Here is a 245,278-nt window from a genome sequence, read left to right as displayed (position 1 = left end):
TATTTTCTTTGCATTTCTTGTGTTTCGTGCCTGAAACGTGTCCTTAGTGTTCCAGTAAATAATGACAGAGACATGGCTTATTCCAGGCAAAATTTATTAGAGGTCTATTGAAGAAAAATAACAAACCAAGAAAAAATAACACATATACTGTTTGCTTGTAAGAATCCATAGTTAATCATTTGGAAGCCAGGTATGAAACACTTTTTTCATCAGATACAGAGTAGAAACAGAGCGCTTTTAAATAATACAGGCATTAAACCAGACATGGGGAACCTTCCCAGTCCACCTGTTCTAGAGCCACATCTCCCATCAGCCGCCATCTACAGTCATATCCTGTACGTGAGAGATGTCGTTTAGAAGGCGCGGGATACTGAAGGGTGCCCATACATGACCTAGACACTAGACTCCCCCATAGTAACGCCATCAAAAGGAGGTGTTTATAGCAAAGCTGCATGCAGTAGAACAACTGGAAAATTCAAAGCCTTCCAAATATAAAGCTTCTTTATTTCTTCAACATGAAATACTTTATACTGCAAAAGGGATGTTCATTTTATAGCATTTCTCTGTAACAAATAAATATATACATTTAGAGACCACTGGTAAAACAAGTTCATTGTTTCACAAAATCGTTCATAAAAGGCTATTTTACAGGTCTGAACTGACTAGTGTGGCAGAGAACAGAGAAAAGCTGGCAGCCGTATGCTGACTCGCAGACTCCCATTCACAACTTGGCATAACGGAGGACACAGGACGGAGACTCTGTACAAAGAAACCAGGCAATATATGTACAAAATACTACATAAAACGTGAGCGTGTATCTAACAAAAAGCAGAAATATAGTAAACACTGTATAATAAGGTGCTGTAAAAAGTGTGGACTCCGTGTAAGGTTATACGTGGGGCCTAGTCCTCTTTAGCATCTAGCAGGCTCATAGGTGGGTCATTTACAAAACATGCAACTCTGCACCAATAGGGGGCAGCAGGTATAATGTCACTAGAACTGTAAATGCCGTCACCCATGGCCTTTGTGTTGCATCTACCACACACACTGGAAGTTACGGGAGAGAAGTTCTCGCCCTACAGTTTTGTTCCTACCTGATTTATTGAGCCTAACACTGACATCACCCTCATGCAATCTACAAATTATGGCTTTTACATGAGATATTTAGGTAGAATTCTCACATTGCATATCATTGCTGCTTTACTAACAAGAGAGATGGATATACAGAGCCAAAGATACTTGTAATGGAATAAGTAAAAGATATAAAATGATAAAGTGACATTAATAACAATGACGGCAAGAGGCAACCCTTCAGCTGACCATCTAAGGTTATCACTACACTATGCAGTTGTTTATACAGATCAGGGAAGATCTTTGGTACGTTGGTATGCTCAATGATAAAATAATTGAATTCTTAGAGATTTTCTTTGAGGGCCATTCACATTACATTTGGCAGGGGTTTGGGAAATAATGGGGAAAAAAAACCCTTTCCTTTGGTTTACCTTTTTTTTGTGTTACTGGACCCATTTGAATAATATATTATGCATGTGTTTCCAGCAAGAACAAAAGTAACCAGACAGAAAAGAGGTCAGATTGAGTATGAGGTTCTTTTGGTCTGCGTTTGCCTTATTAAAGTGAATGGATCTGCCAAGAGATACATGTGAATACTATGCTCTGGTATGTCAAAAAGATCCCCCAAAGGAATGCTCAACGGAGAGCAAAACGTGACGTGTATGGCCTCTCAAAAGGGTCGTCCGAGATTATTATTGGGGTGTTTTTTCCAGAAAAAGCACCACACCTGTTATTGGTTGCGTCTGAAACTGCAGCTCCCATTCAACTTGTACAATGATCTGTTTTTCACATGTAAGAGCTTTTAAAGAGATTAAGATATTTATGACATCATTTCATATCTTTAGGATTTGTCATCTGACATTTATATTAGTTACAAGAGAATATCTGTATTTATGCGTGTTATTTATGTCATGTCACGGCTGTGGTATAACATATATTGCCACACAGTATATTCTATAAAAGAGAAATCAATTGCAAAACTTTGTATCAGTCTACACATAGGTGACCTGCTGGCTTGTGAGGATGTCACTTTCTATTATAATGTGAAACTCGGGCAAATGTTATTATACGTGCAGTGATCACTCTGGTTAACCTAAGCCAATTTTCGATATTATATAAGCATGTGAATGAAAAGCCACTGCTGGATAGTACACAGAATACTTGGCATGTTGCTTTCTTCTTCAGATTTATCATTAAAGTGAATTTTTTCATACACCTAAAAATATTCTATATTCTGCCATATCTTTTAGAGCCATTTTTGATTAAAAAAAAAAAAAAAGTTTCAACTCTGGTTGATAGACATAAATTTAAACTCTAGCTTTTCTGGCTACCACTAGGGGGAGAGCTTAGACGCACATGGTTATTCATTGAACTCAAGAACTACAATATTATGCAGTAAGCTCTTAAGCTCCGTCTAGGGAAGGTTACAAGCAGCCAGTCTGGTAAAGTGACCACTTCACGTTGTTTCTGCTGTCCCATGAGAGAGAAGGGTTGAGCGCTGTGACGTATAGACTTATTCTATGATTTGGAGCAGGATTTCTAAGTCAAAAGTAAAGCAAATCCTGACAGGACTCCTAGGAGAGACAGGGAGAGTCCTGATTACTGCGCACGCACACGCACAGGGATTGACAGCTTTCCCTGTATAAGTGTGTGTATATACGGGGCTATCAACCATACTGTTTGTGTGTGTGTGTGTGTGTGTGTGTGGGGGGGGAGGGAATCAGGACTCCTTGTCTCTCCTAGGAGTCCAGTCAGCATTTATTCATCTTTTTACTCAGAAATCTTGCTTCAGATCTACAATATAGCTCATCTCTCTATCACATGCTGTTCTCAGATATAGAAACAGATTGGTTCACTTTTAACTTTAACTATTTTAAGTTAAATCTGTGCAAGTGATTTGCAGCTCTATTAACCCCCCCCCCCACACACACACAAAGATGCAACTTTAAAGATATATTAAGAAATGAATCCGCACAGAATATCAGTCCTAAAACCATAAAATGACAAAAGGAGGAGACTGATTCAATAAACACATCTGTAAAGTGCCCGGTTTTCCCAGCATTATAAAGAAATAGCCTTTAACTGGTCAAACACGTTACATACAAACTGTCTGAGCCCAATAATTTGGGCAATGGAAGCCGAAGTCTAATATGCAGGGTCACAGCATGAATGTGGCATCAACATCTGCAAGTGAAGTGATTGGGCATGCTGGAGTGCAACATGTCCAACACTGTCACCCTGTGGGATAAACACTGTCAGATCTATGGCAGTGACTTGCTGTTCACATAAACATGCATGCTTAGTCAATCCCAGCATACATGTTTATAGGGGAGATAGCTGTCAGCTGAATGAGTCTGTGTGGATTTGTCTTCACTTACACAAGGCATAAAAGCAGTATGTTACTAATAGGATAACATCAGATATCACATCCTGATCTTTCTCATCTAGTTTTTCTAGATTAATTGCTGGTTAGTGAATATATTTTACAAGGTTCCGCTTGGTATCTGGAAACAATGGATCAGCTAGCCAGCTATCTTTACTGGTGTATCTGCACATGTGATAAGAATTCCAGAGTATTTCTATGTGGAGTTGCTGTTAGAGGGTTCACTACTATGTATTTGGCAGGCTGCCCTACTGATATGCCCTCTCCACCACAAAATGAGAGTCTAATGCCTAGCGATTCATCCAAGATCCTCATGCAGTCTTGTGCTAGTCTCAGGCTTCGTTCACATCTGGATCAGAGTCTCTGTAGGAGACCCCGTCACAGATTCTGCCGAAAATCGGCAAAGAGAAAAGCCCAAAGTATAAAAATGGCTGAAACCTGACGAACTCCATTATAGTCTATGGAGTCTTATAACGGCTTATTGTACAGGTTCTCTGGCGCAAACCTGTATTCAGAAGTAACATGGTGAACATTGTGGTGTGCTGTCATTTTCTATATAGTGTACAACAGAGAAAACAACAAAAGGACTAGCACAGGGGACAAGGTGACGCAGAGGAACAGGAGGGAATTTACACAGTACATTTTTTTTTATTATTATGTGCAAGGGCTCTTCTTAAATTTCTTGAAGTGTAACTCCCATTTTATTAACTTTTTATTTTTACTATTGTGTCGGGGTGGGGGTGGGGTGTGAACATTCTTTTAATATACTTTATTAATCCATAAAACTTCTTTTTTTAATAGAAAACAGGCTATAAAGTTCCCATTAACAATGCTGTAACTAAGCACCGCCAAAGACTCTGTCCATACATATGTTTTATAATAAAAAGGAATTTAGATCATATAATAAATAGTGTTGAGCGAGTAATATTCGTCGAATACCTCACCGGCATAGGAATGCGTGTAATTGGCCGAACACCAAGGGGTTAAACGCATCGAATCTTCGAAGCATTTAACCCCTTGGTGTTCGGCCGATTACACATTCCTATGCCGGCGAGGTAATCGACGAATACTACTCGCTCAACACTAATAAAATATATTACAAAAATGTTAAGCAAAAATCCCCAGACATAATAGTGTAAAAAAATATATATATATATAAAATGGGAGATACACTTTAAAGTTTAATGTGAGACACAGCAGGTATGTGACACTCAGTTTAGGCTTTGCATTAGAATACAGGGCAGATACTATGTTATACATGGAAACTATGAAACACAGCTGGATCCATCACATGGCATTGTCTGGCATTTTGCCCTTTAGGGTTCCTCTTCCGTTATAAAATGACACAATCTGCGATGGAGCCTCCAATTTACGATAGTTGTGAACATAACCTAACAGAAATGAATACATTATGATACAGAATATGGCACCTCAAGAACTTGTCATTGTGTTCTTTGGTTAAGCAACAGCCATGATGAGTGGATACGCAGGCAACTCCTCGGTATATGGTGTGACTCAACAAGGCGTCAGATGTTCTCCTATTCACAATGTGGGTCACAAATAGCCAACCCCCGCATTGCCACTGTCCAGTGTGACTTCAGACTTCATGGTTTAGCCTCACTTTTTCTGTGTTGCCTCCAATATGGCTAGATGATTTGTCATCTAGGAATTACATGTCAATTTGCTTGGATTTTTCCATTTTTGATTTTTTACAATTTGTTTAAGTAACAACTCAGTAACAAAGCAGTATATTCTCATATGTTTTATTCTTATCACATAGACGTGACTGTAGTGAAACCTAATGCGTTATCCGCCATTCAGTACTCATGGCCTGTGGAAAACCTGCATCCTATACCAGGGAGCCGTCTCCCAAGTACTTAATGCCTGGGACATCAGACTCCATTGCCCTCCTGATACAACCAATTGTAAGATATACATATGATGTATCAGAGCAGTCCTAGCGGTAGTCAATCTACCCATATGTATCCGCTCCTATGAACAGGTATCTAAGCAGACTAACACCTTCAATACCTCGTGTTCTTACAGTGTCTTAGACAGTGTTTCTAACTTGTTGAAAAGAGACTTCCAAAACATTAGAGGCAGTGCGTCCTATGAAATCGCAGCTTGCTGAAGAGTGAATAAGTAATGATTGGTGCTAGAAGATTATCAGAAGTGTTGGGACTGGGCCGAGAACGCTCTAATACTGCTAGACAACGTTGGCAGGCTGCAGGACTACATATGAACGGGTTCATGTCAAAAATAAAGTTGCGTGCTTCCTAGCAATACATGTGACAAGTCGAGCATCCAACAACACAAACTGCATTCACAGCCTCTTGACGTAGTTTCCGGGGAAAGTTCCAAAGAACTTTGTTCTTCTCGAAGTGCCTAGAAATAGAGAAATTATGAGTTAAGGAACAGTCAGTCAACTGGTGTGAAGAAACGTTTTCTTGTGTAATAAAATTGTAAGATCAAAGCCTTTAATAATTGGTGAGATGTATGTTGGGTCTCAATAGTGAAATTTCACGGTCTGGATTCACAGGAAACACTGCATAAAATATACATTTTCTCACGGCCACTTTGCACCCAGGGCGCCTGTTTTCACAGAATACAGGAGGGGGGACTTCACAGTCAAAGAGCAACAGGATCTTTCAATACGCTGTAAGTAAGCATGGGCCGTCCACACTATGATGCTGCCCCCTGCTTATGGGAAGACTAGTTGCAGCCATGGATATATAACAAGTACATGTAAAATTCCACTGCCACCACAGGCCACTAGTTAAAGTTAGTGAGAGATCTGGGTGGCCGTGGGCACCTCAGGAGACTTGGCGGCCGCCCAATAACGCTATATTATAATCCTCAACTGCTACAGAGTTAGACATTTATGTAATGCTTCATTTGTTATACAACATGAACATAAGCAAGCAACCTTGCTCACACAGTGCAGTTTGCTGGAGGTTCTACATGCATTTTTATTTTTTACTCTAGATCTAGAAACCTGTGAAAATCTCTCTTCTTACAACATACTCACCTACAAACCAGCCATCATCACATTTTTCCATGACATCTATCACATCGCCTTCCCTTAACTCTAACTCATCTTCATTCCTTGGTGTATAGTTGTACAAGGACTGGTATCTGCCAGAAAAAGGTATAACATATTAGAGTTTTGTCCTAAAAAGGGCCTTGTACAGACCTTGTATATTTGTTGGATATTTCCAGGGCAGATTACAGTACACTATATCTGAACTGCCCATGAATATCACAGAACTCAAACATTCGCAAATTGAAAGTTGTGAACGAGGCCTTAGGCTGGGCTCGCGTCTATTATTGGTCACTAAATCCACCTTTTCTTTCTTTTAGAAACCAATGACTTGAGTTGTCCTTTTGGATGATTTTCCTCGAGTCCTCTGACTGAAGTCAATTTCAATTTTTACATACAGAATGTGGACAACAGAATTTTGCCCAGCCATTGCTTTTTAGTATGTGCAGTGGAAATGCTGCACAATACGTAGTGGCTAACAGTAGTAGGTAAGTGGATGAAATCTGCACAATATATATTCATATTTGTACGGAAATGTTTGCAGATTTTCCCACTGGCTTCAATGGCGAAGTCAAAATGCAGAATAAAATCTGTAAATAACTGAATTGTTGTGGATTTAGCTGCAAACTACCTGTGGATCAGTAACAAAACCGCAGCAGCAGATTTTAGAGACATTGATTTTCTAAAAAATATTTTTACATACTTGGCAAGAAAATGTGCTGCATAAGCTCAGACACAAAATCTACATGATCTGGTGCAGATTTGTCTTGTGGATGGCCCTGGGGGTTGACAATGGTGCTGAGCATTATAGATCCTTGTTTCTTTAAAATGCTTGTCCCTCAGAGTGACTGGCTTTACACATTAGGGTCCATTCACATGGAGGAAAATGGTGCTGAATTTGGTGTGGAATTTCAGCGCTGAAAAAAAAAGCCTCCCATTGACTTCAATGGGTTCCATTTTTCTGCTAGCATTGAACCCATTGAAGTCAATGGGAGACTTTTCTTTCAGCGCTGAAATGCCACACCAAATTCCTCACCATTTTCCTCCGTGTGAATGCAGCCTTAGATTCTCCTTGGACAAAATGGCTGGAATGGGCTGACAATGAGCCATCATCATAACGCTAATGTTTGTAAACATAAGCAGACATCAGTCTGCCAAAAATAGTTCAGCCATGCTGGATATCTTTGGCCAGCAGTTGGCCAAAAATATCAGCGTTTTACAAGATCGGCTGCTTCTGGCCGTTCATCAGACAACTTGTGCAGACTTATTGCACTTTGACCAGGCAGTTTAGTTGTTAATGCCAATGGTGGGATCGTTCACACACCACATTATGGCTATCCAAAATCGAATGTATAAAGACATCTATGTTCTAGACTACAGGGCTCATTTTGCACTTGGCAGTATTCAACAGACCACACAAACACTTCATACAGTGAATATACATGGAGAAAAGGCAAACTTACGGTTCTCCCATAGCTTGGATGTTCTCATGAGTCAATACAGCTCGCTGTTGGGGAAAATAACATTCATTAGTATAATATAGGAGGATTTTACAGTCTATATCTTTACCATGAGACATTATAGGGTATCAGTACACATAAAGCAGACAGACTCTTACAGTGAACATGTCTGCTTACAAGACTTTGCTGCAGGTAACGTAAGCTAAGCACATGTCAATGTTATACAGACACAGCTTTACGTACTGTAAGGGACTGTAACCTCTCTACACCAGGGCAGCCATGTCATATGTCCAATTAACACTGAACTGTAAACAGGGGACCATAATGAAGTCAACATATACGGTACATATATACTGTATAGCTAAAAGTATATGGACACCCTTCATAGTTATTGAGTTCAGGTTCTTTGGCCACATCTGCTGTAAACAACAAGGGCAGGACCGTGCCAGTGTGCACAAAGCAAGGTCCGTAAAGACATGGTTTGTGTGGCCTGCACAGAGCCCTGACCTCAACCCAACACAACACATTTGGGATAACTAGAATGCCAATTACAGATCCTTCTCATCCAACATCAATGCCTGACCTCACAAGTGCTCTTCTACAAGAGCATCAATTCCTGCAGACCTTTCTAAGTATGGGGGAAAGACATGGAGAGAGAGAGAAGGCGGCAAAAAGGGACACCAGCACCATATTACAGCACAACTTTAATTTTGGGATGGGATGACCAATAGGTTCATATAGGTGTGAAGGTCAGGTGTCCACATACATTTGGCTGTACATAAGACTGCAGACTATTTATTTAGCAGTCTCCTAAAGTGTAATAGAAATGCTGGGTACGTGGTGAGACCCTGAGAACTATCAATAAAAGGCTGAAAGGGAGTCTGTCACCAGAAACCAGCAAATCAACTCAGCCCCACTGATAGATAGGTTAGAGTCACCTGAATAAAACAGTATATTTCCCTTGTGAATTGCTGCCTCTATTGCAAAGATATTGCAATTTTTGTCAATATACAAATGAGCTCTTTGGAGCAATAAGTGCATTGCTACCTAGCTATTTGGAGCAATGGCAAAACCTTCACTGCTCCATTTAGCTCATTAGCATATAGACAAAAAGGCAGCATCGCTGCAGAGGAGGCAAGGATTTACAAGTGGAAGATACTGCATGATTCAGGTGATCCTAACCTATCTATCTGCAGTCCTGGATAGATATTCTGGTGACAGACTCCCTTTTAGGTGTAGAATTTTGCACTTCCTATAACAATTACCTTTATTAAAGGGCAGTATAATACTGTAGCATGTTATATTCTGGGGGTCAGGGGAAAATACACATACTACATAATTAACAAACATTGCAGCAAAAGAAACATTGACGGCAGAGCGACTTGTCCAGCAAATATATGAACATTAACATGTACAGTATGAATAGAAATAGCCTGTGTTATGCAAACATTTAGCCAGAAAGTACAAGCCTATTGCCTTCCCTTGCAATAATCCCATATCCCAAATGGTAACATATTATATCCATATATAGTAGCTCAACATTTAAGCAAATGCAAGCAATGCCAAGCAACATGCTACATAGATCTTTACACTGCTCCATATTCCATTATTGAAATACCATGCAAGGTAAAGTGCACCAAGGACCTCTAGCACAAGTAGGGTTTATGTTGTGGCATAAAAGATCTACCATCAATGGAAAAGATAATGGCAGCCTTCTGTAAGCCCTTAATGGGTTTCACCTCTAGTGTGAAGGAGCAGTAACATTTGTCAGACTGAAGGGCACTTTTAGGAATCTCATATACCATGTGGGTGCTCTTAGGGCAGAGATGTGCAGCTGGATTCCCAGGAACTACATTGTCCCCTGGATACTCTTCCTGCCACCCCATGTCCCCACCTCAATCTGTGTTCTATATAGTGTGGACAGTATACGCTGCTTCCATGACATGCACCTGCTGTCCAGTATACATTTTTTATAAGATCAAGTTCTGGCCTGGAAGTGATGTAATGACTGATAGATGCAGAGAGAAAGGACATCATTTGGAGCAGTAGGGTATCACACAGGAAAACTACTGCATACGTTATATGGCATAGCATATTTACTACATAAGTCACTTTTTTTCCTGATTGTAGACTTTACGTAACTTTTTTCCTTTAGGTTAGTATAGATTTAAGTTTTACAACATTGTTTTACACTTTATATTTGCTGATTGTACATATACAGCGGCCAAAAATATACATTTTATAGTTAGAACACTTAGTGTTAATTCAATGCACCACCAAACTGTATTATTCACATGCCAGGGTTAAAAAAAATCTGGTTATTAACAATTCTATCATGTGTGATCTTTATTTACTCTCCCACCTGCAGAGTCACATTTTACATTTTGGTAAAAAGATTTGTGCGATTTTCTTGCAACATCATGAAATCTATCATATCCAAGTTTTAAGTGTGACATTGGTCAAACAATGCACTACAAACAGCATTTTTTGGGACGTTTTAGGCTGAAATTTATTTGCGTTTCCTATGCCACTCTTAATCCATTCCCCCACTGGAGCGAAATGCATCAGAATGATTAAAAAACTCTGGCCTGTTAATAATTCTGGTGCACTCTGGCAGGTAACGTGTACTAGAAGTTAAATCAGGGGCTGTTGTAGATTTCAGGTATATCCCACACCACATTTCTGATGCGAGTTATACTAAATTTGATGGGCTGAGTCTACTTGTCTTGGCTTGAAAAAATGCAGCAAAGTCTGGAACAAAAAAGCTACATAAACTCAATGGGGAAAATCCTAGCATAAATGGGTATAGATGTTGCATCCGTTCTTGAACCCAAGATGCTTTGCACTGTTCCTTCTGTACCTACTTGCCACTTTTTACATAAGTTAGCGGTGTAGAATGTAAAGCACGGTGGGGCAGGGACACCTCGGCTCAGTAAATTTACAACTCATGCCATGAAGCTAGCCTGAGTTATACCTGAAATGTGCACCAGTTCTGGAATGGCATAGATTTCAGTTCTGGTACATATCAGGTCTCCAGCTGAAAATCGCTTTTGGTGGGGGGTTTTTGGGGGGGTCCATGGCATTTTTTTGCGAAAAACAGCATGTTTTAGCTATGGATTTTTGTCTTAGAAGGAGGAAAAAAAAGCAGAAAGTGTATGATTTAAGAAGGTAAAAAGAATAAACACTTGTAAATATATGAATTTCATGGAGTTTTTAAAAAAAATAAAAGCCATGTAAAAAGTGATATCTGGAATTATTTCTTTTATATTTTTGGGGCATTTTCTCTGTTTAGTGTCCACGTAAAGAAGTAATCCCAGAATATTTTTATTCTTTGGTACATGATGTTGACTATAAGGACGGTAACATTTTATTGGCGTCTATCTTTGGGTTACTCACTTCTGGTCCTCAGTCGTGTTATGTGTGGACAGGAAGTCTCATTGCTGGTCACATGACACAGCTAAGGACCAGAAGGGAGTGGATATCTCACATACAGCCAGTGGTAAGGATATTACCTTCACTACAACTTACATCATGTACTTTTCTAAAGGACCAGAGAATAAACATATTTGTGGCAGTGTTATGATCCAGTACTAGCTTCCAATTGGAAACATTCTGTTGAAGGAACACACAAGACATGCAAGTATATTATACAGCACAGCTTCTTATTAGGTTAAGCATCACACAAACACAAAATACAATTGTACATATAGAAGTATTGGAAGCATTTGCGGCAGCACAATAAGTACATAAGAAATCTACATTTTTAACAGTTATGCACATTTGAGCTGAAAAGACATAAATGAAGACATACATGTACAAGCTCACTTTTACAGATAATACAATAGAGATAGATCATCATAGAGCAGTAGTTGGTGTGACAGGTACACTGTATACTATATGGTGTATTGAAGCTTTGAGAAAATGTCAATTTAAAAGGGGTTTCCAGGACTAGAAAGAAATGATCTTCTTACAGAAACAGCGCCACTCTTGTCCATGGCGGTGTCGAGCATTACTGGTCAGCCTTACCAGAGCTGCAATACCAGACACGGCCCATAGACAAGCATCATGAGCTTCATTCAAAAAAGTTGAGAAAGTTGATTCAATTTACTCTACCCTTTGGATGGTTTTGGGGCTTTTCACAGGTGAACTGCAGGCTTTTCTAGACATCACAGGGCTACGAGGAGGCTTACCAACAACTACTAGATCACTTTTATATACAGTCTGAAAAACCATAGGACACAAATCAGTTTCTAAATTTACCAATCCATCTTCAATCACGATCAAACTTGACCCATGCAAAAATGTCACACAAAGCTGTTAACATGCAGTCAACATATGAAGACATATAGGAGGGCGTAAGACTCAAATGCATTACCATCTGTGTGGGCAAAATGCAAACATATCGGAATACAGAATAGACAAGACAAACTTTTTGAAAAAAGAAAGAAAGGGCGTCTAAAACAACATGAGGACTATGAAGTTATGTTAGATATTCTACATAAAAGCATACATTGTTGGGACCACTGGTTCATTACAGTCACATACTTAGTTATTACTTTATCTGAATCTTTCAGTAATGTCACGTGACTCTTAATCTGGCCAGATAAAATCTATATGGAATAACATATAGTTCCCTGACCACCTTCCGCACAGGCTCTCTACAGTGGCAGACAGAAACTTCTGTCACTAACTACTGATGGGCAGACAGTCCCTGTCACACAGTTATAATGAAGGAGCTCATAGCCTACCAAACTATATACTTGCATTTTATTATTTATAATTACACTACCCACAACAGCAGGGCATAGCTATAGGGGGTGCAGTGGTAGTAGTTGCTACTAGGCCTGGGACCCAGAGGGGGCCCCAAAAGTCCCTCTGCCACATAAAATATACCACTTTTCTAAATGGCAGAAGATGGGTACAGCTCCATTACAGATTTGGTGTTGGTGCTCTGGAGCTTGAAGTTATGCCTTTGCACAGCAGGTAGATGAAATACAGTCTCTAGCTATCCGTGTGATGTTGTGCTGATGCATCATGGGATTTATAACAACAAAAAGAGAGAAATATAAAAGTTAAAATGGTTTCTGATAGAAAAGCTGGATTGTAGGGATATTAGGGCAGTATACATGAAAGAAGTCTGGAGAGTGACAGACAGACAGGTGTTGGGTGCTGGGATAGAAAAAAAAAAGTTATGCTGGGGTGAATCTTTCAAGGGATATTGTTGAATATCTTACATTTTTAGTCACTGAGTCTGGTTTCCATTTTTCAGAATTTCCCACCCTTGTATGTCAGGTTTATGTGTGCGCCCATCACAAATCCCCAACAATGGTAGAAAGGGCTGTGCACTGACCTCCTCCTATTGTTTGCAATGGCTGTTTACTACTTGCAGAGACCTATACTGAGTCAGCAGCAAACTGTCTAAAGCAGACTATACACACTAGATTCATATTGGCAGAACCCACAAATTTTGGCAGCATGACCATCTAGTACAGACCTGAGCAAAGTCCGGCCCGCGGGCCATATCTGTGTGCCTGTCTATATGTGTGCCTGTCTATGTGTCTGTCCTTATGTGTGTCTGTCCATATGTGTGTCTGTCTATATGTGTGCCTGTCTATATCTGTGTCTGTCTATATATATATATATGTGTGTGTCTGTCTATATGTGTGCCTGTCTATGTGTCTGTCCTTATGTGTGTCTGTCCATATGTGTGCCTGTCTATATGTGTGCCTGTCTATGTGTCTGTCCTTATGTGTGTCTGTCCATATGTGTGTCTGTCTATATGTGTGCCTGTCTATATGTGTGTCTGTCTGTTTGTCTATATATGTGTGAGTGTGTCTCTATGTGTCTGTCTATCTGTGTGTGTGTCTTAGTAACCTAGGGGCAGAGATGGAAGGGGAATGTTATACTAGGGCAGAGATGGCAGATGGGGGGGGGGGGGGGGGACATGAAATGGGGAAAATAAAGGGGGATATGAAACAGAGAGAAATGGAGGGGGGGACATGAAACTGGGGGTAGATGAAGAGGGCACTTAGACGGGGGGGGGACATTAAACTGTGGAGGAAGCTGTAGGGGGACCTGTCTGCCTCTAGTTGCCCCCAGTTTGTCACCCTCCAGCTACCCCTACGGTTTATTGTCTGCTTCCCGATTTTAATGTCCCCCTCTAGTTGCCCCCAGTTTCATGTCCCGCTCCAGCTGTCAATTTATTGCCCCCCTCCAACTACCCCACTGTTTAATGTCCCCCTCCAGCTGCTCCAGTTTCATGTCCCCTCTAGTTTCCCCTAGTTTATACTGAGGCACCAGGTGAGGGACTTAATACTGTGGGGCAGTTGGAGGGGAACATTATAATGTGGGGACATATAATGTACAGGTGACTGTAGGAGGATTATACTGTGTGGGGGGGCATGGAAAGATGATTGGGGATGGGCGGAGTCAACATAGAAGTGGGTGGAGCTAAATTTGCCGTGGCGCGGCCCTCTAGCATTGTTTCAATTTCTTATACGGCCCCATGGGAAAATTAATTGCCCACCCCTGATCTAGTAGGTAAAGTTGGCTCCCCTTGACGGCTGTTGTGGGAAAGAAGTATCAGGCAGTTGGATTTTAACATGTCCGATCCTTTTGGTCTCAAGAGAGTTAACTCATTGCTAGAGGAGTCTCCCTATTCAGAATGCATGGTAAGCACTCATCATGTCTATAAAGGGGGGAGAGGGAGGGTGACAGGAATAAATGTTCTACGAATGGCCATGCTGAACCTAAAGTCCACTATACATATACAACTTGGATTTACTGAAACCTTAAGACCGGGGGCCCCACATAGCGTAAACTCCATGATTTGTCTGCAGTGTTTTACAGTACCTGCAAAGAGGATGGGAATCTGGCTAGTCTTGCAGGAATCATATAATCATATATAGATTTGTAGCTGGGTTTCTGACAAGTCCCAGATATAGAAAGTTCCTGCATTCATGGTCGTAGCCATTGGTAAGCGATTAAGAAAACAGATGTCACCTTTAAGATATTTAGAGAAAAGTTTAAAACTCTGCAAAATTTTTATTTGCAAAAATGTTTAACTGTTTATTGTCTATAAGTCTATATATGACTATATTCATGGGAAAACCCCTTTAACTTAAGATTTTACAGATAAGAATATGAAGCATTGACTGTAATACTCATGTAAAGCTTATAAGAGTGATCATTTGCTATTATATACACTGAGCTGGTCGGGCACGGTCCTGGAGTCAGGCATAGCACCTGCTCTTTGTATAATTAGGTACGTCAAAGAATGCCAGGGGTTAAAGGTCATGATAGGCTCCTAGAAGCGGCTGGGGTGCCTTTAGCTAAACAAGGCTTGTCAGTTGTTATTGCTGCAGTGGTGAATACCAGCTGAGGGGACAGCGTGCCTGTACTGCTGATACCCATAAAGTACTATGTTATTTTGTGAAGCAGCCAAACGTTCTGACATTTAAGAGCAGAATGACTCACAGGACATAGCGATACCAGGACTAGTACATTTATATGTGAGAGAGGCCTGCTATCTACGGCTCTAGAAGAATCTACTACAATCTGAATATTACCAAGGACAGGAGAAGTCTAGGTGGCAGATACTAATAGGAGTGGAAAAGTTTATGGTTTAAAAGTTGCGGAATTGGTTAAAATAAATTGTAAATTCTTCGTTATTGTTTTTAACTTATTTGACACTTGCAACATGTTAGGAATCTCTTTTAATAAAAATCCTCTCTCTAACTCAAGGATGTGGGACCCTCGCCAATCTGACTTCAGACACCTCTGTCTGTCATACTACAAGGGTCAAACCTTTGGGAAGTCATTTGCATTGTTCTCTATCTTTTACAGTATATTCCATTCTATTAAATACATCTCACTACAAAGTCACCGCGTGTAAGCGGATCAGCCTGCCCTTTCTGCTTGTTTGCTGACATTGATAGGCTGAACTATGCCTGGCTGGAAAACAAAGGCCGGCTATTTTCATACAGCACAGGTGCCTGCAGTCAGATTCTTATTAGATAAGACAGACTAAGATGGCCGTGGCCATTTGTCAGGCTAGATTATTTGCAAACAGGAAACAGCACCATAGGGTGCCATTGTAAATTCTTAAGAAATGCTTCCACACAGAGAGTAGGATTTGCTTCTCACTTATTGTAAGGTCTTAAAAAACCCCAAACAAACAAACAAACAAACTCCTAAGTATGTATGAAGGAGATTGAGTTATGCCATCATGGGGTCACCAACAGGGAAGAATGCCACTATGTGCCACTAGCCTAACAAGGAATACACTTATTATCTTTGGTATCTCAGTATACTGTATGGAACTGCACTTACTGTATGTATATTCCTATAAATACTTCCCAGTCCCATAGTATGATGCACTCTCTCTAACTCAGTGGATCTCAACCTTCCTAATGCTGTGACCCCGCAATACAGTTCCTCATGTTGCGGTGACCCCATTCAGTTTGGAACACGCGTCCATAATGGTGCATTCCAGCTGAATAGCGCTGCTGCAGACAGTAGCGCGGCTTCTCAGTGGCTAAAGACATCGGAAATATGTATTTTCTGATGGCTTTAGGCATACCTCCCAACTTTTGAAGATCAGAAAGAGGGACAAAATGTGTGGCAGCAAATTTAGCTCTGCCCACTTTTATGTTGACTCCGCCCATTCTCATTCATTTTTCGTGTGCCCCCACACAGTATAGTCCTCCTACAGTCACCCGTAAATTATATGTCCCCACGCCATCTCTCCCCCAGTTTCATATAACCCCTTCATCTGCCCCCAGTTTCATGTTCCCCTATCTCTGCCCAGAGTTTCATGTCCCTCCATCTCTGCCCCCAGTGTCATGCCGTACCACCCCCTTCATCTGACAGCTCCTGCTTTAATCGCTTGTGTGTTAAACTCATCGGCGTCCTCCAGGCGCCGATGAGTTGAAACCGGGTCATGCCTCCCACCGACCGGGACGGTTGGGAGGTATGCTTTAGGTGACCACTGTGTTGTGGTCGTTCGACCCCCGCCGGGGTCGCGACCCACAGGTTGAGAATTGCTGCTCTAACTGCTAGATCCTATAAAGGTCCCCACCAAGGACCCTACACGAAAGGATGATTCATCTGAAATGGCAAATCTCCCCTGATCTCCCCAGACTCAAGCACGCCAAATCTTACATCTTTGGTAATCCAGATGAAGGAAGGAGGTTTCGATGCTATAGCCCTTAGGCTGAGTTCACACAGGGTATTTTGCTCAATATTTTGAGGTCGTATCCGACTCAAAATCCTGACCAAAAAGACGGCTCCCATTGAAATCAATGGGAGACTGTTAGTTCTTTTTTCTGGGAGCCGTTTGTTCTGGTTCCCGGAAAAAAGAACGGACATGCTCATTCTTCAGGCGGAGTTGCCTTGTGAATCCACCTGAAGACACTCCCCTCCTCCTGACTAGGCCCATTCATTTGGGCCTAATCCGGTGCGGAGTGTGCGACTGGATGCTGTTGCACTGCACCGGCATCCAGTCGCCGCTACCAGTATTTTGGACCGGAACCTGAGGCAGCCTCTGCCTCAGGTTCCGGACCAAAAAACCCTGTCTGAGCCCAGCCCTAAACAGTCCTGCACTTTTGCTTCTGCGGACACTATAAACCAATTACCTAGCCACCTGCTTTGCATTACAGTTGTTCATGCACTAGGACAATGTACCAAGTTCATTGTAGGAATCATTTAGTCTGTACTTTCTGTATTTAGCAACCTTAATGCTTAGTAATTGGAGCGCAGACTTTTGTTATTAGGTCACTATGTTTAATAGACTGTTTTATTACAACTTAATGGAAAATCTTTGCAGGCAATTAAAGTTACTGGGCTCATAACTGTAATGTGACATTTTGTCAAGAATGTAACAGCATGGGATATTTTAGTTTTACTTAAAGTAAACCTTCCACTTAATCTTCACAGCATAGATTTTTTCTTTTCTTATCTTGATTCTGAGTTACCCGATATATTCTTCTCCATCATCAAACCTAATTGCAGAATTCAGTTTACTAAGCTGCAGTGCATTCTGGAAGCCATGCTTAAAGCGTACCTGTTGTTTCAGGTGAGTTTTCAAAAAAGGCTGTCCTAAGACTACATGTGGAACATTGCTATTTTTGGATATTATATTTTTTGTAATCTACATTCTACATCTCCAGTTTCCCCTGAGAATGTTGGTGGAGACTAGCTACTATGAGGTCTATGAATCATCCTTCTATGCAGCACACACAAGAGGGAATTTCTTCCCTGTCATTACCTTACAAAACAGAAAGAGAAGCAGCAGTAGCATGGAAACTGGTATAGAGAAGTACTGATAATTGTTGCTGTGGATCCAGCACTGCAGTGAGATACAACTCTCACTAGAGGCCCGTCCCTTCTCCATAGATTTCAATAATATCCTGATCATTGAGTATTGAGCTGTGAGGTTACTTTGTCTCTCCTAGCAGTGGATTAAGAGTGACTGGGCGAGGAGGAAAGAAGTCGGATAATTGAAAAAGGAAGCAATTTGTTCCATTATAAACTTGTACTATCAAGTACAGCGCTATTATTTTAAAACTTACACAGTTTCATATTAAGATAAAGGGGAAACCATTGGAAAACCCAACAGTATTCATTACTACTCTTCCTGACATACGACATTGCTCTGCCATTAGAAATACTGTGGTACTTTCCAGCAGACTATAATTAAAGAGAGTCTGTCACCAGGGTGAAGCATATTAAACCAGTAACACGGTTAGACAGGTCAGCCTTGCCTGAATAGAAAACCTTTTTTTCTCCATGAAACTTTGTGCCTCCATTGCTGAGATATTTATTTATTTCAACATGTAAATGCACATCTGGAGCACTGAAGATGGCACTGTTGCTCCAAACTACTATACCCCACACTACTATAATACATCAGTGCGAAGGCGACAACACAGGACCAGAGGGGAAAGGAAGGCATATTTGAGCAAGGTGGGGTGCAGCAGCTTGAAGCAAATCTGCACAAAATAAGTCAAAGTATCTGTATAGGCTAAAAATATGAAATAATAAAAGCTTATGTAGGATTCACCGCCCCTGCTACCTCTTGTCATCCCCTCTACCTCATAGATTGTAAGCTCTTGCGAGCAGGGCCCTCAGTCCCATTGTGTGAAATGACGTTCTTTGTTATGTATCTGTCTGTGTTTGAACCCTACAAATTGTACAGTGCTGCGGAATATGTTGGCGCTATATAAATAAAATGTATTATTATTATTATTGATTCATGTATTATCTTATTATAGTTGCCTTCGTTGTGAAACAGACCCCATAAATAAACAATGGGATCCATCAGCTTATCATTGTATTTTTTTTTATTTTTTTTTGTAATCAGTAGAATACTGCAGGTTAGAGTCTGTTGTAAAGGATCCTAACACCCGGGTAGACAGAGGGCAACTATGAAACTAGATTTCTAAGGCATCGTTTAAGATAAAATATTACTGAAAGGCAAAACAGCTGCCTCATCTGAGCGTGTGATGATGGGTTTATTCGTGGTTACTGATGCAAATTCTGCAACAGCTGAAAGCGATGTTCTGTCTTACAGAACATAAAGTAAGAAAATCTACTTGACAGTGTCAGCTTTAGAAGCACAAAGTCCACCACTGCCAAGGCTACTGATATTTTACTAAACTACACTCGAAGGAGACATATCACATAGGTAGAATGCAATAGCAACTTCATTCTTAAAGCAAACCTGCAGCGCCGCACCTCCCATGAGGCGACCTGAAGCGACCGCTTCAGGCGGTGCTATGCCAGGGCCTCAGGGAGGGCGGCATTTTTGCTTACCTAAGCCAGTCCAGGACAAGCTGTCCTGGACTGGCTTAGCACCGAGCGGTGGTTTGGGGAGGCCACTAGAGCAGCGCTGCTGCAGCAGCTTCCCCTCACGCTCAGGCAGAGAGCAGGTCCTCTCCGTGCCTGCTCTCTGCCTGCGAACGCCGCTAAGCCCCGCCCCTTCACTTCACCACACCCCCTCCACTCAGCCACGCCCCCTCGGATCAGCCCCTCCTCCCGGGGGGCGGCTTTCTGTAGTTCGCCTCGGGCGGCGAATGGGGTAGGTTCACCCCTGCAAACCTGCCATATTGAATATACAGTGGCGGCCAAAAAAAATGCGCCACCAGTGGATTTTGTCAAATGTATGTGATGCGTGTAAATTGAGTCCCTGCAGATGATATGTATACCTCCTACTGCGAACTCGACTGAAAAATGTACATGTACAAAATTGCCAAATACTCGTCATCCAGTAGAATAGAGGATAGAAATGGAAAAAGACTAGAAATCATTTTCACTACAATCATTACATTTTGTGAAATGGTGTTTTTTTTTTTGTAGTCCAATCTACAGTACGCAAGGTTCTTATTGAGCAAGACCTTAGCAGATTGATGCGTACGTTTGTTTTGGGAAAAGGTTTAGTATAACATGGAATTCATTTTCATTTAAATCTCTGGGCTCTAGATAGCAATAGAATTTAGGAGTAAAGCTAGCCATACACCTTATATAGTGGTTAGCTATTCCTCCCAACCCCCCATACACATGCACACTTGACTTTGTCCAGCATGCATGTGTTCTGAGCAGAGAGAGGGAGGAAAGTCACCGACTTCCTCCAGTAAGAACAATGAATCAGGCATGTTAAAATCCAACATAATTGATTCTTGCCACCAACATCTGCCATAGGAGAGCACCTGGCTTAGGACCCTCATTGTGAGCAACAGAATTACACCAACTTTTTGTGTGGCTGTCTGCAACTTTCCCTGCCGATAGCAACTGATCGCTGGTCTCTTCAACCTACGGTTTACAACGACCCTTCGATGATCAAGTGGAAAAAAATACTTGTGTCATGCATGAATACGGGATAAAATATGCATAAGAATTATCATTCTTTGCTTAGCTGTTAATGGGTATTTTCACACAGTCTTAAAACCAAACATTTTCATGCCTTGTCAAGTAATTCATCCATAAAGGGTTATTATTAGAAGGAAAACAAGTGACAACCACATGCGGCTTGGTGTTACCTTTAACCTCGGAGATTGTGTCTGCTGCCTGGATGTGAATTTTGTTAGCGCCGAGGGGTGTGATACAGTGGACTGACAGGGTGAAGGTGGAGATACACACTCAGCATGAAAAGGAGGACTAGAAGAAATGTGGGGAGGAGAATGTGCAGGAAATCTTTGCTTTCCAGAAGAAATTGAGGTGTTCTTAAATATTCAGGAAAAAATAAATAGCAAAATCAAGTCATAGAAATATCCCATCTATTCCTGTAAACAAGTTTCCTCATATTTAATCACTTGAGGAGTGTGCTACAGGACTCCTACGCAAGATACAAGATACATTTATGGGATCAGAATTACAAGACTTGACAAAATTGTCAAGAAAAACAAAAAGACGAGTGAATGTCATGCATTGCGATAAAGTATAGAACATATAACACTTGCAGATGTCTTACGTCATATGGGTCATGCAATGACTAAAGAAACAGTGTAAGCAAGTGGAAGACCACAAATGTAGACTTTATCAAGGGAACATTTACACCAGCATGACTGAGTAGCAACCGGATGACCATGTCAATATCAACACAGAAACATGACGCCAAATGCAGCTCATCTGTTATTGAGGAGTCCAGTGTATTCTCAAGCTAAATGTAATCTCCTACCAGCAAATCTAAGGCTGGGTTCACATCTGTGTTAGTCTCCGTTGGAGACTCTTTCGCTGAGACCACTGAAAATCAGTATATGGAGAACTTTTTTCTCCACCACTTTCAGTTTTATAATGGCAGACATCCAATGGCCCGCTGCACTGCTAAAACTGCAGTAACACATGGATATTGGTGGACCCCACTGACTGTAATGGGGTCTGCTGGGTGTTCACGGTTTCAAAACCGAAAGCAGACTTTTTTTCTGTCGTCTTCCAACGGACACTCCGACACAGATGACAACCCAGCCTTAAGCTAGGTGGTGTAGATTGAGTTTAGGTCATGAATACACTGGAGTCATCAACTCTCTCAGTTCGGATCTGGTCTAATAGTCATTTTAACATCAGACAGAAAAAAAAATCCAAAAATTATTCTATAGCCATTCTGATGTGTATTTTCAACATCCATACACCAGGTCTAAGAGGAGATCTATATAACAATATGTGCAATTTCTATTGGTAAATCTGGTGATTTGATTAAATCAAGTCCAATGACGTCAGACTGGATAAAAGATCTACGTAGCCCAGTAGCTGGTGAAATGGCTCCCTATATGGACCCAACTATCTGTATGCTATAGAAGCCATGATTAAAAATGAAGGCTCTACAATTTATAGTTGTAGTATATACCTAAAGATGTGACTTGTGCATATTTAGATTTTCAGTGGACAGCGAAATAATATAACAGAACACTAGTGGGCAAACGCACAAGACAACACACACTGGTTTGATCTTAGCAACTGAATACCTCTGCATTGACACTGGGCGAATACTCTTCATGATATACAATAGGTTGCACTATGTTTTCTACTGGTTGTAAATTTTCACTTTCACCATCTTCCTCGATGTAGAGTCTTGGGTGCTGCTCTGTTTGAGGTTCGCACCTAGAAAACCCTGACTCTTGGCATGCCAGCTGAGACCCTTGGATGATGGACATTAGTTCTTGACAAATCTCTTCTTCTTGTTCATCGACAGACGTTGCATTTATTTGTGATGATGGGCCTGGCGCATGGTCTGAGAGAGATGGTTCTTTTCCAGGAGTCTCAGATATATTAATATGATCTGTACAACTTTCTGAGCCTTGTTTCATACTTATTTGTCCTTTTAACTGTGTCTGGTCCAAGAATTTCCTCTGTTCATTCAGACTGCTATCAGTATTAGTTGCAGGCATAGAAGGGACCTCAAGCTGCTGAATTATAGGAGAGGAAAGTGTTGTGTCAGGAAATGGTGAAGGTATGGTAAGATGATGACAACTTGAAAGGGTCTCTGGTGATGTAATAGGAACAAAATGACCATCCTTAATTCGGGATGCTATATCACTTGAGAACAACTGTTCAGGTTGTAAAACAGTTAATGGCATGGAGGTGAGCTTCTCTACGTCAGGAAGAAAGTGGCCAGGAAAAGGTGGAGGAGTTGGGACAGGTGTGTTTGAAGGTGAAAAGCCGACAGTCAGTGACAACCATTCACTGGTCACAGCTTCTACGTTCCCCTTACTAGAGGATGCGTCTGCTCTGAGAGTAAGGGGTGGAGTATGGAGTCTCTTAGATGAAGGTAACTTTAGAAATAAAAGATAGGTTAAGAATCAAAGGAAACAAAATAAAACAAATATTGTAACCAAATGTTAACAGAAAAAAAGTAATTTAAAGGATGTTAAAGATGACAAAGTATATAATTGTGCAGGTGGCACATGCCAAAAACTATTAGCACATGAAACCAAAAGAGTGAGAGAAAGCTATCCGAAAAGTGTAATGGTATCTGCTGATAGACCGGCTTCTAAATGTCAAATGTTGAGAGAGGCCTGAGTCATCCTATTCAAAGCAGAAGTGTGAGGTTCACAAGACAGCGAGGGCTCTTCTGTGCAAAGGCTAAACTACAGCACAGGAAAGGCAGAGGAATATCAGGTACCAAACAGACATAAAGGGGCAGATAGACTAATGGAAATGTCACACAGCGCTGATGTCATTTGCGCCCCAAAAAACAGCGGACATGCTTTGTATCTCATTTAAGTGTTTGGATCCTTCCTGACAGTTTTTGCACAGTGTTTAACAAGTGGATAGGGCTTGGTAAAAGGAGATGGGGACTAATATCCCAAACTAACACCGCGCACCAAAAATGGGCCACAATGTCGGTGCATTTTTTGTCATAAATTAAGCCAGCTAAGAAGTGATGAAAAGTTATACAGCTTTAGACACTTTGGAAAACCTGTCTCAGTTTAAGACAGTCTAGTCTAAGGGTCCATTCATACGGAGTAAACGCGCGCTCATTTTGGCACAATACACATGTAAAAAATACACGTGTAAAAATAAGACTCCCACTGACTTCAATGACATTTTTTACACATGTAAAAAATGCGACGTGTTTTTTGACGCATTTCTTTACACGTGTAAAAAATGTCATTGAAGTCAAAGGGAGTCTTATTTTTACACGTGTATTCTTTACACGTGTATTGTGCCAAAATGAGCGTGCGTTTACTCCGTGTGAATGGACCCTAAGTTTACAATACTCATTAGTTGGCTTAGTTTTCATTGTCTCAGACTTACGCAGTGTGCCAAGTCCTTTGTAAAGCAGCACGGATGACACATAGATGTCTTCCGTAGACCACCTATGCCTCCATGGACCCATTCATTTCATCTACTGAGCCCAGACTGCAAATCAGAAAGGTATAGAAGCGGTCGACAATTTTTGCCCTGGGCCTGAGCACAACCATGTGTATGGCACCATAGAGATAAATGGGTCAGTGTGTAAGTCATGAAAATCATGGCTAGCTCATTGGTTGTGTAGCTAGATCTTTAGTTTATCTGCCCCCAAACGTCCACCATTGTGCTACTGATGTTTAATGATTGTGCTGCAGCTCCATTCAGTTCTACAACCAGGGCCATAGACCTAAACAAAGCATGGCTGCTGCTTTATTCAAACAGGTGGTCTAGGAAAGCCATTCTCATAATCTATGGGGGTTCCAGTGCTCAGACCCCACCAATAGAACAATTATTTGTTATTTGTGGTGCTGTGCCTTTAACATTCTGGTATTTGACCGACTATACACTAATCTGACAAATACAATGCACTGCCAATATACTTATTTGGACATTTAATTAAAAAAATAAAGCATTTTTATAGAATATTTCCTTACTTTTACACAACATGTGTGCTCATTTACCAATTCACTATACACCACAGCTGTGTAATGTTAATGTGATATTTCTTTTGAACAGGATTTTTCTTCACAAAGTTGTTAAAGGAGTTTTGGAGAAGACGCCCCCCTCACCGTGAGAAATAAGACACAATTCTAATGTCCCAATACTGATCTCTAGTTGTGTTCTGGTCACAAGCAGTGTTGTTACATCACTAGGACCAGTGCATAGAGGACAATGGTCGTCTGGTGTCCTTATGAGCAGAAAGTATCATGTCCGAATCTAAACATGGAGCTGCTGGGAGTTACATAGGCTGTATACAGAGGGGCTTGTATTGCTATATGGAGAGCTTTGCTTATGCTCGGAATACTCCTGTAAGCATGGAAAGTATGTGTTTGGGAATGCTATAAGTATTCACTAGTTCACCAGGGGCCTGGTTAATATCTACAGAGCGTATAGCCTGCTATATATAATACCTACATTCTTGAAGACCATGTAATTTAGATTTTTTCTTACATCTGAGACACGGGATATACAGGCCGACCTTGTGTGGGCACTACTGACAAACAAGCAAAGCTGTGAGGTGGTAACAGATCATTAAGTATAGTCTATATTTTTAGAAGTCTGAATCCTAATGTCAGTCAACAGTATTAAAACTTATACCCGTCATGGCAGGTGAGCAGGACACCGGACACCAGACTGTAGGTATTATACACTGACTGGCTTTATACCATGCACACTACCCTGACAAGTCTTTGCTCTTGTATAAACTGAGCTCTATTTCTAATATACTGAACATATCCTATATATTGTTCTGAGGATGTATATTGGGGTAACAGAGAGGCAGATCATGTTTCCAGGGGTCACAATGTCACAAGTACGGTATATACCCTGCGTGACCACAGATGAGGACTGTCAGCTCTACTGCAATGTCTACTCATGTAAATGGTTGTGCTCTTTATAAAATTACCATAATGGACCATCTCCATCTTTTAATATAAAAGTTTTAGGAATAAATAATAATAAATTGACATTTGGGTGTCACCAGCTGGGGGGTGTCCTTCCACACACCCTTATGACAAGAGGTAACACTTTGTTGTCCATTTAGTCACACATATTCTGAAGGAATAACATAAGACTGATACAGTGCGGTTACTATATGAGAAAAGATGGTCCGCACTTGTTATTTTATGGAGAATATTAAGCTGGTCATTCATGTGCTGAACAGGGGCGTTTCCTGACAACCCCATAAACATGGAGGAACAAGGGTATGTATGCTGTACTACAGAATACCTATTCCTTCTCACTCTTCATCTTATTTCATCTACTATCTATTGCCAGTTTTCATTACTAGACATGAGAGAAGAAACTTACACCAAAGCTCCACCTGGCTGTCAAGTGAGAGCGATACATAATCGTGCCTGCATGTGCTATTGTTATTATTGTTATACAAATATATACATATATATATATATATATATATATATATATATATATATATATATATATATATATATATTATCATGTACAAGTATTTATTGTCGAAATCCATGTTATATGGCCATTTTTATACCTAGGTCATCAATATTTTGAACCTGGAAAACCCCTTTACCTTTTATTATCTTTGATGTAAACTCAAGACCATATAACAGAGGTGCAGGAAAAGAAATCTGACCTTATATACTTATTTAGAGTACATCCACATAGGGTAGTAATAGGGAGGCAGAAATCAGAGTTATAATAAAGCAAATAATATAACACTGTGGACACCATGAAGTAATAAAACCCTCTTATCTTCCATACATACAATATATACTACCTCCAGTTTGTGAGTATATACACAACATACTGCAGAGAACACAAGATCCTTTATGTTTGTTCTTAGCCAGAAAACGATTCTTATTGCTGTCACTGTGTATGTCTAGTCCACACACAATGGTTAGATAGAACCAACCTAAGTGACATGGGTGACTAGATTTCAGGAAGGAAAGACTTACTGTGCTGCTGGAGTTATGTATCCTCTCCGTGGAGTAAGTCTGATGAAGTGACCTTTCTGGAGATGCACCTGGACTCTTGGAAGGACTCTTTCTCACAATTTCCACATAGGACACTGGGAAGATGCCTTGTCTGTTGGTTCCTGGTATTTTACCTTCATACCAGTTTTGATCTACCTTCTTAAGAAGTGTCACCTTCTCACCCTGGAAGACAGCAATGCAGTGATTATTGAAGGCTTTTATTTAAAGGGGTTGTCCAGTTAAAATGGACAAACCCTTTAACTTTTAAATCAGCCGGGTGCAGTGATAAAAATAAAATGCTCTGGGGTCCTTCTGGCACGTTCTGGTCCTTCCGCTCAACGGGTCTCTTTCGGAGTTCCGCTGGAGCCAATCAGCGACTTCGGCGGATCCCAGGAAGAGACCGGTGAAAAGCCACTGAAGCAGAACAACCATGACGTGTTGGGAGGACACCAGAGCATTGCAGATAGGCGAGTATGCTTTTTTTTAAAAAAATTTCACTGCCTGATTTAAAAGTTAATGGGGTTGTCCAATTTTGCCTGTAAAACCCCTTTAATTTCTGTAGCGACGTCCTACAGTGAGGTAGCTAAGGGTGGACTGATGAGGTATGTGTCCTGGGTACAGGAGGGCCAGCTATCAGGGCTCTCTGCCTTCATTTCAGATACAAGGTAAGGGGAGCAAACTAAACCTTTGGTGAAGGAAAGCCTTGCTACAATCTCTACAGCTTTCTGCAATTGTGAATTTAAAGTGGTTGTTCAGGTATTGAACAAATCCCAGGAGGTGTAACTTTGAAAAAATAAGTCACACTTACATGTCCCGGCTGCCATCAATTGGGGTGCAGCGTGCTTTTGCTGCTGGAAATCCTGTGTTGCATATGATTGCTGAGGCAGTGACTGGAAAGGACCTGTTGACATCACTCACATACACAACCAGGTCCTCTCCTGCGGTTGCCGAGACCACTAATTGGCCTCAGTACTAACGTGATGGCGGACATCCTGGACGGACGGCAGGATGTTACACCTTCCCCGCCTCCTCTGGGATTTGTCCAATTCCTCGACAAGTCCATTAACACTCTAAGTAGCAAGTTACATTTTACTACATCTGTACAGGTTTTTGTTAATATACCACTGTGATGGCTGAATACATGAAAGGAACTCACCTTCCTCAGTGTTAGCTCCACATTTGTGTCAGCCGTGAAATTATATTTAGCTATTGCTTCTCCGATCTCTCGAACTTGTGCAGGTGGTGGGGGCCGTACAGGCTGCGATTTCTCAGATGGGCTTATTTTCTTAAAAAAAGAAACAGACCATGAAATGTTTGGGGTGTCCACTATTCTCATGGACATTACTGTTGTTCCCCATTCGAGCTCACAGATGATACCATACTGTAGTTCTGGTTGACATGCCTTCATGTCAATACAATTAGCTTAATATAGATTACTCCTTAAAGGAAAACCACTCCAGTAATTTTCAGCAAGTAGACCCTGGCAATATGTACCGTATAACTTAAATAGTCACTGTTATTACATTCTGTAAACATGAAAGTCCCTGTTAGTGTTAAGTGCAATATTACAATAAAGTGTTAAATTGCTCAGGGGGCTGCATATAAGCAAAATGGAGTGACAATGACAATGTAATAGTTTTTTTTATTTAATGTTCGGTTAATAATCCCGGTCCCTAATATTTACTATTCTGCCTTTCCTGGTGACATGCCAACTCTCGGTCACATGGATGACTCAGCTCTACTCAATGACCTACAGGCCAAGTAGTAGGGAGTAACATCATGGGAAATATACAAAACTGTTTTCCAGGATGTAATTAGGAAAACAACGCCTCTGCTTGCTGGCCTCTAGGGACAGTCCCCTTAAACATAATGCATGACTTTTTCATCAAGACTTATGCTATGATGCGGGGTTTAGCCAAACCAGTCCATCGATTTCAAAAGAAACAGAATCCCAGTTGTGTACAGCACTGTTTCAATCTGGTTGGATCTCATCAGCACAGTGAAAGTCAGAGTGGCTGCAATGGAGACAGAGGAACAAAAGATCTAGCCTCCACAGGAGTGCGCTGTGTAGGTAGAAATAAAATGTATCTAGTACAGGGAATGCCCTGGATAACACCTTTAAGATGCCCACGCCATCAACAGTCCCCATACACGTGCAAGCTTGGTTTGGCTGATCGTTTATAAGTAGAGATGAGCTCAGCCGATCCGAACAGCACGCTCCATAGAAATGAATGGATGCACCTGGTACTTCCGCTTTGACGGCGGCTGGCCGCTTAACCCTCTGCGTACTGGCTACGTCCATTCATTTCTATGAGAGCATGCTGTTCGGATCGGCTGATCCGAACAGTACTCGCTCATCTCTATTTATAAGTTATCCATGGAGACAGAAGAGACATCCCACGAGAACCATAGAGCATGATAACAATATCAGGCATGATCATACATTATCATGCCTCTTACATGTATGGGGGTCTTCAGGCTGGATACAACTATTTTAACCATTTGCTCAGATCCTGACAGTCCTAGGTCTATATAGGTTTACAATCCATGTAAACAAGATTTATCCTGCACTGACTGCAAACACAGATCTCGAAAATATCAAGCAATTGAACTACAAGGCACATTAGAAAGTTCCAGAACTTTTCAGTAGGCAGTGGTTAAGCTTTACAAGCATAAAACAGGAAAACTCAGTCTGAGAACAGCTCCCTGTATCCAAACAACTAGAAAGAAATGGAGTCCCACTAACCTCAACATAAGAAATGGGCAGTATTCCCACTTTTCCATGATGTTCTCCTTCGTACCAGTTCTTGTCTATTTTCCTGAGGATGTACACAGTATCTCCTTTCTTAAAGGACAGCTCTCTGTAAAGTATACGTCAAATATATAAAACATATGACTACATCAACATTGTAATATTTTTCAATCTGATATAGAAGCATCTCTTTCCCACTAAAAATAATAAGAATGAAAAATGTACATGAGATCAGCAAGACTGGATAAAGCATTGTAGCAGTTCTACTGAAGAAGGTTACACACCCAACATTAACCAAGCACTTACTTCGGGGTCTGAGCCTTAAAGTCATACACAGCTCTAGCAGCCTGGAAAAGAAAAAGACAAGAAACTCAGTATATACGGTGATGTCTAAATGCATAGACAGTGTATGCAAACAGAGAAACGGGTACAACTAGAGAGTGCGGGGAGCACAGCATAGTCGGTAAGGCCCTGTGCATTCCTAGTCTTGCTTAACCTGACCATACCCATGGAACGAGTGCTTGGCTGACAACTGTCTTCCACAATCTCTCCACTAACACGTATGCCAAGCTCGGCAGCATGTATGTATAATATAATGAGAAAAGGGAGACAAGCTGTTATTAGAGAGGTCTAGCAGAAGCTTATCTCCTGCCAGGACAATGGATTGGGCACAATCCTTTACCTAGTTTTGTGCTATTAAGATGGTTTCATACACAACAGAACAGCCACTAACCCCACCAATTTTTATCTAATGTGTGTAGCTAACTAGGCTGGCCATATACATCAGACTAATCTGACAAGCCCAGCGGCAGAACTTGGTGACCATCTAATGTTCATATATTGTATCTGCAACTCTGATCCCATTCACTTGAATAGGAGCAGAGCTGACCAGTCAATATAAAATATCCAGCTCACCCCTTTATTTTGAGATCCGCCCTGGGCTGCACGGATGTAGGTGGACTTCAACTGATGATGACCAACCAGGTAAACAAAGAGAAGAATCCAGCGTCAACCAGGCGGAATAAAATTTAACTTTTATTGCTTCATAGTAAAACCATTACATGACACCCGAGGGTAAATGCAGATGATACAGCATTGAAACAGCTACGCGTTTTGGAAATCTGTGTTGTTCCTTCCTCATGGCATACTAAACAGAGTTTCACCTGCTCCTTATAAAATCCACATCATAGTAATGATTACTATGATGTGGATTTTATAAGGAGCAGGTGATTTTATAAGGAGCAGGTGAAATTCTGTTTAGTATGCCATGAGGAAGGAACAACACAGAGTTCCAAAACGCGTAGCTGTTTCAATGCTGTATGCCGTACCATCTGCATTTACCCTCGGGTGTCGTGGTTTTACTATGAAGCAATAAAAGTTAAATTTTATACCGCCTGGTTAACGCTGGATTCTTCTCTTTGCTTACCTGGAGAGCTGATCAGTGCAGGAACAGGGAGTTCGACCAGTGGATAGATCACCAGTACCTAATACCCATGGGGTATTGGACAATCGCTTTATATGTGAACCTCATATACAAAATAAATACTTGTATTTGACAATCTAATGAGCAAGTTTTATTTCATTAGCCTTCCCTGCCGAGTAAGATGGTATAGAATTGGTTACCTCCTTTTGGCCTCCCCTCCTTGCAGAACTCTTGCTCACATCAGTAAAGGCTGATGAATAATTTCGTGGAGAATCTTGATCAGCTATAAAAACAGAATATTGATAAGTCAGACCTGCTCTTATCTGTATTGTTTTACTTTTTCTGACACTCTGGGGAAAAATAAAATCCCTAATGCTATCCTGTCATACACAATCCTATAGACCTCACCACATAGGTCTTAAACGTGCAGTCTATTTTAAGGGGGGTGACATAGGCACAGACCTTCACTACAAAATAGGTATGCATGCTGATCCTGGCCCTGGTGGCATTCAATGCATTCCTCCGCACTGACTTCATTGCAGCCTTCCCTGTGAGAAAAGCTTCATCTAGCAGAACAGGGTGATCTAATACTGTCATATACTATTTTCTGCTTGCATATATCTGTTGTAAACATTAAAGTGCAGAAATGAAACACAGATGGACACAGATGGATATATCATCTACAATGTCATGCTTTATACACATGCTTGGAAAGGAACGCATGCAAAACAAACAGACTTGATCTTCACTTTGTGCTGCTGATAATAATGCTGTAGATGCCAGCTTATAAGATACTAGGAGAAGAATGAGCTGGGCGAGAAGCTTTTTGGGGTACAAAATCATGCTTTGTACTGTGACTATGAAGGACTATGTGAAAAGCTCACATTGCATTTGGTTATAATAGAAAGTACATCTCATTATTGAAGTGTCCCTCCTATTGGAGCTATAACTTAGCAGCCAGATCTTACTATTGTTAGTAATCCATATACATTATGGCCATTTCTTCCAGGTCTCCCCCTCGTCTCTTGCTCCTGAGTATTCACTGTGACGGCTTACTGAAGAGAAGTATAGATCGGGGGGAGCCTCAAGCTAAAGCTAAACACTAGCATAGAGGATTAATAAACAGAATAGAAGATGTAAGTGTAAAAGGGACCTGTCACCACCATTATCTGGCAGGCCCCGTCACCCTGAGCATTTCGGCGTTTTGTTTGGCTAGTGTACCCTAATTTATATACTACGTGGGCTTATATCTTTGGAGTGGCTGAACAGACTTGGATATACAATACACCAAAATGATCAGGGTGACAGCGCCGGATCAGTTGATGTATGTCATTGGGCTGGTGACAGGTTCTCTTTACAAAATAACTGTTGTTTTAAAGGTTTGTTTTTGTAATAGAATAATTCAGGTAATATGAGAACAGTTACTCTTTCAGGTTACATTCACATTTGCGTCAAAGTCTCCTTTGCAACGTCCACCTGAAATTGGTGGACAAAAAAATTCTGCACATTGTTTATAAGCAATGGACACCCAACGGACCCCATTAGTCACAGAAGTCCGTCTGCATGTCCATTGCTCTGGTCTTCCAACAGAACCTAGTGTAAGATTTGCCAGCTAGTATATTGGCATGCAGGTCTATGGGGATTTAAAGGCCCCTCCTGTAGGCGTAAAATGATTAATTTTGTAAGGAAACCTTAAAGGCCCCAAATGCAAATGCTAGCTAGTCTTGTAAGATTGTGGTACAGTATCTCTATGTAATACATCATTACATGGTACGAAAGGAATGATAAATAGATGGTTTATATGAGAAGGTCTTTGAAACAGAGATGAAGAGGAAGCAGGAAAGATCTAATATTAGGTACTGTGTTAAATACTACAGAGGCTGAGGGCATCGCCAGATACTGTTTGCCAATACATTTGCCAATATGGAGTGGCCGACACAATCCGTCTGTTCCTACAACATCTCTGCATCACACATGGCTCCACAACGTTGCATGGATGAAATGAGGAGGATACATCATGACATTTAGGCAAATGATAGTGGAGCACCTTGGAAAGCATAAGGGCTATCCTGGGAGTTGTTGTTGGTTGCATCCACATCCTGGTAAGAGGCACTGATGGGCAGTCTTCCACAATCATTCTGATAAGATGGGTAATGAATAGCACCATCCTGAGGCAGCTGGTAATAAGACTGGTTAGGGGTGGATAAAGGAAATGTTTTTAGAGAAGAATTTCTTTCGGGAACATCAGGTAGAAGCTCACTAATAAGTCTATGCAGGATGCTGTTGTCTGGCAAGCTTCCACGCCTTTTCTCAGCTTTAATTTGGTCACAGATATCCTGAAGAGCAGAGTCCAGAGCCTCAAACACCGATGCTTTACTGCGGCTCTTCTCAGATTGCCTTTTAGGCGTAGAGCTTTTTTTCCTACGAAAAGGCACTGGACTGACAAGAAATGCAATTTTGGAAAGGCCTGAATCGGTTTCTCTCCTTCCTGAAGTTTCCGTTTTGTCCTGCTTAGCCCTCTCGTGTTTTAACATGGTGGTGAAGCGTGTGTATGATGCTGGGCACCTTCCTTTGCAAGAGTTGATGAGGTGTCGATGGTGGTGGTGATGATGGTGGTGGTGGTGATGGTGATGCCCAGATCCATAAAAACTTTCAGATGACGTGAAGGAGTAGTGGTCAAAATCACTCTCGCTGCAAAATGAAGATCCTTCTATTTGTATGAAGTCACTCAAATCTGAAACAACCGCCTCAGGGTCGCTGTCAGAAAATTCCACATGTGATCTGGGAATCTGATCACTTGTCACTTCAATATGGACAGGAACTAAGGGTTTAGCTTTCCCATTGTGCTGTACCTGAGAAATATGTCTATCTTGAGGTTCTTCATCGAGAAGGGATTCAATAGAAAACCTACGTTTAGGGCAGGAGCTGTTGGTAGAGATATCTAAGCTGACTGCAGACAGCATCTCATCTCCAAGGTTAGGCATGGATTTGGATTTCTGGATAAGCTGCTCAAACTCTGATATTCTCGTTGGGACCATATCTCTTGGCACTTCTTCGGAATTTGCTCTCCAACCTGCGAACATTCCTTTTTGCTGTTCCTGCTCATATTGCATTATCCGAGACTTCACAGAACAGATCACTTCAGAGGTCATTAAATCCTTGCGATTGATGCGATGCATTTTTTTGTATAACTTTAGGAAACCTGGCGTGTCATGGGCCGACCTATGACGAACCCTGGACTTGTTTTGACCGTCAGATGTATATGGGTTTCCCCACACCGTGGCACTATTCTGCTTAGATTTGTCTTCACACAACAAGGATCCCATGCTTTCAGATTTGGCCTGGGTGCTCGAGAAGATATTGTGGTCCTCTGTTAACAAATCATCACAACTCCTGGACTTAATTTTTGGTGACGCTGTTTCCTCCGTGCTGCTCCATACCTCTGCGTTCTGCCGATTCATCTGCCAGCCGTTCTTAAAGCTGATTGCACGTTTTGTGTCATCAGGCACCGCTAAGTGGTAACTATAGCCACTACAGTAATCTATTGAGTTTGAGGCATTTGGTTTATGTACAGAATATGCGAATAGGGGGGGATACATTCTGCTAACATCCCCACCTTTAAAATCCAAAAAGCAGCATGACAAGAGAGAGACATTTTCAGAAATTAGCAGGTTTATAGCAAAAGAGAAAGCATTGGAGACAGAATGAAATACAGAGAATAGACATGATATAAGTATACAATATACGGTAAGTCAACCCCAGCAAACCCAAAACATTATTTAATTGCAGTATCAATCAGAATATATCACAAAGTGTATTCTAGAAAGTGATACAATATCTTCTTTATAACCACAGCAATTTATCACCTACTCATTTTCAAGAATTTGTGATCTAGAGAAAGATTGTTCTGGACTTCTATTTGCAGTGTTCCTATTTATATGTATCCCTGGCTATAAGACATCAGTAGTCTCTAGGATCCTTTTCTAAAGATGCAATTCTTTAAGTTCTACTCTAAAATGGAAATTTACCACTATGCTATTTTTAACATATAAAATAAATGAACAATCAACCCTGTAAATCCATAATATCACTACCTGCACTAATAGAGAATTCCCATCTGTATAATAGCCCAGAGCTGTATTCACAGTTCTGCTGGACTCAAATCTCCAAGCATTCTTTGCTGGTTCATTGTGGAGCATGTATACTTCAGAGAGATGCATTATGGGAAAATTATAGAATTGTGAATGCAGCGTTGTACAAGGTAAGTAGTTTTAGTGGAGATTTTATCCTTGCATAAAATGTAACATGGTATTAATAGGGGAATTATGGAGCGAGCAGACAAACCTTGTTCTAGTATTTATTTTAGAATTCCATTTATTTCTTCTAGATATAGTGGGTTGAAGGTTTTGCTGCATATCTTTAGCCCAAATCGGGAGTGAATGTAACAGAACGGAGAAATATGTCTTTTACTTTAAATTTCGCATTAATTTTGAAACCACTCTTGACTTATACTACAAAAAACAGCAAAATCTGCAACAACAACAGCTTTTCCGCAACGTGCGACCTCTGCCTTGGCCATGGATTTGCTTTGGTGTCTCGTAAATAATGTAATATATGAGTACACCATTAGATGGCATTGTTGCATTTTGGATTAAAAGAAACACCAGCTCAAAACTGTTGCTGTAATACAGGGAATCACTTTGTGAGGTGGGGTGCATCTTATCACAATGCCTACCTTTTGTCCGTGAAGGAGACGGAGGTGAGGAGTTAATGTAAGGTTTTCTCACGGTAGTACTTGTGCCCTGTATTCCTGTTCGGCTAAGGCTGTGTCTGTTTGCATTCTGGTCACTGTTAACCCTCTGATGACCAACGCTGGGCTCAGACTTCCGTCTTTTCCTGTAGTCACTTGCAGAACTTGAACAAAAAAATGGATAGATTACATTTCTACACCAAATACCCTACTGTTTCTTATCAAGGTATCCTAGTCTATTAATAATAAGCATGCTTGATGGTACCTACATGAACTGTGAAATACAGCTATACACTCACAACTACTGTGTGCAAACATTTTTCCTCTTAAAGGTATCAAACCCTCTTCTTCTGTCCCGTGAAACATAGTCAATGTGTTTACTGGATCTACCATCCTGAACATCATATTGGGAGGAGAACGCCTAGAATTCTAGGAGTCCCTGCCTCCCAGCAGCATACTGTCCTATAGTAGAATTATTACAGGACAGTATATATAAGTATCATGTTAGGAGTCCCTCTCCAGGCATGATGTTCAGGCCGAGAAACCTGGTGAACACACAGATGAAGTTTGACAGGTGAATCTAGGCTTAGTCTATATTTACAGACTGCTCAGGCCCATAGAAAAGTTTGGGTAGTCCAATTTATATTTTATATGCAAAATTGCAGTACAAACACAGTACACATCAAACAAATTTAATTAAATACTCCCTCACCCCATCATATATACCCAAACCCCCCCTTGCCCAAAAAAAGAGGGCATCCAGATTACCTTTCACTACATTAAACCTCAGTTATCAAAGGATCAAAAGTTTTAAGAAGTGTAGAAGCAACCCTACAAGGTACAGTTATTAGTTTACTACTAGAGATGAGCGAACACTAAAATGTTCGAGGTTCGAAATTCGATTCGAACAGCCGCTCACTGTTCGAGTGTTCGAATGGGTTTCGAACCCCATTATAGTCTATGGGGAACATAAACTCGTTAAGGGGGAAACCCAAATTCGTGTCTGGAGGGTCACCAAGTCCACTATGACACCCCAGGAAATGATACCAACACCCTGGAATGACACTGGGACAGCAGGGGAAGCATGTCTGGGGGCATAAAAGTCACTTTATTTCATGGAAATCCCTGTCAGTTTGCGATTTTCGCAAGCTAACTTTTCCCCATAGAAATGCATTGGCCAGTGCTGATTGGCCAGAGTACGGAACTCGACCAATCAGCGCTGGCTCTGCTGGAGGAGGCGGAGTCTAAGATAGCTCCACACCAGTCTCCATTCAGGTCCGACCTTAGACTCCGCCTCCTCCGGCAGAGCCAGCGCTGATTGGCCGAAGGCTGGCCAATGCATTCCTATGCGAATGCAGACTTAGCAGTGCTGAGTCAGTTTTGCTCAACTACACATCTGATGCACACTCGGCACTGCTACATCAGATGTAGCAATCTGATGTAGCAGAGCCGAGGGTGCACTAGAACCCCTGTGCAAACTCAGTTCACGCTAATAGAATGCATTGGCCAGCGCTGATTGGCCAATGCATTCTATTAGCCCGATGAAGTAGAGCTGAATGTGTGTGCTAAGCACACACATTCAGCACTGCTTCATCAAGCCAATACAATGCATTAGCCAGTGCTGATTGGCCAGAGTACGGAACTCGGCCAATCAGCGCTGGCTCTGCTGGAGGAGGCGGAGTCTAAGGTCGCTCCACACCAGTCTCCATTCAGGTCCGACCTTAGACTCCGCCTCCTCCGGCAGAGCCAGCGCTGATTGGCCGAAGGCTGGCCAATGCATTCCTATGCGAATGCAGACTTAGCAGTGCTGAGTCAGTTTTGCTCAACTACACATCTGATGCACACTCGGCACTGCTACATCAGATGTAGCAATCTGATGTAGCAGAGCCGAGGGTGCACTAGAACCCCTGTGCAAACTCAGTTCACGCTAATAGAATGCATTGGCCAGCGCTGATTGGCCAATGCATTCTATTAGCCCGATGAAGTAGAGCTGAATGTGTGTGCTAAGCACACACATTCAGCACTGCTTCATCAAGCCAATACAATGCATTAGCCAGTGCTGATTGGCCAGAGTACGGAACTCGGCCAATCAGCGCTGGCTCTGCTGGAGGAGGCGGAGTCTAAGGTCGCTCCACACCAGTCTCCATTCAGGTCCGACCTTAGACTCCGCCTCCTCCGGCAGAGCCAGCGCTGATTGGCCGAAGGCTGGCCAATGCATTCCTATGCGAATGCAGACTTAGCAGTGCTGAGTCAGTTTTGCTCAACTACACATCTGATGCACACTCGGCACTGCTACATCAGATGTAGCAATCTGATGTAGCAGAGCCGAGGGTGCACTAGAACCCCTGTGCAAACTCAGTTCACGCTAATAGAATGCATTGGCCAGCGCTGATTGGCCAATGCATTCTATTAGCCCGATGAAGTAGAGCTGAATGTGTGTGCTAAGCACACACATTCAGCACTGCTTCATCAAGCCAATACAATGCATTAGCCAGTGCTGATTGGCCAGAGTACGGAACTCGGCCAATCAGCGCTGGCTCTGCTGGAGGAGGCGGAGTCTAAGGTCGCTCCACACCAGTCTCCATTCAGGTCCGACCTTAGACTCCGCCTCCTCCGGCAGAGCCAGCGCTGATTGGCCGAAGGCTGGCCAATGCATTCCTATGCGAATGCAGACTTAGCAGTGCTGAGTCAGTTTTGCTCAACTACACATCTGATGCACACTCGGCACTGCTACATCAGATGTAGCAATCTGATGTAGCAGAGCCGAGGGTGCACTAGAACCCCTGTGCAAACTCAGTTCACGCTAATAGAATGCATTGGCCAGCGCTGATTGGCCGAATTCCGTACTCTGGCCAATCAGTGCTGGCCAATGCATTCTATTAGCTTGATGAAGCAGAGTGTGCACAAGGGTTCAAGCGCACCCTCGGCTCTGATGTAGCAGAGCCGAGGCTGCACAAGGGTTCAAGCGCACCCTCGGCTCTGATGTAGGAGAGCCGAGGGTGCACTTGAACCCTTGTGCACCCTCAGCTCTGCTACATCAGAGCCGAGGGTGCGCTTGAACCCTTGTGCACACTCTGCTTCATCAAGCTAATAGAATGCATTGGCCAGCGCTGATTGGCCAATGTATTCTATTAGCCTGATGAAGTAGAGCTGAATGTGTGTGCTAAGCACACACATTCAGCTCTACTTCATCGGGCTAATAGAATGCATTGGCCAGCGCTGATTGGCCAGAGTACGGAACTCGACCAATCAGCGCTGGCTCTGCTGGAGGAGGCGGAGTCTAAGATCGCTCCACACCAGTCTCCATTCAGGTCCGACCTTAGACTCCGCCTCCTCCAGCAGAGCCAGCGCTGATTGGCCGAATTCCGTACTCTGGCCAATCAGCACTGGCTAATGCATTGTATTGGCTTGATGAAGCAGTGCTGAATGTGTGTGCTTAGCACACACATTCAGCTCTACTTCATCGGGCTAATAGAATGCATTGGCCAATCAGCGCTGGCCAATGCATTCTATTAGCGTGAACTGAGTTTGCACAGGGGTTCTAGTGCACCCTCGGCTCTGCTACATCAGATTGCTACATCTGATGTAGCAGTGCCGAGTGTGCATCAGATGTGTAGTTGAGCAAAACTGACTCAGCACTGCTAAGTCTCTGCATTCGCATAGGAATGCATTGGCCAGCCTTCGGCCAATCAGCGCTGGCTCTGCCGGAGGAGGCGGAGTCTAAGGTCGGACCTGAATGGAGACTGGTGTGGAGCGATCTTAGACTCCGCCTCCTCCAGCAGAGCCAGCGCTGATTGGTCGAGTTCCGTACTCTGGCCAATCAGCGCTGGCCAATGCATTCTATTAGCCCGATGAAGTAGAGCTGAATGTGTGTGCTTAGCACACACATTCAGCTCTACTTCATCAGGCTAATAGAATACATTGGCCAATCAGCGCTGGCCAATGCATTCTATTAGCTTGATGAAGCAGAGTGTGCACAAGGGTTCAAGCGCACCCTCGGCTCTGATGTAGCAGAGCTGAGGGTGCACAAGGGTTCAAGTGCACCCTCGGCTCTCCTACATCAGAGCCGAGGGTGCGCTTGAACCCTTGTGCAGCCTCGGCTCTGCTACATCAGAGCCGAGGGTGCGCTTGAACCCTTGTGCACACTCTGCTTCATCAAGCTAATAGAATGCATTGGCCAGCACTGATTGGCCAGAGTACGGAATTCGGCCAATCAGCGCTGGCCAATGCATCCCTATGGGAAAAAGTTTATCTCACAAAAATCACAATTACACACCCGATAGAGCCCCAAAAAGTTATTTTTAATAACATTCCCCCCTAAATAAAGGTTATCCCTTGCTATCCCTGCCTGTACAGCTATCCCTGTCTCATAGTCACAAAGTTCACATTCTCATATGACCCGGATTTGAAATCCACTATTCGTCTAAAATGGAGGTCACCTGATTTCGGCAGCCAATGACTTTTTCCAATTTTTTTCAATGCCCCCAGTGTCGTAGTTCCTGTCCCACCTCCCCTGCGCTGTTATTGGTGCAAAAAAGGCGCCAGGGAAGGTGGGAGGGGAATCGAATTTTGGCGCACTTTACCACGTGGTGTTCGATTCGATTCGAACATTGCGAACACCCTGATATCCGATCGAACATGTGTTCGATAGAACACTGTTCGCTCATCTCTATTTACTACCAATATCCTGCTGACAGACTCCCTTTAAAGGGGTATTCCCATCTCAAGGATCCTATATACTCTGCTAACTTATGTAAATTCAAGACTTTTCCTAAATACATTGCTTTAACAATGCTGCTTTGTTTGCCTGCTATGTGATATTATTCCTCTCATTGTTTAGACATGTTTAGTCCAAGGGAGCTGACCTGTGTGATAAGATAGGACAAATGACATGAGTGACTGCTCTCTGAGCGCGCTGAGAGTTTTTAGGCTGGTCTTACACGACCGTATTAAATGTACAGTCCGCAAGTTGCTGATCAGCAACACTAGTTGCTGATCGGCAACATAGACTCCACAGATGTCCGTGTCCTGCCGCACTCGTCCATAGAGTTCTATGGGCGAGTCCGTGCAGTGCCGCAATTCACGGCCATTACGGACCTGTCCTATAAATTGCGGACCACGGTTGCGACCTGGCCACACCACGGATAAAATATCCGGTGCTGTAAGAGGCCACATTGAATATAATGTGTCCGCAATTGAAAACCCTCAATTGCGGACCATTTGCGGACTTACATTATGGCCATGTAAGACCAGCCTTACTGTTATGTACAGCTCCATGGCCATGACAATCAGGTCAGAAAACTGCAGTTTACTGATAAAGGTTTGGATAGTGTGTTATCTCTCTGAGTAAAACACAAAGATAACACTGAGTCCATTTTCTAGAAGCACAGTAAGTGTTCTATACAAACCTGTGTAATGTCATATACATTTACTGTGTACAATATTTGATCTGCATTTATATTAGATCTCTAGTAATCATAATAAATTATCTTACATGATTAAGTCAAAGTCTACATTGTGATACTTCTATTCATCAAACAATCAAAGCTGCCTCTCCCCAGCTTGTGGAATAATACAGGAAGTGAGAAGATGAGGCAGCAGGCAAAGCTGCTGAGAGGGGGAGATGAGAAACCCCTTCAACTACTTGAATTTGCCATATATTTTATGAAGGAAGCAAGTGACAACCATAATCTCTATATAAGTGCCTTGCTAGAGAAGCCTTCCAGGACCTCTGATAGATCTAAAAGGCATATGTTTACAGTCAAAGTGATTTTACTGCAAATAATACCATACAATATACATATAATAAGGGACGACGACATAACTTATGGATATGGAAAATTACATATGATGCATTTCTGCAAACTCAATCTTTATTTGCTGAATTTGCCACCACATCCAGTTGGAGAATGAATGGCGAGTTTGCTTTAATCACTGCTAAATATCCGTCATAGAACGAACGGAGAGAGCGGTGCACAGAGTTGTCTGTACAGTATGTGTCAGCCGCAGATAGGTGCAGGTCCCAGAGGTACTATTAGACATCTGTGGCATATCCTCTAGCTACGCTGAAGGTCCCTTTTGTATGGGGACTGTGAATTCCATTCCCTAATCTTTTATTTAAGTACTTACTACATGACTGATTTTGAAGGATTTTATTTTTTTTAATTTTTTTAATTTTATTTTATTAGAATTTCTTCATTACTTAATTACAAGATTTTCATATGTCTGTATATACTAGATACGATGGAATAATTTCCACTGTGTGTATCATTTATGGACGGCTGTGATAATGTATCATGGATATCACCTTTGATATAGAGTATGTGAATTAAGTACTATGTAATTTCCACAGAAATGTCTAAATGAAGTAATACAAGAATATGGAGTAGACAAAATCATTTCGGTTCCATTACCTGGAAGGTCTCTCGTTGCCTCTGTCTATTGATGGTTGGTATAGTGACGTCTGCAGGAAAGATAGGAAAATATGGCTGAATGAATGAAGCTACACATTGTATAAACATATATATTACATTGCAGCCACCTGCCTACTTAATAGAACACAAATATTCTGTATAACTAAGTAAGAGTTTCCATCAAGCTGTCCAGGACGTGTGGTCCTGCTAAGTAAACAGTAGTCATATATAGGACTGTCTACAGTAATACCGCTTTGCACTTCAAATGATGCTCTTTGACATCTTGGCTGTTTGAAGAAATGTGAGGTTAAGAAAGGACACCAAGATGAAAGGAGCAGCTGTACACTGGCCGCTCATGGAAAATAGCAAAATCATGCAGTTAAATATAGTGAAAGGGTAGGTATAGGGAGATAAAACCGAGGCATCATACATCTTTGCCTCCAATGATTCCAGTGGGATCATTAACTATGTAAACGTCTCTGTAGGCTACGTCTGCAGCATTCTGATATATTCAGCTTAGATATCTTAGGTTCTGTACACATATAAATCAGAGACACCACTATTTTTACTGCTTGAATCTATCGAAAATGTGAAATGGAGCAACATTGTCCGTAACTAATTCGGTGTCTGCGGTTCCTTTGATTTTCTTGGTAACAGACTGCAAGCGTACCCTGTGTAGTCTGATCCTGCCGTCATGCTTTCCTGTATGTCCTTTATTTCTTACTACGGCCCAGTTCACATCTGCGTTTGGTAGTCTGTTTGGGGGAGTCTGCTTGGAGATCTCCCGAACGGAATACCGAACGCATTAAAAAGCAGTGAGCAATGAAACTACACAGACCGTATAGACTATAATGGGATCCGTGTGTTGTCCGCACGAATCATGTGGAGAGAAATGGTGCTTGCAGTACTTTTTTCTCTGCATGATTCATGCTGACATTGTGCGGAAAACACACGGACCCCAAGCGGACTCCTGAACGGAATACCAAACGCAGATGTGTACCAGGCCTAACATGAATGTGGTCAGCCTGCAGACAGCAGGACACAGATGGAAGAAAGTATGACTACTTAGGACTTCATGGGTGCTGGAGACACAATATGATGCAAGATATTTAATCGAGAATGACAGCAGAGATGCTTCAATTATCACATTAGATAAATGGGGACAGTAACTAAATATGACCATGACGGTGGCCATAAACATGCAATTAAGAGCTTCAGGAAGCTAATGGCCTGTAAGTGGGATCTGTCAGACCTGACCAAGTTAGACACTACCCCCTGCTTGCGGTGCTTTACATAATACTAATGTCAATGGAATTACTCTCTGTGACAGCAGAAGCTATGAAAAATAATGAGGTGAACATCAAAGGGAATATGACATTTTCGCCCATTTCCTTGGCAGCCCGTCAACATACCATTGACAAATGCATAAGTGGATTTTGAAGAATTGGATGTTCCTTCAGCAGCTCTGCTCTAGTTTCAGAAGGTTCCTGACAGCGTTTTTAAAGAGGACCTTTCCTCCATTAACTCCAGCTCTTTTTCATCCTTCAGTAGGTGCTTTTCCACTGATTCTAGTGCAGATGTAAGGTTTTCTCTAGTCTCCACCTGGAGCCATCAGTGCTATTAGTTTTGGTGTCTGATACGTTAACTAAGTTCTCTAATGTCAACTGGGCAGTGTCAGGCAGAAGCAGGCAAGGGTGTGTTTCTGAGCTCCATTTAGAGGTAAACAGTGTCTTTATCACCCCCTCACCTGCTCTTGCCTCACTTTGCCCATTTGATTTTATAAAGTCTAGTTTGCACATCAGACACCAAAACTAAAAGCACTGATTGCTCCATAATGGCGGGGGATAGAGAAAAAAGTTTCAAGTGCATCAGGTGCATATTAAAGGATAAAAAGAGCTAGAGTTTGTGGAGGTGGTGAAAGGTTCTATTAAAAAATAAGCTATTTTAATAATTAAATTGTGAAATTATTCTGGTCCTGCATGCAGCATATACTTCTTATTGTCCAGTTTAGAGGCCAATTTTCAAATACTCTAGTAGGCTGGTTGCAGACAACCGTGGCTGAACAGCCAGCCCTGAATTAAAGGCATCGGGGAATGTGGGACACATGGATGTCCCCCCTGTGCCGCCTATGCACCGGCCGTGCTTACCCAACCCCTTTAATTAAATGAATAGGCGCCATGGAAGCAAGGGCCACAAAATCGGACCTGTTCCATATTTTGTGGCCCGGACTGTCGGCCTGTACACGTGACTATGTAATTCATGGTCATTTGTAGAGATGAGCGAGTACTGTTCGGATCAGCCGATCCGAACAGCATGCTCGCATAGAAATGAATGGACGTAGCCGGCACGCGGGGGGTTAAGCGGCCGGCCGCCGTCAAAGCGAAAGTACCAGGTGCATCCATTCATTTCTATGGAGCGTGCTGTTCGGATCGGCTGATCCCCACAGTACTCGCTCATCTCTAGTCATTTGTAAAGGCCCACAGAAAAGAATGGGTCAGTGTGCTAACCGGGAAAAACACGGATAGCACATTGATCTCAGGAACGGTCGTCTGTAACCAACCTTTGAGTGAAGGGGGTTAAATTCAAGGCATTGATATCTGCAGAGAATTCCTGAATGGTTTATGAATAGTAAGTGAAATGTGCTGTGTAACCTTCAGTCTGCTTACTGGCTATTGCTAAACTGATGTTCTGTAAATTATCCTCGCTATAAAAAGATGCATGGTGTTATTATAAGACACACAGCACCTGACATTTCAATAGGTCTTTATTCACCCACAATCTCTGGAATAACATTAGTATATAATAGTACATAAAAATAACATAAAAGAGGCGCTAATGATAGCAGATATTAAAACTCTGCTAAATGCATAGCAGGCGGATCTTAATAAGAGTATTCATCTGGCAAAATGGCTTATTATTCATCTTCTGTTTTTCAATACGGGAAGAGAAAATGAGACGCTTGCTTTAATTGTTTAGCCTTTTGCACATGATGATGTATGTAAGCATCTGTCACCAAAATACTGGTTTTCTCTATCTTTGGAGCAATTGCTACAGAGTCACATGATACATCTTTTTTGTACTGGAACTGAGATATTCTGCAGAATATATATATATATATATATATATATATATATATACACATAGTGAACTCCTTAATAAAAAAAAATCTGGAATATTCTGAATTACGGATAACAGGAAAAAAAATGTCGTCAACATTTATTATTCAATATACACTAGATTTTCATGCAAACTACACAGATTAAAAAGTTGCATTAAAAATTGTGACACTTTTGCATAAAAATTTGGGAATGATCATTTTCACTGTTGAAGTAAAGGTAAGTGTGGCTGCCTAGTTCTCCTGGTGATATCAACTTTATTCGGAATTATCTTCACAAGACAACCCCTTCATGTAAATAGTTTCCTATATAGCTCCCCATGGGCTCCCATCAACCACTCAGTCTAGAACATCAAAATCCCCAAATCCTGTCGATCTAGTTCTTAAATCAAACACATTATACATATCCTGCACTTGTAACTCAACAATGGACGCCTCTATGTATATTGACACAGCATTTGGACAGAGAGGAATACAAGTAGCTTCTATACTGTGAAGAAAACTTGGGCGTACAAGAGACATGTAAAACAATGAGTGGAATGTAAAGATGGAGAACTCCAAACATATTGCGGTGTACAGGCCATGCAAACAATGAAGAAGATTTACCTCAGTGGACACACGAGGGGGACTCTCCTGCACATAATCCAATAGTTTTTTAGGAGGCTGGCGGCAGACACAGAACAGAAATGCAGAGGTGAAATGGATAATCATGATAGTAGACCATTACCAAAGTGATGGAGAATGTTGGTGTTACTGTATTCCAAAAAAAAGGGCTTCAAAAGATAAAGAAAGCAAACTACTGACATAAGGAAAAACAGAGAAATTAGTGAAAAGTTGTGAAATGTCGACATGCAAGCCACACAAAGCAATAAGCACACGTCTGCTGAGTGCTGGGGACACGTTAGCACCATTGTTGTCTTATGCAGGTAGTCACTACAGGCGTTCAGCAATAGAAAGAAAACACAAATACACCACACATTTACAAGAGGAAGACATGCAGACCCAGCACTCGCTAAACCCCCTATTTTGCACCATTTCTCCTATGCACCTCTCATGTAGTTACCCCACATTCTGCACAGATTTTGATATTGTTACAGGTATTGAGCAGATTATTGCACTGACAAGTGTTTTCTGAGGATTATATTGTGGTGACCTAATACTGGTTCTGAATAGTGTATTGATGGCCGGTGGATGAACTGTATGACTACTATTTTAATGCTAGGTCTGGAAAGCTGCACCAATATTGCACCGCACAAAATGTGGTTAAAAATACATTTTTCTGGAAAAGAGTCCATGGAAATGTGTATAATGGTATCACAATAGCAACTGCAAGGAAACTTGTACTTATGGCAAGATGGGGGGGGGGGGTATAAATTTGGAATAGATTTGTTTTAAAACCACTGCGTTAAGAATAGAGAGATTTCTATCTATTTAAAACCAGTGACATAGGGAGCCGGTGGCTAACCTGCTGCAGTCTATAGTAGCAGTGTAGTAGATGGGATTGAAGCAAAACTCCACATTGCACAAAACCCCAACATCGCAAAGTGTCTTACACTGCAAGATCCCAACACACAGCATCTCAATTATTGCTGTAGGTCCGGATGTGGTTATGTGTCTCTAGTATAAAGATGATGTCCAAGATTAAAAAATCATGGCTACTGTCTTCCAAAAACAGCACCAGCACAAGATGTGTGTGGTATTGCACCTTGGCTCATTCACTTCAAACAAAGGATATGAGACCTAAGACTAGGTTAAAAGTTTATTATATATATATATAAGAGTATGTAAAGGATAAGCACTATACCGTCTGCATTAGACAAAAAAAAGAGGCACGTCCAAGCAGACAAGTTCACATAGAAAAATAAAAGCTCTATAATGGCAGGTAACAAACGTAGTATGCAGCAAGATATACTGAACAATGAAACAACCCATAGAACAGACCACACAGAGAATTTTTTTTATAGTCACATAATTAAAAAAAACAAAAAACAAAAAAGCACTTATTCAAAAGTCATAGCACTTCTGGCTCCTTCCAGGACACAGTCTACATGCTCACATTACTGGTTGTATAACTATCAACCCTCCAATCAGTAGCAAAATGATCATAGTCACAGGAAAAGCCACCGTGACTGGGCCCAGAGGACAAAGGGGGCCTGCGGCCAGGGCCCTGCAGCACCATAATAATGGTTGAGGGGAAGGCCTGATTCCCCAACTACTATCTCCACTATACACCTCCGGCAACAGATTGGCACTCTTCTCTTCTGCCTGTGGACAGCACCACTAATGGAAAGGGGCCTGATGTTATGTGATGTATGTACATAATACTCTACCTTTTTCCAGTACAAGCCTGTCCCGGGAAGGTGAGTAAAAATAACAAACACTTAGGCTGTATTCACACAGAGTAACGCCAGGCATTTTTTGTGTGCTTTTTGCACATAGCGCCGCGTTAACGCCGCGCTATTTTGCGGTGGCGTTGACCGGCGTTAACGCGGCGCTATGTGCAAAAAACACAAAAAAAAAACTCCTGGCGTTACTCTGTGTGAATACAGCCTTATACTCACCTTTCCTCATGATTTCCAGCATCCTTTTCAGGCCTCTTCCGGTTTGCGGCAGACATTACATGCACCAATGAGGCCTGTGATTGGATCTCAGTGGTCACCCCCAATCACAGGTCTCAATGTGTGGCATGTAAAGACAGTTGCAGGCCAGAAAATGCCCAAAAAGGACGCTGGAGGATGCCCAGAAGATGTGAGGCAAGATGAGTATTTGTGTTTGATCTCCAAGACGGAGGGGAGTAAAAATAACAAAGAACACAATAATTATAATAGCACCAAACAAACATAGCGCTGTTCACCTACAGCGACTCTAGCATATTCTACTTTTGGAGAGAGGGGGCTTATGGGATCCTTTTATACTGTTTGTTGTGGGAACCTTTTATACTGTTTGGGTGACCACTGTGGTGCATTATACCGTCACCATCAAGAATACATAATACATATTTTGCGGCCGCCGCAAAATAGCGCCGCGTGTACGGTACCGGCTCCCATTGAAAACAAAGGCAGCGTATACGGCCCGCAAATCCTCCCGCGGCGTCTACGTACCAAATGACAAGCCAGAATACTCCGTGTGAACCCGGCCTAAGGAAGGGGTCAAAGCTTGCACGGGGGCCCCCAAGACTTTAGTTACGCCATTGCCTCCGTAACATATTTCTGATTTAATAAGCGATTTACATGCTAAATGTAACATGTTACATACAAGTCAGTATGTCCACTGACTCTACGTTTGCTATCTGCCATTATGGATTAGTAGTGGGAAAGTGAAGGAAAAAAAGTACAGGGACAGCCATCTGATGGATCTTGGGATCCTTAATTTAGCCTTTATGTGTCAGTTCTTGAAAGATACTTGAACTCTACTGACTGACTATATAAAAAATATTTATTTAGCGCTCGGGTGTTGCAGTTTTTGGGGTTTTTTTAATTTTTTTTTTTTTGTATACAAGACACACTTCTTGTCACGGAGTTATAAGACAAATCTGGAGTATTGGACACTGGAACTCACAGACTGTACTTTTCCTATCCAATTAAAAAAATGGCCAGGAAGGCAAAATATAACAAATGCGTGCACTTTTTTCCATGACATTTTTTCTATTGATGCCTACGTATCAGTTAAATGCATCAGTTTTTATGTTTTTTTGTATAAACTGATGAATGTAACTGGAACAAAAAAACCATGGAGCAGGCGTGGCACTGTTTATGGAGGAAAAGAGCCATATTTTTGAAATCACGGGCAACCCCTTCATTCTAATCTCTGTAACAGACACAGTGACAAATAAGATATATTAAGGACTACCAGAAATGTATTTGGATGCATAAAAAAGCAATTATGTCTGAGCAGCTTTGCGTTTTGGCAGCTCAGTGTTAATCTGGGTGTGAGACGTTTTTGGGCAGTGTGTTACCTAATAATTGCCTCTAGAAATGACAACCTGCCACAACACATGGCACCATGATCTGACAGAACTAAGCACTACTCCATGTGTGTCTTTCAGAGCTCACAAGCCCAGATTAATCACAAGTTATATGTATACATACAATACTGTGCAAAATTATTTAAAGGTGTATTTTTTTTTCCATAAAACTTCAAAATGAATCTGCAGTTCCTCTTTCCCTGACATCAGGCTCTCTGTAAATGTTCAGAAACCAAATCAATAAGGAAAAATAAAATCCATCTATGGATAAAGGTTCACTAAGTTACTACAGTAGCATATAAAGGAACATTTTAATGGTGGTAGACACCCTTCAGATCTACAGCTGTCTAAGAATTGACTGGATTCGTGAGTTTTTCTTGATTGGTGAGGGGTCCAACAGCTCCCTCCAGTCCACCCTAAACTCTGTCGCTTGTTTACTCCTTCTCTCCCCCTGTTCTTCATCAGTCTCTCCCCTCTGCCAATCCCTTCGCTGGTTACCTATCGCCCAGCAAATACAGTTTAAAATGTTAATGCTGAAATACAAAGCCATCCACAACCTGTGCCCTCCACACATCTCTGACCTAATCTCCCGCGACCTTACCACACGTAACCTCCAAGACCTTCTACCCTTCACTGCTCTTCACATGACTGCCTTTTCCTGTGCATCCCCCATACTCTGAAACTCGCTACTGAGTCACATAAGACTATCCTGAACAACCTTTAAGAAGATCCTGAAGACTCATCTATTCTGGAAGGCCCAATCTTCAATAACACTACTGCCAACACATCACCATCTAAATTGCTTCGACCCTCACCTACTGTCTCTATCCCCCTCCACTCGTAGATCATGAGCCCCTGCGGGCAGGGCCTTGAATCCTACTGTACCAATTGGTCACTGTTAGTATTGTACTTGTTTTGTGTATTTTGTAGAATTAATGGTACTTTAAAAATTAACAATAATAATAATCATCATCAAAATGTCTGATTTTTGCACAGCATTGTAGAAAAATACAAAACTTTTTGCCACCTAGGCATTTTACATTTTCAGTTCTATGTTAAAGACTGAATTTCAGAGCTCATTCCCTGTGGCTTGTAACAATTATCCATCTGGATGCTGCTGATCTCCTCTTCCCATCGGTTCTTCTTTCCTGATACTAGTTCAATTATGTATTTGCTTAGACATATTGTACCATAGAAAGTGGCATAATGAGGACAGCAGTGCTATAAATGGCTATAAACTAAGGTGCAATATGTAACACTATATAACAGTTATATACTACAATGACCACAGCCTACACTAAAGGACATAGAAATGTGCCGCTAAACTTTAATGTTTTGGTATCTACTTCCAATTATACCTAATTCTTTAGGAAGACAACACCTACCGCTACAGTTATTTAAAATGTACCCAGTATTTCATTCTACTTAAAGAAGCACTCCAACAATATGCTTGCTTACATAGTGAAGCATAAGCTATTAGTAAAGAATAATATAACATATGTATGCCTCGTGTATAGATGTTTTTGTTGATGTGCAAAGTATCAGTGTATTCCTATGAGAGGCAGCTTCAGCATGCCTCCTGCTTGGAATAGGGTTCTCCCTGTCAGCTATTACCAGCAAGAAGAAGTGAAGAGTAGTGTGAAGAGGCATATCAGATAAATACACTGTACATTCTGCACACAGATGTTGTATAGAACAGGTATCAGCAACCTACGAAACTCTAGCTGCTGCAAAAATATTATAACTCACAACATGCCCCATTAACATTTATGGGAGTTCCAAGAAAAGCAGAGCAAGTAGGCATGCTGGGACTTTAAGTTCCACAACAGCTGAAGTGCTGAAGGTTGCCTACCCCTGGTATAGACAGTGTGGATCAGGGAAGTTGCAGAGTGCTGCAGCAAATCATCTATATATGTATGTATGTATATACACAGTCCAGTCATACTAATGTGACCAACGCCTGCTTTTGACATCAATGTTAAATAACCAATCACAGAAGGCACGTGACATCAGCCATCTGGGTGCACTCATCATTGTGGAAGGCACGATGTATCAACACAAGTATGCATCTATCCTTGTGGACCATGTTCTCCCTTACATGCGAAATGTTTTTCCTCAGGGTGATGGCATCTACCAGCAGGACAATGTGAAGTGTCATAAAGCTCGCAGTGTACGTACGTGGTTCGAGGAGCACCAGGATGAGTTTACCATACTCACTTGGCAAGCAAATTCCACGGACTTGAACCCAATCGAGAATCTGTGGGACCACCTCGATTGGGTTGTTCGTGCCATGGATGCTCAACTGCGTAACCTAGTGCAGCTGGCTAGGGCACTGGAGTTGGCATTGCTCAACGTCCAAGTGACCATCATCACAACATCCCCTCTCTTCCTGCACGTCTCACAGTGGTCCACTCTGCCAAAGGTGGCTATTCTGGATTTTGACAAGTGGTCACATTAATGTGACTGGACTGTGTATGTATGGACTCACCTACTACATCACTGGTGCATTAGACAAGATGGACATCTTCCCTCCCAAAATACCTTTGCCATCCTACTGAGGAAATAATTTGATAGATGCAGATGTAATATTGTCACAGGAAGTCAGTCATACAGGGTAGACGGACATCCTGTTTACACACGGCCTATAGTTATAGTCGTCGTCAGACTGGGATCACATGACCTTTCTGTCCATAATGAAAGAGTTCAAAATGTATAGATGCAATTGAGCCAGGTTCATATCAATTATTCTGCTAGAATATTGCTGGCGAGTTAGTATTATATGCCCAAAAAAAACTGCTTGAGTGCTGCTTTAAATAAAATGAAATCATATAAGTGTATGCTCTTTATACATATTATTCAGGTTTTTTTGCATGTGCGCTTTCCTTGACAGCTTTATTCACAGTAGGACATAGTACTTCATTATACGCGTTGGGTATAAGTAGTCCGCAGTGGGTTTAATAGTTTTGTGATTTGCACTTTAATAAGCAGTTTTCATCTTCTGGATGCACCAGCATAAAGGGCCCGTCTGTGGCTTACAAGGAGCCCTTTAATAGAATATATTGATTTCATACACTTATCAACCCTGTGTTACCCTACCTTAACACATTGTTAGGATTGTGGCATGTTTCTGTCTACAAATCGGTGCACAGCATACGTCTATCCTCCATGGTGCATAAGTGGGAGTTAATAAACCATAAGCTTCACAGGATTAGATTATCCTAACACCTATTGTAAGCATTAGTATCTAACCTCACTTACCGGATGTCCAAACTCCAGCTCTGAAAAGAATTTATACCATGGTTCATTTTCTAAATCTATCTCATCTGGATTTATACGACCATTCTGGAGTAGGAAGCAAGGAGGGGGAGGTAAAAGGTACTCAAAAAGGGTGCAAATTCTAGAATGATAGCAGTAAATAAGCATAAAACACTAGTGCAGGGGATGGTCAACAAATGATATGTATAAGCAGCACCGAGGCTTGGAACAGATTCACTACTGGACTGGCGGGTTGCATTACAGCAGTGGTTCTTAACCGGGGTTCGATCGAACCCTAGGCCCTATGCACGGTTCATTTTGTGTACCAGTAAAAAAACATATACCTATGTCTTGAATTTGGAAAAAAATAATATTTGATTTATCACTAAAGAAGGGTTCGGTGAATGTGCATATGAAACTGGTGGGTTCGGTACCTCAAAGAAGGTTAAGAACTACTGCATTAGAGTGAGGACAAAAAGTCACAGATACGTGTCATGAGGTGAGTAGTGTATATAAACAAAGTATTTACAAGCTATCTCAATCTTATACAAAAATTATGGAAATTAAATGGATTATACAGCCTTTTGAATTTCACGCCCTATTAAGTCATCAATATTAGATTTGTGTAGATCTGATTCTCGGCATCCCCATGATCACTTTTTGAAGGGGATCAGAGTTCTGCAGCTTCTCCAATGTATTGGGGTTATAGTTTAAACATTTTTTAACATGATGCAAATAGTTCTATTTATTTGGATGGTTTTATTTATTTCACTTGAAGGGGACTAAGCTGCGATCAGGCCACGTGACTGATGAATGTGGGACGTTCATCAGTCATGTTTGAGTGCTGCCCCCTCTTCAATCAGCTGATCTGCACGGTTCCAGATGCCGGACCCCATGGATCTTCAACGGACTAATCCTAAGGATAATGTAGAATGTTTCACTGGGAATCTGTTGTATTACCACCAGAGGTCAGGAAGGATTTTTTTCCACTTTATGGCAAATTGGGCTTGTATCATTAATGCTACATTCACACCAGCGTTTGGGGATTACATCCCCCATTCCGTCCACCATTTGGCCGGAAACCCTAAGGGGTCTGTGGCTAACGACTTTTTAAGCGGATAGGGTTTCCGTTCTTCAAGTCCCCAAGTGGACCTAGCGTTGCTGTGGGTTTTGCCTTTCTTTAAACCATTTCGGATTTCTAAGCATAAAACAGCGGAACTTGATGGACCTAGATCTTTTCTCAACCCACTAACTATGTAACTGTGGTAGCCTAGAGTATAGACTATTATTTACCCATAACCCTTCCTTCATTCCTGTTACTTTATCGCAGGAGGTGGTGGTGGTTTTATAATTTGGATGCTGCAGCATTTGTAATTCCACTATAGTTCCTTTTAACAGCTGATCAATGAGGGTGCCGAGAGTAAGACTTCCCCCCTCCTTCTCCAATCTAGTATTGATGGCTGTTTCTAAGGGTAGGCTATAATTTTTAAAAGGCTAGACAATCTCTTTAAATAGTAACCTAAATATTTTCTTATCTGACACTAGAATAGTCATGATGTTGGATATACCTGACCTGTGTTCTCCACCCAAATGACAAGCATGTCCCATGCCAAAATGTCTGAAGACATGCTATACAAAACATATGTACATTTCTATAAAAAACGCAATGTCAGACTCCACTTAAATAACTATTTTTCTATGTATTATTACTTTGTATGGATAATTTATTCACTGCGGTGACAGCAAATATATAATTCTGCATATAATACAGTGCCCACTGTATATTGCTAAAGATCCAGGTGAAGCCTTGTATACAGGCTAATGTATACAAGTCTCAGCTCCCACATAAGATGGACTGAAACTCTTTCATGGGAAATCTTGGGCATGTGTTACATGATTTATATCCTGTCAGTGGTTTCGCATTTAGTTTTTTACTTGGTTAGATTCATCAGAGACGTAGTGTTTATGCAATGGCTGCAGCAAACATTGCCTGGCAATATGCCCGGGTTATTCTTGCCTTATGAAAACAAGGCACACCCGCCCGGCTAGCCCCAGACTGTACTGTTCCTTTAATTATGGATTTTCCCACATCAGCTGGAATCAGCCTGGAAAAGAAGTCCCCATTGGTTTCTATGAAGTATTTACATTAGTGTCCAGGATATTACATTACAAAACTTTGCAGTTTAGTGATAACGGATTCAAATATATTTTATTATAAATCTATACCACATGTATCCCTGTATCACTCTATGGTATCCTATATACCATAGGAATGCATTAATAGAAATCCATGTGCTTATTGACAAATAACTCCCATTCAGATGAATGAAGCTGAATTTTGGTGTTTCTGTAACAATGCTGAGTGTGAATCTACTCTTAGGTTATGTTCATACAAAGGGATTGAAACCAATGGGAGGCAGAGATCAGAGCAGGACACTGAAAAAAAATAAATAAATAAATCACCGTCCTACTCCGCAGTCCTTTCCCATTAGGCCAATTCATTATTCCAGAGTTTTTGAAAATCGTGTCAATTATACCTACGGAAATGCTGGCATTTTCCCTATAGGGTTAATAAGGGAAGAGATTCCGCAGAGAAAAACTCAGCAAAAACACAATTAAAATACCCCAACCCAATGCTCTAAAAGTTTGTATAAAGCAGAGACTGACTTTCTCTATCAGATACATTTTCTTTCACAGGACACTGAAACACACTGGGTCTACCTTAGCGGGAACCATCCTTATAACGAAGGTTCTCCACATGCTATAATAGAGCATATGGACAGGGGATATCATGATTAGACAACCCCTTTAATGATATTAAGCAGTTTATTATTTTATTATGAGTAGTAGGACAAGAGATTAATAGGAACAGCGGAGCTGATCAGAACTCAAAACTGGGAACTTAAGACAAAGAGGGAAAAGTGGAACATATGTCACGCTGCAGGTTATGTGTGCAAGGCACTTTTTGTACTTTCCCCTACGGTTCAGAAAGAAACCTTGAAACAGGAGTGAAGGAGTCCTAAGATGCGCCACATCCATTTACAACGTGCATTATCTTTTTTTTAGTGCAAAATATTGGTGCCTCATGTCTAATGTAAATTTGAAATTCAATATATTTTATGAATGATTCAGCTTAATGAGCCATTTCACCACTTAAGCCATCTGCCAAGTATCCAGATATGTAGATAGTTTTACATAAGTTTCAGTCAAAGTAGACCTTCATCAGGTCAGATCTGTGTTACAGTAAAAATTGATTAACATTGTAAATACATTGTATATAATAATATCGGCTGTGTAAGACTGACAGTCTACAGTAGTGACAACTTTCAAGCCATGGGCTCAAGCACAATCTATTCATTGCTCAATAATTTTTCTACATTTTTCTACGAGGATGCTTAAAAATAGATTCTATGGTATCTTGCTTGCCAAAAAATAACAACTATCATCCACACCCAATAAAACTGCTCATATATATATATATATATATATATATATATACACACACACACACACACACACACGTGTGTCTTTTTGCATTAAGAACTAGCAAAATGGGTGTTATAATATATATTTCCTAACCACTATCATAGAAAATCATCTAAATGAACTCAGCCAACGAAAGCAAAAGCGCTCGCTGCCAAACTATATGTTGTTGAAGCAGGTTGGGAGTTGTAGTTTCTCTTTGTAAAGCCACAGGTTGGAAATCACTAACCTAAGGAGTCGAGGTTCAAGTATTGAATATGTTAGGTATATACACGCTTAATAGAATATTCATTTTATTACTGGAGCTCTATGTAAAATAGACGTTAGTCCTTATCACACCCTGACAGGTCACACATTGCTCTTACCGGCCTTTCATGCTCAAGGATGGAGGATTTTCCAGGTTCATATTCAAAGATACTTCGAGGTTCAGAACGGAATTTGCGAGTATCAACTTTTCTGTCAGGTGGTTCCCACTCATTCCTTGTAGGGAAATATACACATTAGTACAAAAGGCAAACACTTGCAGACAGAGCAATAAACTTACTCAGTATTATAAATGATACATGGTAGATGGAGGATCTGATACAATACTGTACATTGTGGTCTCCTATGAGCATACTTTACATTCGCAACAGAAAACTATTAGGTGTTCAGATCATATACAACAATTTATAAACTACCGTCCGCCTACTATGTTTATATTACATGGGAAATGTGGTGAGAAATATTCTTTAAGTATTTCCAAATGAATCTATTTTTCCGACAATTTATAGCAATATGCTTTATACATGGTTTGCCAGGGGTAAGCAATCTCCATTATTTTTCACCACTAATAGTGCTAATGTACCTGCTGAGATGAGATGAAAGTATATGTGTGTTTACATACACATCTATACAGCTCTGTCAGTAGGCGCACTGTATACAGTGCATAGATTTCTATAATCTTGTTGTGTTGAATAAGTATGTATATGATAATACAAACATCCACGCACTGATGTACCAAAGATCCCTGCCTGGGGTCTGCATAGAGACGAAACCTACATTGAAAGCTTTTAACATATTAGAAATATGTTTGCACATTCCCTGCTGTTTGTGAGATGTACTGATGAAGATTACCATTTACAGTGAATAGGACCGAGCTTCGGCACTACTTGTAGGTACAGTCTGTGAGCACAGTAAAGGGGCTGTGGCATGGGAAAGATATGAAACCTTTTATTCTGAATATTGGGGTTTATACTCCTACTGAGCAAACACTGAGAACCTTTACTATGGGCTTTGAGTTTATATACGTATATGGATAGACTGTGGAAAGGCAATGTCAAGTCATTTTAAACTGATTGTTCGGGGATACACACCTTTTTACACTGCATATAAGGCACTATATAAAAATGCTTGCTGCATAGAAGAGGGTCCCCCGGCACCCCTTATTTTTGCAGAGTGCCGCAGGGACTTGTCCCTTAGAAGGTGCAGACTGGTTTTATGCATGCATGTAAGCTTAGATGTCAACTTCTCACTTTGTTTCTCTATAGAGAGGTGGAATTCAGTAAGTATCCTACGAGACTCGTGAGCCACCTGCCATCTCCATGGTGTATTGTAGAACTGTCACACAGAGACATAACAAGTGGCTTCCTGACTGTGCAGGATGGTGTAAAGCTGCAGAAGTATATTGAGAAATACTAAACCGATATTAATAGCAGACCCCTAAATATCCTCAGCTGGATGGCCTGGAAATATACAGTACAGCCCAGTTATACTAATAATCTGTAAAACTGCACAATATAATACATATAATTTGCAAGAATGGCCACAGACCAGTGATCTGGATAGCACTGTTTAGTCTCATAGATTATTTTTTATAAATGTTAGGCAGCATTCACACTGAGTAACGCTGGCGTTTTTTGTGCTTATTGTGGCATGTAGCGCCGCGTAAACGCCGCGTTTGCGCCGTACAACGCGACCGCAAAATAGCGCGGTGCAAACGCGGCGTTTACGCGGCGCTACGTGCCACAATAAGCACAAAAAACGCCAGCGTTACTCAGTGTGAATGCTGCCCAAATACAAAGGAAGAACTTGATGAATAAATTATACTAAATCTATATTCATCTGTAAGCAATGTATACAGCCCCTATAACACAGCCATCAATGGAAAAAGTCAGCAATAGGGCTACATATATACTTTAAGAGAGCAATATCTTACATTGTACCTGTTAAGAGATATGAATGTGACTCTGATGTTCCAAGTATATGAAATTCTCAATAAACTTGTACAATGTATAAAAATTGGATCTGGAAGGCATTTTTGAAATTTTTGGAGATAAAGATTATCTTTTCACCCTCATCAATGATATCACTGAGTATTAAAACAACTTCAATTGAAAACTACATTGGGGTGGTGTAATAAAACCATCAAGTAACTGTGCACATATGACTTTTCAGAGCAGGAAGAACAGAGAGGGGAAAGAAAATGAATATTTGTGACTTACTTCTCAGGAGAGGTCACCTCCCGCATGCGATGAGGCACGGATGGAGGAAGCACAGGTACCGGAGGAGGCGGCAATGGGGATGAAGCTCTAAATACATCTGTGCCATTGTCTGATACACTTTTAGACAGAGGGCGGTAGGTTTGTGTCTTTGCAGCAGGGTGTGAATAGGCAGGTGATGCCGAGCTGTAGTTATCTGTTAGCACATAGATAAGAATATCTATTAGAGACAACATCATACAGGACCCCATGGGGGTATACAAGCATATGGATTATACATAGATATACATTGTACACACACACACGCCTATGGAACTATATTTAAAAACATTACAATCGGTCTGTAACAACAGTCTGTACACATCACATAGCAATTGTTATAGTGGTTGTCCGCTAAGAAAAAAAAATTGGTATACAAAATAAAAATAAAAAAAAACCTCACGAAACTACGGCCACATCAGTTCCAACACCTCCCCGCAGTTCTCACTTCCCGACACACAGTTATGACTGCCACAGCCAATGACTTATACAACAAATATGTTATTTTGTAATCATTTATATTATTTTGACACGTTACAAAGCCAACGCCATGTCTCCATCCAATGTAAATGATCTTAACACAACAAAAGACATCTTCCTCCAGACCACAACACACTCAAGTAAACAAGGAAGACACTCATTAAGGCTATTAATATTTGCATGCGGAGTTTCACATGTGATATAACTTGTATTGTAACTTTATTAATAGCTACAATGGTGAATGTGCTTGTGATGTTCTTAAGAAGGTGATAATCAATATACAATAAATATAGTTTAGACCTCTCCTAAACCATAAATAGTACTTTATGTATATATTTATATACTAGCTCTCCATATAGCCTAGCTGACACTCGGAACAAAGCACTGTAAGAGATAAACTGAAATCGGAGAGCGCTACTGTCTGTCTATATTCTGGGGTAGAGATGAGAAACCTAGACGACCACTACAGGGTCACCACACATGGAGTAACAGGACAACTGTAATACTGTATCCCAAATATGTAGAATTTATTTTTTGCAACACTGTTGATCCCTATGTGCTCCACCTCAGCACGGCTAAAGCGGGCTTGTCTTTAGCAAGAGTGAACAGCGAATTACATTTCCCATCTTGCATTGCTACCATCTATTTTGGGTGGTGACCTCCCCTGTATCCCCCTGACTGCTATAGAATAAGTCTCACCCTCCTATGTATTTCATATTGTGTTTCCTTGCCATGGAGCCTTTGTTATTAATTTCCAGTTTCAGTTCCACCCATTCTTTGCCAATTCATGCTCCTATAGCTGCTAGTGCTGCAACTGGGCATGCTCGACCAGCAAGCTGAATTACAGGTCATATCCCGAAGTAGCAAGCTAATATATATATATATTACATTGTGGCCTAGCAAATGAGCAGTGAATATGTTAGAAGCTACTGTCAGGATTTAAGAATTATATACTGAGAATTTTTACTTTCAATGGGAGTCAGGTTTTGTATTCTGGAATACCCCTTTAAATAATTATGCCCTAATAGGATAAATTGAGAAGGCTAGTTACGGCCCTGTGCCATCTCAGGGCCTCCAGTGCAGATTCCATCAGAAAACCTGGGCAAAAAAATCCTGCTAATCCATCTGTCCATCCGGCAATGTTTATAAAAACATAATGGACATCCAGTGACCCCAATATAGACAATGGGGTCCCTCAGGATCCACTGCTGTCAATTAGGCAGGCTATTTTTCTGTTCTTCTGGTCCTGTGACAGACCAGAAGAATGGAGACACTGTGGCAGATGAGAACATAGCCTTAAGCAGACAACTCCATTTAGTTCTGGTAAAACCTAAAGTGTAGAAAGTTTTGGGCTTAGAACAATGAAGCTGTACAGAGAGATCCCGGCTAGTTTTGCAGTTTATTAGGGCATGGTAAAGTCAACAGAGAATCACAGTACATAACTTCTTACACAATGAGCCATTCTTTCTGACAAATAACCTACTTACATTTGTGTACATGCATTGGGTAACTCACCGGTATTATATGCATAAGATGAGCTGGAATAGTCACTGTCATTGTCTGTAAAACAAACAGAATCTCTGAGTCCTCTAATATGTCAGAGTCACATTCACTACTGGCTGAGAATTACTTCCACCTTCTCCTTTATGTCTCATGGTTCAGCTCATTTCACAGCTCATCTCACCTTAAAATAATAGCATATTCATACATTCTCCTTGTTGGAGATTTGTCCTTGTTATATTATTGCATTTCAAGGCTCTGGACAATGAAATTGGCGGGGGTCATCTTTTAAGCTCAAGTCCCATTGATAATCTGCGCACATAAATACAGCGAGTTCTCGAGAAGAAATATCCATAAGAGCTTGTTTAATATTTCACAGATGTAATGGTGATTTGTGACTTTACTTTTACCCGCCTTGATCGGAGACCTGAATTTCAATAGGGTCTGGTGAATTTTTATGAATCTTCTGTGAGCAGAGCTTACCATTTTCAGGACATTGGACTTTCAAAGACAATATCATTATTCTATGGGATGTCACAATACAAATCATTGGCTACATATGATTCTGTATATACCCTCCAGGTAATGAGTGCTTTGATTATATATATATATATATATATATATATATATATATATATATATATAAAATCAGCTATTTTAGGCCCTTAGGCTCTTTGATGCGTCAAAGAGCTATTAAAGATGCAATAGGGCAGCGCAAGCTTAAAAGCTTAAAATGATGTCTTTGACCCTTAAAAACTGCATACAGTGCTATATAGAAGCTATAGGTTTTATTCATGAATTGTGGGTCAGGACAAAAAATGGTTACCTTTCATTTGTATAAGTGACAAATTTAGTTTTCAACAAAACGATGACTTTCAACATAATAAGAGGATAGCTATTTCAGAAGTATATCTTGAAGCCCTGGGTCTCAGTGCACAATCTATATAAAAGCCCCCAACTATTACATATATATATATTAAATGTAGATTGCGAGCCCCATATAGGGATCACAATGTACAATTTTTTTTTTTCATTTTCATTTAAGTATGTCTTTGTAGAATGGGAGGAAATCCACACAAACACGGGGAGAACATACAAACTCCTTGCAGATGTTGTTCCTGGCGGTATTCGAACCCAGGACTCCAGCGCTGCAAGGCTGCAGTGCGAACCACTGAGCCACCGTGTTGCCCCGACATGTTATTTATAGTACCAACATCTTCATATGGGGTACGGATAGACCAGTGCCCAGGTGCGACCACAACCCCTGCACATCTTACAGTTAGGTACCTAATCTACTTGACTACGACACAGCTTTGAACTCAAACCACTGATTCAACATTTTGTAGACAACAAGGAGAAATGGACCAAATTGTAGATAAAACACCATTTTAAGTAAACAATGTCAGTAATATAAGAATGTGTTTGTGTAACTTCTGTGCAGAATCTGATAACAGGTTTCAGGTGGAAATTTCCTTAAGGTGTAAGAAACAATGCAGTCCATGTCCTCTAAATAATCGCTGCACTGAGCATTCACATACCTGGCTTGTGGACCATATGAATCTGCTTGAACATTGTCTTGTACCAGTCTTTCGGTCTGTCTACAGTCTGGTAAGAAAGAGAAGCAAAAGTACATTATTTATGAAAAGCAAAATATCATCAAGAAATCATCCAATAGGATAAAAATACACCAAATTACCAATTTGTTCAGAAGGGCTGCTAGATCGCTAGATACTGACTGTGAATGATCTCTTTGAGAATCCATGTCTCCGACTCCTACACTCTGCCTCCGGTGAGATCAATTCTTCATCTAGGCGATCTTCTTATAGGCAGACTGAAATCTTTATTCAGTACAATGCAAGAAGAACTCATCCAACCTGTTGTACTGCAATACCGGCCACATTTTTACTGGTGCTATCTAGTCAATGCAGTTCATTATTTTCATCTATCAAAAACTTACTTGCCTTAGGAACACCGACAAGAAAAACATTCCTTTGGCTGACATGTGGACTAAAGCTTCCAGCAGTGAAAGGGTTTACAATGAGATAGCAGCATTCAATGTGACGTGCAGAGGTATTCTGACTATACAAGTTATGATCAAAGTACTTCTTGCGGTTTACGTAGTAGTGGACAATTTCTTTGCAATTCCTATATATGTTCTGGGTATATGTGATGATAAAATGTCTGTCTTTTTAATCCCTTGTTTTGCCTTGTACACTTCATTGCACACTTCACCGAGTGTGACGGGAGGAATCTTAAGCCCCTTTATGTAATAATTTCTCCCTTCAATGACTTTATAACATAACTACAGGGCCTAGCATGTCTAGCGGCCACATACTTCATGGTGAAACTATCAATACCTGTCTATATACAGTTTTCTCTCTTGCATGCTGCAATAAAGAAGATTTTGTTGTCCTTTCTTTATCGTCCCTTACTGTGACTTCTGCTGGGGAAATATAACATCATATATGGCCACTGAAATAAGTAAGTGATCATACAGAGACATGGACATCTTGAGAACAGTGGAGGGCAAGACGCTGCATAGTGACTCTTCAGTCTGACTTATACAGGGGGCTCACTAATAGGATATATGGACAGGGGGTATTTTGTAAGCAATAGGGTTGATTTACTAAGACTTCATTTATTTGCCAATCTTTGTAAAAAAAAAAAAAAAAAATTCTTGGAGTAAGAATTTATTAAAATCTGCATGCTAGCGCATGTTGTAGAATTTTTGTGCCAGAAAATCATTTCTATACCAGATAAGAGCCGATGTGGATCTGTGCTATATGTTACTCCACATTCTGGTGTCAATTGTATTAACTCTTTCAAGGGCTGTATTTGGCTCCATCTGCTTTAGAGGAAAGTCCAAGGAATGTCAGAAAACAACAAAAAGGCCAGCTTTAAATAAGTGGGTTTAGTCCATGAGATATGGACTGGATGCGGGCCGTATTTCCCAGACTGAACCATTAGTCAGAACCCGGACTCTTAGTATCAGAGTGATCTTTGATGCTAAAAGTCCCTACTTCTCTGTGACTCTACTGTCCCATGCTGTAATCATGTATTGTATACGGGGACAGAAGAGACAAGTGAAAGCTGGAAGTCCTTATCACCATAGATTACTATGATGCTGGGAGACTAGGTCCTGGCATAGGGTTAGTTTAGTAAATTCAGCCGACATGTGACCCGTATCTCACGAACGAACTTGAAGCTGACCAAAGTGACAAAAATATGAAGCTAGGTATCACTTGGTATCATCACTTTGGTATAACAACTAACCTTAGACACCCGATTGCTAAAAAATGTAGCTAGATATTGTAGAGATCAGCAGGACGGGTTCAGCTTTAGAAGAATGACATAACGCTACAAGGTTATTAGTGTAATGATGAAAACAATAATAAAATGCCGCTCTTGTCAAGTACATTTCTGACCCTCCCATCAGGTAGCAGAATACCTTTGTACTTAACACATCAAGGTGTGTGCAGAATACCTTATAAAAAATCTGTAAGCTGTAATTCCTAGATTTAGTGAGGGGAATTTATTAAGACTAAATGTTCTCTCTGTTAGTCTGAATGAAGTCCCCGACGTGCGCTAACGCTGCATACATTACCAAGAGGCTGCGGCTTCTTACCAATTCAAGCACATTTCTGTGCCAGAAAGGAAACTGGCATTTATTTCCTATATAACTCGCAGCAGTTTTCTAATGTGTTATTGTAAATTTGTCGGGCCAAGGCGTCCCTGCTCAACCTACTTTCATTTAAAAAAAAAAAAAAAAGAAAAAAAATGTCAACCAAGAAAGGGTTGTGTACCAAATATGTGCCACAACTATTCCCAACTAGGTGTAATCGTACACATTAGGGAGAGTGTGTGCCTACATAGGCAGTACAGAGACTTACAAGTCATTCCTGCTCCGCTAGGGATTATGGGTAAAAAATATGCAAATCTATTCTCCAGGATGGAATTAGGAGAACAGTGTACTCTGTATGCTGCTCTCTAGAGGGCAGCATCCTTAACATCATGCATGACTCAGTTAATAAGTCTACTATCATGATGCGGATTTAATTGCCAAATTAGTATTTCTATTCCAAAAGGAACAGATTCCCAGCTATGTAGAGAGAATAGTAAATCCCATCTAGTGTCTGGGAGAGCAATAGCCAATAAATGCAGACCATAGGAAAGTTGAAATCAGGGCAATATTGCAGCCCTGAATAATAAATTAGAGATGAGCGAACACTATTCGGATCAGCTGATCCGAACAGCACGCTCCCATAGAAATGAATGGAAGCACCTGGCATGCAGACTTTGCCAGCGGCCGGCCGCTTAACCATCCGCGTGCCGCCACTTCCATTCATTTCTATGGGAGCGTGCTGTGAGCGTGCTGTTCGGAACGGCTGTTCCGAACAGTGTTCGCTCATCTCTACAAACCATCTCAGCTTCATTAACATTCATTGGTCACTGTATAGACTTACATAATATTACATGGTAAAACCTCAGGAAAACTTCAATATATTTATACTAGCATGATTTGTTTTTTTACTATCGTGTCGAGGGGTGTTTGGTGAAAGTTTTTGTAATATACATTCCCATTTTTAAAATTCTACTTTCTGTACTTGGCTGCTGAGTTGGCCATCTTGCCTAAACTATTGTTAACAGCATTTAGAGAAACTATTTACAGTAGCCACATGGACGCATTAGTATGTATATGACCGATCTCCATGGGAGACCTTTACAGACATGCTCTGTGACTTATGCAGAGGTCACTGTGCAGGGAGGGGGAGTAGATAAACTGTGACATCACCTATTATAAATTATGGTCCTCCTTATGTTATCTTTCATTGTAATGTTGCCAGTGCAGATAATGAGGTTACTGCTGCAAAGAAATCTCCTGTAGAACATGGGGTGGGATTTATTCTCACCATGGACAGTATCCTTCTGTCACCCTGTACTAGGTCCAGGGGGCTCCCCAGGACAGAGATGGCCCTTCTAACGCTAGGTTCACACCTGCGTTCTGGTCTCCGTTCTGTGCTTTCCGTCTTCTGCATGCAAGAAGACGGATAGCACAGCCCGGGTCCGGCCGTGAGCGGCGGTGAGCGTTTTATGCTCTCCGCCGCGAAACCGTTTTTTTCAATCCGGACACACAGTACTGCATGTCCGACTCTGTGTCCGGATTAAAAATCCCGGTTTCACGGCGGAGAGCATAAAACGCTCACCGCCGCTCACGGCCGGACAGCTTTCTCACCCATTTAAATGAATGGGTATGAAAGAGTCCTGCAGGTTTCCGTATCCTGCTCTGTTTTATGCAGGAAACGGAAACCTGCAGAACGGAGACCGGGCGCAGATGTGAACGAGCCCTTACCTGTGCCTGTCAAGTCTAATTCTGTCCCTGGCCGATATGCTACCCCCCCCAGCAGGCCACTCCGAAGTAGATGGCTGATGTTACCACAGAGTTGAAAAAGACCCTAACAAGTGACCCCTGGACTCCAAAGGCCCTCCTGAGCAGGTAGAGCCTGCTGTGACCCTTTCTGTGCAGCGCATCCTACCCTGTTCTCTAATACAGGTAATTCTTCCATTTTGGATACCACAGATGAGACATAACTAATATTGTAACCATTTTTGAGAATTTTTAGTGCTGCTTTGTGCATAAAGGGAGTCCATCACCACAGCCCAGCCTTGGTATCCTCAGGAATATCCATCTGTTTTATCTGGCTGCATTAGCTATGGCTTCTCAAACTGTGTCATAATTTTGCAAAAAAAAAATAAAATAAATAAATTTGCTGCAAAACGTTGTAGCCCTTAAAAACTGCACAGGGAGAACTCAGCCATAGCTTATGTAGCTGCACCACAAGCATAGCATGGGAAGCTAGCCTTAAACTGGTTGATGGATGTCAAGCCAATGGTAGCCACAAAACAAGTGAAGATTTAAAAAAAAAAAAAAAATAATAATAATAATAATAATCTAATTGTCTTACCGTGTGCGAAGTAAACCAAGTAAAGAATTATGGATTTTATACAAAACCAGTTTTGGCTTCACTGATAACAGTGATAGTATAATAGATAATAGTAATATGATAATAACTGGGCATGCTGCAGGGTTATTGTACAAGTGCAGTATTCCACATATATAGGGAATTATTTTAGTAATCTTTACTGCCTCAGAAATATATCAAATTATATCTTAAACCAACGTGAATAAAAATAAAAAAAAGATATAAAGAATAAATTCTCTTCACTGTATCCTCGAGATATTTCAGGCTAAAAGTGGATCATGGGATTAGAAAAATTGAATCATAGTCAGAGAGAAAAATAACCTGGCAGGTAATGATTTCTAGAAAAGATATGGATGGCACCTAGCAAGCTGGAGTGAGGCTACATTTAAAAGAAAATACAGTTTTATCCCAATCTTTGTCTCTCATGTCTGTAATGACGGGAACATAAATATGATATCAGATTTAAAAGTTGTTCAGTCACAACAAGTTATTCTTACACCACAGGATAGGGGCCAAATGGTTGAACCCCCAGCGATCAGCAAGACTTCCATTATTCCCCTTTGGATAGGGAGGGGAAATTGTTGTGATCAGAATACCCCCTATAAAGGGGTTATTTGGTTTGCAAGATTAATGACCTATCCTTAGAGTAGACCATCAAGATTAGATCTGCAAGGATTTGACACCTGGGACTCCGGCAGATCACCAATACTGAGGAAGCCTGGGAGAGCAATGGCGCAGCACTGTAGTAACTATTAGACTCTCAAATAGGAAAGGCCATCAATTTTAGAAATCAGGTAACATCTTTAATCTTTTTTTCCTTAAGACAGCAGAATCAGTGTCAGGCTGAGGTTCCTTGGGCCCACCAAATTAAATGATTCTGGGGGTCCATCCTCCAACAACCCCCAGGAAATTATAGTACCCTTTAAATTCGAGTGTCTTCTGCTCGACCATTATTGTTTTAGAGCCTGGGCGCACCAAAGGAATCTCTAGTACTCAGGTGGGCCAGTCCAACACTGACCACAATGGCCACGTAAATACTAAACTATAGGGTTTAGTTTGAATCATGCCTGGACCTCTGAGCATTATTTTACATAGAGTACATAGCCTACAAATAATAAACCTGAGTAACTTCATACATACAGTGCATCATTTGTCTTGTTTGTGTTCCAATTTCAGTACATAGAAGACTTCACAGCTGAAATCATAATTCTGCTGCTCATTAGTGAAAACAGTCCATGAAGCAGTCAACATACTTTCTGAACAGCTTGCCTGAGACGCTATTATGCTGCACACCTAAGGATACAAATCTTAAGTGCAAGCTCTCAGCAGACACTAAGCTAGCAGACTTGTGAATACAGCTCTGGACTACAGTCAGTACATGGGTGGTAATATGATGCATTTACAAAGTGGTTTAAAGTGTACCTCCGGCTATAAACAAAGTTTCTTATCTCTCCCTATACGATTGATTTATGCACAATCAGTGATACACTTCACATACAATAACATTTGAGAAATCTTTTCAAAACTCTTTATCTGTATATTGAAACTAGTAGCCTGATAAACTTACAAGGAGAATACTGAATTCAGCAACCATTAAAGACAAGTAATAATTTTACACTCCTACCGTTCTAATGGCCGTTGGTATTCCTGATTCATCGATAGGTCCAATGCCTGCATAGTGTGGTGCTTTAATAACAGTGACTTTTTTCTCTTCTTCTGAGGTCCTGCAGATTGGTATAGTGCTGCTGCTTCGGATCACTTCTGACTGATACTGCTGGGAGAAGGATTCAGTAGAGTCTGCAACACAATAGATAATAATAATTTAGATGATATTTTTATTGACCAGATTACAATGCAGTACTATCAAGGAAAAACAACACACACAAAATCATCTCCATTTCAGAAAAAAGATTCACTTAAAGGGACCTTTTACCAGCTCCACATATTTGCATCCTTGCAGTGCAGTGCAGTTCCCTTGATTCCAGTGCAGTTGGAATTTTTTCTCTACATCATGCCGGAGCAATCAATTCTGTTAGTTTCAGCACCCAATATGCTACTTATGCTTTACCTGCAGAAGTCTATGGGCCCTACTCTGTCTGTATATACCTCAGATATCCTACTGAGGCATATATACAGATGGAGACGACAGGGAATACAAAGACTTAAACTGGGACTTTGTGGAATGGTGTCAGCAGAACCACCTCAGGATTAATGCCGGGAAGAACAAAGATATGGTGGTGGACTTTAGTGATTGGAGTTATGCACCAAAACCAGTGGACATCCAGGGGACGGGCATTGTGATAGTCAAGACCTATAAGTACCTGGGTGTGCTCCTGAATAATAAGTTGGACTGGGCTGATCACATGGATGTGCTGCACAGAAAGGGCCACAGCAGACTCTATCTGCTCAGGAGGCTCAGGAGGGCCTTTGAAGTCCAGGGACACTTCTTAGGGGCTTTTTCAACTCTGTAGTAGCATCAGCCATCTTCTTCGGAGTAGCTTGCTGGGGGAGTTGCATACCAGCCAACAGGGGTGGATCCAGGGCCGGGCGAGCCAGGCAACCGCCCAGGGCCCCGCGGCGCGGCCGGGACCTAACAAAATGATCCCGGTCGGCATGTCCCGATTCCAACTGAGCTCAGCGTTAAAGCAGGAGCTGTCACAGCTCAGCTCCTGCTTTAACGCTGAGCTCCAGCATTTGTAGCCGCGATGTGATGACGTCATCACATCGCGGCTACAATATGTGTATGAGGGAGAGAGCTGCGGGGGAACGAGGAATGGTGAGTGTGTGTGTGTGTGAGAACGGCATGACACTGGGCAGATGGAGGGGGGAGAACGGCATGGCACTGGGGCAGATGAACGGAGGGAGAAGGGCATGACACTGGGGCAGATGGAGGGGGGAGAACGGCATGGCACTGGGGCAGATGAAGGGGGGGAGAGAACAGCATGACACTGGGGCAGATGGAGGGGGGAGAACGGCATGGCACTGGGACAGATAGAGGGGGAGAGAACGGCATGACACTGGGGTAGATGGAGGGGGAAGAATGGCATGACACTGGGGCAGATGGAGGGGGGAGAATGGCATGACACTGGGGCAGATGAAGGGGGGAGAACAGCATGACACTGGGGCAGATGAAGGGGGGAGAACAGCATGACACTGGGGCAGATGGAGGGGGGAGAACGGCATGGCACTGGGGCAGATGGAGGGGGGAGAATGGCATGACACTGGGGCAGATAGAGGGGGAGAGAACAGCATGACACTGGGGCAGATGAAGGGGGGAGAACAGCATGACACTGGGGCAGATGGAGGGGGGAGAATGGCATGACACTGGGGCAGATAGAGGGGGAGAGAACAGCATGACACTGGGGCAGATGAAGGGGGGGAGAACAGCATGACACTGGGGCAGATGAAGGGGGTAGAATGGCATGACACTGGGGCAGATGAAGGGGGGAGAACGGCATGACACTGGGGCAGATGAAGGGGGGAGAACGGCATGGCACTGGGACAGATAGAGGGGGAGAATGGCATGACACTGGGGCAGATGAAGGGGGGAGAACGACATGACACTGGGGCAAATGAAGGGAGGGAGAACGGCATGACACTGAAGCAGATGAAGGGGGGATGGCATGACACTGGGGCAGATGAAGAAGGGGGAATGGCATGACATTGGGGCAGATGAAGGGGGAAGAACGGCATGACACTGGGGCAGATGAAGGGGGGAGAATGGCATGACACTGGGGGCAAATGAAACTGTGGGCAGATAAAGGGAGAGAATGGCATGAAACTGGGGACAGAGATAGAGGGGGGGACATGAAACTAGGGGTAGATGAAGGGTGTATATGAAAATGGGGGGGAGATATAATTTACGGGTGACTGTAGGAGGATTATACTGTGTGGAATCACATGAAAATTGAATGAGAATGGGTGGAGTCAACATAAAAGTGGGCGGGGCCTAATTTGCTGCGGCGTGCTGCGCGCACAGCACGTTTTGTTCCCTCTTTCTAGTCTTCAACAGTTGGGAAGTACAGGTTAGAAGTGCGAGACCCCCAGTAAGTAGGGCCCCGCCAAAGTCAATTGCCCAGGGCCCCGCAAACCCTGGATCCGCCACTGCCAGCCAAGGACACAAAAAGACTTGACAGGCTGGTTAGAAGGGCCAGCTCTGTCCTGGGGAGCCCCCTGGACTCAATACAGGTGGTGGGTGACAGAAGGATACTGTTCACGGTGAGCTCCATGCTGAAAAACAACTCCCAACCCATGTATGAGACCGTGATAGCACTGGAAAGTACTGTCAGTGACCGACTGCTTCTCCCCAAGTGTGAGAAGGAGCGCTATCGGAGATCCTTCCTCCCAACCACGGTCAGGCTGTATAATCAGCATCAGGCTAAGCAGAGATCACTCTTCACAGAGAACTAAATGATCCTGAGTCTCTCTTTTTTTCTTCCTAATTGCTATGACTTCTAGTATAATTTATATCTGCTATGAGCTTGTATGTGTTCTTTCTTGAATTACTTCTTATATTACTGTATTATTCATGCTGCTGTAACAAAATGGTGGGACTATTAAAGGATTATCTTATCTTATGTTATAAAGATTTCAGATAGATTCCTTATGAATGCACTAGTAAATTGAGGTATGCTCCATTGGATGATGTATTAAGGTTGTAATTCTCTATAGAAGCAAGCTTCTATGGGTGAACATCTCTAACATGGTGCTCAGTACAACATCATATGCTCCAGAGGACTCACAGCTGAAGTGCCTCTTGCACATGGTTGTGCCATGTGTGTGAGGTCTAACACTGTCTATTTATACATGTGTTTGTTGCCTTGATCCAGTCTAGTCCTGTCATATTCCTTCCTGTCTTTTTACCTTATCATATAAGCTTTAGTCTTCATCCTTTATCTGTCTTTCAATGACAAGTGAAAATTTTATCTAGAACAGGAATCATTGTTAAAATTCCTGCCATCATAATACATAAAAGAAAAGGAGAAGTCAAGGGATTCCTAAAGAAAAGGATGAGCAGCTTGTTATTTTCTATCCACCAGATGTTACGGCACAGACAGAATGATGTGGACAGGATTTATACATTGGACTGAGAGAATATAAAATAACTACAGACATCAAACATCACTTGTGAAACTAAATATCACACCACCAGAGAGGTTAACATAGTTTTTACTACGCCTCTAGAGCCATGACACAGGATCTTTTTTATTGCCAGTCTTTAAAGAGGAGTATAAAGATTTCCCATCATTCATTACCCTAAGTAGTCGCACAACATCCTCCTGCACCACAATGGAACATTTCATTTTTCAGCTCCCGAGTATAAAAGGTTATACAAATTAGGGTGGGCCCTGGAGGCCAGTGAAAAGCAACGTCAGGAACAATAAGTGTTTCAAATAGCGCACGCAGAAGCCAATTGTCTGATTCTGGCAGAATATCAGAGGTCTCTTTTGTCTCAGATTCTACTCTTTGTAGTTACACTGAAGTTAGGCACATTCCTGATGCGACACACAGGACATATTCACATAGGAGCAGCCTCCCGACACACCTCTTTACACCCATCCATACTATTGTTACACTGATAATTGCACTTACCACTTCTCATTAAACTGGAAGAAGAAATCAAATCACCAAGACTATAATTATGGCAAGGAAAATAACTTGGCAGGTGGAGAACCTGGAATGCAGAGTCTTACATACAGCACATAGTCCTTGCAAAGGACTGTGCAAGGAGGATGCCATACACCTCATTGTTATAGTATTTCTCCACCTTGCATCTGAATTAGAAAGTACACGTCACCAGGGATAGGTCAATCTGAGTACCAGGGAGACCCCGGGATGGGCAAATGTTTCCACAGAATAATGGCACGCTCACAAAGCCGCAGGGTCCAGTAGAAAAAAATAAATAAATTGAAGCTGACCTTGGAGCCAACCTTGATCTATTGGGTTATTCAGCTACAGCAAGTTACCCCTTATCCACTGTTGAGATGCCCATGAATCGCTAGAACTGGGGTGTTTGTCACGCCAGTTTTTAAAGGAGCAGCTGGTCAGACAGTATGTGCTGCACCATTCTTTTAAATGAGGACCACCGGAGATGGCTAAGTGCTTGCATGGCTCTATGTGCCATCTCTATGTGCTAATATCAAGTAGTTACAAACCTAATAGAAATGTTTAAATTTATAGTGCTTAGTTCCTCCTAGCGAAAAGGGGTTGCCCAGAATAAATTGATATTTCTAATCTAAGCTAAAACACCCACCCCTCCCCCACCTACCTTCTAAATTACTTAGTGTACCAAAAACTATATTTAAAGAGGACCTTTCACCATTTTGCACACAGGCAGTTCTATATACTGCCGGAAAGCTGACAGTGTGCTGAGTTCAGCGCACTGTCGGCTTTCCCGATCTGGGCCCGGTGTGAAGAGCTTACGGTCCCGGTACCGTAGCTCTTCTATGGTCAGAAGGGCGATTCTGACAGTTAGCCAGAGACGTCCTTCTTCACAGCACAGCCAATCGCGCTGTGCTGTGAGAGCCGGGAGGAACGCCCCCTCCCTCCCTGATAATGCTCGTCTATGGATGAGTACTGGGAGCAGAGGGAGGGAAGTCTCTGGCTAACTGTCAGAATCGCCCTTCTGACCATAGAAGAGCTACGGTACCGGGACCGTAAGCTCTTCACACTGGGCACAGATCGGGAAAGCCGACAGTGCGCTGAACTCAGCACACTGTCAGCTTTCCGGCAGTATATAGAACTGCCTGTGGGCAAAATGGTGAAAGGTCCTTTTTAAAGTGATCGCTGGGGTGGCCATGTGACTGTCCCAGGCATGTTTTCTGGTGACATTCCATTTTGGGAAGGGAGGAACACAACGTCACTTATACTAACCCACCACATCATAATTAGCTGTCTTCCAGTACAGACATTCTGGGCTTGGACATCACAGTGGAGTGCTGGCTTGCACAGTAGCAGATGAAGTGATGTCCCGTGCCCAGAAGGCCAGGACCGGAAGATAGGTAAGTATGAAACGTTGGGGGTGGATGGAATTGGTTAGGATGGGCTAGTAGTACTGTGACTATAACGAGCCGTGCATCTGTGTGTTCATCACATGACCATCGACCACATATAACATGACCATGGTCAGAGTTTTATCCACTGGAAGTAAGCCAAATGAATGACAGCAAGCAGAGAATTTATAAAGAAAACTGAAGATTTTATACAGAAAGTATATAGGAAAACTGTACAAACAATAACATTGGTCTCTCAATATTGGTCTGAAAGTGGACAACCCCATTAAATTAGGAGGAACCAAACACTATACATTAAAACATTTTTATTAGGTTTGTGACTACTTGGTCTGAAAGTGGCTAACCCCTTTAAGGTTCCTTTTGCAGGCTTTCACTCATTTAATCTCAGCTGGTCTCAGTGGCCATCTTCCATTTGTGTTGAGGTCATCGCTGAGACCAGCGACTGCCTGCATTGGTCACCTCACCACAAACAGAATGACCAGGGACAGGTACATCTACTGAAACCTGAGGTCCCATAACAAGTGAGTTAACTTCTTTTTTTTTTTTTTTTATTCACACTATTTTCAGCACATGGGCTTGGATTTTTTTGGTACTAGAAAAATAAATAATACAAATAACTAAAGATTTACAGCAAAGCCCTGTAAAAACCCCGCTGTATTTATACATCACTATCAGCAACTTTCCAGTTCTTCTGAGAGCTGAAAATATGAAAAAAAAAAATCATTACCTCAGTTAAACCTAATATGTGTCCTTCTTTGTTCTAGAATAAACACGCATGCTATGTATGCTATTCCAGATCCACCCTTCTACATCTACCCACTGACATTCAGTCCTGTGATGCAGACTTTAAGGTTAGACAGAACACAGGAACAAATTAAAAAGGGGGTTTCCAGGCCAAAGTTGATTTTTTCTTATACCGATTACTTATGTAGTGGAAGGATCTGCTGCACCGCTCCTATCACTTGTAATGTAACACACTACCAATGTTATGACTTGAATAATGGAGCAGTGTAGTGACTTATTCTAACACTGCATGGTGAACCACACTCAGATTTTTCTACATAGAGTATAAACATACATAAAAATTTTACAACTTATCCACGGGCCATAACTTCTCCGTGTGGTCATCTACAGAAGGCAAAAAGCCACACTGCAGTTTATAATAGAACTGAAAGAAACATTTTCGCTCTGTGAGCTGAACTGGCACTTTACCAGGTTTTGCAGTGAACGTATCCTATAAAAATGTGATATTTACAAAAAGAAAACACAGTTAAGGTTAAAAAAGTTAAAGCGTAACTAAACTTTCAGACAACTTTGATTTACCAGCAGTATTTGCATCATAAATAAATTTTGTGATATATCAGTCAGCCTGACTGTCCAACGAATGGAGATATCTGGGACGATGAGAAATGGGCTGTTGGATTTCACCTCTCTGTTGGCCAGGGATCCAGCAGATAGTCTCCATTGGGGGTTCCTAACATTCTGCTCGCAAGTGAACGCATCAGCCAATCAGTGGCTAAGAAATGATGCTACATTTGAACGGGACATCACTGACCGGCCACTGATTGGCTACATCACTGACATGTGGGCCAAAGGTCAGAAACACCAGGGACCTATATGGAAACTCCCTGTAGGATCCTGGGTCAAATGGAGATGCGAGTATATTATTTTAAGTATCTGGAGGGGTTAGAATGTGGGACCTGGAACACCCCATAACCTTATGGCACCTTATACAAACCTGATACAAACATCTCGATTAGAGATGAGCGAACAGTAAAATGTTTGAGATTCGATATTCGTTTCAAGTAGCCCCTCAATGTTCGACTACTCGAATCGAATATCGAACCCTATTATAGTCTATGGGGGGAAAATGCTCGTTTCAGGGGTAGGCAACATTCGATCAAATTATACTTACCAAGTCCATGAGTGAGGGTCGGGTTGGATCCTCCGAGAAGTATTCTCCGTGCAGCGTCCCTGCGGCATCTTTGGCTCTGAATTCACTCTGCCGGGCCTGGGCAGAGCCGACTGCGCATGTCCGCACTACAAGCGGGCATGCGCAGTCGGCTCTGCCCAGGCCCGATGCCTGGCAGAGTGAATTCAGAGCCGGAAGATGCCGCGGGGAAGCTGCACGGAGAAGACTTCTAAAGGTAGGAGAAGAACCAGCGTTGATTGGCCGACTGTATAGCATTCGGTCAATCAATGCTGGTTCTGCATCAAACTTTTCCATTCGAATAGCGAGTGGTACTCGATCGAGTACGAGTATTTTGAATACCGTAGTATTCGATCGAATACCTACTCGATCGAGTACTACTCACTCATCTCTAATATCGATGTGAATGTGAAAACAGTCATATTACTGAATAAATATTATAAAAATTGGCACGCTTTCCAAAAAAAACAAAACAGAAAGATATACCTCTTGACGGAAGGCAGCAATCGAAAAAGTCAATGTACAGTACTGCTCTTCAAATATGCCTTCAAACATGTGTGGGATGTAAGCCAAATATAAATATTCAAAGAAAATCTAAAATATAGACAGGGATATGTGAAAGTAGCAAGAACCATCATTGCTACCAATTCAGTTCTAGCGCATTACCCTGAGCTTCTCCTTACTTTTAATGAATGAATAAAAAAAATTACAATGCACTGTGAAGACTAAAGCTAAGGCCCCACATCATGGAGAAGCAGCAGAAATAAACGCTGCGTTTTACACTACCAGCAAAGTGAATGAGATTCTGGCTAATCCCATCCACACATTGCAGACAAATTGTGTTTTTAAAACCTGCATATAACACAAAAATGTGGTATAAACTCACCTAATGTTCTGTTGTTTTGCATGATCAAAGAGTTGTGTGATGGCGGAGATGGGTATGTCGGGGAGAATGGTCTTTGAAAGTGACTCATGGGACTGGCTGGGCTTCCTGAATTCCCATTAACTGTGACTGGAATCTGTTACAAAAAAAGAAGAAATTTGTTATGTTAAAGCACATGTATTAAAGGATCATATTGCAGAGCAGGCACTGATAGTCTTATCTATCTATATATTGCTTAGAAAATCAAGTCTTGCCAGCTAAAAGAACCATAAAACTATCATTCATTTAGCGGGACATATTCACTATGCAGGGAGTAAATGTGTTAGTATGTTAAGATTTAATGAAAAGAATCCAAAACCAAACCACACACGGCACAATATATTATAATAGATCACCAGTAATATGTACCAGCTCTATGTGAGCCCATTCAATAACATTCAGATAAATGCATTGCTGAATCCCAGTAGTCAGTCCCTTCCGATCAAACAGGTATGGTCAAATGTATTCTAGTTCCAGTTTTGTAAGGAGGCAAATGGTTACTTCCTTAAGGAAGTGGAGATAGCCATACATAGAGCCCCTGTCCATGACAGGCTGGCATTCCTTAAGGTTACATTTCTTTGTCATCATTTCCCAGATATACTATTTATAATAATGCAAAGTGACTTGTGTTGTGTCTCATTTGCAGGTAACCTATGAGGGCAGAACATTGGCTGTGCTAAGTTGTTATACCATTAGAGGAGATCTTTGCAGTGGCTCGAGGTATGACCCTGCACTAGCCAAGGTGTGACGCTTGGATTAGGCCAGGGCAAAGGCACACACTAGAAAGAACAAGTTGGTACGAGGAGTGAGTTGGTGCAAGGAGCTGTCCAGTATCATTCTGGGAAGCAACTACTCTGCCATAAGGAATCAGAAGTCTAGTCCAAGAGTGTTATCTGTATATACAGTAGTGATACCCGCTATTTCATGTGAGTGAGTCTTGAGTGTTTAGAGAGGTTTATTACATGTGCCATAACCTGTGTGTTCTTGGATCTGCAAAAATCAAAGTGCAAGAAAAGAAAAGTCTTGGTTCTGGTATTACAGCGTGTTACACAACTACACAATACCGATACCAACCATTGGTATGTGGTAGTAGCATCATTTATAACACGTATCATTGTATTATATAGTTAATACTACATGGTCAATGCTTCATGCAGAGTAAAATTTTGTTCACATTGTAAGAAGTAAATTAGAAATATGACGCGTATGGGAATTATAAGAAGTGTTTAGGCCCACAGTGATTGTGGGATCCCAATGACCTATATTATTTATCCTAATCATCCCCGTGACCTATAGAAGTCCTGTATGCAGGCAGCTGGTATACGCAGAACATTAATAACGGTATATGCAGCATGCTCCTTGACAAATGAGAATATCCCTACAGACTGAAAGCAATTAACAATAGCGGCAGGCTAGGTCAATGTGCTGCAATTGCTCGCTGTTCCCACAGCTGTTATAGCATTTATTGTGTTGCGCACAGTTTGCAAAATCACTTTTCGAGGATTATGCTTTCAACCCCAGCAGTTACCAAGGCACGGAAAATGGTTTTATCCTTATGCTGGTGACTTTATTAAACCAAACAAACACATCACAGGGGTAAAGTGCTAAACTCCAATTGTCAAGTATTCACCTTGAAATAGTCACTGCAGAAAGTGCAAATGTGATTAGTACTTGTTATCTATAGAGCATTGTAGATAATACACCTGTATCACTCCCTGCTGTCAGTGAGGTTCATAATCATTGTATATGTACAAACTATACATGTATAGTTTACATGTGCTGTACTGTATAGTGTACTGTGCTGTGAACGGCTGTTTGAACAATGAATTTGACTGCATTTCCCTCACCCCCAGGACATTTATATTGACCTGTTGAGGGGTTAAAACTTCTGATAGACTCCCTTTGAAATTGACTTGTTAAGAAGAATACATTGAAATGCATTACAAAGCTCAGATTCCTTCATGGGCACATGAAATACTATAGACAAATATCATTTTACTTTTATCACTGCAAATATTTATGCCTGGAGATACACCATATTAGATAAAGCTTACTCGGCATTTCAGTTTTGTAGTCACAAAAGGAACAACGAGAATCTGAAGACTAATCTGTAATGAGATATATTTGACTTTCTATGGTCGAATGCACACCCTAATACTAAGCAGTCCAAGAATGCTTATATTTCATAGGCTGAAAACACAACACAGCAAAAAAACGGGCCGTGGGAGATTACGGTGATCATCAATTTTCAGAAATGTAGAATATTTCAAAAGCATTTTTATATTCTACAAATTATAATATAATGATTTGATGCTGATTTTTAGTGCCATTCCCTATTTTTACTCATTTTCCAGTACAAAATATAACAGCATGTTCCTTCACTATAGGCATTTCTGTATTCTATTCCATGACTATAGTAACTAAACTTAGGGGGAGTTCACACGGTGTAAAGTGGCGCACAATTTGGCACGTATACGCGTGTCAGCAGTTTGCGCGCTCAAAAAGATCCCATTGATTTCAATGGGAGTTATGATCATATACGGTGCGTAATTTTGTGCACGTAATTTTGCGGCCGCAAACTGCTGACACGTGTATACGTGCCAGATTGCGCGCCACTTCACTAGATAGATATGTGTTAGATAGATATATAGATATGAGATAGACAGACAGATAGGAGATAGATAGATAGATAGATAGATAGATAGATAGATAGATAGATAGATAGATCTATACACACACATTGAAACTGCAACACCTAGAAGGAATAGTCTTGGAACTCTGGAGATCACAGGATCAATAGGCATGTTAATAAGGTGTAAATGAAAAAAAAAAAATGGCAACAAAATATTCAAAACATCTCTATTTATTAAGCATTGAATAGGAGCCCCACGTGCAGAGATACATACAGATAATACAGTCAATACAGTTCTCAATGGTTGTCTGAGGACACGCACATCATAAAGACTGGCTGCTGGCAGCTCCCTATGCAATTGCCAACCAAATGTCCAAGATGTGCTTAATGGGAGACACATCTGGAGAGGCTGCAGGGCATGGTAGCAACATGTGGCTTGGCACTGTCCTGTTAAAAATCACTCCTGGAAAACTTAAGATAAATGGCTGTACCAGTGGTTTAATGACCAAATCAATGTAATGCCAAACTGTTAGTGTACCTGAAGCTACTGTACATTATGCTACCCTATACCATAATCCCAGGAAAATCGGTTGACATTTTCTAGTGAAGGCCTCGCCATGGTGTTGCCCACGTGATCTCCAGACTAATTTCTGGCTATCATTGTGTCAAAGATAGGGAAATGTGTCCATTCCAGCCTCCGTTGCGGTCTTGCCATGTACCATGATAGTCTTTGAGAGTGGTGGTGTGAGATCAATGGAACAACTGTTGCTCATAACCCAATGAGACCCAACACTGTTCTCCTAGGCTTAGGATGTGACCTCCAATTTCAATTGCAGTACAGAATAGATCACTATGCACCATTCTTCCAATGAGAGGATTCATTCGCACAGAGGTTCGTCTCTATGCACCTCTTGCAGACATTGAAGTTTGTCATTGTTAACTAACCACTAGAACATACGACCTTGGACAGTCAGTGCTGACATCTTTGCCTAAGATTGATCTGCCAGAGTGATAAACCAAGTTCAAGGATTCTGCAACTCTCAGGGCTCGTTCACATCTGCACCCGGTCTCCGTTCTGCAGGTTTCCGTTTCCTGCACAAAACAGAGGCAGGAGACGGAAACCTGCAGGACTATTTCATACCCATTCATTTGAATGGGTTTGAAAGATGTCCGGCCGTGAGCGGCGGTGAGCGTTTTATGCTCTCCGCCTCGAAACCATTTTTTTAAAATCGGACACAGAGTCGGACATGCAGTACTCTGTGTCTGATTTTAAAAAAACGGTTTCGCGGCGGAGAGCATAAAACGCTCACCAGCGCTCACGGCCGGACCCGATCTGACAGGTTTCCGTCTTCTGCATGCAGAAGACGGAAACCACAGAACGGAGACCCGAACGCTAGTGTGAACCTAGCGTCACTTTGTGACAGGTGGCAATATCTGGCATGGCGACTGTCAGAAGGAAATCATTTAACAGCGTTTGATCCAATTTTTGAGGTTTGATGCGTTTAAAAAAAACTTTGCATACCTTACTTTTTTAATCGGACGTTTATACCCCTCCTACATACCAGAGATTGAAACTAGGTGCTTGAAAATTTGATCATTAGCAGATGTTATCAATACCTAATACCATTGCCCTGGATTTTCATAACCATATGGCTTGTCCTTGTTGGTGTTGCAATTTCAATGTTGAGGCAAATTATATATATATATATATATATATATATATATATACACATACAGTCCTATGAAAAAGTTTGGGCACCCCTATTAATCTTAATCATTTTTAGTTCTAAATATTTTGGTGTTTATAACAGCCATTTCAGTTTGATATATCTAATAACTGATGGACACAGTAATATTTCAGGATTGAAATGAGGTTTATTGTACTAACAGAAAATGTGCAATATGCATTAAACCAAAATTTGACCGGTGCAAAAGTATGGGCACCTCAACAGAAAAGTGACATTAATATTTAGTACATCCTCCTTTTGCAAAGATAACAGTCTCTAGTCGCTTCCTGTAGCTTTTAATCAGTTCCTGGATCCTGGATAAAGGTATTTTGGACAAACAATTCAAGTTCAGTTAAGTTTGATGGTCGCCGAGCATGGACAGCCCGCTTCAAATCATCCCACAGATGTTCAATGATATTCAGGTCTGGGGACTGGGATGGCCATTCCAGAACATTGTAATTGTTCCTTTGCATGAATGCCTGAGGATTTGGAGCGGTGTTTTGGATCATTGTCTTGCTGAAATATCCATCCCCGGCGTAACTTCAACTTCGTCACTGATTCTTGAACATTATTCTCAAGAATCTGCTGATACTGAGTGGAATCCATGCGACTCTCAACTTTAACAAGATTCCCGATGCCGGCATTGGCCACACAGCCCCAAAGCATGATGGAACCTCCACCAAATTTTACAGTGGGTAGCAAGTGTTTTTCTTGGAATGCTGTTTCTTTTTGGACGCCATGCATAACGCCTTTTTTTATAACCAAACAACTCAATTTTTGTTTCCAAAATGAAGCTGCCTTGTCCAAATGTGCTTTTTCATACCTCAGGCAACTCTATTTGTGGCGTACGTGCAGAAACGGCTTCTTTCTCATCACTCTCCCATACAGCTTCTATTTGTGCAAAGTGCGCTGTATAGTTGACCAATGCACAGTGACACCATCTGCAGCAAGATGATGCTGCAGCTCTTTGGAGGTGGTCTGTGGATTGTCCTTGACTGTTCTCACCATTCTTCTTCTCTGCCTTTCTGATAGTTTTCTTGGCCTGCCACTTCTGGGCTTAACAAGAACTGTCCCTGTGGTCTTCCATTTCCTTACTATGTTCCTCACAGTGGAAACTGACAGGTTAAATCTCTGAGACAACTTTTTGTATCCTTCCCCTGAACAACTATGTTGAACAATCTTTGTTTTCAGATCATTTGAGAGTTGTTTTGAGTAGTCCATGATGCCACTCTTCAGAGGAGATTCAAATAGGAGATCAACTTGCAATTGGCCACCTTAAATACCTTTTCTTATGATTGGATACATCTGGCTATGAAGTTCAAAGCTCACTGAGGTTACAAAACCAATTTTGTGCTTCAGTAAGTCAGTAAAAAGTAGTTAGGGGAATTCAAATCAATAAAATGATAAGGGTGCTCATACTTTTGCACCGGTCAAATTTTGGTTTAATGCATATTGCACATTTTCTGTTAGTACAATAAACCTCATTTCAATCCTGAAATATTACTGTGTCCATCAGTTATTAGATATATCAAACTGAAATGGCTGTTGCAAACACCAAAATATTTAGAACAAAAAAAATGATTAAGATTAATAGGGGTGCCCAAACTTTTTCATAGGACTGTATATGTATGTCTATCTAGAAACACAATTTACAAAAGGAATATAAAACAGATAAAAAAATCGAATTAATCCAGGATAAATTCATCATTGGATTGCAATAGTGAATGGTAAATAGATTAATAGTAGGGTACATCGCTTAGGGACTTGTTTGTGCTGCAGTGAAAGTGGTGACAGTAATTATGCAGGGAACACCATCACCGCCCCAGATCAAAGATATGGGGCTCATCGCGACAGGTCCTCAAATAATTACACACTATCACCTGGCAAAATGGATGGCATGCACTTCGACAGGCAACATTAATGGGAATTAGAAGCAGATAGCCTTTGTATATGTGTAATTACACGTCTCCACCTATTGAAGTATTAATTGAATTTACTATAAGCATGAAGTCATTTCCTATAAATGCTGTGATTATCCTGTTAGTGGCACTGAGGGTCTATTAGTATTCACTTATAATGTAAGAGAAACCCAACCTGAATGCAGAGATTCTTTAAAGGGTTACTACGTTGCCAAGAGTACCTCTGCATTGTACCACTCCATTAGTCCTGGAAGTGTATGCATACATTGGCAAGAATTCTCCAGGTTTTTAGGGTATCCCTCTAGAGTCTAACTAGGAGTGTAACTACCGGAGTAGCAGCGGTACTTTTTTTTTTTTTTTTTAATAGGCCATTACCTGCTGGAGTAACTCTGGTAGGTAATGGGCTCTATTTACTTACCGATCCTGGCTCCTGCTCACGGCTGTTGGTGCTTCTCCTTCTGCAGAGGCGGTTGTGAGCAGGAGCTGGAATCGGTAAGTAAGGCCGTGGGCCCACGAACCCTACAAATACTATCATTATACTCGAGAGGGGGGGTCTTTTCAGGTCCCCGAGTATAATGATTGGAGGGCTAGGAGAGGTGAAGGAACATAAAAAAATAAAACAAAACACTGTTACCTCTCCTGGCTCCAGAAGGCTTGAGGCCTACTTGGTGATGTCAAATACGTCACGTGAATCGGGGCTTGCGTACATATGTGTCGCAACGCAAGCCCTGGCTCAAGTGACATCTGGTCCATCATTGAAGATGGCCAACATCAGTGGGGAGTGTGCTGGAGCCCAGGAGAGGTAAGTAACAGTGTTTTTTAAGTTTGTGTCCTCTCCTGGGTCTCTGATTATTATATTAAATTGTCCTTGAATATAATATTCCACAGTGTACCCCCAGTATAATGCTCCACAGTGTCCCCACACAATATAATATGCTCTCCAGAGGGCCCCCCAGAATAACGCTCCATACTGGCCCCACACAGTATAATATACTCCCCAAACCCAAGCCGAAGAAATTCTTTTTTACCAAAAAATATTCTTTTTAATTGTGAGGTTTGCCCGTTAGTTTTAGAGCTAATATTATACTCTGAGGTCTCTTCAGACCCCAGAGTATAATAAATGGAAGCCCTGGGGAGGTGAGGGAAAAATGACAAACAGTTATACTTACCTTGCTTTACCTCTCCTGGGGATCCTCGCATGGCTCCGCCGGCTCCTTCTTCAGGTCTAGAACGTGTGACGTCAGGTACAGGCTAGAAGATGATGCTGGTTTGCTGCATGCCCAGGAGAGGAGAGTAAAAACGTTTGTTATTTTTACAGATCTCCCATGGGCATGCTTTTATTGGAAAGAGGCACTGGGGCACATGGCGTCGGGCCCCTTACTGTTATTGATGTGGCTTGGCCTGACTCTTGGATTTAGAGTCATCAGGCTCCTGATCTCCTTTATGGACAGGGGCCCTAGTGTATGATAAATTTTTGGTGGATGATGAAAAGTTTTAGAACCACTTTTAGCTGCCGCTCACATGAAAGTCGCAGTGTACACAATTTTATTTGCTATGGGGACAGTGTTGACATTATCTCTAAAGTGCTGCAGAATATGATGGCGCTATATAAATCAAAAAGTATATAAATAAAATCACTCTAAACCATAACTCAGTATAATATTTTATCATTGAAATGCACAATTTAGTGTATTACTGACACCAACTTAGCATAGTTTGGTTTCTTGGTTTCCTATTTCAAGGTTCACACAGCAACATGTAATGTGTCCATGTTACAAACCTCTCACACCTAAGAAGTAATAACGTGATGTAGCACTCATAGGAAGAAATCCTATGTGCCGTCAAATCATGTAAGAAATGACAGAAACCGTAAGGCAGCTATTGTGTAAGTAGAAAGAAACATAAGGCTATTATAGTGTGTTAGCTTTAGGACAACACAAACAGTAACACTTTAGGGGTCTTTGCATCAATGCTGATACAGTATTGTATTTTGTAACTAAACTTCAGCAAATATTACAATGAATTAGAATGATGTTCTTGTTCTCTCTGCCATACCATCTATAGATTTATGAGCCCTCCGCACTGATACACAGACCCCTGTCATTTCACCATGCTGACACATGCTACTTGATCAATTCACTAATTCTAGGTTCCATTCTTAAAGTACTATAAGGTTAGGTTAAAGCACTAGATCACGGCACTGCATTCCTTGTTAGACAAGACACTTGAAACTATGGGTATACCACTTGTCTTTCTGTAGCCGCCTTTTGTCCAGAAATACTAGCAGCCTTGAAAGAGTCCATAGACATTTCTGCAGGAGGTCCATGATATCCTGGATTCACTTCTCTCTTGGTGTCCTGGTTTGAAGCTATCTCAACAGACAGGGAAGCTGTGTGTTTTTCAGAGGAAGGGTTAAGGGGCAAGGGCTTGGGAGTGTAGTCTTGTTGGGCAGAAGGACCAGCTTTTCTGGGAAGAGTGTTGTATGGAGAATTACCTGAAGAGTACTCTTTCAGGATTAGTTTTAGGGTGGAAACTCTCCTTTCTTTTGACACCTGCTTACGCTCCAGCACTTTACTGCTCACACGTTCTGACTCAATGTTAGAAAATGAAACCTGCGGATTAGTACTGCTTTGTTTCATGCTTGAGCTGGACATAGCAGAATAATGGAAGCTTTCCTTATTGGACTGACCACTGGGTGGGCTTACTATGTGCCCACCGATCTCACCCTGCTGTAAATTAGTAGATGACCTCTGATAACTGCCCTTTCTAGGGGGAGGTGGGGGTGCCTGTCATTTATATGGAACCATAGAGCAGAAGAAGACATGAAAAGAAACAAAAGAAGAAGCATATATTAGCAGGTTTAGATGAATGAAAATGTTATATACTTAGTTCATGTATCAGTTACTACATTTTGTACAGTCCAGTGCAGCATAAAACACATACAAACAATACACGAATATGTATTCTTCTACTGTCTAGCTGTAAAATGAATCCATGGCAAATATCATACGGTATAAAACAACATAAACACATGCAGTCCATGTTATGTTATGTCATGTTAATAAGGCAACAAAACAAAAAATAGTTCCCTATTTAGAATGTTTCTGGATTTCTTAAAGGGATCCTATCATTAAAACTCATTTTTTTCTGCCTAACATGTAGGAATAGCCTTAAGAAAGGCTATTCTTCTCCTACCTTTAGATTTCTTCTCTGCGCCGTTGTTCGGTATATAATCCGGTTTTCGTCGGTATGCAAATTAGTTCTCTTGCAGCACTGGGGTCGGGCCTCAGCGCTCAAACAGCACTGGAGGCGTCCCCAATGCTGCTAGAGAACTCTCCAGCGCCGTCTCCATCTTCTTCAGGAACGGGTCTTCTTCGCGTCTTCTTCCGGCGGAGTCTTCAAACTTCTAGGCCTTGGGCAGCCAACTGCACATGCCTGCCTGCCACAAGAAAATGGCCACTTACAATACTGTATAAGTGGACATTTTCTTGTGGGTGGTGGGCATGCACAGTCGGCTTTGCCCTAGACTTGAGGACTAGAAGTTTAAAGGCTATTTCTACGTGTTAGGCAGAAAAAAAATGAGTTTTAATGATAGGATCCCTTTAATGATATGTACTATCTTTTGGTGAACATGCACAGCAGGCATGGAGTGGTATAAAGTAGAGATGTACTTTGAATATGTCTAGAAAGCTGTCTTGTTAAATAATGCATTATAGGAAAGGGCTGGTAAATTTGCCCCATTATATTTGAGACTTTCATTGTGACCACGGAGGCTTGCAGCATCTACATCAATATATTCCCAAATATTGGCAGATATGTTATTTATTTTACAGTATATATACATATATATATATATATATATATATATATATATATATATATATATATATAATGTACTGTGTCTCCCACAAGATAAGACCTACCCCAAAATTAAGCCCTGGCATGATATTTCAGGATTTTTGAAGTATTCGTAAAATACAAGCATTACTCCGAAAATAAGTCCTAGTTACACCTCATTTAAAAAAAAATAAAAAAGTGTCCAGGCAGCTATACACGTTAGGAAGTAAATAGAATACAGAAGGACAGATACACTAGACCCTTCATCAAGAAAAGCAGATACCAACAGAAGAATCAGACATTCACTTTTAGGCTGAGGCCACACGTTGTGGAAACACAGCTTTTTTTGTTGTTGCAGATATTGTGGCGGTTTTTTGAGCCAAAGTTCTTATACAGTCGACTCTCGATTTAATGCATCGGTATATAACATATATAGGCTATAACGTATATTTTCTCAGGTCCCGACTAATGTACATGTATTTTATCCCGTTATAACGTAATATGGTTTGCATATAACGTACTCTTTTTCGGACCCCCGCAGCCAATTGCAAGCCACATATAACGTAGAATGTTGTGTACAGGAGGGTCCCACCCAGCCAATCGCATGCATTTTCTGCCGCGTATAACGTAGTACGTTATACGTGCGAGCCTCTGACGAGACTCTCACCACAGTGCCCTCTGGGTAGATTAGTTCGCCGGAAGGAAGTCGTACGTGTCTCGTGTCGTGTGAAGTTCCGGTTTTGGTTGTTTATTGGCGTCGGAATGCCTCCCAAAAAGAGGACTAAGCTTACTGTGCAGCAGAAGGTAAGCGTGACATGGAGTTGCACACTGGTAAAGATGGTTTTGTGTTGATTGCATCGCGATTTCATTACTGTACGTGTCTTTTCTCATCGATCAGGTTGAAATCATACGGGAGTTGGAAGGCAACTCTACCCTCAGACAGACAGATCTCGCAAATCGCTACAATATGCCTCTGACGACGGTCAATACCATTGTGAGAAACAAAAAGCATATCCTAGAGCAGAGCGAGAAACTCGGGAAGATGTCAGGAAAACGTTCCAAATTCCGCAAAGCAAAGCATGAGGAATTGGAAAACATTTTGATGAAGTGGATTAACCGAGCACGAGCTGCCGGAATTAATATTGATGGTTTGGTTGTCAGGGAAAAGGCAAACACTTTAGCGGCAAAAATGAATGTGAAAGACTTTGTTGCTTCCAGTGGCTGGTTCATGAGATTTAAGGAACGAAACAGTCTTTCGTATTGTGTTGCTGCTGGCGAAAGTGGGGCTGTAGATGTGGCTACTGTTGAAACTTGGACAACGGAGCAACTGCCGAAGATTTTTGAGAAATACGACCTAAAAGATGTCTTCAACACTGGTGAGACTGGCGTATTTTTTAATTTGATGCCGAATTGCACTATCGCTGTAAAGGGGGAGAAATGCCACGGGGGCAAAATGAGCAAGAAGAGGATCACCGTACTCGTTACCACCAATGCGGACGACTCGGAGAAGATTCCTATACTGGTGATAGGCAAGTAAACTATACAGTACAGTACTGTATAAACGAATTTCACTAAATTTAATTTAAATGTTGAATTACTGTAAATTTGCCTTGCAGGCAAGTACAAGAAGCCACGTTGTTTCAAGAACGTACGTACACTGCCGTGTGAGTACAAAAACAACACCAAAGCTTGGATGGCGGGCGATTTTTTCGTGCAATTTTTGAGAGCCTTCGACGCAAAGATGGGTACACGCAACAAGAAAGTCGCACTCTTCCTGGATTGTTGCCCCGCGCACCCACAAGAAGTGGAGGGTTTACGCAACGTAGACCTCTATTTTTCCCGCCTAATTGCACAAGTAAATTGCAGCCACTCGATTTGGGTGTAATTAAGTCCCTCAAGTACAATTACAGGCGTTTGCTCGTGCAGCGGACACTTGCGCTGATGGAGCGCAACCAAATGGATCAGTTAAAACCGGACCTGCTCCAGGCCATGCACTTCCTGGTAGCTTCGTGGAACAAAGTGACCCCTGCTTGCATCAAGAATTGTTTCCAGAAAGCAGGGTTTGAAATTGCTGGAAACCACACTCAACCTTCGGAGCTAGAAGCAGCTGGAGCAGCAGTGATTTTGGATCAAAATGAGGAAGAAGAAATGGAGCAAGCAGAAATCCCAGGTGACGCTGAAGAAGTTATTGATACAACAAGCTGGGAACTCTTCGCAGGGTCTGGTTTAGATTTCGAAACGTACGCAACCATGGACGATGAGGTGATTACATCAGAAGTGCTTTCTGTTGAGGAAATATACGAAAACGAGCAGGAGGAGTGTATTGTGGAGGAACCAAATTCTGATTCTGAAAGCAGCAATTCCGTTTCCGAAACAATCGTGCCAAAATATTCTGATGTTCTCGATTCATTTCAAAAGGTGAAGACTTTCATTAGCGCTTTTGATGTCAGTGAACATATCATTAATCAGGTAGCAAACGTCGAGAGTGTGCTGTATGGGTTGCGTACCAAAGCTGTGCAAAAACAAACCCGTATTGAGGACTTCTTCTGCCCTAAAAAGTGAATGATACGGACACACCTTGTACATACAGTACTGTATAAATAAATGTAAAAAGTTTTAATTTGGCTTCTGCGTTCTGACATTCTTACATTCTGCGTTATGTGCATGACTTACGTGCATGTACGTACAGTATTTTATAGGGCCGAAAAAGGTGCTATCGTGAATAACGTAGTCGGGGTCCGGCACTGTGAAATACGTTATATACGTATAACATATTCGCCTTATAACGTATTTTTTTCCCGGTCCCAACAATACGTTATATCGAGAGTCGACTGTACTTCTACCTTCTGCTCAATCCACTCCTGGCTTTGGCTCCAAAAAACAAAAAAAAAAACAAGCAAAATCTGCAACAACAAAAAGCTGCGTTATTGCAACAAGGGGCCTTAGCCTAAGGGCGTTATCTGTACCAAATGGCGCTAGTGAGATAGTTCTCTACAACAATAAGGGTTGACCAAAGGTAGTAGTGAGCTCTCCCGCACAGATCGGGTATTCCCACTGGCAACACTCCACTCCCGACCCCGAGCATTGAGGCTGCTTCCAGTCACCAGGGGAAGCCGTCTACTACACTTGCCATTGCAGCATTGTTCTACTGCATCCAAGGGACCGGACAGTGACATTTGACAGGAGTGACACAGATCTGTGTGTAACAGCCCATCCACCATTGGCACTTGCCAACTTTAATTGTTTTGGTTCTAGGGTCTTGGTTGGTTGTTTATGGAAATAAAGACATCCCCAGAAAATAAGCCCTAACCCATCTGTTGGAGCAAACAATAAGACCCTGTCTTATATTTGGGGAAACTTGGTCGATGGTATTCCCCACTTTACCTTGGCTTGATTTCTCAGTTTATCCATAGTATTCATGGCATTGTCAAGCCTTGCTAGCACACAAGAAGTATTGGGTATCTTGAGAATAGTTAGCAAAACATGAAACAATGGAGGATATATAATAAGCTGCAAGTGTAGTTTACCGAAAATGCTGAACTGCAAATTTCTAATATGCTTAGTATTTTATGTCCTATTCCCAACGGACAGCAGTGTACGAAAATACAACTACCTGCAAGACCATAATGTAAATTACAATACAATGCTGCCTGTACAAGAGCAAATAGATATGTGTATTACACAAACAAGACCCTGTATGGTTTCCAGGCCCTCATACACCAAATATATTCTTAACATTTTATCATTTTAAACAGGATTTGGCACTTTGTTATGGGCGTGCTACTTGAGTTCTCATTCTACCCTCTCTAGTCAAAATATACATAGTGCATTCTCTGGCCTGTTACAAAGGTACATGTTGTAAATTATGGTGAAGGTAATCTTCTTCCCAATGGCTGTATGTGCGAGTTGTCCACTCCCCTAACGTCTGAAAGCCATAACTTTTTAATCCTTCTATTTACATAGACATGTAAGAGCTTTTTTGTGAGGCAAATTGTACAGAATATTAAAAAGGTACAATGTACTGGGTAGCTGGAAACAAAATCAGTATGGGGTGGAATAAAAACAAAACAAAACGCAGTACCATGTTTAATAGCTTAAAAAAAAAAAAATTAGATTGTGAAGAAAAAGATTTCTTTGATTCGCCATATTCTGACACCAGTAAATTTTTTATGTTTTGATGTACAAAGCTGTGTGAGGGCTCATTCACATCCGCGCCCCGGGTCTCCGTTATGCAGGTTTCCGTTTCCTGCCCGAAACTGGACAAGAGACAGAAACGTGCAGTCATTTTTCAAACCCATTCATTTGAATGGGTTTGGAAAGGTACCGGCCGTGAGCGCCTGTGAGCGTTTTGTGTTCTCCGCAGTGAAACCGTTTTTTTTGTTTTTTTTAACCGGACACAAAGTCAGACATGCAGGACTTTGTGCCCGGTTAAAAAAAAAAACCTGTTTCATCGCAGAGAGTACATAACGCTCCCCGCGCGCTCACGGCCGGACACGGTCTGACAGGTTTCCATCTTCTGTCTGCAGAAGATAGAAACCTGAAAACGGAAATCAAGCGCTAGTGTGAACCCAGTGTCAGGTGTCTTTTTTTTTGCGGGACAATATGTAATTTTAAATTAATACCACTTTAGGGAAAGTATGATATTTTGATTACTTTTTTGTTAATTTTTTCGAGAGCAAAGTGACAAAAAAAGTTTTTGATCTTTCTTTACGCTCAATGTATTGAACGAGTGGTTTTATATTTTAATAGTTTGTGCTTTTTTAGACTAGGGAATGCCTAAGGTCTTTAAGTTTACGTTTATTTAGTTATATTTATCCAAAAATATACTGATGGGAATTTAGATTCTGTGCCCGACTTGGGACAGTGTTGACCATAGCGCTATGGAATATAATGGCACTATACAGTATAAGCAAGCAAAATAAATAATATTTACATTGTAATCTAGGGAATGGGGGTGACACTATATATTATATTATTTCTTTTTCAACTGTTCTTTTGCAACCCCCCCCCCCCTCCCATCCAAAGAACTTGATCCTGTGATCTTTTCATAGCAGTCTATGACAAATTTCCTATGTAATTACAATTATGTCACTATGGCAGCCCTCGAAGCCTTCACAAGGCTCCTGGCTTCCATGGTATTGGGAGGACTCCTAAGATATCACCGTCCCCATAACCAAAAGGGAAAGTGAAAGAGCAACCATGGCATCTGCATGATTACTAAGAGGCCAAAGAATAATAAAAATTGTATGAGTCTTTCTTTCATGAACAGTACTAGAGCAGACACGTGGTGACGTGGTCTATGAACGGATCATCTACCTAATGATTTGGTTTTCTCACGTCTCATACATTACACAGACAGATGAACAGATGGCAGTTCTTTACAGATACTTACTATCCTATGGTATTATTGCAGTACATTGTACTTAATCCCAGCTCTCTTCATGATACTTCACTGTACATAAAGTTCATATACGTTCTACTAAAGGCAAAATTAGCGGCCTAGATATACTATTTATGTTTCTCCTTTATTATACACTTAATAACAATGTGAATTTCTAAACATGTTTAGTTACATTCATGTTATTATATTCTTTAGTGACTTCAACTGGCAACACTGCTGAACCTAAAACAGCAATGTACCATAAAGTGAATTTGTAGTAATATTTTCTTTAAAATAAGGCTCGGTTCACACCTGCGCCTGTATTCCATTCAAGGTGTTTGTCCCCGAACCCACTTTAAAAATGCAAGCAAGACTTTTGTCTCTGCACTTTTCGAGTAGAAACCTGGTGGACCCTATTATAGTCTATGGGGTCCGTGGATAACCGCTTTTTAAGTGGGCTAGCTTTCTGTTTTTCAGGTCCCCATGAGGACCTGAAGAAATCTGAACTTTAGTGTGAACCTAGTATAAGCTGTATGTGCAGAAAGAGACATGGCAGCCAATTTTTACTTCTAGGGTCAGAAGCCTATGACAATGGCTTATTATTAAACAAGGTGGCTGCGGTGTTCCTCAAGCACCATACTGGAAAACAGCCTACTAGACAGGCAGCACAGGAATACCTTCCAGAGGTCCAGGAGCTCATCTGGAAAGGAACTCGGTTTGTCCATATCCCACTTGAAAAAGGGGTTAAACCCCAAAATGCTTTGACAGCGTTGTGTGTGTATTTATCGATTACAATAAAGCAACGTTTTACTGAACAGTCTGGGAGTAAGCGCGGTGCCTCATTACTGGTCCGGATCCTGCCATACTGGAAAACTGGTCTCTTGAGCTCCATACTGCAGTTTTATATGACACATTTTCCCCATTTTGACTGCATATCATTGCTTCAGCGTAAAAAGAACGAGGAGATAATGTTGCAGTTTTTATGATAATCCTGGAATTAAAGTAAAAGTATACCTATGGTTTTGTTACAGATCTTAGAATTGTAGTTCCGGGACACGTTGTGCCATCCTGTGGTTTTCTACAATAAGTATAGTTTAAATTCAATCAAACTCATATACTCCTGGTTTTTTGTATCTGCTAATGTGCCCAATTTATGAAAAGTTACTTAAGATCAGAGACAGGGAAACGGAAGTCTAGGCATCATTGTTTGCCATGTAAGAATGGTTTCTTTTCCAATTTATGTGATCCTATTATGTAAATCAGTGTTACAGCCAGTAAAAAAGTCAGCAAGATTCTTCCTATAATATCATCCTCTTCCCACAGCTTAATGGATTGAATATAGAAGATTTCTGAGCCTCCTAATTCCAAATACAGAATATTATGCAAAAATGCTACACAATCTAGTGATAAAACATTACAGAAAAAACATACACCACATTTCTATTTGGAAGTCAAGGGTAAAGCAGAGGAAGCCTGTACAGCAGGGGTAGGCACCAGTCAGCACTCCAGCTCTTGTAAAACTACAACTCCCAGCATGTACACTTGCTTTGCTGTTCTTGGAACTCCCATGTAAGTGAATGGAGCAGACCTGGGCAAAGTCCGGCCCCCGGGCCATATCCGGCCCTCTGATTTATTCAGTCCGGCCCGCACAGATTTGACTAGGGAGGCGTGTCTAGGGGGCGTGTCTTAGTGCCAGCCGAAGATGGAGATGTGGAGCGTGTCATAAAGTACTGAGAGATGTAAGGTGAGCTGCAGGGGGGAGAGAGAGAGGGGGTGTGCCTGTCTATGTGTGTGCCTGTCTATGTGTGTGCCTGTCTATATGTGTACCTGTCTATGTGTGTGCCTGTCTATATGTGTGCCTGTCTATATGTGTACCTGTCTATATGTGTCTCTGTTTGTCTATATATGTGTGAGTGTGTCTCTATGTGTCTGTCTATCTGTGTGTGTGTCTTAGCAACCTAGGGGCAGAGATGGAAGGGGAATGTTATACTAGGGCAGAGATGGCAGATGGAGGGGGGGACATGAAACTGGTGGAGAGATGGAGGGAGGACATGAAATGGGGCAAATGAAGGGGGATATGAAACTGAGAGAGAAATGGAGGGGGGGACATGAAACTGGGGGTAGATGAAGAGGGCACTTAGACTGGGGGGACATTAAACCGTGGAGGTAGGTGGAGGGGGACCTGTCTGCCTCTAGTTGCCCCCAGTTTAATGTCACCCTCCAGCTACCCCTACGGTTTAATGTCTGCTTCCAGCTTCACGATTTTAATATCCCCCTCTAGTTGCCCCCAGTTTCATGTCCCGCTCCAGCTGTCAATTTATTGCCCCCCTCCAACTACCCCACTGTTTAATGTCCCCCTCCAGCTGCTTCAGTTTCATGTCCCCTCTAGTTTCCCCCAGTTTATACTGAGGCACCAGGTGAGGGACTTAATACTGTGGGGCAGTTGGAGGGGACATTATAATGTGGGGGCATATAATGTACGGGTGACTGTAGGAGGATTATACTGTGTGGGGGGGGGCATGGAAAGATGATTGGGAATGGGCGGAGTCAACATAGAAGTGGGTGGAGCTAAATTTTACCGTGGCGCGGCCCTCTAGCATAGTTTCAATTTCTTATACGGCCCCATGGGAAAATTAATTGCCCACCCCTGGAATGGAGCATGATGGGAGTTGTAGTTTCACAGCAGCTGGACTGCAGAAAGTTGCTAATCCCTGCTGTAGAGAGTGCCTTGTTTTTGAGAGAGAGAGAGAGATCACTGCTTCTAACTGGTGCAAACATTCTGGCTGGCCACACATGGCTACCTTCACTATGTGAGTCCAAAATGACCCGATTACAGTACCAATATATAAAATAAATAGGAGCCATGGAAGCATGGGTCGCAACATAGGATCCAAAGTCACGGTCGTGTATAGGGGCCATAGAAAAGAATGGGTCGGTATGCTACCTGTGAAATACATGGATAGCACACTGACCCACACCACAGTCGTCTGAAAGGGGCCTGCCTCGGACTCCTGCTCAGACCCCAACTCCTTCATAAATGGATGGCAGCCATAGTCAGACAGAAGCAGTAAATCTCCTCTAATTCATGAAAAATCTAGTGATTAACTTGCGAATGTTAAAGTGCATATAAATAATTATTCTCATTTTCCCTATGTTGTAATATTAGGTACTATGAGACCTCAGAATAAATACATTTTGTGTGAGTAGACATTGGATATAAACCTGCACCCTTGACAATAGCTCTCCATATGGTAGTAACAATATCGGATAAAACCCAAACACCATTATGCAGCATTATGCATTGTTGCAGATGGTTCATCACAAGCTGTTGTGTTAAATCTCACTTAGGAATAATGACTTCATGCATAGAGAGGACGGAGCTTTCCATAAACCATTATAATGCGATAGTCAGAGCTGGTCTGAATATAATCTTATTATAGGTGTGACAGGAAAGAAAGCGATATTAGAAGGGAACTTGGAGTCATTGTTATTACACATTAAAAGGTTCTACAGAATCTCAAGTAATTTCTTTGTTCATGCAGACTGTTTTGTATGGGTCTAAATACATTGCAAAACATGCTGCGTGGAATTGGTGACATGGCCTGTTCTCCATGCTCTGGAGGAGATCCGTCATGTGATATATCGGAGAAAGGTTTATAGGATGAATTTATCGGAAACCACCAGTGTGAAATGACCACTGAACCCTGACAGTAAAGTATGGATTTACGTTTGCCTGTATTTCTCATTCCTCTCTCTTACATGCATGCTGTGAATGTACAAGCGGTAGGTTCAGCAAGACGCTAAATACCTTTACCACTCCCACCGAAGATTTATATGTGGTCCTGGGAGATGCAGCTGGAAGAGTGGGCCGACGTGTAGTCTAGGCCACTGTGCAACGACAGGATAGCTCCTAATACAATCTATATGGGCTCTAAAGAAGATGCTTCCAGCTTTTAATGGTTGCCTAGGTTACAGGACCCCCCCCCTCTCTCAGGGGTACTTTTAATATTTGGGCTGCAGCGCCTTGCAAGACCTTGTAATTGAAGGTGCGCTATAACACTCTGTATTACTTCTGCTATAAATACTAGTAACAAATCACTTTCATATAAAAAGGATTTGCTTTTAATCTCATTTTTTAGAACAAATTATTCATCTTTGCTATATCAGTTAGGCCCGGTTTACATCTGCGAATGGGTTTCCATTTGGGGAGTTCGCTTGATGAGCCCCCGAAAGGAAAGATAATCCCATCCCATAATCTATAATGAGGTCCATGTGATTTCCGCACGAAAATTGTGGAGAGAAAAGTTATACTTGCAGGACTTTTCTCTCCGCAGAGAAGGGGAACAGATTGGCCCAAACGCAGATAAGAACTGGGCCTTAGAATATCTTAGTTCCATTCCAATAATTGGAAGCTGAGCTGTAGTGATCACTAACCACCATTACACAGTGGATGGAGCCATGTGCTTCCAGCTCTGTGCACTGTACACAAGCAGCACTGCAGCTACTGATATCAGTCAGAGCGCATAGTGTCACACCCCACAAATCTGATCCTCATGGCCTATACTTTTACCTGGAAAACTAGTATCGTTTTTATTATTCAGCTCATAAAACATCTAAGAAGCTGTCATGGCATCATCAACTGAGTGTCTAATAGCTCGTGAACTGACAGGATGCAGTCACATATATACTTGCTGGTTCAGTCCCATTGTCACTTTTCCAAGGACAAATCATATTTGCCAATATCATTTTCTTTTTCCGCCTATATTTGTTACTAGTGCTGTATAGCTGTTTTTACAGTAGATGTTCTGGAATTATTCAGTCCATAAATCATAATGGTAAGGTTAACATATTAGTCTTATTAGTCTAAGTTTAACTTGAGACTTAACACGTTCTATACACTGTGGCACAGAAGTTTTGCTGTGTTCTGTGATAAGATTATTAACAAATTATTAATGTCAATTCAAACTTTCTTATGTCTGTACTTCCATAACAACTGATTTACAGCGCCTTTTGCAGTACATTTCCTGCGGCACTAGTATACATATCAGATTGGTCTGCATGGATACGTTGTGTTTCTTACATAGCTACGTTATATGTACAATTTCAGAATTCTATTTTTCATAGAGTGGAATTTAACTAACAATTCAATATGAAGTGTTGTAAAATGTAAGGCGCTTTATTACAGTGATACCAATACCCATCATGTGACATCTCCCCCCCCCCCACCACCACAATTCCTAAATAGTGAATAGTGAGAAAGGGAAGAAATATTGGTATCATATAGTTACCTGTGTCGGAGATTTTCTTTCCTGCAAGTTTGGCCGGACGCTTCTAAAGCCTTTTGCTGCAAGGGAGGAACCACTTGAATCACCATTGAGACCATCTTTCACACAATCATTGTAAGTTCTCCAGATATCTAGAGTTAAATCAGATCATATTTACAGTGCCATTAACATTACTCAGGTGAAGGTGATGTGAAGATGTCTGCCCAGCTACTGCTAACTCCGGTGTCTATGATGGCTAACAACAGACACAATGACAACACCAACAAACTAAAAAAAAAAGTACCTGAGTCGGGCGAATGAGAGTCCTGCCCTAAAAGAGAAATTATTGACAGTTAATATAAGAAGATTTTTTTTAACCTAAAATGAACCTCTTTACGTAGATGACCCATGGGCAGATACTTCTTTACCTTCTTAGCGTGAGTATAAAAAAAAAAAGTTTCCTTGCAGTAGACACTCATTTAAAAGGGAAATATCAGTCAGACTAGAGGCCTACTAAGATTAGAAAAATAGTCTATTATCATCCCTCACACACTGAAAGTTCATAAGATTACGGAGAATTATGTATTTCGGAGAATTGAAAAATTTACCTAAAAACACTGTTCTCTTTCTCATATTATTGTTTTGAGTACCATTTTACCACTGGTAACCAGGTATACTGTATGTAAAGGTATAATGGCCTGCAGTTGCCTGCTAGTGGTCCACCGATCTCAATCAGTGCTCACCACACTGTTAGGGGCACCTTTGTGCTCCCTAGATCCACACACTAATCCCATTCCCTTAACCACCTTGGGTTTGCATCAGTCTTAACTGCGGCCGCCCTCCAGGCATGATATCATCTCAGTGGTGTAACTTAAGTCTTGTGGGCCGCGATGCAATCTTTTGTCCAGGGCTCCCTACCTCATCCCTACAGCAAATTCTTGATAGAGATGGTTATGGGTGCTAAGAAGTTTAATCACCCTTAGTGTGGTTAGGGTAATCTGTGGGTCTCCTTGGCTTATGGGCCAGGTGGAAGCTGCAGTCTCAATACTGATGCCAGTGCTAATGGGCCCTCTAAAGCTCCTGTGCCCTGGTGCGACTGCACCCTCTCAAGTTACGCCCCTGTATCATCTAGTCCTCACTACGTCATCAGTCAGGACTGTGCACATAAACCATCGACCACAAGTGCAGAAAAGCCCAGCTGCTCAGTCGCAATCTGTGGGCTTTAGGTTGCTGAATGGGGCACTGATGGTCTTAAAAAATGGCCATAAATACCAACCTGGTGCACTTTTGCCTCTTATTGTTCTATTAATGTTTTTCTGTTGCCTCTTAAATTTTCTGACAAAAGGTGCTAAAGGGGCAGTAATGGGCATAAAGGAGGCAGTGAACAAAGGGACACTCCATGTAAGTTCACACAGTGGAATTTTTTTGCGGTAGAATCCACCTGCTATTCATTTCAATGGGAGATAGATGAGTCTTTCTTCGCTAGCTGAAAAAAAGAATAAAATAATCAGCTAGCAAAAAAAAGGAAGCATCCTTCCCGATCTTCTGGCAGTTTCCACTCAAATATTTTACGGAAAACAATGGGAGGAGAAACTTTTCTGCCATATAGGGATTCTGCTGCTGGGTCTTACTGCAAAATCAGCCATGTGAACATACCCTTAGGCACCTAGTACATCACTAAAATGCCTGTGAATTTTCCATATTGTATTGCAGTTGCAAATCCCATTCAGACATCTGGTTTTATGACCCCCAACATAAATCATAGGGGATCTCTGATGTAGTAAATTCTGGTCATTAGACCTGAATTCTGAACGGAATTCCTCGCAAATCTGAATACATTAGGGCCATGTGCGGGCAGCCAAAAGAGGCATTAAGTGGCAAATGGGCACCAAGTCCTTCACTCTACAAGACTTACTAAGGACTTCTTCTTAAGATGAGTGAGAGACACTATAAATGGATTCCACACAGGGTGCAACCCAGCCTAAGGCCCTGCTTACTGGTTCATTTTCATATACAGGGGAAGTGCATTGGAAGTGGCAGTAAATCAGTGAGGGAGGTGGGGTTTTTTCTTGTTTTCTTCGTAGCACCTTCAGTCTTAATAATTTTCATTGACAGGACAACCCCTTTAAGCAACTTTGTAAAAGCATCTATAAGACAATTACTGTCCATGCCCTAAAGAACGAATATATCATTGTAGTGGATATTATGTTATAGAATACTGTTGTTTTTGTAGTTTACTATAATAAATCAAATATACTTCTAGACGGACTTTAGCCTGACTATGGATTAGGTGACAAGCAGAGTGATGGAGTCCAGATATATCAGCCCCAGGTTTCTGATATATGTGTGGTCCAGGGCGGATCTGGAGTAGGCCTCAGCCCAGGGGTAGATCCTTGGCTCATTACTGACCCATAAAAGTTTGCAGAGCCTGCATTTTATGGCAGTTCCATGAGGTGAAAGGAGGTGTGTGGTTCTGTCCTGTAACCCTGATCCGATGAGACTATATTGCTCCAGTTTTGTTCGTGTGGCTGGAAGTAAGCCACATGTATAGTTAGGTTATCTGTTCTATTTAGTTAGTGGCTCAGACAAGCAGGTATTTATTTTGTTTTGCCTGAAGTTAAGGCTGCATTTTGTTTTGCTCATTTTGTGCCTGAAGTCCAGGTTTATTTATTTTCCCTGGTTTTTTTTCTAAATAACTCAGTTTGCTGCATATTTTCTTTCCCTGTCTTGACGGTTTGGGGCCACACCTCTGCTTCTACCAAGCTAATCCCCAACAAAATATATATATATATATTTATAGATACATGCTTTATTATGATCATTTACTGCAATATAGCAGGCAGGCTTCCACCATACATTATGTGTGCATGGACCCAAGTACTAAAGCTAGTACTTACAGAAATAAAATATATCATCTAGCTGTCACTCAGCGTGTTCTCGCAAATACAGCACAATAGTGGTGTGCTATTAAATACTTACAGTAAAATAGCCTGGATTATTGACACATTTCGGTGTCAGACATTCAGCAGCCATAAAGCTTTTGTTGCTACAGTAAAAAGGTAATATATTTCTCCAGTGTTACATTTTTCACGCAGTGACTCATTTTTTGACATTTTCAAATAGAAAAATATTGCATCCAAATGTATAAAGATAGGCCGTGATTCATCATTTTCTGAAAGTTCTGTTATGTTTATGCGAGTTTCATCTATCAGGGCAAATATATAAGACTGTCCATGTTGCAAAAAGTGAATCAGAAGCAAGATTACTAAATAAATTTTATATAAGTAGATTAATAAATGATGGGAATATATTAATAACATATGAATACTATATTATAACCCACATAGAACAGTCTTGTTACATATTACAGGCCAAGTTATACATAAGATGGCATAACTACCGCCATAGCAGCAGAGGCAGCTGCCACAGGGCCCGGGACATTAGTTTTTGATTTTTTCTTAATAGGTCGTTACCGGCTGGAGTTACTCCAGCCGGTAATGGGCCCTATTTACTTACCGATCCTGACAGGGCCGGGATCGGTAAGTGACACCGGGGGCCCCACAAACACTATCATTATACTCGGGGGTCTTTTCAGACCCCCGAGTATAATGATCGGAGGCCCGGGAGAAGAAAGAAACATAAAAAACACTGTTACTTACCTCTCCACGATCCGGGCAGCCTTCAGGCCTAGTCGTCTGACATCTCTTGACCCCGGCCTGCATCCCGGGTCATGTGATGTCTGACGTCATTGAAGACAGACTACAGCGGAGGCAGACAGCGTAGGAGCCGGGAGATAGGTGAGCAACAAGGCTTTTTTATGTTTTTCTCCCCCTGGGTCTCCGATTATTATACTCTGGGGTATGAAAAGACCCCAGAGTATAATGTTTATCGGTGTCCACAGTGGGACATAATACTGTGTGCAGGGTCCACTATGGGGTACAATACTGTGTGCAGGGGCCACTATGGGGATAATACTGTGTGCAGGGGCCACTGAGGGACAAAATACTGTGTGCAGGGGCCACTATGGGGCATAATACTGTGTACTGGGGCCACTAAAGGACATAATACTGTGTGCAGGGGCCACTATGGGGCATAATACTGTGTACTGTGGCCACTAAAGGACATAATACTGTGTGCAGGGGCCACTAAGAGACATAATACTGTGTGCAGGGGCCACTATGGGGCATAATAGAGCATGCAGGAATGCATAGGAGGGGGTAGGTTCAGGTCTTCGGTGTCGGTCAGGGGGAGGGGGGGCATGTCAAAAGTTCAACGCGGGGCCCCGCCATTCCTAGTTACGCCACTGATTATAGTTATTAATGTTTACAGGGCACAAGCACCTCTGGCTACAGTTTACATAGAAAAAGTACAGGACTTGGGTTCCCCAAGCCCAACCATATAAGGGGTCCTACCTTTCAACAAATTCTAAGAAACTGGCCATAGTACCCTTCTGCTGGACCATCACTGGTATAGAGCCTAGGGCCACCAGAGGATACTCTAGTACTCAGATAAACCAATCATACACCGCATAGAAATATTGTAAAATTGCATATATTATGTATTATTTGTACAGGTGTAATGTCAAACACTGTATTATACTGCAGTGCAACACTAAAGCTTATCAACAGATACAGCCTTATCTGCCGTGGATTTTGCTGCAAATCCTCCATAAATCTGCATGTACTGTATACACAGTTTGATGCAGTTTTCAACCGATGCATTGCAAAAAGTGAACTTTCTAGCAAAATAATCAAAAAACTATTTTGATATACATTAAAAAAAATTCTGTCTCATCACAGAAAACTGGGACCGAATCTCTACAGCAAAAAAATCTGCGGCGTATGTTGGAAATCCACTGCAGGAAAAAGCTTGAAACAATGTAGTGGGTTTTTTTTGTTTTTTTTTTTTGGGGGGGGGGGATTTCATTGCAGAGGGTGAAATACACAAAAATCTGCAGCAGAAATTTGACATGACAAGTATCAATTTTCACTGCAGATTTTTTTTTCTGTGGCATGTGGATAAGATTTACTTGCCTACAAGTTTGTTTTTTTTTCCTGAAAATCTGCAGCATATCTGCAATGTGTGAGCACACCCTTAATAAAGTAACAGCTACTCATTTCATCTGTCGGTAGAACGTAAATGTGGCATTCTTCCATAGAAAATATGCACGGTATGCACAAAGTGTGAACACACCCTTAATATGGAAACTGCATTGGTCATCAGTTAACTGGAAATGCAGCATCACAAAGTCATTAAAATAAATTGTTGTCCATAAAATAGCACTTTTAGCCTAAACAGTAAATTGTTGTAATACATGGACATAGCAGGTCTGCCTAAGCAGGAGCAGCATAGGTTTATAGTAGGGTCACAAGTGGGGGACCCCCTTTATGATGTCCATATGTTAGCTATATCAGTTCTTCCATAAATCCACTGTGTCTGCAATATTCTACAATCTTTAGGGCATGGAGTATAGGACACAACACATCACATTTATTCCATAATAAAAGGTTTTGTTTTATTATGTCTACTGTATTACACAATACAGTATGAAATGTTATATACGAGTATACACATCAGCTGAAAGCTAAATACCAGATAACACAGAGTGTTTTACAGCAGTCAGGAAAAGTGAGAGGTGCAGTAAAAAGTTTAAGACCTTCTCTGTTGTTTGGTTAGTTGCTATACCTGAAGCCAACAGATTTGGAGAACTTTGTACTCTCTTCACAGCTGTTAGTGTGACAGACATTGCAGCGCGTTTGCGAGCACATCCACCGCTATCTGGAAGCACACAAAGTGATAGTGATGCAAGCAAAACACAGACACAGCAAGCACATGCAATGCGCAGCACCGCCATGTGAATATGTGGCATTTTAGTGCAAGAACAGGAGAAGACGGTTGGACAGAAATACACGAGGGCATGTACAGTATTACTGATGTACGTGTACATGGCGTAGCATATATACTCAGCGCAAACATTTCATGAAAGAGTAACCATATAACAACAGTACCTATGTGAGGCCAAGTACTAGTGAATTGCTATTTGTTATTCACTTACCTTGCAATTACAAAACCAGGATTTATGCAAGCAAGTTTTTCTATACAAGCTTGACTCCATTGGGCGATAGTTTGGAAGTAGAGGGAGGGAGAGACACCCATGGCACAAAATATGAAATTACTGCTTTGGGAATTTGTTTTCTGCTCAGATATGAAAAATGGACATTTTTGACTTGCCGCTTTACACCTAACAGGCCCCCGTTTTCAAGCAATCCATGAAAATGGACAAGCATGGGAAATGACCTAATTTTTGAGGGTCAGTTAAAATGGGAGGCCAAAAAAAACCCCAAAACGAACGGCCCGCACTCACATACAGTGAATTTAATGTAGCCATGTGACCACCATGGTCATGTGAATATAGACACTGTACACTGAATGATCAGAACATACATGATATGGCTTTATAGGGTTACTACAAGTTATCTCCTATGCCCAGTACCCCCACCAGTCACAGGAATGGTGGCCAATGTTTGCCCATATGAATGACAGCTGAGCTGTGATAGAATGGTATGGCCAATGCACAGTGTACAGATCCATCTGCTTCCGGCTGCGTACACCGTGCATATTAGATGATCATTAGGGTTGGTAACTGCCCACTAATCTCATACTGATCCTAAGGACAGGCCATCAATGTACAGTATAGCATCGAACAAACCAGGGTACGCTTGTATGCTTTAAGCAAATAAGGATATTTTAAGGCTAATTTCATGACTTCTCACATGCCTGACAATAGCAATGAATATGGGCGTAAAACTGACAGGTTGTAAGCTGCAATAGTCGCAAGGAATTACTTCTCACATTGTAACAGACAGCATAACAATGACACGTCTCACCATACTGGAGCTGGGTGTCAAGTCCTTCATTCTAAACAACAAACCCTTCACAATTCTTTCCTAGACGTGACAGGCTCTTAAATGACACTTTAATGTACTTTTCACCACAAATTACATGGCTAACCATTATTCCTCTAACAATATACAGTAATACACTTTCACTCCCGTATATGAAAATTATGTCTATAATCATTTGTATAATATAATAATATAATATAAATATTCTATAATTATTTCCTATGAAATGGGCAATATGTGGCTCTTTAGAAGAATATGGCATAATTAGTAATGGTCCCAAATTTTTCAGAAACTATCCCAGCAAATTCAGATCTGTAGAAATGCGGTGCTTAAATGTTACTATGTCACCAGCCAAAAAGTTATATGGCATGTGGCTGTTAATATCATGTATTCACCTTTTAAAATGACCCGAGCTGGCGATTCAATGGTCGCCCACAAGGATGTCTTATATGATCATGGCAACCAACCAGAAAACCCCTTAGGGCCAGTTCACACGGGGCAAGAGTGGGCGGACTTTGACGCTGATTCCACCTCAAAATCCGCCCCCCTCACAATAGAGGTCTATGTAGACTGCTACTGTTCTTTTTCGCACTTGCGGTTTGTTCCTGCTCGCGCAAAAAAGAAGTGAGCTGCCCTGTCTTCAGGTGGATTCCGCGGCTGAATCGTGACACCTCCCTCTGGACTAGGTCCATTCATTTGCGCCTAATCCAGAGCAGAAAGCCGCGACAGAATGTGTTCACGCGGAACCTCGTGTGCACTAAGCCTTAAAATGTATGTAAATCAACATAACAAGCCCCTTTGTGTAATCCTGCAGGGGTACTGGGATTTCCTTTATTCCTTACTTGCAGTGAGGGGATATCGTCACTCCATAGGGAGAGAACCACCATTGGAGTGACGATATCCCCTAAACCCTGTCTAAGCCTCTCACCTCTGCCAGGTCAGTCCTCTCTGTGCCAAGCTGATGAGATGCAAGAACATCGAAACAGCTGTCCTTGGCTGAGAGACTGTATCTGGTATAATCCCAACATCATTGCAAACAAAGGCCTCTGAGAAGGTCGGCATGATGATAAAGGAGCGCCCTCTATTGGTTTGCTTGACTGAGACTCTGTCTTCCTAATTACATCATGGAAGATAGATTTGCACATTTTCAGTGAGCGCCCTCTACTGGTGTGCATGCCTGAGGCACTGGCTTCCTAATTACATCATGGAAGTCAGATTTTCATATTCTTCCCATGTTACTTGGAGTGGTCTAGGTTTGTCAATCTCACAATGTAAAGGTCAAGATGTCTACCCAAACATTTATTTTTATTCATTTTTCTCCATGACAGATAAGATTCTGATATGGTAGAAAATGTGAATCAATATATTTTCATTTTGTAACAGACAGTAAAGGCCAAATTCATTTTTCATGTTGGTTGTTTCTCTCTGTATTTTTGTGCTTTACCCAGAATCCTTTAATTCCTGTGTTATACCCTCTAGCTACCAAATACATGTATCTTAGTATGTGCAGTACACTTAATGTATGCCAGTGTTATAGGTCCTCACTTTATGTTCATCTGCTTTATGTTCATCTGCTCAGCACCTACACTTTCTTTGTGAAGGCATCAGAGCAGATAAAAGCATGGCGGAGCAGACAAAGAGGAAAGCTTTATAATCAACATACTGTATTATTTACAATAAAGATCCAATGTTGCATAAGAACATCATTCTCATGCGATATGCCCTAACGCATTTGGATTTGTATCACATGAAGGTTGATGGTAAGTTTCCAACTCTGTTGCTCATTTCTTACTTCTATATTGACCAGTTCCTGTCTGCTGCTTTCCTGGTAGTCTGGATTTCCCAGTCAGGCATCCTGCTTGACAGTTCTACTTTCTTGTGGGGACTTGTGGTGCTTTGCCTATGACCATCCACATTGACTTCAATCCCGCTTACCCCTTCTACCAGTGCCTGAGTAATAAGGAGTAGGTAATCACAGTCTGCTGACATGTTTGTTCCTAACTTTGTAGTCGCCGACTTGACTTTTGTATGTGACCTTATAATCCTGTCCGCCTCCTGCCCTGTCCGCTTCATTTATGTTGTGACACAACCCTGCTGGTCTCAGTCCTGGCACCATCTGATCATGTACTGGTGTCATCTGTTGTTGTTAATGTTCTTGTATAGTGGGTGACGGGTAAATACCAGCGAGTTCCTTCTCTGCTCCTGCATTTAATCCCCAAACCAAATAAGTAGCAATCCAGGGATTCTCCGTCATCTCCAGAACAGTGGGCGACAATACGTATGCTAGGGATGGCAAGGTTTTATTTATTTTTTTCCATTAGAGCCAGGCTGGATTAGCCATGACCCTAAGTCCATGTAGATCACAGTCAATGGTCACAGTCTAATGGTACATATATAAATAAAGGCAGGGGCAGCACAGATTGTGCATCCTAGCCCTCACTCCATGACAACATGATATAGTCATGTATATTCATGGCAGCCACCCCAACACAGAGGCAGCAACCTCTTCTGCATTTTTGGGACATTTTTGGGACAAAGCCCCTAAATTGAGCACCATGTGTCAGTTCACTGTGACAGCTTGATTTATATAGTGGCAGCGTTCTATACAAAGCAACCCAATACAGTGGTACATGTATGTGCTGATGGGATGTAAACATATGGATCTTAAGAAATGGTTTAAGCAGCTTCACAGGTTGACCTCCACTTTTCCAAAATAAACTGTATGAAAGATACTAGCTAGAAAGTTAAGTGTTGCATATAGAGATTTACGTAGGCCTTCTGGGACTAAAATATTGATGGCCTATTCTTAGGAATGTAGAGTATGGGTGCCAGATAACATTGTCACAGTCGTCACATGGTGGGTGCACATCCAAAAGGTGGGACTGACCACATTTACAGAGAAATCCAATAGAATACAATATAGAAGCACAACATTTCTTTGTGGTATACTTTTTTGTGTCACATAATATCTATAAATCACCGTTTATAAGTGAATCTTGTATACATGCTCATCCGTAAATAAACCACTGCTTATTCTTGTTAACATTCAAAGAGCATGTGCTATAGTATTGTATTCTACTATCCTTAGGATAGGTCGGCAATATTAGATTGCTGGGGGTCCAACACCTGGAATCCCTACAGATCAGCTGTTTGAAGTGGCGACAACTCTCAGGTGTGAGACACTTTGGCTTCACATGCCATGTGACATCATGTTCATATGGGACTGAGCTGCAAATAGGACATGTGACATTCAAGTGGATGGGGCTGAGCTGCAATATCAAACACATCTGCTATATAATGTACATTGCTGTGCTTATTGGATAGAGAACGCGTTTCAGGACCCCCAGTGAACTAATATTGATGACCTATCCTAATAAAAGTAATGGATAACAACTTAGTTTGAAGGGCAAATGAAAACACAGGTAGAGATAACATTGCTATATACTAGTCAGGTCATACCTGTATTCATGTTGATTCCTCGTGGTTAAAGGAAACAGACTTCAGTTTGCCTATAGATAAAAAAATAACATATAATTAATATAATAATATATATATAATAATTTTATAGCAATTTTTAGTTAATATTGAATATAACTCTAGGATGATTGTCATTATAAATCCCCATGCAGACAGACTGCTTCTGACTTTTGTGGGGAAGTTAGCTCGGGAGAAGCAGTGGTGCGGACCCAAACATTCAAGACAGGGACACAAAATATTCAGCAAACTGGTTTATTTAGAACAAAACAAAACAAAAAAAAACCCCAGGAAAATAAATAAACCTTGACTTCAGGCACAAAATGAGCAAAACAAAATACAGCCTTAACTTCAGGCAAAACAAAATAAAAACCTGCTCGTCTGAGCAATTAACTAAACAGAACTGATAACCTAACTATACGTGTGGCTTACTATCAGTCACAAGAACAAAATAAGCATAACTTTGTCTCACCAGACTCAGGGTTACAGGACAGAACCACACACCTCCTTTCACCTCATGGAACTGCCATGAACTGCAGGCTCTGCAGCCTTTTTCTGGCCCAGTAATGAGCCAAGGATCTACACCTGTGCTGAGGCCTTCTCCAGATCTGCCCTGGACCACATATGTCAGAAACCTGGGGCTGATATATCCGGACTCCAGCATTCTGATTGTCACCTTCTTATACATTGAATAATATAGTATATAGTAGTGTCCTAACTAATAGAGAGTAACATGCACTGACTTATTTACAGCACTGCTAGCTCAGACTCCTAGTGTGCACTGTAGCTAAACTGCATTCACAACTCTGCCATAATGGAGCTTGGCTAATAAAGCAGCCAAATGGCAAAATCTGTTGTAAATAGCAATCTGGTAAGCATACTTTTGTAAGTACGGACTTACTGTAAATATCACTTACAGGTTATGACTGAACACTGGCTTTAAAGTGAAGGTCCATCTTTTAACACCATAGCTCCCCCTAGTGGTGATTGGAACTGCACTGGATGGGGTGATGAAGTTATACAGTGTATTCAGGTTTTTAAAATTCTTTGAGGCTCTGCACCCCTCTGTACTTGAGCCTCATTGGCAAGTTTCTGAAAATGTGTTTTTCAAGGAAATGGTGCATGTATCTAAATGTACCGTCCTCCACACAGCACTAGGGCTGGTTTAATATGAATATTCCTGTTGAAAGGTTCCCTTTAAAGTGGGAGTCCTTTTTCTTGTATGAAAAAAGAAAACTAAAATTAGTGTTAAAAAGAAAAGTACATGTAATAGGAAAGAAAAGTGAATATTCATCTTAAAAGTATGCCTTCTCTATACCACTTACATAAATAGCAACATGCTTCACAAAGTGGCACTTTGCATTACATACTTATGCTATATATTACCTTACATAATTTGTACTCTCTATCAGAAAATTAATGGGATTCTTCTCTTTATATGGGTCATGTGATCTCACTTTGACAACCTGAGAATAACATGCCTATCTGTTCTCTCAAGGGTGTTCCCATCTCAGGGTGGGGGCTGATGGCACTCCTATCACTAGCTAGTGCTGATTATAACACATCTCCTGTCATACAGTCATGATGAAGGAGATCACAGTGCAGCCAACTCTATATTTAATTAGGAAAATAGAAAGAGCAAAGGATAATCACGTTGTTATCCAGAAGGCAGAGATAGTACGGTCTCTAGCTGCTCAAGTGATGCTGTGCCGAGTCATCATGGGATTGAGGGAAAAATACAGAAAAATGTGACATAATATGGAGCCTGATTAGAAGCACACACAATAGTAAACTGCAGGGATAGGAAACAACTTTTCACCAGACTGCTTCTTTAATCGTATAGGTAACCACACAGAGGACAGCTACGGTTTCTCATTGAAGAGACACAGCGGTGTATTGAGACTTATTTTTCAGGCAATGTTTCATGGGAAAACAAGTATGTAAAATAACTCCTACCAGCCAAACCTCAGAAACACGGGCATTCACTTCTCAGAGAATTCTTATAGCCAAGTACCAATTACCGCCACAGATTTAAGGGAATGCTCCGCTTAACTATCTCTCTGTCACTTTTATGGCACAGTTTTGTGCCAGACATCTTTACCTGTTAACATCACAGCATAAAATCCACATTTCCCACCATCTGCTCCCAACTAGTTTACAGAATAAAAAGAGCCATTCAGGGGAAATCTGAAGGGAATCAAAACACAGAGAGAAATGTGATAGCAAGTAGCTAAAATAGTAATATACTATACCGCATAATAAAGTGATCAAGATGTCGGACTCCGTTACTCTTGTCTAAATCTTAAGCATCACATGGTTAACCTAACCAACAAACGTCTTATTGAGTGATACAGCCCGTTTTCCCTAATACTAACCACAATACATGGCTCCGGCTCACATTTACATTTTAATTCCATGGTTTCTCTTGCAGACACATAAAATCTAAGTATATACATATGGAGAGCTGTGGCCACACAGCGTTCCTAATGGTATCAAGGAAAATGCTTGGTATTCAGGCGGAAACTCATTTATACGCAGTTCACATATCTTAAGCTGTCTAAAACTAGAGCGAGTCCAATCATTTCTGTTCTGTTTTGATAAAGTTTCTTTGATTTCAACCTCGGCCTAGCAAAAGAGCTACAAATTATTATTGAGGATCCCACATTCTTGGAGTGCTTGCAGGCTGCTAATGGAGACAGCACTAGTGCTATTCTTTAAGACAATGTAACTTAACCAGCAGTGGCATCCGTGAAAAAAAAAAAAAAAAGCTTCTGGAACTCAACACTGCTCCAATTCATCCCTGGCAGTCAGGATGATCTCTTACATGTGCCAGCGGGACTTATTTACAGCCTCCCCAAACCACAGCTAAAGAAATGGGGATTATCAGCACCAGTCTATGGCTTTTGGCGTTAAACTAAACTAAAGAGCAATAAATGTGTTAAACATCCTGTCTATAGAGAACGCATGCCTCAGGTTTGCCACATTGTAATTTGTCAGCTTATTCTACATTCTTATGATGATACTGTGGTTTCTGGATTCCTACCATATATGCTTTTATTTTATAATCCTGTATATGACCAGAATACCAATAATAGCAGCATTTACTCTGAATTGTAAAACCATGAACACTGCAATCACAAAAATCTTCAAGTTACAACAGAATTTCTTATACCGGACTATAGGCCCTGTCCTAAAGTTTACTATTTTTACAGACTGTCCAAGAAGTGAACTAGGTTTTCTGATACGAAGCACCAAATTCCCGGACTCCCTTAACATGATTGTTATGGTAAGTCATCAATATCTGATCAGTGGAGGGCAGCGGACCTTCACCTGGATCAGCTGTCCGGGGTACATTTGATTCCTGTACTACTGTATATAGTGCATGGAACCAGAAGAAGATGGCTCTGTGCACTGTATAAAAAATTTCAGATCGACCCCTTCAAGTATAACCTTTCATATATTCATTAAAATCTCTACTATTTCTATGCCAACAGAGGCGGTCCTATCATTGATTCGCAGCTATCTCTGTAGGTAGTCAAAGAGTCACTAGGATGTCAATCACTGATAGGATCGCCTACCTGACTTCTCAGCATATGAAAAGCTGAGATTAAATTAGAAAATTCTGCTTAAAGGGGTGTCCAAGATAAACTTCTTTTTTTTTTTTTTTAATATTAGGCTGGGTAAGGTGAAGAAAAAAACCCAACAAAATAAAAACAAAAAAACCAAACCATGCTCACCTGTTCCCAGTACTCCCAGCGCGGTTCGCTCCTGCTGCTTTGGTTTTTCTCTTCTGGTGGAAGTTACCACTGTACATGACCACTGAGGCCAAACAGAAGTAAGGAACAGGACAAGAGATGTCATAGTGCGATGGGGACTTCTGCCACAAGGAAATACTAATGCAGCAGGTTAAGACCGTGCAGGGAGACACTGGAGCACAGGGGACTGGAGAGTATGTTTTTTTGTTTGTTGTTTTTTCTTTTTTTCACCTTCTCTGGCCTAATATATATGTGAATTATTATCCTTTTCCCACAAAGTTATAGATCTAGCTGCTCAGCTCCTTCTATAACATGTTCCCTACATATTAAATAATATTTCTTATGTGACTGGTTCTCTTTAAGAGCCAAATACACATTAGATTATAGTTGGCCTAACCCATTAATTTTGACAGTGCTGGCCAGCCGGCTAGTGTATATAGGGATCTCCAAATTTTTCCCCTGACAGATAATGTTGGGGACAAGAAGGATTGGGCAAGTTGATTATTGCCCTGTTCTTCTGCTGGTGGCAACCTCTGCTATTGGCCAAACTGATAGTGCGTGTCTATGGGAGAGTAGGGATTAACAGCTGTTGCCTGAAGAGAGCTACTGAAGGTATAAGGGCATGTGGCAGGTTTGGGGGGTCACACATACATAACATAAAGCATAACTCCCAACAGTCTCAGATTCAGTGGGACAGTCCTGGGTTCCAGGTCCTGTCTCGGTCGGTGGGAGGTACATCCTAGGTGACTATAGGGGTGTTATAATGAGTGGGGGCACAAATAGAAATGGAAGGGATTGAACGGAGTCCAAATAGAAATGGGTGGGGATACATTTGCACCACCCATTATGTCCCTCTTTCTGTCCTTTGAATGTTGGGAGGTACGCATACAGCAAAAATTGAAAAAGTAGAGAGAGACATGTCTCTGAAGCTTGTCTTTACTACATTTACTGTGTAAGGAAAGTCAAGGTAACCGGGAGCCGGAGGCAAGCATGAGACTGGGGATATTATTTTAAGTGCTGTGAAAGTATTAATACAACAAGCTGGGCAGTAAACCAGCATTATCTGCCAGCCAGTATTTATAGCCTCTGCAATCTATTCATTAAAATTCCTTCTCTTGAGTTATTTTGATACCTCATACTTCCTTGGTGAGTGGCACTGCAGGCCTCTCACAGCAGATACAGGCGGGGATACTTTTACATATTTTATGAAACACTAAGGTAACTGAGCACGAGCTTTATTCATTATTGAGTAGATGGCTGGATTGTTCTGTTCTGACGATGATATTCTTGTAGAACATGAAACACTTCAGCTTGACTGATAATGGCTTTATTTAAAAAGACAAATCTGTCCAACTCTGACCTCGTGTTCTAAACAAACATCTTCTGCGGCGCTAAAGATGCTCGCGTTATCTCTATGGTCCATAGCTTACGTAAAGAAGCGCCTCTAGGGTAGTTCTAAGTGGTGGAAATAAAGTTTGTTAGAGAAGAACTTGTGAACTAAATTCATCAAAGTAAAAGCGGAAATAGTAGGAAGAAAAACTAAAGAACAAAATAAAGCAATCCATGGGAATAATTCTTAACAATGTTTTACCAATATTACAATATATGTTACTGTGTAACATTACTAATATGCAGGGAACAACAATCCCAGGCCAGTGGTACATTATATATTAATGTCTGCAGATATAATTCTACACAATAAATAAAATATCTAATATACCTGTAAATGGAGCATTAGGATATGTCCACATGGGATGGATTTACAGTAGAAAGCTCTCTGCGGATTTACTTCAATGTACAATAGCAGCAAAATAGATATCGAAATAAATCTCATCCACACACTGTGCAGTCCTGCACCGCACACACTCACCTGCCCTGTGAGTTTTCAAGGCGCAGCACATGTTTTGGGGGTTTTTGATGATACAAGCACTATATGACCACTCCACTTATGTTGTGGGTTTTTATCATGGGAATGAAGCAGTGGACCTGTACCACATCGACTCAGCCTTATTCTGTGATCATTTTCTATCCACCAATCTGAAATTTATGCCCTATCCTGTGGCTAAGGCATTACATGCCTACATGGTAAGACTTCTTTAAAGAATATCCATGACCTTTTTCTCTGTGAAATAAATGTGCAGATCTTCTTAATAATGTTGCTCTCTAGCTTGCCTGCCGCTATTGTAAATTATGGTACAATACATCCTAATAATAGACCCCTTGGTAGCACAGTTATGTTACTTTCTGTTATGCTCCTTCTTTCTAAAACATTTATATACGCTATGGTAGTGTATCTCCCAAAAGGCCATATTTCTTCTACCACTAGCATTTAGAAACACACATTATACCAATCCTGAAAAACATTAATAGCCAGTTTTCTGTTACATTTGTATAACTATAGTCAGGTATTCTAGGATTACTGAACTAATATAACACACCAATCTGCTGCACTATTACAAGGTTAGGCCTGGTTCACATTTGCGTTCGGTATTCTGTTTGAGGAGTCCGCTTGGAGACCCCTCGAACGGAATACTGAACGCACTAAAAAGCAGTGAGGAATGAAACCACATGGACCCCATAGACTATAATGGGGTCTGTGTGTTTTCAGTGTGGTGTCCACACGAGTCATGCAGAGAGAAGTGCTGCTTGAAGTATTTTTCTCTCAGCATGATTTGTGCGGACACCGCATGGAAAACACATGGACTCCATTATAGTCTATAGGGTCCCTGTGGTTTCACTGCTCACCGCTTTTGAATGCGTTTGGTATACCATTCCGGGGGTCCCCAAGTGGACTCCCCGATGTGAACCATGTTTTAGATCCAGTCCTGCCATGGTTACATCTATCTTATGGTTATATACCACCATATAACCCCACCTTTACTTTTCAAGGTCATCCATGTTCACTGATTCCAACTTCCTGTAACATCATTCAGAAACTGGAAACATGTATGAACAAGGCTCATTCGCCTATGTGTTTAGTCTACAGAGTGTTAAGATGCACGCTGCATTCTCTTTATATATTTGTTATCCAAATGTCTTATTATGCAAAGTGTCATAGAAGATAATAGTGCTGTATACTGCAAATAACAACAACTACAATACACTTGCAACCTGCTTAGCGTTGGAATTTCCTGAATTTTCTAGTCTTCAGATTTTAACTGTAAACAGATAAAGATTTCTATACAACTATACTTCCTTGTGAAGAGCTGTAAGTTGGAAGTTTAATGTACTTTTAGCATTTTAATATAGTCATTGAATGGTGCAAGGTGGGTCTGAGTTATTGAGAATTTCTGGCCTCTTACTAAATCAGGAACACTCCTATAAACCAGAATTGAATTCTATGCCACCAGGGATGGCATCAGCACTAGAGATGAGCGAACACTAAAATGTTCGAGGTTCGAAATTCGATTCGAACAGCCGTTCACTGTTCGAGTGTTCGAATGGGTTTCGAACCCCATTATAGTCTATGGGGAACATAAACTCGTTAAGGGGGAAACCCAAATTCGTGTCTGGAGGGTCACCAAGTCCACTATGACACCCCAGGAAATGATACCAACACCCTGGAATGACACTGGGACAGCAGGGGAAGCATGTCTGGGGGCATAAAAGTCACTTTATTTCATGGAAATCCCTGTCAGTTTGCGATTTTCGCAAGCTAACTTTTCCCCATAGAAATGCATTGGCCAGTGCTGATTGGCCAGAGTACGGAACTCGACCAATCAGCGCTGGCTCTGCTGGAGGAGGCGGAGTCTAAGATAGCTCCACACCAGTCTCCATTCAGGTCCGACCTTAGACTCCGCCTCCTCCGGCAGAGCCAGCGCTGATTGGCCGAAGGCTGGCCAATGCATTCCTATGCGAATGCAGACTTAGCAGTGCTGAGTCAGTTTTGCTCAACTACACATCTGATGCACACTCGGCACTGCTACATCAGATGTAGCAATCTGATGTAGCAGAGCCGAGGGTGCACTAGAACCCCTGTGCAAACTCAGTTCACGCTAATAGAATGCATTGGCCAGCGCTGATTGGCCAATGCATTCTATTAGCCCGATGAAGTAGAGCTGAATGTGTGTGCTAAGCACACTCATTCAGCACTGCTTCATCACGCCAATACAATGCATTAGCCAGTGCTGATTGGCCAGAGTACGGAATTCGGCCAATCAGCGCTGGCCAATGCATTCTATTAGCCCGATGAAGTAGAGCTGAATGTGTGTGCTAAGCACACACATTCAGCACTGCTTCATCACGCCAATACAATGCATTAGCCAGTGCTGATTGGCCAGAGTACGGAATTCGGCCAATCAGCGCTGGCTCTGCTGGAGGAGGCGGAGTCTAAGGTCGGACCTGAATGGAGACTGGTGTGGAGCGATCTTAGACTCCGCCTCCTCCAGCAGAGCCAGCGCTGATTGGCCGAATTCCGTACTCTGGCCAATCAGCGCTGGCCAATGCATTCTATTAGCCCGATGAAGTAGAGCTGAATGTGTGTGCTAAGCACACACATTCAGCACTGCTTCATCACGCCAATACAATGCATTAGCCAGTGCTGATTGGCCAGAGTACGGAATTCGGCCAATCAGCGCTGGCTCTGCTGGAGGAGGCGGAGTCTAAGGTCGGACCTGAATGGAGACTGGTGTGGAGCGATCTTAGACTCCGCCTCCTCCAGCAGAGCCAGCGCTGATTGGCCGAATTCCGTACTCTGGCCAATCAGCGCTGGCCAATGCATTCTATTAGCTTGATGAAGCAGAGTGTGCACAAGGGTTCAAGCGCACCCTCGGCTCTGATGTAGCAGAGCTGAGGCTGCACAAGGGTTCAAGCGCACCCTCGGCTCTGATGTAGGAGAGCCGAGGGTGCACTTGAACCCTTGTGCACCCTCAGCTCTGCTACATCAGAGCCGAGGGTGCGCTTGAACCCTTGTGCACACTCTGCTTCATCAAGCTAATAGAATGCATTGGCCAGCGCTGATTGGCCAATGTATTCTATTAGCCTGATGAAGTAGAGCTGAATGTGTGTGCTAAGCACACACATTCAGCTCTACTTCATCGGGCTAATAGAATGCATTGGCCAGCGCTGATTGGCCAGAGTACGGAACTCGACCAATCAGCGCTGGCTCTGCTGGAGGAGGCGGAGTCTAAGATCGCTCCACACCAGTCTCCATTCAGGTCCGACCTTAGACTCCGCCTCCTCCAGCAGAGCCAGCGCTGATTGGCCGAATTCCGTACTCTGGCCAATCAGCACTGGCTAATGCATTGTATTGGCGTGATGAAGCAGTGCTGAATGTGTGTGCTTAGCACACACATTCAGCTCTACTTCATCGGGCTAATAGAATGCATTGGCCAATCAGCGCTGGCCAATGCATTCTATTAGCGTGAACTGAGTTTGCACAGGGGTTCTAGTGCACCCTCGGCTCTGCTACATCAGATTGCTACATCTGATGTAGCAGTGCCGAGTGTGCATCAGATGTGTAGTTGAGCAAAACTGACTCAGCACTGCTAAGTCTGCATTCGCATAGGAATGCATTGGCCAGCCTTCGGCCAATCAGCGCTGGCTCTGCCGGAGGAGGCGGAGTCTAAGGTCGGACCTGAATGGAGACTGGTGTGGAGCGATCTTAGACTCCGCCTCCTCCAGCAGAGCCAGCGCTGATTGGTCGAGTTCCGTACTCTGGCCAATCAGCGCTGGCCAATGCATTCTATTAGCCCGATGAAGTAGAGCTGAATGTGTGTGCTTAGCACACACATTCAGCTCTACTTCATCAGGCTAATAGAATACATTGGCCAATCAGCGCTGGCCAATGCATTCTATTAGCTTGATGAAGCAGAGTGTGCACAAGGGTTCAAGCGCACCCTCGGCTCTGATGTAGCAGAGCTGAGGGTGCACAAGGGTTCAAGTGCACCCTCGGCTCTCCTACATCAGAGCCGAGGGTGCGCTTGAACCCTTGTGCAGCCTCGGCTCTGCTACATCAGAGCCGAGGGTGCGCTTGAACCCTTGTGCACACTCTGCTTCATCAAGCTAATAGAATGCATTGGCCAGCACTGATTGGCCAGAGTACGGAATTCGGCCAATCAGCGCTGGCCAATGCATCCCTATGGGAAAAAGTTTATCTCACAAAAATCACAATTACACACCCGATAGAGCCCCAAAAAGTTATTTTTAATAACATTCCCCCCTAAATAAAGGTTATCCCTAGCTATCCCTGCCTGTACAGCTATCCCTGTCTCATAGTCACAAAGTTCACATTCTCATATGACCCGGATTTGAAATCCACTATTCGTCTAAAATGGAGGTCACCTGATTTCGGCAGCCAATGACTTTTTCCAATTTTTTTCAATGCCCCCGGTGTCGTAGTTCCTGTCCCACCTCCCCTGCGCTGTTATTGGTGCAAAAAAGGCGCCAGGGAAGGTGGGAGGGGAATCGAATTTTGGCGCACTTTACCACGTGGTGTTCGATTCGATTCGAACATGGCGAACACCCTGATATCCGATCGAACATGTGTTCGATAGAACACTGTTCGCTCATCTCTAATCAGCACCTGACAAACCTGAGCAGGTGTTTGGCCCCCTGTACTCAAGGAAGCCCGCTGCTCGGCTAAGAACAGAGAACATCAATCTTATTAACAAAACAGCCATATAGTCAGTGTCTTCCCCTGCTAAATTTTCTGCCCTTCTGCAACTCCCTATGTACTTAAGTTTTCTCAGAAGATAAATGAACATATTAAATCTGAACTTTAACAGGTCTGACAACTATAATTTATGATTCATTTATATACGGTATATATCTTATAATTCAGATAGGTGAACTTTGTAAGGTAGTTAGTTATGTACTGGTCTATAAAATAAGAAAGATTTATAAAAAGGCTGAAAAACCCCACTTTGTTAAAACTAGACATGCAGATAGGTCGCATAGAAGAAAAATAAATCATAAGAATTCAGAAGTCAAAAGTGAATAATAGGTAAATCTAATACAAATTCCCCTGCTTTGTATCCTTCTACAAGTTTCCCATATACTCTATATTACGGCTGGTTATTAAACATACCCCTAAATGGTAGAAATACCTATGGCTGTAGCTGATCTTCCTGGGATTATTGTAGCCTGATGATTCCCACCAAGAAATAGCTGAGAACTATTTGATCATTCCCCTGCACTGCAAGCTAAAAAAGTATCTAATAAATTTAGCTTCAAGCTGAACCATGATTAACAAAACATGTATTTTAGGACGACTGGCTTAGATTCTCACAAATACACACTGTACCCAGAGTTGTATGGTACGGCTTGCTATGCACATGAAACAAAAGCAATGTAATAGCTAATCACCACATATTCATTTGCAGATACTACAGATGTAGTAGAGTTCAACTTTACACTCCATGTGCTAACTACACTGACAAAGCCATGTCAGCTTGACTCAGTGCTTAGGATAGGTCATCAATTGAACACCTGTGGGAGGTCTAACACAGAAACCCCCATATATCAACTTCCCAGACCATGTGATACATGGTGTCAACCCAGCTCAGTCCCATTCAAGTGAATGAACTGAGCTGAGATACCAAGCACAACCACTGCACAAATGTACAAAGTTGTCATTGGAAAGTACTGAAGTGGTTAAGGCGCCAACTCAAACACTGCAGCCTCTTTAAAGAGTTGATACCCTGGGGGGCCAGGATTCAGACCCCTGAGAGTGTTTAAATGATGACCTATCCTAAAGCATGGTCATCCATTATGTAGCATGGAAAACCCTTTAGGCTGAGGTTACACAATGAAAAGCTGCTTTTGTTGTTACAGATTGTGCTGGGGGGTTTTTTGTGGGGGTTTTTTTTTAGCCAAAGCCAAGTGGGGCCTTGACAGGAACAGGAAATGTATACTTCTCCCTTCTACTAAATTCACTCTTGACTTTAGCTCACGGAACTGCAGCAAAATCTACAACAAGAAAAAAAAAATTCTGCAATGTGGGGCCTTAAACTCAATGACAAAGTGAACACATCTTTTGATCTTTTGGCAAACAAGTCATTTGTGATATGGCTGCATCTGCTGAATCCTGCATTTGCCTGTGGTCATTTCACATTAAAAACTGCCAGTTAGAGGATGGCACTTGGTGGGGACCACAGGAATACTGGTATGGCAGGCACAGCAACACCCAGGATACAGCAAACATCTCATTTACGTAAGATTAAAAATTGATATTCATGTCTGAAAGATTGCATTGTACATAACAAAAGTAAGAAGGGGCACTGCACCAAAATACTGGGTGCAGCAAACCCTGCAAAGATTGCACTGTGACACATAAAGGCAAGTTCACAATATCATTGACCCCCCCCCCCCCTCTACAACAATGCTATAAGTGATCAGAAGATTTTGGTGGCAGGAGCCTCCCTAAACATTGTTTATATAAAGACATACCTAAATATAGATAAAGATTATATATATATATATATATATATATATATATATATATATATATATAATATATATGTACAATAAAATAATCTGCATTGGCTTTCACAGCTGGAAGCAACTAGTCTGGACATTTGCAGAGAATACATGGTAAGGGGCATACCCGATGAAGGGGCTTGTGTGTAGTAAGAGTTCAGCCATAACATGTAGTTACAGAGAATCTGTTGCATTAAACATTCCAATCTTTGGGAAAAATACATTGATGTTGGCCACATTTAGGAATTTGTGAATGAGGCAATATAGATTATAGGCATGTAGGTATATAGTGGACCTCTAGAATGAATTTTACTGGTGGTCCCCAGGTGACCCAGTCTGACTGGTTTATGTATCTCAATTAAGTGTTCATTGCATTAAAGGTTTGCCAAGATCCCATCATAGATAGCGTTAGTAGAGGTCAATCAATCAATTGGCAGGGGTCAGGTTCTTGGAATCGCAGCCAATCAGCTTTTTGAAGGCACTTTGAAGTTTGGGAAACAAAATGTATAGTGTTAAAGGTATATGGACCAAGGTAAATAATGAAGAGTTGGACTCCCACTATCAACACTGTGATTGCAGAAAGTGCCTTTAAGCGTTAGTAAAATCTAACTACTAAATACTCTTTTAGAATTGCCAGTTTCAAGAAAAGGAAGAAAAATCAAAATGCACATAACACGTATGCTACATATAAATTGGTGTCACCCACATTTATTTTGAGGATAAAACATATAAAAATACAATTTACATGAAGCAATCATTTGTAAAACACTAAGCAGTTGCCATACAGTGATCAAGATGCTTTCTGCTCTATTTTAAGGTGTCCATCTGCTATAGCACATGCCACGCAGCAAACAGGTCTGGACGTCACATGTGTAAACAGACTAGTACTATAACAGGTTTGTATAGACCATTCTGTGTTCCCTAGGATATGTGGATAATAATAATCAGAAAGGAGAAGTAATTCCACTATGCACTGTGTACAGGACATTACGCAGGTACTCTAATCTTTACCTTTCTAATACTTTAGTGCAAGATACATTGCAGCTAGGATACAGGAAGGGAATCTAAAGAAGTTTTGCAGCGATGGGAAATAAGGGTAAAAGAGCCCATTAAGAGCAGTTAAAATGACAAAAGGTTAAACACCCCTGCCCGATCACCCGCTGCTCCAGTTGATGGCTTCGGAGTTTCCTGGCATCTCTTAACGCCACAGGAAATGCTCTGAGATGCCCAACCAACCAATCACGTATAGATCTGTGCCCTCATTCACTTAAACAGGAGACCCATTCTGAATTTATTACTAGTTTTCCCCTCTGCAGACTGCCTTTCTAATTTTCAGTTCTCCCTGAGCTGCCTTGGTGGAGACTAGCTGCCGTGAAATCAGTCTTAGGCTGCATTCACACGGAGTAAACGCTGGCGTTTTTTGTGTGTTTTTTGCACATAGCGCCGCGTTTACGCCACGTAGCGTCGCGTTAATGCCGCGTATACGCCGCGTTAACGCCGCGCTATTTAGCGGTGGCGTTGCCCGGCGTTAACGCGGCGTATACGCGGCGTTAACGCGGCGCTATGTGCAAAAAACACACAAAAAACGCCAGCGTTTACTCCGTGTGAATGCAGCCTTACACTGCACAAGTAAGAGGAGACCATGTTTCCGTATCTCTCGACAGCATATCTGCAGAAGCAGTAACAGCAAAAAGGAAATTATAAAAGTAGTAGTGTAAACGGTGAATCCAGCACTGGAGTGAGGTACAACACTCACTAGAAGCTGCAGCCTTATCTCTGGAATATTTCTTCCTCTGTCTCCCTTCAGCAGCTCCTTTTCATCCTCCTGCTTTATGAAAAGTTTGTTGACAGGGTCTATTTAATGTGTAGTCCCTATGTATTAAACAAAGAGGTTATTGGATAATAATTTTTTTTTTTCTGTTATAGCAGATAACCTCCTGAATAATAAAGACACAGTATACTATATTTCCAGGTGTCATGGGTAAAATAATGAAAGGAATCTCTGCTAGTGTTAAGGAATAGAATAAACATCCTTCATAGCACAAAATCAACGCACAGGATCAAAGTAAGAGCAATTTTCCGGCATGCACAACAAGAACTTGATGCTGAACTTCCTGAGTCCCTGCCATCTATAAACAATTTCTATTTTATAGCTGAATCCTAGAAATGTTTCAGAAGTAATGAAGAGAATGAGACTTTCCATTTAGCCCTGCCACTTAGACGGCAATTTTGTGTTCTGTTCCCAGATAAAACAACAGTAAAATCATGCCTAGGTTAGATATGATAGAAATAAGAATGAGAAAGACAGATTGCTTCCAGGATGGAAGGAATATTTATTCTGGAAGCAAATTGGAAGAAAACAAACTGCTGAATATGCATGTATGAGCTGTTGTGTTCAGATCCGTCATGTTCCTAAATGAATAAGCATAATGGAACATTTACTAAGGGATGGAAAAACATGGGAGAAAGGCTCGTTCAGGGTTGGAACGGTCTGCCAAGATACCACAAGATCCTCTGGCTAGACAAAGTTATAGCATATACATGGCCCCAAATGTCCATGGGAAGATAAACCCATTTGGAGGTTACTTTGGCATCTTTTTTTTTTTTTTTTTTAACATAGATTATGATCCCCATATAGGGATCACAATGTACTTTTATTCCCCCCCTATTTGTATGTATTTGTAAAATGGGAGGAAATCCACGCAAACACGGGGAGTACATACAAACTTCTTGCAGGTGTTGTTCCTGGTGAGATTCAAACCTAGGACTCCAGCGCTGCAAGGCTACAGTGTTAACCACTGAGCCACCATGTTATTGAGCATGGTTTTGTATAGATATAAGAATTGGTTTTCAATTACTTCCTCAAGAAGCCCAGACCAAAACTGTAGACATCAGAGAGAGGGATCTTAGCCAGGGTGGCCAATGTTTTGTCATGAAAACTGACCCCAAAAATTCTGCATTGTGTACCCTTAGCACCACATGGACTTGTTTTTGGTGGCTGAAATAAGGCGGTTTTTGCTTCAGGTCACCTGTAAACCTCCCTGAGGCTGTCAACTTTTGCAATGTAAAGGTTGAAATCCACAGGTAAAAATCACAACAATAATTGACATGGACAAGTCCCTTTGCACTGTGGGTTTTGGTTGGATGAGATTTGTTTAACTCTCATCCAAGAGCCGCTACTGTAGATTTGTGAGCAACCCACTGCCGTGTGGCCCTGAACCTACCTGGTAATTTAAGTTAGATAATCTGCATAGTACGGCATTGTTGTATTGCACCAGGAAGACACACCACGTCTTTCATTACGGATTTGTACATAATCAGATAGAGAAACCTTAGGGTATGTTCACACTGAGTTTTTTACAAGCTGAAAAAATCTGCTTCAGGAATTAGGAAACGTTTTTTTGACGCGCTTTTTACATGATGCGTTTTTTGAGGAGTTTTAGTTTTTTGGGGTTTTTTGCTCCAGCATAGCACATGGACCTGGAAACTTCTCTTTAACCGGTTAAGGACCAGGCCCAAAAGTATGTTAAAGACCAGGCCTCTTTTTTCAAAACTGACATGTGTCACTTTAAATGGCAATAACTTTGAGACGCTTTAACTTACACAAATGAATTTGAGATTGTTTTCTTGTAACACATTATACTTCATGTTAGTGGTAAACACTAATCAATATTTTTGCATTTATTTATAAAAAAAAACTAGGAAATTTGATGGAAATTTGAAAAAAATTGCAATTTTCAAAATGTGAAATTATCTGCTTTTCAGGCAGATAGTCATACCATCCAAATACATGAATAAATATTATCTCCCATATCTCTGCTTTATATTGGCATCATATTTTGATTGTCTTTTAATTTATTTTGGACGTCACAAGGCTTACAAGTGTAACAGCAATTTTCCAGATTTACAAGAAAATTCTCCAAACCAATTTTTTAGGGACCATTTCAGTTCTGAAAGTAATTATAAAGGCCTGTATAATAGAAACCCCCATAAATTACCCCATTTTCAAAACTGCACCCCTCAAATTATTCAAAACAGCATTTGGGATGTTTGTTAACCCTTTAAGCATTTCATAAGAATAAAAATAATATGGCAGTGAAATTTAGACATTTCATTTTTTTTCACTAATACATTCATTTAGACCCAAAATTAACACATTCACAAAGGGTTAAAGGAGAAAATGCATCTGACAGTTTATTGTGCAATTTCTCCCGTGCACAGAAATACCCCACATGTGGGTGTAAACTGATTTTTGGGCACACGGCAGTGCATGGAAGGGAAGGAGCGACACTGGGTGTTTGAACAGCAGATTTTGCTGGAATAATTTTCAGCGCCATGCCTTATTTGCAGAGACCCTAGAGTACCAAAACAATGGAAACCCCCCCAAAAGTGACCCCATTTTAGAATCCACACCCCTCACAGAATTCATCAAGGGGTATAGTCAGCATTTAGACCCTACAGTTGTTTCACAGATTTTACTAACATTGGGATGTGTAAATGAAAAATTACTAAAATGTCACTTTATCTCCAAAGTTTTCATTTTCACAAGGGGTTAAAGGAGTAAAAGCCCCCCACAGTTTGTTAAACAATTTCTCCTGAACACGGCAATACCCCATATGTGGCTATAATCTGCTGTATGGGAACATGGCGGGGCTCAGAATGGAAGGAGCGCTATTTTGCTTTTGGATGGCAGATTTTGCTGGAATTATTTTTAGGTGCCATGTCGCATTAGCAGAGCCCCTAGAGAACCAATACAGTGGAAACCCCCTAAAAGTGACCCCATTTGGGAAACTACACCCCCCACAGAACATATTAAAGGGTAGAGTGAGCATTTTGACCCTACAGCTGTTTCACAGATTTTATTAACATTGGGCCATGAAAATGAAAAATTACTTTTTTCCAACAAACTGTCAATTTAGCCCCAAATTTTTAATTTTCACAAGAGGATAAAGGAGAAAAAGCTCCCTAAAGTTCGTTACACAAATTCTCCTGAACACAGAAATGCCCCATATGTGGCCATAATCTGCTGTATGGGAACATGGCGGGGCTCAGAATGGAAAGAGGGCTATTTGGCTTTTGGAGGGCAGATTTTGCTGGAATATTTTTCAGGTCCCATGTTGCATTTGCAGAGCCCCTAAAGTACCAATACAGTGGAAACCCCCTATAAGTGACCCTATTTTGGAAACTACACCCCTCATAGAATTTGTCTAGGGGTAGAGTGAGTATTTTGGCCTCACAGGTGTTTCACAGATTTTATTAACATTGGGACGTGAAAATGAAAAATTACTTTTTTTCCCAATAAATTGTCCATTTAGCGCCACAGTTTTAATTTTGCAAATAGTTTAAGAATTAAAAGCCCCCCACAGTTTGTTACACAATTTCTTCTGAACACGGCAATACCCCATATGTGGCCATAATCTGCTGTATGGGTACATGTTGGGGCTCAGAATGGAAAGAGCGCTATTTGGATTTTGGAGGGCAGATGTTGCTGGAATAGTTTTCAGGGGCCATGTCGCATTTGCAGAGCCCCTAAAGTATCAATACAATGGAAACCCCCCAAAAGTGACCCCATTTTAGAAACTACACCTGTCAAGGAATGTATCAAGAGGTATTATCATTTTGAGCCTAAAATGCTTCCCAAAAATTTAATGTACAAAATGAAAATTGAAATTTTTAAAAATATGCCATTTCGGTGCCCAATACGTTGCACCCACTTTGTGTTGTCAGAGACCTGCACTCCTAAAACTATTAAGGGGCCATCCCGGGGGTCAAAAAATTATATATGTGGGTGTAAACTGCTGCTTGGGCACACAGCAGGGCTCAGAAGGGAAGGACCACTGTGCGTTTTAGCTTTTGGGGTACAGATTTAGAGGGACTTTCTGGGTGCCATGTTGTTTTTGCAGAGCCCTGGAGGTGCCAGTAAACTGGAATTCACCAAGAAGTGACCCCATTTTGTAGGGGCAATTTTAGGGTCTCTGCAAATGTGACATGGTGTCCAAAAACGAAGAATCTAAATCTGCACTCCAAAAGCACATATTGCTCCTTCACATCTGCGCCCTGCTGGGTACCCAAATAGCAGTGTATGCCCACATGTATGACACTGGTGTACCCCGGATAACGGACTTAATACCAATATGTGGGTAGAATCGGCTGTTTGGGCACAGCCGGGGACAGAAGGGAAGGAGCGCTATTTTGGTTTTTGGACGTCATGCCACTTTTGCAAAGCCCCTGAATTGCCAATAAAGTGGAATCCGCAGACATGTCACCCTATTTTGGACACTACCCCACTGATGGGATTTGGTGTAGCGAGAATTTTTAACCCTTGAGTGTTGCATTTATTTAGTTTCCAGAAATGAAATCGCAACTGATAGAGAAGTTAAAAATGAAAATTTTACAGATTTGCCATTTCAGCGTGCAACATGTTGTGCCCGACTTATGTCAGCAGAGACACTCCAAAAACTGTTAAACGGGTATCCCAGGCACAACAGCTTTTAGAGCGTTCATCTCTGATACAAGGTGGACACAACATATTACGCACTGAAAGGACGTATTCCTGGAAAAATGGTCATTTTCACCTCTCACAATCCGCTTCGTATTCATTTATGGATAATAAGTTATAGCAACACTTGGGGGTTAAAAATGCTCTCTGTACCCCTGGAGAAATCCTTCAGGGGTGTAGTTTCCAAAATAACATCTCATATCAGGGGATTCCACTTTACTAGCGTTTCAGCTCTACAAAAGTGTCATGGCATCCAAAAACCAAACCGTCTGTGCTCCAAAAACCAAATGACCCTTCTTCCCTTCTGTGTCCGGCTGTGCCCTAATATCAGTTTATACCCACATATGACATTACGTGCATTATCCGGGGTACACCAGTGTCATACATGTGTCATACATGTGTCATAAACTGCAGTTTGGACGTACAGCAGGGCGCAGAAGGGAAGGAGCGCTATGCGGCTTTTGGAGTACAGATTCAGATGTTTGGTATCTGGACGCCATGTCATGTTTGTAGAGCCTGTAAGGTACCAGAAAAGTGGATTCCATGGGGTACCAGGAGTGACCCCATTTTGAAAACTGCACCCCTCAAAGAATTTATCAGGGGGTGTAGCGAGTATTAGTATCCCGGACGTGACTGCACAGCGGATGGCGAAGAGGGAATATATAAGCTCTGCGGAGGACATTGCAAACACCAAATTCCCTACTATGTCCCAGTAGCTCCTATGATTGGGGGAGTCACTCTGGGGGTCACTCTGGGGGTCACTTCTGGTGTCTGTTCCCTCATAAGCTGTAAATCTGGGGTGTCCCCTGATATTCGCTTGCACAGCTTATATATTCCCTTCCTGACGCCGCCAGTTGTATTCTAATAATTTGGCGATTTTTGAGGGTTTTTGTCTTCACATTGTGAGATGCTATATTTTCTTTATTTTTCTGGTGACGCGGCCATATAAGGGCTTATTCTTTGCGGGATGAGATGCATTTCGTAATGACACCATTTTTGGGTGTCTACATCTTTATGAATACATTTTATTAACCCTTTTTTGCTGGATTTAAAAAAAAAAAAATCAATCCTGGCATTGAGTTTTACTTTTTTAATTTTGCGCCATGCAGCGTACAGTATAAGTAACATGTTCCCTTTATTCTGCGGGTCGGTACGGTTATGGCGATACCTCATTTATATTATTTTTTTATGTGTTACTAGTTCTGCAGAGGAAAAACACATTTGGGGACATAAATCAATGTTTTTTGCATCGCATCTTCTAAGAGGCGTAACATTTTTATTTTTCGGTTGACAGTGTTGGTTGAGGGCTTATTTTTTGCGGGACAACCTGTGCTTTTTATTGGTACTGTTGTCGGATGCATATGACTTTTTGATCACTTTTTATAGCATATTTTGTATGGTGAGATGGCGAAAAATCATTACTTCCGGCGAGTTTTTTCCGTTTTTTTTTCCCGACCTTCACTGTGTACATTAAATATTATTTCAGTTTTATTGTACAGGTTGTTACGGACGCGACGATACCAAATATGCATTGCTTTTTTTAATTTTTAGTGCTTTTTTTTATATAATTCATTTTGTATAGAAAAAAGGGATTTTTAGACTTTAGAACTTTATTACTTTTTTCATACACTTTTTTTTTTTTTAAACTTTTTTTTTTACTTTTTCATGTGTCCCTTTAGGACACTTGAATCAGTTGATGCTTTGATGAAAGCATCAGCTGATTCAGCACAGTAGCAGACAGGACACGAGCAGGACATGAGCCTGCTCGTGTCCTGTAAGCTGCAGAGGAAGTGAGACACATCGCTCACTTCCTCCACCGCCTGGCAGGATCACCAGGTATGTGGGGCTCCGGTAGTCTGGGGTCACTGGCCAGACCCCAGACTACCTTCTACTGACATCGGCACCTCCCGATCTCGCCGCGGGGGGTGCCGATCACTTTCAAATATCGGCGGATCCCTTTCGATCGCGCCGTGATGTTTGACGGCGCGATCGAAAGGGTTAACACGTCCAGTCGGACTCAGTTCCCACTGGACGTTATGGAGGAAGGGGTTAGGTGTTAGTAACACCTAACCCCTGTCCCCCCCGCACCCCTCCCCCCGCCAGAAAGGTACCTAAAGGCCGGACGTATTTCGGCAATAGTCCGGTCTTTAGGTACCAGCACATGAGGCCGTAAATTTACGTACGGCGGTCCTCATGTGGTTAAAAAAAAAAAAGTTAGTGGTTTCTTCAAAAACAGCGTCAAAAACCCACCTTGCGATTTTTCTGCCTCCCATTGACTTCAGTGGGTTTTTCCAGGCGGAATCCACCTGAAGATACGTCATGTCACTTTTTTTTGCTAGCTGAAAAAAAAACTGCTACTGACTCCCATTGAAATGAATGGGAGGTGTTTTTTTCAGGCAGATTTTGAGGCGGGTTCCGCTTCACAATCTGCTTGCAAAACACTGTGCGAACAGACCCTTAGAGATCAGCGCCGCACCTCCCATGAGGCGACCTGAAGCAACCACTTCAGGCGGCGCTATGTCAGGGCCCCAGGGAGGGCGGCATTTTTCCTTACCTAAACCAGTCCAGGACAAGCTGTCCTGTCGTTCGCCTCGGGCGGTGAAAGGGCCAGGTTCACCCCTGTTAGAGATGCATGGAGCTAGAGTACAGACCCATAGACGACTGTGTAAAGCACACATCCTAAAATATATAATTCACATAATATAAGTACAATGCATATATACAGATACCAATATTTGCTGACAGGTGACTTCAAGTCATTGTACTGGCGTGTATAATTTACTGAATCACATTAAGGATTTAAGGGGCAGGAGAGATATACAGAGATGAAATCCTGAATGGATTTGATGCCTTTAGCATTCAATAAACTTCTTGTCAGTCACAAGATATATTGTAATTGTGTATAATGTCTTTACTTTTCCCATACATCCTCAGTGATATAAAACAATCTCATTTCATAAAGCTTCGGGATTGAAGTGTCTCAGGTGTGTGTCTGATTTATCTCCCTGTTCTCCTGCAAAGAATAACGTCAAACTAATGTGATCCACATAGAAGCCGGTGTACCGAGGCCACGGCACTTCTAATATTGTGTAACATTTTAAGCAGATCGCACTTTAACTCTCTTTATAATCTCGCTGTGTGTAGAGCACTGAAATAAATACAAGTTACAGAAGGAAACCTAGATGACCAGTTATCCTACCTTTTGGCCCCATACATATGGGCAAGTATGGTCTGGATTTTTCTGGCATTTCCCAGACTCAATGTGGTCCTGAGACCGGGACTTTTTACATACTAGAATGTTAGGAGTCCCTGCAGCACTGTATATAGTACAGGACAGTAGGGATGTAAGAACTCCTAGCACTATATATTATGGTGATGCAAGGATTCTCAGTCTCTGAGCCAAATGTGTCCGGGAAATGTGAGCAATATACAGTCCAGATTTTCTGGACCATAATAATATTGTTGATCTGGTTGGATAAAGAGACACCGTAGCAAGTTAAATCTATAAACGTAAGAATGTGATCCAGAGTAAGGCAAAAAAAACACAAGGCTAATGCCAATTGCCCCATCAGAGGAAAAAAATCCTTTCAAACTCCAAATATGGCAATTAGATCAATGTTCCATCCCAAAAATTTCTAGCCCCCATAACCTGTGATATTATTATTATTTTCAAGAAAGACACCCAGGACCATCTTGAATTTGTATACACCCATCCCCTTAATTATGTCGGCCGTCCTCTCTGCACTTGCTCCAAGTACAGCAATAACTATATACAGATGTCCAAAATTGTGCACAGCACATGTGGTTTGTGGTCAGAGGTCATAGAGGCCATTCGCACAGAGTAACGCGGCACTGAATAGGGGCGATAACTTGCTTAAGGGTGCATTCACACGGAGGGAAATGGCGCTGAATTTAGTGTGGAATCCAAGTCAGATTCAGCGCTGAAAAAAAAGCCTCCCATTGACTTCATTGCAGTCAATGAAAGGCTTTTTTTCAGCGCTGAAATTCCACACCAAATTCAGCGACATTTTCCTCTGTGTGAATGCACCCTAAGAATCAGCGCCCCAAAACAGAATCCTATTGACTTCAATGGGTTCCGTTTAACTCGGGTAACACATTGAAATCAATGGGAGGCTGTGTAACGCGCATTATACGGAACCCATTGAAGTCAACGGGATTCTGTTTTGCAGCGCTGATTCTTACACGAGTTATTGTGCCAGAATCAGTGTTGCGTTACTCTGTGTGAATGCCCCCTTAGGGCACTTGTACACAATCAGTCAGTGTTTTGCATCAGTATTTGCAAGTCAAAAGCAAAAGTACAACCTATACAGAGAAAAAAGTAGAATCATTTGTACCTATTCAGTGTTTTGGAGCCACTCCAAGTTTTGTGTTACAAATACTGATCCAATACTGACTGTGTGAAGGGGCTTTATGACGTGTTATGAATAAGTCATTAATGGTACCGTTATTATGGGACAACGTCTGGAAATAAAGCACGTGTCTATAATAGACCATTTGTCAGCCGGCCACAGTGCATCTAAATTATGCTCAGACCCTACTGTTGTTTGAGAACTATCATTTCCATAGGGTCAAGTGACATCACTAGGACATGGGACGCTTTGTTCTTCTTGGTTTGTTCAGCCCACAAATATGGACTCCACAAGGTGACAAGAAAACTTTACCAGCACTTTATCTAATAAGAATGCCATGCCAGCTTGTTGGCACACTGACAGATGTCCACTAGAAGACAAGTAACCTTTCGCACTCTCTCACTCAGGCAGCCGCAGTTTTGTATGTGATGTAGATACCGCTGGAATGCAGAAAGCTTTCCTGCCCTTTTCTCTGCTTTCCAGTCAATGGCAATACAAGGTCAAACATCTTTCCAGAGTTAAAACAGAAACCAGCACTTGAAACTTGTCAATCAAAACTGCAAAAACCAAACTGAAAATAGAGCGTGAGCTTAGAGTTTCTGTATAGATAACACCTTGCATAATACAGCGGCATGTCACACAATAATGTGGTCAATCTCAGGACAGATTGATACAGAAAAATATGGAGGACAGGTAGTTAAAAGTATACAAACAGGGATTTTCTGAGACTTATAGCCTCATGATCTATTCTTTGGATAGGTCACCAATATATAATCAGTCTGACAGATGGGACATCCAGTCCAACTGGTTGAAGAGTCTCCAGCATTTCGGAGGGCCCTGCGACCTACTGACTGAATTCCAAGCACCGCACTATACATATTGCAGGGGTTGTGCTTAGCATTGCAGTTCAGCCGCATATACTTGAATAGGACTGAGGTGCAGCTGTGCCATGTGACTGAGGAATATGAAGCTCAGCGACGAGGCTGCAGTGCTCTTGAGCACCATGGTCTCTTCTTACAGCTAATCGGACAGGACCTTGGATATGGGACCCTTTTCAAGCAGTAATTGCTGACCATTCCTAATGATAGGTCACCAATATTGTAAGTCATGGAAAACTCCTTTAACACGAATCCTGTCACACTAAATATGCTGACTGTTCTGCAAGCAGTATGGTATATATCGGAATAAGCTGGGCAGGGTGATATATAGTTTTGTAGGAAAAGATTCGGAGTCCAACAGAAATCCAATGGGCCGTGACAGACAGCTAGCTGCGGAATATGTTGGCGCTATATAAATAAAATTTATTATTATTATCTGTATAGACACACTCAACTGTGCAGAGCTGTCACTCATTGTTTAAACCCGCCCATCAGACTCCTAAACATGGAAAGTGCAGGGATTTCAGTCAGATATAGTTAGCACAGTGAAAGCTATTCCAAAAATATGTGCAAAAAATCTTCCAACATCTCTGATATAAGCTATACTAGATACATTGGCCTTGCACAGTACATTTAGGAGTACTGTAGCAGAATCAAGAAACCGCAAACAGAGAAGGTATGCAAGGCATTTGTTAGAATTTTAGGTGGGTGCGTTCGGTTTATGGATGCGGGCAAGAATGTCAGAGGACAGACATGTTTTACAGAAAGGAGATATATACACAGTAAAAAAAAAACCCACATAATGCAAAACTGACAGATCCACTATACTGTACAGAAGTCATGATGCTAGTGAGAACGGAGCCTTAGGAAACATACTGGGTTCACAGCTTGGATGTGACTACTGTTCTAAAATCCTGCAGCAATGTAAAACCAGTGAGCTCTGCGGTCACGTAGCACTGACCACTGCCTCTCATGTCCAGAGAAAGCTCCGTGTTCACGGCCAGACCTTTCCTGTAGCAAACAATCCCCTCTTTTTTCTTAGACATCAGTCATTGATTGTTTCTTGCACTAAATGACCAAATTTCACATCCATGACAGGTAGAATGGATTCCTGTACATCTGGTTTGTAATTGATCGTAGTGAGTCCCATAAGAGCTCTGTCATTGCTTTTTTGTTTACCTACTGCAAAACAAACTCCCCAAACCTGCCTGTCAGGGGCCACTGGAACATGTTGGAAAACCCATGATGTCCATAGGGGTTGACGTTGCACACAGGTCCTGGTGCAAAAACATTGATACAAACATATACGAGACACAGTGCAATGCACTTTCTATCTTGTCGCCAAATTGCAACAGACAACTTCTTCTTCTTGTACTCCCTTTCCTACAGTTCAGACACCATCGTAAATTCACAAATCTAACTGGTCTTCTCTTTCTCTGTGCCTTAGCACTATCACATAGCCAACTAGAAATTGTACCATCTCTGCCTACTAGAGGAGAGCAATTTGATTATCCCCCCCTCTATATTCTTGCAGGTAAGACACCATAAGTATAAAGAACCAGAGACTGGACGGTTGTCCTAATGGACTTCCCCCCCCTGCCTCTTTATATGTCGGATTGTGTCTCCATATTTACTTTGAATTGTTATTGTGTTGCTGTTGCTTTGTCGATTGTTTGATTTTATGTAAAGAAAAATTTGTTAATAAAAATTATCTGATTAAAAAAAAGAGACTGGACGGTCATCAATTTCATATAACTGTGTGACAGGTGCTGTCTAATAGTGAATAGTAACTATGTTAGGAAGCTCATGAACAAACACTGTGTCACAGGTGCAGTCAAAAATGGCAGCAGTGCTATGTACTATAATATAACATGTGAGGATATGCTGACAGTTAACGGAGTGTCAATGTAATCTGTCATAAGCTAAAAAAATAACACAACTGCCAATCTATTACAGCATTGTGCTGTATTTTCACTGGGTAAAGGGTACAGTATTGTAGGCTTGTGGGTACGACTTTTTCTTTCTTTTGAAAAGTAAACAAATATGACAGAAGAAATCACCTTTCTAGATTGTTTTGCACACTCTCTGAGGCAGTCTTCATATCAGGCCGCTGCTCTCATGCTATAACAGAAAAGAACTGTAATGACAGTAGTGTGTACCTAGCCTTGGGTTGCATATCCAATAGGTCAACACATTGATTGTCTTTGAGTGAAAGTAAACATCAGGCTATTTATTAAGACAATTCTGCTACAATAATTTATCTTCCTATAGCTCTAATAAATTTACAGGGTGATCTTCCATAGGCCTACAGCTACAAACATCACCTTCAGCTTTCCAATATGAATCTGGCAGGTACAACTTCATTTAACCCCTTTAAATATTAGGTCTAAACTTTTAACCAGGGATTCAGACTGTACATGTAGTCGGCAGGGCATAAGCCCTCATCCTTTTGTTCACTGTGAGCTGCAGCATTCAACTTTGATTAAACCATCAGTCACATTCAGTTAAAAAAAGAAGCAAACTTGGAAAAATAAATTATAAAATCGTATTATTGTAGTAAAATATCTGCACATGTTTACTAGTATTGTTATATCATACCTACATATCTACATTGGCACTCCTAGGAGATATAGCTACATAGTCAATATTGCCTGAATTTATATGGTTAGGGCTTCCATGGAGAGCCACATAGATGAGGGTTGAATGGGTAACAGCCAATTTTACTAGTAGACAGTACTCCACCCATCAAGGTCTGTAAGCCACTGTGACTTAATGGGGTCTTTCAGAGAAATAATATGTATTTAAAGCATCTACAAATGGGGTACTAACATAAAAAGTGATACTCATCTATTACTAAACTGATCCCCTACTACTCCATTTCCCACACTACGTCTATAAACCTGGGCTTCCTACAGCGGGTCTCAACTGAAGCAATGCCAGGAGATTGGCTGCAGCTTTCTGAGACGGCATTTCCAGGAATTGTGTGTCAAGAGACATCAGGTAGTAAAAACCAGCAGGCACCCAGGCAGTGATGAAACCAGATCGGCAGGGAATTGGAGAGAGACAAGTAACACTTTTTTGATTTTTCAGCATCCATCTATCCATCTATCTGTCTACTGTATCTATCTATCTGAATGGTGGGAGTCAGACTGCTGGAACCTTCACTGATCCTGGTAACAAAAGTCCCATTCTCCCTTACTAATTTAGTGAGAGTACTAAAGATATCGGAGTTCTGTTCTTAGGATTGGTAGGGGTCCCAATAATTGGACCACTGTTCATCTCCTACTGTAATGTTAGGTGACTGCTTCAGATTTTCCCAACTTTAACCTTTGTCATTTTCTTTGTATCTAAATTCAATGGTGCCCTCGATAAGTAGTAACAGTACACCCCCAAATTCCGGGATCTAGAGCAATTTTAGACCCAATACATCTTAACGGTATAAATGCACTTCTATTGCCTAAAGTTATTACAAACTAATCTAGTAAATTATTCCTGCAAGTCCGCCATTTATTCTGTCCTAATTATGAAAAATAGACAGGAACAACTTTCCAAGTTCAGCACAACTGAGCGCAAGCCGATATCTAAGCACTATTGTGACCTAAATATACAGTGCTGCAGGCTAGAGGGAATGGTAAACTGATGCAAGTATTAGGGAAGCCGTGAGCCAATGGGGCTGAAATGGAGCGAGTTTTGCGAGGACCATCGTGTGGAGGTGTAAAGCTACAATGACAGCTCGATCACAACAGGATGAGTAAGACCACCATCATTAGCTTCCCTCCCGCTCCTGGTTACAGGTACAAATCGTGATGGATTACACAAAAACCTGTTGATCTTGTTTCCAAGGAAATCTTCGGCAGTATCTTTTATGTGGGATTAATCTAGTTACATGAGCTGCTACAAGAGATGATTAAAGGGATTAGAAGAATTGTCACTGCCCATCACATCTAAACAAAGGAGACCACATGTGTGGGGGTTGTCTGAAAATCAGCATCACAAGTGTTTGGAAGTAAAGAGATTTTTTTTGTCACTTAATATCTTATGCAAATGAACAACAACAACAGAAGCGACAAAGTTAAATTTACTCTTCCGGGTCATGTTTTTACAGTGATGGAAAAGCAAGAAAAGGAGAGGGAATAAAAGAAAGCTGTGAAGTGTATAGTCAAGGTGACACACATCATTTACATTCTAATAATACGTTCTTTGTGACTGACTATAGCACAGTTGTGTTATAGAAATGTATAAGTTTTATCCATTTAGAAACACCAGTTTATTTTAAAAATACGCTCACCATCATGATCTCCGCGCTGGTTCTGTCCCAGTGCTACCTGCGTTCCAACTTGTCTTTTCCTGAGGTTTTGGCACACACAGAGAATGCCGAGAGACGGCCGCTCAGCCAGTCACTGGGTCACAGCTCTGAGTGGCATTTCTAGATGTTTCCTGTATGTCTACAGTGTAAGACGATGGCTGGTCAGGTAATGGAGAGGGTGTACATCTCACCCAGATTACTAAGGTGAGTGAGATGAGAAAACTCTAGAAAGAATGTTTCTCAGCAGATAACGATTGTTGTCTGAGGGTTATTTCAGAGTTCTGGTTACTGGGCTAAATTTTTAGGAATGGCAGGTAGGTTGGTAGTGGGACCTGTCATTCCACCCCCCTCCAGTCCGCACTTTGGGGATGTTCTGGCAGCGACTCAGCTGCAGAGAATCTGCTCATCAAGGGAGGCTTAAGAAGCCAGCTCCAGCAGCAACACTTTGGCAGAGTTTGGCTGGAGAGCCAAAGAAAGAGGTAATAATTTTGAGATTCAACTGGCTTTTGATTTCGGTGATTCTAGGTAAGGTAACCTATTCTATGTTTAGTTAGAGCCTAGCCGGGCAGGTATTTATTTTTGTATTGTTTCCTTTTGTTACTGCACTATATTTTTGAGTGAAAATAAAACTCTACCTTTGTTTTGGACTAAAGAAACTGGACTTGTGTGTCTATGCCACCCCAACTAGCAACCCCAGACCCTGACAACAGATACTAGGTAGTAGAGCCCAGCGGTGTTACTTTTTTATGTTAAGGTTTCCATTCTGAGCCCAACTCAATACATTTTACTTAACTAGCTACATTATTGATGACCTATAGGTCATTAATTTAAGATTGGCAGGTCTGACACCCGGCCCCTGGCCAACTAGCTGTTTAGAGAGGCATTGTTTGGGCGAGTACAGCCCATCAGTACTTACTAAGCACTGTGCCATAATATTTGTACAGCAGCTGTACTTATTATTGCAGTTCAGTCCATTAATTTGAATGGGATTGCACTGGGATCAGGCTATGTGATCGATTAACATGATGCCAACCAGCTAATCCATAGCAGTTACAGTTGTTGGACACCCACAGACCTTCAATTGACAATGCAATTTAAGTCCTATCTAAGGTCTGCAAGTAACAGACTAGTAACATAGAACCAGAGTCTTGTGATGCAGCTTCAGCCAGTTTCCCCTGCCTCCTGCTTGTCATATGATTTTCCCTCTCAGCTCTTAAATGCATGAGGCAAGCAAAAGTAAAGTGATTTCTTCTCATAGGATACACTGCATGGCACTGACATATTGCATTGATACGCAATATAATAATAATAATAATAATAATAATAATAATAATAATAATAATATGTCCACATTGGCTCATCCGAGCTGCATGGAAATCCCACATCATATATTGACATCACATCACCTACTACATCATTGCTCACCTCGTCTACTAGAGCGGGCAGAAATGGCATTATTAGCAGCTCTCTATGCAAGGGGGACAAACAGAAGAACAAAGGAGGTAGAGCCAGATGAGGAGGGGAGGTGTCTGACAACTGCCGGGTGAAATTTCTAGTTTATAGAAAGTCAGCTACACGAGGAAGACTGGCCATGTGTTTCTATAGGAGAGCAAGGTCTAGAATGATATTGAATAATACAGTTGCCCAAGGACACAAAAAAGTTTAGAAAACATATGGACTGAGTTGGGACAAAGCATTATATTAAATTGGGATAAAACAATAGGATCAGAACAGCAGACTGAAAAAAGGAATGAAATGACAGATGCAGATAGTGCACATTGACTTTAATTTTAAAAACAAGGGAAACGTTATTCTGTCTTGTTTATTTTTCAAAGAGATGACAAAGTCCTTTTTGACAATGAGGCCTCATACACATGACCATGTGCTATGACAGTGTGCTAGCCGTGTTTTTCACCCAGTCATCCCTAAGGCCCCATACACACAAACGTGCATTTTCACTGTCTAGTGTATGGGGTCGTGAGCCGTAAGCAAAACTCAAGACAGGTCCTATGACTGTCTGTCTGTTTTGCAGACTGTGCTCACTGGCCCCAATGAATGACATCCATGTGCAGTCCGTGGCCCTCAATCACCATGTGCATGTCGCCTTAAAATGTGCAAAAGTCAACCAAAGAGCAGTAAATCATATTGTATAAAAATATAGTTATTACAGGAGTGATAGTTCTACTGGCAGCAAAGAAATAACCCTATTTATAGCAATAAAAACCCCATACCACATAAATATGCATAGCCAATAACCACAGAGTATGTCACTGTAGAGATAAGGCTTGTGCAGAATGGAGAAACAAATCAGCCCCAAAGACATAAAAAAGTTTTAGTTTATCTAAACATAAGGGAAAACGTAATATCTAGAACATAAGACACCCATCATTATATTTTCACACACAACGACAAGAAATACTGCATTTGCTGCACCGATGACTCACATTTTTAGCATCTGGGGTGTGATGGATACTGACCGCTGCTTCACAGTCTGTTCCAAGCTCAACTCGGTTATTTCAGAGCTGGTTCTGTGCTGTAAACAGTCTAATGTGTCTGAATGCAAGTCAAGTGCCACATACATTGTTCTCATATTGGCCCAGGCTCAAAATGACTGCTGTCAGATTGGAGAGGCAAGCTTCCTTAAACTGAGAGCAGGAAGAAGGCGTAGGTGTAGAAAGTATTCATTGTTTGCATTTTAAGTAAGGTTCCCTACAAAAGGCTATGGACTGTAGGTCAACATAGAATCTTCCCCAATCCACTACTTCTATGAATATATTGTATAGTATTGTGTTTCTTTTTATTTTTTTTAATGGTGAAGTAAAAGTTAGGTTTTATGGATGGTCCTTAATGTAATTTCTTTGTTAGACTAGTTTTACACTAACACTGCCTCTCATTTGTTCTGGTTATATGGCATTTATGCTGAAGAAACAGTAATAAGAAATGGATCACAAAGTGAATACTGGGCTTTATTTTGTAGACATAAATTGCACAAGGTCATATGCATGAGATGAGGACTTACTTTTTGGAAGAATTTTCATTTAAAGGGATACTATCATTGAATACTCTTTTTTTCCTGACTAACATGTAGGAATAGCCTTAAGAAAGGCTATTCTTCTCCTACCTTTAGATGTCTTCTCTGTGCCGCCATTCAGTAGAAATCCAGGTTTTCTTCTGTATGTAAATGAGTTCTCTCACTCACAGCACTGGGGGCGGTCCCCAGCACTCAAACAGCACTGGGGCGCGTCCCCAATGCTGCAAGAGAAATCCCCAGTGACGCGTCTGTCTTCTTCCTTCCTGGGTTTCAATCTTCTAGGCCTCGGGCAGAGCTAACTGCTTATACAGTAAGCTGGTGTAAGTGGCCGTTTTCTTGTGGCCGCTTACACAGTAAGCTGGTGTAAGCGGCCATTTTCTTGAGGCCCGGGCATGCACATTCAGCTCTGCCCAAGTCCCGAGGCCTAGTGGATTAAAACCCAGGACGGAAGAAGACACAGGGAGAGGGTGTTCCAGAAGAAGATAGAGGTGTCGCTGGAGAGTTCTCTTGCAGCATTGGGGACGCCCCCAGTGCTGTATGAGTGCTGGGGACCGTCCCCAGTGCTGTGAGAGAACTCATTTACATACAGAAGAAAACCCGGATTTCTACTGAACGGCGGCACAGAGAAGACCTTTAAAGGTAACAGAAGAATAGCCTTTCTTAAGGCTACTCCTACGTGTTAGTCAGAAAAAAAAGGGTATCCAATGATAGGATCCCTTTAAATGAAAATGCTGCCACAAAGTAAGTCCTCATCTCATGCACATGACCTTGCGCAATTTTTGTCTGCAAAATAAAGCCCAGTATTCACCCTGCCCCTTCACAATAGAAATCTATGTAGACAACTAGTGTTTTTTTATCCGCTGGTGTGTTCCCGCTCACGGAAATAAGAAGCGAGCTGCCCTTTCTTCAGGCGGATTGTGTGGCTGATTCAGCCATGGCGTCCGCCTCGCAACACCTCCCTCCGGACTATTTCCATTCATTTGGGCCTAATCCGGAGCGGAAAACCGCGACGGAATGTGTTCATGCGGAACCCCGTGTGAACTAGGCCTTTAGAGCAATAGAACCACCCTCAGAGCTCCAGACTACTCACTTGCATATTATGCAATAAATTAATATCTTGGCAATGGACACATGGATTTTCATGGGGAAAAGGGCGTTACAATCGGGTTCGCCTTTCTGTATGTCTCAGTTTTGCTGATTTAATATGCTTCACCTTGGTGACTTTAACATCTGACACATTTATGACATATCTACAGAACCCTCATCTTGTGGCTGCTCAGGATGGAGGTATGTCCATGCAAGTGTTCGTAGACATGAATGGGAAGACCCACATACTTGACCATCTCTCTATACTACATGACTTAGACCCCGGTAAATGCAGTTTGAGTAGAATTTACCATACTCTGTATTACACTGGTAGCAATACTATAGCCTGCCAGGCTTTCAGTTTAATGCCAAGGCCTCACGGCGCGATTAAATCACTTGCATTCATAAGCCATAAAAGGTATCCTTTTATTTTACATTGCAAGCTAGTAAAAAAAACATTCCTGGAGAATGTATCACTGGAGAGCCATAATCTGCCGAGAATCATAACATTTTGTATTAGGTGCTTGTATAAAATAAGCCCCTGAAGTTTAAGTTTTCATTGAAGAGGAATCCTGAGAGAGTCATTACCGTGGACCTTACCGCCGGATGACAGAATGAGCTGAAGTCCTACATACAATACATCTCCTCTGAAAATGATACACTTGTCACTTACAAAACAGCCTCTCCTCTCCCCGCACAGCCATAACAATGAAAAATTCAGAGCACATTAAAAGTGCAAATTTCTGCCGAGGGAAAGCTCCATTAACCTGAAGGTATACAAGAGAAAGGGGCTTAGTAAAGTACTAGGCAAGACTTGATAAGAAAACCGAAGGCTTGGTTAGCAAAATGCTACACTTGGGGATAGAGCACGTCAGGGATTGGATAAGACGCAGAGACTTGGTAAGTCTTAAGCTGACATTTTTCTTGGCTGCATTTCATGCTGTTAAAATACAGTTGTATCTGTCTGTCTGTACGTCTATTCACCTGTCAGAGAGAGAACATCACAGCTAAGTAAACTCTAACCACAGAACAGGTCAAAGGCAAAGCTCTTCTAAGGTGTTACATTCTACTCCGCCTTACAAAGACATGTTATGTTACTTTCTGCTGCATTTCAACTATGTCAATATTGTTAGAAGCAAATCTTGGCGGAGTGGAGCCTACCTGAACACCGATATTACTGCTGAAAGCAATAGAAGATTGCTGATCTGTTCAAATGTCAAGGGAGTCTCTGTGTGAATACAGCACAAGAGGGATTTAAGAAAAGAGAACTCACATTAGTTTCATACAATGTGTTTTGACGCCGTTTTTTGCAGCACTTTTTAAATAGTACCACTCCTATATATTGTATGTACCCATTCTTTGCGGTCCTCTAAATTGCCTCGTAAAACTGCATTGAGATATGTTTGAGAGCACCCTAACATATCCTCCATACACCATACAGTCCTACGATGAGGCGTTTTTAGGAGGAAGAATTTGAGTCAGTTTCCTGACCACATTCCTGACAAAAAAAAAAATCTTCAGTGTGAATGCAGTGTTCAGACAGGGTTTTTTTGACCGAAACCTGAGGCAGGTAGCCGTGACTGAAAGCCGTTGCACTGCACCAGCATCCATCCAGATTAGGCATAGTCCGGAGGAGGGAATGTCTTCAGGCCGAATCGCGAGGCGACTCGGCCTGAAGAATGAGCATCTCGCTTCTTTTTTCTGGGAGCCAGAAGAAATGGCTCCTGGAAAAAACTCCTGAGCGGCTCCCATTGATTTCAATGAGAGCCGTCTTTTTGGTCTGGATTTTGAGGCGGATACGGCCAAAAAACTCTGTGTGAACTTACCCTTATACTGGCAATCCAATTAGAAAACTGAGTTAGCGTACGCTGCTGTTAATATCAACTGTGTGGGTCACTTTTTCCTCTGTACATACTAGCAGGGCTGGATATAGTGACTGTGCCTCCTACTATAGTTGTCGTAAACTAAACCTGGGTTAACAAACTATATTTATTGTTTAATAGCAAGTGCATTTTCAGCGTCCATTTGCCAAAAGTCTGAATGGTCATTTTACCCATTTACCATTTGTGCAAGTCACTTACCAGTCTTATCTTGTAGACACGATAAGAAGTTGGCAGTTCCCTCTGCCTCCTTACATCACTAAACACAGGACAATTATCACTGTATATGGGCTAGAACATGCATTTCTATAATAGTTGGTAAGCCCCTGCGGCCAGAGTCCTGGCTGTCTCTGTACCAGTCACTATGTGCATTTATATTCTCTACCTGTTTTTGTATTAAGTATATAAACCATGTTTATATATGTAAAGCACCAAAGACTAAATGCTCAAAATAAATAGGGGACACTTGGTGTAAAAAACAAACAACATACAGTAGTTAAATACACAAATAAACTAAAGTATACTACAAGATTATACCTCATACTGTATAAATAAATGATTCCTTTGGAAATGTAGCAACTTTGTGCTAATAAAAATGTTACTAATAACACTGAAAAAAAAACTGGTAAAAAATATTACAAAAATAAAATGATGAAAGATCACAAAAATACGTCTAGTAACCTAATAAATAAGACAAAGTATGTAGTAAAACTGTTTGGTGGCATAACTGCGGACGTAAAATATGTCTTTTGTGTTTTTGCCAACATGAAGGGTCATAAAACACTCAACAGGGTCAAGGCAGCCCATGTATCTGAGGCTTCTATGTACTCAGTGGGTCAGATGAAAGTAAACACATAGACACTGCACTACTGCACACACAACCTGCCCTAAAGCCAAAATGACGGTGAGTATACATGCTTACAGAGGACCTTTCATAGTTTGGGGAACAGGCAGCTCTATATACTGCTGGAAAGCCGACAGTGCGCTGAATTCAGCGCACTGTTGGCTTTCCCAAACTGTGCCCCGGGTAAAGAGCTAGAGGTCCCGATACCATAGCTCTTTACAGTCAGAAGGGCGTTCCTGACAGTCAGTTAGGGACGCCCTTCTTCACAGCAGCGCCTATCGCGCTGTACAGTGTCAGTGGGGAGGAACAATCCCCCTCCATCCATAGACGAGTATTATCAGGAGGGGGAAGGGGCGTTCCTCCCCGCTCACACTCTACAGCGCTATAGGCGCTGCTGTGGAAAAGGACGTTCCTGACTGACTGTCAGGAACGCCCTTCTGACTGTAAAGAGCTACGGTACCGGAACTGATAGCTCTTTACCCGGGGCACAGATCGGGAAAGCCAATAGTGCGCTGAATTCAGCACACTACCGGCTTTCCAGCAGTATATAGAACTGCCTGTGTCCCGGACCATGAAAGGTCCTCTTTAACTAAAGCCATATTAAAGTCCTGGAACTGGTCACTGAGCCAAAAGTGGCTACCTGAGCGAGAAGGAAGAGAGTCTGGATGGTCAAGCCCAACAATACAGACCCAAATACGCAACTAAGAAAGAAAATTAGAAGGATTACATAACTATAAATATATATTAGATATAGATAGATAGATAGATAGATAAATAGATAATTTACAAATGTAACATAGCAATAGATGGATCACATGTTTGTCTTCATTATGGTTTTGATTATTATTATGTTTTACAGCGATACCGTTCTTACAGCATACCAGTAGGTAATATTTTTATGATTTTCTACATTTTTCAGTGCAGGTAATATATATCAATTCAGGCTGATCGTAATAATGTCGGAATTACCATAAAAGAAAATGACACGGTATTCCTTTGTATTATATGTTTCTAGAACTATTACTACTAAGTGATAGTATGTTTCATACACATTTTACATCCTGAAGTTTACATCAGAGAAAAGTAAATGTAAATGTTTCCTCGAGGGAGCTTTTCAGTTATGAGATTGCTTAAGCAGGGTATAATATCTATTAATAATACAGCTGACATTCCCAATTATGCATCAAACTGTATTGTTATGTAGACTATGAGATCACTAAAAACTTCCACAGGGAAATGCTCAGGCACTAGAGATGAGCGATTACTGTTCGGATCAGCCGATCCGAACAGCACGCTCGCATAGAAATGAATGGACGTAGCCGGCACGCGGGGGGTTAGGGTCCGGCTGACGTCAAAGTGGAAGTACCAGGTGCATCCATTCATTTCTATGGAGCATGCTGTTCGGATCGGCTGATCCGAACAGTACTCGCTCATCTCTATCAGGCACCTTGCAAAGCCCTAAAAAGCCCTAGACTCACAGATTACTTAGGTTGTATACAAAACTGACTAGGTAGTAGTCAAAATAGTTTACTATGATGGGGACCTGGACCTCTTTTATAAAAATGGTCTAAACCCCCGCCCCCTGCTTTTCTTCCCATAGCTACTAATGAAAGAGCAGCTTTCCTAACTTAAAGGGAGTCTGTCATCATAACCCAGCATGTAAATCCATCCCTGCAGACACATAGGTTAGGGTTATCTGAATGAAACAGTGTTTTCCCCTTGTGAATTGGGGTCTTCATTGCCATGATATTTTGGCTTTTGTCAATAAGCAAATGAGCTGTTTGGAAACATGAGGGTGTTGCGGCTTACCTTTTTGGAGGTCACTGCCACCGATCCAAAGAGCTAATTTGCATAATGACAAAAACAGCGCTCTCTCAGCAACATAGGCACTGAGGAAAAGCACCATTTGATTCAAGTGACCTTCACCAATCTAACTGCAGGTTGTGTTGATATGCTGAGTTCTGGTGTCTCCCCCTTTAAAATCCTCCTATAAAATTGAAGCTACACGGTGACTGGTTTCTAATGTGCAACAGACACTTTTTGGACAATTTTAATAAATGCAATTGCTGAGGCCTAACAGAAATGAACACTAAATGGACTTTCATTGTGAATTTACATTAAGGGAATTGATCACCAGATTGTTTCTGACACATGTGAGCGCAGAATGAAGTAGTGATCAATATTCTGATTACAGTAGTCTATCACTTTCTTTAATCTTCAAAGAGAGTGGTGGGCTCACCCATCCTACTGCTGCTGATTGACAGCTTTCTCCCTATACTGAACATGGGGAGAAAGCACTCAATCAGTGGCAGGTGGGAGGGGGAAGCCAAGCAGCTCCTGAGGACTCAGCGTTCAGTTCCCTCTGCAGCAGATAATTAGTTATTTCATACACAGCATGGTGAAGTCTCCCGCCTCAGCTCCTGCTGTGGCAGATAAGTTATAATTTTCTGAAAAGTAAGTGATACACCGATGGAATCAGGGTCTCTGTCACTACTTTATGCTAGCTACAGATACGGCGTCATAAACCTGGGGAAAGATTGCATATACAGTACAGACCAAAAGTTTGGACACACCTTCTCATTCAAAGAGCTTTCTGTATTTTCAAGACTATGAAAATTGTAGATTCACACTGAAGGCATCACAACTATGAATTAACACATGTGGAATTATATACGTAACAAAAAAGTGTGACACAACTGAAAATATGTCTTATATTCTAGGTTCTTCAAAGTAGCCACCTTTTGCTTTGATTACTGCTTTTCACATGACCATGGACCGTAAATCACATGACCATGGTCAGATTTGTATCCTCTAGAAGTAACAATGAATGACAGCAAGCAGAGATCTAGAAAACCGTGAGGAATTGATACAGAAAGTATATTGGAAAATTGTATAATTTACTTATGTGAATAATAAATTTGATAGTTTTATTATAATTTTTGTGTGTAGGTGTCCTTAGTTTTTTTTTATTATTTCCAACTAAGCTACAATACCAAGCACAACTCAATTACAGGAATGGCAATGTTTTTGGAAACGAGCAAATTCTTTAAGGCTAAGGCCCCAGGCAGTGAATAGCTGAAAAAAGAACTTTGTGGAAAAGACCCTGGCGGAAACACATTGCATCTTTCTATAGAAAGTCTGCACAGTTTTCCAGTGTTTCCAATGCTGCACTTTCCAAAAACGCTCCTATTTCTAAAATCCCAGCATTTCCGCTGAACATTTGTTTTTGTGCAATGTAGCCACTGTAAAATGCAGGATTTTATGCCCTGGGGTTGCTAAAATAATGTGTTTTCGCAATGTGGGGCCCTGGCCTAAAGACAGAAGTTTGTCCCAGTTTTGTTAAGCAGATAAAGTAGACATGGCCTGATCACTACCAGTATAATGTGAAACTCTAGATCCAACCTCAGAATGACAAAAAGACGATAAATGTTGATATTGTTCTTTATACCTAGAGATGAATTAACCATTATGCATTACATAAGATCAAGTGGAAGAGATTCCCTGGTTTGGGAGTTCAGTCCAATAATCGCTGTTGAGCAGAAATGGAGACATTAGCTATACAGAATGACCGAAGTAAATGAGAATACCAGTAATAGGCAACAAGATGTTCACCTTTCCAGCATTTACAAGCGAGCCGAGTAGTTTTTTTTTCCATCACCAATAACTATTATTCAGCTGTAATGAGATGAAACCATAGATCTCTGTAAACAGATGAATATTACATAACTATTGCATTTCCCCGCCGCGGTCAGCTGTTGCTACCATTATGTCCAGCCTTAGATAACCAGCCTGTAAGAAATAATTAGTACATCGGTTTTATATCTATATAAGCACCTTAGCAGGAATACATCATTTCAGATAATTTCAGTGTTTAGCCGTTCCCATGGCATATTGTGTAGATAAAGACAAGCAGATGTTTCTGAGTCAGTGGGGAATAAGGAGAGAACTTCATTCCTTTTTTATAAGCTCAATTACCATCCGCCAAATGCAGGAAAAAGATGCGTGTCTGTATGAACAGTCTTCTCTGTTTTAGTAAATCACCTTCAATTTAGGTTAGTGATTTCTAAGTACCAATAAAGAAAAAAAGTGATGGTGGGCGAATAAAGTGACCCTCTTATTTGGTTCTGCACAACCCCGTGGCAGAACAATGAGGCAAGTCACATGGCTTATTGTGATACTGGCCTATTGTCATGTCCCACTGGGTCACAGTGATGTCACAGAGCACATTGTGAGGTCACAATGTCCCATCATGATGTCAAAGTGTGATCCTGTACAAAAGAGAACAAAAAAAAAAAAAAAAAGGTTCTCTGTAGGGCAATAATAGACGAAAACATGAATGTTTACATGAGCTGTAGAGGGGAGGGGAGGATTACTTCTTGCCAGCCAAGGCACAATTCTGATAAAGAGCCCATAAGTCCACTCACTAGCATGTGCAAACAATCTTCGCTGTTCTTGCCTTGAATTTCAACCCCATTTCAACTCGACTTGCACAAAAAACAAAAACATTAGAAACAACAACAACAACAAAAAAAGCTACAGAGTGCAGTAATACTTTAAAAAAGAGAATTTATGTTAAAAACACAGCAAGTCATTTCGAAAGCCAAACTGCTTTCTTCTTCAGGCATGAAAACATCCATATTCAATCAGCCTGAAATACCCGAATAGATAGCAGCCTAATCGGGCATCAATGCCCTACAAAAACTGGAAGGCTTACAATGGGAAAGCAGGGTGGAATCACCAGAGAGGGTTGTGCATGTACAAGCACAACTAGGATGAACACCGAATCCTCTGTCCTGGTCACTGGCCCATTTACATTCACCTTACACCTGCACGGAGACGCCAGTGCATCCAAGTATCAATGTAGATAGAATAATGGTATTAGAACCAGGCTAAAGGGAACACTAAAGTATCAATGACTACAATAGAATAAAGAAATACTGAAACATATTAATTTTATTATTACCTATGAGTGTGTAGCTTATAGAACGTATATAACAAAACCCACCAAACATACTACTAGAGCTAGCTTAGAAGGAAGCCTAGAATAGATGTGATGGTACTTAGGTCTTATCCATCTGCCGTGTGACCCATGTTTGTGTCTCTGCTTATAAACAGAAATTCCTTTCCCATTTAATAGCACTCTTCCAAACCAATCTGCTTTCTACACTAGTAGTTATCACATGCCAACGTTATCTGAGTGGGAAAAATGACCACAAGGATTGGCATTACACTTGAAGTCTCTGCTCAATTACTTTTACTTATTATTGTACGGTCTACAAGTTTTGGTCAGCTAAATTTTTCTTTTTTTTCCTAAAACCTGTTTCCCCCAGAACAATTGTGTTAAGCCTACTTTGTAAGAAGAACAATCGTCAGCTGTTGTAACTTGCACTAGGACATCCTGTCTGTCTCCAGCATACTTTCCTGGTGGCCTTGTAGAGCCATTACCAGTATGCGGGAACACAACTGATGGTAAACATAAGACATTCACGCTCTGTCTGATTAATAAGATATGCCGTCTAGCAGCTTCCATATAAAATAAGAAGGAAAGCAATGCTCCCGCAAATAAAATGCAACATCCTATCCTGTACACCTCTCAGCCATAACATTAAAACTACTGAGAGGTGAAGTAAACTGGTGCTCAGCACATGGGGAGCGAAGGCTAGCTCATCGGGTTCTCATCCCACAGAAGGGCTACTGTAGAACCTATTGCTGGAAAAGATAACGAAATATGGCAGAAAACACAACTTGCTGCATAGTCATAGACTATACTGACCTTCATCCACCACAATGGGTTTGTAAACATCAGAACCGTACCACTGAACAATGGAAGCAGGTGGAATGGCCTCACGAATCCAGTTTTCATTTATATCATACTAGAGGGAGGACCCGGCTTCGCACGGGTATATTACATGTTATGTTTGTGTAGTGGCCCCATAAGAATTGTCCAGTTTTGCACTGATGTATTTTGTATGTTGTTTGTGTGTATGTCCATAAGCGTCATGTGATTATGTGTATCTCATTTTGGATATCAGTGAAAAACCTGTGATCAGTTGTTATGGATACCTGGAGTAAAGCTGTATCTAACCCTTCCCCGTGCAGTACTGTGTTTAGACGCAAGTATCTAATCCTTGTTGGTGTGGTACTGTGTGCAGATGTGTGTATCTAATCCTCCCCCGTGTGGCATTGTGTGAATAGGCGCGTATCTAATCCTCCGGTAAATGAAACTGTGTGCAGACGTGCATATCTAATCTTACGGTATGTGGTACTATGTGCAGACGCGTGTATCTAATCCTCTGGCGTGTGGTACTGTGTGCAGACAGGTGTATCTAATCCCTGGCGTGAGATACTGTGTGCAGATGCGCGTATCTAATCCTCCCCCGTGTGGTACTGTGTGCTGAGACGCGTATCTAATTATCTGGCATGTGGTACCGTGTGCTGAGATGCATATATCTAATCCTCCAAACTGTGGTACTGTGTTCAGACGTATCTAATCCTACGGCAAGTGGTACTGTGTGCAGACACGCGTATCTAATCCTACGGCATGTGGTACTGTGTGTAGATGCACGTATCTAATCCTACGGCATGTGGTACTGTGTGCAGACACGTGTATCTAATCCTATGGCGTGTACAAATGTGTGAAGACACGTGTATCTAATCCTCCCCTGTGTGGTATTGTGTGAAGAGGCGCATATCTAATCCTATGGCGTGTGGAACTGTGTGTAGACGCACGTATCCAATCCCCCGGCATGTGGTACTGTGTGCAGACGCGCGTATCTAATCCTATGGCATGTGGTACTGTGTGTAGACGCGTGTATCTAATCCTCCCCCGTGTGGTACTGTGTGCAGACGCGCGTATCTAATCCTCCCCCGTGTGATACTGTGTGCGGAAACGCGTATCTAATTCTCTGGCTTGCGGTACTGTGTGCACACACACGTATCTAATCCTCCCTTGTGTGGTATTGTGTGAAGAGGCGCGTATCTAATCCTTCGGCGTGTGGAACTATGTGTAGACGTGCGTATCTAATCCTACAGCATGTGGTACTGTGTGCAGACGCTTTAATCTAATCCTCCCCTGTGTGGTATTGTGTGAAGAGGCGCATATCTAATCAATCCTAAGGCATGTGGAACTCTGTGTAGATGCGCGTATCTAATCCTACAGCATGTGGTACTGTGTGCAGACGCGTGTATCTAATCCTATGGCGTGTACAACTGTGAGCAGACGCGCGTATCTAATCCTCTGGAGTGTGGAACTGTATGTAGATGCGTGTATCTAATCCTACGGCATGTGGTACTCTGTGCAGACGTGTGTATCTAATCCTATGGCGTGTACAAATGTGTGCAGATGCACGTATCTAATCCTCTGGAGTGTGAAACTGTGTGTAGATGCGCGTATCTAATCCTATGGCATGTGGTACTGTGTGTAGACGCGTGTATCTAATCCTACGGCATGTGGTACTGTGTGCAGACGCGTGTATCTAATCCTCTGGAGTGTGGAACTGTGTGTAGATGTGCGTATCTAATCCTACGGCATGTGGTACTGTGTGTAGACGCGCGTATCTAATCCTACGGCATGTGGTACTGTGTGCAGACGCATGTATCTAATCCTATGGCATGTACAACTGTGTGAAGACACGTGTATCTAATCCTCCCCTGTGTGGTATTGTGTGAAGAGGCGCGTATCTAATCCTATGGCGTGTGGAACTGTGTGTAGATGCGTGTATCCAATCCCCCGGCATGTGGTACTGTGTGCAGACGCGCATATCTAATCCTATGGCATGTGGTACTGTGTGTAGACGCGTGTATCTAATCCTCCCCCGTGTGGTACTGTGTGCAGACGCGTGTATCTAATCCTCCCCCGTGTGATACTGTGTGCGGAGACGCATATCTAATTCTCTGGCTTGTGGTACTGTGTGCAGAGGCATGTATCTAATCCTCCAAAGCGTGGTACTGTGTGCACACACACGTATCTAATCCTCCCTTGTGTGGTATTGTGTGAAGAGGCGCGTATCTAATCCTACTGCATGTGGTACTGTGTGCAGACACGTGTATCTAATCCTATGGCGTGTACAACTGTGTGAAGATGCGCGTATCTAATCCTCTGGAGTGTGGAACTATGTGTAGACGCCTGTATCTAATCCTACGGCATGTGGAACCGTGTGCAGATGCATGTATCTAATCCTTCAGTGTGTGGAACTGTGTGCAGAAGTGCGTATTTAATCCTCTGGTTTGTGGGACTGTGTGCAGACCCGTGTATCTAATCCTCTGGCGTGTGATACTGTGTGCTGATCTGTGTATCTAATCCTCTGATGCGTGTATCTCAGTTTTTATATCAGTGTTGTATTGTGCATGTGCAGGTTTGTATTGGCTAAGGGGGGGGGGGGGCACTGTGTTTGGAATGCTGTATCTCAGCAACGGTACGTCCAAGCGAGTTGGAGTCTCATCTTAAACCTTCCCTGATATCTGAAGTATCTCTGTACCAAATTTGGTGAAGATCGGTCCAGTCATTTGGTTCGCATTAGAGAACAGACAGACAGACAAGAATTCATTTTTATAAGATAGAGAGAAGAGAGAGAGATGGACAGCCATGTGTGGTGTGCCGTTTAGCTGGTGCCATCTCTTCCAAAAACTTAAAAGGGTACCTGAGTTTTGGAAGGAACTTACAAATCATACAAAGTCTTCCTGGGAACATTGCTTTGTTGATGTCTGTCCGTTCAAAAGTGTTCATTTATTATTTTTTTCTAGGGATAATCACCCCATTTTTCTTGCACCTTGGTCTGCAGTTCACTCAGAGCAAGGGGACAGGTCCATAGTGTGGTCCTTTAGCAATAGTTTACTGAGCAAAACATCCCAAGAGGCTCAGCAGTGTGTGCAAAGCTTCATGCAATGGTCTATCTCTCCTCTCATCCCATGCGGAGTCACAAGAGTTACCCAATTTGCAGGTCTTTTCCCTGCTCCGTCTGTCATCACCCACATATGTCTGCACTGATACACATACTCACCCTGTCCAGCGAGTAGAGACAGAGAGCAATGCAAACAGCTGAGGGAGAGAAATGCCTTTGCAGAGATTATGTCTGAACCCGCCCACCTATTTCTTACATTCTCGTCTCTGCAGTCTCTGCTGCTAAATTTAAAAGAAAGGAGCCCCCTAGTGGCAGGGCATTAACTTTTTTTTTTTAAGGAAAGTGATTTGCAAATATTATCAGGATGGGGTATTCTACGAATTGGGCATAAATTGTCTGAACAGTTAGTGACCGTTTAAAGGAGTAACTACAGATTGTAGGTATATAAAAGGTTCTTATGGATAGACCCTATGACCTAGATGCTTGCCCCCCCAAGTTAATAATATATATTTTGGAGACTTAGGGGCCCATAAGCACTGGCATCAGTATTGAGATTGCAGCTTCCATCTGGCCCATAAACCAAGGAGACCCACAGACTACCCTAACCACACTAAGGTGGATTAAACTCCTCAGCACCTGCAACCATCACTATCAAGAATTCACTGTAGGGATGAGGTAGGGGGCCCTGGACAAAAGATTGCACCGGGGCCCACAAGACTTTAGTTACACCACTGGAGAAAATGCACAAATGACTGGTGCTACTTTTTTTCAATCCACTAGTTTAGGCTTAAAAATTGCATTTAAAACCTAAACATGTAAATACTGCCTTATAAGTTCAAACGCAGATCATATTACTATTTCAATTTTCCACTGGCGGAACACAAGTATAATTGTACATCTTGAAGAAATGTAACACTAAGATAAAGCATACTGTTCTTTGTAATTTGTGCCCCAAGTGGCTTCCTGGTGGGAGAACTGCTACGCTCTTGTGATTTTTGTGTCCCATCTACACTACAGATGGAAAATGAGTTTTGTTAATTGTTAGAAAAGCCTTTACTAAAATTGCTTTAATTGCTCTTCGGGTCTCCATGGACTAAGATGTCGGACTGCAATTCACTGCAACCTGCGTGTTACTTAAACAGGACTGACGACGCATCTCCAGACAGAGAGCGACACACTTGGCTGTAAATTGTTTTTTGGCACTGGTACAGACGTCTGCATTATTTAAGCCTCGAGAATAATTTGGGATCACCCGGCATAACAGAAATTAAATATTTAGTAGCGAAAACAAAATCTGTTATCACAGGCTTCCTTAACTTGTAAAGTGCTGCCGGTGAAATGTATTTTGGTTCTGGCTGTAGTCACAATGATAATTAGATGACTGCCTTTGCTTCTCCCATGTACTCCTGCAACTATTACTAACTGCACCAGCAGCCTTAAGCCAGACCTTTACACCCGGGACATGTTATGAGAAACAGCTCCCTCAATCTGCTTCCAAGGCGGAAGGAAGGAATATTCCGCCTATAAAACTACTTGACCCTGCACCTAACATGAGCTGATTACTTAAAGTGGGCATAAACTCTCAGAAACTTTTGATTTTCTGGCAGCATTTGTGAAGTTAGCGGTGCTTCACTTAGCTTTTCCAAGATGGCGCCGCCCCGCTTCCCGCACCGAGGGAAGCAGGGGGCCGGGCTTAAGCGTCAGGTCCAGCGGTAAGCCGCTGGAGCTCAGTTCACAGGCAGACAGCACAGCAAGTGGACCCTCCCTCCCTTATGTTTCTGATACTTTGTCTTGATAATGCTTTTTCTTTTGCAGGTTGTCGTACTGACAGGCTGTTTGTTGGCCTGCCGCGAGTCATTAGTCCTGGAGTCACGGTGGCCGAGGTGGGCGGGGGTCCTTGGAATTGGTTGAATTGGTTGAATTGGTGGTGGTGTTGGGGGGGGGGGGGGGGGAGTCATTGTGTGGCTCTCCCCCGTTCAAACTTAATTGGTTTGCCAGGTTCGGTGTCACGGCTGGTGGCAAAATCAGCATAATCTGGTCACAATATTTTCGAGGGGCGCCAGGCCATCCACGTTTTTAGCTCCAAAGGCTCCTGCTCGGGTCATTATTTGGATACAGGTTGTACAGTTCTCAATTGTTTTTTTCTCACGGTTTTTCTTATATGTATGTTTGTAAATAAAATGGCTGCTGTGGCCAAATTATCCAACATTAAGTCTCAGTGTCATCATTTGGAGGTTGCAGGGGTCACACAGTTGTGGGTGGGGGAATTTTGGGGTCCATTATTAGTTAAGTTAGAGTTAAGTTATGGAGCAAATACCTTCGGGGCTGTCCAATGGTGGGGTCCAGAGTTAGGGGTGGTTGGATACTGCGCCCTCCTCTCTCCACTTATCTACAATAAACAGTCATGGTCAGACAGAAGCAATAAAGCTCTGCCAATTCAATAAAAAGCCAGTGAATAAATTCCTATGAAATATAAATATGTAACAAACTATATATCTAATTGATTATACAATAATAAGTCAGTAACTTATTTTTGACTGACTCCAGCCAAAATTGATCCTGACTCAAACTCTACAGACCTGATGGAATACAAATATGTACTAAAAAATACATGTTAGAATTGGTGATAGCATTGTTAAGGGCCCTGTATATTATGGATTGGCAAACAGTGTGCACATCACGACTCTGACACATACAGAGTCATCCTGCAGCTAGGTAGACCGTACGTGGGAACAAGTGAAAAGCATTTGTTAAGCATTTACCTTGTCCGCTATATCGCTCAGCTCTCTATTTAGTATTCATAAGGTCCACTGTGTTTCCTATTCATCCTACGCGTTCAGCATTTTGTTGTGCTGACAATTTCTTTCTGGAGACCCAATAACAGCTAACACATATTGAGAGAGAATGACACTTCTTAACAGAATGACTTGAGCAGAACAAAAAGCCTTCACATCTCCTACTGTCAGGAACAGCACCGAAAGCAAACATTGCTCCAATTATCACAAACGTTAAAGAAAAAGTATACGTAAGTTTATGACAAATCTTTATCTAAAATTCTTTATCTAAAATTGTGAGAAGGTGACAGGCCGGGTGCTGGAATAATGTTATATCTCCCCCAGGTTTTTAAGTTATGTGTGGTCCAGGGGGGGTCTTGAGTAGACCTCAGGCCAAGTGTGAGTCTTTAGCTAATTACTGGGCCAGAAAAAGACTGCAGATCCAGTGTAGATCCAGGAAGAGGTGTCGGGGTCTGTCCTGTAACCCTGAGTCTTGTGAGACAATATTGAGCATGTTTTGTTCATGTGGCTGGAAGTAAGCCACATGTATAGTTAGGTTATCAAATCTGTTTAGTTAGTTGCTCAGACGAGCAGGATTTGGTTTTGTTTTTGCTCATTTTGTGCCTGACGCTAAGGTTTATTTATTTTCCTGTTTTTTGTTCTAAATAAACCAGTTTGCTGAATATTTTGTGTCCCTGTCTTTGACTGTTTGGGTCTGCACCATTGCTGCTACCGAGCTACCTCCCCCACTAATATATATATATATATATATATATATATATATATATATATATATATATACTGTATATGCGCATTTTTTTTGTTTTAATTTTTACTTTCTTCTTGGACACTGTCCAATCAAGCATCTAAAAAAAAACCCTAGCACTATACAACAGAGGGGATTTAAAGTGCTGACTAAGACCCAAATCCCTTTTCTTTGAGTGGATCCTGCACATGTGGCTGAGAGATAGCTGCACAAACACAGACACCAATAATATGACAATCACTTTATACCAGATTAATATTGGGCGCCCTGTGATATCATTCCAGGCACACATTGACTGCCAATACTCCGTCCTGTGTGGACAGCTTTATCCATTTCTATACGGATAATATACTTAGCACTAATTTCCCATAAATGTGCTCCTTTTATATTCCTTACTTCTAATAAAATGGCAAAAACTCTTTAATATTGTCATAGTTTAATGGTCCCAGGCTGCGGCTGTATGCTGAAACCGCTATAAGTCCTGACTAACAAGCTGAGGTAAATCTGCCAAGCTTCTCTGGGAATTAACAGAACTTGTACAGAGAGCAGTCTGTATGTGAGCTAATGGGCGAATACACAAAATATGCATGAAACAGAATAAAATCCTCAGGTTTCCTCTTAATTTCAAGCCACAATCTTGGATAGAAGAGAAACATTAATTTTGCATGAATGATGTTCTGGTGAGAATGTCTAATGAAATATATAATTATATGCATAGATATTACATAACGCTACAGTGTTACTGAGGAACTGAATCTTGGTTAGGTTAGTAAGATCTTGTCACCTTTCAAGCTTTTTTTTTTTTTTTTTTTAACGTGTACCTCCAATTGTAAAACAACTTTTCACAAATGAGTAGTGCAAATGAATATAAAAAAAACTTTCTAAAACATCTTATTACAGAAATTGGTTTGTTTCGCTACTTAATATGCTGTTTACCTCCTTCTTTATCCTCTATGAGACTTATCTCTATAGAATCAGTCTCTCTCATTCAGCCACACACACAGAAAGGGAAGGAGGAGGATGTTACTTGATGTATTGCCTCATTCTAAGCAGTGGTAGAAAGATACAGCAGCGTCAAAAGAACTCTGTCAGTCACAGTGTAGCGCTGCAGTATGTGTGTTGTTTTAACAGCAGCCTCCCCTCTCCATAGACTTCTATGTAAAAAAATAACTCAGCCTTATTAATGGGAAATGTTTCAAAGATTCTTATTTTAACTTGTTTTATAATTAGAGGTATAGAGGTCTTTATAACCTATAATTAATATATATATATATATATATATATATATATATATATATATATATATATATATAATTTTTTTATTTTTTTACAGTGGTATATTCTAGAAAACACCTGTGGTAAAAACATGGTCTTGAGCAGTGATGTACTTCTGAGTTCTCTACAACTCTACATTACATTTATTAGGTTTTGTGTCCTACAATAGTATCCATCTGCTGTGATGATCAAGCCATCTATGCCAGTTTTCTGTAATAGATGGATATTAATGTGGTGCATCTTTAGCACATAGCCCTTTCTTGCGCCAAAGATGCATCACGTTCCCTGTTCTCAGTCTCGCTGGTCACTTTCTGCAAAAGTCTCATTCATGGTCCAACATATTTATTATAATGCGCCAGAAAACGGGTGCAAGTTCTATAGGAAATCTATGCCAGTTTCTAAGTGTTGCAGATTTCCATTCTGGCACCCGGGAGGGAGCCTGATTAAAAGGTCGGAGACTCTAGATAATTCAGACACGCCTCGTGCCAGTCGGAGCATTCATAAGACTGTTGTAGGAACTGGCAAACTCTTGAAAACATTCACACTTCTGCTCATATGTATTGTACTCACCCGCAAATTTAAGAACGTCAAAATTCCAATGTTCAATACAAAAACGTTCACTTTATCCTTTTCTTTTGTCTTGCAGGTGGTTAAGGATATGTCCTGAAAGAACAGAGACAGTAAGAAACTGATAAGTAACATTCATCCTAAAAATGCAGCATGGTGGTCAATTACTTGTACCATCATTGGATTGCAATCATCGATATCATCATCGGAAAAAAAAAAAATTGAGCACATAATTCATTTGTGTTGCTGTCCTTATTTATTATTAATATTATTATGATCATGATTAATTTTATTTATAGTGCACCAACTGTAAGCCAATGGCTGGTCAGATAATGGAGGGCGTATACATCTCAGACTACTCAGGTGGGTGAGATAAAAAACTCCAGAAAGACTGGTTCTCAGCAGATAACTTTTGTCTGATGGACGTTATTTCAAGTTCTCTCTATTGGGCTGGATTTTTAGGAATGGCAGGTAGGTTGGTAGTGGGACCTGTCATTCCAACCCCCTCCAGTCCACACATTGTGGATGTTTCTGAAGCATGTCAGCTGCTGTGAATTGTCCTCATCAGTGAGGTTTAAAAGGTCAGCTTCAGCAGCAAGACTTGGGACAGAGCTGGGCTGGAGAGCAGCAGGAAGGTCAGACTGTTGGAGCTCTCTTGGTTGATGCAACCAACTGTTGAGTTTGCTATTCTAGGTGAGGTAACCCATGTTTAGTTAGAGCCTAGCCGAGAAGGTATTTATTTTTGTATTGTTTCCTTTTGTTGCTGCACTACTTTTTTCAGTGAAAATAAAATTCTACCTTTGTTTTGGACTAAGAAACTGGACTTGTGTGTCTATGCCACCCCACCTAGCAACCCCAGACCCTGACACAACATATTCCGTAACACTTTACAAATCAGAATAAGACCAAATTTATTGATATTATTTTAGCAAATATATGCTAAAGATATTCCAGAGACCACTCTCCATCCTCTCTGTGATGACTACTTTTTCCAGGTTGGTGATACAGGTCATTGCTCAATAACAGGGGCACTAAGAATTGGCTGCTGACAACAATGCTGAAGGACATGACTGCTGTTGGCACCTGCCAATCTATATAAGCACTGGTGGTGCATACTGATGACATGGCACCAGAATTTCTGTCTCTAGCTCTGGAATGGGTATAAAACTGTCACATTAAAAACATAAAGAAGCGTTAATAGAAGGGGGCAGATGGAACAGATTTTCTTCCTACCAGATATTTTTCTATCCACATATATATGGTTTTTTTTCATATAATACACAGCAAATCTCTCTACCCGCCTATAAATTTGCCCCAATACCCACGATCTAAGCATTAGGATAAAACTATATAATGTGTCAAAACCATCTACACTGTAACACATTAAAGACTGCATGAATTACTTTGTTCTTTGCATATAAATCATTATGGAGTCTAGTGTGACCTCCATGTAAAGGGAAGCCCTGTACCTACGATTAAATTACATGTACTTCCAATGGGCCTCCATGTCAATTCAGCTCATTAATGTGAGAGTGGTGGGAATCCAGCAGCCTACCGGGAAGATAAAGGATCCTCCTGGATAAAAGGCATTCCATGAAGGAAAACCTATTTGCCTGTGAAGTGATATATCGGTGAGTTCAAGCTTCAAGTGAAAGAATGTCGAAACACGGCTACTGAGACATGTTTAGGGGGAAGCTGTTCTGTGCCTCTCTTATGTCTGCTGGGACTCAATCTACAATTCCCATTGAAGTATTAAGCCTTGGGAAAGGCGGATTAATAGCAAGCAGGGTTTTGTTTGTACATCATAACAAGATGTTTTAAGGCTGTTGTCACAAGTCTTCATCAAAGCTCATTTGATGTATACATGATAAGCACATAGCAAATTTTAACCCAAAAAAGGATTTTATTCTGAAATCTTAGCATCTTTTCACTTGTGACAGAATAAAATGAAGGTGGTCTTGAGGACATCTATTCAATATTGAAATTTAATACAACTGGTGTCATATGATAAGTTTGGCATTAGCTCTAATTGTGCAAAAATGTGTTCTGGAAATTTTTTCTGCAGGGCACTATTCAGAAAAGCAGGTAGAAAGTGAACAGTACCTAAGTAGCACTGCACATTTACTAGAATGTATGCCCTGCCCTGCTCAAAACCGTTGGATTAAAGCAGAGTTCACACAGGGTTTTCTGGACTAGATTTTGAGGCGAGGCCGCCTCAGAATTTGGTCAAAAAACAGCTAACCATGACTGGATGGCGGTGGAGTGCATACAGTGCACTGGAGTCCAGACATGGCATTCCGCTCCGGATTAGGCCCAAATGAATGGGCCTAGTCAGGAGGGAGTATCGCACCGTGGAATCTGCGTCAAGAATGGGCATGTCGCTTCTTTTTTCCATGAGCAGGAACAAACTACTCGTGGAAAAAGGAACCCATTGAATTCAATGGAGGCGGTTTTTTTGCGTCAAAATCCGGACAAAAGAACGCCATCTGAACCAGGCTTAAGATGTGCTGAAACAGTGTGGTTTTTGTGCCCTGAAATATATTGGACCTGAAACAGTTAAATTAGTTGGCAGTGAGTTCTAGAGAACAGCCCCAAATTTTAGGTGCTATAAGCATAGGTCCCACTATGCTGTCACCCTGCTTTTGAAAGTGTTATTTCATGTGTTGTGACACTACTCAGACAAAGACTTAATTTATATGGTGTGATATTCTGTATGTTTGTAGAGAAAAAAACAAAGAAAAATTCCAATGTTACTACAGTACCCAATAGAAGAAAAAAAAAACAAAACACAATAATCAGTCATTGTTTCATATTAGTTATTGTAAAGGGAATCTGTCGCTAGGTGAAGTATACAGTTAGGGTATGTTCACACGTTTTTTGCAGGCCGATTTTGAGGTGGAATCCACCTGAAAGAACGCCTCACGTTTATTTCAATAGGAGCCAGCAGCTGATTTTCTTTCAATTAGAGGAAAAAAAAAAAAAGTGACATGTTCCATCTTCAGGCGAATTCCACCTTGAAAAACCCACTGAAATCAATGGGACGCAGAAAAATAACGCATCAAAAACCAAAAGTGCTTCCTAATTCCTGTAGCAGATTTTTACAGTCAGTAACGCCCTTCCTCACAGTAGTGTCTATTGCGCTGTACTGTGAGAGGGGGCGCTGCTTACCGCCCAGCGATGACGCTGACGCCCCCCCAGTACTAGTCTATGGACGAGTACTATCAGGTGGGGAGGGAGGTGTTCCTCCCCGCTCTCACAGTACAGGCGCTGCTGTGAGGAGGGATGTTCCTGACTGACTGTCAGAAACGCCCTTCTGATGGTGAAGAGCTACGGTACCGGCACCGATAGCTCTTCACTGGGGGCACAGATCGTGAAAGCCGATAGGGCGCTAAATTCAGTGCCCTTTTGGCTTTTTAGCAGTGTATTAAACAGCATGTGCCCCAACTGGTGACCCTTAACCCTTAATCCACAGGTTTTCTACTGGCTAAAATTCAATAGCAAAGGCAGAAAACATTTACTCAGTTTAATATGGAGTATTTTAGGCATACCTATCAACCTCTAAAAAAAGCAACCTAAAATACGCTTAGCTTTCTGTGAATAACCCAAATGAATCCCTAAAGTAGGTTATACAGAAATGCAGTAAAGAGCCAAAGAAATTAATAATTCATGTGTCTGCAAGGAGAGAAAGCGGGATGGAAATGCAGCCGGAACACTAATAAGATAATATAATAACGTAAAATATCACTTGATCTATTACAGGACCAAGCGACCATTCACTTAGTTTAGAGCAATTTTGCTCCGTGTGTAAAATAACTTTGGAATGATGTATAAAGAAGTTTATTTGCAGCAATATCCGGCCAAATCGTACATATCAAAATCATCATTTAAGAAGAATGTAAAATAAATATTTGTATTCTAATAGTTCTCACATCCACACGCCCCGCGCAAGACATTATGTGGCAGACGGGAGCAGGTCAATGAGGTCCTGGGACCATGGCAGTGGCAGGCAAAGCTATGGTGTGTGGAGGTCTGTTCTAGAGCCAGAACCACAGATTGCTTACATACACAAGTAGATGGGTTGTCATTGATGACAGGGATGAAACTCTGCCATGAACTGTCTGTGAGTAGAAGTGAGGAATTGGGTAGGAGGACGTGCTGTGCTTGGGATCTGGAGAGGATAGTCAGTATGTACAGCTCCTGTTCTGGAGCCCATTGACAATAACATTACACTTGGGATCCATCGAGAACGTATTAATGCTGTAATGATTACCAATTTAGTTAACAGAGGCAATAGCATGAAGACCAATCCTGAATAAGATTAAAGCTCCTTCTAGCCATCATTGCATCTTCACTGTATGTAAGTCCTGAAACAAACAAAAGTGCGGCATTCAGTGAAGTATATTATGGCAGAAACCCGAAGAACTCCTATAAAGTCATTAGGGTGTGTCGGGCGCTCTTGGTGTCCATCATTTGATAGATCCAGCACTGCAGTAAATTTTGTTCTCCCGCTCTTTTGAGAACAATTAAATTGACTAGTTCAGAGACAGAGATATAGTCAAGCACTGAATGGCCTGGAATGCCCTTGTATTCTGTAACGGCTTCCTTGGATGCCCCAATATCATTTTACTTTAGACTACATGTCCTCTGTGCTAAATACTCTAGTCACTGTAGTCTGACATTTGCAGTAATAAGTTACTAATACGGGCGGAGATCACAGGTACGAAACTGCAGGGAAAAAAAGTTGCGTAAAAACTGCATTTTCAAAAGCAAATGCACTTTTGTATGTCACCATATTGTAATTTTAGTAGCAGACTCATAAGTGTGGGCCTAGTCCGGAGGAGGGGAGTGTCTTCAGGCCGAATCGCGAGGCGACTTGGCCTGAAGAATGAGCATCTCGCTTAGTTTTTCCCGGAGCCGGAAGAAACTGCTCCCGGAAAAAACTCCTGAGCGGCTCCCATTGATTTCAATGGGAGCCGTCTTTTTGGTCAGGATTTTGAGGCTGATACGCCCTCAAAATCCTGACCAAAAATCTCTGTGTGAACTTTCCTTTAATATCAAATTCACTGGGGTCCAATACCTGGTACCCAGCTGTCTGAAGAGGCCATAGTGCTTTGGAGAGACCTGCTTTTGCTTGTATGTACATCTGTGCTATGGCCCAATTGTAGTTCACTTCCAATCAAATGAATGGGACTGAGCCGCAGCATCAAAGACAACATAAATACAACCACAACCGATACACAATATATGGGATGGTGCTTGGTATGCAGTGAAGAGGATGCAGTTTATCCATACAAAGAAATATCTTCCCCCACTAATATGATATTGGTGACCCACCTGAATGATAAGTCATCGATATCCAATAACTGGAAAGTCAATCTAATGTGTAACGCTTTATACTTTTAAGAGCCTATCCTCATTGATTCACCATTTCATGTCTGTATTATAGTTACGCTTCAGATCTGGAGCTTTAGTGTTCAGACCAAGTTATTTATGTGTTACATAAAAATGGTATCATCTGCATAGAAGTTCTAAGTATTGATCCAGGAGCATGTGATACAACTACTATGACTTCATCTCACTGCACTGCAGAGGAACTTCTTGGATGGTAAAAGTTGGCAGATCGCTGATACATGGCACAGTGAGGTGCTCCAAGAAACGATTCATTACTTCTTTACAGGGGAAGGAAGCCAATCTTTATTTCTGCATGAGAAAGTCTCCATGATATCAGATGTGTTAAAAAGGGAAATGAAAGGCTTTAATCCAGTGGCTACACACCATGGCTGTAATAACTGCCACAATGGAGTAGATAGGGCAGGTTGAATATTAACCTTATTAAACCTTATGTAAATTTGTAGAATAGCTGACACTATAGAATCTGACTCAGTGATAGAAATCCATGCACTAAATACAAGCGTGCTGCAGATGTGGTTTCAGGCAACTTTTTCAGAATAGGTTGCCTATGTTATCATTTGTATATGTCATTGCTTTCAGTTTTCCCCTCTGAAAGCTCCATCTAAATGTTCAGTTTTCCCCCAGTTAGTGGTCAGGGACTACCTGCTATGATATCTACTCAGCATGCAGAAGAAGAGAACCTGATCACCTATCTTTCTGCAGTACACTCTCAGAAGCAGCAGCAGCCTGGAGGACATTATACAGCAGTGCAGAGCAGCGTAGATCTGAATCCATGACTGTGATTAGAAGGCTTCATAACCATGTGCTTTGTCAGTGTGCTATGTTTTTTTGCGCTTAGCACATTGATATTATTTTCTAAGAACCAATCAGGGCTGTCAGTGCCAGGCCGTATATGCAGTTTTATCATATATTGCAAAAACATTGCTGCAAGACGGAGATGAAGACAAGTGTGGATGGCTGACAAGGAGATTGAAGTTGGGGCTAAATGGAGAATAGCTAGAAAAGAGATGTCAACTGTAGCTGACCATGGAGCGATAGCCTGCACAGAGAGGGACAAATAGGAGTACGAGGCACGAGCTGTGCACCGAGCAGGAAGCAAGGCAGACAAGGAGAGAATCAGCCGTATTATCCTTCTCTTGTGCATTGAACTGTTGAGAGAGGATCACATCCCACCTCCACAGGTTTGCTCACACAAAGACGGAATCAGACATCATTGTGTTTGTGTGTGAGAGAAAGTACATTCTGTATTTGGTACATATTTCACATGGCGATGAATCAAACCACTTCTTCATTCTGAATACATGTCTGCACTTTAGCTGTGCTCCTTTGTCAAGGAAAGAAGAAATATTCAGAAATGATCTACAAAGTGCAATTCTGCAACGGTGAAAGTTTTTAAGGAGAAACCAACACCATATTTTACAGAGGGTCCTATATATTATAGAGGTTATTTTACTTTTTAAAATTTGCTAAATCTTTTCTGCATCTGACGCAAATGTGGCATGATGGCGTTCACAATAACGGTCATGAGATCGAAAGGGGGACCCAACACCACAAGGGAGGTCCGGGGCAGGCGAGTATCGCTTCTTTGGTAATTGTAGCCCCTGTGTTTTTCAGTTTAAGAATAACTGGGTCAGAAATCCAGAGGTTTCCATACAGATGTGGTAATTCAGTTGTGGTCACTAACCAAAGGCATGAATAGGATTTACAGAAACCTATAAGAGAATAGAGGATCCACCAATGTAATATTCTCCGGGAGGCTTGGAAAGACTAATAGTCCCTGGCCAGAGTACTCATCTATATGGCTTACTCTTTATATCAGTATCCAGCACTGTGTACAGCAGCACATAGCGTTTTCATGCAGATAATGAGTCTCCGAGCTTTATTGTCCCTGTTGATCAGACTGTACTGTTGTCGCTCTGAATACTCGGCCAAAATTGCAGTGGTGTAATGAAGGAGAATTAATCTGAAATATTGACAAGAAATGCGACAGGGAAGCTATTTACACTGCTGACTGCTCCGTTATTCCTCTTAATGATTATGATTCATGAGAAACAAATGTAGGAAGAGCCCAACCGCTTTATACAATGATCGCTCTTACTGCGGATCAGACATGGACCATGGAGGAGACGCTGGCTTATCTAATACTGGAAAGCAACCAATAACTGATAATGAGAAACATCATACATATGTGAAATGCACAATCTAAATTCATACTAGAATATATAAAAGGTACAAATCACACAATAACATTCACACTGGAATAGTCTTCTACACCACCACTGTTACTAAACCACCTGGGGATACATTTCTGTTAACGCCCCATTGGTTTTTCTAACCCACTTTAGGAATATAGCCAGCAGGGTGGTCATTCGCAAACATTTATGGGTATGGTATATATCTTCTAGAAGATCTTCACCTATTGCATATTTGTTCTCTCTCCTTCCACTTTTATGGGATTTCTGAAAAGAGCCCAATAAGTGTATGCTTGGCCATTTACTGGACTCACATGTGCAGCCACCATGTCATTCATAGGGGCAAGACGGTGGCCTGTGTTTTTGGAGATGTGGGTGCACAAAAGTGGACCTTCATCTATAAGACATTTATGGTATTTTTTGTGTCTCTGCCATAAAATGTCTGAGATAGCCTAAAGGGGGTTACACTAAGGCCCCAAGTAGTGATCCAAAAAGAGCAGCAGAAAAGATCACTGCGGAAACTCAGATGGGACAAATATCTGGCTTGAGAAAGCGCCCGTAGTAGGCGCGAAACGGCTGTTGCCTCTGCTGTGTATGTCATCGCTCCTTCCCATATTGTTTTTATGATGAACTCTAATAAAGGACCACGTTTTTAAGAAAATACCTTCAAATGGGTGAGTGCCCCCATCTCTTTATTGTCTTTTCTATTTTTTCATTTTTTATACGGGATGTTGAGCACCACCCTATAAGTATTATGTATTTGTGACTGCTTCTACGCAACCTTCCTTCCTTTATAGTGTAAACAGGTCTCCCATAGGTATAACTGACATTCTGCAAGTTACAAAAACGCAAACGTGTGTCTGCTGTGGATATTTAGTGTGTATGGAGCATGTCAATTTTTTGATGGCTGTGAAAAATGTCAGTCAAAAACTCGGATATCTGAATAGACACATTGAAATTAAATGAGTGCTTCAATAAGGCCATATAAGGGGTCCTGAGTAGGGGTCCTCTATAATGTCAATATGATCTTGTATGACATATAGCACTAGTTTGCCACGAGGAGGCTAGCTCTTTTATGTGAAAGTCAATATGGTTCAGTAAGATTTTATTTCTGTTTTCATCCATATCTCATCCATATTAAAGGAACCCATGAAACAGATGTGAACGATGCTTGACCATGGTATAACTCCTAGCATAGAGTTAAAACGTGTGTTCATTTATTTCCACAATTTTCTCTCCACAATTCCCCTGTATCTTGTGGTGCAGCAAAAGCAATCTGAGGACATGGAGAGGAATTGGGACAAATGGGGCCACATCACAATGATTTAGCTATAGCTCATTCTTTGCTAGTTGTAATATGCCAGGACTATATAAAGAGGCTATCTGGTTGGGGTAGGGGATGATAGACTAAATTTTAACAGTATCTGTCCCAAGTTCTGTCAGTGGTGTATGAGTTTTTGGGCTGGTTCCGGTTCAAGATCATATGATCAGGACCAGCACCTGAGTAGGTCCGTCTCTATCTTCCATAGTACATGTACTATTGAGGACTGACAGACGATTACTAGTAAAGCCAGTCCCCCATAGTACAGGTTACCTGTGACCGTAGGAGAGTTGAGAAAAGCCGGAATCGGGTGTTAGGTGCTGGGCCCGCTCTCATGAGTCAAAATATAGCACTGACAGAACCCAGCTTGGCAATAGGTAAAAATTAGTCCCCGGAGAGTCCCTTTACATTCTGCATCTGGTGAAGTAAAATTTATACCTCTTAGGGTCCTTTGCTTTAAACACAGCACTTCAGATAGAACCTGACATGACCCTGTGTAAATCTTTGCAGAGAGAAGAAATGATCCTTTGCTTGTGACAAAGTCACATGAAATAAACCCAAACTTTAAATAAATATCCTATAAATGGTCATTTCCTATCTTAGGCATTATCAAAAGATTATGCTCTGAAGAAAAGAGTGCTTGTATTGGGAAGTACGACAAAGAGGTTTAGCGGAATAATGAAGCCATGCATAATTGTTACCTTACAATATCAGCATTTGTGTGATAGGAATAACAAGTCATTAACCAGATGGTGTTTAATTGCTATTAGTTGGGATTAACATACCAGAAAGCCTTACTCAACTGCAATTCTTCACACAGGGACAGAACCAACAAGGAGCATTTCTGACAAAGATGGCAGCTTGGTTCCTTTTTGTAAATATAAGCCGCTTACATACAGCAATTGGTTTTTGACATATGTCACCTCATACAAATACAGACTCAAAACTGCCATTCAGTAACGTTATAGTTTATTGCAGGCTTACAGAGACTCGGCTATATCAAAATCTAAATTCCAATTACAAGACATGTAACTTATAGCTGCTGGGCTCCAATGCAAAATGTGGAGTAGGACTCTACTACGATAATACTGGGGTCTTCTGCTGTAGGGAGGCCTTTAGCCCCTTGAGGCTTCAGGGCCGCCTTGACCCCTCTGGACACATCCCTGATAATTATGTAAGAATCTTGTTTTCCCAAGGTTTTAAGTTGTAGTTTAGAAGTATTCCATACAAAAATACAATATATAGTAGCCTACAGATGTGTCTGCTTCAGCCACAGTATACGGAGGGATAGAGGCATGGAGCCGCAGCCCGAGACACTGATCAGACAGCAGGAGTGTTTTAGACATCCACAGGCTGTCTTTGCAGACTACAACACCCACATATTGTCATATTTATTTTGTTAGGCTGTGTTCACACGTGTTAGAGGCTCCATTAGCCACCTCTGATGCACATTCGATCAAAAGTGCAAGACAAAATGTACTACCGCGGGAAAATGCTTAACAGCGTGATGGAAAATATTTGGCACAGCTGGAGTCTGTCAATCATCATTTTTCTACTATTATGACAGAAACCATTAGCACCGTTGTGACCAGAGCCATAATGCCCTTTTACATAGGAGATTGTCAAGTCAATTATTAATAATGATAAGGAACTAACTTTCTTAAAAACATCCATTCCCTTCCATTGCCCCGCTTATCAGTTTGTGTATATGTGGCCTTAGGGAAAGCCAGTGCACTGCACCAGCACTCCAGCCGCGCAATCTGCCCCAGATAAGGCCCAATGACTGGGCCTAGTGCGGAGGAGGGAGTGTCTTCAGGCCTAATCGCGAGGCGACTCGGCCTGAAGAATGAGCACCACGCTTCTTTTTTTCCGGGAGGTGGAAGAAACAGCTCCCAGAAAAAACTCCTGAGCAGCTCCCATTGATTTCAATGGGAGCCATCTTTTTGATCAGGATTTTGAGGTGCATATGGCCTCAAAATCCTGACCAAAAAAACTACATGTGAACTTACCCTAGACCTGCTTTTTTGAGAGATATACCAGACATACAGTGGGGCAAAAAAGTATTTAGTCAGTCACCAATAGTGCAAGTTCCACCACTTAAAAAGATGAGAGGTGTCTGTAATTCACATCATAGGTAGACCTCAACTATGAGAGACAAAATGAGAAAACAAATCCAGAAAATCACATTGTCTGATTTTGTAAGAATTTATTTGCAAATTATGGTGGAAAATAAGTATTTGGTCACCTACAAACAATCAAGATTTCTGGCTCTCACAGACCTGTAACTTCTTCTTTAAGAGTCTCCTCTTTCCTCCACTCATTACCTGTAGTAATGGCACCTGTTTAAACTTGTTATCAGTATAAAAAGACACCTGTGCACACCCTTAAACAGTCAGACTCCAAACTCCACTATGGTGAAGACCAAAGAGCTGTCAAAGGACACCAGAAACAAAATTGTAGCCCTGCCCCAGGCTGGGAAGACTGAATCTGCAATAGGCAACCAGCTTGGATTGAAGAAATCAACTGTGGGAGCAATAATTAGAAAATGGAAGACATACAAGACCACTGATAATCTCCCTCGATCTGGGGCTCCACGCAAAATCTCACCCCGTGGGGTCAAAATGATCACAAGAACGGTGAGCAAAAATCCCAGAACCACGCGGGGGGACCTAGTGAATGAACTGCAGAGAGCTGGGACCAATGTTACAAAGTCTACCATCAGTAACACACTACGCCGCCAGGGACTCAGATCCTGCAGTGCCAGACGTGTCCCACTGCTTAAGCCAGTACATGTCCGGGTCCGTCTGAGGTTTGCTAGAGAGCATTTGGATGATCCAGAAGAGTATTGGGAGAATGTCCTATGGTCTGATGAAACCAAACTGGAACTGTTTGGTAGAAACACAACTTTTTGTGTTTGGAGGGGAATACTGAGTTGCATCCATCAAACACCATACCTACTGTAAAGCATGGGGGTGGAAACATCATGCTTTGGGGCTGTTTCTCTGCAAAGGGGCCAGGACGACTGATCCGGGTACATGAAAGAATGAATGGGGCCATGTATCGTGAGATTTTGAGTGCAAACCTCCTTCCATCAGCAAGGGCATTGAAGATGAAATGTGGCTGGGTCTTTCAACATGACAATGATCCAAAGCACACCGCCAGGGCAACGAAGGAGTGGCTTTGTAAGAAGCATTTCAAGGTCCTGGAGTGGCCTAGCCAGTCTCCAGATCTCAACCCTATCGAAAACCTTTGGAGGGAGTTGAAAGTCCGTGTTGCCAAGCGACATCCCCAAAACATCACTGCTCTAGAGGAGATCTGCATGGAGGAATGGGCCAACATACCAACAACAGTGTGTGCCAACCTTGTGAAGACTTACAGAAAACGTTTGACCTCTGTCATTGCCAACAAAGGATATAGAACAAAGTATTGAGATGAAATTTTGTTACTGACCAAATACTTATTTTCCACCATAATTTGCAAATAAATTCTTACAAAAATCAGACAATGTGATTTTCTGGATTTGTTTTCTCATTTTGTCTCTCATAGTTGAGGTCTACCTATGATGTAAATTACAGACGCCTCTCATCTTTTTAAGTGGTGGAACTTGCACTATTGGTGACTGACTAAATACTTTTTTGCCCTACTGTATAGATATATGATTTAGTGGGACAAGACTCAGTATAACTTAGATTCTTCTTTCTATGCTTAGAAGCTGCCAATGGAGGCTGTCCTATCAGAGACTGACAGCTCTGCATGTATGACTGTGTATACAGACATGACTATCAATCACTGATAGGAATGCTCCATGGATAAGTGACGAGAGAAAGAGTCCGTCAGCTTTCCAGTATTGCATCCTGTGGGCCCTTTATGTATAATATATTACATGCACTTATTTTCTATTCCATTTGCCATGTGTTACTAGAGAAGTTCTGGTAGTTCTCTGGTATAACACCATTATTTGGCAGTGCCTATTCCAAAATGGTGCTAGGGAAGTACGGCCCCAGACACCATTACTGTTGGAGAGTTACAAAGTAATTGACCAAACAGTATTCCTTTGCCAGAGACAATACAGCATTGGTCAAAAAACTGATAAGAAATCCCCTGGAGAGGCAAAGCTGGTCGTAGAGGGGTTAGATTAGAAAAACATGGCTGCCTTATTCTAGAAATCAACATTATGAACTGTCCATTGGTTATGTCTGGCATTACAACTCGGCTCCACTGACATGAATGGGGCTGAGCTGCAATATCACAAATAACCTGAGGACAGATTTGGTGCAGTTTTTCTAATACTGGACAATATTTTTAGGCTAAGGCCCCAGCAAAATCTGCCTTCTGAGGCTCTGTAAATTGTAGCTTCGGGCTGGAAAAACCACGGCCGAACCTTTGCAGACATTATGAATTAATTTTACCTATAGGGAAACTGCTGCGTGCATTTTTCCGCAATGTGTATCCCATCCACTTTTCAGGAACACTAAAACGCTACTTGGAGCCCCTGCCTTCAGTGTTTTGTGTAAATCTGACTGTTCCAGGGAGATCTGACAGCTAAAACAAAATGAAAAAAAATCCACACCTAGATAGATTTCTTGCAACCGTTGTGTTGCAATGTGACAACATTCACATTCATTACTTGAGCGTAGTCTATGAGCTTCGTCCACATGACATATGTCACCGCCAAAAATCACTATGTGGCAACACAGTAGATGTAACTTGCAGATGCCTCATCCTGTGTTGTTTGCTTTGTACAATGCCATGTTTAATACATGAGTTTCCTTATTGTGTGGCCGTTTCTAACAACAGAGAAAGTAAATACATTTCTGAAGGCTACCTACTAAGAAACAGCCTGCTCTGTTAGAACACAAAGGTGCAAGGCGTGATTTTTATAGTTTGTCAGGAAATAGAAGAACATTTTCCAGCAGACATGATCCGCATATAATTATAGTAATAAGGGCTGTGGATTTCTTCCAGATCATACAAAGCGCAGCTGTAAATTTGCTAAACCAACCGAGTACAGCAATGCTCCAACGTAGACTAACCTCTGATCTCCAATGGAGGCTATTAAACAATATGTTTTATGACTGGCCTCATGTTATAAAGAAGATTTTTAGTAACAAGGTATTCCCCTTTACTTGAGGTGAAGAAGTCAGAACAATTAATAGAGTGTTGAAACATTAATTGCCTTTTTACTTTTGTGGTCATGAAACTCCTAACAAAGGCAAATTGCTTAATTTTATATAATTTTATTGCATTTATGTTGGTTTTGGCAGCAGTTAAAAGGGGTTGTCCAAGACTACAAAAAACAACCCACACTATAAAAATGTTTCCACTTTCTTCCATGAAAAACGTCTCTAAAAGTTCCTGCCACTAGGAGTCTCTTTTCTAGATAATTTGCAGTTCACTCCCTGTTATTAGGGAAGTCCCATCCATAGCTGCAAAACAGGTTCACGGTTGTCAGGATACAAGGGATTGGGGATTGCAAACTGCTTTCTTTTCTATTAAAGGCCCCTGCATGGCACTTTTATTGGTCTGGAAAGCAGTTTAGACTTGACAAACTCCCTTTAAAGAGACCTTGTCAAATGCATAATCTAAAATTAAAATACCTTGTGTGTTCCTTTTAAGGCCTCATGTATACTACCCTTGTGCCATTGTCAGTGTGCTGTGTTTTTCACATCCAGCACAGTGACCCACTATATCCTATGGCCCCATATATTATCATGGGTCAATGTATGGGCCAAAACTCGGGTCTGAGCTGCAATCAGGTCATGTGACATCACAGTACCTGAAAAACTGAAGCAGCGTAGTGCCACCTCAGACCGCTGATCCACAGAGATCCAGGTGTCAGAGCCCCAAAGATCTTCACTTTAAATCCTATCCGGAGGATAGATCGTGAACTAAAAAGTCGTGGAAGACCCCTTTAATGGGTCTGTTGAAGTTTTGTCAAAATTTCCAACTTGCTCTTTCCATGGTGAGAATACAACTGCATACTAAGACAGAAACGCATAAATGGAAAGCCCAAACAGAAGTGTGAACATAGCCCATTCACATTAGATGTATCAGCTGACCTGGCTGACCATCTAATGTGTATGGGGGCCTCCTAACTCTCCCCTGTGGTGGGTGTTTGGGTAGAAAATGATTACAGAGTTGGTTTTCAAGATGTGCAGGAATGTGTATGGTGGCGTCAGGCGAGATGACTGTCAACTGACTGTTTGGTTGACGGCGATCTTAAGTATATGGTTGGCTTTACAGTGCAAGGATTTTGTAGCCAAGTTTGGTCCCTAGGGCCAGAGAACTTAGTGACTATCCAAGATTAAAAATACTTATCATGGCATGTTATCATGTTAAATATAATAAAGTCGTAATGGGCAGGTGTAAAGTAACTTCCTGTATTACATTCCCTTACACACAGCCAAATCCAAGAAAAACACAAAAATGCGAATACATCGGTAACCCACTTGGGCATACATGCGTCACTAGGTTGATGAAGGCTTGTACTGTTCTGTGGGAGTGGATCTTATTAAGGAAGGATAAGGAGAACAGGCTATGTTTTTTTTAAAGTTATTTTCCCAATCTATTTGACACCACCTTTGGAAAGTTTACAAAGGCATCACTGTGTCGCCAAAACCTGCACAAAATGTTACTGTTTGCTGCTCTAAGCCCAGAGGTAAATTGAAGCAAATAAAAGGCATTCCAGGTTTCCCATGAGACTCCTTTCTTGCAGCTGAATATGGGCTGCTATGAATGGCCTGTGTCTACCTTCCATGACCTTCACTGCACTGTACTTATAAAGCAATGGTCAGCTGGGAAAATGAGAAGCGTCTTGAGCCCAGCTCCTCACAAGGCACCAAATAAAGCCCGGCCAATCATGTGAAAATCTAAAAACTATTCGGGAATTATAGAAGCCAGACTAATAAAGTCTATCATAAAATCAGGTTTCGCTACATTCAGCGTGTAACAGAAGAGTTCCATAATATCGGTTGTCAGGGACTAAAAAGAAAATAATACATTATTTTAATGTTATACCGTCATAATGTTACAGCACTATTCTGCAGTGACATGTACAATACTACTGTATTAAAGTACAATTGTGGCTTTTACATGTAGTTTTATGTGCCACAGGAGAGTCAAAAGAAGAAAAATCTTTAAAAATCTGCAACCGGACCACCGTGTCCGATATCGCATCGCCAGCAGCGATTTGTAGATTTTCTATGAGAATTCTGCACCATCTTGGAGAGGGGGTCCTTAACCCCATCAAAACTTAAAAGAGGGTTTTCAGCCCCAAAATGAGTTTTATATTGATTACTAATCACCAGGAAAGGTCACCAATATATGATCTGTGGGGGTCCGACCCCCAAACCCCACACAGATCAACTGTTGCAGCAGCCTCTAGGCACTGGAAGCTGGTGCTATAGAGCGGGAGAGCATGCAGGCTGCTACTAGTCAAGTAGCAGAGGAAAAGTAACCACGTCCACTGCAGGCACATAAGCTTTAGTGAGAGAGGTCCTGGAGGGTCGCTTGAAGCGCTTTAACAGCTATTGTGACACTACTCTCCATCCACCAGACAGGTTTACCTTGTCCTTGTATGGTATCACTTCGATGACTGACAATACGATAAAACTGCACACTGCACCACATGATCACAATGAACTACAGACACCAGGAGAACTTCAGCTCGGTGATATCCTTTGTTTGGAGTGACTAGCAGAATCTTAAAGAGGACCCGCCATCCAGTGCAAAATGCTAAATAACATACCTCATTTAAATGTAAGTTAGCTTGTGTTACCCAAATGGATGGAAACCCTTTTATTCTAGATTAGAAAACTAAGTCTTCGGTCTATAGAGCTGTGGTAGGGCTTGTTTTTTTGTGGGGGGAGCTGCTTTTATTTGCACCATTTGGGGGTATATACAACTTTTTTTTAATCACTTTGTTCCATTTTAGAAGGGCTAGGTGATCAAGAAACAGTGATTTTTATTATGGCGTTCACCATGTGGGATATAAGCGTTTATATATTTCATGCAGATATATCAATTATTATGGAAGAGATTGGTTAAATACAACACGCTGTCATACATCATTTCTTCTTCTATTGCTTTGTCTCCACAATGTCAGCAGAGTTAGTCTGTGCTTACTTATAGTAGATAGTAGTACTTCACTCACTTGAGTCTAGACATCATTACTTGGCCTTTCGCCTATAAATCACCCTGCAGTTTAACGTCTTTCAAGCATTTCATTACATTTTCTATACGACAGAGGAAATACAAGGTGGACAGGTGGCTATAAAAGGAAGACGTCCTAAATGAGGCTCGGCGTCTCCTGTCTTCAGAAGGGATTCCAACCTATAATAATTTGGGATGACTCAAGTAGATAGTGATACCAGATATTGCTGTGCACTACAGAATGCTTTTTTTTTTTTTTTTTACAAGACAAGACCATGGAGTTGTACATCTTACAACGCAGTATACACAGTGAAGGTCATAAGGTTAGGTTATGACATAGCTGAAGAAGGTCTGCTCTTGTCACAAGAAAGTCTCTAGGTTTATTCTTGTACATCAGTAAACTATAAATACAAGTAACCACTGAAATCCTACTGTACCTTGTAGGAAGTTTTCATGGCGGCTATGACAACATTGTGCCCACACACGGTGAATCCAAATGACAATCTAATGTTTTTTTAACCTCCTTGATTCTCCCTTAACATCAAATGTCAAGGAAAATGACGTTGTGTTTCCAAATGTCTGATACTTTGTACCAGATAGTAAGCTACTGCCAGAAGTGTCTGGCCGAGGTCTGTCGCACTCTCTCCATTGAAACAAATATAGACAGACATTCTTATGTCTAGGGCTAGATTTTGTCAGAATTTTACCGCACTATTTTGACACCTTGACATATTTAGACTGAGGCCTCACATTGCGGAAATGCAGCATTTTTTGTTGCAGATCTTGCTGCGGTTTTTTGAGCCAAGTCCAGGAGTGGATTGAGCAGAAGGGAGAAGTAGAACTTCCTATGTATTTCCCACTACCTTTGTAGCCAGTGGCGTAACTAGGAATGGCGGGGCCCCGTGGCGAACTTTTGACATGGGGCCCCCCTCCCCAAACCGATGCCGAAGACCTCGACTGACCCCCTCCTCCGCACTCTATTATGTCCCTTAGTAAGCCCTGCACACAGTATTATGTCCATTAGTGGCCCCTGCACATAGTATTATCCCCAATAGTGTCCCCTGCACACACAGTATTAACCCCTATAGTGTCCCCTGCACACAGTATTATCCCAATAGTGTCTCCTGCACACACAGTATTAACCCCTATAGTGTCCCCTGCACACACAGTATTATCCCCAATAGTGTCCCCTGAACACACAGTATTAACCCCTATAGTGTCCCCTGCACACACAGTATTATCCCCAATAGTGTCCCCTGCACACACAGTATTATCCCCAATAGTGTCCCCTGCACACACAGTATTAACCCCTATAGTGTCCAATGCACACACAGTATTAACCCCTATAGTGTCCCCTGCACACACAGTATTATCCCCAATAGTGTCCCCTGCACACACAGTATTAACCCCAATAGTGTCCCCTGCACACACAGTATTAACCCCTATAGTGTCCCCTGCACACACAATATTATCCCCAATAGTGTCCCCTGCACACACAGTATTAACCCCTATAGTGTCCCCTGCACACACAGTATTATCCCCAATAGTGTCCCCTGCACATACAGTATTAACCCCTATAGTGTCCAATGCACACAGTATTAACCCCAATAGTGTCCCCTGCACACACAGTATTAACCCCTATAGTGTCCCCTGCACACACAGTATTAACCCCTATAGTGTCCAATGCACACACAGTATTATCCCCAATAGTGTCCCCTGTACACACAGTATTATCCCCAATAGTGTCCCCTGCACACACAGTATTAACCCCTATAGTGTCCAATGCACACACAGTATTATCCCCAATAGTGTCCAATGCACACACAGTATTATCCCCAATAGTGTCCCCTGCACACACAGTATTAACCCCTATAGTGTCCAATGCACACACAGTATTAACCCCTATAGTGTCCCCTGCACACACAGTATTAACCCCTATAGTGTCCCCTGCACACACAGTATTATCCCAATAGTGTCTCCTGCACACACAGTATTAACCCCTATAGTGTCCCCTGCACACACAGTATTATCCCCAATAGTGTCCCCTGCACACACAGTATTAACCCCTATAGTGTCCAATGCACACACAGTATTATCCCAATAGTGTCCCCTGCACACACAGTATTATCCCCAATAGTGTCCCCTGCACACACAGTATTATCCCCAATAGTGTCCCCTGCACACACAGTATTAACCCCTATAGTGTCCAATGCACACACAGTATTAACCCCTATAGTGTCCCCTGCACACACAGTATTATCCCCAATAGTGTCCCCTGCACACACAGTATTATCCCCAATAGTGTCCCCTGCACACACAGTATTAACCCCTATAGTGTCCCCTGCACACACAGTATTATCCCCAATAGTGTCCCCTGCACACACAGTATTAACCCCTATAGTGTCCAATGCACACAGTATTAACCCCAATAGTGTCCCCTGCACACACAGTATTAACCCCTATAGTGTCCAATGCACACAGTATTAACCCCTATAGTGTCCAATGCACACACAGTATTATCCCCAATAGTGTCCCCTGTACACACAGTATTATCCCCAATAGTGTCCCCTGCACACACAGTATTAACCCCTATAGTGTCCAATGCACACACAGTATTATCCCCAATAGTGTCCCCTGCACACACAGTATTAACCCCTATAGTGACCAATGCACACACAGTATTAACCCCTATAGTGTCCAATGCACACACAGTATTAACTCCTATAGTGTCCCCTACACACAGTATTAACCCCTATAGTGTCCCCTACACACAGTATTAACCCCTATAGTGGCCCCTGCACACAGTATTAACCCCTATAGTGTCCCCATATGTCCCACTGTGGACACCTATAAACATTTATTATACTCTGGGGTCTGAAAAGACCCCAGAGTATAATAATCGGAGACCCGGGGGATTAAAACCATTAAAAGAACAGAGGCAGTTGCTTACCTGTTCCTGTCGGCCGCCGCTCTTGACCAGCTTTAATGACGTCAGACGTCACATGACCCGGGAAGCTGGCCTGGGTCATGTGACGTCAGAGACGTCAGACACAAATGACGGACGCCTGGCAGGATAGTGGAGAGGTAAGTAACACTGTTTTTTATGTTACCTTACCTCTCCGGTCCGCCGATCATTATACTTGGGGGTCAGCAAAGACCCCCGAGTATAATGATAGCCTCTGCGGGCCCCGCGGTGTCACTTGCCGATCCTGGCCCAGCCAGGATCTGCAAGTGAATAGGGTCCGTAACGGACTTAAAAAAAAAAAACCGCAGCGGTAGCGGCTGTCACCAGGCCCCCTAATGGCCCGGGCCCTGTGGCAGCTGCTACTGCTGCTACCACGGTAGTTACGCCCCTGTTTGTAGCCATTCTTGGCTTTGGCAAAAAAAAAAAAAAAAAGTGGGGGCTCAGCCTTAAAGGGGTAGTCCGGAATAACTTGAAATCCCTACACTACTCTAAACACCCTCCCCCTCCTACTTTCTAAATAACGTCAATGATAAAAAATGTATAGCTACCCATATCCCTGGGGCAGTCCCATTTTCTGATTATCTGGTGATGATCCGTTTCCCCATTTACGGAACTGGATCATCACTACTACTCTCCCCCCATCCACTCAATTTAAATACCATTCAGGCTTCTTCCGGTGAGATGGCTCCTCCTCCTGTAATGATGCTGTCTGTGCGACGCGTGGTCTTCACTGTACGCACCGCCGCCTGTAATTCTCCTCTACTGCGCTTCCACACATGCGCAGTAGAGGTGGCTCATTGCTGCTGAGGAGGAGTACGGAAGCAGTAGAGGGGAAGGGGCCGTCTCGATGGAGGGAAGCATGGAGTGGCAAGTATATATTATAGGTCAGAGGTTGGGCTGATTAGGTAGGGAAGGATGGGATAGTTACAGAGACAGGGAGGGGGTATATGGGAGGGGAAAGAGGAATGGGGGAGGAGTAAGGGGAGAGAGTTAGGTCAGGGGCCCATGGACCGGAAACGCCACAGCATTATTCAGTAACAGCAAAGTGGATGGGATTCATGTGAATCCCATGCCCACTTTGTGTTAAAATCCACAGCACGAATACGCTGTACTTACCAAAACCAGTGCAGTTTTGGAAATCGCAGCGTGTTAATTATATCTATGGAAATTCCGGCGGCTTTCCCATAGATATAATGGTAAAGTTCGCAGAGGAAAATTCTGCGAACGTTATGTTCAAAGTGCTGCGGGGAGAACCGTGATGCGTTCCTGAGGAAATACCACTAACAGACATAAAAAAAAACAATTAAAAAAAAACTTTTTTGCCTGGAAAACCCCTTTAAGCCATATCTTCTTTTCTGAGAAGCCATGCCCATATTTAGCAATTCCAAAAAAATTGAAGCTCAGTTTTGTGCCAGGATCCATCAGATTTATGCCAGTGTCTAGTTGTAAACACTATATTCTTGTACTTCTGTTTCCCTTAGGGTGCATTCACACTACTGATACACTGCCTGATTCTGAACGTTAAAACACGTTCAGAATCAGCGCGTATAAAGCAGTTCCCGTTCATTTCAATGGGAGCCGGCATACGAGCGCTCCCCATTGAAATGAATGGGCTGCTTTTTTCACTACGAGCGCTCCCATTGAAGTGAATGGGAAGTGCTCGCGTGTACGGCTCGGCATGAGCAGAGCTAGCCGTACACGCGAGCACTTCCCATTCACTTCAATGGGAGCGCTCATAGTGAAAAAAGCAGCCCATTCATTTCAATGGGGAGTTCTCGTATGCCGGCTCCCATTGAAATGAATGGGAACTGCTTTATACGCGCTGATTCTGAACGTGTTTTAACGTTCAGAATCAGGCAGTGTACCAGTAGTGTGAATGCACCCTTAGACAGCAATGCCACCAAAACTGCGTATAGGAATGAAGTGTTGTGTTTTTAGATATGATTGTTAGAGCACCATCAATGTACTTAGTTACAATTTTCTTGACTGTGCACTGCCTGTTTGTCACAATGATTCTTGATGTCCTCCTTTGACCCCTTTTGTGGACGAATTGTTTACATCCAGAATCCCTATTTTCTGAATGGTTTTCCTTGGTCACCCCATTCCAAGTATACAGCAGTTTTCTGGACTGTGCTCATAAATTGCTTTTTTTTTGCATCAGGGAACTGTTTTGCTGCATTATGCCTGCATGTATTTGTACTATATTTGCAGTTCAGTGTTCCTGGATCAATGTTATGCTCACTTGGCTTTTCTTATCTATCTGTTTGCTATTTTACAGTTACTCCTGGCAGAATTAAATGTAAAACCAGTAGTAGTTGTAGTAATGGACAGGGGAGGGGGTAGACTGCTGCTTATGGTACACGCCTTCTGTCTTAAGGAGAAATGTAAAATATGCTTCAGCCATAATGTGATTATTAGCAGAAACAGAAAAAGTGATAGCACACCATGTATGAAAGCTTATACAGTCATAGAACAGATATTTAAATTGTTTGTAAAAAAAAAAAAAAAACCTCTAGTACCCTTTAAAAATACACTCTGGATAGTCAGTTACTCTAGTGTTCGGGAATAGAGATGAGCGAATACTGTTCGTATCAGCCGTTCCAAACAGCACACTCCCATAGAAATGAATGGAAGCACCTGGCGCGGCCACTGGCAAAGTACGTGCAAAGTTCGGCTGATCCGAACAGTGTTCACTCATCTCTATTCGGGAACTCTGTCCCCCATTCAGCTAATTTCAGTATAATATTGTCGGAGACTGGGTAGAAACCAAGTGGACCCCATTATAGCCTATAGGGTCTGCAGGTTACCACTTTTAGGCAGATAGGGTTTCAGTTTTTTGGGTCCCCAAGCAAAACCAAAGAATGGAAACCTGAATTTTAGTGTGAACCTAGCATAACATGTATTCAAAAACTTGCTACTTGCGTTTATGCTACATACTGGGGTCATGTGTCTAATTTCTGCAGTATCCCTGATAGGTATAGCCTAGGAGCCACATTGCAGAAAAGTTGCTTTTTATGTTGCAGATTTTGCTGAGGTTTTTTGAGCCAAAGCCAAAAGTGGCTTCAACTGGAAGGGGAAATATATAGGAAGCTCTTAGGTTTCTCTTTTCTGCTAAATTCACTCCTGACTTTGGCTCAAACAGCTGCAAAATATTAAAACAAGCAAACAAACAAAAAAAACGACAAGGCTTCAGCTGTCAAATTTGATAGAAATGCAGTGGGGCGATTCATCAAATCCTCTTCTACACTTTTGTGGTGTAAAGTTGTCACAAATCAGTTATTAGCGACAATGTAATTAAATCCAGTCTTAATTAACCACCTTCCCATTATGTCTTTTGCCGCCTGATAGGCAGGGTTTAGTGGAACTGAACACCCAGCAATCAAAATATACAGAAAGGGGCACTGGGAACCCAATAAAATAGGTAAACTCCAGTAAAGCAAAAAACCTTAAAGGGGCTCTATCAGCAAAATCATGCTGATAGAGCCCCACATATGCGTGCATAGTCTTTAAAAAGGCTATTCAGGCACCGTAAAAGTTATATTAAACTACCCCCAGTTTTAAAATAATAACCTAAAAAAGAATGTGCTCTACTTACACATCGTGCACGATGGGCGGGCATTCAGGGTGTGTCTTCTTCTTCATCCACGCCTCCTCTTCCTCTGATGTCCTCCGGTCCCGTCCTCCTTCGACGCTCACGAACTGACACTGATATAAAAAAATGGCCTGTGCGCATGCGCAGTAGCATTCGGCTTCTACTACGGCTACTGCGCAGGCGCCCAGGCCATATTTTTTTATAGTGTCAGTTCGCGAGCGCCGGAGGAGGACGGGACCGGAGGACATCGGAGGAAGAAGAGACGTGGATGAAGAAGACGGCGCACCCTGAATTTTAAGGGATTTATTTTAAAACTGGGGGGGGAGTTTAAGATAACAGGTAATTTAATATAACATTTACGGTGCCTGAATAGCCTTTTTAAAGGCTATTCACGCATATGTGGGGCTCTATCAGCATGATTTTGCTGATAGAGCCCCTTTAAAGCTAGGAAAAGGCAGGAAGAGATCCAGCAGGTAAACCTCTGTGACCCTGTATGTGAAGGCTAATCTCTTTAGTTTGGCCACCTTAGGTCGGTAACAGGAGATGGCCATATACAGTTTCCCTACCCAAGACAGGTTTGCACCTTCTATATAATGGTCTATAACAGTATTAGGGTGCATTCACACTGAGTAAACGCTAGCTTATTTTGTAGAGTAAAATTACACTTGTAAATTTTGCTATCCCATTGACTTCAATGATATTTTTGATACAAGATACAAGTGTAAAAAATACGCCTGTAAAAAGTCATTGAAGTCAATGGGATAGCAAAATTTATAAGTGTAATTTTACTCTACAAAATAAGCTAGCGTTTACTCAGTGTGAATGCACCCTTAGGCTAAGACCCCCCATTGCGGAAACGCAGCTTTTTTTTTTGCAGATTTTGTTGCAGTTTTTTGAGCCAAAGCCAGAAGTGGATTAAGCAAAAGGGAGAAGTATAAGAACTTCCTATATATTTCCCATTTCTTTTGTGGCTATTCTTGGTTTTGGCTCAAAGTACAAGCCAGAATTGTAGTTGCCCCCGAATGCTGTCCAAAGAAGGGGAGTGGAGGTTATTTTTTTCATGCTCAATAAAATGACCTTATGCTGCAGGGCTGAGGTGATGATGTGCTGTATATGGGGAGGCCAGAGTGTGTGCAGAGTCTATTCAGTGGGCTCCAATCACCCACTTAAAGTGGCCAAACTAAAGAGATTAGGCTTCACATCTTTACAGGTACATGGAGGTGTACCCGCTGGGATCCCTTCCTCAGTGTCCCAAGCTTTAGGATTCTTTGCTGTCCTGGGAGGCAGTGGCTGCATTGTGAGGAATCGAAAGCCTAATCACACATTAGAAGGGAGCAATACCAGCACCTTATGGAAAAAAAGGAATGGGAAATATATAAGAAGTACTTATATCTCTACCTTCTGCTCAATCCACTCCTGGCTTTGGCTCTAAAAACAGCAGCAAAATCTGCAACCAAAAAAGCTGCAACATGGGGCCTCAGCCTAAACCTGTAGCAGGTCAACAGTTGCTGCTGGTTTCACTCGCGGCTTTCAACCTTTGCAACGAAAAAGATGAAAACTGCAGGAGATCTGTAGTCATTTCTGCATGTGCGTCATAGCGAAAACCGTCTGACTTTTGAGTTTTTTGTTTTGCAGCATCTTGCCAGTGTGTGAACGATGACTTAGGGTCATTAACATGTGTCGTTATCTTATGGCTTTTGCAGTAGATTTGTATGTGGAGTTATATAATAAGGTGGTAAGAAAACAATTATATTTGTGTTTACTGTTGTTTTACATGAAAGTATTACAATTTATGTGTTATTGGACCGTAATTGTTATTGAGGGATTCACAATAAGGGAACGCTCACACTACCGTTGCGAACATTCGTCGCTCTCATAGGATGAGAGCAATGGACATTAACGGTAGAATAGTGACTGATACAGAAGGTTCCCCCTCTGTCTTTGGACAATCCCATTGACTATAATGTAAATATGAAGATTTTTTTCTGTCGTGCTTGTTTACAGATCTGACTTTTTCTTCTGTCAGAAAAGTAAAAAGCATGATGGAAGAAAGCTTTGGTCATGTTGTAATCATTCAGATGGACAACAAACAGAGGATGCTCTACTTTACTACTGTTATGATGGATGAGAGCAACGGACATTAAAGGGGTTAAATAATAATTTACTTACCTGCTCCCAGGAACCTCAGAACCCAGAGGGGTTCTGGTGACATTGCAAACCCTGGGTCATGCATCCATCCTTTCCGAATCTCACAGGTAACTAATTAGCTGAGAGATGGTGGACGGAGGGGGCCAGAGTGACCCAAGGGTCTGAACACTGCCTCACATCACATGACACAGGGGTCTTGAAGTCTCCCAAACATCAAAGTCCATTATCAGCTTTACTACTTTCCGGAAAACATTTGAATGGGTTTGAAAGATGTCCGTCCGTGAGCGCCGGTAAGCGTTTTATGCTCTCCGCCGCAAAACCGTTTTTTTTTTTAAATCGGACACAGAGTCGGACAATCAGTACTCTGTGTCCGGTTTAAAAAAAACGGTTTCGTGACGGAGAGCATAAAACGCTCACCGGCGCACACGGCCGGACCCAGTCTGACAGGTTTCAGTCTTCTGCATGCAGAAGACAGAAAGCTCAGAACGGAGTCCAGGCACTAGTGTGAACCTAGTGTCAAACTATCAATTAGTTTAAAATAAAATCAGATTTGTTCAATCCATATAAGTTAGTACATTAACCCTCTTCTTCTACTACGACAAAACAGATTAACAACAAGGTTGTGAACAGGACAGTGGATATAAATGTGCAAATATATATAAGCTTAGACCTTTCATGGTATGTCAGATATCATTGCATATATCCTGCATTAGGGTATGTTCACATCTACATTGTTTAATCTCTTCCGTTGTACATAACAATGGATTAAACCATAAACACAGATCTATTCTATAATGGACAACACTGGATCCCAAGGGATCCCACTGAACGGAGCCTCCAATGCAGATTGGAATATACCCTTATTTAGTGTTCAGTTGACTAGACAGGAAAGGTAATGCCGGAAAGTAGTCCATGAACGTCCATCACCGCTCCATGATTGTCACTAAACACGTAAATAATAGCGCCCCAATGCTACAGCCGCATCATAACTGATAACATTCACCCTGCAATGAGGTCAGGCATCAATAATGTCACTTTTGTTATCGGTCTGTATTCAGTAGTCTGCACTGTCACATGACACTTAAAAATTGAGGGCACGATAGAAGAGGTTTCTTGTGTGTTAAGTAACAATGACAGGTATAAGAAATCAACAGATCACATTGATCAATGTCACAATGTCAATGCAGAATATAACCTTGACCTTCGAAAGGTCAAATTACTGTATAAATGATGGCGCAGTCAGTCGGAGGTTCTCATAAACGCGATCGCTACTTTACTATAGGCTACAAATCATAAATGTGTCAAGTAGTGACAATAAATAAATAAAAAATATTCACCCAGAATAAATATTAGTCAGGCAGCATGCATTATGTATCAGGTAACATAACAGACTGTGACAGAGGTGTACCCACCAGGCAGGTATGTCCAGGGCTCCAGCACCCTCACGTCCAGGCACTAGTATTGCTCAGGTGTTATCATGTCCAGGTGTTGTTGACCAGGCGGCTCAGGTGACGGTGTTACTACCAGGTACTGAAGCCGCGCTCACATTTGTAGGACTTATGTAGTGTATTGCTGTCTGGCTCCAGGGTTACCTCAGGTGCAGGTCCTGGTGAGGTCCCAGAGTTACGGCTGTCCCAGGCAATGGTCTCTGCAGCTCTGGGTGAGGAGTCCGGTCCCAGAGTTACTGTTGTCAGGTACAGGTGTTGTAGTGTTTCTATGGAGCCAGGTGCTGGTGTGACCCAGGTATAACTCTGACATGTACCTTCAGCAGGTCCTCTGTGCCAGGCACTGCTGTTGCTCTAGTTTACCTCAGTGACTAGTGTTGCTCTCCTGTACTCTCCCTCCTCAGCATTGCCGCCCTCTGTACAGCTCAGGTACAGTCCCAGCCTGTGCACTCTGTGTTTCCACCAACAACAAGTGTGCAGCAATGAGGCTGGGCCAGGTGAAGGGCAGGAAGCAGGGCAGCCCGGCAGGCAGGCAGTCAGTCAGTCCGGGGAGATGGAGGCTCAGCTGCTGCTGTTCTCAGAGCACGGAGCTATTTGCAGCCTCGCCAGGCGGCTGTGTGTGCACTGAATGCAGTGTGTGTACAGAGACCTCCCTTTCTTCCTCTCTCTCCAAGGTCTACCTATCACACCACAACATGCCAGCCTGCTGCTTACACCATGAGGGCAGCATACCTGTCACTGGCAGGGGCAATACACAAGGGCAGCACATACCCCTATAGCAGCAGTCACATCCCAGGTATAACAGCCCTGGAAATAGAAAAGTTGTGATCTGAGCAGTTATTGCCAATAACATGTACCATCTGCACTAGTCCTTATGGTTACTATTACCAATAGCTACATGTACTATCTGCACTAGTCCTTATGGTTACTATTACCAATATCTACATGTACCATCTGCACTAGTCCTTATGGTTACTATTACCAATAGCTACATGTACTATCTGCACTAGTCCTTACGGTTACTATTACCAATAGCTACATGTACTATCTGCACTAGTCCTTACGGTTACTATTACCAATAGCTACATGTACTATCTGCACTAGTCCTTACGGTTACTATTACCAATAGCTACATGTACTATCTGCACTAGTCCTTACGGTTACTATTACCAATAGCTACATGTACTATCTGCACTAGTCCTTACGGTTACTATTACCAATAGCTACATGTACTATCTGCACTAGTCCTTATGGTTACTATTACCAATAGCTACATGTACTATCTGCACTAATAGTCCTTATGGTTACTATTACCAATAGCTACATGTACTATCTGCACTAGTCCTTACGGTTACTATTACCAATAGCTACATGTACTATCTGCACTAGTCCTTATGGTTACTATTACCAATAGCTACATGTACTATCTGCACTAGTCCTTATGGTTACTATTACCAATAGCTACATGTACTATCTGCACTAGTCCTTACGGTTACTATTACCAATAGCTACATGTACTATCTGCACTAGTCCTTATGGTTACTATTACCAATAGCTACATGTACTATCTGCACTAGTCCTTACGGTTACTATCAGGGCCGCCATCAGGAATTTTGGGGCCCCATACAGCCTAGGTGTCTGCCCCCCCCCCCCCCCCGCCATTTTAAAACTACTTTATTTTGCGACATACCAATTATGTATTAAATTTACCTTTACTTAGCAGAATTTACAAGGCTTAATCAGATTCTATTTGCAGGTAAAATCTGCTACGTGTGACAGCGCCTATAGAGAGCCAACACCATCTATAAGAGCCCTCTTAATAAATCCTCAGGGCTTTTTCACATTGCGTTTTTGGCTTCCCTTGCCAGGATACGTTGGTAACCAGTCAGAATCAGCTGTCAACTTATCCCTGCACGAAAAACTGGCCATTAAAAAGAAGGGGGGTATCCTGTGCAGGGATAAGTGGGTAGCTGATTGTGGCTGGATACCAACGTATCCCAGCAAGGAAGGCCAAAAACGCAATGTGAACACTCCTTTAAAGTGAACGTCCCACCCCCAAACAGGCTGCTATGCTAGTAGCATAGCCGCCTACATCATTATTAATACAAAGCACACATACCTTTGGAGGTATTGTGTGCTTTGTAGTTCTCCAGCTAAAAACTTACATATTATATATTATTGCCCCAGTTCCCTCTCCGCAGTGCCGCACACCCGTTGCCCCAACAATCCCCCCCATCCACCTTCTAACATCTTTCCATTGTCCACTGTACCCATTCCATTGTCCATTGTTCCATTGTCCATTTAGCCCCGCCCTTTTTTATGTTGACTCCGCCCATTCTCATTAATTTTTCATGTGCCCGCACACAGTATAATCCCCCTACAGTCACCTGTAAATTATATGTCCCCCCATCTCTGTCCCCAGTTTCATGTCCCCCCATCTCTGCCCCCAGTTTCATGTCCCCCCATCTCTGCGCCCAGATTCATGTCCCCCCTCCATCTCTGCCCCCAGATTCATGTCCCCCCTCCATCTCTGCCCCCAGATTCATGTCCCCCCTCCATCTTTGCCCCCAGATTCATGTCCCTTCTCTCTGGACGCAGATCTGAGTTGAAATCGGACACACAATGACTGCTGCGGGCGCCAGGGGGCTGGCACACGGTGGCGGTCCAAACCCCCCCCCCCCCCATTTTTCAATTTGGCCGGGCAGTAATACGCCAGTAGCAGTAATACTGGCCTATCGGCGGCCCTGGTTACTATTACCAATAGCTCCATGTACTATCTGCACTAGTTCTGCTATTGACAATGGCCACATGTACTCTCTGCTTTAGTTGTCATGTTTGCTATTGGCAATGGCTACACTTTTCTCTGCACTTGTCCTTATGGTTGCTATTGGCAATGGCCACATGTACCTTCTGCACTACTACTTATAGTTGCTATTGCCAATGGTTACATATACTTTCTGCAATAGTTCATATAGTTACTATTGGCAAGAGTTACACATTCTCTCTGCATTAGTTCCAATGATTGCTATTGGCAATAGCTGTTATAAATCAGGAGATACAAGCAATGACATAATTGTACATCAGCCCTAAAAACAGTCTATTGTTTGCCATGTTATGGTATAGAACAAGAGAAATGTACTAAAACTTTTATTATCACCTCCATACCCTCCCCACTTATATCCATATGTATAAGACCTGCTTTTAATTATGTTTTGCAGAGTCTGACCACCCTAAATTATAAAATACAATGCTTCTATATGTTATACTTCTAGTTGAAGATCCGTGCATGACAGTCTAAGCACTACATGATACGTGCGGACACCGAACGCACCCTATTATAATCTATGGGGTCCGTGTGCTTTCATTGCTAACCGCTCTTTTAATGCGTTCGGTATTCCGTTCGGGGGGGGGGGAATACCAAACGCAGACGTGAATCGGGCCTTATGTGTTCAAGCATGTCACTCTTATTACTATAGTTTACAAATGCCAGGGATAAATACACACATTGGGGCAGTTTTATGAAGACTGGAGTTACTCACACTAGTCTTCATAGACTTAGATCCAGCGCCTTGTCACCATCCTTGTGAGCCTGGGGGAAATGTATGGTAGCTTATATGCCAGTGATTTACACCAGTTTGTAAATCTGGTGATGACTCTGCCCCTGCACACCTTCACCACACCCTCTTTTTGGGAAAGCGCTGAAGAAGGCACAGATTTTAAAAAGTAAAAAAAAAATTTCCAGCTGTAACTTTTTATGCCTTTGTACGGCAGAAAACTGGCATACAAAGTATAATAAATCTGGCCCATTTTGCTTAGTATGTGATGGGAAACCAGAGAGCTACTTGCAGCATGTGATTAGAGCTATAATTATGGTGTGAAATGTCATCAAATATTGCATTGTGGGGCAAAACAACATCTTTATAAAATCTAAAATGTGAGTAAGACATTTATAAGTTTCTTGTGCATAGATGTGATATCTGACAGCTGTAGAAAAATGCATTGTGTAAAGCAGGCTCATGGTGTTTGCCAGAAAGTACCTGTCTACACGCTTTGGACATATAAAAACATTTGGTATCTGGTGACCCAATGCTTGCCAAAAATTACAGATCATGATCATTGTTATACTCTAATAGAAAGGGAGTTTTGTTCGAGGGAGTCTGTCAAGTCCAAAATGGCTTCCAAACCACCAATAATTGTTGCGTATAAGGCCTTTAATATGAATAGAACCGTATTTGTGTGGCTATATCCATAAAGAAAAGCAGAGATCATCATCTCCTTACAGATATGGAAATCAGCCTGCAGATTTCCATTACGGGTGATTTATGCTGATATAACATTACAGATTCTTCTAAAGTCAGTTTTGCTGGAGTCTGCATTATTGTAATCTACAACAAACTTTATCAAAGCCTTGATGATTTTTAACACTTCTGAGATGTTAGACTACATTCTTATCTATGGCTGTCTGTCTGTTTTGTTCCTCCAATGGACCAGAACAACGGACAGGCGGATCACTAAAATAGAGGCTACATGCAAAGCCCGACAAACCCTATAATGGGGTCTGGCAGGTATCCTATGCTTTTAAACTGAAAGTGATGGATGACAGAATTTTGAATGCAAGACTTTTCCATCCATTGATTTCAGGTGGACAAGGTGACAGAGACTGTGTTGCAGATGTGAACTAGAGTGAGATTGTCACAATTTTTGTTTATTATTGAAAAGTCACATTTGATAAATCTGGCATACATCTCCTTGATAAGCAAACCATGCTCCTTTTCTGCTAACTTTTTACAGGAGAACTGAGCAAAACAAATTCTGGAACCCTCCTTAAGACTAAGGCCCGCCGAAGTGGCTGAGCGTATAGCGCCTGCTCCGTGCGCCATCTTGGATTTCTTGTTACAGGAGCAGGCCTGCCCGTGTAAGGAGTAAGCAAAGAATAGGAGGAGAAGGAGGCTTCAACTACAATCAAGAAGGGGGTGGGGATGCATGTCTAGGCCGATGACGCGGGGGTGCTCAGAGCACAGTGGGAGCGCCCCCTGTGCTCCATGAACACTCATTTGCATAAGAAGAAACTAGCTACAATAGCCTTTCTAAAGGCAACATGAAGATAGGATTAGTTAAAATGTAAAAATCCCAATGATAGACTCCCTTTAACTGTTGGGTATAAAATAAATCCATATTTGGGTTGCAGCTTTAAAATGTCCTGCTCAGAACAAACATAATCCACACTGGAATCGTAGCCATGTCATATTGTTGTCCCCATCCTGCACTTAGGCATTACACATTATAATTGAGTAGTAAAGTAACCCATCATTTTAGACCACAGAATAAGAGAAGGGCTTAACGTCATGTTTTACATCCATTTGTGAAGAGGTTGTGGTTATGGTTTCTGTTTTTTTTGCATTTTATGCAGAAGAGTTACTTGGGAGGATAAAAATGTATAAAAATATTCCCGCTGCTATGACAACCCGAGCTGTGCGATATCTCTGCATACTATGTGAAAAATATCAGATGGCGCCCGCTACTGAATCTTTAACCTCTCTCCAGTGGGAATTTCTTGTGCTTAATGTCGCATTTTCTTCTCCCGTGGCAAAGAATTGTTTAACATTCCCGGTTAATTGTACTTGATCATTACTTGGAAGATTTCATACTTGACATTCTTGAGGAAGTGTTTGTAAAACCTGGCTGTGGGCCATTCTGTTGTTCAGCCATTGTAGCTTTGTGTTTAGGATCGCAGTGTTATGAACACGTCAAAACAACTTGGCTCTTATTACTTATGACACCACACTGTCTAGTTCCCAGTTCAGATTTAATCATTCATCTTGTCAACTATTTTTGACCATTTGTAACTGGAAGCTATTGGCGTCTTACATCTGTCATAAGAAACCAGCGGCTATTTTGTGACATGAAGGCTGCCTTATGGTCCCTGATGTAATCCCATGGTGTACATAGGCATTTCTATGCATTACAATGATATTGCTTCCCTCTTATTACTACGGATCATTTGATTGCAGCAGATACCATTATTGGTAGTAAGTGGAGATCACTGATCTCATCTCCAACACCTAATAACCCGTAAGAACCGTCCACCCATAGTATCAATGTAGGTCTTGCATTCTCTTTTGTGCATGCCTTATTACACTTTACAGCTATCAATATTGCTGGGACAGCTGCACGGCAGGTTATTGTATATGTCTACCCCTACAGATCCTTTTTTTTTTTAAGGGTCTAATGGGGAAATTTCCAATGCTATTTCCCTGTCAAAATATAATATAACTGCTTATAGCTAAGACTCCCCCATTGAAACACAGTTTTTGACGGCAGAAAAAATTGCTGCGTTTTATAGTACCAGCAAAACGAATACGAATTTGTTTTATCGATTTAGGGTGCATTCAGACTACGTAACGCCGGGCGTGTATGAGAGCCGTACACGCCGGCATTACGGCAGACTGCCGAACACTTCCCATTCACTTCAATGGGAGCGCTCGTAACAGCGGCATTTACGAGCGCTCCCATTGAAGTGAATGGGAAGTGTTCGGCAGTCTGCCGTAATGCCGGCGTGTACGGCTCTCATACACGCCCGGCGTTACGTAGTCTGCATGCACCCTTAAAGGGAAAAAAAGCTGTGAATTTTAGCTTGGGAATTGCAAGCGCTTTTCCTATATATTTAATAGGGGGGGGGGAGGGGATACAGAGAAAACAAAGCAAACACTCAATGGAAAAAAAAAAGCAATGCCTTACCAATGTGTTGTTTTCCACTGCATTTTGCTACATCAGCCCTTAGTTTACAGATTTTTCTGGATTTAAACGGAATCTGTTACCAGAATGTAGGATTTCAATCTAGCCCTGCAGATAGATGAGTTAGAGTCACCTGAATCAAACAGTGTTATGCCCTTGTAAATAGTTGCCACCATTGCTGAGACTTGGGTATATGCAAAAGGAATCTTTCATGTAACGAAGGCATTGACACTTTGGAAGGGCTGTTGTTGCTTTAAAGAGCTAATTTACATATTGCCAAAAAAGGCGACATCTCAGCAGTGGAGGTATTGAGTCACAAGGGTAAGATGTTTTGGTTAAGGTCACCTGAACCAATTTAGATCTGCAGGACTAGGTTGATAAGCTGGATACTAGTGGCAGAATAGACACTGTGGTTTCCACAAACTTTACATCAATCAATGCTACAGTAAGAAACTTTATGATATCTCTTATCAGTGAGAAATTCCTCTTATCGGACTATATTCTTGTTCCTGTACCTTCTGATAAAATAACTTTCATTTGGAAAATTTGTCTCTATCTAGCTCCAGCTCGATCTGCCTCGAGACAGAAAGCTGGTCACATGATGATTCATGTCTATGGAGAGGGGAGGGGAAAGTAGTGAGATGGACATGCAGGAGATAAGACAAGAAACCCAGTTATACTTAATAATTTTTCTATCGCAATCAAACATTTTATTTTCCTCAGTACAAGTCAGTACTTCACTATACATGTCCTGAATGATCTTTGAGCTATTTATGAATGAATGAAAGATAGAGAGAGATACAGAACAGACTTCTCCTCTACTCACTGTGTGCAGTGTATGGCAGCTAGTTCTCACCCACCAGCTCAGGGAGAACTGAAAACTAGAGATGAGGCATGCAGACAGCAAAATCTAAAAAAAAAGTTATATAATGGCCAGAGGTTTGGTAACCTATCTTGAAAAGTCAAATAAGAACAGGTACAGGTACACTCTTAAATATTGATGACATATCCTTAGGTTGGTATTGCAGCTGAATAATAAGAGGCTACATACTGGCCATGTGGCCTATCAACTTCACATCACATGGCTTCAAAAGTGTAAGTGGCACTCTCACAACAAGCTCTGTCACTTTGAACAGCTGATCAATGCGTGCGTAAGATATCTGATCCCCACCAATCTAATGTTGATGACCTGTTCTATAGATAGGTTACCAGTATTGAAGTCCTGGAAACCCCATTATAATGAATACCTGCATGTTTTCTCTATATTTGCAGTTCATTGATGCTGGATATCCTACATTATAGTGACTTGGGCTTTTCTTAACTATTTATTTTCTAGTTTACATTTGCTCCTGTCAGAATTATATGTGTGAAGTGACTATTTCTTTGTAATGTATCTTTTTGTCTGTACTTGAAGCCTACAAATTGTACAGTGCTGCAAAATATGTTGGCGCTATATAAATAAAAATGAATTATGTATGACCAGTAGTATAAGTAGTAATTGATGGGGTGGTGGGAATGGGGGCAGACTGCTCCTTATTGTACATGACTCGTGTCTCAGGGAGAAATGTAAAATGGGCTGCAGCCATAATGTAACACCATGTATGAAGACTTATAGAACAGACTGACCAGCAAAACTCTGTATATATTTGGAAACTCAGGTACCCTTTAAATTTGACTGGACACGTTCTAACCTACACATAGTAGGATATTTTTATTTTGTTGTAGGTTTATTTGAGAAATAGAAATGTCCCCACTGAATATACAAAGGTTTTCAATATTGGCTATTGAAGTATAGTTAACCCTGTGTAGACATACAGTCCTGGATGATCATCCCGGGGACCTTAATTAGTAAAGGTGATTGATTTTATCCACATTCACTTGTCCTTATAGACATGATGCATATTGTGAGGCAGATTTATAACAACTTAGTTGCAATGACAACATCCAGAAGCTTTAAAAGGCGTGGTTTAGAAAAATAATACCTTAACACCTTGTCAAGCTTGTCAGATCTGCTTGCCTCAGACTTATCTAATCAGATGTGAAGGAATCCTGTGCTCGGTCTGCCACACCTGATTGAACAGGATGGAGCCAAACTCGGATCTGTCAAGACAATGAAACTTATGTACTTTAGAAAATCATCCTCTGAAGCTTAAGGAAGTTCTTCACCAATATAGGGTAATTTTGTTATTAGAAGTACCTAAAAACATTTAATGAGGGAAATAGTGTCATAATAATTTGCTAAATTAAAGGTTTTATATGAGACTAAACTATTGATAAGCTCTCCTTAGGATAGGTCATCTGTATCAGATCAGCTGTCTGAAGAGACTACAGTGTAAGGCTCCGTTCCCACGGAGTAATGTGCCGCTCATTCTGACACGTAAACACGTGTCAGAGTGAGGCGCTTCAAAACAGATCCCATTGACTTCAATGGGTTCGGTCTTACGCGCGCTACCCATTAAGCTCAATGGGAGGCTTTTTTACCTATTGCTTTCAATGTGATACGTGCGTATCACATTGAAAGCAATAGGTAAAAAGCCTCCCATTGAGTTCAATGGCTAGCGCGCGTAAGTCCAAACCCATTAAAGTCAATGAGATTCTGTTTTACTGTGCTCACTCTGACACGTGTTTACGTGTCAGAATGAGCGGCGCGTTACTCCGTGGGAACAGAGCCTAAAGAAGAGTGTCTGCAGTCTCTTCACTATTTACCAAGTACACAGCTGTACATTGTATAGTGCTCAGTATTACAGCTCAGCACCATCCAATTGAATGAAACTGAGCTGCAAACAGGCCATGTGACCAATGAACATGATGCCACATGGCTTGTGAAGAAGAAGCAGCCCTTTTATTCGTGATGACGATCTTATGGCATGGGTGCCAGAGGTGGCATTCGGAGCCCTCTCTTTGGGCACCCAATCGTGGAACAGATTATACTACCGTATGTGGGGGCCACTGTGGAGCAAATTGTACTGTGTGGGGGTCACTGTGCTGTGAAGCAGATTGTACTGTGTGGGGGTCACAGTAGAGCAGAAATCTCTATAAAGCCCCATTCGTATGACCATATTTTGCAAGTCTGTAATTGTGTACAATTGTGGATCCGCACATTATTAAGGTTAAATTGCCATGTTGGCACTTTGTGATAAATTAGTGGGTTTTGGGTTGCAGTTTGGGCACTCTGTCTCTAAAAGGTTCACCATCACTGCCTTATATTTTCTTGCTCTGTCTAGTGCCAAGTGAGGGATAACTCCTCTGTGACAACCATATATCAGGACTGTCCAGGTTTGACAGCTGACACTGAAAGAAACATTCATTGTAGTTTATCAATTACATAAAAATTAGCATTTTAACAATTCCTAAATGCTAAAGGACGGACTACCCATAATAACTAAGACTCTAGGAAATGTCCCTGCCAATGCTGTCAGCAGAATAGTGGCATCCCATCAATAGAGATCTCCTAGGAGCTGTCAGGATGTACTGAATGACATTGCTCCTGGAGAACTCTATTGAAGGAATTGAGTTGCTGTAGAGGGCTTATTATTATAATTATTCCCTCTTGCAAATTAATCGATGCATTATAGAAACAATTTCTAAGGAAATTGCTGATAGAATAATTATTACAGAGCCTCTGAACAAGAACTTCACTTTAATTTTACCGTAACCTAAAAATACAGTAAGGGTGAATTCACACTGAGTAAACACTAGCTTATTCTGAACGTAAAACACGTTCAGAATAAGCGGCGTCTAAAGCAGCTCCATTCATTTCTATGGGAGCGGGGATACGAGCGCTCCCCATAGAAATGAATGGGCTGCTTCTTTCACTCCGTGCAGTCCCATTGAAGTGAATGGGGAGTGCCGGCGTGTACGCTCCGGCATGAGCAGAGCTTGCCGTATACGCCGGCACTCCCCATTCACTTCAATGGGACTGCACGGAGTGAAAGAAGCAGCCCATTCATTTCTATGGGGAGCGCTCGTATCCCCGCTCCCATAGAAATGAATGGAGCTGCTTTAGACGCCGCTTATTCTGAACGTGTTTTACGTTCAGAATAAGCTAGCGTTTACTCAGTGTGAATGCACCCTAATACAAAAAATATCATAAAAGCAAATTTCTGGAGGAAGCTGCATGGAAACATCTAGAGAGCCCAATTGTTCAGTAAAAAATGGTCTTTTGGAAAGGTGGTCCATTTAAAGATAAGGGTCAATAGCAGTAACAAAGACTGGCCCTTCCAGATCTACAGCTACTCTTTTGCTGTGCCACTGCCAGCCATGGGAACTTTGATGCATCACCATGTTCCCAGTGCAAAAGGAAAGTATTGGTGATGGCCATTATGTGGTTGTGGGGCAGAGGGACTACAAGCAGGTGGTTCGTAACTAATAACAGTCTCCTAACGTACACCCCTGCCAACAGCCCCTTAGCTGTATACATGCATATTTGCTTTCATATGCAAGAAAGAAACTCCATCCAGTGACAGGGAGGTGAGTTAAAGTATTGTTCTAGACCAGGGGTGGGCAATTACTTTTTAATTTAGGGGCCACATGAGAAACTGGAATGGTTTTAGAGGGCCAGAATAAGTTAAAGGGATGCTGGTCAAAGACAACCACAAAATGGCCAACAGAACAGCCGACTGTGCATGTCCGTCAGCCATTTTGTGGTGGTTTCATGTAAGAAGAGGTGGAGAATGGCCGATGGAGCAGAAGAAAGGTGGCGCTGGATGGATGACAACGCTGTGCTCAGAGCACAAGGGAACGCTTTCTGAGTGCAGGGGAACACTCTTGTACAACGATCTCACACAGGCCGTCAGAGATAGTTAGAGGGCCAGATGTGGCCCACGGGCCGTACAATGCCCAGGTCTGTTCTAAACTATAATCTTGATCATTACTTACCAAGCACAGTGCCGTACATTGTATAGTGGCTGTGCTTAGTATTGCACCCTATCCCCATTCATTTGAATGAGATTGTGTTGCAGCCTGGCCATGTGAACAATATATGGGAAGTCACTGGCCTGAGAAGAGGAAGCGGAGATCAATATCACAGTCCCAAACAAGCATTTTATTTGCATATTTTTCCCACGGAGCATGTGATCCTCCCTACTACAGTTAGATCTCTGTAAAGAGACACAATATCCCCCAAAAGTTGTATAGTTACACAGTTAGTGGGTAGAAAAACATGCTAGATCTATCAACTTCAGTTGTTTCCAGAGGAAGGAAAAATTACTCTGTTAATGGCACAGGCTGAATTCACCAGTAAGTGGAATAAATTCCTTCTTGAAGCTACAAGCACATGACCGTAGTGGTTTTTACTGTTTGCAAAAACAGATCCGCATTGTATCAGTATGTGACTCATGATCACAGATCCACAAAAAGACTTCTATGATCCCCTACACCTGTATGGGTGAGTCTGTGCTGCAAATGCAGACAGAAATAGGACTTGCTTAAAGAGGACCTTTCATCAGATTGGGCACATGCAGTTCTATACACTGCTGGAAAGCTGACAGTGCGCTGAATTCAGCGCACTGTCGGCTTTCCCAATCTGTGCCCCGGGTAAAGCGCTATCGGTCCCAGTACCGTCGCGCTTTATAGTCAGAAGGGTGTTTCTTACAGTTAGCCAGGGACGCCCTTCTGCCCAGCAGCACCTATAGCACTGTACAGTGTGAGCGGGGAGGAACGCCCCCTCCCTCTGCTCACACAGCTCGTCCATAGACGAGTATTATCAGGAGCGGGAGGGGGTGTTCCTCCCCGCTCCACAGTACAGCGCGATAGGTGCTGCTGGGTAGAAGGGCGTCCCTGGCTAACTGTCAGAAACGCCCTCCTGACTGTAAAGCGCTACGGTACTGGGACCGATAGCGCTTTACCCGGGGCACAGATCGGGAAAGCCGACAGTGCGCTGAATTCAGCTCACTGTCAGCTTTCCAGCAGTATATAGAACTGCCTGTGCCCAATCTGATGAAAGGTCCTCTTTAATGTTTTCTGATTTCTACATCCCAGATGCTGATCAGTAAACACTATGGATGTGTTTATGAGGCCTTAGAAATGGATCTGCATACTATCCGTAATTGAAAACAATATACTATAAACAATTACCTGCGCATGGGGCCTGAGGATGACCCCCTGCAGGCAATGAGACAGATCCCTGGATTAACAATCTACATCAGTACCAGTAGTCCTGTATACTGTTTTGTATAAGGAAGATGTCTCGCCATCACCAAATCCTGCGGGAGCATGTTACATAATTTTACAGTTTGGACAGTAAAGGAATGCTTCCAAGCTCTGTGATGAAATTACATTTCCTTTAACTGTAAGCAGTGACCCTGTTTGGTTCATGAAGCAGACTTTTACAAGCTTGTACATAATTATACAATGATATTATATCTTTATACCAGAGATCTGTATTTCCCTCTTATATTGTGACACCATTATTTTATGCAACGGCATAACTCGAGGAGGTGTAGATTGTGCAGAAGCCTTAGGGGGCCCATAAGACGTCTCTTCACAATAAGGGGCGATAAATACTATAAACAATACATAAGGGTTGAAATGTAGCTGCAAAACATTATAGTTACAACATCTTTTGCAAATGGAACTCGGGGACAAAACTGTGATTTGTGTCTCATCTTGAAGACTTGAGGCACGTGAAAAATCCCTTATGACTGTGACCTCTATAAATCTTGCTGTAATAGTTGTGACAGGGGGAGGTTTCTGTATTATGCCCTTAACAACAGAAATCTCAGGAATTTTCAGTGATTTCTTCGCTCTGCTGTTAACCAATCACTTTAAAGGTAAAGTCTGCCTGTATTCTAACTTCCAAACTCACATTGCTTAAGACATGTTAAAAATCCTTGAAGTTTTTGTAAGTATTTGCAAGTAGAATAATCTGAGTGTTATTTTTCCTTGTAACTTATCCCTTTAATCAGAAGTATAATTGCTGGAGGCGGCATGGTGGTGATGGTGGTGGAGGAGGGTCCTTGCTTACAACTAATGTAGCAGGAAAAGAAGGCCTTGATAATGAGACTAAACATTAAGTGGAGCGAAAGACTTAGTATTAGAGAATTTATTGGTGAGTATAAGAAATAATATAACTTTAAGTAAACAGTCTTAGACGGAACCCATCATGTGCTCATGTATATCATCAGCATGTCATAGATCAGGAGAAGTTGAGCACATTGATATATAGTTTTGTGGGAACATATTTGCATTTCATTCATTTGAATCCCTGCTGTTTGTATGCTTTGGAGTCCAGTGGGCGGTCCTATCCATTGACAGCTATATCTGTATGCTTTGGATATTCATAGGACTGCCCACTGGACTCCTAATCATAGAGATACAAATTAATGATATGCAATTTATACTGAATCTTCACAAAACTATATATCTGTTCAAGTCCACCTGCTCTATACCATGCTGCCTATGTTAAGACCATATTCAACATGGCAGGTTCCCTAGGCTGTCCTGTCAAACAAGGACTTTATTTTCTGCCCTATTAAGACATATAATTAATTAAGAGAAGAGCAGCCAAGATTTTAAGGGGAATGGATGGATTGGAGTACAACGGTAGATTAATAAACTTGGGGTTATTCAGTTTAGAGAAAAGACGTCTACGGGGAGATCTAATAACAATGTACAAATACTTGAAGGGACAATACAAAGAACTTTCTAATTATCTTTTTACTCCTAGGCCAATGACAGTGACAAGAGGACATCCCCTATGTCTGGAGGAGAGAAAGTTTCACCAGAAACATAGAAGGGGATTCTTCACAGTAAGATCAACAAGGCTCTGGAACTCTCTGCCCCAGGAAGTGGTGATGGCGGATTCATTAACCCCTTCCCGCCGATGGCATTTTTTGATTTTCGTTTTTCGTTTTTGACTCCCCTCCTTCTAAACCCCATAACTTTTTTATTTCTGCGCTCCCAGAGTCATATGAGGTCTTAATTTTTGCGGGACAATTTTTTCTTCATGATGCCACCATTAATTATTCTATATAATGTACTGGGAAGCAGGAAAAAAATTCAGAATGGGGTGGATTTGAAGAAAAAATGCATTTCTGCGACTTTCTTACGGGCTTTGGTTTTACGGCGTTCACTGTGCAGCCAAAATGACATGTCCCCTATATTCTGTGTTTCGGTACGGTTCCAGGGATACTAAATTTATATGGTTTTATTTACATTTTGACCCCTAAAAAAAATTCCAAAACTGTGTTAAAAAAATTTTTTTCTAAAAGTCGCCATATTCCGACGGCCGTAACTTTTTTATACGTAAGTGTACGGGGATGCATAGGGCGTCTTTTTTTGCGGGGCTGGGTGTACTTTTTAGTTCTACCATTTTCGGGAAATGTTATTGCTTTGATCACTTTTTATTCAAATTTTTATCAGAATCAAAACAGTGAAAAAACGGCGGTTTGGCACTTTTGACTATTTTTCCTGCTACGGCGTTTACCGAACAGGAAAAATATTTTTATAGATTTGTAGAGTGGGCGATTTCGGACGCGGGGATACCTAACATGTATATGTTTCACAGTTTTTAACTACTTTTATATTTGTTCTAGGGAAAGGGGGGTGATTTGAACTTTTAATACTTTTTATATTTTTTTATATTTTTTTTTACTTTTTTTTTAAATTTTTGTTTTGCATTTATTAGACCCCCTAGGGGTGTTGAACCCCAGGGGGTCTGATCACTAATGCAATGCATTACAATGCTAATGCATTGCAATGCATTGCAAAAAATCATCATCTCTTTTGCAGGCTGCATAGACCAGCCTGCAAAAGAGAGAATTTGCAGACCGGCTGGGAGCCTTTAACAAGGCTCCCGGCTGTCATGGCAACGTGACGTCGGCCCTGGAGCATGCTCCAGGAGCCGGCGATCTCTGCCAAAATGGCGGCGCCCATGCGCCGCCGGGAAAATGGCGCCTCCGGCGCCTTTGACAGCAGCGCCGGAGGGGTTAATGCCTCCGATCGGTCCGGGGACCGATCTGAGGCATTAGAGCCGGTTGTCTACTGCTTAAAGCAGTAGACACCCGGCGGCTATGGCGGCCGCCCGGCTCCCGGGCGGTCGCCATAGTTACAGACCCGACACGCGCCGTACTATTACGGCGCATGTCGGGAAGGGGTTAAACAAGTTCAAAGAGGGCCTGGATGCCTTTCTCGAACTGAAAAATATTACAGGTTATGGGATTTAGTTGATCCAGGGTTTTACACTCATTGCCAGTTTACATCTCAAGTTCCAGAGGTTTCCACTTCAGTAGCCATTACAGCCAAATGCATGGTACATTGTATTAGTCATTACTGCAATTAAAAAGGACTGGCTGAACCCAGTCTTAGGGTACGACACAAATTCAGGTTTTGTTGTTGTTGTACTTTTTGAAGCCAAAACCCTATAAAGGACAGAGGGTACTTCCATTTTATTTTATTTTTTTGCAATACAAAAAAATTTTTTACTTCAAAAACTGCAACAACAAAACCTAATGGTGTGTTCTTAGCCTTAGTTTACTTGGCACTCTATGCAATTACATCAAGCCATCCATACTGTTTGTTCTTTGAGAGACGTCAGGGACTGACTGCTCCTATCTAACATATTCCCAGGTTTGTCAGAGAATTGTCTGTTCATGTAGGAGGCTTTGACCTTCTGGTTGTGCCTTCTGGACAATACAATGAGCCAACCTTTGTGTCAGGGCTTAGCAATTAAACATAACCTGTTCTGTATAAATCTAATGATAGACCCCCATACTAAACAATACATAGAACACAAATGTTACAATTACCAATTATGTTCATTACAGTAATGTCAAATTATTACTTATGAAAGGGCAAGGACATGCTTATGTTATATGATGTGATCTAGACTGTATTCAATGTATACTAAAAAGGATATATTCTGCAAAATCAGTACCCTGTATAGAGGGCTACAATAAGGCATATTCTCCTCCTAATATGTACACAGATTCAATACTGTGGCAAATACATGTGCAGCTAAACCTAAGAACCCACCTGCTTCTTCTGTATACATCTTTTGTGTATATATGTACAGTACACCCCAGGTCACACAACATATGAGCATATCTTTGCCTCTTTTTATGTTTATTTTATATTTGTTTTCACTGTAAGGGTGGGTTCACACCTGTGCCCGGTCTCCACGTTCAGGTTTCCACCGTCTGCCCTGAGAAACTGGGCAGGGGACGGACACCCAGTAGTCAGTTTTCAAACTCATCCACTTGAATGAGTTTGCAGAGTGTCCGCCCGTGAGTGTCTGCTGCCTGTCCGTGGCAAAACCATTTTTTTTTAACCGGACACAAAGTCGGACATGCAGGACTTTGTCGCTGGTTAAAAACAAACGGTTTCGCCGTGGATAAGCAGAAGACGCTCACGGGCGGTCACTTTGAAAACCCATACAAGTGAATGGGTTTGAAAACTGACCGCCGTGTTTCCATCCCCTGTCCAGTTTCTCGGGGCAGAAGATGGAAACCCACTGGATTGGCTAAAGCAGAGACTGGGCGCAGATGTGAACTTGCCCTACATTATGATCATACAATGTTTTCTAGATGTTGTGCTTTGTATGTATTTTTTATAAGGAGGTTCTGGAGAAACTAAGGAGGTTGACTGTAGATCAGGCTAGCTAGCTAGTAAGTCAGGCTAGCTAAGTTCATAGAGCCTAAAACACTTATTAAAGCTGACCTTCTTAAATAACATAAGAAGCCCTTTACTGAAGTTCATAAAGTTTTTTTTTTTTTTTTTTTTAAATATCTTCTATGTTGACATATCATAGCTTAAAAATAGGCCCAAAAGCTTCACTGTGGCTGCAGTAGTAAGAGATTCATATGTCATGATGTCCAGTGTTATGCTGTGGTTTTTAACTCAAGAGATACATCAATACCACCACAGAAAAATTCTGACAGGTTCAGCTTCTCTCTGAAAACCCTAGATGAAAACTTTTGCAAGGAGAACCTTTCATCCACACAATGATGGGCACTATAATGAACAGGGGCATAACTACCGGGATAGTCTGGGTGGAAGGGTCGGTCCTGGAGAAGGGGAGGGGTGTCGGTCGGGGGGTAAACCCATGTCAAATGTTTGCCTTAGAGCCCCGCCATTCCTAGTTACAATACAGATAATGAATACCCAACAGACCAAATTATAGTCATCGAGATTTCTCGGGTACTGTTGGTGTTCGCCATTGGATGGATTTGTCTTTAGCATCCATTTCATTCTTCTGTTTCTAGGCCAGAAGATTGGAAATTTACAGTATATTGCATATGAAATTGGCAGTTTCAATCAAGAAATTGCTGAGACTGCAATGTATACATAGTGCCTATCCATATGTATGTGTGGCCCCTGAGAAGAAATTTAACGGACCATGCTACATGGATGAACACTTCGAATTACTTATTAAAATTAATAACACATTGCATTGTATATTTGTGTTTATAAACTTTGCAAGTCCCTTATCATTAGAACTAATGATACGCAATATATTGTTTATTTTTCATCTTAACCTATGAGCATTGTGCACATTCCAGAACATGGATATAAAGCTTTATAATACTAGAGGAACATTGTGAAGTGGCGTAGTGTATATCAGGGGAATATGAAAAACACAGACTCTCATAGTCAAACATATTGTACAGACTATGTTTGTATAGTAAAATCTGACTGTACTTTAATACATAACTAGAAACCTAATCATTAACTTCAAGACAGTTATGTAAATCTCTAATGTGAAGTGGACTTTCTGCTTATCCTTACATTTTAGATGTGGTTTCCCATCCCATATAAAAAAGCAGAAATAACTATATAATACATTACTTAAGTGTATTTATAATGTGTTCAATTAGTAATATACATATAATGGACGGTGTTTATGGATTTCCTGGTTCCATATGGCTTTATGACCAGTTTTATGGCTTGCGGACAATTTTCAGCTGTTCATAGAATCCCTTTAACATTAAACTGGCTTATTACATAATAAAAAAAATGTTTGTAAATGTGATAAAGGAAAACCAAAACCATTGAGTTCACATAGAATAAAGTCATATAAAAAAGTATCATACCTCTGCAAATAACATGGTGTGAAATTTCTTGGCTAGTAAAAATTCTGGTAGTTATTTGATATGTAACAATCTGTGTCCAATGTATAAGCTAAATTATAGAGAACCAGATACCTGTGTAGAAGGTCTCTGATCAGAGCTCATCTTTGGTTATGTGAGTGCATGTTGATGGACAGACAGATAATGGGAAGGACAGCTTGACACATAGTATAGCAGGGACGTATCTTGCATCCCCAATTTCCCATGCTGTTGTCACTGTGATTGTCTGAGGGTTCCTTTGTCTATAAGAGAAGATTCTGTCAGCACAAGGAGATTTAACAACGTGGTTTAAGATGTTCTTGTGCTATCCTGAGCATACCTGAAGGTCAGGAGTGCCCAGTATGTCCCCATGAGCAACTGCATGCAACTGACACTATAGACTTTGTTGTATTTTTACATATAGACAAAATGTGCATATCTTATTTTACAGTATTTCCTACATGAGTTTTACAGACCAAGCAACATATCTGTCGATGTAGACAATACTTGCTGGCAAGAGTAGACTGCTGCAGCGACTTTTTAAGTGATAGCTCTTAATGCAGAGTCAAAGTTAGGTAAAATTGACATCTTCACTGAAGATCCATTAGGAGCTGCCATCATAGACATTAAAAAATGTCAACCAAAAAAGACCTGCAATACGACAGACACTGGAACAGTATGACCGAGCAGAAAAAAAGAAACTAGGCACTGATCTGAACATAGCCTTAAAACGTTCATATTGGGAGGAATCTATTAAGACTACCATTTCCTTAATAATGGTGTGAAAGGGGCCTGAATGTAAATCTGCAAAAGTCAGGGATTGGCTTAGATTTTTTTGTATAACTCACACCAATTTTCTGGCATGAGTTATAATAAATATGTCGGTCCAAGATATCCCTGCCCCAGGCTCGCCCTATACCATCCGCTGTCACAGCCAGTGTCATGCAAAATGTGGCGTATCTTTTGTGCCATCTACGGCAGAAAACTGCCATAAACATGATAGTAAATCTCCCTCCCATTGTAGGTTCTAATGCAAACTACAAAGTAAACTAAAAAGAAGATTGGCTATGTGAATGTTGGGTTTACAGCAGTGCTTTGTAAACTGTGAGATGGGCATCACTGGTGAAACATAGCTAATGGCTGGTGAGGTATCCGCTGGTGTCAAAGCAAGGACTCTAAAGCAGGAACTGCACTGATGTCTTCCTGGCATGATCAACAAGCGTCCACAGGTTCTACACTGGGAAGTCTGCAGACTCCAGCCTGCTCTACACTGGAGGTAGGAGGCTCCTCTCTTGTCTTCTCTTTGTTGTAGGGATACTCCTGGAAGGTGTGGAATTGGGGAAACTTTTGCTGCAATTTGGAAGGCTTTACTTCGGGAGAATGCTGCTGCCAACTGGCTAGAGCGGGAAGCTGTACTTACCACTACGAGAGGGGAAGGTAGGGGTAGTGCGGCTACCAGTGATCCTATATTGTGGTGTTGGCACTTCTGCACAGGTATTTTGTGTTGCACTTGCACTGTGGTATTTGTTTGGCACGGTTTTGGAGGTATTTTCTCCTGGACACTGGTATTTGGCACTACTTGGAAAGTATTTTGCATTGCAATGTGGTACTTAGTATTGCTTGGAATATTATGTGTTCTGTGGAAAGGTCTTCCTTTCGAAAAATGCATTTAGTGACGGGAAATCCTTTTATAAGGAATTTGTTTGCAGGGCACACCACTGCAATGTAAGACTTCTATAAAATATCTATAGAAAACAAGCTTACACGACCCCATCCCGGGCACCTTTGGGTTTAATGTTTACATCCATATGTTAGGTTATTACGTTACAAAGATGTCAGTTCTTTTAGTAATATTATTTGTACTCTTTTCATATAGGGTATTACTTTGAGTTTTCATTTCTTTTTCCCGGACATGCCTTGAATAAATTACATATTTGGCATTTACACAGTTTATAGTGTTTTGATGTAATTGAAACTGCAGTCTCTTAATAAATTCATCAAAAGGTTTCTAAAATATTGGTGAGTACTTCCTTTTCCTCAGGCACCTGCATTCATCTAAACTCACCTTTAAGGAAGCTTGAAGTTTAACTTACTGTTGACTTTTATACCCACATTACTTTCCTGCAATTTTGTGGCATGCAGACTACAAACATTTACTGTTAGAAAGAACTAGATTTACGCCAAAGCTAACGTTATTACGAAGCTCTAGTAATCACAGGTGTACTATGGAAGCTGCGCATACATGTATACTCTCTCTGTACTGTACACCATATCATAGATGGTACAGTGCAGCATTACTCCTATGTACAAGAGGTCAAACTATCAAATTTTTATGTTACATGTAAAGGAGCTATATGTATTTAGTAAAACAGAAGATATGCATCTCCATGTCACCAATATTTTTCTGTTCTCTTGCTGCTCTGATGCTCCTCTAAGGTGCTGTCCTATTTTTGTGAATTGATCAAATCTTAAGATCTTAACTTAAACGCAGTTTACCCCCTCCACCATACATATTCAGCTCTCACCACCATGTTACAGAGCACATTACAGCGATGAACAAGGTACCTTTGTTATACAGTATATGTTATTTTTTTAGATTTGGAGAAAAACAACTGTGAAATCTTATGCAAATAAAGCAGTTGGTGCACTGGGAGTGAGACTTAGGCTCAGCTCAGCTTTTACTACTCAGACCCCTATCATCTTCTGCCTTGCCATTCTGTGCAGTGCGAGTTTCTCCTCCCACTACTATGACATCACCTGTCTTACCTAAGAAGCAAGATAAGTGCTCTGAGAGCTGCAGGCCCACCCCCAGTGCACCAACTGCCTCATTTGCATAAATAGTTTTTGCACATAACAAAGGTATATTGTTTTTAACTATATTTTTAACTATAATGAGATGGTAGCAGTATAATAGGGTTGGTGGAGGTGGCAATGTCCAATCGTCTGCAAAAAAGCAGTGTGCAGCGCAGAGGGAATGCCTTTGGCAAAATGAGAGAGGCGCACATTTTGCCAAAGGCATTCCCTCTGCGCGGCACCCTGCTTTATTTGCAGATGATTAGACATTGTTTGCGGGCCTGGACTGGCTACAGTGGAGATTGATTGGACTGCCCCACTCTGGCGTCTATCCTCATTTTTTGATTCCACTTTATCATACATAACAGAGTCTGAGGAAGGTCAGTGGACCGAAAACGTTCACTCACACTTTACCAATAAAATACATGGTGATTGGTTCAGCATTATACAGTGTGAAGTTCATCTTTTGCCTATTGAGATGGGTTGGGACCCTAACTACGTCTGTATCCCTACATACAATAAGCCTCTAGTTACGTCACTGGAGACAGTGAATGCAGATCACTAGTGCTTTGTAAAAGCAAGAAATTATATTTGTTGCCATTGCATTTTGTTGTGCTTGAATCTGGTATATCTTGCCTAAAGGCATGCCGAATGCTTATTCCTGGCAGGCGAATTGGGTACCTGAAGAACAAACATGCTTTCAGAAGTCAAGGTAATAAACCATTTCCCTTCTGTACTATTCTAGTTTTGAACGTTTTGTCGCAGTTTTGTACGCATGTATCCTCTATACATATCTACAGATACACCTTCAGTTTTCACAACATACCTAGCCCTGCAATGTAATAAGTCCTGCATGGATAAATCTTTCATATGAAGCACATACTATACAGTAGCTACTCTGGGAATTCCTGGATTACTGCACCGCTAATGTGAATAAGGTCAATGGATGTATTTAATTATTGCCACACAGACATTATTGGTGGTTTCACTTTGTGCTGAGCTCACTTGGTTTGTAAATTTCAATAAAAAATGCATGATGTAAGCTACAGCTATGTCGCTCCTATTAGATCTTCAGACGTATTAGATGTTGCTTAGTACAGCATCTAATAATAGAGGATAGCAAGGACTGGTATAAAATCAATGGACTAGACAAACATTTACTCTAAGTGGCACAGTGTGAACATACCCAAGTGTCGTGCAGTACACCAGGGTGATCGTATTGTTAAAATGTTCCCTGTAAAGCACTAGGTAACCAGAATATACACAATACTTGCTGATTCTCTTGGGACAAGTTGATCCCCTGTCAATTAATGCAGATTTTTAATATGCAGACTATTGCATATTGTTGTCAGCAGCTTCTAAATCATCACAGATTATATTTTTTACTTTGAATAAAGCAGATTATTGGAAATAAATATAGAATAAAAATCATGGATTTAGTACTGTGACCTCTTCAAGTAAGCGAAATAATAATAATAATAATAATAATAATAATAATAATAAATAAATATTTCCCCTACAAGGTGGCAGCACCAGACTATGAAACCCCCCCCCCAAAAAAAAATAAAAAAAAAAATAAATAAATAAAATAAAATAAAATATGAAATTTAACAATCAGACTGTGGACAAAAGTGAAAACTTATTGAGGGCCACACTGTGGCTCAGTGGTTAGCACTGCAGCCTTGCAGCGCTGGAGTCCTGGGTTCAAATCCTGCCATAGGCAAAAAACCCATCTGCAAGGAGTTTGTATGTTCTCCACGTGTTTGTGTGGATTTCCATCCCATATTCCAAAGACATACTGATAGGGAAAAATGTACATTTTGAGCCTTATGTGGGGCTCACAATCTACATTTAAAAAAAAGAACTTATCTGGATGGAATTCTTCGGAATTTATAAAGCTCGTAACTCTCAGAGAATCTGTGGACAAACTACATTTCTAATGAATCATCTCCCTGCTCTCATTCTATGTGTATCCCTCTCTTTTCCACCCTCCCCTGCAATGGCATCACAGGTAATAAATCACTCCCACATCCAAAGTCACATGTTGTTGTGACCTTTCATTTGCTGGCTGAACTGCTCACAGGGAGGGGTAGTGAGCTTCACAACGAAATTTTACTCTGAGGTCAATGACCTAAAAATAAATCCGATAAATGGTGCTGAATTTAAAAAAGTTATTGTAGTTTGAATATAATATGGTACCCACTTGCACCCTACATTAGAGTAAGGTGTTGTTATGATGATATCAGTATAATACGACCGTCCCCTTGATATAATACATCACTTTTATTTGTGGCCAGCCGCTCCTGATAGATGACAGTGGTATGCAGCCTTGAATACATTAATTCTTTGTTACACTTCAACACGGACAAGTGTTAAAATTTACTTCACTTGAAAAACACACACACAATGCTAGTACATAGCTTTCCGGTTATAGCCAAGCATTTGTCAGCTCATAATCCTCTGCTATGAATTACTTATATGCTTCCCCTCCTAAATCTTAACCAGCATGTTATTGCCAGTTTTATACAACCATGTGCTGTTGATGTACAGTGCGAAATATGCGCCTTTACCCAAACACCAGCAGCGTCCAGGATTGTGCGGTGTCTTATTGACAAAGCTTCTTCAGTTCAAGAAAAAAAAAAAAATCACCCAACAACATCTTGGCAACGTTGCATTTCCATTGCAAATGAATTGTAGCTTGGAAAGATGCTTGTCATTTTGGCCAGTCCTTCACGAAAATGCCAAGACCCTGAAGTCATGAATACGAGCAAGGCTTAATGTTTCTAGTAGAGAGGGTTTTATTCCTCTTTTTGGCAGCATGGCACTCTTTAGCCAGACTGTCAATACTCCGGTTTTGTCAAGTAGATTTTACTATGGAAATTTATTTCAAGAGGGCTCTTAGGCTGAAGACAGTTGCCAGAATGTACAAATCCTGCTCCTCTTCTGCAGGACTGAGGGGATATGCGAATATTCCACAACAGCGAAACTTGTGATTTATTCGTCATTTCTTCCCTGAAGAGTCTGCACACTTTAGTAAAGTTACATGAAGAGTCTCAATAGGTTTTTTTATGTACTTGAATTATAATGTTGTATATGGCATTGTCATTTATATTACAGTATGACACTGGAGTTTAGATTATGTGGCAAAGGTAGCCATTGTGGCCGCTTTCCTAAAACCCATGTGGAAGAACTTAAAGCCAGACAAGATGAGTATGGATTACAGTATAAGTTCACCTTTACAGATTTAGACTCTGTACTTTCTATATATAATGCATTCTTCTTAAGTTTATTGCTGCAAAGGGTATTTCTAACAGGCTGTTATGGTTGCCACCATCAACTGCAATGAACCACGCCAGTATGTGAGAGTACCAGTACCAATACGCCAGTATATGGAAACTACCTATTGCCATTGTAAAAGAGGCTTCTTGCATCTCTGGGACCATGAATATTAGTATATGTTTCTTTTTGTTATTTTCTTCCATGTTAGTGGTCCCAGGAAGTGCTGATCTTCAGCTTAACAACTATAAAGACTATCAATGTGGACTTTGATGATTTGACCATTATCATTATAGCCATCTATGTGACTGCACTGGACTGATTACCTCCCTAGAAGGTTTCATATAGATGGATATACTATATAATTGTAGAAGGTGAAGCTATGGTTCACAGTAGGTTACAGACAATGGTACAGGTGCAAAATACCGATAATGCGTCCTCTCACACAAGTTCAATCCATGAGGGAGGTGGATGCCTAGTATTCCAAAGGCATACTGTACAGGTTAGATCTTGCTGTGAGCCATTGCTTCACCTAATATCAGGTAAACGTGCCCATGTTTCAGTGATATGATTTATAATGACGTGAAGTGGTTTTGTTTTTAGCATAGGGACTTACAAGATATGGGGACCCTTGACGTGGGTTGCAAACTTGCTTATTTTGGCCAAAATACCTACTAATACTCCATGGTTATTAATTTATCTAACAGTATGGGCATCACTAATAGGCTGTAAACTAGCATAGTGCACCTCGCATTACCATGTGATTGGGTCCTATATAAGCCTTCTCTGTGTGTATTTGGCGTACTAGGCATCCACCCACTGATACATTGAGAGGGAGAGTGGATGTGTTATCAGGATTTTTCCACCTGTGCAATCTCCGCCATATTCCATCTGGGCCTGTATGCATCCTGCTGTGAACCCTTACTTCACCTGATACTAGGTAAATGCGCAATGCTTTTCAGTGATATGATTTATAGTGTCTTTTTCAGTGAAAACTTTGGTAAATACATTTTGAAAAAAGTATCTTCTTAAAAGGGATTGTTGTTATTGTTGGTCTAGCATTTGTCACCTGTCCAGTGATTAGGTGATTGATAGTTCAGACAGGAATACCCCTTTTATAACAAGATTGGGCACACTCATTAAATTTCTGCTGGGTGAATTCCCATTGGTCAACGCCTGTCTTCCTTCACCTTCCTTATAAAGATTTACATTTGGGGGAGGGTGTTGTAGTAACTGGCAGACACCTTTAGCATAGACTTATCTCCTTGCTGAACAAAGGGTTTCAGAATACTGCAATCTTATTATTGTTATTATTATTAATAATTTATATAGCATGATTAATTGGTGGTTTACATACAGTACAGAAAATATGCAGAACAAACATAATACAGTGACCAACTGGCACAGTGGGATAGAGGGCCCTGCCCGCAAGGGCTTACAGTCTATAAAATCCAGTCCCCAAGCAACTGCTATTGCAGGACAATGGTAATAATATACCGTCACTCGGTCTTATATGTATGGTGCCAGGAAAAGACTTCTCACGGCCATAGTATACAGTATAAAGAGTTTCCGGCACTCAAAGTTCAAGCTTTCAAAGTGTATATTTATTAACATCCGACAGGAATGAACAAACGTTTCGGTCTGGTATAGACCTTCTTCAGTGTCCTATCTGACCTGGACTCCCTATTCCTGAATCCTTGGCTTCCACTTCACTTTTCAACTAGAATACTGGCACACAGAAGAAGGTCTATACCAGACCGAAACGTTGGTTCATTCCTGTTGGCTGTTAATAAATACAAACTTTGGAAGCTTGAACTTTGAGTGCCGAAAATTCTTTATACTGCTATTGCAGGACAGTCAGCTGGTCCCCATACACATTATTAGATTTGTCATCAAGCTCTTTCAACATTAATCTAATAATCTAAGTATGTCCTGTTTTCTATACAAGAACCTTTTATGTAGTTACAATTTATTACTGTATATCACTGTATGACATAGTTCGTCCTACAACTTTATCACATACTGCAAAAGTATACCAATATATTACGGCCCGATAGCAGCCAAAGGGACTCTCTTTCACTGTCAGGTGACATGAGACCTATTATATACTTGGCATATATACCATAATGTCATGTGAACAAGTAAATAAGGTTTGTAATCGGTGTGGGGAGTTCTGTAAGGTATTAGATAGTTCTATCTGAACTGCAAGGATAATGCTGGCCTACCAAAAATAGCAATTTTGTGTGTTGATAGCAGTATGCTTACATTTTATATAAAGGATGCAAAAGAAAATAAGTAGGATCAGTGCAGCCTTAAAAATGTATAGAAAGCATTTATAATATAGCTATACATTGTCATGGCTGCTTAGGTATCTTCATGATATAACCTTCATGATTATAGCAAAATCGAAATGAGCTCTTTGGAGCAATGAGGTCATTGCTACTGCTAAAGAAAGGTCAGAGGCAACACACCCATTGTCCGAAGAATTAATTTGTATACTGACAGACAGGACATGGGAATCCATAGTAGAAATGCACATTTTTCAATCAAGGCCAAGTAAACATAACTATGATACTAATATAGCTATAACACTACAACACTAGCGCTCTGTATATTCATGACTTAAGAAAACAGGCATTATATAACTGATTAAGAAAGTATGGATATTCTTTTATACAGTATTTTGGACACTTTAGTCTTTGATTCATGTTCTGAGTACTTAATCCCTTTATTGCCACCATTTCACATACTGTACTGTACAAGTGAATTGATGAACATTGTGTTCTGTGGATTAACTAAGATGTAACTTTCTCTTAAACCATATATTATATTGTGTTGAAGCCGTACCTTGCCCTATCTCACACAATGTTCTTTTATATTCTCCAGTGCTCTGATAAATGAAGTCCTTCTAGAGTACTGCGCAGATCAATACAATAGTATACTGAAGACAAATGTGAAACATAGATAACAACGTCAGGTATAAAGTTATGACAGTATAATATTTTAGGCTGACCAGTAACTGAAATACTTCTGTAAACAATTTTCACCCAAAATGCTTGGCCATTACAGCTATTGAAAGGGATCATCCTTATATTATCTTACAGAGATATTACTGTATTATTATTATTATTATTATTATTATTTTGGAAAAAAAATCATACCTATTCCCAAACTAGCAAATACTTGGTTAAAGGGGTTGTCCTATAACAAGGATCCTATCTATACTGCTAGTTTATGTGGGTTTAAGACTTTTTCTAAAGGCATTGCTTTATCAAAACTGCTTTGTTTGGCCCCTATCTTAATTTATTCACTTCATTGTTTACATGCGTTTCTATGACCACGGGCCCCAGACCACGGGCTTATCTGCTCAGTCACTCAGTGGAGTAGCTGCCTGCTCTCAGGGGGGGAGGGAGGGGCTGAGTGCTGGGAGCAACTCTGAGCTGTGTATGTCTGACAAGTAGCGGAGCTCCTCAGATAGGAGAGGGGGGAGGTGAGAACTCAGGGATTTTTAAATTCTTTATCTCCCTCTTCCACTTATCAGCCGGTTTAATTGAATTTGGCTGATAAGGGTTGAGATAGGGAGTCCGTTTCTTCTGCATTTAATGCAAACTGACTCAAATTCAGCTCTGCTACATCAGCTTCTACACCAGCTTCATACTGTGATAATGCATTTACAACCAATCCCTCATTACTGACTGCAAACTTAGCAGATAGCAGAGGAAGTGAAACCCTGCCCACCAATGTGCCAAGAAAACCAGGAAGTGAAGAGAGCCCAGAGCCTGCAGGTTGGTGAACAAAAGTTATGGGAATACCCCTTTTAACAATTCCATAGATATAGCACAGAGAGTGACAAATGACCGTGGAAATCAAACATGGCTGATCATCTTTTAAGGAAATATCTGATATGTTTCACAACGTAGTTTCTGAACATTTGTATAACCATTGTAGCATACAATATGGGCAGTTATAGGCTACCACTACATGGCAACATGAATTGTCAGCCACGATATCAACCATGGCCATACCTTTTGTATACCGTACTCCAACAATTCCTACGTCAATTGTTGAGTTGTCACATTGAGAGGACACATTACATGCTGCTACCTGGGAAACAACAATACTGTACCTTGTCTAAGCAACTATTTCATGTGTAGCAAAGACCTAAAGCTGACCTTACAGATTAGATAAATGTCCAGCAAACCTGCCAACTTCAGTCAACAATCTAATCTATATGAGGTGGTAGATGAAGTTGATGGAAAGTTCATGTTGAATTTCAATACACCAAATATAGTGGTCTTGTGGTAACATATTCTTTAAAAAAAAGGGTCTGGAAGTGACTTATTCCCCTCTCCACATTAAGAATAACATTTATTGTACATAAGTAAGCAGTTGACAGCTATCGCACATGTATGGCCATCCTAATACCAGAAAACCATCCTTATGGTTTAATCTATTGTGAATATTCATCAGAATCTATACAATTTCTGTAATTCATCATCACTTCTATAGTTATAGTAGTTTTTTGGTTACTTACAATATTCAATTTTTACCAATCAACTATAGTGATACACTTACTTGTAAGCACCTAGAAGTATATAGTAGGTTGAAAAATGGAATAAAATCCAGAAATAATGACATATCCTGTTCTATATGTTATAGTTGTTTTAGCATGTGCCAGTGAGGTGACCATAAGTGATGCCCTCTGGTCTATAGGCCTTTGTGGCTGGTCACATCACTGGCTAAGTAAGAAAGTAAGATATGAATAAAGAATAAAAGATGGCTGCAATGGGCACGGATGATGGAATGGCAGGTATATTTTTATATCTATTATAAAGTTGTACAGTGGCCAGGACACCACCGTGTAGGAAAGACTTTGAAATGAAGGTAGTACTGAATCTGTACGCTTGTGATATGCCATCACTTTATAAGATGAGATAGAGCATCAGTATATAAAGAACTATAAATGATACCCTATCCAGAGGATATGTCATCAATATCCGATTGGGTGGCAAGGCATCCCCATTAATACGCTCTTCTCAGCAGCTAATACACAGACAATGCAGACAAGTCTCTTCTAGGTATAGGGGCCAAACCAGAATACTTCAGGTCAATTCCCATTCTCTTGAATCCTCAGTTTAGGTCATAAATATTTTTAGCCTGAAAAACCTCTTTCTTAAATCTTAGATAATCTTTTACATATTCACTCCTGAAAACAAGAGCCGTTACATTATTATATTGCTATATGTTCTATAACAGGCACTTGTTATCCTATAGTTTTTGCTGCCTTATTCGCTACTTGTTTTTTGTAAAGAAATACTTGCATATTAGTTTATGGAGCTGAATTCTGATAATATAGACTTGTCCTTGTTCAGGCTTGGTTCACATCTGCGCATGGGTTTCTATTCGAGGGATCCACTTGGGGGCTCCCTGAACGGAAACTTAATCTGCATAAAAAAACGGTTACCTTAGGAAACCCACGGACCCATAAACTATGTTGGGTCCACGTGTTTTATGTTTGGTTTGTGCCTGAAAAGGGCGAAAAATGCGGAGAGGGGAATGGAATTCCCATACAGAGACGCAGATGGGAACGAGCATATTTGGTAAAGTAGAAGAATTCTGCCTTTGAATACCTAAACCCGAATTTTTCATCTTCTACAAATTTTGACATGTGAACCAAGTCTAAGGGAGTGTTCACACCAGTGGCGTAACTACCGCGGAGGCAGCTGCCACAGGGCACGGGACATTAGGGGCCCAGTGACAGCCGCTACCACCACGTTTTTTAGTTATTCCAGCCGGTAACGGGCCCTATTTACTTACCAATCCTGGGGTCTTTGCTGACCCCCCCCCCCCCCCCCTCGAGTATAACGATCAGAGGCCCAGGAGACGTAAGAAACATAAAAAACTGTGTTACTTACCTCTCCAGGCACCGGGCAGGCTTCTGCCTAGTTCTCTGACGTCACATGAACCCGGCCTGCGTCCCGGGTCATGTGACGTCTGACGTCATTGAAGCGGAGGACTGCAGCGGAGCCGGGGGACAGGTAAGTGTTTTTTTATGTTTTTATTCCCCTGGGTCTCCGATTATTATACTCTGGGGTCTGTTGCTTTCATCTGTCATAGGGTGACCGTAAAAGACATTAATGGTAGTAGAGTATGGACACAGATGGAGGGGGCTGGTCATTACAATTGACTAAATGCAAAAAACATAATAGACACTGTCTTCTGTCGTATTTGTTTACATGGTAATGGAAGAAAAAGTCCTACATGGCACCAATTTTTCTCCCATTAGAAATGAAAAAACATGAAAACTTCCATCATGCTTTTTACATTGGGGTGAATGCAGACTTATATCAGAAGTAAGGGGCTCCATCTGCATCTGTCATTTTATGTCCGTTGGTGTTAGCCTGTTATGGAATGAAGTGTTAACAAACCCTAACTGTACTCCTCTATCCTTCCAATTCCAATATCTCTGTGTATGGAGCTTGTTTGCTTCACAAGCATTGCTTCAAGGGGAGAATAGCTCAGTATAAATGGCAACTAACAGAGCATTGTATGTCAACATATGGAGGCTCTGCGGCTCTGTAGTATGGAGGAAGGGAAAACTCTGTGTGGCGCTGTACAATGTCTCTGCTGAGACCTTATGCCTGTGCAGCAGGAATGATCAGCATGATGTGAATGATGGGATGATTGTGCTAATGCATCCACCGGCTAGAGATACACTGTCCTCTGAAAATCTTCTACTAGGTCATTCCATATATATATCAGTGTTTTAACGACCATAAAAAACATCTGAATACTTGACTTGTAGGGCTACTTGAGGACGCCAGTGAAAAGAGAGCGATGGCCTCTAATGCAAATTCTGTTCAAGGTTCACCTCCTCCTCTGTTACAAGGGCCCAGGTAGAGTTGCTACCCCTCACTATACCTGCATTCAGTACTTACTTTGGAATGATGCAGGATCTCTTAATGTTTATGATTTGTTTTAATAAAGTATGGTTGCTGTATAAGACCTATACAGCATATCAATTGTGCCAAAGACATAACCTGAAGCTCCTGGGCCCCAATGCAAAATATGTAATGGTGTCCCTAGGTATCTGATGTCATTTAGTATAGTTGTATATATTGTGTGGCCCTCCCTGGGTCCAGGACCTTGTAGTGACTACTGCCTTTGCACCCCCTATAGATATACTCTTGCCTGTGATATAATACACTTACAGCAAGCATGCTGCATAAGAAGAATACATTGTGCCATGTGATCATATGCCATGTAATAAAAATGGCTGCATGAATGGTAGCAGTGGTTGCAGATCCATGGCAGTGGTTGTACGGATGGATCTGCTTCTGTTACGTATAAGCAGGTTAGACCTTGTAGCTTCCCGCTCAGATGAGCTTGCAGTTGTTGTGACAGTGTCCTGTTTCTGCCATTCATTCCAGAGCCACTCTCAGGAGCAGAATTATAATAGAAGGTATATTATAAGTGTGAGTACCTGTATACCATAGATTCGGTGTGTAGCATTATGCTATGGAATGTCTGGCTTTTGTATGGAGACTTCCTCCCGTTCTGCTTTTCATTGTCTGGTCTTAGTATTCACTACCTTTATTTTCCTATTTATAATATGATATACAGAAGCGGATTGTTTGTCTAGGTCTCTCATTACTTGTTCCTGTCTTCAACTCCTGAATCATTCAGGACTATGGTGACTGTGGCAGGCGTCCAGGTGAGCCTTACCTGCTTTTATACAGTAAAACCTTCAGCAAATTCTTCACAATAAATCTTACTTATGCAGTAAACACTATTCACTTAGGCAGCATTCACACTGAGTAACACTGGCGTTTTTTGTGCTTATTTTGGCACGTAGCGGTGCGTAAACGTCCAACGCGACCGCAAAATAGCGAGTCGCAAACGCGGCGCAAAAGCGGCGTTTACACGGCGCTACGTGCCAAAATAAGCACAAAAAACGCCAGCGTTACTCAGTGTGAATGCTGCCTAACACTTAAGAGTCACATTATATAACTCAACTTCAATTTTTACTCATTTTGATTTGTGTAGTTTTTGCTTAATATGCAATGCAAGATAAAATTAGATCAAGTAATAACCTGTCCTAAAAAACAGAACTGAGAATGATTGAAAATGGATAAAAGAAGGTAGAAAATGCTGAAAACTAAAATCACTACACTTGTTTATTGTCAGTATACTTTTTTTTTTTTTTTTTTTTTTAATTTGCTCCTGTTAAGGGACTGTTCTGATTAACTAAATCCTTGGATAGGTCATCAATATCAGGTCGGTGGAGGTCTGACACCTGGCACCCCCACTGATCAACTGAGTGAACACCAATTCTGTTTCACAACTCAATGTCATCAGTCACATGGTCTGTTTGCAGCTCAGTCCCATTCAAGTCAATGGGACTGAGCAGCCATACTATTATTATTATTGTTTATTTATATAGCACCATTAATTCCATGGTGCTTTACATTTGGGGGTTACATACAATACACAAAATATACAGGTACAATAATACTAACAATGACCGAATGGCACGGTGGGGTAGAGGGCCCTGCCCGTGAGGGCTTACAATCTATGAGGGAAGGAGGTAGAGACAGAAGGAGAGGGAGGAGACTGTTCAGATGGTGGTGCGGTGATAGTGTTATTGGAGGTTGTAGGCCTTCCTAAATAGGTGAGTCTTCGGGGCCTTCTTGAAGCTTGTGATTGTGGGGATCAGTCTTATGTGTCTTGATTGCCATTGCCAAGTTGCCATACCATGCAAAACTGCTATAAAATGTACTGTGTGGTGGCATAACTTGATTTTCTGGGCCCCAATCCAAAATCTATAAAGGTGCCCCTACCTACCTTCTGCCATTTAGAAAAGTGGTATATTTTATGTGGCAGAGGGTCCTTTAGGGTCCTCTCTGGGGTCTAGTAGTGACTGCTACTACTGTACTCCCATAGCTATGCCAAAGGGTGCGTTGCTTAATAAGTAGTGAAGAATCTGCAGAGCTCATCTGAACACTGATGTCCTTGCAAGCAGCTGATTAGTGGGGGTGCCAGGTATCGGACCCTCACTGATCTGATATTGATTACCTCTTCTGGAAACATTTATGGCCTATCCTATAGGCTCAGTGGTTAGGAATGTTACCTTGTTGCAGCCCTTGCATTGTCTCTTTGAAGCAAACCCAGGGAAAGATTTTCTTGGAGTTTGTATGATGTTATTTTGTTATAAACAGAAACTAAGATGAAATGTTGCATTGTGGTCACAAACTGTGTATGATGGCATAAGGTGCAAAACTCAGATCCGTATATTGCAGGCTTGAAGGTGCGTTTGTAGTCATGTGATGATGTTATGTGGCTTGGAAGGACCATGAGTCATGTGACTACATAATGTGACCACCCCTGCACCTATATGTACTCACCATTTACATGTGAACCTTCCCCACCTCTGCAATGCAGTCAAAAGTTTGGCACAAATGAAACAGATTGATCAGCAAATACAAGAACTATGTTGCAATAATAATAATACTTGAGGCCTATTTAGATTATACGTATGTGACCCATTTTGTGGTCACAGAATCCATAGCTACATATGCTGTATATGCACATTATGAGCAGGATGAGCTATGTCCACACAGAGGTCCATATATACCTGAGGTGCTCATGGATACATTGGTTGTAAAACACCTACAGAGGTGTAATGTGAACACCTGGGCCTCAATCCAAAATCTGTACCAGGGTCCCCAGATATGATGTATTGCTTATAGTCTGCTCCATATTGGAAAACACCATTTATGTGTCCCCTAGGGCTTCTGGGCCTAGGTGCGACTGTACCGTCTGCACCCCCTTGAATTACACCCTTGACAGTACTGTATATATTACAAACCTTGAGAATTTGTTTCCATTTACTTTAACTAACTTTATATAAACCCAAAGATGACTGACCAAGCATGTACCATTGCAGTTATCCTGCTACAAGGTGTTACCCTTCCAACTGAAGAACACATCATGTAAGGCAAGTTGTATCACAGTCACCATATGAGTGTATAATCTGCTTATTGTTTCTTCCCGCAGACTGCGCTAATCAAAGCAAAAATAACTTTACGGACCATTACAGTCTAATGGGATTGTCTGTGAGTAAATGTGGATTCATAGACGCAACACTATTTCAATTAACCTTTACACTTAATAAGGAGGAAGCAAGGAAATTTATTGAAAATTCTATTTTATTCTGTAAAATGGAAATTTACTATAATTCACCTTATAAGCTTGGGTAATGAATTTTTTTTTATCAAGGTATGATATGTGAATGTATATAAAAAGGAACAGCAAGCTTTGTATCCGTCACATACAGTAGATCCTGCTCTCCATCAGTTCTGTATCACTAGTAACAGGTATGAAAGGCCCTCAATGGTAGTACCCATGATGGCCACCAGTAAAAGCCTGGGCTTCATTGTAATACAAGAGATTTATGTTTTTATTTAGTGATTTTTATTTACTGTATTTTTTTAAGTATTTAGGACATTAGGTGGATTTTTATGGATGAGATGTGATAGAGCTTTAACCATTGACTCATAGCTGGATAGATCTAGGGTTGTCCGGGATAAACAGACATTCCTACACTAATCTAAACACCCCCTCGCATACTTTCTAAATTACATAATTTATCAAAAATGTATATTTATCCATATCCCTTGGGCAGTCACATGACCAGGGACCTTTTCTGATTATCCTCAATGATCCGTTTCCGGACTCCTCCCCCCCCACCTCCCTCCACGCCATCATACTTGTATATCTTCCTTACAGACTTTCTCCTGTGGGGAATGGCTCCTCCTCCTTCTGTGCAGTTTGCTCGCGCGTGCGCAAAAGAGCTGCTGTAGCCGAGACTCCATCTCTATTACGCAAGCATAGGAGCCCAAAGGAGCCGCCCACTCCTGTGCAGTAGAGATGGCGCGAAGGCTACAGAACAGTGCCGGGGACTGCTGCACAGGCAGAATCAAAGAAGAGAAGGAGCCATTCCCTGCAGAAGGAAATCTGGAGAGGAAGAAGATGGGTAGGTATAATGGTGTGTGCGGGGGGTGCGGGTGGGGGGTAGGCTGAGTTAGTTGGGAAGGGCTAGAAGTGGGCGTGATAGCTAGGGAGACAGGGAGGGGGTGTTAGTGAGAGAGAGAGAGAGAGAGATGAGGAACAGTGAGAGGGAGATGGTGTGAGAGCCTACAACTACCATAATGCATTGCATCAGCTAAGGCAGCAGGAAGCTACACCATGTAAACAAATGTAGAAGATGCTAGGCACTCTGAGAGAAACCCAGAAATCACTCAAAACACTACTAAAGGTATTTGGGTCTATTTATTGACCCTTTAATAGCACAGACCCTTTTTTAAAAAAAAAAAAAAATTTCCCCCCTGAAAACTCCTTTAAAGCTGCAAATACACAGTAATACTGTACATTTGACACTAACCTTCTGTTAGCAATATCTCTGCCCCATAAGTAGGCTATGCTTAAGTTTTTGTTAAACAAGCTTACGTTTATGGGGCAGCCAGACTATACCTCAATGTTAGAGCAAACAAAGATCATACATATTGTAATTAAACCACCTTCAGAGAACCTGCATGACCAGTCAATATACATAGAGGATCTGAGAATATAATTGCCCAGCTTTGTTGGATATGACCAGGTTATAGGGGTTGTCCTATGGCAGTATCTAGATACATGAGTGCACTCAGCTGTTCACTGATACTTGCATTCATTTCTATTGAGAGGGATATGCTCACCCTGCTCTTTGGCTGAAAACAGGGATTTGGAAACTCCTCTTGACAATGGTGGGGGTCACAGAGGTTAAACCCAACCTAAATAACCTTTATCACCTAACAGATCAAAACAGTGCCTATCACTAACTATCAAAACTGGTGAGTTCTCAAGTGAAGACCTGCTCATCCAGTTTATCCCAATGTACAGGAATTTTAGGATTTATAATTTTACACATTATTTTCTAGTGCATGTTACATTACTTCGAATGCCAGTACCCCACCTCTTAAAGAGACACAGCACAGGTTTGGTTTTGGGGGCAGAATTGTACACCTTATAAACACCTTCAATAATAACCATCAAAGCAAATCCACTTACAATCCCATCCCCTATTATCTCTATATAATGCTTGTAGCATATTATTATTACTATAGTCCTCATCTTTCAGTATGACTTCAGTTTTATGAGATGATGATGATGTTTCACAAAGTGTTGGGGGCAGAAAATGACAAGTTCCAGCCCCTACTATTTCAATAAAGTACCATATTATTTACTACTATGGGGAAGAGCTAAGTGTTGGGCTTTAAGAAGGCAGAGAGCAGCCATAGTGACATGTTTCTGGGTGGGCCTTGTGTCTGTCACCTTCATTTATCTTCCTTCAGAAGGTTGTAATAAAAAGCATATTCCTCTTACACACCCAGCGTCTTCAGATTTTTACACGTCCTTTGTTGTACACTTAATGTAAATGTGTATGGGCTTACATGTCCAATAACTCGACTACCTGTGTATATAGTTATTATTCTGCCTACATTACATACTGTATATTACAGTTTCGTTCACATGTTCAGTGTAGGACAAAATGCAATGGCACAGTAGGAAAAATAGCATGCAGCGTTACTGAATGGGGGAGGGGGATCAATCAATAGCATCACAAAGCATAGTAGAGACGAGGACAATCGCTGGTCATTGAAAGACCTAAATAATCATCCAAATGGAAACCAAAAAATATCAGTTGTACAGACCATGCCACTAAACCTGTGCATGCTTACTGCGCTATAATACTATGTTGTACCCATGTTATTGTGCACAAACACTCGTGTCAATAAAGTTTATCTAAGGCTATGACAGTGACATCAGCGTGCCTATTATGATCGGAACTCAGGCTTTATTGTGTATCCAGATACATTATAGCAAACAGATCACCTGGACGACTCTATAGAGATATTCATATTTGTATGCATAGGAACGGAACAAAGAAAAAAAAGGAAATTGTCAGAGCAACTAGTTGTGGGAATGCAGCACAATGTCCCTTCTACCTACTTGTGCCCTGCAGCCGCCTTACTATGTGTAACTCTATCCCTTCCCTTTTATATCACTTAAACATTAACCAATTGCTGTTTCTTCGGCCTCTATTGACCTTTACTAGTATTGACAGCTCAAGTGTCCCTATGGGACCATTGGTGGTGGAGAAGGAATTATTGGTGGGTGTTGGTCTATGCTATGGCTATGAATATTTGAGAAGTAACAAACTCATTTCATTGTGTGATAGATCCTGTTTTGTATGGGGAAAATGAGCCGGTATGCATAATATAATAGCATGTCACTGTATGTGCTCCACTCCTAGCTGGCTGTCTATTCTTCCCTTTGACTCCATGCGATGAAACCCAGTGGGTGTGCTAAGCTGAGTGGTGGGGTGTATGCTGGATGGTATTAACTCTTTGATACCCACTGCATATTACATGGCACCTTTCTCCTACAAATTAGAAAATAATTGACTAACTTTTACTAGTCAGGGCATGGCAATGCCCTGTGAAACATAAATACATGCCACCTGCTAGCCTGACCTAGATAACATAACAATGGGGAGACAGGAGAACACTCTTCTAGGCCAAGTGCTTTGACATTTTTGCAGTCTTCTTATACATCATATCTGCATTTAGACGCCCTGATTTCTGATCGTATAATATACCATTTATGTGCTGTATACAGATACACACTTTCTGATATAAATTTAGGAGAAATGTTTGAAACTGGCAATACAAATGTATATAGATACAATGTAAAACATGAAATTATACAAGGACATATATTATAGAATACTTCTATTATACATTTATTATATTATGTTTTCTAAGCACAGGATGAATTCTTACCTTGTTGCGCAGGTAGTTCGCGATCGTAATGATGTGTACCCTAGTCTCCAAGCAAAAGTGTTGAGGAAGGACCTGTCCAGGAAGGGTAAGGTAATACCAGAGACGGTGCAGGGGCTGTGTATTGTAGCTCAGAGCTTAGATGAGTGATACACCTGCTTCTTCGCTACTGCTGTCTTCTTGTATTAAGGAAAAAAAAAAAAAAAAAGCACAGATTACAAAAAGGGCAACACCCTTTGTTCGGGTCACTAAGCTTCCCTTGTGAGCAGCTAGTACTGAGCCCTTCAGATAACGTTGCAGGGGAACCTTGCCTTTACAAGACAAAAAACCTACTCCACCGCCTGATAAAGGATATGCAGCATTATCAGCCTGCATTCCATCTTCTGAGATCAGAGCACAAGCCGCTCATCAAAACAGGGGCTCCAAGGCATTCTCAGCTGTAGCAATGATCAGCAAGCCCTGCTGGCCTCCTGCCCTGGCGTACCCCTCAGTAGATGTTATTTATTCCCCGTAAATAAAGGATATAGCAGGGCATAACACACAGCACACTGCTGCCTCGGAGGAAAATGGCTGGTCCTTTCAGCAGTGCTGCAGATAGCTCATTGGGTTGCACTGGCTTTTTGTAACTATAGAAACAGCCAACAGACAGGCTTACACAGCAAGCATGGCCGACCATGTGCAGGTCACCAGCCCTGAATGCTAATTTCTTTCAATTACACTGTGCCTTATCTGTGTCTGCTAACTAGTTAATTGTATCATTTCACCATATGCTACAGTAGCAGGCAGCAAATATGTATTTAGCTATGGATGGAAGGGGCTTATTGTACTATTGTAGTGCATGACATAGGACATATTTATGTGATTTAAGGTTGTTATTATAACCCAAGGTATAACACGGAAACATTACACAGTATGTTACACTAATAAAGATTACAAAACATACAGAGTTGTTACATAAAGCACCCGAGCTCCAATGCAAAATCTGAAATGGGGGGGGGGGGGGGGGCGATCTATAATACTGGTGTCTTCTTATGTTATAGAGAGGTCTTTGGGCCCTCGGACGATCTAAGGAAAAATAGTGATTCCTAACACACACATACATACACACACCCACATATATATACAGTCCTATGAAAAAGTTTGGGCACCCCTATTAATCTTAATCATTTTTAGTTCTAAATATTTTGGTATTTGCAACAGCCATTTCAGTTTGATATATCTAATAACTGATGGACACAGTAATATTTCAGGATTGAAATGAGGTTTATTGTACTAACAGAAAATGTGCAATATGCATTAAACCAAAATTTGACCGGTGCAAAAGTATGGGCACCTCAACAGAAAAGTGACATTAATATTTAGTACATCCTCCTTTTGCAAAGATAACAGCCTCTAGTCGCTTCCTGTAGCTTTTAATCAGTTCCTGGATCCTGGATAAAGGTATTTTGGACAAACAATTCAAGTTCAGTTAAGTTAGATGGTCGCCGAGCATGGACAGCCCGCTTCAAATCATCCCACAGATGTTCAATGATATTCAGGTCTGGGGACTGGGATGGCCATTCCAGAACATTGTAATTGTTCCTCTGCATGAATGCCTGAGGATTTGGAGCGGTGTTTTGGATCATTGTCTTGCTGAAATATCCATCCCCGGCGTAACTTCAACTTCGTCACTGATTCTTGAACATTATTCTCAAGAATCTGCTGATACTGAGTGGAATCCATGCGACCCTCAACTTTAACAAGATTCCCGATGCCGGCATTGGCCACACAGCCCCAAAGCATGATGGAACCTCCACCAAATTTTACAGTGGGTAGCATGTGTTTTTCTTGGAATGCTGTTTCTTTTTGGACGCCATGCATAACGACTTTTTTTATAACCAAACAACTCAATTTTTGTTTCCAAAATGAAGCTGCCTTGTCCAAATGTGCTTTTTCATACCTCAGGCAACTCTATTTGTGGCGTACGTGCAGAAACGGCTTCTTTCTCATCACTCTCCCATACAGTTTCTCCTTGTGCAAAGTGCGCTGTATAGTTGACCGATGCACAGTGACACCATCTGCAGCAAGATGATTCTGCAGCTCTTTGGAGGTGGTCTGTGGATTGTCCTTGACTGTTCTCACCATTCTTCTTCTCTGCCTTTCTGATATTTTTCTTGGCCTGCCACTTCTGGGCTTAACAAGAACTGTCCCTGTGGTCTTCCATTTCCTTACTATGTTCCTCACAGTGGAAACTGACAGGTTAAATCTCTGAGACAACGTTTTGTATCCTTCCCCTGAACAACTATGTTGAACAATCTTTGTTTTCAGATCATTTGAGAGCGGGCTGTCCATGTTCGGCGACCATCAAACTGAACTGAACTTGAATTGTTTTGTAGAAAGAAATGGTCCAAAATACCTTCATCCAGGATCCAGGAACTGATTAAAAGCTACAGGAAGCGACTAGAGGCTGTTATCTTTGCAAAAGGAGGATGTACTAAATATTAATGTCACTTTTCTGTTGAGGTGCCCATATTTTTGCACCGGTCAAATTTTGGTTTAATGCATATTGCGCATTTTCTGTTAGTACAATAAACCTCATTTCAATCCTGAAATATTACTGTGTCCATCAGTTATTAGATATATCAAACTGAAATGGCTGTTGCAAACACCAAAATATTTAGAACTAAAAATGATTAAGATTAATAGGGGTGCCCAAACTTTTTCATAGGACTGTATATATATATATATATATATATATATATATATATATATATATATAATATTATATGTCTGTTTGTTATCAGATCGCCTACAATATCCACCAAATACAGCGTTATGCCAGGTCCACACTGATCGCTTATGTAAACTCAGCCTTAAAGAGGTATCTCTATCTTGTACATTACATACAATCCTACTAATATTATAAGTGTGAAAGTTTGTGTGTTTGGATGTTTGTGAGTTTGGATGTTTGTTCCTCAATCACGCTAAAACGCCTGGACGGATTTGCGTGCAATTTTCCACAAACATAGTTTTCCCTTAGGATTGAGTCACAGGCTACTTTTGGTGCCACTAAACAACATGGCTTCCTAGCAGGAGACTCACAAAAGCAGGACTCCTAGCCCCAGCTATAGACTCACACACACTGCCTGGCATTTCCTGTCTCAACCTGCCTGCACACTCCTTACTGTCTCCTCAGGAGTAGCCCTCACTCTACTCACTCACATTTTACATATAGCTTTCCACTATATAACACATCACATTGTCTGTATCACGACATACACAATACAACACATCACATTGTCTGACACAATACAACACATCACATTGTCTGTATCACGACATACACAATACAACACATCACATTGTCTGACACAATACAACACATCACATTGTCTGTATCACGACATACACAATACAACACATCACATTGTCTGTATCACGACATACACAATACAACACATCACATTGTCTGTATCACGACATACACAATACAACACATCACATTGTCTGTATCACGACATACACAATACAACACATCACATTGTCTGTATCACGACATACACAATACAACACATCACATTGTCTGTATCACGACATACACAATACAACACATCACATCACATTTGCTAGCCCACCAAACTTTTTAAAGCACTTTTACAGTTTCACACGTCTGTGTCCGCCCAATTCTCAAATCACGGCAGACGAAGTCGCGGGTAAAAGCTAGTATGCCATAAATGTCATATGTACATACAGTCCTATGAAAAAGTTTGGGCACCCCTATTAATCTTAATCATTTTTAGTTCTAAATATTTTGGTGTTTGCAGCAGCCATTTCAGTTTGATATATCTAATAACTGATGGACACAGTAATATTTCAGGATTGAAATGAGGTTTATTGTACTAACAGAAAATGCGCAAAATGCATTAAACCAAAATTTGACCGGTGCAAAAATATGGGCACCTCAACAGAAAAGTGACATTAATATTTAGTACATCCTCCTTTTGCAAAGATAACAGCCTCTAGTCGCTTCCTGTAGCTTTTAATCAGTTTCTGGATCCTGGATGAAGGGATTTTGGACCATTTCTTTCTACAAAACAATTCAAGTTCAGTTAAGTTTGATGGTCGCCGAACATGGACAGCCCGCTCTCAAATGATCTGAAAACAAAGATTGTTCAACATAGTTGTTCAGGGGAAGGATACAAAAAGTTGTCTCAGAGATTTAACCTGTCAGTTTCCACTGTGAGGAACATAGTAAGGAAATGGAAGACCACAGGGACAGTTCTTGTTAAGCCCAGAAGTGGCAGGCCAAGAAAAATATCAGAAAGGCAGAGAAGAAGAATAGTGAGAACAGCAAGGACAATCCACAGACCACCTCGAAAGAGCTGCAGCATCATCTTGCTGCAGATGGTGTCACTGTGCATCGGTCAGCAATACAGCGCACTTTGCACAAGGAGAAGCTGTATGGGAAAGTGATGAGAAAGAAGCCGTTTCTGCACGTACGCCACAAATAGAGTTGCCTGAGGTATGCAAAAGCACATTTGGAGAAGCCAACTTCATTTTGGAAACAAAGATTGAGTTGTTTGGTCATACAAAAAGGCGTTATGCATGGCGTCCAAAAAGAAACAGCATTCCAAGAAAAACACTTGCTACCCACTGTAAAATTTGGTGGAGGTTCCATCATGCTTTGGGGCTGTGTGGCCAATGCCGGCACCGGGAATCTTGTTAAAGTTGAGGGTCGCATGGATTCCACTCAGTATCAGCAGATTCTTGAGAATAATGTTCAAGAATCAGTGACGAAGTTGAAGTTACGCCGGGGATGGATATTTCAGCAAGACAATGATCCAAAACACCGCTCCAAATCAACTCAGGCATTCATGCAGAGGAACAATTACAATGTTCTGGAATGGCCATCCCAGTCCCCAGACCTGAATATCATTGAACATCTGTGGGATGATTTGATGTGGGCTGTCCATGCTCGGCGACCATCTAACTGATCTGAACGCGAATTGTTTGTCCAAAATACCTTTATCCAGGATCCAGGAACTGATTACAAGCTACAGGAAGCAACTAGAGGCTGTTATCTTTGCAAAAGGAGGATCTACTAAATATTAATGTCACTTTTCTGTTGAGGTGCCCATACTTTTGCACCGGTCAAATTTTGGTTTAATGCATATTGCGCATTTTCTGTTAGTACAATAAACCTCATTTCAATCCTGAAATATTACTGTGTCCATCAGTTATTAGATATATCAAACTGAAATGGCTGTTGCAAATACCAAAATATTTAGAACTAAAAATGATTAAGATTAATAGGGGTGCCCAAACTTTTTCATAGGACTGTATATGCTGTAAATTTAGGTTCCACATGGTAGAAACACATCAGTCTTCAGGAGTCCACTAAACTCTTATGGGAATTAGCAAAGCAAGTGTGCTCAGGTGTTTCCATTACTCCTTTAAAAGTGGACAACCTAACCAGGCAAAACGCGGGAAGGGTGACCCCCTTTCTGGAGATAGGTGTGAATTAGGGGTGTAACTACCGGGGTAGCAGCTACCACAGGGCCCAATACATTAGGGGCCCGGCGATAGCCACTACCGCTGTGTTCTGTTTTTTTTTCTTAATAGGCCGTTACCGGCCGTAGGCGCCACAAACACTATTATACTCAGGGGTCTTTTCAAACCCCCAGTATAATGATCGGAGGCCCAGCAGAGGTAAGAGAACATAAAAAACACTGTTACTTACCTCTCCAGGATCCAAGCAGGCTTTGGGCCTACTTCTGTGACATCCCTGACGTCACATGACCGGGGCCTGCATCCTGGGTCATGTGACGTCCCGGATGTAATTGAAGATGGCCGACACCATTGAGGAGTTCAGCGGAGCCAGGGATAGGTAAGTAACAGTGTTTTTTTATGTTGGTATACCCTCTCGGTCTCCGATTATTATACTCTGGGGTCTGAAAAGATTGTTCATGGGTGTTCACAATGGTGCATAATATTATGTGTAGGGGCCACTATGGGGTATGAACATATATGGCCAGTACGAACGATATATGGTCAGTACGAACGACTGTAATGGCCAATGAGTTATAAAATGTGTATGGCTGTCTCTGCATAATGATCTTTAACCAAACAATTGTTCATTTAACGGCTGTTTAACCATCGGTCTACATTTATCTAACCTGTATGGTCACTATAAAAGGATTTTCTGAAGCTAAGATGTTGATTATCTAACCTTGAATAGGTCACTAACATCAGATAAGCGAGACCCGAGATCCCCACTGATCAGCTGTTTGATACAGGCCCATAGTGGCCCCTACACATAATATTATGCACCATTGTGAACACCCATGAACAATCTTTTCAGACCCCAGAGTATAATAATCGGAGACCAAGAGGGTATACCAACATAAAAAAACACTGTTACTTACCTATCCCTGGCTCCGCTGAACTCCTCAATGGTGTCGGCCATCTTCAATTACATCCGGGACGTCACATGACCCAGGATGCAGGCCCCGGTCATGTGTGCTGTGTACTGTGTGCAGAGGCAACTATGGGGCATAATATTGTGTGCAGGGGCCACTATGGGGCATAATACTGTGTGCAGGGGCCACTATGGGGCATAATACTGTGTGCAGGCGCCACTATGGGGCATAATACAATGTGTAGTGGCCACTATGGGGCATAATAGAGCACAAAGGAATGTGTGTGTGTGTATGTGCGTGGAGGGGAGTCGGTCGGGGTCTTCGCCGTCGGTTGGGGGGGGGGGGCATGTCAAAAGCTTGCCACGGGGCTCCATTCCTAGTTACGCCACTGGTGTGGATCTCAGAGATGAAATTAACATTAATTGTGTATTTAGATTATTTTCTTTGGCTGCGTCATAAATGTCTACATTGGATTACAGTTAGTACCTAGAATTGGATCAGATGTCATACTAGTAGATCTGAAATGCCTTTTCTAAAGAACTGCTTTGAAAAAGTTTTTCCTGATCTCACAAGACAGGATTTGATACTACTCCTGGTACCAAATATATGACTCATGCACAGAGATATAATCCATCCGGAGGCATGATTCTTAAATGCTACAATATACTACAGACATCAATTAATCTGGATGTACTGGTATAGTCATAGTGACCACTTTATGATGTTTGCAAGTAGCAGTGTAATAAAGGCTCTGTTTGTACTTGAGTTCGTATCTGTTGTTTACATTGATGGCCAGCATACAGTGGCATGGTGCATTATCCAATAAAACATAACTGACGAATACATGCTAAATGAATTAAATCTGATTAATTAGAAAATAGTTTGAGAAAGAACATTACTGATGTGGTATGAAGCAAGTATAAAGCCATATCACCACCACAACAAATCCTACTATTTGCTCATCTTTTAAGAACCCGCTGTCCTACTGTTTCTGCCTGACATATATTACATTGTTCATTTTAGTTGTTACATATATTACATACTGTACATTCTGCCTGACACTGTATATTACATTGTTCATTTTTGTTGTTACGTATATTACATACTGTACATTCTGCCTGACATATATTACATTGTTCATTTTAGTTGTTACATATATTACATACTGTACATTCTGCCTGACACTGTATATTACATTGTTCATTTTTGTTGTTACATATATTACATACTGTACATTCTGCCTGACATATATTACATTGTTCAAACTTTCAATTGTAGTTCACAAAAAAAAATTCTGCAAAGTACTTCTCCTTTTCACGCTTGGCCTTGACACATTGAAAACACAAGATTAGTTTAAAGGTGAAGTAAAGTGAATATTGTGTATGAAGCAAATCTTGGTTTGTCATTTTCCATTGTTGGAATTACAATGTATTATCAATGATTCCCACAAAACTATAGTTGTTCTCTGGGACTGAAATACTGATGACCTATACTTAAGACAGGTTATCAGTATCAGATTGGTGGGAGTTCAACACCCAGCACCACCAACAAATCAGCTGTATAAAGAGAACACAGCATTCAGCGGAGTTCTATGGCCATACATTGTAGAGAGGCTATGCTTGGTATTGAAGCTCAGTTTCATTCACTTAAATGAGTCTGAGCTGCAAACGGCACTCCTGTATCAAACAGCTGATCAGTGGGGATCTCAGGTCTCACTTATCTGATGCTAGTGACCTATTCAAGGTTAGATAATCAACATCTTAGCTTCAGAAAATCCTTTTATAGTGACCATACAGGTTAGATAAATGTAGACCGATGGTTAAACAGCCGTTAAATGAACAATTGTTTGGTTAAAGATCATTATGCAGAGACAGCCATACACATTTTATAACTCATTGGCCATTACAGTCGTTCGTACTGACCATATATCGTTCGTACTGGCCATATATGTTCAATGACAATGGGTGAAGGATAAACAGTTTTTCTCAGAACACCCTGGAAAGAATGCCTCTCTGAAAGACCCATGCATTGTAAAAACCTTTCCCAATGGTAACACTGTAAGGTAATTGAACATTTGTCCTATGTTCCTCATTAAATGATCAGGGCCAGAGTGACAGGTAGATGTGTAACTTCCAGCCATCCTGGCTTCAGCCGGACAGTCCCACATGTGGGAAGAAGTCCCAACTTCCATTCTATCTGCGTCCTCAGATGAAGCAGAGACCTATAGGCTGCTGCTGGTGCCTTGGATACAGTAAGATGAAATTGCCATTGCCAATTCTGATTTATAAAGTGTTGCGAAATATATTGGCACTGTATGAATACAATTATTACTGAATTTTCTCCATGTGAGTTTCCTCCAGCACTCCAAAGACATACTGCTAGGAGTCACAGTCTGAGTTCCGTATGTGGGGCAGTGTTGACTGTAAAACACTGTTGAATCTGATGGTGCTACATAAGTCTGTAAAATATTATTATTATTTATTATTATTAGTAGTAGTATATTACATAGAGGTCGCGTTTACGTGGCGTTTTTTTACTATGAGCGTATACGTGCCTTTTTTTGCTCACGTAAACACTCCGTTTACACTGCGTGTAAACGGAGCGTTTTCGTGAGCAAAAAATGCAGCATATACGCTCATAGTAGAAAAATGCCGCGTAAACGCGGCCCTCGCATTTCTACGCCAGTAAAAATAAGCACAAATTACAGTCGGTGTTACTCCATGTGAATGCTCCCTTACTTTTTTGCCACTTTACTGGTTCTTGGGGTATATTAATAATAAATAATAAGTTAACTTTATTCTTCAGGTCGCAGTACAATCTATGGCTACTCATTTTTGCCCCTGAAAAAACTAGCTCAATGTGCCTATGATTATAATAGCTCCAAATTCTGTGCCCCTGTCTAAAAACACACTATGACGCAATTTAATAAGTTCTCATTCACTGTACTCACTAAATAAAAGTACGCACATTGTGGTGCTGATTTAGGAAAATGCCCCCACTGTGCCCTCTAGTTAAAGTTTTTTTTCTTATAAAGGTGTGTTAGTGCCAGTGATGGGTTAATAAGTACACCCATATACCTTTAGCAGTTATTGGAGTGATTTTTGGGTGTTTCTGGTTGCTGCTAGCAGCCTCTGACTTTGTTTACGCATCCTCATACTGTGATTTGAGTTAAAAAAAAAACAAAAAAAAACTGCTCTTACCTCCCCAATATACATTACTCCCAGCACTAACATACAGTGGCCTGCTCTTGCAGAACACCATAGTATTGCCTGTACCACAAAGGTGTCTAATGGTGATACAGGTAACCTACTTATGTCCTGTTGTCTCTAAGCAGCATTGACATTGTAAGTATATTCTGCATCTTCAGGACTCACAAATATTGAATTTTACAAAGGAGGATGAACTTGGAGGAGCCCCCTGGCAGTCTAGTTCTATATGACTGCATGGGTTACACATAGCTAAGTTGGACCTTGGGTAGAGGATAATGCTGCATGTACTGTACCTCTCTTTTCCTGTACCTCTCTTTTCACCCACTCCTATGGACACCAGGTGATGACAACTCCATTTTACTTTTCTGGTACAGGGTTGAAAACAAAGATACAGAAACAACAAACCACTGCGAAAGTAGGAGGCAGAACAATAAAAACTATTGAATGAACCAGGACAGTTATAAGAGATGGCCTATGGCAAGGATAGACAAAAACAATGAGCAAGCTTGACTAAGCTATATCTAACAGAGGGGGGTGAGAGGGAAAAAAGGGTAGGGTGGGGTGGCAGAGAAAGCAAAAGGGAGAGTCCCAAAGACCTAACACAGAGGGGGGAGGAGGGGATAGCCAAGTAGGTTTAACCCTTTAGCTTCATCTCATGAGATCTCAATATTCCTGTGAACCCTAGAAAAGGAGCCAGGGTCCCTGGCAGCAATGAACGAGTCATGGGTGTTCCTAAGGGAAGCGGTAAAATCTTCCATGTATCGGATGTCTTCCACTTTATATATCCAGTGAATGATCGATTTGAGAGTGGTGGTAGACTTTCCATAGAGCTGAGATGCAAGTTCTGGCAGCATTTATGAAGTAGGAGATACAAAGCCTGTGCTTTTGAAATTTGGAAATCACCTGATGAACCTCAGGCCAGAAGTTCCCTACCTGATGCAATCCCAGAAGATGTATAGGAATGTTTCCTCCTTCGCATCACACTGGCAACAAAGAAGCAAACGAAAAGCTTATATGATGTTTAGATGGCACATGACACCATCTGGTCACCAGTTTGTAACCAGCCCTGTATGACTTTTGTATGTAAGGTTTTCTTTAATTTTTCCTTAGGCTTCATTTTTTCTTCTTTTGAAATGACATTTTTGAGGGCTGCAGAACCAATGACCAGTTTTCCATAGCGTTGTGGTCTCAATTTCCAGTAGTCGTTCTGGAAGCAATTAATATTGTAACATGAAGGACCGCTGTACTGGGTCACACTGTTCTATTCCCTTTCATTATAGTTATTTATTTTTCATGATCCGCATTTTGTTTTTAATGAGCAACCTGGGGAAAAGCAGAATTACATTAGACGACAGCACATCTGCGGAAAGATCTAGAGACGCCATAAATAGTCATAAATAAAGGAGAGTACGGCATGACAATCAAATTATTAATAATAGAGGACAAGTCTACTGAAAACACGAAGACTAAGCCATCTAGCAATAAGTCATTACAGTAAAGGTTAGTGTGAACACATTTAAGAAAAGAAGTCTAAAATTACCTAAAATGGTTACCTAATAGACTATACTTCAAATCTGACATGCATCCCAAATATGAGCTAATGTGGTTAATAACATATGTATTGTTTTCTTAAGAACAGTTCTCTCTATTCAGTAGACTTTCCCTAGTCCTATATATTGTATTCTGTGGGACTGTAGTCTGTGATATAATACATGAGTCACGGAGCCATTCTGGGTGGGTCCCAGTAATCCTCTTTCACATAATCATTGTGTAGTATCAACTTGTTAAAGATATCAATTATATATTACACCATAAATGAAGGAGTCAGTCAAGATCTATTAGGCGGTCACATTGTAAATTTGGATCTTAAAATGATTCTACCATTAATATGCTTTTTTTTTCTCAATAACACGTAGGAATAGCCTTATGAAAGGCTATTCTTCTCTACCTTTAGATGTCTTCTCCGCGCTGCCGTTTGATGGAAACCCCGGTTTTCTTCGTTATGCAAATTATTATCTCGCAGCAGTGGGGGGTGGTCCCCAGCGCTCAAACAGCACTGGGGGCGTCCCCAATGCTGCAAGAGAAATCTCCATCTTCTTAAGGAACAGCCTCTCTGCGCATCTTCTACTGGTGCTGGGTTTCAATATTCTAGGCCTCGGGCAGAGCAGACAGCGCATGCCCGTGGCCATAAGAAAAATGTCCGCTTACGCAGTAAGCATAATCGGCCATTTTCTTGTGGTCACGGGCATGCGCGATCTGCTCTGCCCAAAACTACTTCATTATAGTACAATGGTACGGATTATACATGTTATGTGGCTTGCATGAACCCCTATAGCAGTTTTTCCAGGAGCCTTGATGATCTAAATGACTTATACAAGTCAGCCATAACATCAATAGTAATGAACTAATACAGTGCTGACCTCACCCCACCCTTCACAACTCTGACCCATCTAGTTTTAAATTGCAGAATGTACATGACAAGATGCAAACATCATTGCTTTCCCCAATTGCATCCACCTCTGTGGGTGTAGCAGGTGTCTTTCACCCTTGTGTCCCCGTGTGAATGTAGAAGCGGGTACAAATAAGATAAAGCTCTAACCAACAACACATCCAAACAACAGATTTGCCCAGATTTACTGTTGTGGTTACAACTAGACACTGGCACATCCAGTTATAGCTAGAATTTATTGGCGTGCTAGACATGGATTCTCAGAAAAAGGGGTGTGCGACTTAAATGTGCCATGATACATTAAAATGCACCATAATAGTGTCAAAAAATTCTGACACGAAGTAATCTAACAAACGTTGGCATAAATGCAGACTAGACCGTCTAAAGATATTCCAGATTTATTTTGTGATTAATCTGGCGTTTTTCAAATTGCCTGTCTACGTTTGCACTATTACTAAATCTGGGCCATTGTGGAATGGATGAAAGGTTCAAACAATTCCTGATAATTTTTGGAGAGTGGCAGGGTATGTCATTTGGAAGATATAGGATATTACTATTAGAGAATTTTGTTAGCAAGGAAGGGGTTTGTTGCAGTGAATGTCAGGACCTTAGATTTCCCAGCAGAACATGGACCAGAACATCACATAGCTCTGTTTTTCCCACAGCAAACTGTGGTGCTAGGCAAGGCTACGTTCACATCTGTGTTGGTGTCTCTGGAGACTGTCACAGCAGCTTCCAAAATTACTGGACAAAACATTTTACAGGAACGGACACCCAACGGATCGCATTATAGTTATAAGGGGTCCATTGGGTTCCGTATGTGATCTGATGGACCAGAACAATGGATTGACCGTCGCTATTGTGATCCTAGTGTAAGTAATTGTGAGGAGGTGACAGGCAGATATCTCCTCCAGATTTCTAACTTTTGAGTGGTCCAGTGCGGGTCTTGAATAGGCCTCAGCCCAGGTGTAGGTCCCAGGCTCATTACTGGGTCTGCAGAGTCTGCACTTCAGGGAAGATCCTGGGAGCGGGAGGATGTGCCTGGGTCTGTCCTGACACTGTGAGTCTGCTGATTCGGTATTGTTCTCTTTTTGGTTGATTCATGTGGCTGGCAGGATTTTGTTTCACACCGTTTCGCCTGAAGTTAAGGCTGTATTTTATTTTGCCCATTTTTGTGCCTGACGTGAAGGTTTATTTATTTAGCTGTTTTTTTTTTGTTTTTTTTTTTAAATATTCCTGTTTACTACAGTTATGTGTCCCTGTTTCGTTGGGCCGTACCATAGCAATTTTACTACAGTGGCTCTACTCTGGGATTGGACCAGGTAAGTAGCCTTCTCGCTCCACATTCATCAGCAATCTTTGGATGTCCATGACACTGCTAATCGTTCTCTTTTTATTGTCACTATAGATGGGAGAACCCCCAAGGTTTATTTTATTTTGGGTTCCAGTGAATCGGATTCCTTAATCAAGTTTGGATAAAACCGGAAATGAATTTGTTATATTCTAGGGTCTATTCAGACTCCAGAGTATAACAGGTGAACACCAGGGGAAGGTGGAAAAAAAGATATATATAACATTTATATTCTCCTTCCCTCACCTCTTTTGGGCCCAAGGAAGGTGAGCATATATTCGATTCATTATTCACCTCCCTGATCCTCCATCTATTATATACACTGGGGTCTGAAGAGACCCCATAGTATCAGGGGTGAGCCTGCTCCTTTCGCCGCCCGAGGCTAACTGCAGAAAGCCGCCCCCCCCCCTGCCGGGAGGAGGGGCGGAGCGGGGGCGTGGCCGGGCGGGTCGGGGGCGGGGCTGAGTGAAGGGCCCGGGGCTTAGCGCTGTTCGCCGGCAGAGAGTAGGCCCGGAGACTGCCTGCTCTCTGCCTGAGCGTGAGGGGAGGCTGCTGGAGCAGCGCTGCTCCAGTGGCCTCCCCAAACCACCGCTCGGTGATAAGCCAGTCCAGGACAGCTTGTCCTGGACTGGCTTAGGGAAGCAAAAATGCCGCCCTCCCTGAGGCCCTGGCATAGTGCCGCCCGAAGCGCTCGCTTTAGGTCGCCTCATGGGAGGTGCGGCACTGCATAGTATAATAATTACTACAATGCATGCTGCGGCGCCCATTTTACTTTGTCTAAGATGATTCCCCAATTGTTCGGTTTCATTAAAAACAAACCGTTTTGGGATATTTGTGTGGAACCTGGCTCATGCCAATGGGGTTTGCCCATCTCTAATTGTCACAATGTAACAGTGAATTCATGAAGCACAAAACCTTTACAATGTACAGTAAGAGAGTGCATACAAATACTGTATGATAACAAATTTGTTTTATATTTCATTCGCACTACATGTCCATGTATTTTCTTAGGAGATATGAGTTTATCTGCCGGACCTGTTGAGATCAGTTAAATAATAATATCTTTTTATTAAACTAATTGTAGTATGATTTGTTCCATTATCAATAAAATGTTATTATCTATTCATCATATTGATTTCTGAAGTTCTAACATCATCATATTCATATATTATGTTGCTGAAAAATATACTGATACTTCATTTCAGGATGGATTCTCCTAGCTCCGGTTAATAACACTTTTTTTGTTGTTGCAGAAGTGTCAGCTTAAATAAAAATTGAAAAGAATTTTCGGTATCGAGGGTCACAGCAGTGATCTGAGACAAATCTACAATCTGTGCTACATTGAGTGAGCAATGAAACGTAGGTGTATGTGGAGGAGTTAGCACTTGTAACCATGTCTTCATGTTTTCTTGCTATGAATTCACTCTCATTTCTTTACTTTGCCTTTATATGTGCAACGCAGCAACATAACAATGCCAAGTATCGTTCTATCTTAATTATGAAATGATTAGGCTTGTCCATATGGTGTAGTTTTCAGCTATACTCTCTAAATTATGCATCCCTACTATCATCATAGGGCTTGTGAGGGGGCAGTGTTGAAAGCGGGCATGCCCTGGATTTCTCGCCAAGGACCCGGTTTCATGTACTTGCTAGTTACACTATGCTTACCCTCACTATTCAGCAGGATTGCTCTGCTGGTGGTGTGAAGGTGCACATATGGCATGGCCAGTAACTGTCTGTACGTGCAGTTTTACTGCAGATCCACATAGTTTTTAATTGACTGTAATTGGTTGCGTGGTTTTGCAGCTACCAGCTACTCTGCACAGACATTAACAGTCCATTCGAAAACCATGTTTATTGTAAAAACTTGTTAAAATTCCTCCTAATATAAGGGTCCATTCACACGGAGTAAATGGACCATACGGCTTATTAGCACTAAGTTTGTTAAAGAAGCAGTTCTGTGGCAAAACTACAAGGTGAGAACACAGCCTTACCATGGCTACTGTTGTTGATTCCTGTGGTAATAAGGATTGGGGAGATGGGAGTGGGTGTCCTCTTTCTTTCTAAAACACTTTATATTTCTTGTGTCAAAGTTCAGTCTCACTGCTGAGAAATTCTATTTGTGTTCAATATGCAAATAAGCTCTTCAGTGCATTCAGGGCGGGGCCACACCAACTGGTCACACATTTTCTTTCGTGGTCACCACCCTGTGAAGCTGTGGACCTAAGGGTCCAATCACACAGAGGAAAATGGCACTTTATTTGGTGCTGAATTTTTTACCCTGGAAAAAAAACCCTTCCATTGATTTCAATGGTTTCCGCTAGTGGAACTTTCCAACTCTTCCTATATACAAAAGGCACTGCTCCACTGATTCTGCCACAGATGTATTTTTCTCTTCTATTTCCAAGCAACATTTGGACCTTCTACAGCCTGTGACCGCTCACCTGACCGTAAAGAGCTTAATTAGTATATCGGGTGCTCAAATTAACAGAACTAATTGCTCAGGAACTGTGAAAGTTAGGCCCCATTCACATCTGCATTTGAGTTTCCGTTCAGGGAGTCCGTTTGAGGACTGCCCCGAATGGAAATCTATATGCATTATAAAGCGGATATCTGTGAAATAATGTGGACTCCATAGACTAAAATGGGGTCCATGTGGTTTCCGTTCGGTTTCTGCACGAAACATTCTTGCAGAACTTACAATAGCTTTCTGATTGTACTATAAGATAATGCTCTACTGAATGCAGGCAATAAAACAAGTATGATCTGGCCGCAGCCTTCTCCTCCCGCTTCCCCTCTTCATAGATTTCTGTTTGTGAGGCTGGACTTCTGAGTGACGATAAGGAGGAGGCAAGTAGCCTAATAAGTAAGGATATTTTATACATTTTCTTCTAGTCACCTGTGCTATTCATTTGTGAAAAAATAATTTTTGTTTTTTTGGAGATCTGCTTTAAATATGATGGATAACTGTGCAGAAAAGAGAAAGATATCTGCCACAGCTGTACCCAAAACCAAGTGTTTTCTTTGTTCCCGATTGGTCTTTTTCCTCCTTTTGCTATTTTTGCCGCAGTTTAATACACAACTCTTTTGCAACAATAACTACAGATTTTTTTTCAGCAATATGTAGATGGGATTAGTCAGAATCCCATCCACTTTGCAGGTACTGTAAAATGCAGTGTTTTTTGCCACAGTATTTCTACCATGGCCATAATTATGCGTATTCTCAACATGGGGCCTCAGTCAGCACTTGACTCAACTTACCTGTGCATACTTGTAGTCTCTTTTACATAGACCTCTGTATAGTAATATATATAGTACAGTATGATAATGGGAATAGTAACGTAGAAAGATCACCCCCAATATGTAATAAGGGAAGCAGCAGTGTGGTATCTATTGCTCTCTATCTATACCGCTTGATAATTCTGTAATAACATGTGATCTGGTAAATATTGCCAGTATTACTGTACACATGTCCAGTTAGTAGAGCTGCCACTTTCGGTCCAGGTAATTCCAGCTCCCTTTGTCTCTTGCTTCTACTTAGCTCTAATCTTCTTTATGTCTCCATACAGAACTGTGATTGGGTGGGGGATGAGCTGAATCTCTTAAACCGTGTCTGCAATAGGTTATGGAAAGAGTTAAAACTGTAATTGCTGTTTACGTTCCGCCTCGTGTCTTTGTATTCCCTTCTTATTAGCGCACATGGCTCTACTCTCTGAATGCCCCCATATACCATACAGATGAGACTGGAAAATCTATGATAACATAGAAACGTGATCACTTTACAAACAAAGGAGATTTTCTGCACAGTGTGAAAAATGTCTAAAAATGGCACAACCCACCATATATAATATACTTGATAAAAACATAGAAGGAGATGTATGAAGACTGCCGTTATCGTCACCATTCTTCATAAGCCCATCACCAGTGGAGTGTGAGCCTCATGAAAAAGGGTTGGTTCACACCTGCGCTTGAATTGCGTCCCGGGGAGTCCGCATGAGGATCCCCCAAAAGGAATACCAAATGCAATTGCAAGCGCTGTGCAGTAAAAGCGCACGGATCCTCATAGACTATAATGGGGTCCATGTGCTTAGCACCAGATCTCCACACAGAACATGCGGACAGCAAAGAAGTTCATAATCTACTCTCTTTTCCGCATGATTTGTGTGGGCAGCGCTGGGGAGGAACACACAGACCCCATTCTAGTCTATAGGGACCATGTGCTTTTACTGCACAACGCTTGCAATTGTGTTTGGTATTCCGTTCGGGGGTCCCATGCAGACTCCCCCGGATGGAAAACCAACGCAGATGTGAACGAGGGCTATCAAGGCGCACCGTCCACCAGGCCATGTGCCTAGGTGGAAAAGTATGGCAGCCATTTCTGGCACAAATGATAATAAATCTGCTGTATGTCCTTGACACACTCCCCTTTTTGGAAAAGTGGCAAGGGAGACACAAAAAAAAAAAAAGTTGCACAAAAACTCAATTTGCGTAAAAATTTTCAACTGGCATACAAGCCATAATAAATCTTCCCCGTAGACTCCAATCCCTCCCTCATGGCTGTTCTACACAGATGACATGTTTTCACTAGATCAATAAGATCAAAAGAGATCTTTAAAAAACAAACAAAAAAAAGGTTCCTTTAGGCTGTTTTCACCACGTTATGTCTGGGAAACAGGCGCCATGTGCTGGCACACTTCCAGGACTGGCTGCCCCTGTGTGAATAGCACTTACTACATAGTGACTTATGATCTGCAATGACCTCTAAGTGGCTCAATTACCACTGTACTGATAGAAAGCTATGAGTTCACTACAGTAGTGCTCCAAATATACAGGAGCTAGGATGCAATGAGTTACATTAATATGGCACTGTTTCCTGGACAGACACACACAGAGACATCTAATGTAGCAGTTACTGAGACTTAAAGGACTTATTCACTTTTAGACAAGATGCCCTATGCTTAGGATAGGCCCTCTTGTCTGACAGCCAAGACCCACACAGATCAGCTCTTCCAAGACAGCATGGCTCATAGTAGTATTTAGATGCCAGGAGCTGTGCTGCTCACTCACCATACAATGTGTAGAGGCAGGTCTAGGTATTGAAACACTGTCTTATTGAAGAGTATGGGACAGAACAGCTGATCAGCAGGGATCCCAGTTGTCAGACACCCAACAATCTGTTGTTGATGACTTATATTAAGGATAAGTCGTCAACATTTCAGAGGTGGATAACCCCTTTTAAACCAATCTTAGCCACATGCTGCGTACAAAACCTGCAGTGCAAAGTGATTTGAGTCTGGATATTAACCCCTTCCCGCCGCAGGCATTTTTTGATTTTCATTTTTTGTTTTTGACCCCCCCCCCTTCCAAAACCCATAACCTTTTTATTTTTCCGCTGTCAGGGCAATATGAGGACAAATTTTTCTTCAAGATGCCGCCATTAATTATTCTGTGGAATGTACTAGGAAGCTGGAAAAAACTTCAGAATGGGGTGGATTTGAAGAAAAAGTGCATTTGTGCACTATGGCAGCCGCTTGGCTCTCGGGTGGCCGCCATCTTTAAACACCCGGTATTGGAGGTGAAAATTAGACATTCAATTTTTTTCAAAAATACATTAATTTAGCCCTAAAATTAACACATTTCACAGAAATACCCCACATGTGCGTCTAAACTTATGTTTGGGCAGATGGCAGCGTGCGGAAGGGAAGGAATAACATTGGGCAGTTGAAAAGTAGGTTTTGCTGAAATCGTTTTCAGGCGCCATGTCTCATTTGCAGAGCCCCTAGAGAACCAATACAATGGAAACCCCCAAAGTGACATTTTGGAAACTATACCGCTGGGTATAACATTGGGATGTGAAAATGGAAAAATTACTTTTTTTCCAATAAATTGTCAATTTACCCCTAAATATTTCATTTTCACAAAAGGATAGAGGAGAAAAAGCTCCCAAAGATTGTTACACAATTTCTCCTGAACACGGGAATACCCCGTATGTAGTTATAAACTGCTGTATGGGTACATGGTGGGGCTCAGAATGGAAAGCATGCCCAGCATGCATGCAACAGTCCCAATTTTGTCAAGACAATTTTGGGAATTGGGTCACAAAAGGGGATGAGATTTATGTATATCCCACACCAAAAATGGGCATTCTTGGGTTGTTACCAGTTGGACTTTAGAGTTCAGACGTATGGTTAAGGTTAGTAATGTGGGGGGAAATGGAAAAGGAGTTATGATGGGGTCTAGGAATGACAGAAGATGCAATTATAATAGGAACTGGGAATGAGTAGCTGTGCTGGGGTCCAGGAGGGAAATCATGCTAAAGACCAAGAAGGATGATCTTGAATGAGGAGATGTACACTTCACCAGTCTAAGCTTGGTTCTGTGTGATATGTTGATGTGATACCTGGTTCTGTGTAATATACTAAAACATAAAATTCATATTTAATTCACATATTGAATTTCACATTTATGGATTTTTCATCATTTGGGGGTTTGGGGTACTGTATATGTTTGGTGAGTCCATTAGACCATTTAACCTGCTTTCTGAATAGTTTCTTCTTTTGAGAGGACCATCCCTATGAAAAAAAAAAAAAAAAACTTTTTTTTTTTGTTTAATGTAGATTGTGAGCCCCATATAGGGAAAAAAATGTACATTGTGATCCCTATCAGTATGTCCTTGTAGAATGGGAGGAAATCCATGCAAACACAGGGAGAACATAAAAAATCCTTGCAGATGTTGTTCCTGGCGGGATTCAAACCCAGTACTTCAGTGCTGCAAGGCTGCAGTGTTAACCACTGAGCCACCGTGTTGTCCCCCCCCAAAAAAAAAAAACAAAAAAAAAAACAAAAAACATTTTTCTGTGCAAATGTGGGTGTTCAGCTCAAAGAGGTTTCACTGTATACATAGAACTTATGAGATAATACTTGAAGTAGAGAGTTTTCCTCATTATTCCATCAGCTTTAGTAGCATACGATATTTCTGGTACATTCTGGCACTACAATGTTATATTGTTGTTTTATTTTTCTTGTACCAAAGATTTGTTTCCAAGGATCCTGGTACTAGCATATGTATTGTAGTTGATGCATTTTTTTTGTTGAATGAAAGCCGAGAAATTAGACCCCTCGGCAATATGTATAGAGAATACATAACATGAAAAAAACAACCCAACATTCTACCTAGAAAACATGTAAAGCTCTGTTTTAGCATCTGTGTTGTTTACTTCATTTGCAGAACAACTTGACTACAGGGGACTTTTTGGTTTCCATCATGGGTTTGCCATTTTACCAGGCTAAAATGCAAAAATATGCAACATTTTTGATAGATTCTGCAACAAGACCTTCCATACAGATGTGAACATTGTTAGCTCTGTCTATAAAAACGCGAAAAACAGATGTGTAATGGACATTTTCTTATTGTATGTCCGTTCTTTGAATAATAGGAGTCAGTGGGAACATACCCAAGTATAAGCTGACTTTTTCAGCACATTTTTCATTCTCATTGGCTTATGCACGAGTCAGGGTCCACGGAGCACAGAAAACTGGAAGGACGTGGAAGGGGGAAGTCCTTTAGTGATACTGCTCTGTGATTGGCTTGTCATGCGGTCACGTGACTGTGATGTCATCAAAGGTCCTGTAGCCACTGGTATGTAACATTTGCAGATAAGGTTGAGTCTAAATCCTACCGTGTTTCCCCGAAAATAGGACGTACTCCAAAAGTAAGGCATGGCAGACATTTTGCTGCCTTGCCTAATATAAGGCGCTCCCCCGAAAGTAAGACGTAGTGAATAGAAATGAATGGAAGTAGCCGGCAAGCGGGGGGTTAATCGGCGTGCCGGGCGCTTCCATTCATTTCTATGGGAGCGTGTGTGGGCACTGACCGGAGGCATTAGCGCTGGATCCTGCCGGGTGTTTAACTATGGCGGCCACCCAGGAGTCAGGCGGCCGCCTGGTGTCTGCTGGTGTCAACAGACATCCAGCGCTAATGCCTCCGGTTGGTGCCCACACCGACCGTGGGCATTAACCCTTCTGGTGTGCATTAACACTTCTGGTGATTAACCCCATGTTGGCATGACAGCCGGGAGCCTTGTAAAGGCTCCCCGGCCTGTCTGCAGTGCTTTTCTTTTGCAGGCTGCTCTATGCAGCCTGCAAAAGAAATGACAATTTTTTTGCAATGCAATGCAATTGCAAAGGTCTGATCACTAATGCAATGCAAATGCAATGCAAAGGTCTGATCACTAATGCATTGCATTGCATTAGTGATCAGACCTTTGCAATTGCTTTGCAAAAAATCGTCATTTCTTTTGAAGGCAGGTTGCCTGTCTGTAATGTATTACAGGGAGTTAATAAATGCAAACAAAGAAAAAAAAATATATATATTAAAAAAAAAATTAAAAGTATTAAAAATTCAAATCAACTCATTTCCCTAGAACACATATAAAAGTATGTAAATACTGTGAAACACATACCGTACATCTTAGGTATCCCTGTGTCCAAAATCGCCTGCTCTACAAATCTATAAAAATATTTTTATACTGTACAGTATTTAATAAATGTTAATTTTTATATTTAGCAATATATGTGAATTCTTCTTTGAAAAAAATAAGATACCCCTGAAAATAAGACATGGCACAACTTTAGGAGCAAAAATTAATATAAGACACCGTCTTATTTTCGGGGAAACAGGGTAGTAGCTCTGCCCACACCAGAGTCCGATCACATGGTCATGGCGTCATCAGAGGTCCTTTAGCACACTACGGTAGGATTTAGCATCTACCCTGCAGATGAGTGGCCAGGATTCATTGTGTCTTATTCGCATTCCTGCGTGCTCTATTATGCCCCATAATGGCCCCAGTATACAGTATTATGCCCCATAGTGGCCCCTGCGCACAGTATTATGCCCCATACTGGCCCCTGCACGCAATATTATGCCCCATAGTGGCCCCTGCACACAGTATTATGCCCCATAGTGGCCCCTGCACACAGTATTATATTCCATAGTAGCCCCTGCACACAGTATTATGCCCATAGTAGTCCCTGCACTTAATATTATGTCCCATAGTGGCCCCTGCACACAGTATTATCCCCCATAATGAACACCCATGAACAATTATACTCTGGGGTCTATTCAGACCCCAGAGTATAATAATTGTAGACCCAGGGGGGGATACAAACATAAAAAACAC

The 245,278-nt window shown here is 41.5% G+C and overlaps 1 protein-coding gene across 22 annotated transcripts; it reads right to left on the bottom strand.

The window, feature by feature from the left end:
• Window positions 1-4,580: 4,580 nt before the first annotated feature.
• On the bottom strand, window positions 4,581-223,304 carry SORBS2 (sorbin and SH3 domain containing 2). Of its 22 annotated transcripts, XM_075258987.1 has the most exons (29): window positions 222,696-223,304; window positions 156,742-156,834; window positions 107,435-107,484; window positions 102,756-102,848; window positions 97,375-97,401; window positions 97,095-97,222; window positions 84,833-85,375; window positions 76,276-76,408; window positions 68,071-68,243; window positions 62,004-62,070; window positions 60,481-60,525; window positions 58,450-58,642; window positions 56,332-56,446; window positions 52,487-52,570; window positions 45,871-45,927; window positions 42,150-42,199; window positions 35,722-35,900; window positions 33,034-34,602; window positions 31,187-31,269; window positions 29,870-29,910; window positions 29,558-29,672; window positions 27,968-28,096; window positions 26,794-26,994; window positions 22,414-23,220; window positions 20,992-21,174; window positions 12,068-12,175; window positions 7,958-8,001; window positions 6,483-6,589; window positions 4,581-5,839 (listed from the first exon to the last, which is right to left on the bottom strand). In XM_075258987.1, the coding sequence occupies exons 3-29, from the start codon at window positions 107,442-107,444 to the stop codon at window positions 5,778-5,780; spliced, it is 5,346 nt and encodes a 1,781-aa protein (XP_075115088.1). In that variant the 5' UTR covers window positions 107,445-107,484; window positions 156,742-156,834; window positions 222,696-223,304; the 3' UTR covers window positions 4,581-5,777. The 22 variants fall into 22 exon arrangements, with proteins under 22 accessions (XP_075115088.1, XP_075114929.1, XP_075115034.1 ...); XM_075258861.1 differs by lacking the exons at window positions 4,581-5,839; window positions 6,483-6,589; window positions 7,958-8,001; window positions 12,068-12,175; window positions 52,487-52,570 and adding an exon at window positions 192,682-192,799 and having other exon boundaries at window positions 20,928-21,174; XM_075258853.1 differs by lacking the exons at window positions 4,581-5,839; window positions 6,483-6,589; window positions 7,958-8,001; window positions 12,068-12,175; window positions 52,487-52,570 and having other exon boundaries at window positions 20,928-21,174.
• Between the last annotated feature and the right edge of the window lie 21,974 nt (window positions 223,305-245,278).

Source organism: Leptodactylus fuscus, chromosome 1 (genome assembly GCF_031893055.1).
Source record: "Leptodactylus fuscus isolate aLepFus1 chromosome 1, aLepFus1.hap2, whole genome shotgun sequence".
NCBI classification, from domain to species: Eukaryota; Metazoa; Chordata; class Amphibia; order Anura; family Leptodactylidae; genus Leptodactylus; species Leptodactylus fuscus.
The sequence above is the reverse complement of the archived record's forward strand: the minus strand, read 5'-3'. Positions and strand labels throughout refer to the sequence as shown.

What these genes read in the sequence shown, in the direction of transcription:
- SORBS2 (XM_075258987.1), bottom strand. An exon ending in TGGAGCTAACACTGAGGAAG is followed by an intron (nt 26,995 to 27,967) that starts GTGAGTTCCTTT and finishes GCTGTCTTCCAG; the next exon opens with GGTGAGAAGGTGACACTTCT. An exon ending in CGCCCAGTGTCAATGCAGAG is followed by an intron (nt 21,175 to 22,413) that starts GTATTCAGTTGC and finishes TGAATATTTAAG; the next exon opens with AACACCTCAATTTCTTCTGG.